At 41.3% G+C, this 288,358-nt stretch overlaps 2 protein-coding genes across 2 annotated transcripts in view; one reads left to right on the plus strand and one right to left on the minus strand.

Moving 5' to 3' along the window:
• RPP40 (ribonuclease P/MRP subunit p40) overlaps window positions 1-1,735 on the plus strand; it is a 42,131-nt gene extending 40,396 nt beyond the window's left edge. Inside the window, exon 8 of the mRNA XM_089682205.1 lies at window positions 1,082-1,735. Coding sequence (XP_089538331.1) covers window positions 1,082-1,280 — 199 coding nt within the window. The 3' untranslated portion in view covers window positions 1,281-1,735. The remainder of the gene's footprint in view (window positions 1-1,081) is intronic.
• Window positions 1,736-87,722: 85,987 nt separating this feature from the next.
• CDYL (chromodomain Y like) lies at window positions 87,723-178,441 on the minus strand. The gene is made up of 7 exons (XM_089682206.1): window positions 178,039-178,441; window positions 134,288-134,951; window positions 104,029-104,282; window positions 100,599-100,771; window positions 96,849-97,059; window positions 89,348-89,491; window positions 87,723-89,256 (listed from the first exon to the last, which is right to left on the minus strand). Exons 1-7 carry the CDS (start codon window positions 178,060-178,062, stop codon window positions 89,098-89,100), a joined length of 1,629 nt encoding a protein of 542 aa, XP_089538332.1. The 5' UTR covers window positions 178,063-178,441; the 3' UTR covers window positions 87,723-89,097.
• Window positions 178,442-288,358: the final 109,917 nt, after the last annotated feature.

Here is a 288,358-nt window from a genome sequence, read left to right on the forward strand (position 1 = left end):
AAGCAAAAGGTGCTTCAACAAAATACTGACACAAGGGGGGATCCTCTTTTCAACTCAGTGATTCTGACATGTTGGTGTGATATATATTTCACTTGGATGTTATAAGTTGCATTGAGTAAATACAGCTGGATTAAATTTGAGTAAATACAGCTTCATATCAGGCTGCAAATCAACAAAATGTGGTTATTTTAAAGGGGGGTGATTCTTTTCTATACCCATTGTATAATGCTATGTTCGCCCAGTATTTTCCATGAAGGCCCAAGTTACAGTCCTTTAGTTAGCTTCAGCACTGTGCTTGTAGCTAACTAGTGATCTAAGGCCTGTGATAAAAGCAGTAAAAAGTCAAGGACCTATTTATTCAATAAAATGGAACTATAGACAAAACTTTAAAAAAATTGGATAGATAGTAATGAGAATTTCTGACATTTTAAGATACTGCAGTTATCCATATATTGGATGGAGTGGTAAGACACTAGAATAGTTATCTTAAATGAAGAATTGCAACAAGTAACCTTTTTTCTTGCTTCGTTTAGGCAGGAAGATAGTTTTTGGTATCAGACTTGCAGTGTACAAAGATGATAGTTCTGGGGACTTCAGCTAATTCTACTTGAGAAGATGACAATTTCTTGGAAAGATTAAAAGCCCATATACTAGATATTGTAATAATGGCTTCTCAGGAGGTCTTGTACTACAGCTGGCTGGGCACTTCTCTTGCCTTCTAAAAGTCTATCATAAATATTAAACACATTGGGGTTGATTTTTTTAAATCTGTAGAGTGCAAAATGTGGTGCAGCTGTGCTTGGTAGCTAATCAGCTTCTGATTTCAGTTTGTTCAATTAAGCTTTGACAAAAAAAACAAACAAACATTGAAGCTGATTGGTTTCTATGCAGAGCTGCACCAGATTTTGCACTCTTCAGTTTTAGTAAATAAACCCCATTGTGTTTTAAAGGTAATGGTCTTCAATTTAAGAAAGGTTTGACTACTTAATGACAGCAGAACAATAACATTGAAAGAAATGTTAATTTCTTTTTACACTTTGATATGTATTCATTTACACTTCTGTATATATTTCTATTTCAGAGAATATTTTGATGAACCAAAATTAAGTCAGTGGGCATCCCTTATGGTGAATGGATTTGCAGACAGTCCTGTATCTTGGAAAGAAAGTGAACATGGATTTTTTAAAGGTGGTGAAAATTTGTACAGTTTTGTGGTCTTTAACAATGAAGACTACTGGCTACACATGGCTGTTGGGACACACGATGGCTGCCCACCATAATTATTTATTTATTGCACTTGCATGTGTAAACCTTTAACATTGGTGTTTCCTCAATTCAATGACAGCTTTCAGATGATTTGGAGCCCCACATGAATTTCCAGGGAGTTCTTCATCAATAACAAAGACTGGGAATTACATTATCAGAATTGCATGCATTTAGATCTGTTGTTGAATCTGCAAAATCAGATCAGATTGCACTCTGTGAGTGCTGTTTGGGTGGAATCCAGTCTATGTATACAATGTGACAAGATGGGGGAGTTGAGGATAGATTGAACCCAAATTTCAGATGGGTCAAAATTATCTCAGAGGAACTCATTAAAAAGTAAAAACGTTATTTACACTTCAGATTTACGAATGAAATATTTTGGTAGTAAATACATAATTTTTGATATAGTAATGAAATTTTGAAAACAGATGTGTATGTGGTCCTGAAAATAAAGGATTTTTTTTTTGCATGTACTGTTCACATTAAAGTCACTTTGTCATACTAGAAATGGCAGATGTAAGATTGCAACATGAAAATGTACAGTAAGGTCTCATGCACATAGGATGTTTTCCTAACTCCGAGAAGCCTGTCATCCCAGCAGCAGCATTTTGGTAGAAGAAAACCACCTGACACTTGTAAAAGTCACGTCAAGCGTTTGGGCATAATAATTTATTCTGGCCTTTGAACTGAATTAATGCTCAAGCACTAAACTTGCCTAGCGTTTAGATGCGTTTACATGCGTTTAGAAGCGCCAGGCGTTTATTTTGCCAAAACTCTGCTGCTTTTAGACGCACTGGCAGTGGGGTTTTTTTCTGCCTCTAAACTCCTATGCCTCCCAACTCCTCTAAAAGTTTGTGTATGTAGACTCATAGGCTTACATGCAGTAGAGTTTAGAAGTGGGGAAAAATGCCTGAGGACCATAGAAGCAGTTGTAAAAACATCCGGTGTGCATGAGGCATAATAGATATAAATCACCAGTTAAAGGGTCAGCTCATTCAAAACGGATATTTCAGTGCTGCAGAGTTAAAGCACCTGATGGCTTCTTATATCCCTGGGTGGCTGTGTTGGTTTGATATCTGCACTGGAGTTCTGGGTATACAGCCCTGCTTTGTCCATTTTGAGGGGTCCCATTCACCCTTTTGAATTATTTACTTAATATTTTGGACAATGCAACAGATGTGCTAGAGCACATAATGGTGAGTAGGAACACCCGGATAGAGGAGAAAATAGCCAGAAAGTAGGGGAGAGAGATCACTGTTGCAGGATACCAGCTTGACAGATATCACAAGGGTAAAGCAATTCAAGCCACATTGGGGAAAAAAAGAAGCTCAAAAAATGTATAAAACTGGTGCAAAAAAAAAAATAATTAACTCTTTGATCATGAGTTGGAGATTAAACACACATATGCATCAGAAGGGAGAATTTTGTCAAGATTTTGGTCCCCAGTAAATACATGGAGAATTGGAAGTTTTTATTTTTCATAGTGATCTGCAAAAGCTCTGCCTGTGTAAACTCAGATGAATAACAATAAAGTGTAGCACTCCAACTCCTCTCCCGGCATTGGCACAGTATACACTCCCCCAGCTGACGCTCTCATATAATTTGCATTATGGAAAACAAAAGTGGAAACATAGTGTTCTCTATTTATAAAACAATTCATTAGCACCCAGATTAAAAACACTTAAATGTAAGAAACAAGCCAGCATATAATGTATAATTTCATTACATGGCTCACCACCCCACTCTCCCAGATGGTCATCAGTTGGTGGAAGGAGCTGAGCCCTAGAAGTTTTAAACTGATGATCATCTGGGAAATGCTGATTATATGAGAGGAGTGTATACTGTGGCAGTGCCAGGAGAGGAGCTGGAGGAAGACCACTGAGTGTGCACACAAGTCTGTCCACATGTTGAGCACATAATGACCTATTGATGAGGTCATAAAGTAAGGTGAGCAGGTTTTTCACCTAATGCTGGCATGATTGGCACTGAAGAAGAGATAAGATATATCTTATACACATTGCACAGTGGTGTTACAAGAGACTTTTTTGTGGGACTTTATTGTTTAATATTTATTTTTATATGAGATATTAGTCTGTTGCGCTACACTTTGTTATTCATTTTGGTACAGGTGTTGTGAAGTCACTAACAGTGTTTTAGCAGGAACTATTTAGAGCTCTAATATATTATTTTAGGGTGTGTTGCGCTGATTGAATAGGGGTTTAGATTGTGTAAATTCAGAGTACATCTAGGAACTTACTGGAGCTACAGGAAAAATAAAATAGGCTGGGGAGAAGGATATGGATGAAACTCCTGGATGTGGGATTGGTTCCCAGCTATGCCTGACACTTCCAGGGTTGACTGAGAACAACATTTAGTGGATCCTGGAGCAGCTGTTCATGGTAACCTGTCAAGCTTCTATCTTCTATCATTTTTTAGGCTTAACTGAACAAGCTGAAAATAGAAGCTGAATTGGTTGCCATGCACAGATTGTGTCTGCTCCAGTTTTAGTACATTCCCCACATTGTTTGAAAGTGTCCACCAAGCCATTAATAATAGACAGAGATGTCTGTATTCTCTGCTACTCTGTTCTAGTTACTATGAGGTTAATTTACCAAACACAAATAGGATGTTCACTTTGCAAGGGAAGTTGCACTTTGAAAAGAATACTCAATTGTGCAATGAAAAATAAAAAAGAAAACAGCATTTTTGCTTGCACATGATTGAATAATGGAGTTCGGTAGAGCTTCACCGTATTCACTAAGATCTGTGTAAAATTCATTTTCAAAGTGAAGTATATTTGCATTTAGCAAATCAACCCCTTTGCTTCATAAAGAGATTTTATAATGGGTTTTGGGTGAGTTCACAAACAGCTTTAAAGTTGCTGTGAAATGCTGAAGTTTTTTTTTTTTTTAACCTGAATGCATTCTCTGATCTAAGGTAAATAACCTTCAGTGCTGTTTGCCCCCAAGTATTCCAACATGATGAATGCACATGCAGTTTCACAGGTGTTGTCGGAAAGGAGGTACAAGTAAATGTTTAGGGTCTCTTTACAAGAGTTGCAGCTCTCAGTCCCATTGCCAGAAGTACAGTGCTAGCTGTACCTTCCGGCATGAATGAATATTTTACACTACACAGCACTAATCCGGATGTGAGATAAACCTCAACAGAGGTAACTTTTCCCCACCACAAGTCATAAAATCTCTGTCTTGAGTTCTATTTAAAGAAATAGGACTCCTAGTAGGTGTAGCATGCGTAGCAGCCACACCCTGGGCAACAGCTTTGACAGGCTGGCCAAACCAATATGAGAGTAGCCGTTGGGTCAGTGACATTCAGTGAGAGAGGGACTTGTTTATCTTGAGCATGTGAAGACAAATTCTGGTGGATTGAGTAGATGAAACCTACTAAAATAGGACAATGCTCATGAAGGCGGTCTCTGCAAGTGATGTGGTACGCTAAAAGCACGGCAAGACACAACAGGCGCAGTATGGAGGTTAAATGAGACACTTCTCCAGGTTTCAGAGGTGGATCAAAGAATAAAAAAAGGAATAGAGCAATTTTTTGAGGAAAATGATTCTGGGGAAGTGTCTGTAGCAACAGTGTGGGAGGCTCATAAGGCCTATATTAGAGGAATCCTGATAGCGATTGGAGCAAAAAAGAGGGAAAGAAGAGAAAAAATAAACACGCTTCTTAGTGAACTCTGTGAGTTAGAGCAGATACGTAAACATAAAGTAACAAAAGAGATTATGCAGAGGGTAATAAATAAATTAGAAGAATTAAATACATTTCTGAAAGAAGATAAGAGAAGAGTGTTCAATAAAATGATAAGTGAGAGATACAGATGGGGAGATAGGCCTGGAAAGTATTTAATGAGGGCTCAGAGAAAAAAAAATCTAGGAACTATATAGAGAAAATAAGAGATCACAAAGGAGAATTAATGTATTCAACTAAAGATATAGCTAAAGTGTTTAAAGAATATTATAGTAAGCTATATAATATTATCCACCACAGCTCCATAAGTAGGAAAAATAGAAAAAAGACAGACATACTTAAAAAAGGCAGGATTACCAAAATTAAGTGAGAAGCAATTAAAATACCTAGAATCAGCAATCACACAGGAGGAAATACACTTAGTATTAAAGAGCACTATACATGGGAAAAGTCCAGGACCTGATGCATACACAGTGAGATATAAAAAATATAATAAATTATTAGTACCTAAACTGAGGATATATATGAATGCATTGGGAGGAGAGATGGAAATGAGGAGGGAATCCCTACAAGCCCATGTAGTTCTCATACATAAGGAAAGTAAAGATGATACTCACTGTTCAAGTTACAGACCGATTTCCTTATTAAACACAGATACCAAACTATGCAAAAGTTCTGGCAAACAGGTTGAAAGACCTAATGTTGGAATGGATACACATAGACCAAGTAGGCTTTGTCCCAGGAAGAGAGGGTAGAGATAACAGACTGAGATCTCTGTTTCTCATACAAAAAAGTAGGAAAGAGAAAATCCCTGCGGTGGTACTCTCTATCAATGAGGAAAAGGCATTTGATAGAGTAGATTGGGGATATATGTTGGATACATGGGAAGTATTGGGGATGGGACCTAGAATGAGAGAGTGGATAAGGAAATTATATAGTCAACCCTCTGCAGCAATCATGGTTAATTGTCAGAGTATTTTGGGATGCAGAAAGGAACTAGACAGGGATGTCTTTTGTCTCCATTGCTATATGTTTTATCATTGGAATCTCTTTTGGCCACAATAAGGAATAATATAGATATAAAAGGTATTTGGATAGGAGATACGGAGCATAAGGTGGCAGCTTATGCAGATGACATGCTGTTCTATGTGGGAAACCCAAGGATAACATTGCCAAATTTAATGAAATCACTGAAAGAATATGGGAAGATGTCAAATTTAAAAATTAACCCAACAAAAACAGAATTTGTAAACATAAATCTTCCAAATAGAGAGAAAAATAGGTTACAGGAGGAATTTCCCTTTGGAGAGAAAAAGAATTGAAATATCTAGGAATAAAATTAACTGTGTCCTCCTAGAACTTGTATAAATTGAATTATATCCCATTGTTAAATGAGATCAGGGATGAACTAAGGAAATTAGGAGGGGGAACCCGTCCTGGATAGGTCGTATAAATTTGATAAAAATGGTGATTGTTCCAAAAATCTTATATAAATTTCAAATGATACCAATTAAACTACCAGAAGTATACTTTAGATCAATTAAAAAAATGTTAAGATTTATTTGGAGGAATAAGAGGAATAAAAAACCGAGAATAAGCCAGGAAATTTTTATGTAGAAATAAAGAGAAAGAAGGATTGGGAGTCCCAGATTTAAAAATATATTATAACTCTGTAATAATGGCGAGATTGTTTGACTGGACATATAATGCAGAGGGGAAAAGCTGGGTTAAAATAGAAAATATACTAAGTAATACTAAATTAAGTGGAATTGTATGGTTACCTCCACAATACAGAGGATTAGCAGACAGTACAAGTTTGTTCACATTTAATGTTTTCAGAGTTTGGGATGTTTTACACAAACAGATGTGATGGGAATTTAACTCATTGTTAATGCCCTTAAAGTCCACAGAGTTTTTCCCTCTGGGTAAAGAAGGTATCACAGGGAAGTGGATTAAGAAGGAAGATGCACAATTAAGGGATACCATTGTGGGGGAGGAAATAGGACCACTTAAGGAATTGGAAAAAAAAGAAGTTTTTACGAGAATGGATGAGTGGTGTTATTTTCAATTGAAACACTTTATAGGAAAGCTTCCAAATCCTTTAAGAATAAGAGAGGATTGGAATCCTTTTGAGCACTTGTTAGGTACACGGGGAGATGGGAAACACGGAACCTCTAAAATATATAAGATTCTCACTCAAATAAACGCAGATATAAGTCCTCCATATATAGAAAAATGGGAAAGAGAAATAGGAGTTACAATTAATGCAGAAAAACAGAGGAAAATGTATAGAATAATCCATGGAAATATAAATATGCAGGAAGTAGAAATGAATTATAAGTGTTTGGTAAGATGGTATATCACACCGAGTGAGGCACATAGATTGAGTGGAGATAATTCACCTTTATGTTGGCGTGGAAGTAGAGGCACAAGGTATCACATATGATTGGAGTGTTCTAAAATACAAGAGTATTGGGGGAAAATAGCAAGCTTGATTCAGAAAATTACAGAGGTTGATTTTCTAGTAGACCCAGAGATTTGCCTTTTTCATAGTACTAAGCTTTCGGTTAAAAAATACAAAGAATCTGGTTTATTGTACTATTTGAATGCAGCAAAGGGACTGATACCCAAGTATTGGAGGAGACAGGAGGTGCCGAAAATAAAAGACTGGGTGGATCAAATATGTAAATTGGAGGAACTTTATCATTTGAATGAAGATAAGATGGAGAGTCACCATACAACATGGAACAAATGGGAGGAATTCAAAAAGTCAAGGCTAGCCTTAGAGGTTATGGGGGATTAACACAGAATAATATGGAAACATATTTTGTTGTTCTTTTATAGGGATTACGATCTCCAGAAATGAACAAGAAAATGCAGAGCAGAAGGGGTCAGGGATTGGATGGGGGGAGGGATGGGTGGTAAATAAATAGGGGGACGGGGGGGGAGAGGGAAAGATAAAAAAAAAAAAAACAGTAAGTTAACCACTACACCCAGCCCATCTTCAACTGTCTTGGCTCTTGTCCTGCCGTTGGAGCAAGATGGAATCTGTGGCGATGGGCAAACGACGAAGCAGCAGGTGTGGATACACTGGGAGCTGTAGCCGCGGACCTGCACACAGATGGCTCAGGTCTAATGGTCGTCTTCCTGCTGATTGAAGCAACAGTTGGATTTGGTGATTACCTGAGCGACTGAGCAGCCCTCTTTATGACTACACTGCTCACCTCTGTAGCAAGAGGAAGGAGCTAGAAAAGGTGCCCTAAAAACTGTTACCTCACAGAACCCTGGCCAGCTTACCGCGGCTGGAGGGGATCCCATGTCATGCGATCGAATAACAAAAGTTCAAAGAAAACATAAAGTGACACTACTCACTATTGGCATATGGAACGTACTCACGCTTCAAGACAACCCCTCAGCACATTGACCAGAAAGAAGAACAGCCCTGGTCACCAGAGAGCTCGTAATATTTAACATCGATGTTGCTGCCCTGTGTGAAACTCGTCTAGCCACCGAGGTCAGCTTACAGAAACAGGAGGCGGTTACATATTCTTCTGGTGTGGACGCAGCAGTAATGAACGCCATGTATCTGGAGTTGGCTTTTTGGTTAAGAATCATCTTGTCCGCAAACTTGCCAGTCTACCCAAGGGCGTGAACAACTGACTCATGAAACTGAATTTCCCACTACCGAGAGGAAAACGAGCAACACTGATCAGCGCCTACGCACCCACAATGATGAATCAGAATGAAGTAAAAGACAAGTTTTATGAAGATCTCGATGCCCTACTCTCATTTGTGAAGCAGACCGATAGGCTGATTCTACTTGGCGATTTCAATGCGAGAGTAGGATCTGATCATTCTGCCTGGGAAAGCGTCATCAGAAAAAAGGGAATCAGCAAATGTAACAGCAATGGCCTATTACTATTGAAGACGTGCAGCTCATAATCTGATCATCACTAATACCATCTTTCGCCTGCCCACGCTCCAAGCACTGGCATCTTATTGATTATGTCATCGTGTGGAGGAAAGACAGACAGGATGTAAGGGTGACCAAGACCATGCCGAGTGCTGACTGTTGGCTTGACCATATACTCATCATCTCCAAATTAAGCTTTCACATAAAGCCAAAGATACGTCCGCAGGGAAACAAAGCTGTGATTAAATGCATTAACGTCAGTAAACTGAGGAGACCCAACACAGCAGCTTCACTAGCAGAAGATCTTGATAACCAACTCTCAGAGCTGCAATTAGATTGAAATGCTGAGAAGGACTGGGAACACTTCTGGGATATTGTGCACTCTTCTGCACTAAAGGTTCTTGGACCCTCACACAGGAAACACAAGACTGGTTTGACAAAAATGATGTGATCGAAGATTTACTTGCTGAAAAGCACCACCTCCACCGTGCTTATCAGAATGACCCGTCATCAACAGCTAAGCAAAATGCCTTCAACAACACTCACAGGACCATACAGAGCAAACTTTGCAAGCTGCAGGACTCCTGGTTGAGTGCCAAAGTAGATGAAATTCAGAAGTTTGTAGATAGAAATGATGCCAAACGAATCTATGAAGCCCTCAGATCCTTGTACGGACCTCAGCCCTCAGGGAGCTGCCCTCTACTAGACTCAGATGGTGCAACTCTCATTACTGAGAAGACTGATCCTATAGTGTTGGGCTGAGCACTTCCAATCTGTACTGAACCGCCCATCTTCCATTAACAACGAGGTGATCGACAGAATGCCCCAGGCGGATATCAACCACAGCCTGGACGCCACACCAACAAAGACTAAAACCCTAGAGGCTATCAGCCAGCTGTCCAGTGGCAAGGCCTCAGGATCTGATGCAATCCCAGCGGACGTTTATAAGGATGGCGGTGCAGTGCTTGCTGACAAACTCACTCTGCTGTTCCAGTCCTTCTGGAATCAAGGATCCATTCCTCAGGAACTGAAAGATGTGTCCATTGCACACCTCTACAATAGGAAAGGGAATTTACAAGTCTGCGATAATTATAGAGGAATATCACTGATTTCCATCGCAGGCAAGATCCTTGCACGAGTGTTGCTGAACTGCCTGATTGACCATATGAAACGGGGTTTATTACCTGAGACACAGTGCGGTTTCCTCCAAAGAGCGTGGCACTGTGGACATGATCTTCGCAGCCAGACAGCTCCAAGAGAAGTGTCAAGAGCAGAACCGTGAATTGTACACCACCTTCGTGGATCTCACCAAGGCTTTTGACAATGTCAGTCACGAAGGTCTGTGGCGCATCATGTCAAAGTTTGGATGCCCTGACATTCATCCTAATGGTACATCAGTTCCACAACGGCATGATGGCTCATGTTTTGGAGGATGGAGAAGCTTCAGAGGCCTTTCCCATTACAAATGGCATCAAGCAAGGTTGCGTGCTGGCACTGACTCTGACAGCATGGCTGAAAACATTATGCTGAACAGACTCCTTCCAGAACAGTTCCTTGGGAGTTAGCCTGCGATACAGGACCGAAGGGAAACTGTTCAACCTGAAAAGACTCCATGCTGTCACCAAGGTAAAGAAGACTGTGCTACGAGACCTCCTTTTTGCTGATGACTGTGCCCTGAATGCTGGATCAGAGCAGGAAATGCAAGCCAGTTTGGACTAATTTGCAGCAGAATGCGACAACTTCTCATCAACACAAAGAAGACTGAAGTGATGCATCTGCCAGCTCCGAAAGCCCAACACCAAGAGCCTACCATCACAGTGACGGGACAAAAGCTGCAAGCAGTGGACCAATTTACATACCTTGGCAGCACCCTGCAGTGACAATTGACTTCGAGGTCACCTGCAAAATAGCCAAGGCAAGCTCTGCATTTGACAGACTACTGGCCAACGTTTGGGACCGCCGTTGAATAAGCCTTGCCACAAAGCTAACTACCCTGATGTATGGCAATGAGACTTGGACTTTATACAGGAGGCATGCTAGGCAATTGAACCACTTCCACGTGACCTGCCTCCCCAGACTTCTTTGGATCTGTTGGCAGGACAAGGTGCCAGACACAGAAGCCCTCTCCAGAGCAGGCCTGCCATCAGTTCACACCCTGCAGACGAAAGCCCAAACATGCTGGGCATGCCATGTTACAAGGATGCCAGACCACCGCATCCCTAAACAGCTCCTCTATGGTGAGCTATCTCAAGGAAAGTGATCGCACGGGTGACAAAGGAAGCAATACAAAGACACATTGAAAGCCTCCTTCAAGTCCCTGCATATATTGACATCACCTCCTGGGAAACCCTGGCACAAGATCGATCGACATTGCGCAAGTTGATTCACCAAGGCTGCTAAACATTTGAGGAGAGATCAACCATCGCACAAGAGAAGCGAGCACTCCGCAAAGCCAAAGCTGCAAATTCTGCAACAGTGGTGCCCATATACAGTTGTGTTCAAAATAATAGCAGTGTGTTGAAAAAAGTGAACAAAGCTCAAAATCCTTCTAATAGCTTTTATTTCCATACACAAATGCATTGGGAACACTACACATTCTATTCCAAATCAAAACATGAAGAAAAATATATCAAATTTGTGTTGTTCCTCTAAAAAAATTGAAGAAAATTGAATATAAGACTGTTCAAAAAAATAGCAGTGTTTGTATTCTTCTTTACAAACTCAAACATTCACTATATAAACTGAAAAATGTTTGAAGATTTTGTATTCCTTTGAATCACTTAATTAATATTTAGTTGTATAAGCACTGTTTCTGAGAACTGCCGTACATCTGTGTTGCATGGAGTCAACCAACTTCTGGCACCTGTGAACAGGTATTCCAGCCCAGGATGATTGGACTACATTCCACAGTTCTTTTCTATTTCTTGGTTTTGCCTCAGAAACTGCATTTTTGATGTCACCCCACAAGTTTTCTATTGGATTAAGATCCAGGGATTGGGCTGGTCACTCCATAACGTCAATCTTGTTGGTCTGGAACCAAGATGTTGCATGTTTACTGGTGTGTTTGGGGTTGTTGTCTTGTTGGAACACCCATTTCAAGGGCATTTCTTCTTCAGCATAAGGCAGCATGACCTCTTTAAGTATTCTGATGTATTCAAACTGATCCATGATCTCTGGTATGTGATAAATAGGCCCAACACCGTAGTATGAGAAACATCCCCATATCATGATGCTTGCGCAACCATGCTTCACTGTCTTCACAGTGTACTGCGGCTTGAATTCAGTGTTTGGGGGTCGTCTGACAAACTGTCTCCGGCCACTAGACCCAAAAAGAACAATCTTACTTTCATCAGTCCACAAAATGTTGCGCCATTTCTCTTTAGGCCAGTCAATGTGCTCTTTGGCAAATTGTAACCTCTTCAGCACATGTCTTTTTTTCAACAGTGGGACTTTGCGGGGGCTTCTTGCAGATAGCTTGGCTTCACATAGGCGTCTTCTAATTGTAACAGTACTCACAGGTAACTTTACACCTTCTTTGATCTTCCTGGAGCTGATTGTTGGCTGAGTCCTTGCCATTTTGGCTATTCTATCCATTCGAAAGGTAGTTTTTCACTTTCTTCCACGTCTTTCAGGTTTTGGTTGCCATTTTAAAGCATTTGCGATCATTTTAGCTGAGCAGCCTATCATTTTCTGCACTTCTTTATATGTTTTCCCCTCTCCAATCAACTTTTTAATCAAGGTACGCTGTTCTTCTGAACAATGTCTGGAACGACCCATTTTCCTCAGAATTTCAGAGAGAAATGCACTGTAACCAGCATGTACAACATTTGCTGCCTTCCTTCCTTAAATAAGGGCAATACTTGCCACCTGTTTTTCAAAGAATGAATGACCTCAATTAGTGATTCAATTACACAGAATCAGCAGCATGCATGTCATGACTGTTGGGTCTGTTGGATTTCTATTACTCTACTACACCTGCTAGTAAATTATTTGCCATGTAGAAATATCATTTCTACCAAAAATAGTGATTGATCAGGTTAGTGATGTCTGACTGCTATTATTTTGAACACAACTGTATGTCTGCCTGAAATGTGGCAGAACATTTTGTGCCCATATAGGCCTTACCAGCCACCTATGTACACACTGTGGACAGCCCACTACCTGTTATATGTCAAGGTCCTCTTCAAACACAATGGATGATCATCATCATCATGCACATCTTAGAATTTTCTAGAGTTTTAAAGAACTGTAGTTTCTATGATGTATCTCCTAAGTCCTGCTCCTCGCCCCCTGCTCATCCTGCTCTTTACTGCCCTTCCCACAACAATTACCAGGAATTGCCATGTATAACATAGCAGCCGTGGCTATCAAAATGCAGCCACTCCTGTGTTAAATTACACTTTCAGAATACTTTGTAGTTACTCTTTCATGTATACACTATATTGCCAAAAGTATTGCGATACTTGCCTTTACACACACATGAACTTTAATGGCATCCCAATCATAGTCCGTTGGGTTCAATATTGAGTTGGCCGACCCTTTGCAGCTATAACAGCTTCAACTCTTCTGGGAAGGCTGTCCACAAGGTTTAGGAGTGTGCCTATGGGATTGCTTGACCATTCTTCCAGAAGAGCATTTGTGAGGTCAGGCACTGATGTCGGTCGAGAAGGCCTGGCTCGCAGTCTCTGCTTTAATTCATCCCAATGCTGTTCTAACAGGTTGAGGTCAGGACACTGCAGGCCAGTCAAGTTCCTCCACCCCAAACTCGCTCATCCATGTTTTTATGGACCTTGTTTTGTGCACTGGTGTGCAGTCATATTGTTCCCACAAAGTTTGGAGCATGAAATTGTCCAAAATGTCTTGGTATGCTGACGCCTTAAGAGTTCCCTTCACTGGAATTAAGGGGAAAAGCCCAACCCCTGAAACACAACCCTACACCATAATACCCCCTCCACCAAACTTTACACTTGGCACAATGCAGTCAGGCAAGTACCATTCTCCTGGCAACTGCCAAAGCCAGACAGGTCAATCGGATTGCCAATCAGAGAGGCATGATTCGTCACTCCAGAGAACACGTCTCCACTGCTATAAAGTCCAGTGGTATCGTGCTTTACACCACTGCATGCGACGCTATGCGTTGTACTTGGTGATGTAAGGTTTGGATGCAGTTCCTTTGCCATAGAAACTTATTCCATGAAGCTCTCTACGCACTGTTATTGTGCTAATCTGAAGGACACAAGAAGTTTGTAGATCTTTAGCTATGGACTCTGCAGACAGTTGGCGACTTCTGCGCACTGTGCGCTTCAGCATGCACTAACCCTGCTCTGTCATTTTTCGTGACTGAGTTGCTGTTGTCTCCAGTTGCTTCCACCTTGTTATAATACCACTAACAGTTGACCGTAGAATACTTAGGAGCAAGGAAATTACACGGATGGATGCAACCTATCACAGTACCACGCTTGAATTCACTGAGCTCCTGAGAGCAACCCATGCTTTCACAAGTGTTTGTAAAAGCAGTCTGCATGCCAAGGTGCTTGATTTTATACACCTGTGGTCATGGAGGTGATTTTCACACTAGAATGCAATGATTTGGAGGCGTATCCAAACACATTTGGCAATATAGTGTATGTAGATCTAAGGTGTGCTCTTTGATCTGCATAAGATATTAGTTAAAGCAGAATAAATTCTCTACCAAAATAGTTTTTTCAGTTTAGCCCCAGGAGCTGTCGTGCTGTGCATACTAGCACATTATGAATATTAGCACATTATTGCAGACATACTTGGTAGGCAATTCCTCTCCAGTACTGTTGTTTGTGGGTGCTGCTATGCATCATCAGTGCAGTGCCATAAATATACACTGAGCCACACATACACAGCTTAGTGTACACAAATGCTGACAGGCAGGGAGAAATTACAAGGTATGTGATATAAAAGAGCAATAGGGTCATAAAAATCATACCCGTCAGCTTTTTTTTTTTTTAAATTTTACTTTAAATGAGAAAAAATAAGTTATAATGAACTGTATTCCTTATTTTCCTTATTAACCCATGTCAGCCTAAATAAACTTTTTTCTCTGCTTAGCTATTATTTTCACAAATAAAAATAAAAAATGTGTGTAAATGCAAGTATCCCAAACAGAGTAAACTGTAAAAAATGACAAATGGTTCTCAGGGATAGATACAAAATATGCCAAATTTATTGAAACATAGGTATAATTCCCACTTGCATGACACCCTCAGCCTAAAAATATCCCTCTATGTAGTACTTACACTTGGGATTTTTTTTAGGCTGAGGGTGTCATGCAAGAGGGGATTAGTATACCGTATTTGCCGGCGTATAAGACGACTGGGCGTATAAGACGACCCCCCTACTTTTCCTGCTAAAATGTAGTGTTTGGGCTATACTCGCCGTATAAGACTACCCCTCTTCCAATGCACACCAGTGGGAGGAATAGTGCCCCATCATTGATGTCAGTGGGAGGAATAGTGCCCCATCATTGATGTCAGTGGGAGGAATAGTGCCCCATCATTGGTATCAGTGGGAGGAATAGTGCCCCATCATTGGTATCAGTGGGAGGAATAGTGCCCCATCATTGGTATCAGTGGGGGGAATAGGTGCCCCATCATTGGTATCAGTGGCAGGAATGGTGCCCCATCATTGGCATCAGTGGGAGGAATAGTGCCCCATCATTGGTATCAGTGGGGGGAATAGGTGCACCATCATTGGTATCAGTGGCAGGAATAGTGCCCCATCATTGGTGTCAGTGGGAGGAATGGTGTCCCATCATTGGTGTCAGTGAGGGGTGGAATAGTGCCCCATCATTGGTGTCAGTGGGGGGAGGAATAGTGCCCCATCGTTGGTGTCAGTGGGGGGGGGAATAGTGCCCCATCGTTGGTGTCAGTGGGGGGGAGGAATAGTGCCCCATCGTTGGTGTCAGTGGGAGGAATAGTGCCCCATCGTTGGTATCAGTGGGAGGAATAGTGCCCCATCATTGGTATCAGTGACACCAATGATGGGGCACTATTCCTCCCACTGACACTTGCTGACCCTGTTCTAGTACGGTGCTGCTGCAGCCAGCATATGTGGTTGCAGCAGCACCTCTACACAGAGCACTTACCTGCTGCTCCGGCACTCAATTTTCGCGGGGCCGCTCGGCTCCGCCCCCTCGCCGGTGATTGGCCGCCTGTGTGCCTTTCCTGAGCTACAGTTCTGGCGGCCAATCACCGGTGAGGAGGCGGAGCCGCACGAACATCCAGTGGCCGAACTGAAGGAGACGCCGCGCTTCCTGGACCGGATCGTCGTGGGACTGGATCCAGGTAAGAGACGTCAGCCCCTGCAAACCCCTGTACTTAATGCCGCAGCCCCCCCTAACATGTGTACCGGCGTATAAGACGACCCCCGACTTTTGAGAAGATTTTCAAGGGTCAAAAAGTCGTCTTATACGCCGGCAAATACGGTATGTATTGTGTGTTTCAATTGGGTATTTTGCCCCTATTCCGGATTGCCAGCTCTTGACATTTTTGTTTTATTTAACTGTTATTTTTCTTCTGATTTTTTTTTTTTTTTATATTTTTAAATAAAAAATGCACTATTCTAATAATATTTGGTACACAACCGGTGTACTGTTTTAAGTGAATATAGGAAACCTACAGAATACTAAAATTAAAGTGGAATTTCACTCTCTCAATCATTATTAAGTATTGTTAATCCTTATGCTGCTAGCATTAGTATACAGATATTTTTGTTCTTTTTTTACATTTCGTCAGTCAATTCTTGGTTTCCAGGCCTAGACAAATGATGTCCTACATCATTCAGGAGGGGTTTTCTCAGTTAAAGTGTTAATAAACCAGTGACCCTGCATTCACTATATCTGGTCTCCCACAGTACACAGGACATCGAAATGCAATTATTGTAGTAATTATAACTTGCTAAATACTTTTTCTCATCAGCAGCTAGAGCAGTCTTGTGACTTCTATCAGTGCCCAGCAGAGCACTGTTTAAAGCTTGTAGGAGGAGTTTTCATTCTCCCCTGATTGTCCTATGAGGTTGCAGGACCCCTGATCCTCTGCATTGCTGATTGGCCCTGTCCTGATCACATGCACTCTCCCAAAATAAAAACAACTCTCTAGCAATAAACGCCAAACTGATCATGTGCAGCTTGCCCCCAAGGCTCTGTTCCATCGGTAGATGCATTGGAGACTGTGGAAGAAGGATCAAACATCCTTTCTACACAATGCATAGGATTAATCCCTTAGGTCCCACTGTGAGTATAACAAGTGTGCCTTAACTAACTGCAAATACAATCTGATTTTACTGTTGTGGGTTTAGTAACACTAAGCATGGACAGCCAACAATGAATGCCTCATAGTAAGCCTATTGATGATGTTCTCTCCCGGGATGAGCGGAACTTTCCTTTTCAGGTGAAGTTCTACTTCAAAATTATTGTAAAGGAATATTTGTTATTTGTTGAAAATAACAAACATATTATACTTACCTGTTCTGTGCAATGGGTTTACAGAGAGCAGCCCTGATCTCCTCCTCTCTGGTCCCTCTCCTAGCTCTTCCTCTTCTTTGTCTGCCATCATAGTTAGTAGCTTCCTATTGTGACACACCTGCAAGCTCACTCCTGAGCCAGCTCTGGATCTCTTTAAGAAACACTGAGCACTGCTCGGCTTTTCCCCCAGCTGTGTCAGAGGAGAAAGAGCAGATAGAGCCTCTGCACATGTACACATCGATGGATTGAGATTGGGCGCGGGTAAGTATAAGGCGGGCTGGGGGGGAGCTGCATGCAGAAGGTTTGTTTTTGCCTTCATGCATGCAATGCATGAAGTTAAAAATACCTCTTGCCTTTACATACACTTTAACGACATACTTATCCGTCAATAAACAGGCCCACAATGGAGATGTTAAAAGTATTCTGGTCCATAAAGGGGTATAAGGGTAAGCGTTGAAAGGGTTAATCGGCTACTGCCGCTATTAAACTATATCTCCAGTCAGAAAAAAAACATTATTTCATACCACAAGTCCTAGTTCATATAATGTAGTATCCTTCTCTTTGTTTATCAACACAGTAAATATATGAAAAATGTTAGTAGTGTCTTTTTGTAGTTGACAGTGAAGAAAAGTGTTCTAATGTTCAGGGGATACTGTCAGTATCTGAATATTTTATAGTGTAGACTTGAAAACACATGGAAGAATCTGGTTACTATGGACAAGAAAAATGCTTTAGATTACTTTCATACATGAGGACCTGTATGCACCTATTTTTCCTTGTATCTATACTGGTGTGTTAAATAAATTCTAAAAATAAGTAATTAAGGAGGTCCCTCAAACAGCTGCCAACATCCCTAATATTGAGAATCTATACAAGTAGGATTCCCCCATGTGCAGCAGGACTCTTCAGGCAAAAACATAAATTTAAAAATATATCATAATCTTTATTATAATGTCATAAAAACTTCTTGTATTGTACTACAATGTAGTCACATTGATTAGTTGTACATATTAAAATTGGAGTTTTACGTGTTTCCAGAGATTTACAGTAAACACCCAACTTATTTCTGAGCCTATAGCTCCTTCTTCAGGGGTAACTCTGTAGACAGCACAGAGTAAATCTGAAATATACACCATTAGAACATACCAGTAAGTGCATAGCATATTTAATACTTAAACTTGAGGTCATATGATACATATAAATAAAACATACACTATTCAAAATGTGTTCAACAGTATTTTTTCAGTTTGCCACATCAAACACCAAAGTGCCACATTAAGAAAAAGAGGGATCTCCACATCACATTGCAGACAAGGTGGACACTGAGATCACCTGGATACCAAAGAGACCAAAAAGATGTATTATGTCTATGTTTCTGTATGTGTCCAGTATGCATATATACAGTTGTGTCCAAAATTATTCAACCCCCAATGCTGTAAAGGGGTTTAGGGACTATAGTGTACATTTGGAATTGTATTCAGAATCAAATCCTACAAGGACGTTGTAACTACCCAAATGCAACTAAAATGACATCAATTGTTTATGTAATACAGTAGTAAATGGTTCTTATGTGGTTTCTTCATTGCCACAATTATTCAACCCCTTAAAGACTACCACTCTGAAGAACAGAGGTTCATACAGGTGCTTTCCATCAGGTATTGAAAACACCTGTGGATGTCACCGAGCAGCAATCAAGCATAATAAGCACCAATTAGGCAGCTTTAAAATGACTGTGATACTCAGCTCCTTCTAGACATTTACTGGTGTGGTTACAAACATGGTGAAGGCAAGAGAATGGTCCAGGAAGACAAGAGAAGAGGTGATTTCTCTTCACAGGAAGGGCAATGGCTATAAGAAGATTGCAAAGATGTTAAACATACCAAGAGACACCTTAGGAAGCATCATTCGCAAATTCAAGGCAAAGGGCACTGTTGAAACGCTACCTGGTCGTGGCAGAAAGAAGATGCTGACTTCGACTGCTGTGCGCTACCTGAAGCGTAGAGTGGAGAGAAGTCCCCGTGTGACTGCTGAGGAACTGAGAAAAGATTTGTCAGATGTGGGTACAGAAGTTTCAGCCCAGACAATAAGACGCACACTGCGTAATGAAGGCCTCCGTGCCAGAACTCCCAGGCGTACCCCCTTGCTGTCTCCAAAGAATAAGAAGAGTCGACTGCAGTATGCCAAAAGCCATGTGGACAAACCACAAAAGTTGTGGGATAGTGTTCTGTGGACTGATGAAACAAAATTAGAACTGTTTGGGCCCATGGATCAACGCTATGTTTGGAGGAGGAAGAACAAGGCCTATGATGAAAAGAACACCTTGCCTACTGTGAAGCATGGTGGAGGGTCAATCATGCTTTGGGGCTGTTTTGCTTCTGCAGGTACAGGGAAGCTTCAGCGTGTGCAAGGTACCATGAATTCTCTTCAGTACCAGGAGATATTGGATGGAAACGTGATGCAGTCCGTCACACACCTGAGGCTTGGGAGACGTTGGACCTTTCAACAGGACAATGATCCCAAGCATACCTCCAAGTCCACTAGAGCATGGTTGCAGAGGAAAGGCTGGAACATTTTGGAGTGGCCATCGCAGTCACCAGACTTAAATCCGATTGAGAACCTCTGGTGGGACTTAAAGAAAGCAGTTGCAGTGCGCAAGCCTAAGAATGTGACTGAACTGGAGGCCTTTGCCCATGAAGAATGGGCGAAGATACCCGTAGATCGCTGCAAGACACTTGTGTCAAGCTATGCTTCACGTTTAAAAGCTGTTATAACTGTAAAAGGATGCTGTACTAAGTACTAAGATTGAATGTCACTTGGGGGTTGAATAAAACTGATAATGCTGTGAGCACAGAAAAGACATTTGTGGTTATTTCATTATAACTGTTATGTTATATTTGTCTGACCTACAAGTGCCTCTTTAATGTAAATGTAAGCAAGATGACTGAATGATCAAAAGCAATGTCAAACTGGCCAAAACACTCAATTTCAGTGGGGGTTGAATAATTTTGGACACAACTGTAAATGTCCATTATCACATCTCCACAGTCATCAGTAGCACATATAAGTATCAAAACGTTAACCAACCTATTAAGAAAAATGGCATGGGGATGGATACAGAGTAGTATACAGTCTGAGATTTTAAGATAGTTCTCATCTAGTGGTTAATTGCCCCAAGCTGTAGTTTGGCCAACAACGGTCTATAATAGATCAATAAATAAATAGAGCAATATCAAGGGTATATACAGTTGTGTTCAAAATAATAGCAGTGTGTTGAAAAAAGTGAATAAAGCTCTAAATCCTTCTAATAGCTTTTATTTCCATACACACAAATGCATTGGGAACACTACACATTCTATTCCAAATCAAAACCTGAAGAAAAATATATCAAATTTGTGTTGTTCCTCTAAAAAAAGTGAAGAAAAGTGAAGATTAGTCTGTGCAAAAAAATAGCAGTGTTTGTATTCTTCTTTACAAACTCAAACATTCACTTATAAACTGAAAAATGTTTGAAGATTTTGCTTTCCTTTGAATGACTTAATGAATATTTAGTTGTATAAGCACTGTTTCTGAGAACTGCTGTACATCTGTGTTGCATGGAGTCAACCAACTTCTGGCACCTTTGAACAGGTATTCCAGCCCAGGATGATTGGACTACATTCCACATTTCTTCCCTATTTCTTGGTTTTGCCTCAGAAACTGCATTTTTGATGTCACCCCACAAGTTTTCTATTGGATTAAGATCCGGGGATTGGGCTGGCCACTCCATAACGTCAATCTTGTTGGTCTGGAACCAAGATGTTGCATGTTTACTGGTGTGTTTGGGGTCGTTGTCTTGTTGGAACACCCATTTCAAGGGCATTTCCTCTTCAGCATAAGGCAGCATGACCTCTTCAAGTATTCTGATGTATTCAAACTGATCCATGATCCCTGGTATGCGATAAATAGGCCCAACACCGTAGTATGAGAAACATCCCCATATCATGATGCTTGCACCACCATGCTTCACTGTCTTCACAGTGTACTGTGGCTTGAATTCAGTGTTTGGGGGTCGTCTGACAAACTGTCTCCGGCCACTAGACCTAAAAAGAACAATCTTACTTTCATCAGTCCACAAAATGTTGCGCCATTTCTCTTTAGGCCAGTCAATGTGCTCTTTGGCAAATTGTAATCTCTTCAGCACATCTTTTTTTCAACAGTGGGACTTTGCGGGGGCTTCTTGCAGATAGCTTGGCTTCACATAGGCGTCTTCTAATTGTAACAGTACTCACAGGTAACTTTAGACCTTCTTTGATCTTCCTGGAGCTGATTGTTGGCTGAGTCCTTGCCATTTTGGCTATTCTATCCATTTCGAATGGTAGTTTTTCTCTTTCTTCCACGTCTTTCATGTTTTGGTTGCCGTTTTAAAGTGTTTGCGATAATTTTAGCTGAGCAGCCTCTCATTTTCTGCACTTCTTTATATGTTTTCCCCTCTCCAATCAACTTTTTAATCAAGGTACGCTGTTCTGAACAATGTCTGGAACGACCCATTTTCCTCAGAATTTCAGAGAGAAATGCACTGTAACCAGCATGTACATTTGCTGCCTTCCTTCCTTAAATAAGGGCAATAATTGCCACCTGTTTTTCAAAGAATGAATGACCTCACTAATAGAACTCCACACTGCTATTATTTTGAACATGCCCCTTTCAATTAGTGATTCAATTACACAGAATGAGCAGCATGCATGTCATGACTGTTGGGTCTGTTGGATTTCTATTACTCTACTACACCTGATAGTAAATTATTTGCCATGTAGAAATATCATTTCTACCAAAAACAGTGATTGACCAGGTTAGTGATGTCTGATTGCTATTATTTTGAACACAACTGTATATAAAGGATAATGTGTCAAAAAAAAAAAAGAACTCATATTCAGATATCTATACAAGAGCTCAAAATGCTCTCTAGATGACACCTCCGTTAACCATAATATGTACAACTAATCAATGTGACTACACTGTAGTACAATATAAGAAGTTTTTATGATGACATTATAAAAAAATTATGTTATGTTTTTAAATTCATGTTTTTTGGCCTAAAAAGTCCTGCTGCACTGCGGGGAATCCTACTTGTATGCATTCTAAAAGTAAGAATGAAAAGCCTAGTAAATGTGTCTTTGTATTTAATCTTAAATATTGGGTGTTGGATCAAGGGCACAGGAGGTTGGCTGCACTCAAGCAACAGCATTTACTCAATTAAAATTGAACATGCAACGTCTGCATGTACACGAGCTTGCAGGGTTTACCCTTCTTGGGTACAAGCAGTAGAATTGCAAATCAAAGAAACAGGTTATTGAATAAATTATATGTCAGGGCAAAATAAAACACAAGCAAAAAATGCAAGAAGACACAAATGTAAAGGTGTGCATCCATAAGCAAAGTCGCAAATAAAACATTCAAATAAGGCATGGGTTCATAATAATTTTAACTTTTTACATGAAACACAGTTATATTCCTGGCTCACTCCTTGTCTGCATATCATTGGGGGTTGCTCTTCCACAACACCTCTGACAACCTCCCAAATCCACCTCCTGTGTCCTTCGACTTTACTCCAAAGAGTTCAACTTTAGATATTCAATGGAAGAGCCTTTTCCTGCCTGGGTTCATTCTTTCGCAGGTGGATGTCTGTTACCACAGTTTCTCTGTTTTTTATAGAATACATGTAACTAAAGATAGGGTTCTAGGAAAGCTTGTGTACCCAAGTGCTAGAGCAGCCAAAACAGGGAAGAGGGGAATTTATTCTTTTATATGTTTATGTGCTTTCATCTCACTATCTACAATACATACAATTTATGTCATTTTAACAATGGCTGCATGAAATCCTCAAGCATAAGCATAAATATTACCAAACTGCATATCAGACAGGTTTGCATGTAAATGACAGTTTTTTATAATGATATGTTTGATGTATTAAGTTCTAACACTCAAAGCAATGTATATGCTAATTAGCATCAGCCTCAGACATGCTTTTTGGTGCCAGCTGCTATGTGCATGGGTTTGTCAGTACTTTAATAGTAGAATGGAAACTATGGAGACAGCAAAGAATATTGGGCTTTCGTCTGTCAATCAAATATACAATAACAAGTTAATATTGTAAAATGCTATGTGAACAAAGCAAGGAAGATGAAACTGACAAAAACGGGTTGGAATAAACTGCAAAACAGAGGAACAGAAAGACTAAAGAAAATACTGAGTAAAGAGAAACCTCAAAAATAAAACAGTGAATGAGGAAAACTAGAAAGATAGAGCAACAGAAAAAATAAAGATAAACCTGACAAATCTGAAAATTGACAAAACTTGAAAACTGCTACCACTGATATTTCAGAGATCTTCCTAATGGTATTTTATTTATGGGCCTGATATATTAGTCTGAAGACTTTCTTTTACAAATATACTTTAACCAGTTATGGACATTGAGCAAAGAAAAAAAAATTATGACAAAGCCCTTTTTTATAATTACTGTTTAATGTCTATTTAAAATAGAAGTATGGTGAAAGCTTTTTTGGCCACACTTCTTTTGTGGTTCACAGGAGTGCATCTGCTTCTGGTGCATCCTGCTGAGTTTAGCCATAAGGTGCTATACACAGCCAACACCATTGTCCACAAGTGATACAGCCCTGTTCCTGAAGACCCCCAGGGGTACATCCATCATGTAGCGCGTGGCTGGGAAAATAATCTGGTCCATTAAATCCTGTGCACAGGTGTAGACATCTGCCACAGTATGTACAGGACTTGCGGGGTCCCAGAATGCTGTCACTCCAATGCTGAAGCTACAGAGGAATGTGGGCTCTGACACTTTAAAAGGTGTATCACAGCCATGGGAGAACATTCAGCCATTTAAATTTGGCACCATTTTTCTGGCGATTTGATGCAAGCTTATTGCAAAAACCACTGTTGCATGTGAGCAGTTATTTGTGCATGCCTTTTTCTTTCTCTTAGCACACTTCTCCCAGTTGCCACCAGACTCCCTAGTTCCCACAGTATAGCACAGGATCTCTGGCCATTTCTTGGCTGCCACAGCCTGTAGTGTCTGGCATAGAAAGCTTTACTCTTCTTGTCCACAGCAGCGAAGGTTGTCAGTATGTCTTTGGGTACACTTTTCACTGCAGGTGGCAGATCAAAAGTGAGACAGATGGGTGATGTTGGTTTCTCTTCACAGGGTCCTATTACCCTCTTTTTGGTTAGTTGTCCCCAGTCTAACTCCCTGCCTTCCTCCGTGCACTCAGCTGGACGTTTGTGTGAAGAGGTGTCCTCCTATATACAGTCATGGCCGAAATTGTTGGCACCCTTGATATTTTTCCTGAAAATCAAGTATTTCACACAAAAAAGGTATTGCATTAACACATGTTTTGCTATACACATGTTTATTCCCTTTGTATGTATTGGAACAAATATAAAACAGAGGCAGAAAAGCAAATATGACATAATGTCACACAAAACCCCAAAAATGGGCTGGACAAAAGTATTGGCACCCTTAACTTAATATTTGGTTGCACACCCTTTGGAAAACATAACTGAAATCAGTCGCTTCCTATAACCATCAATAAGCTTCTGACACCTCTCACCCGGAATTTTGGACCACTCTTCCTTTGCAAACAGCTCCAGGTCTCTCTTATTGGAAGGACACCTTTTCCCAACAGCAATTTTAAGATCTCTCCACAGGTGTTCAATGGGATTTAGATCTGGGCTCATTGCTGGCCACTTCAGAACTCTCCAGCGCTTCTTTGCCATCCATTTCTGAGTGCTTTTTGACGTATGTTTGGGGTCATTGTCCTGCTGGAAGACCCAGGATCTTGGACGCAAACCCAGCTTTCTGACACTGGGCCCTACAGTGCGACCCAAAATCCTTTGGTAATCCTCAGATTTCATGATGCCTTGCACACAGTCAAGGCACCCAGTGCCAGAGGCAGCAAAACAACCCCAAAACATCATTGAACCTCCACCATATTTTACCGTAGGTACTGTGTTTTGTTCTTTGTAGGCCTCATTCCGTTTTCGGTAAACAGTAGAATGATGTGCTTTACCGAAAAGCTCTATCTTGGTCTCATCTGTCCACAAGACGTTTTCCCAGAAGGCTTTTGGCTTACTCAAGTACATTTTGGCAAACTGTAGTCTTGCTTTTTTATGTCTCTGTGTCAGCAGTGGGGTCCTCCTGGGTCTCCTGCCATAGCGTTTCATTTCATTTAAATGTCGACGGATAGTTCGCGCTGACACTGATGCTCCCTGAGCCTGCAGGACAGCTTGAATGTCTTTGGAACATGTTTGGGGCTGCTTATCCACCATCCGGACTATTCTGCGTTGCAATCTTTCATCAATTTTCCTCATCCGTCCACGACCAGGGAGATTAGCTACAGTGCCATGGGTTGCAAACTTCTTGATAATGTTGCGCACTGTGGACAAAGGCAAATCTAGTTCTCTGGAGATGGACTTGTAACCTTGAGATTGTTGATATTTTGCCACAATTTTGGTTCTCAGGTCCTCAGACAGTTCTCGTCTCCTCTTTCTGTTGTCCATGCTTAGTGTGGCACAGACAGACACACAATGCAAAGGTTAAGTGAACGTCTCTCCTTTTTATCTGCTTTCAGGTGTGATTTCTATATTGCCCACACCTGTTACTTGCCCCAGGTGAGTTTACAGGAGCATCACATGCTTGTAACATTCTTATTTATCCGCAGTTGTGAAAGGGTGCCAATACTTTTGTCCAGCCCATTTTTGGAGGTTTGTGTGACATTATGTCGAATTTGCTTTCTTTCCTCCCTTTTTTTGTTTTGTCCCAATACACACAAAGGGAATAAACATGTGTATAGCAAAACATGTGTTAATGCAATACGTTTCGTGAGAAATACATGATTTCCTGGAGAAATATCAAGGGTGCCAACAATTTCGGCCATGACTGTATATATAGTGAGGAATTTTCAACTTCCATGTCTGATTTCATGGGCAGAATTTTGGTCCTTTTAGAGACTTTAGAGACGTGGGTCATAAGGAATCACCTTCAGTCTCTCCTCCTGAGTTGGTCTCTGACTATGCATTTGTTGCAACCACACTGCCTGAGGAGACAAATAAGGTCCCCCTTCTTCTTCTGAAAAACTGCTGAGGATAAGATGCCTTTAGTTTAGATTTCAGCCAAGCTTAAGAATAACATAGCTACCCTTATTGATGCCATATGCTCTTGTTTAGCATTAGAGCAGCCTGAGCCTGTACACCATAAGATCTCACTGGTTCATTAAAATTGCCAAAACCTGCTAAGAAAATTCCCAGTCCTCTCGCTCCTACAGCCTGTCTTGTACAGTAACTGGCCTAATCTTGAAAAGCTCATTGCCCCCCCAAACAATATGCTCAGCAATATCCTTTTGAGGGGGCTTTCTGTTCCTGTGGTGGAACCAGCCATTCAAAGAATTAAAAGGCCTCTAATTGTCCCTGTAGAGGAAAATTCCGAAGACCCAGTGGGAAAATAGGTTTGAGGCCCTCTTTAAGGCTACATTTTCCTTTGGTGGGCCCTGCCATGCAACCTGCAGTTGCTTCCATCTTCATCTTCTGTGTGGATTAAAATTTACGAACAGAGATCATAGCTTCATCCTTATAGATTCCTCTGTTCACCACCACATAGTGGTGCTTTTACTTGTGGCCTTAGACTACTGTGTTAATGGCTTGACTAATACAGTTCACTATATCTATAAGATGAGCCTCCTCTGTGTAGAGTATCCTTTGGCCTAAATGCTGGTCAGTAAAATTGCTGTGCACAAAATGCCTGGAGCGACTGCTCCTTGAGGGAGAATGTCTCTGTCAGTAAATACATCAAGGAGATCACAGGGGGTAAACGTATTATCCTCCCCCAGAAAAAGAAGGCTTGTTCTTCTGCAGGTAGATCTTCTACTCCTGAGGCTAGGAAAAGTTCCTGTCAGGCCAACAGCCCGAAAACACTTTTGTTGGAAGGAGTGGTCCTCCTAACTAGCCAAGTCTGACTTCTAGCCCTCTTCCCAATGAAGGGGCACCCCCACTTGTTAGAGTATGGAGATGTCTGTGGCCTTTTCAAAGGGAAGTGGACTTGATCCTCTTTTGAGTTGAACTGTACAGTCTGGCCTTGTCTGTTGTCCACATCCTAGGTGTCGAAAATTGACAGGTGGACTTTCTCAGTCATCAGTACCTGGATCAAGGGCTCTCCACCTGTAGGTGTTTTTTGAGACCTTTTCCACAGTTTTGGGATGCTAGACTTGGCCTATTGGTGTCCAGATTCAAAAACAAACTGAACGCGTTTGTTGTCAGGTCTGAGAATACTCAGCCCTTTGCAGCGGATGCTCTGGTGACTCTGGCATCAGTTCCACCTAATGTACACTTTTTTGTTTGCAAGCTTCTCCCTCACCTAAACCACAGGTTTGACATGGAGGGCATTCCTAAAGGACAGGGGCCTTTCAGATATAATAATTTCTACCCTCTTGAAAGCTAGGAAGTTGACGTCCTGAAAAGACTATCATGGCACCCGGAAAGCCTATTTTGCATGGCGGAAGACCAGGAAATGTCATCCTAGGAAATACTTTATAGGATGTGTCCTGTCCTTTGTTTATTCTGGTCGAGATCAGCATCTATTATTGAGAACCATGAAAAGGGGCAAATCTTGATCCTGACTACTCTGTTTCAGAGAATTTTCATTGCTTAGTTAAGAACTTGGCGCACAAAATTCTCCTTCTGTACTTTCTTCTGTGACCCTGCTCAGGGGCGTAAATAAGGGGGTCACGGGGGTCTGACATCCCCCCAGAGGAGAGTTACCAACCATCCTTGCAGGCTGCAGCCCTCGAAATTTCCACTCACCTGCGAGTGTAAATAAGGTGGGGGCGGTGAGTAGTGCCGGGACTAGGTGTGTGTGGGAGGGTTGTGGTGGGGCGGTGACAAGCAGCTGGAAGCCGCTTCTCTCCCTCCTGTGGCTTCCAGCTGCTTTATTGAAAGCCATGCAGGAAATCACTGCTTGTCACTGCCCCCACCGCTGCACAGAAAATACCTGATGGCTCAGTTTTCTTTCTGGACCCCCCTCCTCTCCCTCCCACCGCTGCTGTGTTCTTCTCACTGCCCAGCCCCTCCCTTCATTCTCCGCACCAATAGGAGAAGAGGGAAGAGAGGCTGGATCTGCTCTGCCTCTGCTCTCTGCCATCTTCTCTGCCTCCCCCTGTGCCCCCTGGAAATTGAACACAGAGCAGCTGATAGCTCTGATGCATCTGAATGAGTCATAGTGAGTCCAGCCTCAGTTCCTTCCACCCCTCCCTTCCGTCCATCCACCCCTTCCTCCCTCCCTTTCTTCCACCCCTCCCTTCCTTCCTCCCTTTTTTCCTTCCTTCCTTCCACCCACCCCTCCCTTCCTTCCTTCCACCCACCCCTCCCTTTCTACCATACACCCACCCCTCCTTTCCTTCCACCCACCCTTCCTTCTACCCACCTCTCACTTCCTTCCACCCACCCCTCCCTTACTTTATTCCACCCCTCCCTCCCTTCCTTACACCCTCCCTTCCTTCCTTACACCCACCCACCCACCCACCCCTTCCTTTCTCCCACCCCTCCCTTCCACCCACCCCTCCCTTTCTTCCATACACCCACCCCTCCCTTCCTTCCACCCACCCTTCCTTCTACCCACCCCTCCCCTCCTTCCACCCACCCCTCTTTTCCTTCCACTGACTCCTCCCTTCCTTCAACCCTTCCCTTCCTTCCTTCCTTTCTCCCACCCCTCCCTTCCTTCCACCCACCCACCCCTCCCTTCCACCCCTTCCTTCCTTCTACCCACCCCTCCCTCCCTTCCTTCCACCCCACCCTGCCACCTACCCTTCCCTTCCTTCCACCCACACTTCCTTCTACACACCCACCCCTCCATCTACCCACCCCTCCATCTACCCACTCCTTCCTTCCTTCCTTCCTTCCTTCCATCCACCCCTCCCTTCCTTCTACCCCTCCCTCCCCTGAGAGGGACCTGTGTCCTGTACTGTACTCCAAGAAACAGATTTCAATGGCAAATCAAAAATCCTATTTTTTTGTTTAGGATAGAATGAGAAATGTTCTAATCCCTGCTGTTTTTTTATTTGTCTCTGTGTCCCCACTAGGTGGACACCATTTTTCAAGAGTCTCTGACACTTCCTGTTGTGTCTGTGGTACAGGAAGGTAACAGAACACAAACATTAAAATAAAACCAGATACATTAACAGGGGTTTTAATACTTCTTTACACCTCAGAAATAATAAAACATTTGGGGGCTTTACATTTTAATCTGTCCTTGCAAAGAAAGGGAAAATACCCATGTAGGAAAGAAGTAAAAGCAAGGTAACAGGTAAACAGTGATTTTGAATATATTGTTTATGCTATGCGAATGAGAACATTTAACAAATATAAAGTAGGTGTCATGTCAATTTAGCTGTCAAATTGGAAACGTACTTTAAGTTGCTGCACCTTACTTATTACAGTGTTGTGCTGCCTTTTGGGGTGTGTGGGAATGCAGTTGCTCTTTTTTCAACACAGGTTTAAAATGAAAAGTAGAAAATGTTTGGACTTTATCAGGAAAAAAATCTTCATCTTATTTTACTCTCCTTCATAAGGTCCACTGAAGACCTCACGGGCAAGTACAGATTGAATTATTCTATCTACTGGATATAGAACTTCAGCATTTTAGCAGACAGACTTACAAGGCATTTTCTTCAAACCATATCTAAACCCAATCACAGAAATGTAATATATTACTACCTAACAGTTCTTAGATGTAGATGCTGCATTCATTTTTTTAAGACTAAAAACATTTTTAGCATGTACAGAAAATAGTTGATCTTGCTAGAATGCATCCTTCTCTTTCTTGTGTTAACTACTAATTCCATAATATAATAGAGAAGACCAAAGGCAGAAAAGTTTGAAGTCCAGCTTGTGTGACAACCATGGCTGCAGTGAAGAAATGAGTGTAACTGGGAAAGAACAGAAACTCTGTTCTTTGCAGAATTACCAGGTGTTTTAGTGTCCTTAAGTGATGGACCTCTTCTCTTATTGGAGAATGATTTGGTCCCAGCTCTCTGCAGGACATTCACTAGGTCCCCCCGTGTGGTCCTGGGATTTTTGCTCTCCGTTCTTGTGATCATTTTGACCCCACGGGGTGAGATCTTGCGTGGAGCCCCAGATCGAGGGAAATTATCAGTGGTCTTGTATGTCTTCCATTTTCTAATTATTGGTCCCACAGTTGATTTGTTCACACCAAGCTGCTTGCCTATTGCAGATTCAGTCTTCCCAGCCTGGTGCAGGTCTACAATTTTGTTTCTGGTGTCCTTCGACAGCTCTTTGGTCTTCACCATAGTAACGTTTGGAGTGTGACTGTTTGAGGTTGTGGACAGGTGTCTTTTATACTGATAACAAGTTCAAACAGGTGCCATTGATACAGGTAATGAGTGCAGGACAGAGGAGCCTCTTAAAGAAGAAGGCCCAGGTCTGTGAGAGCCAGAAATCTTGCTTGTTTGTAGGTGACCACATACTTATTTTCCACCATAATTTGCAAATAAATTCTTTCCAAATCAGCCAATGTGATTGTCTGGATTTTTTTTCTCATTTTATCTCTCATAGTTGAGGTCTACCTATGATGCCAATTACAGGCCTCTCTCATCTTTTTAAGTGGGAGAACTTGCACAATTGGTGGCTGACTAAATACTTTTTTGCCCCACTGTATAATAAAATAATATGAAAGGTGTGAACTTCCCACGATGATCAATGTGACAGCAATGTTTTGAACTGTCATGAACGGTTATATTCATCACAGCTGTGACTACTAGTGATCTGGGATTGGCTATAGCTACTCACGTGGTATAGGGTGCTGTGATTGTCCCATGTGTAGAAAGAACAGCTGTTATGAATGAGATTCATTCATAACAGCTTTGTTGACATTGTGATCATATGATTGCATTGCGATCACATGATCCTTGGGTCGTTAAAATCTGCACACCCCTTACCCGGAGCAGGCTGGATGGCGTATATGTATGTCATCCAGTCTGCACTTGCCACCCACTTGCAGTAAATGTACTGTGGGTGAGCGAAAAGTAGTTAAAGAGGGGAGGTGTACAGAGGTGATGGTTGTGGGGAAGAGAGGATGGAGTGCAGAGGTCAGAGCTGAGGAAGCGGGCTGCGAAACACAGGTGTTGACAATGTAGGAAGGGTTGCAGAGATAAGCTGGGGAAGAGGGTGCGCAGGAAAGCTTTTTCTAGGGGGTTAGCTGTGGCTGGGGAGTACAGAGATTAGCTGTGGACGGGAGCTAGCTATAGACCAGGTGCAGAGGTGAACTCTGGAAGGGGCAAGTGTGTACAGGTGAGCTGCTAACGGGGATGCCAAGGTGATTTGTGGATGGGGGGTGCAGAGGTGAGTGAACTAATAGTACAGAGGTGAATTGTAGATAGTGGGATGCATAGATGATCTTTGCACAGGAGGTGCAGATGTGAGCTTTAGATGGAGGCTATGAACAGTGGGGTGCAAAACTGAGATGAAGATGGGAGGAGCAAAGGTGAGCTTTGGGTGCAGAGATGAGCTTTGAACAGTGGTGCAGAGGTGAGCTTTAGATAGGAGTGCAAAGTTACAGAGGTGTAGATGTGAGTTGTGGGCAAGGGGATGCAGAGGTGAGCTGTGGACGGTAAGAGCACTAGTGAACTGTGAAGGGAATGTGCAAAGGTTAAACTGTAAACTGAACTCCTGGGGGTGCAGTACTATGGGTTGTACATTACATATTTGTGAACCCTAAACTCTGTATGCAGCGTTGCATATTACATGCTCCTAACCACTCTATATTATATACTACTGGCCCCTGCACTCTTTGTGCTATATTGTAATTTTGTAATTATATAACCAAAGGATGTATTATCTGAACAGTTGCTGGTTGCAGTGTAGTCCCAAACTGTTTTAATGAAGTGCTTATTTAAGGTAACAAACAGAAAATCCCTGCTCACTGTGCTTAGTGTTAAATAAATTAATTCACGGCTGCACTGAAAACACCAATTGTGTACTTATACTTAATTAACAAAATACAGTGCCTTGAAAAAGTATTCATACCCCTTGAAATTTTCCACATTTTGTAATGTTACAACCAAAAACGTAAATGTATTTTATTGTATTTTTAATTTATGTGATAGACCAACACAAAGTGGCACATAATTGTGAAGTGGAAGGAAAATTTCATAAATGGTTTTCAAAAATTTTTTACGAATAAATATCTGAAAAGTGTGGTATGCATTTGTATTCAGACCCCTTTACTCTGATATCCCTAACTAAAATCTGGTGGAACCAATTGCCTTCAGAAGTCACCTAATTAGTAAATAGTCCACCTGTGTGTAATTTAATTTCAGTATAAATGCTGCTGTTCTGTGAAGCCTTCGGAGGTTTGTTAGAGAACATTAGTGAACAAACAGCATCATGAAGACCAAGGAACATACCAGGCAGGTCAGGGATAAAGTTGTGGAGAAGTTTAAAGCAGGGTTGGGTTATAAAAAAATATCCCAAGCTTTGAACATCTCACAGAGCACTGTTCAATCCATCATCCAAAATTGGAAAGAATATGGCGCAACTACAAACCTACTTAGCCGTGGCTGTCCACCTAACTGACAGGCCAGGCAAGGAAAGCATTAATCAGAGAAGCAGCCAAAAGGCCCATGGTAACTCTGGAGGAGCTGCAGAGATCCACAGCTCAGGTGGGAGAATCTGTCCACAGGACAACTCTTAGTCGTGCACTCCACAAATCTGGCCTTTATAGAAGAGTGGCAAGAAGAAAGCCTTTGTTAAAAGAAAGCCATAAGAAGTCACATTTGCAGTTTGTGAAAAGTCATGTGGGGGACACAGCAAACGTGGAAGAAGGTGCTTTAGTCAGATGAGACCAGAATTTAACTTTTTGGCGTAAAAGCAAAACACTATGTGTGGCGGAAAACTAACACTGCACATCACCCTGAACACACCATCCCCACTGTGAAACATGGTGGTGGCAGCATCATATTGTGGGGATGCTCTTCTTCAGCAGGGACAGAGAAGCTGGTCAGAGTTAATGGGAAAATGGATGGAGCCAAATACATGGCAATCTTAGAAGAAAACCTGTCAGAGACTGCAAAAGACCTGAGACTGGGGCGGAGGTTCACCTTCCAGCAGGACAATGACCCTATACATACAGCCAGAGCTACAGTGGAATGGTTTAGATAAAAACATATTCATGTGTTAGAATGGCCCAGTCCTAAATTCAATTGAGAATATGTGGCAAGACTTGAAAATTGCTGTTCATAGACGCTCTACATGCAATCTGACAAAGCTTGAGCCATTTTGCAAAAAAGAATGGGCAAAAATTCACTCTCTAGATGTGGTAGAGACATGCCCAAAACAACTTGTAGCTGTAATTGCAGCGAAAGGTGGTTCTTCAAAGTATTGACTCAGCGGGGTTGAATACAACTGCACACCGCACTTTTCACATATTTGTAAAAAATGTTGAAAAACATTTTATCATTTTCAAAATTATGTGCCACTTTGTGTCGGTCTATCACATAAAATCCAAATAAAATACGTTTCAGTTTTTGGTTGTAACATGACAAAATGTGGAAAATTTCAAGGGGTATGAATACTTTTTCAAGGCACTTTATGTTGCTCTGTGTATCCAATCACCTGTATAAACCAATAACTGAATAAATGAAAGAAAAAATCTAACATTCAAAAAACTATAAATCCAATAAATGTGTCTATGATAATAATAATTATCCTTGAAACAAATATTGTAAATGATTATTTTTGACAAAATAAAAGTCCATGAATCCACTTAAGCTTTCCTTATCTTGTAACAAATCTGTTCTTTCTAAACCCGAGACATACTTAATTTTATCTTCTAATTTTCCTTAATAGTACCCTTTCTTTTTAAATCTGTCTTTAAGTATCTCTGCTTGTTGTTGAAGAGATACTGGTATAATTCCTACGCAACCTCATGAATTGCCCTGTGGGTATACATCTCAACCACCAGAGATGATGACAGCTCATGGTCGGTATGTATCCCTTTTTATCTGTATTTTAAAAATATGTTTTTGTTGAAAGGGATTGGTTATCGTTATAGATGGTAAGATCTAAAAAATTTACTGTGCTCAAGCTTACATCATAAGACTATTTTATATCTAGTAGATTATCATTTAATGATGTCATGAAAGAATGTGCAGAATCTTCAGTACCTTTCTAAACTAATAGGGCATTATCTATGATACTTTTTCAGATGGTTAATTCTGGGGTTTTTTTGGTCAAAGATGGTGTGCTCCTCCCAGTTGGCCATAAACAATTCTGAGGTAACAAATCATTTGAAATTACGCATTTTATACTATGTGCTACTACATATGTAGTTTATATGCACACTTGTCCATGTAAAAAACAATACGTGGGGAGGACTAAGCGAACCTTACAAATCAGTGTTTTGGAACATATCGATAACATTAAATTAGGTTATCCAAATCATAGTTTATGCTTTGAGGCATAATAAAGATCCATCAAGTCTACGGGTTATAGACATTGATAGGTATATACCACACTGGAGAGGTAATAATAAAATAAGAAGTATCTCCCAGCTAGAAACGAGATGGATTTTTAATCTAAAATGTTATGCCCCCATGGTCATAACATGCAGTGGGATATTAATAGCTTTATTAGTAATAATTAGGATCATAAGAAAAAAACACTTTTCTTATACATTGTTTTGTAAATGTCCTCCTTTTTATAATTTATATATACATTGTGTCAATTTTAAATAATTTTATAAATTTGATTCAATTAATTAGTAATTATTTTATTTATAAAAATTTTGAGTTTTATTGAAATGTATATAGGTGGGGAAATAACATTTTTCTTCAGAGATCGATAATATAAATTAATATAAAGTAAGATGGCTCTGATCTTTAATATAAAGAATAATTATATTATCACATACTAGGGGGCATATACCTCCGGAATAGATGTGAATTAAATAGTTTTGTGCATTTTGATAAATCTCCTAATTAATTGGAATTATATGAATATAATGTCCCTTTTTAAAATGATAATGGATGTAATTTGAAAAAGGATTTTTAAGCGATCCTGTAGAAGAAAATCATTGCTCAATCTAGCGCAGAGCCTTTCAATATATAATGCAGAAGTACTTCAGCACGTTAGGCTGATCCCCTTGACAACATCTTAGATGAAACGTACCTCGGGAAGGAGGAGTCCATGCTGATGTCACCCACGCCTGCTGAAGTCCGCAACAGCAGCGTTTGATACTGTATGCCATTTTAACATTGGAATTTTATAAGTTGAATTTTGAATTTTAATAATAAACTTCATCTGCGATACTGCACTCTTGGCATCTGTTTTTCCTCCATACCTGAGCCCTTGAAAAGGATAGGAGGAGGAGGTGGTGACCGTGATACTGGGTATTCCATGGTGGATACTACAGATTGTATTGTACACAGCTTCGTGTCTCATTAGACCACCTATAACTTGGGGGTCTGTACATCTGGTAAGAGGCTGTGTTTTCTGTGGTGGTGGATTTCACAATTTCACTGTATGATTTCAATTGATGTACACTTTATTTCATGGAGGAAAGTTTAAGTGGATTCATGGACTTTTATTCTATCAAAAATAATCATTCAAAGTAATTATTTCAAGGATAATTGTTATACTCATAGACACATTTATTGGGTTTATGGATTTTTTTGAATGTTATATTTATTCATTCATTTATTCAAAGTTATTGGTTTATTTTTCTTATTTAAGGTAGGCTTTAAAAAAGTTTTAGGTCTATAGAACTTAAAGCCTCTTTGGGACCACCCCCACTGTTATTGCAGTGTGGCCACCCCCACACTGCAGAGTGCTATGCATGCTGCATTACTGTTTTCCTTGATGTGCCCCAAGTCTTTCACAGTCCTAGCAATGTCCCACAACATCACTGATTTCTTATGAACCCAACTGGCAGAGCCAGGGCTGTGCAGTGATGCTGAGATAAGCATGGTGGCAGCTGAGAGTGGGATCTTGACTGTAAAATCATGTGTGCAGTGACACTGACTCATGCGTAATAAACTGGGACGGGGACGGTGCAAATTTGGCATCTTTGCCTTGAGCACTGGATGACCTTGTTTTAGCACAGCCTAGACTTCCCCTTAACAGATCTCCCCAGTCTACAACCTTCAGTCTCTGTCCTGAGTTTTTTATATGCCCTTCCTCCCTCCCTGTATCAGGGTCAAGAATTATTAAGTTGCCTGTTTACAACCTGAAAATCATTCAGCTCTCGCCTCCTCAATGACCTAGTCTTGTACTAGTCAACTATGTTCACCTAGTACTAGTAATGGTCGCATTGCTCCTGTTTTCAATACTTCCTTTATGCATAGGCACGGGATGCACAGGCAGGGATAGTATTGGCAACTATCATCTTGGATAAAGTATTAATCTTGGATTAAGTATTGAGTGTTGCACTTCAGCTCTGTATCATCTGAATAACTCTTTTCTATCCCCTCACAGGTAGTTGTCATTGTGCAATATCCATCTGTATTATCTCCATGCCATGTATGATTACTAATTGACACTGCTATGCTGTATGGTAATCTATGCATTCAAAGTTGGGATGCTATGTAAAATCTACATAAAAACATAATGCAATCTTTTGCATATTCCATTTGCATATTTCCATATTTTATTCACAATAGAAAATAGAAAACATATTGAATGTTCAAACTGAGAATATGTACCATGTTAACCACTTACCAACCGCAGATAACCAAATGACGGATTCACTGCCACTGGCCAGGCGCGCACCTGGCAATCTCTGTGATCGCTGTGTTTCAACATTTTTTGTTTATAGCGCAAAAAATAAAACACCCAGCAGCGAGTACACACCACCAAAAGAAAGCTCTATGTGCGTGAAAACGAATGATACATTTCATAAAGGTGCAGTGTTGCATGACTGCGCAATTATCACTCAAAGTGCAACAGTGTTGAAAGCTGAAAATTGGCCTGGGCAGGAAGGGGGTATAAGTGCCTGGTAGACAAGTGGTTAAGAAAAACATTTTAAAATTGATGGCAGCAACACATCTCACAAAAGTTGGGACAGGGCCGTATTTACCAAGGTGTAGCATCCCCTCTTCTTTATTTTTTTTTTTCTTACAGGTAAAAGTTTATTTTTATTGATTGTACACAAACATGACAATATACAACACACAACAGCAGTGGCACACATCCTTGCAGGATAATATGAAGGATGTATAGTATTGTTCTGGTACAGTGCAGTAAAGTTATACCAAAATAAGACCATTAACAAATGGCAGTTAAATGTATGCAAGTGACAAACATGGCCAACACAGTCTTCATTTCATAAAGGGGAAGCAAGGTAGATAGCTAAGCAAGGGACATAAGGTGGGGAGAGCGCCAAAAAAATAGAGCCTGTATCAGGCATCATCCAGACCACCCGGGTATCAGATTAAGAAAGAAGAGGGGGGATAATAAGAGGATGAAAAACAGTTATGAGAGACTACAAAAGATGTGAAGGGAAAAGAAGGGGAATGGGGGAGAAGGAAGAAGAAAAGGAGGGAGGGGAAATGCTGCTAGTCATCCAGCTCTTAGGGAATGAAGGGAACTAAAAACAAACCCATATAACAAGCCCAGCAAACAACAGTGCTATGTTTAGGGCAGTTACAAATTGTTTAGCGTAGTTACGTCCCAAGTAGATACGTTTATAAAGTAGCAGGAATGCATTTACTATGGACCTCTACTGCTGCAACATGGGGGGGAAGGGGTTCGCCTCATTCCATTTAGTGAGAATAGTTTTCCGAACATAATACACAATTTAAATGAGAAATAGCTTCTTATGATGGGTGGCATCAATAGTGTTACATACAGTTGTGTCCAAAATTATTCAACCCCCAATGCTGTAAAGGGGTTTAGGGACTATAGTGTACATTTGGAATTGTATTCAGAATCAAATCCTACAAGGACGTTGTAACTACCCAAATGCAACTAAAATGACATCAATTGTTTATGTAATACAGTAGTAAATGGTTCTTATGTGGTTTCTTCATTGCCACAATTATTCAACCCCTTAAAGACTACCACTCTGAAGAACAGAGGTTCATACAGGTGCTTTCCATCAGGTATTGAAAACACCTGTGGATGTCACCGAGCAGCAATCAAGCATAATAAGCACCAATTAGGCAGCTTTAAAATGACTGTGATACTCAGCTCCTTCTAGACATTTACTGGTGTGGTTACAAACATGGTGAAGGCAAGAGAATGGTCCAGGAAGACAAGAGAAGAGGTGATTTCTCTTCACAGGAAGGGCAATGGCTATAAGAAGATTGCAAAGATGTTAAACATACCAAGAGACACCTTAGGAAGCATCATTCGCAAATTCAAGGCAAAGGGCACTGTTGAAACGCTACCTGGTCGTGGCAGAAAGAAGATGCTGACTTCGACTGCTGTGCGCTACCTGAAGCGTAGAGTGGAGAGAAGTCCCCGTGTGACTGCTGAGGAACTGAGAAAAGATTTGTCAGATGTGGGTACAGAAGTTTCAGCCCAGACAATAAGACGCACACTGCGTAATGAAGGCCTCCGTGCCAGAACTCCCAGGCGTACCCCCTTGCTGTCTCCAAAGAATAAGAAGAGTCGACTGCAGTATGCCAAAAGCCATGTGGACAAACCACAAAAGTTGTGGGATAGTGTTCTGTGGACTGATGAAACAAAATTAGAACTGTTTGGGCCCATGGATCAACGCTATGTTTGGAGGAGGAAGAACAAGGCCTATGATGAAAAGAACACCTTGCCTACTGTGAAGCATGGTGGAGGGTCAATCATGCTTTGGGGCTGTTTTGCTTCTGCAGGTACAGGGAAGCTTCAGCGTGTGCAAGGTACCATGAATTCTCTTCAGTACCAGGAGATATTGGATGGAAACGTGATGCAGTCCGTCACACACCTGAGGCTTGGGAGACGTTGGACCTTTCAACAGGACAATGATCCCAAGCATACCTCCAAGTCCACTAGAGCATGGTTGCAGAGGAAAGGCTGGAACATTTTGGAGTGGCCATCGCAGTCACCAGACTTAAATCCGATTGAGAACCTCTGGTGGGACTTAAAGAAAGCAGTTGCAGTGCGCAAGCCTAAGAATGTGACTGAACTGGAGGCCTTTGCCCATGAAGAATGGGCGAAGATACCCGTAGATCGCTGCAAGACACTTGTGTCAAGCTATGCTTCACGTTTAAAAGCTGTTATAACTGTAAAAGGATGCTGTACTAAGTACTAAGATTGAATGTCACTTGGGGGTTGAATAAAACTGATAATGCTGTGAGCACAGAAAAGACATTTGTGGTTATTTCATTATAACTGTTATGTTATATTTGTCTGACCTACAAGTGCCTCTTTAATGTAAATGTAAGCAAGATGACTGAATGATCAAAAGCAATGTCAAACTGGCCAAAACACTCAATTTCAGTGGGGGTTGAATAATTTTGGACACAACTGTATTCCTAACAATAGCAGCAGCAGATTCATGGGGACTGCACCACTGCTCATCGAAAATCTTGTATAGGAGGGCAAGACCAAACCATATGAATAAACATACCTGTTTCAGCAAGGCATTTTGGACATTGAGCAGCTGCACTAGCATAAATATCAGAATGTTGTTTAGGTGTGTAGCAGGGGCGGACTAACCATTTGAGCACTCGGGCACTGCCCGAGGGCCCGGGGTCAGTAGGGGGCCCCATGAGATGCCCCTGGTACCTTTCATTGGCTTTTTCATATGCTTTTTTGGGTGTGGGTGAGGACACAGGGGCCCCATGAGTTGTCAGTCCACCACTGGTGTGTAGTAAACTCTGTGGAGGAATTTTAATTGAATCCATCTGCCTCTCCCTAATATCATAAGAGAGAGATATTGTTGAATACCTTCCTCCTAGTCCCCATCTGTCAGAGTAGGTATGTCATACTGCCATTTCTGATAGAGTTGAGAGACCTTAGATGTGTTGGTTTGGGTTATGCATAGATACAAGGAGGAATAAGGTTTATCTAGCTTCTCATCTATCAGGACATATTCAACTGCATGTGTTGTTAGCTCAACAGGAAACTGAAATTAAGCTCAAGTTGCAGGTCTAAGCTGTAGATACAGTCAGGTCCATAAATATTGGGACATCGACACAATTCTAACATTTTTGGCTCTATACACCACCACAATGGATTTGAAATAAAACAAACAAGATGTGCTTTAACTGCAGACTGTCAGCTTTAATTTGAGGGTATTTACATCCAAATCAGGTGAACGGTGTAGGAATTACAACAGTTTGTATATGTGCCTCCCACTTGTTAAGGGACCAAAAGTAATGGGACAGAATAATAATCATAAATCAAACTTTCACTTTTTAATATTGGTTGCAAATCCTTTGCAGTCAATTACAGCCTGAAGTCTGGAACGCATAGACATCAGCAGATCCTGGGTTTCATCCCTGGTGATGCTCTGCCAGGCCTCTACTGCAACTGTCTTCAGTTCCTGCTTGTTCTTGGGGCATTTTCCCTTCAGTTTTGTCTTCAGCAAGTGAAATGCATGCTCAATCAGATTCAGGTCAGGTGATTGACTTGGCCATTGCATAACATTCCATTTCTTTCCCTTAAAAAACTCTTTGGTTGCTTTTGCTGTATGCTTTGGGTCATTGTTCATCTGCACTGTGAAGCGGCGTCCAATGAGTTCTGAAGCACTCATTGGACAGCAGTCACATCATCAATAAATACAAGAGAACCAGTTCCTTTGGCAGCCATACATGCCCACGCCATGACACTACCACAACCATGCTTCACTGATGAGGTGGTATGCTTAGGATCATGAGCAGTTCCTTTCCTTCTCCATACTCTTCTCTTCCCATCACTCTGGTACAAGTTGATCTTGGTCTCATCTGTCCATAGGATGTTGTTCCAGAACTGTGACACATATGCAAACTGTTGTAATTCCTACACCATTCACCTGATTTGGATGTAAATACCCTCAAATTAAAGCTGACAGTCTGCAGTTAAAGCACATCTTGTTCGTTTCATTTGAAATCCATTGTGGTGGTGTATAGAGCCAAAAATGTTAGAATTGTGTCGATGTTCCAATATTTATGGACCTGACTGTATCTAAAATACATCTTGTTGGGTAAATTGTACATGGATGGAAGCCTGTCAGATGTTGACAACTGGCCTTGAAAGATTATGTCTTTTAGTGTTTTGATGCTGTAGTTAACCCACACTGATAGGTCCAGCATGGACTGGAACTGGAGGAGCCTAGGATTTCCCCAGAACAGAGTATATGGGGGCCACTCTACCTCAGTGCTCAAATTAGCACTAACCTATCTCCATACCTGGAGAGTGGTAATGCTAGGGTTAGAACAGTAAATTGCTGAATTCAGAAGAGCCTAGCAGAGTTGCCTTTAAGACCACCGCTGGGTTATCCTTAGGATGTGAAAACCACCACCTAACTGTCACTAACACTGCGATCTAGTAGGGCCAAACCTCCCAGGGATAGAGGCAGCTGTAGATTAGACCAAGCTATCATTTGTATACTACCCACCTATATGAAGGTAGTCACAATTTGGTTCAGGTTATTAAAAAATTATTTAGGCATAGGAACATGAGTGTGTCAAAACACACATAATAATTTAGGAAGGAAAACATTTTTATAAGGTTAACCCTGCCCATGAGGGTCAGAGGTAAGGATTTCCATTCAGTGTATCTGACTCAGCTGGAGGAGCACTGGGTGTAGGCTGAGGGCAAACAAGTCTTTCTGGATAGTGATACCAAGATATTTAAAGGTGGTGGCCCATTGGAAAGGGCACATATGGCTGGTGGAGCAGTCATTGACACAAGGGGAACAAGATTGATTTGTCCCAGTTCATTATAATCCCTAAGAACTGACCAAACCCTTCAATCAATTCTAAAGCTGCCGACAATGAGATGGAGGCATCTCCTAAATAGAGTGTCCTCCACATAAAGTGAAATTTTCTTTTCCAGGGGACCTGCAATGATTTCATCAACCCTATTGGAGAATCTGAGAAGTATGATGAGTAGTTTTGTAGCGAGAACAAAAAGGCCTGTTGGAGTGTTAATAGCAACAGGATCTGTCAAGAGAACACCCTCTCAATCCCAGATATTAGCTATGGAAACCATAGTAGATTGCTCCTTGGAAAGCCAGGCCAATCAGTGGTTAGTCTTTTCCCCCTGCACAAAGATGCACTACTTTTGATGAAGTTGTTGTTTCCTAGCAACCTCCACCCAAAGTAGCATAACCTCTCTGTATGCTGCCTGCATATCCAAATAGGCAATAGGGTTGTTAGTGGTAGCATATTTTGTTTCAAGGGTATGAGCCCTAGCCTCAGCAGAGTCCAAGGCACTTCTAGAGTCTTTTCGAACCTTATAAATCGTGTTTTGGTATTGTACTCTGATGAAAACCTTAAAAGGCATCCCAAACAATCGCAGATCCTTGGTTCAAAGGTCAGTGATCTTGAACAGCCTGAGCATCCAAGGGCTCCTGTCTATCGTCGGAGATACAAAAATGGGTCTCTGTACCGGATCCGAGGGTGCACGATGAGTGTGCAATGTTAGTAGAGGAGGGACATGATTCAAAATTCCTCTCGGGTGGATGGAGACCCCCTTCACCCTGGCTAAGACCTCAGAACTCACATAAACAAGATGAATAAAAGACATAGTATTATAGGTAGAGGAAAAGCAGGTAAAACCCTTGTCACAGGGGTGCTTCCACTGCTGGAAATCCTTCAAGCCATAGAGAGCAGCCCTTTTAGACAAGGCAGACTCCACAGCCATATCCGTTGTCCATCTTCAGACAGAGTGTTATATTAAAGTCCACTACAATACCTATGTTAGTGGAGGAATAGTCAGCAAAAAGGGAGGACAGCTTATAAAACTGGGAGGCCTGTACTGAGGGTGGGAGATATACCCTTATTATCACCATACCAACAGTATCAGAGCACGTAAAAGAACATATATTCCCTCCCGATCCAGCTTTAGATCCAAGAGAGAAAAGGCCAGCGTTTTCTGAATACAGACTACATTAGCATAGGAAGAGTGGGTGGCATGATAATAGTGGCCCACTCATGTTTTTGATCGTCTCCAGAAGTTAACTCCTTCCTCCCCAGTGCCATTATTACAGTGTGTTTTTTTTTTTGCACTGATCACTGTATTGGTGTCATTGGGGATGTCAGTGACCCCAAGTCTGTTCCCCCCAGTATCAGAGTGTCTGCCGCAGTCCCGCCATAAGTCGCTGATCGCCACCATAAGTCGCTGATTGTTGCTATTATTAGTATAAAAAATTAAATATCCAGTATGTATACCGCCATTTGTAAACGCTATAATATTCACGTAAACCAATTATTTTACACGTATTGGGATTTTGGCCGAAATTTATGACAAAATTAGATTTTTACATTTTTTATAGCAAAAAGTCCAAAATATTGTTATTTTTTCTCAAAATTTCGGTCTTTTTTTTTTATAGCGCAAAAAAATAAAAACTGCACAGGCAATCAAATACCACCAAAAGAAAGCCCAATTCGTGGGGAAAAAAGGATGTAAATTTAATTTTGGTGCAGCGTTGCATGACCGCGTAATTGTCAGTTAAAGTGACGCAGCACCATAACACAAACCGCTTCTGTAACCGCTTCCTGACCACCCTATAGCAGAAATACTGCTACAGGGCGGCACAGATGCACAAAATCACAAATATATGGGTGATTTGCGCTCCCGTGGTTTTCACGCCCCTCCCAGATAGCGTCAGATTGCCCATCAGTACACCAGTCATCACATTTAACCCCTCAATTGCCAGGAAGACACTCATACACAATAAACCTCCATTGCTAGTATAGTGTCTGAACGGATCAATATCTATTTCTATACCAGCGTTCACATTACAATAGCGTCCCCAAAAACGCAGCGTTAGCGGGATCAGCACCTGCGTTTAGCCCCTACTCTTACCCCCACCCTTCTCCTCCAGCAAGTGTAGTGCCAGTAGGTCACTGTCACCTGATCTATTGCACTAAAAACGCAGTGTTCGCAGAATCAGGCCTGATTCTGTTAGCACTTGCCGGTAAATTTTGATGACTCTCATATGAAGCAGAGTGCCAGTACTAGTGTCACGCTACCTTTTCGTGAACTGGTGAGCACCAGCGGTCTAGTACATCCTGGTCTTCCACATACCTCTTAGATTGTAAGTTCCAAGGGGCAGGGCCCTTCTAACCCTCTTGTATTGAACTGTAGTGTTGCTGTATTGTAAAGTGATGAGCAAACTGTTGGCTCTGTATAAATCCTGTATAATAATAATAATAATACCAGCACTGCAGTATGACTTGGTGACGTGGCGAGTCCCATAAGTGCAGTACAATCTGGTGCGGTGGCGAGCACAAGTATTGTCCCGCAGCCACCAAGAATTCGCACACAGGCTCGTAGAGTCCCTAGTATCCTTCCGGTTGTGCTTGCAAATCCCGATAGGCAGCCCACAAATTCTGCAGCACTTGTACTTCCCCCATTCACTGCCCAACCCGGAATTCAGGTGGAAATAGCAAATTTAACTACTCCCCTTGACTTTTTGGAGCAGTGTTTCACGGAAGATTCAAACCTTGCCAGACCAGTTGCATGGAAACTCATTACGGTTTTCGAATTTATATTTTTTTGGGGCCTAACCCTCAACATGGGCATTACTAAAAAAAAAATGAATTGCGGTTGTATTGGTCCACAGACCCGATTCATCATATGCCGGGTTTTCTGCTGCCACGGCCAGGCATAGATATGAGAGTATAATGTGTTTTATGCATTTCAGCAACAATACACTCTGTCGTCCTCGGGGTGACCCTGAATTTGACCAGCTCCACAAAATTCAGCCCCTCGTAAATCACCTTAACCAAAAATTTGCAGATGTCTATACTCCCTAGCAAAACATCTGCGTTGATGAGTCTCTGATTCATTTTTCTGGCCGCCTTGCATTCAAAGAATTTCTCCCCAGCAAGCGTGCCAGATATGGGGTCAAAATGTAGAAGACCTGTGAGAGGACAACAGGCTATACTTATAAGTTTCGGATTTACAAGGGAAAAGATAGTCACGTGGAGCCCCCGGATGCCCAGACTACATGGGGAGTAGTAACAAGATAGTTTGGAACTTGGTGTCATCCTTTTTCCATATAGGGTACCACTTATACGTGGACAATTTTTATTCAAGCGTGCCACTAATTAGACATTTGTACAATCTTGGAACTGGCACATGTGGCAAAGTGTGACCTAATGTGTGCCCACCATTAGAAGTGGATAGATGCAGGGCGGTATATTTTAATGGTGGGCATACCACACATTTTTTTTTTTGCCAGAGATTTCTTCTCTTTTTTTCATTCAGTCCACAGGCTGCATACAAAAAAAAAAAATAGAACATAGCATATATACCCAACAAGGACCAGCGACGTACCGGTACATCACTGGACTTTGAATGGCTATACCAGGATGATGCCTACAGCTGCAGGCATCATCCTGGTGCCATTTTTTTCAGCTGGCGATCGGCTTTCATGTAAAAGCAATCCCAGTGGCTATTTAGCTGCAGGATTTCTTTTACAAGCAATGGGAGACAATGCCCCCCCTTCCCCGCTGCCTTCCACGGCCTTCTCGGGCAGTCCCGTGCCGTCCGGGGAACCTGAGAATGCAGCCGGTGTTTCTGCCAGCTGACCATAGAGCTGATTGGAGACCAGAATGGTGCCAAGCATCTCTATAGCCTAAGAAATCAGAAGCTACGAGCATTTCATCACTTCAGTTTCGCAGGATATAAACAGCGCCATTTGTAAATTGGGAAAGCATCTGATCACATTGATCCTGGTTTGATTAGATAATGTAAGGGCAGAGGAGATATCTAGAGTCCAGATCTCTGAAAAAAAGAATATATGACAATGCCCATTGAAGTTATAGGGGATATTTGCATTCCCTGTGATAGCATTAAAAGTGATAAAAAAAAATAAAATAAAGGAACAGTGTAAAAATAATTAAAAAAATCAAAACTACAAAAAAAAAAAGTACCCTCACCCCCCACAATGACCCCTTTTTGGAAAGTAGACTCCCCAAACTATTTGCTGAGAGGCATATTGAATCAATAGAAGAATTTATTTTTTTACCACAAGCTTTTGGAAAATGACAAACAAAATTATTTTTTTTTTTACACAAAATTGTCACTTAAATGATTTATTGCTCACACATGCCATGGGTATATGTGGAATTACTCCCCAAAATACATTCTGCTACTTCTCCCAAGTAAGGGAGTACCACAGACATTTTGGCAGTCTAGCCAAGTACAGGACCCCAAAATCCAATAAGCACCTTCAGACTTTTAAAGAGCTTTATTTCCTCTTTACACTTCCTGGCTACCTATCACAGTTTCGGAGGCCCTGAAATGCCAGGATAGCACCAACCCCCCCCCCCCAAATTACCACTTTTTGGAAAGTAGGCATCCCAAGGAATTTGATAAGAAGCATGGTGAGTATTTTGCAGGTCTCGTTTGTTGCCACAGGTTTTTGGAAAATGAAGAAAAAAACCAAAAACATATTTTTTCTTTTTTTATATTTCAAAACCTTGTGAGAAAAAATGAGATCTGCAAAATACTCACCATGCCTCTCTTTTTAAATTCCTTGTGGTGTCTATTTTCCAAAAAGGGATCATTTGGGGGGGGGGGGGTTTGTGCTATCCTGGCATTTCAGGGCCTTCAAAACTGTGATAGGTAATGAGGAAGTGAAAAGGGGAAGTTACGCACCTTCAGGCTTTCAAAGTGGTCATTGGATTTCAGGCTCCTGTATGTGGCTAGGCTCCCAAAAAGTCTCACGTGTGGTATCCCCATACTCGGTAGAAGTAGCAGAATGTATTTTAGGGTGTATAAAACAGAATGAATGAGCGCAACTAGATTAGTTAGGTAAACGGATATAAAAGTAAAATAACTAGCCGCTAGCATAAAAGGTATACCTCAGCACCTCACAACAGATTTAAAACATAAAATATGCAGCGCTAGATATATATCATTTAAATGACAACTTTGTGAAAAAAAAAAGAAAAAGTTTTTGTCATTTTTCAGAAACTTGTAGAAAAAAAATAAATCTTCCATGGACTCAATATGCCTCTCAGCAGATAGCTTAGGGTGTCTACTTTCTGAAAAAGGGTCATTTGGGGGTGTTTGTACTGTCCTGGTATTTTAGCACCTCAAGAAATGTGATTATCTATACCATAGTTTGTAGATGCTATAACTATCACACAAAGCAATAAATATACACTTATTGGGATTTTTGTTAACCAAAAACATGTAGCAGAAAACATTTTGGCCTAAATTTATTATGAAATTTTAGTTTTTTTGGATATTTTTTATGACAGAAATGAGAAAATATTCTTTTAAAAAAAAAAAAAAAAATTCTCAAAATGTTTTTGTTTATAGCGCCAAAAATAAAAAGTACACAGGTGATCAAATACCACCAAAATAAAGCTCTATTTATGTAAAAAAAGGGACATCAATTTAATTTTTCATACCATATTGCATGACTGCGCAATTGTCCGCTAAACTAGTGCAGCGCTGTATAGCAAAAAAATGGAGTAAATTGCAGTATCTATACCAGCAATGGGCAAACTACGACCCGCGGGCCGTATACGGCCCGGCGGACCTTTTAATCCGGCCCGCGGAGCTAGGCTCCTCTCACAGTCCACCCTGAAGACCGGTGTAGCATGAAAATCTGTCTCCTATGAGGATCTGTCCCCCTCGACTTATCTGCGCTTGTGCCGGAGATCGCCGATCGGCTGCTAATGCCTGAAACTGGCACATGCGCAGATACGTCGAGGGGGACAGATCCTCATAGGAGACAGATTTTCATGCTACACCGGAACGGCGCGGGACACGGCGAGAGGAATGCGCGGAGCAAAGGTACGTGAATTGACACAGGGGGGACTTGGGGACTTAATATGGGGGATGAATTAATATGGGGAATGAATTACTATATGGGGGATGAATTACTATATGGGGGATGAATTACTATGGGGGATGAATTACTATAGGGGGATGAATTACTATGGGGGATGAATTACTATATGGGGGATGAATTACTATGGGGGATGAATTACTATATGGGGGATGTATTACTATATGGGGGATGAATTACTATATGGGGGATGAATTACTATGGGGGATGAATTACTATATGGGGGATGAATTACTATGGGGGATGAATTACTATGGGGGATGAATTACTATAGGGGGGATGAATTACTATATGGGGGATGAATTACTATGGGGGATGAATTACTATATGGGGGATGAATTACTATGGGGGATGAATTACTATAGGGGGGATGAATTAATATGGGGGATGAATTACTATATGGGGGATGTATTACTATATGGGGGATGAATTACTATGGGGGATGAATTACTATATGGGGGATGAATTACTATGGGGGATGAATTACTATATGGGGGATGAATTACTATGGGGGATGAATTACTATAGGGGGGATGAATTAATATGGGGGATGAATTACTATATGGGGGATGAATTACTATGGGGGATGAATTACTATAGGGGGGATGAATTACTATATGGGGGATGAATTACTATGGGGGATGAATTACTATATGGGGGATGAATTACTATATGGGGGATGAATTACTATGGGGGATGAATTACTATATGGGGGATGAATTACTATATGAGGGATGAATTACTATATGAGGGATGAATTACTATATGGAGGATGAATTACTATGGGGGATGAATTACTATAGGGGGGATGAATTACTATATGGGGGATGAATTACTATATGGGGGATGAATTACTATGGGGGATGAATTACTATATGGGGGATGAATTACTATATGGGGGATGAATTACTATGGGGGATGAATTACTATAGGGGGGATGAATTACTATGGGGGATGAATTACTATAGGGGGGATGAATTACTATGGGGGATGAATTACTATATGGGGGATGAATTACTATGGGGGATGAATTACTATAGGGGGAATGAATTACTATGGGGGATGAATTACTATATGGGGGATGAATTACTATGGGGGATGAATTACTATGGGGGATGAATTACTATATGGGGGATGAATTACTATGGGGGATGAATTACTATAGGGGGGATGAATTACTATGGGGGATGAATTACTATAGGGGGGATGAATTACTATAGGGGGGATGAATTACTATGGGGGATGAATTACTCTATGGGGGATGAATTACTATGGGGGATGAATTACTATATGGGGGATTAATTACTATGCTTACTATGGGGGAATATTACTATACTTACTATGGATGACACATGCACATAATTCATCTACTCTTGGTCCGGCCCCCGGGTCCAATATATGAACCCATTGCGGCCCTCAAGTCAAAAAGTTTGCCCACCCCTGATCTATACCATAGTTTGTAGACGCTATAACGTTCACAAAAAGCAATCAATATACACTTATTGGGATTTTTATTACCAAAAACATGTAGCAGAATACATTTTGGCCTAAATTTATAACTAACTTTGAGTTTACTATATATTTTTTATAGCCGAAAGTAAAAAAAATAGTTTTTCTTCAAAATTTTCAGTCTTTTTTTCTTTATAGCACGAAAAATAAAAAGCGCACAGGTGATTAAATACCACCAAAAGAAATCTCGATTTGTGTGAAAAAAAGGACGTAAATTTTGTTTGGGTGCAGCATTGCAGCGCCGAGTAGCAAAAAGAGGCCTGGTTATAAAGGGGGGTAAATCCTCTAGAGGGCAAGTGGTAAAGGAAGCTGTCGGCTTCACAGCCAATAGCCTCCTAACAACCAGCAACACTCAATGGGTGAAAACTGATGAGGAAGCTAAGACAGTAGTTCCTCATTAGGTCTGCTTTTTTCATGATTGACAGCAGGCAGTCAGTAGATTCTATAGCTAATAGCAAGTTGCCTATTGGCTAAGGATCCACTCACTGCCTGCTGTTAATCACAAGGTAGGAGTGGACCTGATGGGGAAGTAGTGTCTGTGAATCCCCATCAGGCTCTGCCCACCCAGCTTCAAAACTCCCTACCACTGCAATGTCTGTGTGAATGCTGCAGCAGCAGAAGGAAGTCCAGCAGCATTGAGGCTGTCCATATAGACACTCTGGCCTCAGAGCACCTCCATACCTGGTGCATGCCCCTGATTATTTTACCTGTGTACAACAGGTACATAAATCTGTTGCCCACACCAACATTTTTCATGTGAAAGCATGTTGGGATTTTATCTTTATGTATTCCCCTTTATAACTTTCAAATGGTCTAAACAAGATGCACTGATTTTGTTTCTTTAAAAAAAAAAAGTGAAAAATACCACCAAAAAAGTTCTGTTTCCAAACCAGAAGAACGGTACTTGCCTGACTGCCTTGTGCCAAGTGTAAAGTTTGGTGGAGGGGGGATTAAGGTGTGGGGTTGTTTTTAAGCAGTTGGGCTTGGCCCCTTAGTTCCAGTGAAGGAAACTCCTAAGGCGTCAGCATACCAAGACATTTTGGACAATTTCATGCTCCCAACTTTGTGGGAACAGTTTGGGGATGGCCCATTCCTGTTCCAACAAGACTGAGCACCAGTGCACAAAGCCAGGTCCATAAAGACATAGATGAGTGAGTTTGGGATGGAGGAACTTGACTGGCTTGCACAGAGTCCTGACCTCAACCCGATAGAACAGCTTTGAGATGAATTAGAGCAGAGACTGAGAGCCAGGCCCTCTCGTCTGACATAGTTGCATCTACTGACAAATGCGCTTCTGGAAGAATGGTCAAACATTCCCATAGAAAAACTCCTATACCTTGTGGACAGCCTTCCCAGAAGAGTTGAAGCTGTTATAGGTGCAAAGGGTAAGCCAACTTAATATTGAACCCTACGGACTAAGACTGGGATGCTATTAACCACTTGCCGCCCAGCCACTGTAGAAATACGGCGGCAGGGCGGCACTGGCAGGCAAAACCACATTTTTAAAACGTGTGTTTTGTAAACAAATAGGGGGCGCGCGCGAGGCGCGCCGCCGCCCTATCTGTCCCGCCGATCACCGCCGTGGATGTCAGTCGCCGGGTCACAGCCATTTCTTAGCAGCAGAAAAATGGCATAACTTGCAGTATTTATACCATAGTTTGTAGACGCTATAACTTCCACATAAAGCAATCAATATACACTCATTGGGATTTTTTTTTACCAAAAACATGTAGCAAATTTTGGCCTAAATTTATAACCAACTTTGAGTTTACTATATATTATTTATAGCTGAAAGTAAAAAAATATTGTTTTTCTTCAAAATGTTTGGCCTTTTTTTGTTTATAGCGTGAAAAATAAAAAGCGCACAGATGATCAAATACCACCGAAAGAAAGCTCTATTTGTGTGAAAATGACCGTGCAATTATCAGTTGAATTAGTGCAGCGCCGAGTAGCAAAAAGAGGCCTGGTCATTAAGGGGGATAAATCCTCTGGAGCTCAAGTGGTTAAAGTTCATGTGCATGTAAAGGAAGGCGTCCCAATACTTTTGGCAATGTAGTGTATGTTAGACTGGTAAAATAAAATTTACCTTGTCATATCAGTACTACTTAAATGGGTATCCTTTGAAGGCAATTCATCTGGCAGCACTTTCAGGAACCTATAATTACTCAGCATCTACAGGTATGCTTTACACTTAACTGAACTTATAAAAGATGAACTGAAATAATTTGATTTGCCCTGAAAATCATTTAACAATTTCTATACAAATTAAATAATGTCCTTAGCATATAGACCACTGTCTATTATGTTACTTCCAAACCTATAATGATCTTTTATCCAGATACAGCACAATACTCAATGAGACTTAGACATAGAGGCACAAATATAGTACCTGCTTTCCAGTAAGAAAATATGTCATGTTCAGAAATGAGTATTTTCATTTAGTGATTTAGCGTGATGTGATCTCTGTCAGTTACCTTGCTGATCTGTAAATAATGGTAAGACATTACAGTGATATCTTCCACATGAAGTAAATTGCACAGGAGAGTCATGTTTCATTTGCAGGGAAAACAAAGAAATTCAGATATTGCTAGAAAGTCCTCATTGTTCCACAGTGAACTATACATGAACTATTGGAAGTAGGGGAGGGAATTAATTGAAAATATACAAAAAGTGATATGTGAAAGGAATTTAGTTTGTAACATGGGGCATTAAAGAAAAGCCACTGATTTTACTGTATATTGTCTAGGAAAATGACAAAATGTCATTATTATTCATTAAAGAATTCTTAAATCCTTAGGGCTAATTAAGTGCAGTAACAGAAAGCATCCAATCAGAATGTATACTGTTCTCATTTAACTTCAGTTAAAGGAACTGTAAGTAGCACTGTACATAAAAATTATGAACCCTTTATTAAATGATGCTGACACAGTGTCATTTTCCAAGACAAAGTATACAGTACAATTTTAAAATTATTTTCATCTGTATAATTTAGATTAGCTAAAAAAGCTGATTTAGAATTGACTTCCAGGAGTAGAACATTATACAATTTATCTGTAGCAAAGGTGAACATAGATAGAAAACAGGCATTAGCAATAGTGTTTAGAATGCCAAGTTTTAAGATAATCCATCAAACATTTCTCTGAGCAGTAGACTATTGCGTTAGGAGTAATGACCGTATCTATTTCTAGAGCAATAAAAAATAAAAATTTAAACTACAAATGAGGAACTCAGTGGGTACAAAAACATGCAGTTAAAAACCATCCCCAGGAATGTAAAAATAAAAATCCACCTTTGCAGTAGGTGCTTGTTATGTCTAGTGGTTATTGTGTTACCTAACTCTGCTCTGGCTGGCTCTGACACCTTCCCTCTTTTGCTAGAAGCTCCTGTCTGTGGATGGAGCCTCACATACAATAGTGGAACATTGAATATAACGAACTCACCCAAGCTCAAGCATTCAATAATGATTCACAGCTGAAGGCCGGTGCTCAGGCTTGGAACATCCACTGATACCAGATATCTTCCAAAATATTAGCCTGCAACTCGGTTGCTTCTAAATCCAGTTTCTTTATTGGTTACTGAATATTAGTACAGGATCTGTAAATTCTAACACATTTCGGCAAGAGCCATATTCATAGCATACAAATATTAAAATCACATTCAAACATATACAGTATAATATCTCAGCCCCTCCAATAAAGGTAGGGGCGGTATTAACCTAATTAGCTAAAACAATTATTAATTACTTCACATTGGAGATTCAAGACAACATAGTAGGATGGTCAAACAAAAAATCATTATTCATTAAAACACTATATTAATTGTAATTAAAAGTCAGTGGTGTATATAGTAGAATATATGGCTGAGATAATTTACAGAATTTACAGATCCTGTACTAATATTCTGTAACCAATAAAGAAACTGGATTTAGAAGCAACCGAGTTGTTGGGTAATATTTTGGAAGAATAGTAGAACATTGACCCTGTGCTGTACGCCACAGAGACTGGAGTTATGCTTTCATTTATTTATATTTAATTTAATATTAAGTATTTAATATAGTTAGCTTTTTCAAAGTAGTCAGGCTAGGTTGGGATTGAGCAGGATCCTTAACATCTCCAACTAACTAAACCCACTTCATCCACGTTACCGTAGATTAGTGAGCCATACAGTTCAGGAGCCTGCACCATATCAAGGGGTGCACAGTCAGAGAAGCCTAGAAGCATGTTTATATAGGTAGACAGATTTTGCATTTGGACCTATGCACCCTGACATCTCCCTGTCACCCAGTACCCCTACATCTGAACCCACGGTCTCTAAACCTCCCAGAACCCCTGCCACTGAACCTCAGTACCCCAGACACTGCGCCCTTCTCCCAACTAATAATTCCAGCACTGCATTTTACACCACTGTCCAACTGTCCTTTTCTCCCCCTTGACAACTTTACAGGGACATGCAGAGAAAAGGTGAGACTGAACCTGGAGATTTTGGTCTCTCTGCTCACTTCCTTCTCTCTTTGGTAACATCACTTCCCAGTGTAGCCTTTCCATCAATTATGGCAAGTCGTCCAGGTCCTGACGCTGCAAAGCAGCCCCAGACCATCACACTACCACCACCATGTTTGACTGTTGGTTTGATGTTCTTTTTATAAAATGCCACGTTAGTTTTACGCCAGATGTAACAGGGCACACACCTTACAAAAAGTTAAACTTTTGTCACATCAGTCCACAGAATGTTTGTCCAAGAGTCTCGGGGATAATCAAGATGTTTTTGGCAAATGTGATATGTCTTTTGTGTTTTTTTTAGTAAGCAATGGCTTTTGCTTTGAACTCTCCCATGGATGACATTTTTGCCCAATCTCTTTCTTATTGTTGAGCCATGAACACTGACCTTAACTGAGGCAAGTGAGGCCTGCAGTTCTTTAGGTGTTGTTCTGGGTTCTTTTATGACCTTCTGGATGAGTCATCGTTGTGTTCTTGGAGTTATTTTGGTAGGCTGGCCACTAGTGGGAAGGTTCACTACTGTTACAAGTTTTCTCCATTTGTAGATAATGTCTCTCACCATGGTTCAATGGAGTGCCAAAGCCTTAGAGATGGCTTTGTAACCCTTTCCACACTGATACATGTCAATTACTTTGCTTCTCATGTGTTTTGAATTTCTTTAGATCGCGGCATGATGTGTTTCTTTTTGCTTCACTTTGTCCGACAGCTTTTATTTAAGTGACTTCTTGATTCAACTGGTCTGACAGTAATCAGGCCTGGGTCCGGCATGTGAAATTTAACTCAGCTTTCCAAAAAATTTGGTTAATCACAGTTCATTCATGATTTAGCATGGACCGGGGGATGGGACGATGGGGCAAATAATTTTTTACATAGGGCCAGGCAGGTTTGGACAGATTTGTTCCCTTAATAAATAAAATCATCATTTAAAAACTGCATTTTGTATTTACTTGGGTTATCTATGTGTAATGTTACAATTTGTTTGATGATCTGAATCATTTAAGTGTGGCAAACATGCAAAAAAAAAAAAATCAGGAACGGGGCAACTACTTTTTCACAGCACTGTATATAGTTATTAATAGAGATACCTCCGGATGCATGTTGCAGCAAATTCCAGTTGCAGGGGCCCTTGAGTATGATACATCTGTCTTTGCAATCTGTCTTTGCATTGGAGACCTGAAGACAAGATAAGTGGTCACAGGGAAATCCTCCAACTGTTGTCCAACCAACCTGGAATGGAGTTTCACTGGCAGGAACTGTGGTGTGGTACTAGAACTCAGAGTTAGCCTATCTACTCTTTGCTTTAGTCCTTCCCTCGTGGTTTCTAATGCAACTGGAACTACCAGAGGTGGCCGTTGGATGCCTAACCTGGCTCTAGCCTATGCTGGTTTTTGAGCCTTAAGCTAAAACTAGCTATAGCATACCAGACCAGACTGGACAGGGTTAACTAGAATAATAAGAGCTGCATATAAACTCTATTGCAATAAACTTGTTCACCTACCTACATACTGGAAGGTGACCACTACAAACATACAGTAGCACTGGCAAAGCTATCTGGCAGTGTGCGTGTGAAATAATAACAATAGGACAGAGACTTGTCTGTTACTAGGATTCAGAAATACACTCACAAATCTATGGGCAGTTGAAGTTAAACTACTTTAACATATGAATGCTTGCATAACAGTCTCTGCTTCTGATCTTGGTGAAAATACAGCAGCAGTAGCAGCCCCACATGGCTCAGTTCTGTGTCTCTCTCTTCACTCTTTCTCCTTCTGGGGCTTTCAAAGCCCCTCCATGAGACAGGAAGTTGTAATACATAATTATACATAACACTGTGATATTAATAGCTAGCAGTAGAGGGCAACATATCCCTACACAGGAGTCAAAATGTTATGTCAAAATACCATGTGTTTGGCAAACTTTAGAGCTTGCAGAATTAATCCTCTTTTGTAATATACACTATATTGTCAAAAGTATTCGGACACCCCTTGAAATCATTGGATTCAGGTGTTCCAATCACCTCCACGGCCACAGGTGTATAAACTTAAGCACCTAGGCATGCAAACTGCTTCTACAAACATTTGTGAAAGAATGGGTCGCTCTCAGGAGCTCAGAAAATTCAAGCGTGGTACTGTGATAGATTGCCACCTGTGCAATAAGTCCATCCATGAAATTTCCTTGCTACTAATTATTTCACGGTCAACTCTTAGTGGTACAAAGTGGAAGCAACTGGGAACAACAGCAACTCAGCCACAAGTGGTAGGCCACGTGAAATTACAGAGTGGGGTCAGCCCATGCTAAAGCACACAGTGTGCAGAGGTTGCCAACTGTCTTCAGAATCAATAACTAAAGACCTCCAAACTTCATGTGGCCTTCAGATAAGCACAGCCACAGTGCATATGGAGCTTCATGGAATGGGTTTCTATGGCCAAGCAGCTGCATCCAAGCCTTACATTACCAAGTGCAATGCACTGGTGTAAAGCACACCACCAATGTACTCTAGAGCAGCAGAGATGTGTTCTCTGGAGTGATTAATCATGATTATCTTTCTGGCAATTCCATGGATGTGTCTGGGTTTGGCGGTTGCCAGGAGAATGGTAACTGCCTGACTGCATTCTGCCTAGTGTAAAGTTTGGTGGAGGTGGGATTATGGTGTGGAGCTGTTTTGCAGGCGTTGGGCTTGTCCCACAGTTCCAGTGAAGGCGTCAGCATATCAAGACATTTTGGACAATTTCATGCTCCCAACTTTGTGGGAACAATTTGGAGATGGCCCCTTCCTGTTCCAACAAGACTGTGCACCAGTGCACAAAGCAAGGTCCATAAAGACATGGATGAGTCTTCCATGAAGACTACTTCTGGTTAGAATTCTCCAGACAATAGGGTGTACCTGGGTGCCACTGGTTACCACTAGTTCTGTGCTGATTGCACTGCTGGACATCTTCCAATGTCAAAGGGAAGATAGCGTGATATGTCTTTCATCTGCTGCATTAAGTTTCCTGAGCACTGCATCTACAATCCTCAAGGTGTCTGTTTCTTTGTGCTTCTTCAAAAGAGCTTAAACAGCACAACTTAAAACCCAAGTCTACCTTAAAATATTTGTGTGGGAGAGACCGTGCTGAGGCAGTACAACTACCTTGTGTCTTGTTGCTGTGTTCAGTCTTGCCATAGTTATGACCTTTGACGTGAAACTGTCTTCCACAAACTCACTTTAGTAACAGAGTTTGGCTGTTCCTTACCCAGTTTTTAAGCCTCCTACATAGCTATTTCTGCTTAAGTTAATAACTGTGTTTCATCCTATATATGAAATTGTGGATCATTGGCACCTGCTTGGTATAATTGGTTGATCATACACCTGAATCCAGTCCTACAAAATCTGTTAGGAATGTAACCCATTCATGACAGTTCAAACCATTGTTGTTACAGTAAGGCTAAATTCACACTAGCTTTGTTAGCAGGCCTTAGACAGGCATTTGGGAAATGTTTTTAATGCTCCTCAAATGCCTATGAAAATTCTACACATGGTAGCACACAGTGCTGTTCACACTGAAGCATTAGCATCACGGCAAAATTGAAGCCTCATGTGGAGTCAGGAGGAGTTGAAGCTTCCCATTCAAGTCTATGCTGACGCTCCTCAAATAGCTGGCAGGCATTTGAATTATTTTATTTATGATTATATTCAATTGTCCAATTACTTTTGGACCCTTGAAAAAGGGGAGATGGCTACTCTTAAGAGCTGTAATTCCTAAACTCTTCCTCCAATTTGGATGTACATACCCTCAGATTAAACCTGAGAGTGTGCACTTTCAGCCCATATCCATTATAGAACTATGGCTTGAAAATGTTTTGGTCAATACCTGAAAAAAACTAAAATTGTGCCAGTGTCCAAATATATATGGCCCTAACTTTATATACCATAGTTTGTAGACACTACATCTTTCACACAAACCAATTAATGTACAGTTGACATGTAGCAGTTTACATTTTGGCCTAAATTTATATAGTAATTTTATTTTCTTATTTTTTTATTGGATATTTATAACAGAAAATATTGTTATTTTTCTTCAAAATGTTCAGTCTTTTTTCATTTATATAAGAAAAACCCTAGTGGTGATCAAATACCACCAAAAGAAAGCTTTGTGTGAAAAATTATATACATTTCATTTGTGTACAGTGTTGCATGCCTGTGCAATTGCCAGTCACAGGAGAGCAGTGCTTAATAGCAAAAAACTGGCCTGGACATGAAGGGGGTAAAACCTTCTGGAGCTCAAGTAGTTAGGAATTTTATGTCCAAGATAGGATGGTTACCCCTGTTGGATTTTGACACCATAAACTGACTTGTATAGGGTAGAAATAATTGATAGTGAATGTAGAAATAAATATATGATTTTACATTTTGACCATTGATACTCTTTAAACAGCAAGTGCAGTCACAAATCAGTATCTGAGAAAAAGGGTATTAAGAACTACCAACTTTATGGAGTTATAGCCAGTGGGATCCATAAGATGCTAGTATGTACAGAATACTTGCTAATTGTGGCAAAATTACCTCTCAGTTTCATGTTCAAGTCATGAGAGGTCTGCACTCTCAAGTATCCACCATCTTCTCCAATGCTTCTGCTGTTTGTGTCTTCTTTGTTTAGCCACTGAGTGACCAGTGATGATGCAACTCCAGCATATGTGTGATGGTGCTGCATTATCCCAGAATGAGTGTGCACTGCAAGGTAGGCAATGTAAATGAAAAACCCCCCAAAAAAAGCTAAAAAAAAGGAAAAACATAACAATAACATTCAGTATATTGGTTTGTTATCCACGCTTATGGACTAATAGCAATGTAGTTGCCTACCACTCCTCTTATACCCTCAGAGGGATAAAGATGGCAAAATACAAAATTTTAGTGTGGCGCTACTAAATGATGCTATAAAACACCTTCCTCCCACATGTGGGCAGCACTTACAGACTATATGTGTTTCCTCCTCAAATGAATCCAATAATGTGATATAAAGACAAATCCAATGGTGTGATGTTAAAATACCAACAAGATTACAAACAAAAGTTATGATGTACTACAATACACCTCCCTCCTCAAAAACATACGTTTGTGTGTGTTTATGTAACAATAATAATTTGTTACATTCTCCCAATGCAATAAATATACAATAGAAAAATACAAAAAAAGTGCTCTGATGTTGCAAACTGTGTGCTGCATACTACAGAACACGTCCCCCTACTAAAAACTAAATTTGCTCCTGTGCAAAATCAATACAATAACATTTGTGACATCCATAATATGCAATTCCCAAAAAGTGATTCAGTGCAGTCCACTTAAAAGTGCTCTTGATTTCACTACAGTGCTACGTTCCTTCGTGTGACACTCGTGCTTCCCATCCGCATTGGGTCATTAAGATTCCCTCTTTACAGGCGAGTCATATGCGCTTGGTTTAGCTTCCACCTTCAATATCTCCACACCTCCTCTTATTTTCACCTCTTGTATCCCCGAAGCTCCTTCTCCTCCACTCCAACAATAGTTAATCGAGAGAATCAAAAAGCAGAAATCCAATAGTGTAATACTGTTTATTAAAAATTCCACATATATACAAATTGCTCTTACATAAAAGATGCACAAAGAATGCTTCATTTCATGGTTCCGGGGCGCTCTTGCGTTCCATGGACCTGAAGCAGGTGACCGGCAGTGACGCAAAAGGCTGCGCCCAACTAGTTTAGTCGGTGTGATGTCATTCAGTATATACAGTTGTGCTCAAACGTTTGTGTACTCTGGTATAAATTGTAAAATTTTGATATTTATAATGAAAATATGACTGATCATGCCGAAAAACTGTCTTTTATTTAAGGATAGTGGTCATATGAAGCCATTTATTATCACATAGTTGTTTGGCTCCTTTTTAAGACATAATGAAAACAGAAATCATCCAAATGGCCATGATCAAAAGTTTACATACCCTGGAATGTTTGGCCTTGGTACAGACAGACAAGATTTGATAGACAGGTTAATATGGCAATATGGCAATTAATAGGTTAATTTCCCATATCTGTGACTTTTTAAATTGCAATTAGAGTCTGTGTGTAAATAGTCACAGAATTTGTTAGCTCTCACGTGGATGCCCTGAGCAGGCTAGATACTGAGCCATGGGGAGTAGAAAAGAGCTGTCAAAAGACCTGTGCAACAAGGTAACAAAACTGTATACAAATGGAAAAGGATATAAAAAGATATCCAAAGTCTTGAATATTCCAGTCAGTAGTGTTCTATAATTTATTAACAAGTGGAAAGTTCAGGGATCTCTTGATACCAAGCCAAGGTCAGGTAGACCAAGAAAGATTGCAGCCACAACTGCCAGAAGAATTGTATGAGATACAAAGCAAAACCCACAGATAACCTCAGGAGATGTGAAATGCCTTATTTACATTTTTTCTCAGCACTTGCACACAGACAAACCATCTACCAAAAGAGTTAAAGCGACATAAGTTGGAGCAAGTACAACACTTCCAAAAGTGCTTTCAACAGTTACCTTTTATTCAGTATTAGGTTCATTTTTAAACTAGCAAAAGAGTGCCAGTTGGTGCATGTGACTAATTGGGATGAAGTTTATTTAGAAAAGAGCTATTTGTGAGGGACAGGCAGTGGTGTATTTAGGTTTTGTGTTGCCTTGGGCAACGCAAAAATCATCTGCCCTCATGGACATCGACCAACACCCCTGCCCCCCACCTGGGAGAACCTTCCATTACCCCCCCTTCCCCGGCATAGGGAGAAAGACACTCATTTTCTGAGCTCCAGACATCCCCAAGAATGAGAGTCAGGCTCTACATACACCATCAAGCAGCCCACAGCCTCTCTTGGATCCCACTTGGTTCCCATGGCGTGCATGTCCCTTCTTTCATCCCTTCTTCTGGGGGGAGGTGCTGCCCCCCCTGAAAAATGCCACCCTAGGCAAGTGCCTTGTGGTAAATATACCCCTGGGGACAGGCAGAAAAAGGACACTCCTCTCACTTTTGAATAGTACAAATATGTGTACAATGTATTTGAAAAAAAAAAGAATGAGAGAAAATATTAAAGGTTTAGTCAATCTTATGAAAAAAAAAAAACAGTGACAGTAACAGCCCCCCCTTACATCACAGCACCATCACTCACCCCCGATGTGGGGTCCAAGCACTAACCAGTATTCACCAGAGCTCTAGTTGATGGAGATGGATTTTGCTGCATGTTAGTACCAGGTCATGGTCCCCAGGATTGCCTCACCAGGAGCTGTGTAAGCCAGGGTCCAGTAGCAGATATAGAAGGTACAGATCAAGCAGAAACATAATCAAGGAGCAAGCCAAAGGTTGGTAACAAGTGGTTGCAGGTTGGGGTCAAACGGAAGCCTAGTCGAAGAACAAGATAAAGGTCGATAACGAGTGGTAATAAGGATACGGATGGCAGCAGGAATGTCAAGAGCAAAATACTGGCTGGAGAGAGCCCAATAATCTGGAAAACAGTGCAAAGGCATGATTTAAATAGGAAGATGAGGGAGAAATTAGTTCATTGTTCAACTCAAACAAAATGCAAGGCAAGATTGTCCAAAGCGTTAAAGTAATCATCCTGTACAATAGACAAGCATATTCAGCGCTCGCACATTAATAGAATAAATAATAGTGTACCAGTCCACAACAAGAGGTGAAATAGTGATAACAAAATGCGGTGTGACAGTGGTATGTCAAACAGTCAATTCATCCGAGTGGTATGCAGAGTATGGAAGGTATGGGCAATGGAAACTGAAGCACACACGATGAAACCGGAAGCTCCACGCCAAGGATTATTATTATACAGTATTCATATAGCTCCAACGGTTTGCTCAGCGCTGTACATTATAATGGGAGACAATACACGAGACAGTACAGTAACAATACAATACACGAGGGGTTTGAGGGCCCTGCTCCTTGGAGCTTACAATCTAGGAGGGAGAAGAGAGTGGTACAGGAGGAAATAGGTGTGGGGGATGGAGTGGTGGGAAGAGCGGAGGAGATCAGCAAATTAGGTGAGGGCGTGGTAGGCTTCTCTGAAGAGAAGGGTTTTCAGGGTGCGCCTGAAGGTGAGGAGGGAAGGTGACAGTCTGATGGATTGGGGTAGTGAATTCCAGAGGATGGGGGAAGCCCTGGAGAAGTCCTGGAGACGGGCATGGGAGGAGGAGACCAGGGAACTGGAGAGAAGGAGGTCTTGTGAGGAGCGGAGAGTGCGTTTTGGGTGGTAGATTGATATCAGGTCGGTGATGTAGTTTGGGGCAGTGTAATGAACAGCTTTGTACGTTAACCACTTGCGCACTTATACCCCCTTATTTACCAGGCCAATTTTCAGCTCTCAGCGCTGCCGCACTTTGATTGACAATTGCGCGGTCATGCAACATTGTACCCATATGAAATTTTGATCATTTTTTTCTCACAAATAGAGCTTTCTTTTGGTGGTATTTAATCGCCACTGGGCGCTTTACTTTTTGCGCTATAAATACAAAAATTGCAAAAAATTTGAAAAAAAAAGAAGTTTCTTTGTTTCTATTATAAAATTTTTCAAACAGGTAATTTTTCTCCTTCACTGATGTGCGTTGATGAGGCAGCACTGATGGGCACTGATAGGCGGCACTGATGGGCACTGATAGGCAGCACTAAAGGGCACTGATAGGCAGTACTAATGAGGTGGCACGGATAGGCGGCACTGATAGACAGCACTAATGAGGTGGCACGGATAGGCGGCACTAATATGCAGCACTGATAGGCGGCACTGATAGGTGACACTGATCATGGGTACTGATAGATGGCACTGACTGGCATCACTGCTGGGCACTGACTGGTGGCACTGACTGGCACAACCCCTGGGCACTGACTCGTGGCACTGACTGGCAGCACTGGTGGGTGGCACTGGTGGGTGGCACTGGTGGGTGGGCACAGGTGGGTGGGCACAGGTGGGTGGCACTGCTGGGCACAGGTGGGTGGCACTTCTGGGCACAGGTGTGTGACACTGCAGAGTGGCACAGGTGGGTGCACTGCTGGGCACAGGTGGGTGCACTGCTGGGCACAGGTGGGCGGAGCTAGTGGGCGCACTTCTGGGCACAGGTGGGCAGAGCTTGCGGGTGGCACTGCTGGGCACCGATCATCAGGGCACTGATCATCAGTGCCCTGATGATCGGTGCCGATCCCTGCTCTGACAACTGCCGGTTCTCGGCAGTACTTTCCTCACGATCTGACAGCGTGAGGAAAGTGCAGCCGAGAACCGGCACTTGCATTTTCCTCTGATCAGCGTGTCATTGGACACCGCTGATCACGTGGTAAAAGACGGCTGTGATTGGCCTTTTACCACATCACGTGATCAGCTGTGTCCGTAGGACACAGCGATCACGGAGATCACCAGGTGCACGCCCCCTGGGGCGCGCAGGAGAGCGCGTTCTGGGAGGACGTCATATGACGTCCACCCAGAACTGGCCGGCCGCAGTGCAGCCGTCATTCGGCTATCTGCGGTCGGCAGGTAGTTAATGTTAATATTTTGAATTTTATGTGTTTGGGCAATTGGAAGCCAGTGGAGGGATTGGCAGAGGGGGGTGGCGGATACGGAGCGGTTGGTAAGGTGGATGACTCTGGCCGCAGAATTCAGGATAGACTGAAGCGGGGATAGCCTGTGTTGGGGTAGGCTGGCGAGGAGGGAGTTGCAATAGTCAAGTCGGAGATAAGGGAGTGAATGAGTTGCTTTGTAGTTTCTGGAGTTAGGAACGTGCGTATTTTGGAGATGTTGCAGAGGTGGAGTCTGCATGAATTTGTCAGCGATTGGATCTGGGGCTGGAAAGACAGATTGGAGTCTAGAATGACACCTAGTACTTTGGCTTGCAGGGTGGGGCTGATGGTGGCATTGTTGGTCGTGATGAAGAGGTTGGGGGGGGCGCGGGCTGGTGGGAAAACTAGGAGCTCAGTTTTGGCAAGGTTTAATTTGAGGAAGTGGCGTGACATCCAGTCTGATATGTCGTTCAGAAGGCTAGTGATTTGGGCGGAGACTGAAGGAGTGAGGCGAGGGGGTAGAGAGATAGATTTGAGTGTCATCGGCATAGAGATGGTAGTTGAAGCTGGGAGTGTATCAGTTAGCCAAGGGAGGAGGTATAGATGGAGAAGAGAAGGGGCCCGAGGAAAGAGCCTTGGGGGACCCCAACAGAGAGAGGGAGTGAGGGGGAGGTGGCAGCATTATAGGTAACACTGAAAGAGCGTTGGGATAGATAGGAAGAGAGCCAAGAGAGAGCGGAGTCTCTGAGGCCAAAAGAGTATAGTTTTTTGAGGAGGAGGGGGTGGTCGACCGTGTCGAAAGCCACGGAGAGGTGGAGGAGTAGTAGCACTAAGTAGTGGCCATTGGCTATGGCGGTTAGCAGGTTGTTGGTGAGTTTGAGTAGGGCGGATTTGGTGGAATGTAGGGGGCGGAAGCCAGATTGTAGAGGATCAAGGAGGTTGTTGTCGGTGAGGTGGGAGCTTAGGCGATTATAGGCTAAGCGCTCAAGGAGTTTGAATGAAAATGGCAGCAGGGAGATGGGTCTAAGGTTGTTTAGGTCGGTGGGATCCAGGGAGGGTTTTTTAAGTATGGGATTGATGTGCGCATGCTTCAGAGGGGAGGGGAATGTGCCAGTAGAGAGGGAGAGATTAAAGATGTGAGTGAGGGAGCATAGGATGGAGGAGGAGGGTGATCGTAGGAGTTGTGTGGGGACAGGGTCAAGGGGGCAGGTGGTAAGGTGAGCTTCAGAGAAGACCTTACTGACCTCTTCGGTGGTGGCGGGGTCGAAGGAGTGGAGTGTTGAGGGGGTTTTAGTGTGAGGAATATTGGGCGGGGTGGAGGTCAGGACAGTGGCGAGGTCGAAGGAGAGGAGTGTTGAGGGGGTTTTTGTGTGAGGGATGCTAGGTGGGGTGGAAGTCTGAGCAGTGGTGATGTCCCTGCCAATTGCATCAATCTTGCTTTGGAAATGGTTAGCAATCTCGTGGGCGGTGAGTGAGGTACTGGGTGGAGGTGGGGGCGGAGAGAGCAGGGAATTGAAGGTGGAGAAGAGCTGGCGAGGGCTGGAGGAGAGGGTATTGATGAGGGTTACAAAGTAGGCTTGCTTGGCAGCATGGAGGGAGGAAGTGTAGGTGAGGAAGGCGGATTTGTATAGGGAGAACGCTTGCTGGGATCTGGTTTTGCGCCATAGTCGCTCTAGCGCGCGACTGCGTTGCTTGAGGTTTTTGGTGTGGTCATTCTGCCAGAGTTGAAGTGGTCGGGGTCTAATGTTTCATGTGGTTAGGGGTGCTAAGGAGTCAAGAGCGGCTGACAGCGAGTTGTTATAGACAGTAGTGGCCAGGTCAGGACAGGACAGGGGAAGGATACTGTCGTAAAGTTGGTCAGCCGCAGAGTGGAAGGGGACAGGGTCCAGGTTGTGGAGGTTTCGGCTGGTGATGGTTTGATCTTTGGAGGGGTAGGTGTAAGAGGACAAGGAGACGGAGAAGGTGATGAGGTTGTGGTAAGAGAGGGGAAAAGGGGTGTTTTTGAGGTTGTGGGGGGTGAAGAGATGAGAGAACACAAGGTCCAGGGTGTTCCCGTCGGAGTGGGTGGAGGACTGTATGCACTGTGCGAGTGCAAAAAAAAAGGTTAGGTGGAGGAGTTGGGATGTGGCCGGGCTATTGATGTTGGTAGGGATGTTGAAGTCCCCAAGGATGATGGTGGGCAGCTCGGAGGAGAGAAAGAAGGGTAACCAGGCGGAGAAGTCGTCTAGGAAGCGGGATATGGGTCCGGGGGGCCAATAGATTACTGCGATCCTCAGGGGGATTGGAGAGAACAGTCGGATGCAGTGGGCCTCAAAGGAGGAGAAGGATAGAGAGGGAGGGTTTGGGAGGGCTTGGAAGGATGTGGGGAAACACTCGGAAGCAAACAAAAGGACAAGCAGGGCGCCAGATCAGAGTGGGTTAAACCATAGAGACTTTATTACAAGAGCATTTACATGTAAATCTCCCTCGTTCAGCATCCGGGATACATGCAATAGGCAGGAGCAGTGAAGAAAAAGGTCACTGGAATAGTGGAGCCAATTATCACTTTTTTATTTGCACTAGCATCCAAATATCCAGGACAAGCTTTTGGGGTGTACCACTTCTTCTGCAGAACATGGACACAGACCACCAAACAGCTATTACTTCAGAATAACAAAAGTACTGCTTGGACCTTGAAGAAGGGGTACACCCCAGAAGCTTGTCCTGAATATTTGGATGCTAGTGCAAATAAAAAAGTGATCATCGGCTCCACTCACCCAGTGACCCTTGGCTTTACTGTTCCTGCCTATTGCATGTATCCCGGATGCTGATAGAGGGAGATTTACATGTAAGTGCTCTTGTAAGAAAGTCTCTATGTTTTAACCCACTCTGATCTGGTGCCCTTCTTGTCCTTTTGTTTGTCCAAGGAGTTGTCCAGGGAGTTGCCCAGCATCTCACCTGACTGAATACTGCCAGTCACAGCAGAGGTTGTTGGTTCAGATCGGGATCCTGACACCTCTTTCCATCAGAGTGCCCTTTACATCACAGCTACCCTGATATGACAAGCCTGGACAGAGGGCAGAAGCTGCCCAACTTTTGATATTAAAAAGTGGGAGATTGGTTGCTAGAACATTATAACATCCATTTACCTGCTTGCTAACTTTAAAAATTGGGCAGCTCCCACCCTCCATCCAGACCTGTTGCATCTCCCACCCTCTGCCCTACTGTGAAGATGACACCATGCAACAAGGAGAGAGATCCCAGGAGACAAACAGGCAGCCGAATGCAGTGGCCATGGTGGTTGAGACAGGACTTATACCTGATTTGTGTCTGCACCACTATTTTGTGATGCCTGATGTATACTAAACTTTGACAGGCAGCCTCATTTTAGCAGAATGAGGTATTCTGTGGAGTGAGTACTGTTATAAGTTGTTTTTTTTTGTCATTTGCTATCCAGATATACCCATTGAGAGTCACACACAGCTGCACTAAATTTAAATATCTGAAATAGCAATGTGTATCTGTTGGGGATGGGGGGGTTGGATGGCAGCAACTGTGGTGGTGGTGAGAGATCTCAAGAGAGAAAGGCAAACTCAAGTGTTGAGGGTGGAGGGAGGGAAGTGTGGTGAGGGTAAAGGGGTGGTTGGGAGGCGGGGGGGAGTGAGGAGAGACGGTTGATTGGGGGAGAGTAGTGAGGGCAGGGGTTGGAATGAGTGGTGGAGGTAGGGGTGGGTTGGGTTGGAAAGAGTGATGAAAGTAGGGGTGGGTTGGGTTGGAAAGAGTGATGAAAGTAGGGGTGGGTTGAGTTGGAAAGTGTGGTGAGGGCAGGGGTTGGTTGGTTTGGAAAGAGTGGTGAGGGTCAGGGTTCATTGGGTTGGTAAGAGTATCCAAAGAGAGTTTTCTTAAAGGTTCAAAGGGTGATTTATGCAGAACAGAGGGAATAAAACTAAGAATCCAAGGACGCACAGAGTGCTGTAAAGTAGGTCTAATCTGGGAAACACCTTGAATAAAGGTTTTCACTACGGAAAATGAACCCAGAGGTTTTGGGAACAAAATGGACTGTGTGAAACCTGTCCCTTAGGAGTTCTTAAAGGCAAATTCTGGTCAAGTCCCAATTGCATAATGGCTAGAATGTGAGGCAAAGAGGACCGACTGGGATTGAAATGCCTGTGTTCATACCAGGCAAAGAAAGATTTCCAGGTAAATAGTACAATTTTCTGGAAGTGGCTCTTCTGGCTTTGATCAATGTGGGAAGGACAGAATCAGAGACACTACTGTCACCTCAAGCCATGTTGCTAAAGCCAGTGATTGAGAAGCACTTTAGTGAGACAAAAGGTCTGGCATGTTTGAAAGAGGCCAGCGGTCGTCTCCTAGAAGTTTGAGTATAAATACGGATGAGTATGTAAGCTTACGTTACTCGGTTAATGTGTAAGGTAAAGTCTACAGGATTGGAAAAATCAGTATGTAAATGGGTAGAAAACTGGCTAAAAGATCGTATTCAGAGAGTAGTGGTTAATGATTCATACTCTGAATGGTCTAGGGTGGTCAGTGGTGTACCCCAAGGTTCAGTGTTGGAGCCCTTACTTTTTAATATATTTATAAACGATATAGGGTCTGGTATTAGAAGTACTGTTTCAGTCTTTGCAGATGGCACCAAGCTGTGCAATGGAATAACGTCCTTACAGGATGTCTACAACTTACAAGCTGACCTCAATGCACTGTGTAATTGGGCAACTATGTGGAAGACCAGGTTTAATGTTGATAAATGTAAGGTTATGAATTTGGGGGCTAAGAATATGCATGCATCATACATACTAGGGGGAGTACAACTGGGGAAATCAATGGAGGAGAAGGATGTGGGAATTCTGGTAGATCATAAGCTTAATAATGGCATGCAATGCCAAGCTGCGTTTTCTAAAGCGAGCAAAATCCTCTCTTGTATTAAAAAAGGTATAGACTCCAGAGAGAGAGAGATATCATATTACCCCTGTACAAATCCTTAGTAACACCTCATCTGGAATATGCAGTTCAATTTTGGGCACCAATTCACAAAAGCAACATTAGGGAACTGGAGAAAGTGCAGAGAAGAGCAACAAAACTGATAAAAGGCATGGAGGAGATCAGCTTTGAGGAAAGATTAGAGGAACTGAATTTATTCTCTCTTGAGAAGAGGAGATTAAGGGGGGATATGATCAACATATATAAATACATCAGTGGTTCGTGTAGTGAACTTGGTGTTGAGTTATCCAAACTTAGGTCATCACAGAGGACAAGGGGGCACTCTTTACATCTGGAGGAAAAGAGATGTAATCTCCAAATACAGAAAGGTTTCTTCACAGTAAGGGCTGTGATAATGTGGAATAGACTCCCTCAAGAGTTGGTTCTGGCCAGCTCAGTGGATTGCTTTAGAAATGGCCTGGGTTCTTTCCTAGATACACGCAATATAACTGGATACTAACATTTATAGGTGTAGTTGATCCAGGTAATATACGATTGCCTTTCAGGGGATCAGGAAGGAATTTTTTCCCCTGCAGGAGCAAAATGGATCATGCTTTGCTGGGGGTTTTTTTGCCTTTCTCTGGATCAATTGTGGCTATAGGATTATAACTTTTTTTTCATTTGGTTTAACTGGATGGACTTTTTTCAGCCAGACTAACTATGTAACTATATATGTTGTGTACCAGTTTGGTGCAATAAGAACCACCAGTTTCTTCTATTGTTCTCTTTTGTGGAGCAGTCACGGCAGAATTTGGACTGGAGGAAAGGCATATAGGAGCTGGAATGGGGTCCAGGAATTTATTAGAACATTTAATGCCAGTGATAAAACATCCTTGGTCCTGAGTACAAACAGCAGTAACTTGTTATACCTGGAGGCCAGGATATCCACATTTAGAGTTTTCAATTTCTGACATAGGAGATAGAGGATGGTGGTGACAGCTGAGGTAATCCGATTTCCAGTTGTCCACTCCTGGGATATGAACAGCAGAGAGGATTGCTCATGAAATTAACAAACTTCAATTAAGTTACCTGACTCCTTGTGCAAACAGACCACAGCTATGGCACTGTATGATTGTACCTTGTTCAGGTGACCCTGAAGAATGGAGGTCCAGCAATTTGGAATTAGTTTTATTGCTCTGATCTCTAGGATGTTAGTGGGGAGCTTGGCTTCCTTGGGTGACCAAATTCCCTGAACTGTGAGAGATTGGAACACCCCTCCCTTGCTTGTGAAGCTGGCATCTGCTGTTATCACTTTCCATAGGTATGGTAGAAATGACTTCCCTATTGTCAAGGCTGGATTGGAAATCCACCAAGCTAGAGAGTCCCTTGCTGACCATTTGGGAACTCGGGCACTGCCCGAGGGCCCGGGATCAGTAGGGGGCCCCATGAGATGCCCCTGGTACCTTTTATAGGCTTTTTTGGGTGTGGTTTGAGTGCAAGCGAGGACACAGGGGCTCCGTGATCCCCTATTGCCCGGGAGCCCCATGAGTTGTCAGTCCGCCCCTGCACGCTTCACACCATCTAAACCAAATACGTTTATCTTGGTCTCATTAGACCACAGGACATGGTTCCATTAATAGAGAGAAAACAGGTGGCGCACACACCTAGTGCATTATCCAAGGTTTATTGTATGAGTGAAAGAATAATAAAAACATACTCACAGACGAAGCATGTATCTAAAAAGCATAGAAAAATTACAATGGCCACAACGGCAGGCAAGGTGTTCTCACTGTCAGTGCAATCAAATGGCTGAGGCGTTTCGGGGACGAATCCCTTTCCTCAGAGCTGATGACCAACCTCTGATGCTGATGTATGATGAATGGAAAGTAAGAGCCTTGCTGTTGATGCCTGAGTGGGATGGTGTGGGAGTGTGCTTTATGCACAGGCATAAAGCACAAATGTTGCGATACACTATGGTTTTTGAACCCTTTAGCAATATTTATTAGTGATATATAAATCATAGTGTATCAAGACATTTGCATGAGTGCAAACAGCGCTCGGCCCACATGTTAGGTATTACTACAATTATCGGATCATGGGCAGTAATTCTAGCACTGCCAGAAAAGTACCAGCTAACATCATGTCAGTGATTCCCTCATTAACACAGGGGTCAGTATTTACAAGGACAAGGCTGGAGAACATTCTGTCATGCTGATTGAGTTAGAATACCAGACTGGAAGCTTTAAAAAGGAGGGAGGTGCTTGAAATCATTGTTCTTCCTTTGTTAACCCTGGTTACCTGCAAGGAAACACGTGCAGTCATCATTGCTTTGCGCAAAAAGGGATTCACAGACAAGGATATTGCTGCTACTAAAATTGCACATAAATCAACCATTTATCAGATCATCAAGAACATCAAATAGAGACGTTCAATTGTTGTGAAGAACGCTTCAGGATGCCCAAGCAAGTCCAGCAAGCACCAGGACTGTCTTCTAAAGTTGGTTTAGTTGATCAGGGGACCACCAGTAAAGAGCTTGTTCAGGAATGGCATCAGGCAGGTGTTAGTGCATCTGCACGCACAGTGAGGCGAAGACTTTTGGAGGATAGCCTGGTGTCAAGAAGAGCAGCAAAGAAGCCACTTCTCTCTAGGAAAAACATCAGGGACAGACTGATATTCTTAAAAAAAGGTACAGGGATTGGACTGCTGAGGACTGGGGTAAAGTCATTTTCTCTGATGAATCCCCTTTTCAATTATTTGGGGCATCCGGAAAAAACCTTGTCCGGGGAAGAAAAGGTGAGCTCTACCATCAGTCCTGTGTCATGCCAACAGTAAAGCATCCTGAGACCACTCATGTGTGACGTTACATTTCAGCCAGGGGAGTGGGCTCACTCAGAATGTTGCCTAAGAACACAGCCATGAATGAAGAATGGTACAAAAACATCCTCCAAAAGCAACTTCTGCCAATCATCCAAGAACAGTTTGGTGATGAACAATGCCTTTTCCAGCATGATGGAGCACCTTGCCATAAGGGAAAAATGATAACTAAGTGGCTTGGGGAACAAAACATTGAAATTTTGGGTCCATGGTCAAGAAAATCCCCAGGATCCTTAATCCTATTGAGAACTTGTGGGTCAATCCTCAAGAGACAGGTGAACAAAAAACCCCCCATAAATTCTGACAAACTCTAAGTATTGAATATGCAAGAATACACTGCTATCAGTAAGGATGTGGCCCAGAAGTTGATTGACAGCATGCCAGGGCAAATTGCAGAGGTCTTGAAAAAGAACACTGCAAATATTGACTGCATAAACGTAATGTAATTGTCAGTAAAAGCCTTTGACACTTAAGAAATGCTTGTAAATATACTTCAGTATAACATAGCAACATCTGACAAAAAGATCTAAAAACACAGAAGCAGCAGACTTTGTGAAAATTAGTATTTGTGTAATTCTCAAAACTTTTGGCCACGGATGTAAATTGGTAACCTGTAAAGGCTTTTAAAGCCTATTGCTAGTAAAATTTAAGCTGTTTCTCACCACTGCACAGGGCTGCACATTTTTAAAGCTTGACATGTTTGGTATCTATTTACTCGGCCTAACATCATCTTTTATATTTAAAAAGAAATATTAGGTTCTGTATGGTGTTTTTTGCATTAAAATTCAAAAAAGTGTATTTTTTTGCAAAAAAATGGCATTTGAAAAACTGCTGCGCAAATACTGTATGACATATAAAATTGCAATGACCGCCATTTTATTCTCCAAGGTCTGTGCTAAAAAATATATATAATGTTTGGGGGTTCTAAGTGGTTTTCTCATACAATGGTTTTTATTTAGTGATGGTAACAGAATACAAACTGAGCAATTAGGTCCCGCACAGGGCACAGAATCTCAAAAGGAAACATATGGTTGCAAACAAATCACGTTTTCAGGAAAACCCAAAACAATAAAAGGACAGAAGCATCCAATAGCCAGTGCCAGAAATGGCAACATACATCTGGGCGCCAGGACCCAGGATTTGGCATTATGGAGAGGGTGGGTATTCCCTACCCTTGGTTGAGGAGGAGGACAATGTGATGGGGAGAGGAAAGAAAACAAAAGGGGGGGGAGAGAAAAAGTGGGAAGGGAGGCAGTAAGAACAAGAGAAGACAAACAGGGAAAGGAGCTGAGCTAGGAAGGAGCAGAAGAAGGAGCCTGTGAGTCAAGTGGCAGCCCACAGCGGCCCAGAATACCCAGGCTGGTTGAGGGCAGAGTGGGAAGAGCATAGGACCACCATGGGCTCCACACTTTGAGGATTTTGGAATAAGAGTTGTGGAGTATACTTGTCTCATGAATCATGATCAGGATGCTCTTCACCTTTGCGAAACCATCCAAGGGCGTCTTCCAGGTCTTGGCAATGGTGCATTTGCAGCTATGAAGGGATATGTGGCCAGTTTCTGTTGGCAAGGAAAGAAGCCTGGGAGTGAGCAGTGAAGAAGTGCATGTCGGGGTTCCTTGCAGAAGGGTACATGGAAAAGGGTCGAAAGGAGGCCGTAGACCCATGACCAAAAGCCCACCAGATGGGAGCAGAACCACCGTATATGGATCTCATCTCCACATTGGCCACAGCACCTGAAACATCTGTCACTATATGACGTGCTCATATGAGCTATGTGGCCAGGACCCAATACCAGCGATGAAGGATTTTATAGGCTCCATGGTAACAGTATTGATAGAACATTTGGCTACAGCAGACCAGGCCTTGCTCCAGTCCTCCAGATCTATACGTCTCATTCCCATTTGGAGATGTACAGGTGAGAGCGGGAAGAGCCTCCTGTGGATAAGGAGGAGTAGACACAGGAAATGGTGCCCCGGGCTCCCGGTGAGTGGAGGTAGATGTGTTCAAAGAAGGTTTTCTGAAATGGAAAAGAAGAGTTGTGGTGGAGTGTGGAAATCCAGTGGAGGAGTTGTAGGTTGCGGTACAATTCTGCAGGAGGCACGTTGTAGGTCGCTGAGATGGATGCCCAAGAAGTGGCGAACCTAAGAGTATCCATGGGTAGGCCACCAGGCAAAAGCCTGAGGTTGGTTCATCCCAGGCAGAAAGAGAGGGTTGTTCAGAAGGGGGAGAAGCGCGAGAAAAGGGGACATGAAGTTGGCTAAGTAGTGGACCAAGTCCCAGAGATGCAAACTGAGCAATAAGAGGGCTGAGGGAGGGGGACGATAGGTGGAGGGGAGTCAAGGAAGGGCCAAAATAGGAACAGGTGCACAGCTAGGAATTTCCAGGAGCACTCACAGGGAAATGTCCGAGGTCGCATGCAGCATCACAAGCTGTGAGATTTGTGCTGCCAGATAGTATTTGGTCACATTCGGGAGTCCAAGCGCACCTCTCAGCCTATGAGCAAAAAGGGTGGCAAGTGCCACTCTGGACACCTATGGGCCCAAATAAAGGCCATAATCCTGTTCTGGAGTAGTGTTCGGGCTTGATTTTTGAGTCAAAGGAAGAGCAGACAGAAGCCGCTGGGGACCCCAAAAGAGGAGGTTTAGGGCTACTCTGGGCAATACCACTGCACGAAGAAGGTAAATATAGCATATTTATTATTTTAGGAAACAAACCACTTATGCCTTTAAAACTGCTTTAAGATTTGTTTTAATTTCTGTCATAAAGGGGTTTATATAGTTTCATCATTTTATTGATTTTTTCTGTTGGAATATCCATTGTTTTCATAAAATCGTCTCCACGTTCAGCAGCAGATTTAATTACTTGAAGCTTCTTTATTTTTTTTTTTCATTGCCTATGTTCCAGTTTGAGCTGTTTCTATAACGGCTGCTCCAGGTTTCCTGCATTATGGGTGGCTCCTTTATCTTGCAGCATCCTATGGAGTCACCTTTGCATGCAGGGACCAGAGTTGTGCCTCCCTATACTGTGTGCATCAATAGAAACACCCATCCCCATAGTCTAGGATAGCAAGGCACGCCCCTGCTCTTTCATCCCCCCCCCCCCCATCCCCAACCTAACTGTCTCAAGACTGCACTGTTCCTCATTAACTCTTGCCTATAAAGACCATAAGCTCACAGAGGCAGCATTGAGAGCAGAGGCCAGCAGCATTAAAAATTGTAAACAAGTACTTGGGTAAGATTTTTAACAAATACTTTACTATGGAATGTTTATCTAATTGTGCATAACACATTAAGCTAAAAAGTGCCAAAAGTTTCATACTACTTTAAGGTCACATGGAGAAAAGAGGGGGGGTCTTGCACATGTGGAACAATCTGTGCAACACCCTAAACTAAAGCTTTTACCGAGGTATGAAATGCAATAGAAACAGAATGGCAAAGGTTGAGAGCTGCCTCTCAATGGTACTTAAAGACAGCTAAATCTCAGCAGATTGAAGGAAATCCAAGATGCACCCCACCCTGTATACTTTTAAGATTAATTTATGAGCCTCACACCAAAAGACATAAGCCTTCCATGTACAATGGTATACCTAACTAGAGGTCAACTTTCTAGCATTGAGGAGGGAAAGGAGAACAGGGTCAGAAACATCCTATCCCTCAGGGCTTCAATAGCCATGCCATCAAAGCAAGCAACCATCAAGCAAGATGGAAGAATGGAACCTGGGACTGGCTGATCTAATGGGCCCATGGCTTATCTTCCAAGATATTTAGGATGCCAGCATACCATGTTCGTCTTGGCCAAGCAGGTGCAATTAGAAGCACTGGAATGCCATCCACCAGTATCTTGTGCAACAGGCAAAGAAGAAGCTGCAGTGGAGGAAAGGCATAGATCAGGGAAAACTGATCCTAAGGAGTCACCAGGGCATTCATCTCAAAAGCTTAAAGCAGGACACAAACCTGTCTAGCTTGATGTTGAATCTGGATGTCAAGAGATTCACGTCTAGCATCTCCCATGCAGACAAACCTCTCAGATTCAGCTGAGAAAGTCCAGTTGTCAATTTTCAACTCCAGGAATGTTCATAGCAGCGACAGTCAGAACATAAAGTTCCTCCGATGATCAGGTTGACTTGTCCCTTATTGATGGTTAATGTATGCCACAGCCATAGCATTGTCCAACTGCACCGTGAGAGGAGATCCTGAAGGTAGGCAGACAAGTTAGGAGAACCAGCTAAATTACCTGAAGTTCCAGAATGTTGATTGGCAACTTCTGCTCTTTTGACAAATACATTGACACCTGTTCAGGCCGACAGACTAGCATCTGTTGAAAAGAAGACCTTTGGTCCTCCAGCATCTGGATAGGTATTTACCATTCCAGAGCTGACCTTGAGAGTCAGATGCATTGGCAAGTTCAAGTCTGACCTATACTGATAGGATATTGAGCTGAAGAGCTCTGGAGTGAAACCATGCAAAAGGGGACTGCAGGAAAGGTGGCTACCAACTTCCCCTGCTCCCTAATGCAGGCCCGTGTCCAGTGACTCTAGCTGGGATCGAAGAGACTGATGTTTCTCCTGGGGAAGTAGTATTTTCATCTGTAACTAAATACTCCAGAAGTTGTGCCAGACCTAAGGCTAACTTCTGAATGTTCAGCACCCAACCAAACCTTTCAGGACCGGCAACATCTGTTGAACATTTGATGTCAGCATCTGAGCTGACTGCTGAGATTGTAGGTATCCAAGCATCGTAGATAACCCATGATGGGGATACCCCGGGTCCTCGACAACTACAGAACTGGAGTCAAAACTTTGGTAGACACTCTGGAGAGTCCATAAACTTGGGATATGTTTATAGTCATCCACGATATTCACTCCCTCTGATGAAGCAAAACAATGAAGCGACCAAGTGGATTCTATCCTAATTTTTGTACTTGCAAGAACTTGTTCAGATCCTTGAGGTGCAGAATTTGCAGCTGTCTTCATTTGGCTTGGGAATCATTAACCCGTGGAATAAAACTGCAAGATCTCTCCCCCTCCAGTATGGATGCAACAACCCCTTGGGACAGCAGTCTTTCCAGAGTTGCAAAGAAAATCACTCTTTTGTGTGGCTCTGAAGACACTCTTGAGCACCTAAAGTGTGGAGGTAGCTGTTGCTCCGTTGTTGCATACATGCGGCACACTATGCACTGCACAAAACCTTCCACCCTGCTGGCACACATTATCCCAGTTACAATATTAAAAGGAAATATCAGTTGTCACTTACAGGTTAGTAGACTCCTGTTATAATCTCTTAGCAAGACCCAAAGAAAATAAAACAACTACAAGCACCAGCAATCACCATCAGTCAAAAGTAAAACTTTCGCTCTCCACTCAAATTTCCCACTCTTTTTAGCTATCAGCCAGCAAACAAATGTCTAATCCATGTAAACTGATACATTCAGCAGGAGAGTTTGTGCTGTGAAAAACAACAGACTTGCTGGCTGGATTACCAAATGAAAGTAGAAGAAAGCAAGCTTGAAAAAGGAAACTAATACAGTCATCACATCTAAGAATTGGTAAGCTGCAATATAATAAATGTTTGCTTTTGGGTTTAATACTGCATGAATGGCTGCAGTTGCTCTGCTTTAATTTCCCAGGAGCCTGTGATCACGTGAAGTTATGCGAAGGGAACTGGCACAATGGTGTCTGTGCACATCTGCGCATGCACAATGACACTGCACAGTACACCTTGCCAGTCTGCCCATTTTAAACACTGCTATTGTGCTGTAGCGCTTAACATGGCAAAACTTTGCCTATGTGGCCCTCCAGGGACCACTGTTAGGGGACGGTCACATGCTCCACTCCTTTGTGTGGCTCTGAAGACACTCTTAAGCACCTAAAGTATGGAGGTAGAAAGCAGCTTAACTCAAGCTTGTAACCTCTGGACACAACACTTCAGACCCAGTTGTCCGTGACTTCTTATGTCCAGATGGTCTCAAAGGCCAATAAAATATCCCCCATCCACAAAAGTGGTGGCACCCCTGCACTGTGAACTGAAGCCAGATCAGAACTAGAGAACTTGGGGGGGGGGGGGGGTCCAGTTCTTCTTATGGAACTGGAACTAGGTTTCCACTTTGAGTCCATGGCTTGTTACTTATGAAAAGAACTCCTCTTGGATTGTGAAGGTGTCACTACTTTCAGATGTGTTTCTTTAGGATTAAGAGTGTGCTTTTTCTTTTGGGTCCTTCCCTTCACCTCTCTGCGTGCGCAAGGGCATGACTTGCTGAGGGTTAATAGATCTGTAATACCCTATAAAAAAGCAGCAAGCAAGCTGAGTAGAGTTTTGGCCCAAGCTGGATTATCTAAGCGGCAAATCAACTCAAAAATATATGAGTCCAAATACTTGCTGTGCCCTGGTGCCAATTGAGCTGTAGGCTGTTGAAGCTGTGCAAGGGTTGAGGCTGGGAGCAGCTGAAACCAGTATTAATACAAAAACCAAAACTTTATTATATTGCAGCTTAACAATCATTAGATGTGGTGGCTGCATCAGTTTTCTTTTCTTTGGCTTTTTCCCCAGTGTTTTCACCTAGTGACCTGGCCAGTAACACACCTCAGGTATTAGTGAGACACAACTCTGGAGGAATGAGCACAGGGGCACAGCAAACATCAGCATTGTAAGTCTGGGGGAGGGTAGTGTTAAATGTATGAGCAGATTTAGAACCACTTACAAATTGAAGCCAAACTCCAGCTCAAACTTTATAATCAGTTACAGCTGTTTTTTTTCTTTTTGGGATACCGGTTTTGCATGAATAAATAAAAGCTGATCATTTTAATTGCCCCTGCCAGTGGTAAGTGGTTTGTTACATAGTTAGTCTGGCTGAAAAAAAGACAAATGTCCATCCAGTTCAACCATAAAAAAAAAAGTTATAATCCTACATCCACAGTTGATCCAGAGGAAGGCAAAAAACCCAGCAAAGCATGATCCAATTTGCTCCTGCAGGGGAAAAAAATTCCTTCCTGATCCCCCAAGAGGCAATCGGATATTCCCTGGATCAAATTTACCTATAAATGTTAGTATCCAGTTATATTCTGTGTATCAAAGAAAGAATCCAGGCCTTTTTTAAAGAAATCCACAGAGCTGGCCAGAACCAACTCTTGAGGGAGTCTATTCCACATTTTCACTGCTCTGTGAAGAAACCTTTTTCTTTGGAGATTAAATCTCTTTTCCTCCAGACGTAAAGAGTGCCCCCTTGTTCTCTGCGATGACCTCAGGGTGAATATCTCTACACCAAGTTCACTATATGAACCACTGATGTATTTATACATGTTGATCATATCCCACCTTAATCTCCTCTCTCTGGAGTCTATACCTCTTTTAATACAAGAGAGGATTTTGCTCGCTTTAGAAACCGCAGCTTGGCATTGCATGTCATTATTAAGCTTGTGATCTACCAGAACTCCCAGATCCTTCTCCACCATTGATTCTGCCAGTTGTACCCCCCCCAGTATGTATGATGCATGCATATTCTTAGCCCTCAAGTACATAACCTTACATTTATCTACATTAAACCTCATTTGCCACATAGTTGTAGATTGTAAGCTCGAAAGAGCAGGGCCCTTAATCCCCTCATATTTTGCATTGTATTGGTATTGTTCTGTCACATGTTCTGTCCCCCTTTGTAATGTACAGCGTTGAGCGAACTATTGGCGCTTTATAAATACTGTATAATAATAATATAATATTAGTTGCCCAATTAAACAGTGCATTGAGGTCAGCTTGTAAATTGGAGACATCCTGTAAGGACATTATTCCACTGCAAATAAACTGCAAAGACTGAAATGGTATTTATAATCACAGACCCTATATTGTTTATAAATACAGGTGAAACTCGAAAAATTTGAATATCGTGCAAAAGTTCATTTATTTCAGTAATGCAACTTAAAAGGTGAAACTAATATATGAGATAGACTCATTACATGCAAAGCAAGATAGTTCAAGCCGTGATTTGTCATAATTATGATGATTATGGCTTACAGCTCATGAAAACCCCAAATCCACAATCTCAGAAAATTAGAATATTACATGCAATCAATAAAACAAGGATTGTACATAGAACAATATTGAACCTCTGAAAAGTGTAAGCATGCATATGTACTCAGTACTTGGTTTGGGCCCCTTTTGCAGCAATTACTGCCTCAATGCAGCGTGGCATAGAGGCTATCAGCCTGTGGCACTGCTGAGGTGTTATGGACGACCAGGATGCTTCAATAGCGGCCTTCAGCTCTTCTGCATTGTTCGGTCTCATGTCTCTCATCTTTCTCTTGGCAATGCCCCATAGATTCTCTATGGGTTTCAGGTCAGGCGAGTTTGCTGGCCAATCAAGCACAGTAATCCCACAGTCATTGAACCAGGGTTTGGTGCTTTTGGCAGTGTGGGCAGGTGCCAAGTCCTGCTGGAAAATGAAGTCAGCATCCCCATAAAGATCGTCTGCGGAAGGAAGCATGAAGTGATCCAAAATCTCCTGGTAGACAGCTGCGTTGACCCTGGACTTAATGAAGCACAGTGGACCAACACCAGCAGATGACATGGATCCCCAAATCAACACAGGCTGTGGAAACTTCACACTGGACTTCAAGCATCTTGCAGTGTGTGCCTCTCCATTCTTCCTCCATACTCTGGGTCCTTGGTTTCCAAATGAGATGCAAAAGTTGCTCTCATCAGAAATGAGGACTTCGGACCACTGAGCAATAGACCAGGTCTGTTTTTCTTTAGCCCAGGTAAGACGCCTCTGACGTTGTTTGTTGTTCAGGAGCAGCTTTTCAAGAGGAATACGACATTTGAAGCCCATGTCCAGCCTCAGTCCACTCCTTGTGAAAGTCTCCAACACTTCTGAATGACCTTTCCCTGACAATCCTCTCTAGGCTGCGGTCATCCCTGCTGCTTGTGCACCTTTTTCTTCCACACTTTTCCCTTCCACATAACTTTCTATTAATGTGCTTTGATACAGCACTTTGGGAACATCCAACTTCTTTTGCAATGACCTTTTGAGGCTTTCCCTCCTTATGGAGGGTGTCAATGATGGTTTTCTGCACAACTCTCAGGTCAGAAGTCTTTCCCATGATTGTGATTCCTACTGAACCAGACTGAGAGACCATTTAAAGGCTCAGGAACCCTTTGCAGGTGTTATAGCTTAATTAGCTGATTAGAGTGGGACACTTTGAACCTAGAATATTGCACCTTTTCACAATATTCTAATTTTCTGAGATTGTGGATTTGGGGTTTTCATGAGCTGAAAGCCATAATCATCACATTTATGACAAATCATGGCTTGAAATATCTTGCTTTGCATGTAATGAGTCTATCTCATATATTAGTTTCACCTTTTATGTTGCATTACTGAAATAAATGAACTTTTGCACGATATTCTAATTTTTTCAAGTTTCACCTGTATATTAAAAAGTATAGGTCCCAACATTGAACCTTGTGGTACACCACTAACAACCCTAGACCATTCAGAGTATGAATCATTAACCACTACTCTCTGAATACAATCTTTTAGCCAGTTTTCTATCCGTTTACATAAGGATTTTTTCAAGCTTGTAGACTTTACCTTGCACATAAGCCGTGTGAGGGGAACTGTGTCAAATGCTTTTGTAAAATCCAAGTATACCACGTCCACCGCCACCCCTCTGTCAAAGGTTTTGCTCACCTCCTCATAAAAAGAAATCAGATTTGTTTGACAACTTCTGTCTTTCATGAATCCATTCTGTCTGTTGCTTAAAATATTTATTTCCAGCAAGAACTCATCTATGTGGTCTTTTATTAAACTTTCCAGTATCTTCCCAACTACAGAAGTGAAACAGGTCTATAAATTACTTGGTAAAGATTTTGACCCCTTTTTAAATATTGGAATCACATTGGCCTTACACCAATCCAGTGGTACTATACTATTAAGGACCCATGGGTATATGCCATCCAGACCAGGTGCTTTATTCACCTTTATTCTGTCTAAATATTTTTGGATCATATCAATTGTGAGCCAATGTGGATCATCTGGAGCTAAGTCAATACCGTGCCCATTATGGACAAGAACTCCCCCATGCTCCTTTGTATACACAGAGCTGAAGAAGGTATTTAATACATTTTCCTTCTCTTTGTCCCCAGTCACCCACTCTAGATTATTTTGTAAAGGGCATACATGCTCGGACCGGACCTTTTTACTATTAATATATTTGAAGAATTTTTTGGGGTTGGTTCTGCTATCTTTTTCAATGTTTGCAGCCTTTACTTCCTTTTTGTATATTCTGTTATATTCTTTGTAATGTTTAAATGAGGATAGTGTTCCTTCATTTTTATATTTAATAAAAGCTCTTTTCTTATCTATAGCTTTTTTTTAAACTTTGGCCGTAAGCAACATAGGTTTGATTTTTAGCCATAAAATTGTCCTGTAGCAGGTTTAAACATTTTTGTCCTTTAACTGTTCCTGCAGTACCATTACTCCAGTCAATTTCCAGGTAGTTAAAATCCCCCTTTATTATCACTGTCCCAGCCCTTTCGATCTGTGCAAGCAGCAAGGTCTCCACCTCTTCATTAACACTGGGTGGCCTATAACAAACTCCAATGATTACCTTTGTAGTACACACCCCCATGTGCAGTTCCACCCATAATACTTCAGCCTCATCACACTCTCCATCAACTAGGTCTTCTTTCACACTCACTCTGGATCACTTCTCACATAGAGACAGACACCAACACCTTTCCTATTTACTCTGTCTCTCCGAAAGAGAACATAGCCAGGAATATTAAAGGCCTAGTCATGTGAAGAATGAAGCCAAGATTCAGCAATACCAATTAAATCATAGTACTGTTCATGCACCAAAGCTTCCAACTCACCTATTTTGCTTGGCAGACTTCTGGCATTGGTGAACAAACACTTTGACAACTTGCGCACACGTATTTTGGATATTTGTTTATTTTCGTACAATTGGTACCAATTCCACTGGTTGTTTGGAACATGGGAACCTGATCATCTGCCATAGCCCTCCCATCTTTCCCCATTCCACCCACCAGTAAGGACTGATCCGTCTGATCTCTCTGCCCCATTATAAATCGAATTCACCCTCCCCCCTTGATCCTAGTTTAAATACTCCTCCAGCCTCCCCATAAACCTTTCCCCCAGTACAGTAGACCTCCTTCCAGTCAGATGCAAACCATCTCTAGCATATATAGTTGTGTTCAAAATAATAGCAGTGTGTTGAAAAAAGTGAATAAAACTCAAACTCCTTCTAATAGCTTTTATTTCAATACACACAAATACATTGGGACCACTACACATTCTATTCCAAATCAAAACATGAAGAAAAATATATCAAATTTGTGTTGTTCCTCTAAAAAAAAAGTGAATATTAGACTGTTCAAAAAAATAGCAGTGTTTGTATTCTTTTTTACAAACTCAAATATTTACTATATAAACTGAAAAATGTTTGTTGATTTTGCTTTCCTTTGAATCAATTAATATTTAGTTGTATAAGCACTGTTTCTGAGAACTGCTGTACATCTGTGTTGCATGGAGTCAACCAACTTCTGGCACCTGTGAACAGGTATTAGAGCCCAGGATGATTGGACTACATTCCACAGTTCTTCTCTATTTCTTGGTTTTGCCTCAGAAACTGCATTTTTGATGTCACCCCACAGGTTTTCTATTGGATTAAGATCCGAGGATTGGGCTGGCCACTCCATAATGTCAATCTTGTTGGTCTGGAACCAAGATACTGCACGTTTACTGGTGTGTTTGGGGTCGTTGTCTTGTTGGAACAGCCATTTCAAGGGCATTTCCTCTTCACCATAAGGCAGCATGACCTCTTCAAGTATTCTGATGTATTCAAACTGATCCATGGTCCCTGGTATGCGATAAATAGGCCCAACACCAAAGTATGAGAAACATCCCCATATCATGATGCTTGCGCAACCATGCTTCACTGTCTTCACAGTGTACTGTGGCTTGATTTCAGTGTTTGGGGGTCATCTGACAAACGGTCTCCGGCCACTAGACCCAAAAAGAACAATCTTACTTTCATCAGTCCACAAAATGTTGTGCCATTTCTCTTTAGGCCAGTCAATGTTCTCTTTGGCAAATTGTAACCTCTTCAGCACGTCTTTTTTTTCAACAGTGGGATTTTGTGGGGGTTTCTTGCAGATAGCTTGGCTTCACATAGGCGTCTTCTAATTGTAACAGTACTCACAGGTAACTTTAGACCTTCTTTGATCTTCCTGGAGCTGATTGTTGGCTGAGTCCTTGCTATTTTGGCTATTCTATCCATTCGAATGGTAGTTTTTTCGCTTTCTTCCACGTCTTTCAGGTTTTGGTTGCCATTTTAAAGCATTTGCGATCATTTTAGCTGAGCAGCCTATCATTTTCTGCACTTCTTTATATGTTTTCCCCTCTCCAAATCAATTTTTTAATCAAGGTACGCTGTTCTTCTGAACAATGTCTGGAACGACCCATTTTCCTCAGAATTTCAGAGAGAAATGCACTGTAACCAGCATGTACATTTGCTGCCTTCCTTCCTTAAATAAGAGCAATAATTGCCACCTGTTTTTCAAAGAATGAATAACCTCACTAATAGAACTCCACACTGCTATTATTTTGAACATGCCCCTTTCAATTAGTGATTCAATTACACTGAATCAGCACCATGCATGTCACGACTGTTGGATTTCTATTACTCTACTACACCTGCTAGTAAATTATTTGCCATGTAGAAATATCATTTCTACCAAAAACAGTGATTGATCAGGTTAGTGATGTCTGACTGCTATTATTTTGAACACAACTGTAGGTTGCACCCCAATGAAAAGTAAGCCCAGTGCTCTAGAAACCCAAATCCTTCCCTCTTACACCAGGTCTTTAGCCATGCATTGAGTTCTCTAATCTCCCTGTCCTTCCTGAGTTGTGCATGGCACAGGTAATATTTCAGAGAATATCACCTTGGAGGTCCTTCCCTTTAACTTACAGCCTAGTTCTATAAATTTATTCTTAAGGAGTCTCCACCTTCCATGTATTCTGTCATTGGTTCCAACATGGACCAAGACAGCTGGGTCATGCCCAGCCCCTCTCAGTAATTTATAAACCCGGTCCACCACATGGTGAACCCTGGCACCAGGGAGACAGCAAAGCATTTGGTTGAGGCGATCCTGGCAACAAATTATTCTACAAGTCCTTCTGATTATAGAATCCCCTACTACCACCAGCTGTCTAGGCCTTCCTGCACTACCCTCACCACCCCTCCCAGATGGTCTGCCCTCCCGGCTGTTAGGGATAGCAATGACATCCAGGGCTGCCACCTCCACATCTTCACCCAACTTGGCAAATTTGTTTGGGTGCACAAACCCAGGGCTGACCTTCCTTTTCTGTGAGCCCTTACCAATGCCTCTCGTTACAGTAACCCATCTTCTTACCTGATAATCCTGATTAGCCTCTCCGCCCTCCACATCAATCCCATTAGTTACCTGCTCAGAGAGCAAAAAACCTCTTTCAAGGTTGTCGGTTCTGCCCATTGTTGCAACTTGCTCCTCCAGATCTCTAACAAAAGTTTCCAGCAGGACAACCCGCTCACATCTGTCGCAGAGGTATGCATCCTAGAGCTGTTGCTCCATTGTTGCATACATGCGGCACACTGTGCACTGCACAAAACCTTCCACCCTGCTAGCACACATTATCCCAGTTACAATATTAAAAAGAAATATATAAGTTGTCACTTACAGGTTAGTAGACCCGTTATAATCTCCTGTTTTCCACCGTTTAACTCCACTTATTAAATGTCTACTCAGTCAAAAGGTCCAGCATGCAAAATACAGGTAAGCTCAGAGTGAGCTCTACAGCAAGTTATACCAAGTTACCTGTATCACCTGTGACCAATTAACCCCTCCCCTTAATTAGCAGACTGAAGGAAGGCCAGGAAAGGAATAAAAAAAATGTGATTTAAAAAGTGACAAAGTGATTTCAAAAAGTATAAGCTTTTAGCAAGACCCAAAGAAGAAAATAAAACTACAAGCACCAGCAATTAAAAGTAAAACTTTTTCACTCTCCACTCAAATTTCCCACTCTTTTTAGCTATCAGCCAGCAAAAAATGTCTAATCCATGTAAACTGATACATTCAGCAGGAGAGTTTGTGCTGTGAAAAACAATAGATTTGCTGGCTGGATTACCAGATTAAAACTAGAAGAAAGCAAAGCCTGAACAAGGAAACTAATACAGTCATCACATCTAAGAATTGGCAAACTGCAATATAATAAATGTTTGCCTTTGGGTTTAATTCTGCTTGAATGGCTGTCGTTGCTCTGCTCTAGTGTTCCAGGAGCCTGCGATCATATGTGAAGTTATACGAAGGGAACTGGTACAATGGTGTCTGTGCATGCGCAGGTGTGCACAATGACTTTGCACAGTACACCTTGCCAGTCTGCCCATTTTAAACACTGCTATTGTGTTGTAGCGCCTAACATGGCAAAACTTTGCCTATGTGGCCCTCCAGGGAACACTGTTAGGGGACGGTCACATGCTCTGCCTTGCAGAAGCACTCATCAGTCCAGCTGCAGGACGAGAAAACCCAATCTTCAGCCATCACAGAAGGCATGCCCAACAAGACCGTCAAGGACTTAACTCTTCCCAGGTGGATCACTGCCCTGGACCTGTAAAGCACCATGCAAGCGAGGTCATTTGATACACAGTATCTGTTGCTGCAAGATACAGTGCCGACCAGCAACATTTACAGGCTGTCTCCCACACTTGCATGCGGGGTCTGAGCACAGTCCCTCTTAGCCTTCTGGTCATGGGCGACTGATCTGTATTGAGTCCATTTCTATCCCAGCAGTAATGTTTAGAATAGGACCAAAAATAGGGGACTAAGTTTACAAGACAAGATTTTCAGAGAGATGTATGCAGGCACATCAATGGCTTAAGGAAGCTAGCTTAAAATGGATGCTTATCTGTGCTAGAAGGGGATATGCCTGGGCAGAGAATTCCCAACTTTTCTTGGCCAGTGTCCATTCACCTGAAGGTGCTAGCATTGCCAGAGTAGTCATAACAACGAAGAGCTGTGCGCCCTGTGATGCAAAATTAGGAAAAAAGTGTTTTCTTCCAGTTAATGAAGGTTTTAATGCAATTTGGAAGTATAAATTTAAGCCCTTCAGAGTAGTTTGTACTTCTATTTAGGTATATTATGAATTATTCTATTATGTAATGTGCAATACCACAGTAAAGATGTGGCTGTGTGCGATCTTACAGTCTCAGGGATTATCAAATCAAGAAAATAGTTAATTCAGGACTAGAACTGGACCACAAAATTTAGGAACCCCGGAAAGACTGATTTAGAAATGGTATTTCTCTCTGCAGACTGCACAAATCTTCATGCAGAACAACAGAATAAAATAAAACAAAAGCTGAAATTTGCCAAGGCTTTTTACAAATAGCATATGCAAAACTGATAAGAGCTGGATAGCACCCCTCATAATTGAAAAGAAGCTAGTGCCTACCTGTCTTCTGTGCAGTGTTTTTTTTTTCCAACACCATCACAAGTACCAGGGTATGCCAGTAAACGCTTAATTTTTCTGTTCAATGTTCCCCCAATATATATGGCGGCTTTAGTCTGAATCTTTATGTTACGTTTTTTAAGAGTCTGCAATTTCTGTGTTGCAACTCCACATTCTGAAACATCCTTGAAATCTTCATACCTACCAAAGCAATGCCATCCCCCACTATGCACAGCCAAAGTGGGAATAACTCGGAATAGGTCCTATGTAAAGCACACCCTTATTGTAAACCAAAATTTACATTTATAATTGGTATGCATCAGAAAATGGGAATTTATTATATAGAAGGTTTACAAAAAAATGACATGTTACAGCTTTGTAGTGTATTTTCAATCTCATCTATAAATCACTTAAAACTCAAAGAACATCCCTTATATTTGCTTTTAAAAAGGCACACATTTTAAATACATATTTGTCTTTAAAAGGCACATTTTATAAACAACAAAGTCTGCTGTATTAAATATGTTAAGAAAAATTAGTTTTATTTTAGCCAATTTCACAGCTGTGTTTTTAGAAAACTTTACAGACTGTACAGTTTATGTATTTATGCTGTAGAACAAAGGCGTAGGTCCAATGAATGCAAAAATACTGTACCAACCCAAGCTACAGGCAGATTTACAGGGGGCGCAACTCTCCAACAATAATGGGAGATGGTCAGCTGGAAGTAAAAATGTAAAAACTGTACAAAAATAAGATTGATTACTTTTCTTCATACATTCAACAAATTGCAAGCACAGATATTTTAGTATTAATAATATATCTGCAGTCACAAATCATTTAACACACTCCAAAAGGAATGGCACATTATATATTTACAAAACACTGGTCTACACTATACATAAAAAGTAAAATATATTTATATATGTTTTATATAGTGTATTGATTAAAAAGGCAATAGAATAGTACACTCCTAACAAAAAAAGGTAGTTTTTGGGTGGGGTGTTTTATATTTTAATATAGTGTACCAAAATTAACTTATTAAATAAAATATATTCTAGTGAAACCTAAAATTTATACAAGTGTGAACATAAAATTATTTTTGGTTTATACATAACCTGGAAACATCTATGAAGATTCACCCAAGAACTAAAGTATATAAACAAATATATAAAATAGCCTTCAGCAAATTAATGGACCTCAAACGTTACACAAGATAACTCAATGACCTGTTAATACTGCATCACACTAAGAAAAACATCTTGACAGTGGTTTCTTCATGCTATCTTGATATTAACTAGACATTTTTCTGACAGTATGTCAAGATTTTTGTTCTTGAACAATTTATTAGCATATGTCCTGAGAACACACACACGCACACACACACACACACACATACATGCACACGCTTTTTTGGGTTTATTAAAATGCATCAGTATACGGCAATTGTTCTGTGGGTATTGTTTAAGTCCATTTAAAATTAGAAAAAAAAAAAAAAAATTCTGAGGTATGTAACCTTCTTTTGAAATAAAGCATTGCCTCGGTCCTACCTCCTCAAAGGGCAATGAAAATTAGGGCTTTCTGCTACCCGTTTTATATTTAAATATATAATTATTTATATATATATATTTTTAATTTTTTATTTTTAATGAACAAAAATATGCATTTCCAGACTTCCCTGTTGCTCAGTTTTCATTGTCTTCCTTTCTCAGTACTGACAATTGTTCAAGACATGGAATGTCAAGGTTTTGAACAGCAACCCCATGTCTCTAGTTCCAGCCTGTGAAGTTGTTGGCAGGCTTTAGATATTTGTTCAAAAATAAGAGAAACAAAGTTTTAAATAATTTCAGGGCAGCATAATAAAATGTTCCCGAATGTGTTTCAAGGATTCTTTTTAGAATTCATCAATTTTCTTTTGCAAATATTTTAACATGGAATCCATTCCTTGAGCAGATCCCCAAATCTTCTTTAGCACTTCACATTCTCTTTCATTCGTCTGTTCTAATTCTCCACGCATGACATTACGGACTAAAGCTTTGGATTCTTCAAGTACCTACATGGGAGAGGAGGGGAGGAAATTACACTTGTTAAAAAATGTACTAAATAAGTAGACAATAATATTGGATAGTTTAAGTGCTGCATACCACTGGATTGCAGGAAACAAGTTCTCTAATGCGAACCATAACTTCTTGTGTGAAAGTCCCAGGCCAGAATACCTGTGAAACCAGTCCTTTTGCACATGCTTCTTGTGCAGTTAATTTTCTTCCACTAAGTAACATCTCATTTGCCTAGGATACAAAAAAGTGGGATTTTGAATCACGTGATTGATTTAGGTTTGCATCATCCATTCAGAAATGTACTTTGATAAAAAAAAAACAAAAAACAAAAACAAAAAAAAGGAAACATCAAAATAATACTGCGTGTGTTAAAAAAAAACAATCTCTTTCTCCTCTGGGTAATCAATGGACATTGCAAGGGTTTTAACAAACTTTGTACCATGTTCCTATGTTTTTCTGTTCTGAACAAAATAAGCCGTTTGTTTCACTTTGTTCTTATAAGACCAATTCCTGAATGGGAGGGTCTAGTTCAATATAACCACTACACACTTTCAGTGTTCTCATAAAGCAAGTTTCAGAGACTGCATCTCTTTCGAAGTAGTTAACCCTCAGAGTATATGACCAAAAATGAAATTCAGGTTGCAGAGGATGCCTAAAATTTTACTTGTATCCTAATGCAGAATTTGACAAAATCAGTGAGCTAATCACACAAGCAGGAAAAAATTTCTGCGGGCCTCTAGGTTACCATACTGAACTGATTTTTTTTTTCATTTTTACAGTTTCAGAAAATTACAGCAGCTTTAGAATAAGATGGAAAGGTAAATATAATAACATTATAACTACAAAATAGGTTAGGTGGCAAATTTATATTCTATACGAAAGTGGAATTCCGATTTAAATGAGGTTTCAGGAGAAGCTTTCTTATTTTCAGGCTACGAACAATTTTTAGCAAGAACAGACAATATTAAAAAAAATAAAATCGTACAAGGAATCCTTTATTGAATAAGAAATACTGTTCTACCAAAATAGATTCATTATATATATATATATAGCCATACACAGTATAACAACAAAGTCAAAATAAAAAAAATCCAAGATTGCTGCGTTTCAGATATACAATAATTGAAAAAATAAATCACACGTGGGGGCATTCAATATAAACTGCTGCACCACTTTTCTGGTTTTAATCCCCCATGTTAATGTATTGCACCGAATTCATGAAGCATTCTCAACACCTCTGGTTCCGACAGCAACTCGTGCACCAAATTCAGGTAGTTCTAAAATGCACCACTTTTACACTGAGGCTTATTGAATGCTCCAAATTCAAAATAAAACAGAGTTCGTATCTTATGAAATCAAAGCCAATTAAGACCAACTCTCTTAGATTTTGTTAAAGTTCTTGCGTACATTCTAAAACATATGCCAAATTCAAGTACAAGTTCTAGGCATACATAAATTTGGTGCCTGCTGCAACACTTTTAGAACACAACAGACACTTTAGCAAAATCTCTCTGCGCCAGACTTTATGAATTCCAGGGAATGTGTCCCAAATTCAGTAACAGTTTTGGGTATAATTACAGCATACCCTATCTCAGGCATACACAGTTTCCATGAGGGTGGTGTTTTGGGAGTGATGGACATCTACACAACTACACACTTCTATGTGGAGAAATTACACAGAAGTGTAAAGCTGATTTTTTTGTCACACAGGTTTACACACATGGATATTGTATGGACTGATGGAATTTGATATTTGCTGAATACTTCCGTTTTATGATAATTTATTTTGCTATTTTGAACAAAAGGGCACATTAATTCATTTTGCTGTTGAACGTTTTAATAACGCTGTGTTTTATTGTTTATATGGAATATGTACAGTCTTGAGAAAAGAAGGAAAAGGAAGTAAATGGATAAAACCTTTGAATACAATAAAGGAAAAAAATTCAGGAGGGCAGTATTTTTCAACATGAAGCCAAGATCAAGAGACACGGGGACATAATCTCAAACTAGCAGGAGGAAAGTCCAAAATATCCTTAGAACATATTTTATAGCTGATGCTTGGATGTCTTCCTGCGGAGGTATTGATTCAGTCAACGGTAACTGAATTTATACAAAGATCTTTACTCAAACTGGCAACCCTATTCCTCCTCCAAAAATTAACCCGATGGACCTCTTGGTCTTTTTCTGCAGTCACTCTAGGTTTCTATAGTAAGCAGCAGTATATTAAATACATTATTATTATATTATTATACAGTGTTTATATAGCGCCAAAGGGTTTGCTCAGCGCTGTACATTAGCGTGGGGGACAGAACATGAGACAAAACAGTACAATACAATACACGAGGGGACCAAGTTGTTTCAACAACACATACAAAAAAATTAGATTTGGAGGTACAAAGAGGAAAATAGAAACCTTATGGCAAAGTCTAGGATCAAACGCTCCAAAAAGAATGACAATCTAAATACATATAAGAAAAGCACAGCAAAGTAACATTCATATTTGGAGTAGCTTAACAGAAGAGAGATCAAATGCTACAATTCCCAATAAACAGTAAAGCAATCATGAAGAGAAAGGAGGTCAGAGAAAGAGATAAATAAGACAAGAGAGGATGTCCGACTTAAGTCAGCATGCTTAATCATACAGTACAGAACGAGTACTCATACACCATGGGACATCCCCAAGCAATGAATAAGAAGGGTGGGCAACAATGAGGAAAACTGTGTGCCAACAGGCACAACAAGGGTAAGAAGCCCTAACCTCAGAGAGCTGCTGCAATCAGCAGAGGACTGTATGTCCACCTGGTTAAACTTTGAAAACAGAAGACCAGGTAGTGGCCTTACACAACAAGGCTACAAAGGCTTGGTGGCAAAATGCCCAGTAAACTCCCACCAATCTGGTGGAATAGGTATGTAAAAGTGTAGGAGGAACTTTTCTTTTTGGGAATGTGAGTTCTTGTAATCAGATTTTTGTATCCATGGTGCAATGATTCGAGGCAAGGTGTCCCTTGTGAGGTCCCGAGAACAAGACAAACAGTGAATCAGTCTGTCTGACTAAAGCAGTAGCCTTAAGATATACTCTATTGGATCAGTCAATGTACAACGATTTCCTTTGGATGCTTAGTGCAGGAGAAAAAAGGATGGAAGGAAAATGAGGTGGAATGCGGATACCACCTTTGGGAGAAAGGATGTCCATAGGTATAAGACAACCATGTCATTGTGAGGTACGAGGAAAGGCTCTTTACAGGAAAGTTGACAAGATGTTTGTTGGGAGAGTTCTTGAATGGAATTGGATAAATGGTACTACCTCGAAGGAGGTTACCAATAAGCCTATAACTCCCATGGAGAATCTCAATGTGAGATGTCTCTTGAATATCAATTCTTGAGCATGTGCTCTTAAAGAAAGACATTTGCTTGGGATGTGTCCAGGGCCAGACAAGTATTCCAGGTGAATGAAAGGCTGGAGAGATTTGTTGAAATTGATCACCCAGTTGAAGGCTTGAAGCATCTGAATTGTCCTGTGGACATTTATGATAACCGGAAAAGAGGAGTACTTCAGAAGAAGGTCATTTAGATATCCTGTGACGTGGATTCCCTGACTTCTGAGGAGAACAAGCAGTGATACTAAGACTATTATCTGGGAACAGATGATAGACCAAAGGCTAGTGCAGCAATCTGAAAGTGGACATCTGCCAAAGTGAAGTGCAGAAAGAGTTGATTGGTGGGTAAATACAGTGAAGGAAATAAGTATTTGATCCTCTGCTGATTTTGAATGTTTGCCCATTCACAAAGAAATGATCAGTCTAAAAATCGAATGGTAGGTGTATTGTAACACTGAGACAGAATAGCAACAAAAAATTCAAAAGAAATGCATGTCTAACAAATTATGCACTGATTTGCATGTTCATGAGGGAAATAAGTATTTGATCCCCTTCACAAAATATGACGTAGTACTTAGTGGCAAATCCCTTGTTGGCAATCACAGAGGTCAGACGTTTCCTGTAGTTAGCCAAAAGGTTTGCACACATCTCAGGAGGGATTTTGGCCCACTCCTCTTGGAAGATCCTCTCCAAGTTATTAAGGTTTGGTGGCAGATGTTTGGCAACTCGAACTTTCACAACTCGCTCCCTCCACATATTTTCAATCGGATTAAGGTCTGGAGACTTGCTAGGCCACTCCAGGACCTTAATGTGCTTCTTCTTGAGCCACTCCTGCCTCGGATTGCCTTGGATGTGTGTTTTGGGTCATTGTCATGCTGGGACATCCATCTGCGACCCATTTTCAATGCCCTGGCTGAGGGAAGAAGGTTCTCACTCAAGATTTGACGGTGCATTGCCCGTCCATAGTCCCTTTGCTGCAGTGCAGTTGTCCTGTCCCCTTAGCAGAAAAACACCCTCAAAGCAGAATGTGTCCACCACCATGTTTGACAGTTGGGATGGTGTTCTTGTGATAATAGGCAGCATTCCTCCTCCTCCTCCAAACACAGCGAGTTGAGTTGATGCCAAAGAGCTAGATTTTGGTCTCATCTGACCATAACACTTTCAGCAAGTCCTCCACTGCACCATTCAGATATTCAGTAGCAAACTTCAGATGGACCTGGACATGTGCTTTTTTGAGCAGAGGGACCTTACGGGCACTGCAGGATTTAAATCCTTGTCGGCGTAGTGTGTTTTCTTGGTGACTGTGGTCCCAGCTGCCTGGAGATCATTGACAAGATCCTCATGTGTAGTTCTGGGATGATTCCTCACTGTTCTCATGATCACTGACACTCCACGAGGTGAGACTGACAGTTGTTTTGTGTTTCTTCTATTTGCAAATGATTGCACCAACTGTTGTCACCTTCTCACCAAGCTGCTTGGCGATAGATTTGTAGCTCAGTCCAGCCTTGTGTAGGTCTACAATCCTGACACCCTTGGACAGCTCTTTGGTCTTTGCCATGGTGGAGAGTTTGGAATCTGATTGTTTGATTGCTCCTGTGGACAGGTGTCTTTTATACAGGTAACAAAATGAGATTAGCAGCACTACTTTCAAGAGACTGCTTCTAATCTCAGCTTGTTACCTGTATGAAAGACACCTGGTAGCCAGAAATCCTGCTGAACGATAGGGGATCAAATACTTATTTCCCTGAAGTACATGCAAGTCAGTGCATAATTTGTTAGACATGCGTTTCTTTTGAATTTTTTGTTGCTATTCTGTCTCTCAGTGTTACAATACACCTACCATTCGATTTTTAGACTGATCATTTCTTTCAAAATCAGCAAGGGATCAAATACTTATTTCCTTCACTGTAGGAACATGCAGAAAGGCATCTTTGATTTCTACAGATGCCATGTACCTTCGTCTCAGAAAGGCAATTACCGACCTTGCGGATTCCATGCAAAATTTTTTAATTTGAACAATTTTGTTAAGGAATTTTATATCCAGAATATGGCAAATACCCCATTAGGCTTTGGAACCGTTTACAAGTTGAGTTGGTTTGATTGTATCTTGTACCCCCTTGAACCCACAAGGTCCAGGACCCAGAGAGAAGCAAACTATAACAGACATCCCCCCAATTGTAAGGGCCTTGGTAGGCCAAGTCTTGAGCTGAAGGAAGGGCTGAACTTGGGTTTTGAATTTCAAGCCTGGTTAAAACAGACAGGTGCTTTGCACATAGAGGAGTTAGGGCCTCCTGAGTAGGGTGGTTCCCAACTGTGACCTCTGTGATGAATCAGTCAAGTGCCTCATCAAATAGACATTTTCCTTGAAAACTTGTACGTGTGAGGTGCCTTTTGCAGGCAGCTTCAGCTGTCCAAACTTTTTAGTCATAAGATTTTTGACTAGAGATTAGAGCCATTCTGGAAATTTGTCTCATAACCTGTTCTATGACATCCAAACAGAAAAGCATAGAAGAAAGCAGCTGCTGTAATTAATCTGTAACAGTGCGATCCTGAAATACATGGTCATGTTGGTTGTTCATTGTCCTAGTCCAGTTAGCTTTGAAAACTCTTTTTTAGATTTAGAATTTTTTCAGAAGTGACCCAATCATCATAAAATATACATTCTATTTGTTCATACACATGGAATGCTTTGTAATATTTTTCAGGTTTCTTTGTACCCAAAGGGGCATGGCAAGAGAGAGGAGAGTCAGGCTGCACAATGCCAAGGCTTTTGCAGACAGGAATTTAGCTTTTCAATCTTAGCAAGCATGCTACAGGAATCCCACTTTTCAATATATTGAAAATCTGCAAAAGAAAAAAAAAGTTTTTGCAGCTTCCTTCAATAGCGCTTCTTCATTCTCTTTCTTTGTCTGCATCCTCTAGGATCAATATATCTGGATGAGAAACAGGAATAGGAGAAAAAGCATGGCATTTTTGAGGCCTGGACAGAGATGGCTATATTAAGGCAACAAAGATGCAAAGGATACTGCTTTAGTCAAATAGGCTGCTTCTTGTGGGTCTGAAAGAGTTAGAATCGGTTGCGGAGACCAGTGTTAGTGCCGATTCTTGCACAGTGTAAAGGACACATCATCACTCTGAAGTTGAATGTTGTGCAGGCCTTCGGCAGAGCGAGTTTTCACCTGTAATTTTAATCTGACTCCCTTTTGCATGGTCTCTGCCATACAGTGCATGCAGAATGTATTCACAGCACTTAACTTTTGCCACATTTGGTTATACTACAGCCTTATTCCAAAATGGATTAAATTCATTTTTTTCCTCAACATTCTACAAACAATACCCCATAATGACAACGTGAAAGAAGCTTGTTTTGAAATCTTTGCAATTTATTACAAATAAAAAAAAAACGAAAGAATTTACTGGAGAACATCCTTAACAGCTTGGGCGATCAGGATGGAGCAGGATTATCGGACGATAGCCCAGAGCTACTGTGGAGAATGTCCGCTCACATGGCATGTCAGGCCACGCCCCCTACGTTTGCAGTTTATAGTGTTTTTTTACACACACAAAAAAAATTTTGCTAAAAAACCCCCGCACAAAACGCCAGTTTGCTGTGTTTTTCAGCGGTCAAGCATTTTTACAGCTAAAAGATACTCTAGAGACCCACTAGTTCTGTTTTTTTTCCCAGCCAAAAGACACCCCTGCCAAAAAATGCTGATTAAAGCCTATGTGTGCATGGACACATAGGATATCATGCTGGGGAGTTTACTGGCTGTAGAAAAAAATGCCAAAAACCAAAAACAGCCGCTGTAAAACGCCCAGTGTGCATGAGGACTAACATGTTACATCAGTATTTACACATTCACACCTGATCCCGAAATATAACAGCAGACAGGGGATCCTTTCCCTGTACCCACTATCACAATTTAAAAACAGAGTGGCTGTGCAGGGCTTCACCCACACAGCCACATCATTCAGGTGCAAAGCTCTATGAATGAATGAACTACAAGTCCCATCTTCCACCGTGGTGAGCATCCTTGTAATTTAAAAAAAAAAAATGCACAATTTTTACCTGCAGAATTATGTGCATTATCATTTTTTTTTTAAAAAGGTGAACTTAGCATTTAATTATGAAGTGCTGTGTGCAGTTTTAATTAGTTTGTATGTTACTATATTTTAAAAAATATAAAAAAAAAATGAACTGATATACTTACAGATGCAATACCCATTATTTTAGGGAACAAAAGTGACGAACAGCCATCTGGGCTCTGTCCAAAAGTAGTATAAGGTGTCTGAAACCAAGCTTTCTCATTTGCCCAGATAACATCACAAAGAGGTAATATAGATGCACCAAGTCCAATGGCAGGTCCATTTACAGCAACAATTATGGGTTTCTTAAACTGAATAAAAGTACTCACGAACATCCTATAAAGATAAAATGCATGTGGTTACTGTTAGATTTACTAAATAGTAAGCTAAAAAAAAAAAAGGCAACGGTTACATTCAGAGATGCAAATTTTTATTCCATGTCACGTTTCTAATTCCAAAACCTTTTTTTTTCTGGAGTTAGAGTTATAACTAGACATGAGCAATTTGTTTTGTTACAAATTGAAATTCGGATGAAATTAACAATATTCGGAGATTCCGTTTTGTGTCCAAATCTCAGAATCACAACAGTAATGAATGTGAAATAATTTCAAGACAACGAATTAATTTGTATTCATTGGGATGATATAATGCGATAGTTTGGGTCTTTTGGTAATGTTTAAAGCATTCGAAATAACATAACCACATAACGAATGATCCCAACTGATTCAGATCTGTATTGGGGTTTTTTTGCATTAACATTTTTAACATATTATAAAAAATGCACTACATATGAAAAGCAAACATGTTACAGTAAGGTATAAAAGTGAAATAACATAATGAATGCATATGAAATTAAATTTGTTCTTTGTTATGTTATGATTTGGAGATTCTGATGGATCCACCTCCATCCAACCCAGAATAGATAACTAATCTCCCGAAATAACGAACAAGTTGAAACGAATATATCCAAACTTCCAGAATACAAATCGAATTGGAATAACAAATATGTGAAATTAATCCGAATATACGAAACAAATCAGAATGTTCAATGAATGAATTTAAAAAATGAAATATTCTAACATAATAAATATGACAAAAAGATTAACTTAACAAATTAATCCAAAATAAAAAAAGATTCCATTGTGCACATCTCTAATTATAACCTATGGCAGCTTTTTATTCCTGTCTGTGTCCCCACTGAGCAGATTTACACTACAATTTATCCTGATTAACATTTTCATTAACAGAGAAAGTGACGGGAATGCCAAAAATATACAGTTGTCTTTAGCACAGGAAACAGGGAAATCTTTCAGTGGGAACACCTGTTCTTGTTAAGTTTAGGCTCAGTTCACACTATTGCATATGAATGGGCTGCTGTGCCTGAGTTTCCCGCAGATAAAAAGTGCATGCCCCTTTTTAAAAACGAGGCTGCAAGGAAACTGCATGGTCTCTTTGACTCGCACTCGCAAACGTGCTGTGGGTTGAAATGCGTGGGAGTGCCATCCAGAATGAATGGCAGCCCCGCGCATTTCGTAAAAGCAGCATGATTTGGCTGCAGAGTGCAGGCAAGTGTGACCCTAGGCTTAAAGTGGTAGTACAACATAAAAAAGTAAAGGAATAATAGTGTCAAATTACCACAAAGAATATATAAATAAAAAATAATGTCCACAAATCTTGTCAGCTGGGTTACCGCGGTGAGTGAGGCTCGTCCCTGCTGTTTCAGAGGCTGTCATTGCTGGTGTCGGCTTAGACACCTTTTTTGTGAGTTTACATCTGATGTGCAATAAAGTTTATGGTTTTTAAAACGTAATGCACCATCATATCTTTTCTTGATTCCCCGAGTATTGCTACTATTCATGGAGAGATGATGACCATCTGAGTTAAAAGATTTTTCCATCCTTGCTGATTGGCTGATTGCAGTGTATTGCTCCCAAACCTTGGATATCTCTACAGATCATCGCTCCCAGAGCAATAGCGAATATGCCGATTTATAATTTGATCAGCATATAGATCTGGTGAGTTTATTTATTTTATTCGGTGGTGGATTTTTCTCTGTGTCATTTGGTTTATACAAGACTTCAGGATTGATTGTCACTTTTATGGTGGTTGGACTTTTCACAAGATTTGTGGACATTATTTTGAATTTATTATTTATATATTCTTTGTGGTAATTTGATACTATTAGCGCATTCCTTTACTTATTTATGTTATACACCTGATTTGGGATAGGTTTGCAGCTTAGCTTTGTTTAATATTTTTTGGCGATTTTCTTATTACTACACGTAAAGTGGTAGTAAACTTCTTTTTTGGACTTGTACCAACAGTTAAGCCTACAATAAGGCTTACCTGTAGACGGAGTATTACCTACAACTTTAGGAAATACTCACACAGCATGCAGCCTGTGACACCTCCGGAGCAGGAGGTCTAAAGGAACAGCATGCCCGTACCGTTCTTTCAGAGCTGTAAGCTGTGCCTGTGACTACAGCACGCATGCGCAGGAGTGATGTCATCGTGGCTTGGCCAGTCAGGTGGCCTGGAGTGCGTGAAACCAGAAGGAAGACAGGGTAAAGATGGAGGCCCTGTCAGCAGTGACAGTGCGCCGCTGGAGGGCTTCGGTCTAAGGTAATTCATAATGTGCAAGTATGCGATGCATACTAACACGTTATTGCCTTTACCTTACAGGGGTTTTTTTTTTTTAACATGCTCAAGTTTACTACCATTTTAAGAAGGGAATTCAAGCATTGGCATTCACATAAGCAATTGTTTACATTTTATACTGACTATAGACTACTTTTTTAGTCACAACAGGCATGCAAGTTCTGAATTCAATGAAGCAACACCATCATCCTTCCACCCCCCACTACCACTTTGCTGAATGATGAACTGCAATGATTTCAGGAGAGACATTACTATAGGAGTGATATTTCACAAGAGGTGGACACCATCCCACTCCCAATACATGAAATAAGGAAAAAAATTAAAAGGTCAGTAAAATCCCAAAAGGGATATTTTATTAATAGGTAGAGTTTGGCTGCATAAAGTGGGCGCTGTCCTGTCTTGGACACACAAACCACAAGACATATTTTCTTTAAGATGTCCAGCCGCTGCTTTTTTTTAAAACTTTTTTTGACAGAATGAAGAATGATTAGAACCAGTCAGGTTTCCCTGCTATCCACAGGTCTCAGAGAGATTTTATGTTGCCTTTTGTTCATGGTAATAATGGTTTAATGCAGGAGTCTCCAAACCTTCTAAACAAAGGGACAGTTCACTAAATCTCAGCCATTAATGGGACAGACTGGTCCAAGGGAGTACAAAATGCCTCAGCAATTATTGAGACTAAATACTGCCTCAGGCCTAGAACAATGCCTACGGTCAGTAAGAGGTGGAATAATGACCTATCATTTGTATCAGTGGGAGGAACACTAACCCTTGCTGGTGCCAGTTGTAGGACTAGAATCTCATTGTTGGTGTCAGTGGGAGGAATAGTGTCCAATTATTGGTGTCAGTGGAGCAATACCTCCCCATTGTTGGGTGTCATTGGGGGGGGGCATTAACTCATATCAGCAGGATGAATAGTTCCCCTGGCTACTTATAACAAGAGACTGAGAACTCAGACAGCCCAAGCATTATATTATTAGTACAGAAACCTCAGCTTCCTTGGACACATATGTGTGGTGTGAGCCTAAAAGCCCACCCTCTTTGCCGCTGCATATATGAGTTACATGGTTGGTCAAAGAATGACAATGTTATTGTTAAATCAACAGGCCCATAACAAAAATGTAAAAATTGCTCTGGTTTGTAGGTGATTTACAGGTGCGAGAGTGGAAGTGGTTATCACATTTTTTGTACAAATCGGTATGAAAAAATAAACATACCTAATTGCATCAGCCATTTTAGTGCTCTCTCTTTTTCGATCATCTGTCAAGCGTCTAATAAAATAAACAAAGTCAATACCGTAACAAAACACACTCCCAACTGCACTGAAAAGAACTAGCTTGCTGTCATCTGCAGCTGCTGTTGCTAGGGCACCCTGGACTTCCTTCATTACCTAAAGAAAAGAAATGTAACGTAATGTTAAGGATAAACAAAAACATTTACTCACAAATTATTTATGGACATATATACAGCAACCACAAAACAAATGTGTACACCACATGGAAATATCTTTTTCCATATATTTGAAAAGGCAAGACATCAGATCTTCATGCCGTGGTGTCTACTGAAATACAGTATTTGTATTTTTCGCTCCATATGACCCCCCCCCCCAAAAAAAATGGGGGGAAATGTATGTACGTCTTATGGAGCAAATACTGACCAGGAATCCCCCCCCGCCCCGCCGTGTTAGAATACTGGGCTGGCCACTCGGCTCTTCTGTGGCATTAGAGAGGAGGAGTCCGAGTCAGCAGTGCAGCAGCGCTAGGCAGGGACCAAAGCAGCTACCCCTTAAAGTGGAGTTCCAGCTGAAAAAAAAAAAAAAGTCAGCAGCTACAAAAACTGTAGCTGCTGACTTTTAAAATACAACCACTTACCTGTTCCTCGGTCCAGTGGTGTCCTCACCACGGCTGGTTTCACCGGCCGTCTTCTCTCCCAGGTGCCGGCATCTTGTGGCTTCACAGCCGGGTGCCCACTGCACATGTGCGAGAAGTGCTGCGCTTTGTGAATGGCCCCATAGTCTTCTGGGACCTGTCACGTGTCCCAGAAGACTACGGGGAGGGAGAACAACTTCCGCTTCTGATCGCCTAGGTGATCGCAGCGGAAGTGGGAGTTGGTACCTGTCAAATTCGGGTACCCGCTCCTCAAAGGTCCGCAGTCTCTGGTCATCTCCTGTACTATGTCCACAGTCTCTGGTCATTTCCTGTACTAAGTCTGCAGTCTCTGGTCATCTCTTGTAGTACATCTGCATTCTCTGGTCATTTCCTGTACTATGTCTGCAGTTTCTGGTCATCTCCTGTAGTATGTCCGCAGTCTCTGGTCATTTCCTGTAGTATGTCCTCAGTCTCTGGTCATTTCCTGTAGTATGTCCGCAGTCTCTGGTCATCTCCTGTACTATGTCCGCAGTCTCTGGTCATCTCCTGTAGTAAGTCTGCAGTCTCTGGTCATCTACTGTACCATGTCCGCAGTCTCTGGTCACCTGTAGTATGTCCGCAGTCTCTTGGTCATTCCCTGTACTGTCCGCAGTCTCTGGTCATCTCCTGTACTGTGTCTGCAGTCTCTGGTCATCTCCTGTACTATGTCCGCAGTCTCTGGTCATCTCCTGTAGTACATCTGCAATCTCTGGTCATTTCCTGTACTATGTCTGCAGTCCATTGGTTCAGAATATTTTTTTTCTTGTTTTCCTCCTCTAAAACCTAGGTGCATCTTATGGTAAGGTGAGTCTTATGGAGCGAAAAATAAGGTAACTGATACAATTGCACATACAGTAATCACATGAAAAAAAAGTGAGAACCCTCTTACATTTATCACTTCAGTTCCATGAAATTTAAACCAGGTGTTCCAGATTAGGTGCCAATGATTACAATCTTCTTAAGCAATATGCAGGTGGAACCTGTCTTACTTAACCACCCAAGTATTATCCTTTACATATATTCATCATCAGGCCATTTTTCCATTTTAAAATGAAACTTCACTCTCTCAATCAACATTTACTATTTTGAATCCTTATACTGCTAGAATTAGTAATTACATAGGAAATATATCATATTTACTTGTCTCAAATGTTTTTTTTTTACGTTTCTTTAGTTATTTCCTGGTTTCCATGCCTAGGTAAATTATGTAATATTTCCCAGGAGTCTTTAGGAGGAGAGGACGAGTTTTTGAATCATCTGCCCTTACTCAAGATGGCCACAAACAGAAATGCTAGGTGGTGTTTTTCGAAGTGATTTCTCACTAACATAAAGCATGGAGACATGGATGGGTGAGTTTGCTTTGTATAGTAAAAATTAATTAAATAGCGTTTTTGGTTTGCTGTGCTCAGATACAGTGCAGGTCCTCTTTAAGTGCTGAGACAGTCTGCCTGCCAATTAGTTAGTCATGCAACACTGTACCCAAATACATTTCTCATTCTTTCGGCGCCATTTAATAACTATATATTTTTTACTATATAAAAGAGGAAAAAGACCACAAATTTGGGTTTACCTACATCTACCTTTAATTTTTTTTTACAGTAAAAAAAAAATCCAACAGACTGGCAATCAGTGGTGTTTTAAACCCTTCCTACACCCCAAAAACAATCCCACAATTGTTGGTAATTAGTGGCACCCCTTCCCCCACCAGCTTTAAGAAAAACAAAAATCCCATCATCATTAGCGGTCAGTGGAACGTTAAGACCCTGCACCTTCAACATCGATCTGTTGCTCCTCTAACTTGCAGTTTTTACACACATTCATCCTATTCACCATGAAGGAAGTGGAGAAGTTCAAATATGGCCCATTTCCCTACCCTTTTTGTCTGGATTACAAACTTGGCAGCCAAGTAATGCAAAGTATATGCATTTCAACTGTGTATTTAAATGTTTGACTGGGGTCAGCTTTAAATGTCAAACTGCGGATTCTGCAGATATAAAAAAATCTATTTAATCTGTGTTATCCCTATTCTAGGCAAAATAGATCATAATGTTGCTGCCCTCACATGTCACTTGAGCATGCTGAAAATAGTGCCAAATATCTTTATGAATAGCATTTGCTCTCTGCTCAGTAGAGATGATCCCAAAGAGGCTTTCGATATCGTTACTGCATAGTGAACAACTCATAGTTCCAATGTGTCAGTTCACCTTAGCTATTCAGCACCTGGGATTCCATAAAATGAAATATTCTCTGATCTGTAAATAACAACCAGGCTTCCTGTCATTTGTGCCACCCCTATTCAGCATTGCTGGCATGTGAGGCCACTAACTAGTGCTAAGCCAATCCTGTGATGCAGATGGGGAAATTATATTCACACCTGGGAGGTCCAGTAGGTACCTGTACTGCCATAATACAAAGTGAGAGTTGGGCCGATCTCCAGGCATCAGCTCAGTCCAGTGGGAGAAAGACAGTAAGTCCCAAGCTCATCCATACCAAGAATTTCTGGTATTTCACTTCACTCCCAATGGCTACATGGGGGAGTGAAAATAAGGACAGTATATAGTGGTGGGGAGGAAGAAGTTATGAACCCTATTGCTTTGTCATACTTGGGCAGCAAACCAAAGGGCCACTTTTTATAATTGAGGTTTTAAATGTTACTTTAACACAAAATAAAAACCCCCACCACATGAGCAAATCACTTTCAGCTATTCCACTTTATTTTACATATTGCATAGAAACTAACCTCTGGATTCAGGGAATTATGTTCAGATGACTTTGTAGAAAGTAATATATGTGTGAATCCATCCTGTTTTCGCACAACAATGTCTCTGTATCGATAAGCACTTTCAGTTTGTCTTACACTGAAACGTAGCCTTTTATCAAAGGACTGTTCTCTTCGTTCATCAATAAACCTCCTCTTTCCTGTTACTCCTGCCACTGATGTCTGTATATTGCTGGTACCATTTGCAGTCAATGCCTGCATGAAAGTAGATGTGCCTGCAAACAGTTAAAAACATCATTTGGTCAGATTTCAGAATAGTGATTGCAAAGCCTCCCACATATTTAGGAGGTCATGTCACTTCTGACTTTATATTAGGAATAACATGAACTTGCAATTAAGAACTGTAGCCATGTTACATTTTCCTGCAAAAGCAAAACACATTTCTACCGTTACTTCAGATGAATCAAAAGGTACTGCAAGTCAAAACATTGTTGCACTACAAAAATTTTGAGAAAGCTATGATTTTTTGGCATTCAAGTAAAAGTTACTTTTTTAAGACCTTTAAAAATGCTAAATCAGCATAGATGAACATGTCAAAGTAATTTGGACTAAAAATTTAGGATAAGTTTTTTGTATAAAAACATTCATAAAAGGGGCTATTTTAATATAAACATATAAAAGAAGACATCATTTGTCAATAGGTGTTTACACATTCAAAAATATAAGTATTACTAAAACAATAGATAGAGGACAACTTAGAATGTACTCTTGCTACAAATTAGTTAACGGCTTGCCTCCTGCCCTATAGCTGAAATACTGCTACAGGGCGGCACGGGTGCGCAAAATCACGTATATATACACGTGATTTTGCAGTTCCGGGTAGGGGGCGTGTGCGAGTCACGTGTGTCCTACCCACGCTGCCATTCGCGGCCTTGGCTGTCAATCACCAAGTCCCGCCCGTTGATTACTCGCCGTCACCCGGTGATCACCAAGTATTACCGACGGGGGGAGAGAACTGTATGTAAACAATACAGTTCTCTCCCGTCAGCTCCTGCACACTGCTTTGTATGGTTCTGCATAGCAGAGCCATACAAAGCAGTGTGCTTCCAGTGAAGCACACACACAGCACATAATGTGAAATAGCACACAGTTAACCCTTTGATCGCCCCAGATGTTAACACCTTCCAGCCCAATGCCATTAGTACAGTGCCAGTGTTTTTATTAGCACTGATCACTGTATTCGTGTCACTAGGGATGTCCGTGACACCAAGTCAGTTCCCCGCTGCAGTCCCACTATCAGTCGCTGATCACTGCCATTACTAGTTAAAAAAAAAATAAAAAAAATCCTAGTATATGTACCGCCATTTATAAACGTTATAACTTTCACGGAAACCAATTACGTTACACGTATTGGGATTTTTTTTTTTTGTTGCAAAGACATGTAACAGAATACATTTTGTCCTAAATGTATGACGAAATTTGATTTTTAAATTTTTTTTTCTGGACATGTTTAATAGCAAAAAGTAAAAAATGTTTTTTTCTCAAAATTGTCGGTCTTTTATTTTTTTTTTAAATAGTGCCAAAAATAAAAAAAAACGCATATGCGATCAAATACCACCAAAAGAAAGCTCTATTCGTGGGGAAAAAGGGCGTTAAATGTCATTTGGGTGCAGCGTTATATGACCGCGTAATTGTAAGTGAAAGTAATGCAGCACAGTAGTGCGAAAAATGGCCTGGTCAGGAAAGGGGGTAAATCCTCTGGACAGCGAGTAGTAAATGTAGTTAAAAGCCTTATATTGGAAGAAAAATAAAACAATCAAAGCTTCACATAAATTAAGCCTAATCAGACTGGACTCCTGGGAGGTATGTAATCATGCATTCCTTTTAATACCCCAAAGCAACAACAAATGTACACTATTACTGTTTTGCAAGCATCTCAAAAAGTTTTAGACCAACTTTCAAAATCTTTGTAGCTATTTAGAAAAGAAAAAGGATTAGCATTAAGGTGTGATTTAGGCTACTTTCACAATGAGGAGTTTTTGAAGCGTTTTTGCGTTAAAAAAAGCCCCTGAAAAACTAAAAAAAATGCTTCCCTAAGTATATGAATGTATATCTATGTATGTTTTTACACTGAGGTGTTGCGCTTGCGGTGCGGTGTAAAAACTCTTGCTTGAAGCATCTTCGGGGCATGTTTGGTGAGTTAAAAAAAATAAAAACGCCCCAAAAACGCCTCTTCCCATTGAAATCAATGGAAAATGCTTAAAAAAAGCCTGAAATAAGCCTCCGAGAAGCATTTTTTGGTGCAGTTTTTAAGTCACGTCCTTTAAAAATGCTCAGAAAGCATGGAAAAAGTGTGGTAAAAACGCCTATGCGTTTTTGCTGTGTTTTTACGATGGATCAGTGTGAAAGTAGCGTTACCAGCTGACAATCCATGTAGGCATCATGCCACTTTATTTGTTTCTAACAAAAATTATACTCGATGATACAATCAAATTAACAACAACAAGGATAGGTGGAGCTGGCCTCGCTTTGGCAAGGACATCTTTCTGCAGGAATCCCAGCACCTCTTTGTTGAAGATAAATGCTAACTCAATGACATGTACTTTGCTAAAGTACTGTGCATCGAACAATCAGCGTTTTTTTTAAATACGGTTTTTACCTTTTTTATTGTCAATAGGTTTTCTTTTTTAAGTTCTGAAGACATTTTATAAAGCAACAACAGCTCACAGTTGGCAAAAAAGGAATACAGAAGCAAGAACATTTTGTTAAAAATTCAAGTTATTTGGATGTAGTCTTCAAAACTCCAGGGTGGAAAAATAAGGTTATTAAAAACAAATATTGGGGGACCTCAACATATATAGCATTGGACTCGCTCACTAAAATGTGTAGCTATAGTTTAACCTGTTGGCAAAGAGTGAGGGGTGATCATATTGAGTCCAGGGGCTTCATATTTAAAGAAAGCATTTATGTGAATTGGTAAATATACTTGTTTGTCTTTTTTCGTTGATTACAAAAAAAAAAAAAAAAAAAAAAAAAAAAAAAAAAAAAAGGATCAGCCCTGTGCCTTACTTCAGCAAATAAATTAAACCTAACTCCATCTTCCTTGCATGTGCCACTAACAGAGTGTAAGTGGATAATTTATGTTGAGATGTGGTGCGAGAAGGAGCTTGATGGTGAAGGAACATGAACCGATGGTCTTTTGGGACATGGGTTAAAGCTGTACAGTAACCTAAGCAGGTTAGCCAAAATCCGCCAAGCATTGGGCAGGTCCATCATATATGCATAACATCCACGTTGGCGTTACAGCCACAGAAGCACTTATCTGATTGCACAGGGTGGAGATGTTCTAATCTAGACAGTACCATGTACAAACCGTTAAGAACATTAGATGCAGATTCAAAAGGAGGTAATATTAATGGTACTGGTGTCTAATGTGGACCAAATTTGTGACCAGATCTCCTTGAAAAAGGCCGTATATAGTCTCCATCAGAAGACTGTGTGGCAGGCAGAGCACTGTCATCCTATTAAAGTGTCTGAACAAAGACCTTCATTTCAAAATCACCAGGTATTTTAATGAAACAGCAGATTTCAGAAGTATTTATCATTTTGTAACTACATTAACATGTTATAGTTTATATAAGATTCAGTTATTGAGTTCACATATATTTTACAAGATCAGCTGCATAAGAATTGAATGTTCAGTTTAGTAGTTACATTTGCAAAGTAACTCCAGCAATTCATTTTTCAATATAAACTAATAGAAAAATACACCTAATTATCAGGTGATTACTACAGAAAAGGTTTATGGTCAGAGATGCTGAATTTGTATCACCCGATGGCTGGGACATGTAGTTCCGGGCGTAGGGCAGGTAGCTTTTTTCAACCTTTAGCCCTGCTGCTGGCAAGCATAAGGGCTCACCTGTCAGGTGGAAGCATTCGGATGGCAGATTGCTTCTGCAGAGCCCACAGTGTCAGCCCCCGCCCCCACCCCCACCCCCACCCCTGCGTGTGAATCTCCCCCTGGCTCGCCAAGTTTCCCGGGCTCCGCTTGCCCATCTGCGGGCCCGGGACTGATTAAGTGCACACCGGCATCTAGAGGGGAGGGAGGAAAGCAAACACGTCCGCTCCCCTATGCCTCTTATCAGTTTGGTTGCCCTTCTCTGTACTTTCTCCAGTTCCCCAATGTTCTATTTGTGAATTGGTGCCCAAAACTGGACTGCATATTCCAGATAAGTTATTACTAATACTAAATATATATCTTTATCTAGTGGTAATAAATAATATCACAACAAAAATGTAAAAAAAATTATGAAATATATATATATATATATATATATATATATAATTACATTGAAATAAAAACCCAAAATAAATAAAATAAATAGTAATAAATCCCAAAAATAAATTAAAATATAAAAATAAAAAAATAGGTGACGTAATAAATATTACATATTACTAATAAAACAATTAAGATCAAATTCTACATTATGACCTATTGGATATAAAGTCTGCAGCTCTTATATCCAAAAAAGATTCTTGCTGACTCAAGGACCGAACCTTATTACTACCCCTCCAAGGAGGATGGTACTTCTCAATACTCTAAAATTTAAGACCCGATGGATCCTTATTGTGCACAGTGGCAAAATGTCTCGATACACTATGATTTTTAAAACCTTTAAAAGAGATATTTTCAACATGTTCTCCAATTCTCTTCCATAGAGGCCTTTTGGTACGTCCAACATATTGTATACTACAACTACATTCTAATACATATACTACCCCTTCAGTTTCACACATGATAAAATCCCCGATCTGACATTGCTTGTCAGTACTTGTTGCCATAAAACTAGTTCTTTTGAGATTAAGCCCTTTTTGTTCTTATGCATCCATAACACTTCTTACATGAAAAAAATCCTTTTTATGTAAAAAAAAGAAAATTTTTCTTTGGGGGATTTTTTTTTTTTGCTATACAATCACGTAACCTTGGACCTCTGGTATAAACAAACTTAGGTTGTGCTGGTAAACATCAGCTATGAGCTCTTTGCTGCCATCTGGAGCCTCTTTGATGGAACTACTGTGCTCGGTTGACCTATATTAGTTGATAGGTTCACTTTGAGGTGAGTGGCCATCCTTATCCGTAGGCAGAGGTGCACTGAGTCACGGTGGAGCAGTGTCGTTTTTGGAAAGTTTCTTTTGGAGCACATTTTGCATATATCAAGCACTTTTTCAAGCACAATATTTGATTGAACTGTCATAATATAAGGACTTCTTTGGTTATTATAATTATATTTATTTACATGTCACAATTACATATATGAGTTAGCGCAACACTGTTGTTTTATGTATATGGTTCTGAGTGTGGGATCACAAGTGTTATTGCAGCAGCTCAGGTAGTGCTTTTTCATTATATAATAGGGCACATTGTTTTTTCTTTATTTTTAAGGTAATTTGTTGCTTTTTTTGTGCCCTAAAATTAATTTTGTGTATTTTTTGCTGAAATTTTTGCATTTCCTAGACCTTTGCGGTAATAAATATCATGCAACATGAAAAAATGGAACTACCACTATTTTATTTTCTAGGGTCTCTGATTTGAGAAAATATATGTTTGGGGGTTTTGTGTAATCTTCAAGCCTAAAATGATTTTTTAAACGTGCAAAAAACGCAAAAAAACGACTCTGGCAGCAAAAAGGTCTAAAGTCCACTGTTGGCTGATGTCACTCACCCGGTCCACATTTACCCACCTTCCTGACCAGGCCATTTGTTGCTATTTGGCACTGAGCTACTTCAACTAGTATTTGCGTGGTCATACAACGCTGTACCCAAACAAAATGTATGACCTTTTTCCCCCACACAAATAGAGCTCTTTTGGTGGTATTTGATCAACACTGTGTTTATTTTTTTTGTGATATGAACGAAAAAAATGCAGAAAATTTTGAAAAAACAAAAAGATGTTTTTTAATTTCAGTTACAAAAAATATCCAAAAAACTCAAAGTTAGCTATAAATTTAGGCTAAAATGTATTCTGCTACATGTCTTGGTTAAAAAAAAAAAAATAATCCCAATACATGTATATTATTGGTTTGTGTGAAAGTTATATCGTCTACAAACTATGGTATATATACTGGAATTTACGCAGCTTTTATCTTCTGACTGCCTATCACATTTCTTGAGGTGCTAAAATGCCAGGGCAGTAAATAGACCCCCTAAATTACCCCTTTTTTAAAAGTAGACACCCCCCGAGGAATTTGCCTTTGGAAGATATGTTGAGTCCATGGAAGATTTTATTTTTTTGCCACCAATTTTTGAAACATTTTTTTTTTCAAAACAAAGTTGTGACTTAAATGATATATTGCTCACATATGCCATGGCTATATGTGTAATAACACCCCAAAACACATTCTGCTACTTCACCCGAGCATGAGGATACCACATGTAAGAGACTTTTTGGCAGCTTATCCACATACAGGCCCCCAAAATCCAATGACCACTTTCAATCTTTCAAAAGGGCATATTTCCTCATATCACTTCCTCACCACTTATCACAGTTTCGGAGGCCCTAAAATGCCAGGATAGTACAAACACCCCCCCAAATGACCCCATTTTGGAAAGTAGACAATCCAAGGAATTTGATAAGAGGCATGGTGAGTATTTTGCAGATATTTTTGTCACAGGGTTTTGAAAAAGAAAAAAAAGAAAAGAAAAAAATAAATTTTTGGTTCCTTTCTTCATTTTCTAAAAACTTGTGGCAACAAATGAGATCTGCAAAATACTCACCAGGCCCCTTAGCAAATATCATGAAATGTCTACTTTCCAAAAAGGGATCAGTTGGGGGTGCAGGGGGTTCTACTATCCTGGAATTTCTGGGCCAACATTAGCAGCTTCTGTCACACATCAAGAAGCTTGAACACACATCATAGAAGCTTCTGACACACATCACCAACTGTTCTAACCACGCTGCGATTTTTCGAACATTGTGTTTTAGAAAAAATACACATTTTTTAATCATAATGCACAAAAACACAATATATTGCCCAATTGTTTGATATCATATCACAGATGATGTTACACCGAATAAAGAGATACCAAACATGACAGGCTTTAAAACTGCATATGCCTGTGCAACAGCGACAAACTACGTACATTTTTTATATCGATAAGTGACGTTTTAAAAGCCTTTACACATCACCACTCTATATTTATGCATGAGGTCTAGTGCTAGAATTATTGCACTCGATCTGACGTTCACAATGATACCTCACACGCATGGTGCAATCTCTGTTTACATACCGACACAGGACCGACGCTTGCGGTCGCCTTTGCGCATGAGCACGGGAAGACGGGTGGGGCAGGGGTGATTTTTTTTTTTTTTACTTTTTATTATCACTTTTATTTTTATCACAGGGAATGTAAATATCCCCTGCAATAGCAATAGGCAATGACAGGTATGACAGGTGATTTCTCAGATTTCTCTGAGAAATCTGGGGTCTATTTAACTCTGGCCTCGCATCTGATCACACCAAGGGGGGGGAGGGGGCGTCCCTTCCCGCTGCTTGTAAAAATGTTCCAGCAGTTATTTAGCCACTAGGATTGCTTTTACATTACAGCCGACCACCAGCTGAATAAAAAATTATACCAGGATGATGCCTGTAGCTGCAGGCATCATCCCGGTATAACCACTCAAAGTCCAGCGATGTACCAGTATGTTGCTGGTCCTTGTTAGGCATATATGTAACAGCAGAGAACATGGGCATATGATGAATCGGATCTGTGGACCAATATGACCGCAATTCATTCTTTTTTGTAATGTCCATGTTGAGGGTTAGGCCTAAAAACAGTTTTACATTAAGAAACCGTGAAAGGTTTCCATGCGAATTGTTTGACAAGAGCTGAATTTGGGTGGGTGGCCATGTATTTTTGTTTGTATAAATTGCTTGGCTCACAATCAACTCATATAAATCTTCCATGAAAAACAGCGGAGGGGCTCAACTCTAGTGCTGGCAGAGAACGGGGCTGATCCTGCTAACACTGTACTAATGACACTGCCTGGGTGACGAGGTGATCAAAGGGTTAATAGGAGGGATCCAAGTGTTAAATTTGCCAATCTAATATGTGCGTGTAAAATTAAGTGCTTTTACTCACAGTGCAATGTTCTCTCTTCTCTCCCTGGACCAAAGGGGGGGGGGGGGGGGGCAGCTGGGGGCGCAGGCACATACACAATCCGAAATAGAAAGCAATGTAAGAAAGCTCGCCCCCACAAAAAAAATTTTTTTTTTAATTCTCAATACAGTATTTTAAAAAATTTTATTTATTTTTTAAAACACTTTTATCAAAGTAGTGCAATATTACCAGGGAATCAGGGATTTATTTTTACACTTTGCATTGCATGAGCAAGGTTCCTTGGCCTGCGCCAGCAACAGTCCCAAGGTGCAATCAAAGTAAAAATGTGGATTATGGCTCCAAAAGAGGCGTCAAACTCCAGGAGGTTGCCAAATTTTGGCGCACTTTCAAATTCTTTCATGAAGTGTTGCCTTTTGGAGAGGATCACCACCGGGGTGACTTGGTACTTTGCGGCAGTCACACAGAGTACCAGTGTCTTCCAGGCTCTGGCTATTGTCTGTTTCGCTGAGGTTGTGATGGAAAAGAGGAGGCGACGTTTCCATGATTTACCAGCAACAGTCTTACTCAGTGTAACAGGTGTTTCTATCTTCATTTGAGTAGGATGCCTCTCCTGTGCTGCACTATTACTGGCCAACTTCCCCATGTGGCCATTGGGCAAAATTACAGCATCTCCGATTGTTTAGCACCCCCTGCAGACACAATAGGAACCTCCGCACTGTTGTCCAGGGTGACTGCAAACACTTTTAAACAAGAAACTGTGCTTGTGGATAATGTCTCTAGCACAACAACATTATATCCAGCTTTTTTTCCAAAACCTGGGGCAAGTCATGATACCGTGCCCAAATTTACCACATTCCAGGCATGGTACTGGATGACTTTTTACCAGAGAACTTCACTCCTGGTTATTCAGAAACTCAAATATCTTGATGGCAATGCTGATGATACATCACTTCTGCAGCTCCTCTTTCATGATGACGCATCTTCACCTGTTACTAAGGGAGACCGCATTCTCCCACCTGCACTTTGCTGGCTCTCTCCACAAAGCAGTGTTGCTTTAACATCACCACAATCCCCTGTAGGCATTATCTTTGTCTTACGGTTTGCAGCCCTGACATTAGTGGCGCTGCTAAGGGCAACAACACTCCTTTCAAACTTTGGGTATCCCTATTGCTCACAAATGGCACGCAGTTCGGGATTCTCAAACATTGACACAGATCTTTGCCTAGCCATGACTCTCTGTACTGGATTCTGGGACAAAGGACACTTGGAGACAGCATGCCGCTACTCAATGCACCCAACTGTCTCAGAGTCTTGACCGGACTTTCCATATTACATCCTCTTGCAAGCTGAGGACTCAGCACATTCATTGCATATCTACTTGCACCAGCATTGCAGGACAACAGAATGAACATCCTCTTTAACTGGGGTCACAGGGGCTACCAGCATGCCTTGGCACCACTCCACAGATGACATGCATTTGAAGGTTCTCATGCCTTACATTAATGTCCGTAATTTTTGAATGCTTCATCCTCACAGTCACTCGACAACATTTTTGCTTAGTCCAGCCATAAAATGTAACACGGTCTCTTTAACCACTTGCCAACCGCGCTATAGCCGAATGACGGCTACAGCACGGTTGTCTAGTTCTGGGAGGGCGCACACAGCTGATCACGTGATTTAGCAAAAGGCCATTTACAGCAGCCTTTTACCACGTAATCAGCTGTGTCCAGTGACGCAAATCACCGGTAAATGCAGTTGCTGGTTATCGGCTACACTTTCCTCACGTTGTCACAGTGTGAGGAAAGTACTGCCAATAGCCAGCAATTGTCAGAGGACGGATCGGCACTGAACATCAGGGCACTGATTATCAGTGCCCTGATTATCAGTGCCCAGCAGTGCCACCCACCAGTGTCGCCCACCTGTGCCCAGCAGTGCTGCCCACCTGTGCCCAGCAGTGCCACTCACCTGTGCCCAGCAGTACCACCCACCAGTGCCCCCATCAGTGCCACCCCTCAGTGCCAAGCATTGTTGCATATCAGTGCAGCATCATCAATGCCGGCTCATCAGTTCTGCCTATCAGTGCAGCCTTATCAACGCACACCAATGAAGGAGAAAAATTACCTGTTTGCAAAATGTTATAATAGAAACAAAGAAAAATTGTTTTTTCACATTATTTGTTTATAGCGCAAAAAATAAAAACACCCAGCGGCGAGTAAATACCACCAAAAGAAAGCTCTATTTGTGTGAAAAAAAATTATAAAAATTTCATATAGGTACAATGTTGCACGACTGCGCAATTGTCAAAGTGAGACAGTGCTGAAAGCTAAAAAAAATTGGCCTGGGCAGGAAGGGGGTATAAGTGCCCGGTAGACAAGTGGTTAAGGCTAGTTTCTCTCCTCTTGCAGGTTATCCAGGTTATGGGTCATAAACACTTTTTTCCCCAGTGACAAGGCACAGCATTGCGCGCGCGCACACACACACTGCTGTGAATAAGTATTTGCCACTTCCTAATTTTTTTGAATTTGCATATATTTTACACCTAAATGATTCTGATCAACAAGCAAATGTTAATATTACACAAAGATAACCAGAGTAAACAAAAATGCAGTATTTAAGTGATTATTTCATTTAATAAGGGAAAAAAAGCTGACCAAACCTGCCTGGCCCTTTGAGAAAAGTAACTTCCCCCCATTCCCCTTGCTAAATCATGAATAAATTGTGATTAACCACATTTTTTGGAAAGCTGAGTTGAATTTAATTTGCCACACCCAGGCCTGATTACTGCCAGACCAGTTGAATCAAGAAATCACTTAAATAGAAGCGGTCTGAAAGTGAAGCATGTAAAAGATCTCAAAAAGCAACACATCATGCAGTGATCTAAAGAAATTCAAGAACAGATGAGAAACAGAGTAATTGACATATATAAGTGTGAAATACGGTACCAAATAAGTCTACCAAACTATCCCAATAATTACAAAGAAACTTTCACCCTTGAAAGTGTAAATAATTAAATAACAGTATGAATGGGTCCCCACCTTATAAAATCCCCACCCTATATTTAGTGGCAATCAAATCTTTAGAAAATAAATCTCCAAAATATACAAATATGCAAGCAAAATGTGCAAATTAAAATAAATAAATAAATGAAGTAACTAAAGTCATTTCCGCAAATATAGTAAAATTAAATACCCAGTGTCATTTAAAGTCCAAAATTTAAATAAATAAAGCAATGTCCAAACTCCAACTTGGTATTTCTTTAGAGATGTTTGAGCCTTTCCTCTGGCTCCCAAAGGTTGGAAAATGCCTCAAAGAAAAACAAACTCACAATAGTGCATTATCTTAATGACAATATTCCATATCACTCTATATTTAGTGCAAAAACTGTGCAAAACCAAAAACAAAATAAACCAACACTGTGCAAGATCAGTGATGTGCTTCACTCTGTGCCAAACACAAATCCAGTGATGTGTCACCTCTACTGAAATCAGCAAGTATACCCTTACCAGAAATCATAGGAAAAACTGCCTTGTGTATCAATAGAAGGTATCATCAGAAACGCTTCCTTTCCTCTCCTCTACTCCTGAAGCTTTCCACTTTGATTACCTTCCCCTCATGGTCCCACATCAGCCTTGCCCAGATCTCATACAGATTCCTCCAAAACGTATATAGGCGAAAAGCAATGATATAATAGTGTGACACCGTATGGTAAATGGAACAATACCTTTTAATCAATCTGCTTACATCAAAAACATAAAAAACGAGCGTGGTAGATGTGTTCCCTGTTCAAGGGATTACCAGGCAGCTTCCAGGTGGATTACTCTGCAGTTTCCAAGACCTAAGATGGCCGCCGTACCACTTCCGGTTCCTGCTCTGCGTCCGACATCACTTCCTTTGATGCGTTTCGTCACATCCGGGACTTAGTCATAAAGGATAGATACGTCGGAACCACCAGCCGCAATTTATCTCACTCTTCATCCTATTAGCGATGCATCGGCCGCCATATTGCATCAGGGAAAAACTGCCCAAACTCCAACCACAGCGGTATCGAGATATGTCCATATCACTGACTACAATTCATTTCCCCATATACCTCACATTGCCCATCCACCCCTAAGATCATCCCTAACATGTAATTACCAATATGCAAATGGTATATAAAGGACGAATTACACATAGTAGTTCAGTATATGGACTAATCAATACTTCAGCAATCTACCTATGATACAAACATAATTTGAACCTACTACACATAGAATAAATAGATATATATAAAAATAGACACCTCCCTATAAAGAGATATATAAATATACATGCCTCCCAGATACATAACCTAATTTCCCCACTCAATAAAAATTAGATATATCCATATAAAAATCATACAAATATACATACCTCCCAGATATATATCCTAACTTTCCCACTATTAGATAAGTCTCAAATTACCACACTCTATTCATCCTACATGGATAATATAGCTTATTAGAGGACATTAAAATAATTAAACCAATTAGAATATAATGCTATAATAGCTTACTTCGATGTTAGATTGATAAATTATTAATCTAAAAATATATAGTTAAATTCTCCCTTAAAACATATAATTATTAAAAATATTACAAAGTGTACAAATAAAATCAAATAAAACTACAATTAGTAATTAGAAATAAAACAATTAAGATCTAAGTCCACATTTAATCCTTTAGGTCTAAGTGTTTGTAGTGAAAAAATCCAAAACGTTTCATTCTGCGATATTGCTTTGATTTTATCCCCACCTCTCCAGTGGGCTTCTATATTATCAATACCACAGAATTTTAGAGATCCCGAATCACAGTTGTGTACGTCCCTAAAATGCCTAGAAAGACAATGATCCTTCTTCCCTTTTTTTTAATATTCGTTATATGCTCCCTGAGCCTTTTATAAAGGGGTCTGAAGGTCCTTCCCACATACTGTAATCTGCACGAACATTCGAGCAAATCTGTTACAAACGGCGTATTGCATGTAATAAACTTCTTAATATCAAAATATTTGATTTTAAAGGATTTTATCCATGCCGGAAATGTTGTATTTGCAAAATGACAGGCATTAACACTAGGGTTATTTTACAATTCACTTCTCAAAGCACTGGAAAAAATTTTGATAATAAGAAGTTTATTACATGCAATACGCCGTTTGTAACATATTTGCTCGAATGTTCGTGCAGATTACAGTATGTGGGAAGGACCTCCAGACCCCTTTATAAAAGGCTCAGGGAGCATATAACAAATATAAAAAAAAAGGGAAGAAGGATCATTGTCTTTCTAGGCATTTTAGGGACGTACACAACTGCGATCCGGGATCTCTAAAATTCTGTGGTATTGATAAAATAGAAGCCCACTGGAGAGGTGGGGATAAAATCAAAGCAATATCACAGAATGAAACGTTTTGGATTTTTTCACTACAAACACTTAGACCTAAAGGATTAAATGTGGACTTAGATCTTACTTGTTTTATTTCTAATTACTAATTGTAGTTTTATTTGATTTTATTTGTACACTTTGTAATATTTTTAATAATTACATGTTTTAGGGGAGAATTTAACTATATATTTTTAGATTAATAATTTATCAATCTAACATCAAAGTAAGCTATTATAGCATTATATTCTAATTGGTTTAATAATCATTTTAATGTCGTCTAATAAGCTATATTATCCATGTAGGATGAATAGAGTGTGGTAATTTGAGACTTATCTAATAGTGGGAAAGTTAGGATATATATCTGGGAGGTATGTATATTTGTATGATTTTTATATGGATATATCTAACTTTTATTGAGTGGGGAAATTAGGTTATGTATCTGGGAGGCATGTATATTTATAGATCTCTTTATAGGGCGGTGTCTATTTTTATATATATATCTATTTATTCTATGTGTAGTAGGTTCAAATTATGTTTGTATCATAGGTAGATTGCTGAAGTATTGATTAGTTCATATACTGTGCAATTCGTCCTTTATATACCATTTGCATATTGGTAATTACATGTTAGGGATGATCTTAGGGGTGGATGGGCAATGTGAGGTATATGGGGAAATGAATTGTAGTCAATGATATGGACATATCTCGATACCGCTGTGGTTGGAGTTTGCGCAGTTTTTCCCTGATCCAATATGGCGGCCAATGCATCGCTAATAGGATGAAGAGTGAGATAAATTGCGGCTGGTGGTTCCGACGTATCTATCCTTTATGACTAAGTCCCGGATGTGACGAAACGCGTCAAAGGAAGTGATGTCGGACGCAGAGCAGGAACCGGAAGTGGTACGGCGGCCATCTTAGGTCTTGGAAACCGCAGAGTAATCCACCTGGAAGCTGCCTGGTAATCCCTTGAACAGGGAACACATCTACCACGCTCGTGTTTTATGTTTTTGATGTAAGCAGATTGATTAAAAGGTATTGTTCCATTTACCATACGGTGTCACACTATTATATCATTGCTTTTCACCTATATACGTTTTGGAGGAATCTGTATGAGATCTGGGCAAGGCTCATGTGGGACCATGAGGGGAGGGTAATCAAAGTGGAAAGCTTCAGGAGTAGAGGAGAGGAAAGGAAGTGTTTCTGATACCTTCTATTGATACACAAGGCGGTTTTTCCTATGATTTCTGGTAAGGGTATACTTGCTTATTTCAGTAGAGGTGTCACATCACTGGAGTTGTGTTTGGCACAGAGTGAAGCACATCACTGATCTTGCACAGTGTTGGTTTATTTTGTTTGTGGTTTTGCACAGTTTTTGCACTAAATATAGAGTGATATGGAATATTGTCATTAAGATAATGCACTATTGTGAGTTTGTTTTTCTTTGAGGCATTTTCCAACCTTTGGGAGCCAGAGGAAAGGATCAAACATCTCTAAAGAAATACCAAGTTGGAGTTTGGACATTGCTTTATTTATTTATATTTTGGACTTTAAATGACACTGGGTATTTAATTTTACTATATTTGCGGAAATGACTTTATTTACTTCATTTATTTATTTATTTTAATTTAACACATTTTGCTTGCATATTTTGGAGATTTATTTTCTAAAGATTTGATTGCCACTAAATATAGGGTGGGGATTTTATAAGGTGGGGACCCAAGAGTAATTGACATGTATCAGTCTGGAAAAGGTTACAAAGCCATTTCTAAGGTTTTGAGACTCCAGGGAACCACAGCAAAAGCCATTATCCACAAATGGAAATATTTGGAACAGTGGTGAACCTTCCCAGGAGTGGCCAGCCTACCAAAATTACTCAAAAAGCATGAAGACTCATCCAAGAGGTAATAAAAGAATCCAGAACAACATCTAAAGAACTGCAGGCCTCACTTGCCTCAGTTAAAGCTAGTGTTCATGATTCAACAATAAGAAAAGAGACTGGGCAAAAATGGCATCCATGGGAGAGTTACAAGGCAAAAGCCACTGTTGACCAAAAAGAACAAAAGCTCGTCTCACATTTGCCAAAAAACATCTTGATTATCCCCAAGACTTTTGGAAAAATATTCTGTAGATTGATGAAACAAAAGTTGAACTTTTTGGAAGTTCTGGCATCTGGCACAAAATGACCACAGCATTTCATAAAAAGAACATCATACCAACAGTCAGACATGGTGGTGGTAGTGTGATGGTCTGGGGCTGTTTTGCAGCTTCAGGACCTGCATGAATTGCCATAATTGATGGAACCATGAATTTTGCACTCTACCAGAAAATCCTGGAGGAGTTAGTGCATTTTGGTTATGCAGCAGGACAATGATCCGAAACTCACCAGCAAGTCTACCTCTGAATGGCTCAAAAAAAAATTAAGGTATTGGAGCGGCCTAGTCAAAGTCCAGACTTAAATCCGATTAAGGTTCTGTGGCATGGCCTTAAACAGGCCATTCATGCTCAAAAACCCTCCAATGTTGCATTAAAACAATATTGCAAAGAAGAGTGGGCCAAAATTCCTCCACAGCGATGTGGGAGACTCATTGCAAGTTATTGCGAATGCTTGATTGCAGTTGTTGCTGCCAAGGGTGGCACAACCAGTTATTAGTTTTAAAGTGGCAATTACTTTTTCACATAGGGCCAGGCAGGTTTGGACAGCTTTTATCCCTTAATACATTAAATGATTTTAATAATTTAACTGTAATAAGTATGCAAAAAAATAAAACAGGAATGGGGGCAATTACTTTTTCACAGCACTGTATCCAAATCAATATTTGGTGTGACCACCCTTTGCCTTTAAACTATCATCAATTCTTTTCTTGCACACAGTTTTTGAAGGAACTCAGCAGGTAGATTGTTCCAAACATCTTGGAGAATTGACCACAGAACTTCTGTGGATGTAGGCTGCCTCAAATCCTTCTGTCTCTTCGTGTAATCCCAGACAGACTCGATGATGCTGAGATCAGGGTTCTGTGGGAGATCAACCATCACTTCCAGCTCTCCTTGTTGTTCTTTACGCTGAAGATGGTCCTTAATGACATTGGCTGTAAGTTTGGGGTCGTTATCCTGCTGCAGAATAAAATTGGGGCCAAACACACGCCTCCCTAATAACATGGTATAATAGTAAAATATCTGCCTGTATCAACAAGGACACCATTGATACTGACTAAATCTCCAACTCCATTTGCAGAAATACAGCCCAAAACATGCAAAAGAACCTCCACCATGCTTCGCTGTTGCCTGCAGACATTTCATTATTGTACCGCTCTCTAGCCCTTCACAAACTTACTTCTGCTACAGCCACATTTTTCAAATTGTAAAGTCTTATATCACACAAGACTGGGATGCCATTAAAGTTCATGTGCGTGTAAAGGCAGGCGTCCCAATAATTTTGGCAATATAGTGTAAATATATATATACAAACACAAAGTTTGCCTGGAGCACAAAACATAAAATTCATATTAACCACTTCCCGTCCGCCCTATAGCAGAAATACTGCTACAGAGGGCATGGCTGCGCAAAATCACGTATATATACACACGTGATTTTGCATTTCCGGGTAGGGGGCGCGCAAGTGCCCTACCCGCTCCGCCATTCGCGGCCGTCAATCACCGGGTCCCTGCTGGTGATTACTCGCCTGCGCCTGGTGATTTCTGATGATCTCTGACAGGAGATCGGAGATGTTATCCCCTTCCTACCCAGTGTCATTAGTACAGTGTCAGGGCTTTTATTTTTTTTTTTTTTAGCACTGATCACTGTATTGGTGTCACTGGGGATGTCAGTGACACCAAGTCAGTTCCCCCAGTGTCAGAATGTCCACCTCAGTCATTACTAGTAAAAAAAAAAAAAAAAAAATCCAGTATCTATACCGCCATTTGTAAATGCTAAAACGTTCATGTAAACCAATTAATTTACATGTATTGGGATTTTTTTTTTTAGCAAAGACGTAGCAGAATACATTTTGGCCTAAATTTATGATGACATTTGATTTTTAAAATTTTTTTACTGGACATGTCCAATAGCAAAAAATCAAAAATAGTTTTTTTTCTCAAAATTGTCGCTTTTTTTTTTTATATAGCGCAAAAAAATAAAGACCACACAGGCGATAAAATACCACCGAAAGAAAGCTCAATTCGCGGGGAAAAAAGGGCGCAAGTTTCATTTGGGTGCAGTGTTGCAATACCGCGCAATTGTCAGTTAAAATAACGAGCACCGTAACGCAAAAAATGGCCTGGTCAGGAAGGGGGGTAAATCCTCAGGACGACAAGTAGTTAAAAGAGTAACTTAGTGCGCATGCACAGGCGGCCAGAGCAGATGTCCCAGTAAACCGCTCCGCACCCTCCCGGCACATCCAGCGCTCTACAGCAGGCACCAGACCTCTTCCATACAAGCTCTGGTCAACTCCAGGCACTATAGAGCCCTTTCCCATGCTGGATTGTGGGGCTGGGAAGGGCCGGAGCGACTCAACACCCGATCGGGAGGGGGGGGGGGTCTGGGCGGGCAAGATGGTGGCTGGCTCCGGTCCCACAGCCTGCAGGTCTTCCCTACAAATTAAATATCTTCCACAAACGACCAAGGCTGGCAACTCCTGCAGTGGAGACCGCGATGTGGGCACAACGGCTTCTATTAAGGGTGATCTTCTGCAATCCCCCAATCCTTCCTCTAGTCCTGCTGCATCTCCATCACAGGCTTCTGCCTGCTCCTTAGGCCATGATTCCCACACTTCCTCTGCCTTGGATAAGGAGATGGCTGATATTTTCCTCAGCCAAAATAGTGGTGTGGACCCTGATCTGGATAGCCCTGGGGGATCTGCAACACCTCTGCCTATCCCACCGCAGTATTCGGGAGATAGTCCTTATTGCCCGTTTTGCTGATCTGTTACAGCGGGAACTGGATAAGGCTATTACTAAGCTAGCGGCGGATTTAAAGCAGGACTTCCAGGAATTGGGCCAATGTCTGGATAGTATTGAATCTAAAGTAGGCGCAACTGTCCATAATGTATATGAAAATTCTAACATGATTACTGAGTTACAGGACCGACTGGAAAAAGCTTACACTAAAATAGATGACCTGGAAAACCATGCCCGGCGCTACAATTTCCATATCCGGGGACTCCCGGAATCGGTGAAGGATTTTACTACCTTTAGTCACTTATGCGATCTGCAGTGCCAGAGATTGATGACCTCCATATGGAAATTGACCGCATTCACAGGGCTCCGATTCCCCCCAGACCGGAGGGGCCTCCTAGAGACGTTATTGTCAAACAACACTTCTTCCGGATTAAGGAAGCGGTCATGAAATACGCTAGAGAAACTCCAGGCATGGAACTTGCTGGCCATAAAATTCAAATGTTTGCGGATATCTTTCAAACTACCGCCGAGAAAAGACGATCCTTCAAACCAATACTTCTTGGTACAGCGGGACATTCGCCATTGCTGAGCTTATCCATTTCGGCTTCAGTTTACCTACAATGGTAAACCCTACGCTTTTTCCACATTTCATGAAGGGGAAAAGATCTTACTCCAGCTGGGCTTCATTTTCCATAGTCCTTCATCCCACACCCAATCAAGATCCAACGTTCCGCCATTGACATGCCTTGGACTTTTTGTGGTAGCTTCTCCGTGGTTCCCTACTAGAACATTAGTTACCACTCTTTGTCCATTTGTTTTTTTTTTTTTTTTTTTTAGGTTGTGCATTTTTCCTTTTCCCCCTTCCTTCGTCTTTGTTGCTTATGTTACACCCTAAAGATGGGGTGCTAGACAATACTGGCAATAGAACCCCTTGCTATTGCTATTCGTTCCCACCATGACATCACGGGTATCCAATGTGGCCGGCAGGAACACAAATGTGCCCTTTGCTGATTATGTTCTTATGTATGTTTTCAACCCCTGAACGTCTTTGCCCAATTTGTTGACTTTACTTTATCGATTTTCTCTGGTTTCGGGACTCACTTTAAATTCTTAAACTACGGCTCTCAATATTACTTTATCCTCTTTGGAGGTACAGAACCTTTGGGACAATTTTGATTTTCAGTGGGCTACCTGCTCTCTTCCTTATCTAGGGATCCATCTTACACACTCTATTGCGACATTATATTGTACCAATTATCCCCCACTTTTTAAACGACTCGAGGAAGATCTGCGTAGCTAGGCAGACTTCCATTTATCTTGTTTCGGTAGAATCAACTCTATCAAAATGACCTTTTTACCAAGATTACTCTACTTTTTTCGGACACTACCAATTGCGGTCCCTAGAGGAGAAATACTGTGCTTACAATCAGAAATCTCTCGATTCGTGTGGGGTAATAAATGCCCCCAGATTAATAATTCAACTCTGTATTCCCAGAAAAAAGCATGGCGGTTTGGGACTTCTCAACCTCTTGGCCAATTTTCATGCGGCTCAGATAATGCAGCTCTCTTAAACTACAGCTAAAGGTTCTACACCCCAATGGGTTAGTGTTGAAGCCCTATCTTGTCATCCTTATGCGGCATCGATTGCATCCTCCCATTTTATGCCCTACATTATCTTACTCTTTAGCAGTATGGGATAGGCTGCGCATCCGTAAATCCTTATCATACCCCCTTAGCTCCAGTTTTTTGTAATCCTGAATTTGTACCGGGGCTTGTGCCATCTTTATTTCAGTGGTGGATCAATAAGGGCTTTCTACGTATTGGGGATTATTTTAATGGGGATCGTCCATACTCTTCACAATATTTTTGTGATAAGCACCAAATTACCTCCTAGTGAATTCTTTTGATAGAATCAAAATTGTGTCCTTTATCCAATCCAAACTTAAATTGTTGACAAAACCCTTAACATTTACCTCTCTCTAACATTCTTGTCAAGCTTCTGGTATGTTGAAAGGTTGCATATCTACTATATATACAGTGGGGATCGAAAGTTTGGGCACCTCAGCTAAAAATGTGTATTAATGTGCATAAAGAAGCCAAGGAAAGATGGAAAAATCTCCAAAAAAGGCATCAAATTACAGATTAGACATTCTTATAATATGTCAACAAAAGTTAGATTTTATTTCCATCATTTACACTTTCAAAATAACAGAAAACAAAAAAATGGCGTCTGCAAAAGTTTGGGCACCCTGCAGAATTTATAGCATGCACTGCCCCCTTTGCCAAGCTGAGACCTGCCAGTGTCATGGATTGTTCTCAATCATCGTCTGGGAAGAGCAGGTGATGTCGATCTCAAAGGTTTTAAATGCCCAGACTCATCTGACCTTGCCCCAACAATCAGCACCATGGGTTCTTCTAAGCAGTTGTCTAGAAAACTGAAACTGAAAATAGTTGACGTCACAAAGCTGGAGAAGGCTATAAGAAGATAGCAAAGCGTTTTCAGTTGTCAATATCCTCTGTTCGGAATGTTATTAAGAAATGGCAGTCATCAGGAACAGTGGAAGTTAAAGCAAAATCTGGAAGACCAAGAAAAATATCAGACAGAACAGCTCGCAGGATTGTGAGCAAAACAATTCAAAACCCACGTTTGACTGCACGATCCCTCCAGAAAGATCTGGCAGACACTGGAGTTGTGGTACACTATTCCACTATAAAGAGATACTTGTACAAATATGGTCTTCATGGAAGAGTCATCAGAAGAAAACCTCTTCTACGTCCTCACCACAAAAATCATCGTTTGAACTTTGCAAATGAACATATAGACAAGCCTGATGCATTTTGGAAACAAGTTCTGTGGACCCATGAGGTTAAAATTGAACTTTTCGGCCGGAACGAGCAAAGGTACGTTTGGAGAAGAAGGGGCACAGAATTTAATGAAAAGAACCTCTGTCCAACTGTTAAGCATGGGGTTGGATCAATCATGCTTTGGGGTTGTGCTGCAGCCAGTGGCACAGGGAACATCTCACGAGTAGAAGGAAAAATGGATTCAATAGAATTTCAGCAAATTTTGGATGGTAACTTGAGGCCATCTGTGAAAAAGCTGAAGTTAAAGAGAGGATGGCTTCTACAAATGGATACTGATCCTAAACACACCTCGAAATCCACGGGGGATTACATCAAGAGGCGTAAACTGAAGGTTTTGCCATGGCCTTCACAATCTCCTGACCTCAACATAATTGAAAATCTATGGATAGACCATAAAAGAGCAGTGCGTGACAGACAGCCCAGAAATCTCAAAGAACTGGAAGACTTTTGTAAGGAAGAATGGGCAAAGATACCTCAAACAAGAATTGAAAGACTCTTGGCTGGCTACAAAAAGTGTTTACAAGCTGTGATACTTGCCAAAGGGGGCAGTACAAGATATTAACTCTGCAGGGTGCCCAAACTTTTGCAGACATTTTTTTGTTTTCGGTTATTTTGAAAGTGTAAATGATGGAAATAAAATCTAACTTTTGTTGACATATTATAAGAATGTCTAATCTGTAATTTGATGCCTTTTGGAGATTTTTCCATCTTTCCTCGGCTTCTTTATGCACATTAATACAAATTTTTAGCTGGGGTGCCCAAACTTTCGATCCCCACTGTACACCTCCCTTATTGATCCAAAAACTAAGCTTCTTTACATGATTCCGTGAGAAAGGGACTTAAATATCTCCTTAGAACAGATTGGCAGGATACAGCATAAGCTTGGCCAAAAAGTTCTATTAAGAATACACTTATTGAATCTAATTATAAAAACGCTCCTACGTTGGTACCTGGTCCCTACACGCCTTGCTAAAATATACCCTACCACGTCACCTTCCTATTTTCTGCGCTGTGGGCAGGAGGGCACTATGTGTCATACTTGGTGGCAATGTCCTGTGGTAACTAGATTTTGGATCCGCATATTCAATTTTCTTTATTGTGTGACAGGAGTGAATGTTCATAGGTCTCCAGAGGTGACCTTTTTTTAGAAATTGCCCTTGGGTATCCCCAAGAAATTGGTCAAACTGATTCTTTACATTCTACTGGCTACAAGAATTACAATAGCTAGTATTCTTAATGACTCCCACGCCAAATTCCTGAAAATATGGGAACCGTGGTTTACGTATGCCTTCCCTGACCTTCATTTGGCAAGTGTGGGTTGGCTATGACTGGTGTTTCCGACAATCCCAGATCCCTTATCCTTTCCCCTTCCCCCTCTCTTTTCTGTCTTATTTTTCTGTTTCTCCCCTTATCGCTCTTCTTATGGAGGGGCCACTGCACCCTCCTCAGACCTATTCATGCCCAAGATTTATTACAATATGATTTGCTAGCTTTAATATCCTGGCTGCTTGTCAGAGGAAAGGACGGGGAAGCCCAGGCAAATGCGCCAATGTGCAATATGGCCACGTCAATTCGCGGAAAGAAGTGTGCATGCGTATAGGCGGGCGACACGTAATCATGCATTCCTGTACACGAAAAATCACTAGCACATGCAGGGTGCACTAATTGCTGACACTCCGTGGCCTTTATAAGGACTGCAGCTCTGCTCAGTGATTGCTGGATTATCGTCATCCCCTCCCGTTCCTGTGTGTACTGCTGATTACCCATTACCGACCCGGCTTGATCCTGACCTTGTTCCTGTCTGAAGCTCTGTGCATGACCCCGGCTTGCTCCTGTATGCTGCTACTCTGTGTATGACCCTGGCTTGATCTTGACCTTGCTCCTGTCTGCTGCTCTATATTGATTCTGGCTCTGGCTAAAGACTACTCTACCCATCCTCCGGGATCCACGTGTTCTCTGGAGAAACTCATCCTGCAACTGGAGCACCCACGGGTTCCATCTCATCAGGCATTTCCAAGCAGCAACACCACTGGCAACCTGTGCTTCTTTGGGCACTGCACCTCCTGTTTCCACCTCCAGGGGCGCACTGCACTTAGCCGTAAGGGGAGCCCTCTCTCTATTTCAGCCTCCGGTCAGGTACGTGACTTTGCTTTTGACAACCGTGGGGTATTCCCCGACACCTTTGCATGTTATATTTTTTTATTTAAATGGTCTGTTTGCCGAGGATGGTCCTCCTCTATTTAATTTATGCATATTTGTTCCACTTTACAGCGCCAGTCACAGCCCCGGCGCGGGCGGGCTAGATGCGCTTTTGTATTGCTGTGCTCTAATGTCACAATTTAATAAAATTATTGAACAAGAATATTGCTTTTCCTCAATGCTGATAGATACAGAGGTGAATCAGGGGTCCATGCACATTAGGCTTAAAGAAAAAAAAAAACTCTAGCTCCCTTGGCAGGAAAAACACTCATATAAAGCAATTTTTACAGGAATAGATTTTAGGAGCGGTTAGGAGCATTCAGCGTTTTTTTCTGTCAGAAAACTGTTCTCAAACATGCAAACCAGAAGGGTTTTTTCTGCCTCTAAACATCAAGCTTAAAATATGCCTCTAAACCTCCTAATATGCATGGGCACATAGGATAACATTAAGCTGCTTCTACAGGCAAAAAGGTTTTTTTAAGACCCTGTGCATGGATCCATAAGTGATTTTACTGATTGCTCAAAATATGTAAAATACTACATGTGAGGGGGGTATGGTAGGGTTTGGAGTTAGAAACACAGTTCAAATTTTTGAAAAGTAGATACCCCAAGGTGATCTAATATTTTGTGTGCTGGTTTTGAGGTGGTTAACTTAACCTGGCAGGATCACTTTGACAGCTGAAGCATTATTTAATGAGAAGCCAGAGGAACCACAGATAAAAAGGAAGATATAAATAGGGAATCAGACAGACGTGAATTGGGGGGCAAGCACTTATCGGCTTGGCCTGGGTCATTTATCATAAGTGGTTAAACAACAGGTATTCTCTGAACACAAGAAGAGTCATTTCAATGTGGGCTGCAGTGTGTAATTATGTATTTATTACAGGTACTTATATAGCGCCGTAAATTTACACAGCGCTTTACATATATATTATACATTCACATCAGTCCCTACCCCTCAAGGGGCGTACATTCTAAGGTCCCTAACTTACATTCATACATACATATACTAGGGCCAATTTAGGCAGGATCCAATTAAACTACCAGCATGTCTTTTGGAGTGTGGGAGGAAACTGGAGTACCCAGAGGGAACCCACGCAGGCACAGGGAGAACATGCAAACTCCAGGCAGGTGGTGCTGTGGTTGGGCTTCGAACCAACGACCCTAGTACTGCCAGGCGTACCATTTAGCCACTGTGCTGCCCCATGTATTAAAGAAGTTCACCTCCTGGAACATATCATGTTCCACCTGTTTTTAGGGTGGAACATGTAACAAATTCCTGCCTCTTCAGCTCTCAGCCCCGATGCACCCCTCCCTTTGACAGCGGTCCACGGATCGTCTCCCTACACCAGCAGTCACAATTTATAAAAAAATGCAGCTGTGTGACCTTGTCTTGAGAACGCCCGATGGGAGGGGCGAAACACGTTGACGCATTTCCGGTCTTTACCCCGTACGTCTGACGTCACTTCCGGTGAGTGGAGCGCACGCTGAGCGGTGCGTTCCAGCGGCCATCTTTTGGGATCTGTGCATGTTTGGTCTCTGTGGAGCCTCTGCTGTATCCTGGAGCTGTGATGTGAGATTCCTGAGGAGGTTGTCTGACATTCATTGTCCATCTGGAAGAAGCTTGTCCTAATAAATATGCCTTTTTAAAGTGATTTAAATGTGAGTGGCCTTAATCCTTGATTTTATTTAAAAACGGTAGTTTGCAATATCACACTATCTGAGATTTTCTCTCCCCGGTTGTATGGTGGAGCCTATACTGAAGGTGAGGATTCCTATAGAGTGGACACGAAAGAGGGTTTAGGATCCCATAAAAATTCCTAAAAGGCGTTTCATTCACCTATATCTGGTGAGTGCATTTGATGTTGGTTTGCACGGGTGGAAGGTGGAAGTTTTTCTTTTCATTAGAAGAATTTTTGATCTTTTTGCACGAATTTTCTGAACTTTTGTTGTCTATTATCATGATGGACTTTCACTACTAATATAATTTTCTATATATGTTTGCACTTTATATATTGATTTGATATAGAGGTCTATGTTTGCGCTGTTTATTTATATTTATCACATTTTGTGTTCATCACATTGCACAGCAGCAGGATAGATCCTGTAGTAGTGTTTTTCACTTGGCGCAGGAAGAATTTTTAGAGTGACAGGGACACTATGCCTCTCCTTCTCCTCAGAGATGATGAACAGCAGCTTTTGAGTCAAAATGGCCTTGTCTCTTTGTCCCTTTTGCTCTACCTGTGTATACAGTGCTGGGAATGACTACACTTAAGGTTGTAGCTCTAAAACGGGCGTGGGCAGAAACTGGATATTCCAGCGAGACACCACAGGTCCTGGTAGGAGCCCACATATTCGAAGTTGGTTAATGCGGCAGGGGAACACATACCGGAGCGAGAACAGAGGAGAAATTTTTAAAAAGAATAGAAAAAGCATGCAAATCCTCCTATAAGCATCTAAAAATGGCTTCAATGTTACTTAACACACACGTGAAACAGTAACAGTTAAGGTAGACAACTCTATAAAACTAAAATACAAAGCTAGTGCAAGGAAAAATTGTAGAAAAGCATATTTTATTAACTACCATAGATGGGGACAATCTCTAATCATTCAGTTCCTAAAATATCACCTTTTTCACATAGTTCAGGTGACTTTTTGACTTCAGCTCATACACAGAAAAAAATTACTATCATTTCAACAAACAAAAAAAAACAAAAAAAAAACCTGTCATGAGATAACTATGTGGGTCAACATCCTCCCAACAATCCTAGTTTTCTTTTTTAATATAATGATTTTTGCAGTGATCCACTGGTGTCTATTTTCACTGCCAACACAAAGTCCATGCGACAGCTTTCAGGAAACTGTCATTTCCAGGAGGTGGTTAGCCTACTTTTTTAACGTTGTAATGTTTCCTTGACATAGACAAAAGTCAAGGATTGTTAATGGAACTGATGTTAAGACCCATCCTTTATGGATGTTTATTTCCTGTTTATACTGCAGTTCCCAATTCTACCCAGCCCTAGAGTGGAATGCTCCATTATTTCGCAGAGCCCCATAACAGAATACTACGGCCTTCTTCATAGTCTGGTGCTTGGGCAAACCTTGAAAACCATAAGTGACTTCATACATCCCCAAACTGCGAAAATATCAGTGCTTAGCCAGAAAAGTTATACTCCATTGTTCTGAGCTCTGACTCCTCATCAACAGTAGTGGACACAGGTAACCATGAGTCATGAAGGAGAAAGAATACAGGACAGTGATTCAGCTTCTCATAGAAGTCCTAAAACCAGCATCACCAAGAGAGAAACAAATTCTAAATGGCAGCTTGAATATTTTTTTATTTTTACAGCTTTTGTCATTTTATTATTTTGATCAAAAGCTCACAGATTTGGAAGCATCTTAGTATTGATTTTAATTTACTGTAAGTGTGGAAGCTTTAAAGAATAATACCGGCCTATAACTTGGCTTTACTTTGTATAAAATTTTAATTTTAAGCCATGACAATCAAATCTGGCATGACACAAATTGTGATAGGTACATCAACAAAAGTGTAAAATAACAGAGCCCCATAGTTGAAGTGTATTTCCACCTTCACAGTGAAAAATTAAAAAAAAAAATTATGTTTGTCATGTTCCCATTCACACAGCATACCTAAAAATAATTCCCTTAAAAATATTTCTCACCTTTATAGTTGTTTCTTTGATATGGATTTATATCTAGGACTTCTATTATTTAAAGCAGGTGGCAATGTGAAGATAAGGGACAAAGTTTTATTTAACTACTCAAAATTGACTGCAGAGTTCAATCTCAGTTCCATGAAGACGGAGATTGAGCTCTGCAGTCACTTTTGAAGCAGTTGTTTTCTTATTCCAGGACACAGTAAAGCGCAATGGCCTTTTGTCGCTTTCGGTTAGCCGACATGTTTATTAGGCGTTTTCCCGGAAACTGCATATGCCATCACAACCTTTGATACTGTAGCTCGAGACACAGCAAATAAATTGGCAACTTCAGTCACAGAGGTACCAGCTAAGTAGACACCAACAATTTGCCCTCTTTGAAACTCAGTAAGCTCTGATATGACTCCATATTACTAGCAAAAGAATGTTAAAAAAGTAGTCATAAAATGTTCTCGCTCACACACCATTCAATTATATAAACACGAGGTCCAGTAATCAAAAGCAACAAACCAAAGAATGTAATCACCCAAATATGTTTTGCCCTATTGTTCATAAAATGTGACACTTGACTGCAATCTACAATTTGCACAAAATACACTTAAAAAGGAAAGTACACGGTTTTAAATACATTAAATTTTATATGGAGAACCTTAGGGAACACAATGTCTTTTAGTGGGGTGAATATAAATGACTGCATTTTAAAATTTCACATGAAGATGCAGCCAGCAGGTTAGCTCTACTTTCCATTTTTACATGTTTACCAGGCCAATCTTTAAATTATATTTACCCATTCACGCCAAGCATACACATATATACAGCCCACTGGACTAGGCTTTTTTCCGTGGGGCCACATATATGCGTATTTGTCTTTGTGCTGAGAACACGCCGTGCGGTGCGCTCCCAGTGCAGACCGGAGGTCTCACCAGGAGCCTCGAGTCCTGTACGAATAATCAAGACCTGGAACTCCAAGTTCTGGGTCACCTGATCGCTGTGATAGCTTCTGATTGGCTATCACAGTGATCAGTCACTGTGAAGTCCACCCCAGTGTTCTCTCTCTCTGAATGGAAGACAGAGATGCATTGTATCTCTCTCACCTTGCAGAGGGAAAAAAACTGTGTGTGAAAAAAAGAAAACAAAGAAAAATTAATAATAATAAAAAAATTCCTAGAATCAAGGTTTGATCTAGGTTAGTGCCAGGGTTATTGTTTAGGTCAAGGTCAGAGTCAAAGGTCAGGGTAGGTATTTATTTGGGCATGATTTACATTTTTTTTAATGGAAATTAGTATCAGTGTGTTTTAGGTAGGATAAAAAAAGCAAAATGTGCATTGTTGTTTCTGGGCTGTACTACGGGCACATACAACAACATGCGCACATATGTGGTATTGCTGTGATCGTCAGGAGCAGAATAATTTATGATGGGTTGTTGTTGGTAGGTTATGGTAGTAGCAAGAAATATACAGCTAAATACATTTTTTTGTTTTTTACTATTTTGGGACAGTTTTCCTTTGATAATAAAAAGGAAATATCCATTACCATTTACCACCAAATGAAAGCCAAATTTTTCCTGGAAAAAAAAAAAAAAAAAAAAGTATAATCCACCTGGATGCAAAATGTAGCTGTGATGATATGTACAATTTGACAAACACATGTCAAAGTTGCAAAATTGTGCTTAGGCATTAACATTTGTTTTACCTTTAGGCCGGACGGGGTTAAAACTTCAATTTTTTTAAATTAATACAATATGTTATTCTTACCTGGTCTGTGCAATAGTTTTGCACAGAGTAGCCCCGATCCTCCTCTTCTGGGGTCCCACGATGGCGCTCTTGGCTCCTCCTCTGCTCAGTATGCCACCATAAAAAGCAGCTTGGCCCCACCTCTTGTCATAGGACTTGACTGACAGGAACGAGAGCCAATGGCTTCCATTGCTATCAATCTGTACAGTGAGGAGGGACAGAGCCGGGAGAGCCGCTGCTCTTGTGCACATGACTGGATCGAGACCAGGCTCAGGTAAGTATAAGGGGGTTGGGGGATTCTCTGCAGCAGAAGATTCTTTTACCTTAATGCACAGAATGCATTAAAGTGGTTGTGAAGGCTGAAGGTTTTTTTTTTTTGAAAACCTCTTCCCTCAGCCTCCCAATACTTACCTGAACCCGATCTCGATCCAGTGATGTGCACGAGAGCAGCGGCTCTCCCCTTTCACTGGCTGAGACACAGCAGCGGTAGTCATTGAGGAGGGATTGGGGCGGGGCTATGCTGTGTGTGTCTTATGGACTCACAGACGCAGCTTGGGAGCGAGCATGTACGTGTGCCCCAAGCAGAAGAGGGAAGACAGGAGCACTGCCAGGGGTCCCGAGAAGAGAAGGAACGCAGTTGCTCCGTGCAGAACCACTGTACACACCAGGTGCGTATAACATTTTTGTTATTTAAAAAAAAAAAATAAACTCAACCTGTTATATCACTTTAAGGATAAAAAAAAAACAAAACAAACGAAAAAAAACCTTAAGAGCCACTTAAGGTTTTATAGAGTTAAATTACAATTTACACACTCACAGTTAAACGAGCCACTCATTCTTTCCTTTCTATATACATTCTCTGTAAAGCAAGCTATAGATGATGTAATTTTCTTTCCTGTAACCACAGGTTGCAGGAAAGAAATTCACTTTATAGGGGAATCCCTCCTGCAGTGCTATTGTGTTCTTCTGGCGAGAAGTCTTCCCTGCCAGCAGAACACAATGATTACTGCTAGCAGCTATAGCCCCTAGCGGTAATCACATGCAAAAAAATCCAACAGGCTGGTTGTACTGAAGTTGATCATTGGATCGACTTCAGTACAACCAGTCTGCCCACAGATGGATCGAATCTTAGTTGGTCCCTGCTGAACCAGCTGAGATTCCATCCATCAATGGCCGGCTTCTGTACAGACTTTGCTTTCAGTCTATTAAAGCCGTGCACAATGCATGCTAGTGCTAGGCTACTGATGAGGACACCCAGTATTCAATATTTTGTAAAATAGAGATGTTTATATAAATAGCATTTAAAAAAATAAATATTAAATATAAAAATATAAAACACCGGGTCAAAAACAAAATAAAAGCATAAAGGATAAAAGAAACATGAGTAAAAATACATCTTGCCTTTTCCATTTACTGCTAAAGCAGATGGTGCTGTAAGCATCAATGGCAGTTGAATTTGTGGCACTAGTGATGGTGGCCTTGGTCGGCTTCCCATTCGGGCTCTTTCTGCACCAGGTCCCAGTAAAGCACCAACTGGTTTTTCAGCAGTGACTTCAGGTGCAACAGAATCCTGTTCTTGCTCAATGTGATTTAGCTTTTCTCCCGACTCACTGTCAAATCCATCTACTGAGATCCTATTCTTCATTGGACTTTTAGGTACAAGTATTTTAATAGATGACCGCGACAGATCCATATTTTTCCTGACAGGAATTACCTGAGAAGGACTTTTCCTTAATTTTGGACTAGTAGAAAGTGTGGTGTTTCTTGATTCACTGTCCTTGCTAATAGTTAATGATTTTGGAGAAGTTCTTGCAACAGAGCTATTAGTTGATCTGGAGATTTGTTTTCTGGCATTGTTTGGAGATGTCCTGTTTGCTTTTGTAATTGTGCTACTGTCTTTCATTTTTTCATTGTGCCTCCTGTTAAATTCATGGATATATTGTTCGCAGTTCACTAAATGTTGTTCTGGTTCCCAGGTGTCATCGCCACTATCATATCCTTTCCAGTGCACTAGATATTCAGTTTTACCCTTCTTATTTTTCCTTTTGTCGACAATTCTTTCAACCTGGTTTAAAAGAAAAAAAAAAAAAAAAAAGAATCAGGACCACAGTTTAAAAATGCATATTTATATTAAAAAGTGCATTTAATATGGTTTTGAGGTTGCTGTAAAAACTACGGGCTTCGTATAAATTTTTTTTTCAGTTCCATACGGTTATAGAATTAGTAAAATCTTATCCCTTTGAGAGCCAATGATTTAAAAAATATGTCTTCTTGTTGGTAGTCAAAAACATATTATCCACCTCAAGTTTGGACACTATTACCCTCTGCCCAAGCCAATTTTCAGATTCCAGTGCTCTCACAATTTGAATGACAATTAGTCATGCATGCATGTAATAAGCTCACCTCTGTCCATGACCTTTTTGTCTCCTGCTCCCTTAACCTACTAGCAATTACAGAAACCTGGCTCCAAGCAGCAGATTCTTCTTCCCCCGCAGCACTTTCCCATGGAGGCCTCATCTGGACCCACTCACCCAGACCCAGTGGTCGCAAAGGTGGTGGGGTTGGTTTGCTTCTATCCCCACTCAGCACCTTTCAAGTCCTCCCTATCCCACCCTCTCTATCCTTCTCTTCTTTCGAGACTCACTGCATCCGGCTGTTTTCTCCCATTTCTCTGAGGATTGCAGTGATCTATTGGCCTCCTGGACCGGTGTCTCGCTTTCTTGATGATTTCTCCGCCTGGCTACCCTACTTTTTAACATCCCTGTTAATGTCAACAACCTGGCTGCATTCCAACTCTTCAACATAACCTCATCTTTTACATTAGCACAATATATACAGTCCTGATGGGAATACATTAGACCTTGTTTTCTCCCATCTTTGCACTCCCTACAACCTCACAAACACCCCCTTTCCTCTCTCTGATCACAATCTCATCACCTTTACAGTCTCCTCGTCTTCAAACACCTATCCCTCCAAGCAGCAAACAATTACCCACAGAAACCTTCACAATTTGAACCCTGCTCCTTTCCACTCTGCAACTGACCACCTCTATGACAGAATCTCTCCCCTGTCCTGCCATGACCTAGCCACTGCTGTCTATAACAGTTCGCTTTCATCCGCATTAGACTCCCTTGCTCCTCTAACAACACGAAGCATCAGGCCCCGACCGTTACAACCTTGGCAGACTGACCACACCAGAAATCTTAAACGACATAGTTGTGCGCTGGAGCGATTGTGGCGTAAAACCAAATCCCACCAAGCATTCACCCGATATAAATCTGCTTTCTTAACATACAATTCCTCCCTTCATGCTGCCAAACAAGCCTACTTTGTCACTCTTAATAATACCTTCTCATCCAGTCCTCGTCGTCTGTTCTCTACTTTTAACTCTCTACTTTCTTCACCTCCACCCAGTACCTCACTCACTGGTCATGAGATTGCAAATCAGTTCAAAAACAAGATTGACGCAATTCGTAGGGGCATCGCCACTGCACAGACATCCATCCCACTTAGCATACCTTATACTAAAGCTCCCTCAACACTTTCCTCTTTTGACCTTGCCACTACCGAAGAAGTCACTAAGGTTTTCTCAGAAGCCCGTCTCACTACCTGCCCCCTGGATCCTGTCCCCTCACAACTACTACGGTCACCATCTTCTTCCATCCTATGCTCCCTCACTCACATCTTCAATCATTCCCTCTCTACTGGTGCCTTCCCCTCCCCTCTAAAGCATGCGCACATCACTCCCATACTTAAAAAGCCCTCCCTGGACCCCACCAACCTGAACAACTTAAGACCCATCTCCCTGCTGCCATTTACCTCTAAACTCCTAGAACGCTTAGTCTACAATCGCCTGAGCTCCCACCTCACCAACAACAACCTTCTTGATCCTTTACAGTCTGCTTTCGCTCTCTACACTCCACTGAAACTGCTCTACTAAAACTCACGAATGATCTACTAACGGCTAAAACCAATGGCCACTACTCCGTACTTTTACTACTTGACCTCTCTGCGGCTTTTGATACGGTTGACCATCCCCTCCTCCTCAAAAAACTCCACTCTCTTGGCCTCAGAAACTCTGCTCTCTCTCCTGGTTCTCATCCTACCTATCGCAGTGCTCCTTCAGTGTTACCTATAACGCTGCCTCCTCCTCTTCACTCACTCTTTCTGTAGGGGTCCCTCAAGGTTCTGTCATTGGACCCCTTCTCCTCCCTTGGTCACTTGATAAACTCCCACAGCTTTAAGTACCATCTCTATGCTGATGACACACAAATCTATTTTTCTACCCCTCACCTCACCCCTTCAGTCTCCATTCGCATTACTAACCTACTAAGTGACATATCGGCATGGATGTCACTCCACTTCCTCAAATTCAATCTTTCCAAAACTGAGCTCTTGGTATTCCCTCCAGCCCGTGCCCCCTCCCCTGACTTCTCCATCAAGACCAATAACACAATCATCAGTCCCTCCCCTCATGCCAGGGTACTAGGTGTAACCCTAGACTCCCATCTGTCCTTTCAGCCCCAAATCCAATCACTGTCCAAATCTTGTAGACTTCACCTCCGCAACATCTCCAAGATTCGACCATTCCTAACCTCAGAAACCACTAAGCAACTTAATCACTCCCTTGTTATATCTCACCTTGACTATTGTAACTCCCTCCTCATTGGCCTACCTCATCGCAGGTTATCCCCTCTTCAGTCTATCATGAATGCTGCTGCCAGACTCATCCACCTTACTAACCATTCTGTATCTGCCACCCCTCTCTGCCAATCCCTCCACTGGCTTCCTGTTGCCCAACGGATAAAATTCAAAACATTAACAACGTATAAAGCCATTTATAACTCTGCCCCATATTACATCACCGATCTTGTATCTAAATATCACCCAATATCACCCAAACCGTACTCTCCGCTCCTCACAAGACCTCCTACTCTCTAGCTCCCTTGTCTCCTCCTCCCATGCTCGTCTCCAGGACTGCTCCAGAGCTTCCCCCATCCTCTGGAACTCTCTACCCCAATTTATCATACTATCACCTACAATGTGAATTTCAGACGCCTCCATGATTTTTAAGCGGCAGAACTTGAAAAATTGCAGGGTGTTCAAATACTTCTGTTCCTCACTGTATGTTCACCTTTGCACACGAGCGCTTTGGGACACTGGTACACTGACAGATGTTGTTTGTTCACTGGCAGACACCAACAGATATTGACGGTGTACTAGGGACTCCCAACGATATTGATGTTGCACTGGGACACTATTGCAGACATTGATGGGACACTGGTACACTGTGACAAACATTGATGGGACACTAGTACACTGACAGATGTTTTTGTGCACTGTATACAGTGAAAGATGTTGATAGGACACTGGTACAAATGTTGATGTGTACTGTGGACAGGAACAGAGGGTACTTGGTGCACTGGTGAGGGATGGCTGCAGTTTGTGTGATCTTTGTGTAGTTGAACAATTAAATCATCAGCTACACACAGATTATCCAGGGGTGTGTCCAAGGACTAAATCAGGGTCCCAATCTACTTGTTCCTCATGACAACCTACTTCTCCTAATGATAAAAAAAATTTTGCCAGGATGGAAAATATGAAGAGTTGATTTTTTTTTATTAGGCAGAGGTGCTTTTAGAAAAGTCTGGGGCTTTATAGCGACTTAAACTGCTAGAAAATTTCTTAAAACACCCATACATTTTTTTGTAAAGCAGAGACCCTAGAGAATAAATTGGTGGGTTTTGTAATTTTTTAAGTAACACGGTATTTGAGCAGCAGTTTTCCCAACGCAACTGTTTTGTGGAAAAAAACACTTTTTTGGAAAAAAAAACAAAACACTTTTTTTGAATTTTAATGCAAAAAACACAATACTAAACCCAATTTTTGGTACAATATAAAAGATGATGTTACACTGAGTAAATAGACACCAAACATGTCACACTTTAAAATTGCGTTTGCCCGTGCAGCGGCAACAAACACCGCAAATTTTACTATCCAAAAGCCACACTTTAAAAGCCTTTACAGGTTACCAGCTTAGATTTACAGATGTGGTCTGGTGCTGGAATTGCTGCCCATGATCTGACATTCTCAGTGATGCAGCACATGTGTGGGATGATTGCTATTTGCTTGTGTGCAGGACTGATACATGCGTTCGCCTTTGTGTGTGTGGACAGGGATGCTTTTTTAAAAAAATGTTTTTAATTATTTATTTTAACACTGTTGCTTTAATTTCTTTTATTGCTTTCACAAGGAATGTAAACATCCCTTGTGACAGCAATAGGCAAAGACAGGTGCTCTTTATTGAGAGATCTGAGGTCAATAAGATCTCAGATCCCTCCTCTGCCCTTAAAAGCATTTGATCACACAAGATCGGTGGGATCAAATGCTTTCCATTTTTAAAAATGGTGCCGCTTACATCCGGGGAAACTGAAAGTGATATATGCTCATCGCTTCCCGTTTCCTATATCACAGAACCGGACAGAGTAGTTCCGGTCTTTGTCCGCCTTTCTGATCAGCCGGTGGAAGTGCTAGATGGTTGATTGGGTGTCCTGATGCAACGGGACAGCCCGGAGAAGGAGGGATGACCCCACCACCACTTGTAAAAGCAATCCAGTGGCTAGTTTGCTGCTCAGATTTCTTTTACAAGAGAGCTGACCGTTTCCTGCTCTAATTCCTTCTGCTTGCCTGCAGCAGGGCTAAATATAAAGAAAACCCTCTTGCCAGGCACCCTCAACTGCATCGGGCTATAGGAATTGTACATCCCTGAGATCGCAGACAGGCTGCAGCGACCCCCCCCCCCCCCCCCCCGACTGAGCTAAGGAGGAGAGCTGACACAGAGGCATGTGCCTCTGTTTACATTGTGTGATGGCTGTGATTGGACACAGCCATCACATAATCAGGGGGGCCAAATCAGAGAGCCGTCACAGAATCGTGCCATGGGGAGGCCCTGGGTTCTGACAGGACGAACGGGTACGTGCAGTCAGAACGATGCTGATCCCACTCGGCTGTTTTTGCACAGTGGCAGGGTGGGAAGCAGTTAAACCACACAGAAGCAGCTGAGAACTTCTTTTATCCATATACTCACTTCAACAAAAATTTACATTTGGAAACGTCCTCTACCCTTAGGGTTGCTGATACCAAATTTTTTTTTAGAAATGCAGACTTCAAGACTTATATTTCAAGGCAGGTTCCCTCTAACTTTTTTATGGCACACCCATAATATTTGCCAGACATGCCAGAGGATTCTAGGCCAAGAACCTATAATTTTCACCCCGTTTGAAGCTGTATAACATACTCTTGTACTGATCTTTGTATGCTCACTCCTGGGGAGAACAGCAGTAGTGTTAGAGTAGCAAAGTTTCCATCTAAAATATATTTGCTTATAGAATAATGAAGGCCTAATGGAGATTTTGAAAGACTATTCCAAGCATTTAAAGTGTAGTTCCACTTTTGCTGTCAAATTTGAGCAAACTCCAGATGTTTCAAAGTTAGTCTGACCTAAGGCCAGATGAGTCTCCTCTCATTAACATGCAATGCAAGAAGTCTAGCTTCTAAACCTTTAACCCCTTGTTTGGACAAACAATGCTCAAATCTAGTTTACAACTGATTAGGGTCTGCTTACAGTACAGAGAGTGCTAATTATAGCAAACACAGCTGCCCACCCCCCTCATTAACAAAAACGATGGATTTTACAGTGTTTGATATTCCACAAACATCAAAAAAGGTAAGCTGCAATGAGAATGTGGAACAAATATAAAAGTAGGTGTGATCTGCTGCAAAAGAGAAATTAAATTTTAGCTTGCAAAATTTTGGTTTGCTCTACTGTGTTCTGCAAGTAATAACAGGTAATCAGAATTACATGGATTATTTTAATGTTTTACATATGGTATAGCAAGTCAAACCGACATTTAAACTGACTGGAATGCTTTCTATCACAGAGCTCCACATACTTATGCCACAGATGACCCTTATTGTTAAAGGGCAATGTAGCAATCGTGCACACAGAGACGGACGCGGCCCTCCATTTTGTTAGGAATTTTCTATGTTATACCATTTCTCACTCCCAAAGCAGGCTGCCCCCTCCATCTTGTAGATCTCTCATCCCCCTCCCTCGCTGTAGGGTGACATGTGGCCTGTGTGTTGGCAAAGGTCACAGGCAGCCAAAGCACAGCAGGGAGCTCAGAGCTATAAAACCCCCAAGGGAGCTGGGGCCTAGCTGTCTAAGAAACTGTGCAATCTGGCATATCGTAAAAGTGTAAACCGAGTCCCTCACGGAGTTCAAAGACATTCCAGAGCAGTAATCAACTAGACACCACATTCAAAAATCCATTTTCCCCCTATGATTTCATATCTTGGAATATGAGGGACTTGCACAAAAAACAGGCATATCTTCAGATTGGTCACGGTAAGACAAACCGTTTGGTATATTACATTCCCTAGCTGAGATCAACAGGAGAGCAAATAAAATAAAATCTCCTTAATCATCCCAGCAGGTATGTTATATTTCATATGTAGATCTTCCGCAGACAATTCTGCATATTAATCTACCCATTGGTGGGATGTTACATGTACCTAGGAAAAGTTATGGGCCAAAATATAAGCTTTGAGAGTTTCTGATTATAACTTAAGTCTCCACCTACACTTCCGTCCCCAAAAGGAGACCATTGGTTACTACTCCAAAGAGACACCCTGCTGGGATTTGCTAGGAAAAGGCTGTTATGCTTGGAGTGTGTGTGAGGAGAAGAAGATCTCCCTGCGTTTAACATCGAAACTAGCAGTGGGAGATCAAAGCATCCTTTTGGTCATGAAACTTAAAGATGCTAAAAACCAAGGCTAACTGGCAAGTACTTTACCAGTTTAAACTCCTGTTATCTCTTTGCTGTGCTATCGTTCTCTGTATATTTTTATATATATATTGGCTACATCTTTTTTCTGTAAATATTTTATTGCACCCTTTTGACCTTTTAGAAATAAATCTTACTTTCTGAAAGTGTTGAACTGTTTCTAAAGCTCTTTAATGCAACTTACGAATTCCTGCCACTGAAGAGCGCTACTATATGTGTTTAACCCTCTGTATAACCTGCCTGCGGTGACAGTGGTATACAGATAATTATCCAACCATCTTGGTGTTATTGCTGATATCGCCGAGTTTCCTCTTTCTCTGTACAAAAAGGAGGTGATGGGAGTGTGAAGGGTTAATTGCGTAATTAAACTGACCCAGTAACAATCGCTCCCAGGCTGCCGGTACATCGATTGTGGTCCAGTGAGCTGGAAAATCTTTGTGCAGGGTGCAGCTGGGTGTGGCATTGTTACGCACGTGACATCGCGGTTTTAGATTGGCTAGTCCTTCGGTCATGAGTTTGGTGAGAAGGGCATGGGTCTGACGCCGCGATTGTCACAGGCAGATCTTGATTATTTAAAGTGTTACTAAACCCGGGACCCTGCATTCACTATATCTGGTCTCCCACAGCACACAGAACATGGAAGTGTAATTATTTTAGCAAATATAAACTGCTAAATACCTTTTCCCATCAGCAGTATATAGCAGTCTTGTGAATTCTATCAGTATCCAGCTAAGTGCTGGTTAAGGCTTGTAGGAGATTTCATTCTGCTCTTGACAGTCCTATGAGGCTGCATAACCCCTGACCTTCAATCTGGACAGGGCTGATTGGCCCTGTGCTGATCACATGCACCCTTCCAAAGTTTTTTTCTAGCAATATACACCAAAATAAGCATGCGCAAAGTGACTCCTAAAGCTCTGTACTGTCAGCAGATGGATTGGGGACAGTAGAAGAAGGGGAGGATCAGAGGGGACAGGTTCAAACAGCCTTTTTACACAATACGGAGGAATAACCTCTTAGGTTCCACAGTGAGTATAAAAAGCATGCTTTACTGCATATACATACTGATACTGTTGTGGGCTTAGTAACTTTAAGGGTCTATGTACAGTTGTGCTCAAAAGTTTGCATAACCTGGCAGAGATCGTGAACTTTTGGCATGGATATTGAAAATATGCCTGACCATGCCAAAAAAACGTATTTAAAGCGAAGCTCCACCCAAAAGGGGAAGTTCCGCTTTGAGGACTGCTTTCTGCTCCCCATTAATTATTGGCACCTTTAAGGGGGGGGGGGGGGTAGCGGGTACCCGAATTTGACATGTACCCGCTCCCACTTCTGGTCCAATCGCCTAGGCGACCGGAAACGAGGGTGTCCTCCCTCCCTGTAGTCTTTTGGGACACGTGACAGGTCCCAGAAGACTACAGGACCATTCATGAAGCGCAGCGCTACTTGCGCATGCGCAGTGGGTACCCGGCTGTGAAGCCACAAGCTTTCACAGACGGGTGCCCGCCCACATTGAAGATGCCGGCCTCCTGGAATACAGGACTGCCAGGTGAAACGGGCTGCGGGGGACACCGAGGGACAGGTAAGTGGTTGTTTTTTTTTTTAAATTCAGCAGCTACAGTTTTTGTACAAAGTGAGTGGATCTCCGCTTTAATGATAGCGATTAAAGGAAGCCATTTATTATCACATACAGTTGGCTCCTTTTTAAATCATAACAGAAACAGAAGTTAACATACCCCGGAATGTTTGGTCTTGGTATAGACCGGGTGTCGGCAACCCGCGGCTCTTTTTCATCTTTGCTGCGGCTCCGGAGCACACTGCCCACCAGGTGACAGGCAATAGGGTTTCAGTGGTCGGCAAGCCGCGGATCGCAAGCCACATGCGACTCTTCTGTGTGCAGGGCGCCCGCTCCCCTCCCTCCTCTCGGGCGGCCGCCTCAAAAGTCAGGACTCTTTTAATCCGGCCCGCGGAGCGTGGAACATTAGCTGTCAGGATGTAGGCGGGGCAGCCAGGATGTAGGCGGGGCAGCGTGACGAACTCCTCTCACAGTCCGCCCTGAAGACCGGAACACAGCGCGGGAACACAGCGAGAGGAACGCGCGGAGCAAAGGTAAGTGAATTGAGACAATATGGGGAATTAATTACTATAGGTGGGATGAATTACTATGGGGGATGAATTATTATATGGAGGATTAATTACTATGGGGGATGAATTATTATATGGAGGATTAATTACTATGGGGGATGAATTACTATGGAGGATGAATTACTATATGGGGGATGAATTACTATGGAGGATGAATTACTATATGGGGGATGAATTACTATATGGAGGATGAATTACTATATGGAGGATGAATTACTATATGGGGGATGAATTACTATGGGGGATGAATTACTATAGGGGGGATGAATTACTATAGGGGGGATGAATTACTATAGGGGGGATGAATTACTATGGGGGATGAATTACTATATGGGGGATGAATTACTATGGGGGATGAATTACTATATGGGGGATGAAGCTAACTGCACGATCCTGTATATAGCATTAAGGTAAGAAACAATATATGCAGTGTCGGATTTGTTTTAAATGTTGCAATGGTTTTGCGGCTCCCAGTCTTTTTTTTCCCTTCGGAAACGGGTCCAAGTGGCTCTTTATGTCTTAAAAGTTGCAGACCCCTGGTATAGACACACAAGGTTTTTGCATTTCAGTTAGTGTCTGTGTATAAATAGTCAGAGTTTTTTAGCTCTCACATGGATGCACTGAGAAGGCTAGTTACTGAGCTATGGGGAGCAGCAGAAAAAAACTGTCAAAAGACCTGTATAACAAGGTAACAGAACTTTATAAAAAGATATCCAATGCTTTGAATATGCCAGTCAGTACTGTTTAATCCCTTATTAAGAAGCAGAATATTCAGGGATCTCCTGACACCAAGCCAATGTCAGATAGGTCAAGAAAGATTGCAGCCACAACTGCCAAAAAAAAAAACAAAAAACACACAGGTAACCTCAAGAGAAATACAGACTGCTCTGGAAAAAGACAATGTGGTAGTTTCAAAGAGCACAATGTGACGTTATTGAACAAAAATGAACTGCATGGTCGAGTTGCCAGAAAGGAGCCTTTACTGCGCCAACGCCACAAAAAAGGCCGATTACAATATGTCCGACAACACCTCGACACGCATCACAGCTTTTGGCACTGTTATCTGGAGTGACAAGACCAAAATAGAGCTTTTGACAGAGCTATTAACACACACACACGTATGTATGTCTGTCTACATACGCACCCTTATCAATAAGATGCACTGTGCTCAAAAATTAATAGTTACTCTTTTCTCATATGCAAAGCTCTCCCACTAACCATAAACAGTTAAATATTGCCAACAAAGTGTCCAGTGCCTATATATCAATCTATCTACAGTGAAGGAAATAAGTATTTGATCCCCTGCTGATTTTTAATGTCTGCCCACTCACAAAGAAATGATCAGTCTAAAAATCGAATGGTAGGTGTATTGTAACACTGAGAGACAGAATAGCAACAAAAAAAAATTCAAAATAAATGCATGTCTAACAAATTATGCACTGAGTTGCATGTTTATGAGGGAAATAAGTATTTGATCCCCTATCATTCATCAGCAGGATTTCTGGCTACCAGGTGTCTTTCATACAGGTAACAAGCTGAGATTAGAAGCAGTCTCTTAAAGGGAGTGGTGCTAATCTAATTTTGTTACCTGTATACAACACACCTGTCCACAGGAGCAATCAAACAATCAGATTCAAAGCTCTCAACCATGGAAAAGACCATAGAGCTGTCCAAGGATGTCAGGGACAAGATTGTAGACCTACACAAGGCTGGACTGGGCTGCCAAACTATTGCCAAGCAGCTTGGTGAGAAGGTGACAACAGTTGGTGCAATCATTCGCAAATGGAAGAAACACAAAACAACGGTCAGTCTCCCTAGGTCTGGTGCACCATGCAAGATCTTACCTTGTGGAGTGTCAATGATCATGAGAACAGTGAGGAATCATCCCAGAACTATACATGAGAATCTTGTCAATGATTGTCAGGCAGCTGGGACCACAGTCACCAAGAAAACAATTGGTAACACACTACTTGCCATTAAGGGACTTGCCACCAATTACGAAGTCATGTTTTGTGAAGGGGATCAAATACTTATATCCCTCATGAACATGCAAATCAGTGCACAACTTGTTAGACATGCATTTATTTTGAATTTGTTGCTCTTCTGTCTCTCAGTGTTACAATACACCTACCATTCGTTTTTAGACTGATCATTTCTTTGAGAGTGGGCAAACATTCAAAATCAGCAGGGGATCAAATACTTATTGCCTTCACTGTATCTATCTATCTATCTATCTATCTATACATACACACACACTGCTCAGCATAAATGAGTACACCCCAAAAGATTTGTCAGAAAACTTTTACTCTTCTTTCAGAATCAACTTTTTCTATGTGACACTATACTACAAAATACTCCCACAAATGCGAGCCATTGACTGCAAACAAGATTTGTTCATTTGCACATACAAAAAAGGATTTTTCCTAACAAATTCATTCAAGACCATACTGGAAAAATGAATAAACCCCAATGAAAATTTTAGACAACAAAATCCTAAATAACAAGAATTCGACTACAGGTGTGTCTAATTATTCATTAAACAGGTGTCCAGCAGACAGTGGATTATAGAAGGGCCTTACTTAAAGAAAACCCCTTCCGATTTCATGTTGTCAGCAATGGCACCACATGTAAGAGAAAGGTCACTAGGCCTGAGAAAGAAAATAATTTCTTTACACTCAAAAGGTGAAGGCTACAAGATCAGCAAAGCTTTACTTAGTCAGAATACTGTAGCAAAAGTGATACAAAAATTTAACAAAGATGGAACTGCAACTGTCACAGAGACGCCCAGGCTGTCTGCGGAAGTTAACACCTCGACATGAGCATCTTCTGATGAGAAGGGTTGAAGAAAATCGCCATGCAAGTTCACTGCAGTTAGCTAAAGAAGTAGAAAGCCAAACTGGGGTGATTGCTTCCTGTGACACAATACGGAGTACACTGCAGAGGTATGGCATGCATGGGTGTCGTCCACAAAGAAAGCCTCTCCTAAAGCCCATGCACAAAAAAGGCCACCTAGAATTTGCCAGGGGCCATGCTGAAAAAGAAGAAGACTACTGGGACTCTGTACTCTGGAGTGATGAGACAGAGATAAACGTTTTTGGAACTGATGGCTTCAAAACTGTATGGCGTCGCAAAGGTGAGGAGTGCAAAAAAAAATGCATGGTGCCTACAGTGAAACATGGTGGTGGCAGTGTCATTCTGTGGGGCTTCATGAGTGCTGCTGGTGTCGGGCAGCTGAATTTCATTGATGGTATCATGAATTCACAGATGTACTACTCTATATTGAAAGAAGATTCTACCATCACTCCGTGCCCTTGGTTGTCATACACTTTTCCAACATGACAATGATCCAAAACACACATCTTAGGCCACTGTTAAATTTCTGAAGAACAGGGTGAAAGTGATTCAGTGGCCAAGTATGTCTCCTGATCTGAACCCAATCGAACACCTATTCTGAAGAGCCAAGTTGAGCATTAATCTCCGTCCAGCATCCAGGCTCTAAAAGAGGATGTTCTTGAAGAATGGAAAAAGATACATGTTGCAGCATTTCGCCAACTTGTTCATTCCATACATAGAAGACTTGATGTCCTTACAAATCATGGGGTCATACAAAATATTCATTTTTGCATCAACTAATTTGAGTAAAACTGAAGATTTTGTAATCGAAGTTATATTATTAGCCTTATTTTCATGTAAACAAATGTTCTATAAAACACAGTATTGTCAAAATATTTAAAATTGTTCTTGTGTTCATTGAGATCTTGATTAAAATCTTACTTTTCAAAAGGGGTGTTGTATTCATTTATGCTGAGTGTGAAACATGAAAAGGTTAATTTAAAGAAAAGTGCTCTGTGCTAAAATGTCCTTAACCACTTGCCTACCGGGCACTTATACCCCCTTCCTGCCCAGACCAATTTTCAGTTCCCAGCGCTGTTGCACTTTGAATGACAATTGCGCAGTCATGCAACACTGTACCCACATGACATTTGTATCATTTTTTTTTCACACAAATAGAGCTTTCTTTCGGTGGTATTTAATCGCCGTTGGACATTTTATTTTTTTATGCTATAAATAAAAAAAGAGCAACAAATTTGAAAAAAAACGTTTTTCTTTGTTTCTATTATACAATTTTGCAAACAGGTAATTTTTCTTCTACACCGATGTGCATTGATGAGACTGCACTGATAGGCAGCACTGATGAGGTGGCACGGATAGGTGGCACTGATGAGCTGGCACTGATGATGCTGCACTCATATGCAGCAATGATGGAAACTGATAGGCGGCACTGACTGACGGCACTGATGGGCAGCACTGATGGGTGGCATTGCTGGGCACAGGTGGGTGGCACTGATCATCAGTTCCGATCTGTTTTCTGACAATTGCCGGTTATCGCCCGTACTTTCACAGCGTGAGGAAAGTGCAGCTGACAACCGGCAACTGCATTTACCCGGTGATCTGCTGTGCTATTGGACACAGCTGATCACGTGGTAAAAGGTTGCTGTGACTGGCCTTTTACCACATAACGTGATCAGCTGTGTCTGTAGGACACAGCAATCATGGAGATCGCTGGGTGGGCACCACTGGGGGCGCGTTCCGGGAGGACATCATATGACGCCCTCCCAGAACTGGACAACAGCGCTGTAGCCGTCATTCGGCAACAGCCCAGTTGTCAAGTGGTTAAAGTGCTTTTTATTGCGGTTTATTTACCACACACCCTTTATTCCATCTTGCACCAACATTAATCTCTCTATAATGCTCCCACCTCCTCACTAGCGAAAACTCACCAGATGATGTTGACACTCTCTTTACATAAAAAGTGGGCCAATGAGCGCTTTACCACAGAGTGATTTCCCAGTGTTACCCGTTATGCCTCGCTCTTATAATGTTACATGCCACTTTCACCACTTAGCACTTCTCATCACATTGCCATTTTGAGAACAAGCCACAGGGAAGATAAACAGCTCATAGTATAAAATCCGGCTCTTTCATTTCGTTCGAGACTGGTACTTCTGATAGAAATGGTGTTAGTGCTTGTCAGCTCTGCCGATCCTGGGAAAGGCATGAGGGAGCCATGGGTGGTATACTAGTCCTTGGAACAGATGATCCAGACAATCTGGATAAGTCAATAGTGCATCTCTCAAGAGTCTGGTCAGGTTGGAGTACACATCCACCTGGGCCATTAAAGTGATATAAAAGGCATTTTTAAAAAAAATATTAAAAATGTCATACTTACCTGCTCTATATAGTGATTTTGCACAGAGCAGCCCCAAACTTTCTCTCCTTGACTCCCCCGTTGGTGTGCCTGGTCCCAGCCGCCTGCCCCCCATAGCAAGCAACTTTCTATGGGAGCACCCATGCAGGGTTGCTCCCGAGACGTTGCTCTGTGTGTCCATTCACACACAGAGTGTGGCCCGGCCCTGCCTCCTGCTCTCTCATTGGCTGTGACAGTAAGGGGAGCCAATGGCTTCCACTACTGTGGAAGCCAACGAGGAAAGAGTCCCGGGAGAGCCACTGCTCTTGTGAAGATCGCTGGATCGAGAGGGGGCTCAGGTGGGTAAATGGGGGTCTGAGGAGGCTGCTGCATACAGATGTTTTACCTTCTTGCATGAAATGCACGAAGGTAAAAAAAGTTGAACCTTTAAAACCACGTTAAGTTAAAAGGATCACCAGAATACCCTCTATTTTGATCCTATGGCGCAGATGAAGGTGGTTCAGGGGAGGAACTGAATAGATCAGATTATGCTGATCTCATGGAGCCATTAGAGCATCTATTGCTTCAGCCACAAGATCCCTGGACTTGAAGACAAAACTATCCAGCTTGCTGTTGAACCTGGTGGTCACGAGGTCAACATCTGGCATCCTCCACCTGTGACACAGATCCTAGAATACCTCTGGGTATACCCCAGACACTGCTGACTGAAAAGTCTGCCTGCCATTTGTCAAGGCTGAAGAGTGATGAAAAATATTTTCTACCTCTCTTGCTACAAGACTTCTGGTCCCTCCCTCATGGTTGATGTACACCACTGTCATGGCGTTATTCGATAGGACTGGACGTATAAAATCTACATAAAAACAGAATGCATTGATTTGCAAATCTCATAAACCTATATTTATTCAGAATAAAAAACATATCAAATGTTTAAACTGAGAAAATGTACCATTAAAAAAAAGAAAAGTAATTTTGACATTGATGGCAGCAACACGTCTCACAAAAGTTGGGACAGGGCCATGTTTACCACAGTGTAGCATCCCCTCCACTCTGAAGAACACTCTGTATATGTCTGGGAACTGAGGAGACCAGTTGATGGAATTTCAGAGAGGAATGTTGTCTCTTTCTTGCCCGACAAGAACTCTAACAGTCCTGGGTTGTCTTTGTTGTATTTTTTGCTTCAAGATGCACCAAATATTTTCAAATGATGAAAGGTCTAGACTGCAGAAAGGCCATTTAAGCACTCAGACTCTTCTACTACAAAGCCATTTTGTTGTCATGGATGCAGTATGTAGTTTAGCATTGTCCTGCTGAAATATGCCCTGAAAAAAAAGATGTCATTTGGATGGGAGTATATGCTACTCTAAAACCTGGACATATCTTTCAGCATTGATGGTGCTTTTCCAGATGTGTAAGCTGTCCATTCCATATGCACGAATGCACCCCATACTGACAAAGATGAAGGCTTTTGAACCAAGCACTGATAACAAGCCGGATGGTCCCTCTCTTTGGTCCAGAGGATGCCTTGCCCATGGTTGCCAGAAAATGTCAAATTTAGATTTGTTTGACCATATAACAATTTTCCATTTGACAACAGATCATTTTAAATGAGCTTTGGCCCAAAGACCACAGTGGTATTTCTGGATCATGTTTAGATACGGCTTCTTCTTTGCATGATAGAGCTTTAACTTGCATTTTTGGATGACATGGTGAACAGTCTTCACAGACATTGATTTTCGGAAGTATTCCTGCGCACATGCAGAGATGCCCATCACAGAATCATGCCCGTTTTAATGCAGTATGGTCTGAGGGCCCATTCATGGGCATCCAGTATTCTGTATTGGCTTTGTCCCTTGCGCACAGAAATTTCTCCAGATTCTTGGAATCTTTTGATGATATTTTGTAGTGTAGATGATGATATATTCAAAGTCTTTGCAATTATACATTGAGGAATATTATTCTGAAATGGTTCCGACAATTTTCACATGCAGCTTTTCTCAGATTGGTAAACTTCTGCCTGTCTTTACTTCTGAGACATTCTGGCTCTCCAAGATGCTCTCTTTTTACACCCAATCATATTACTGACCTTTTGCCAATTAACCTAAGTAATTGCAAAATCTTCTTCCAGCTTTTTGTTGCCGTCACAACTTTTTGAGACATGTTGCTGCCATCAATTTCAACATTTGATGTTTTTTTATTTTCTGTTGTGAATAAAAGATGGGTTTATGAGAATTGTAAATCATTACATTCTGTTTTTATGTGAAAGGTTACACAACACCCCTACTTTTTTGGAATTGGGGTAGAATGTTTTGTTCCAGGGGTCTGGAGTGGAACTGGGCACAGGAGGCTATCCATTCCAGGACTCACATGAAGAAATGAATACTGAAGTGTTGTTCGACTCCTGGACTGAACAGTCCAAGTCTGGAAGCCAAGAGGTTGAAGTTTTTCTGGTGGAAGAAAAACTCTGGCTTGAGCTGTGTCTAGGATCAGATATAGATACTCCAAAGCAATGAGTTTGCTCCAACACAGAGTTCTGAAGGTTCAAGATTCAACAGACCCTTTTGAAGGTCTAAACTGTTCATGCCACATTGTCAGCCAGAACCTGTGCTGACTATTCCCCCAACAGAAGGTCATCCATATACCATAATTGGGATGACCTGGGAGTGTAACAAGGCCAGCACAAAAGCCAGGCCTTGCTGAACACAGTGTGGAAGAAAGGCTAAATGGCAGGGCTACAAACTGGAAAAACCCGGCACCCATAGCAAAGCTAATAAATTGTTGATGTGCTGGAAAAATAGGGACATCCGTGTAAGTATCCTTGACGTCTACAGAGGCCAGAAATGTTTCCCTGATAGAGGGGGGCTATGACAGATCTGGTGGCATTTTTGGGACTGAATAAAGACATCCAGGGCATTCAAGATGAGGCAAATTACCCTTTTGAAATGGAAAATTTTGAAGTAAAAACCCCTGAAACATCTCTGCCACACTAACTCTCGTTTCCAGAAGACTGGCAAATGCTGCATGTGGAGGGAAGCTATGAAATCTGACTGAATGTTTAGAACTGAACTAAGACATTCAGGGCATTGAGATGAAGACAGGGCAAATGTTCCTTTCAGAACTATGGAAGAGTTTGAATAAAACCCCTGAAACCTTTCTTCCACAGGATCTGTGGCAATAACAGCGTGCTCCAGAAGACCTGCAAGTGCCACATAGAGGTCTGCAAGTCTGTGCAGTGACAAAAGAATTTTGGAAAACACCAACAAGGGAGGGGGTTGGGAATAGATCTCTAGTTTGTAGTCCCTGGGAACCACCTCTTTTACCGAAGCATCTGGGATGCTGTCCACCCTGGTGTTTGCAAATGCTAAAAGATCTCCCTCCACTATGAAAAGTGGGGTCATTCCTTCATACCAAAGAGGACTTGTCTGTAAGTTTAGAGACTTAGGGTTTGCGGTGTAACTGGGCTCCTGGTTTGGCTCTGCCCTTAAAGGTTAAAGCCTGATAGTAACCAAAGTAACTCTTCGTGGCTTTGTGGAAGGGATATGAATCTCCCCAGATTGATGCTTAGGCTACATTCACACTTGAGTGTTTTGTAGCTCGAAGGTCCAAAAACGCTCAAACTTAAAAAAATCAATTGTTCTCTATGGTGCCTGTTCGTGTGATCAGGCACCATAGAGAACAATTGATTTTTAAGTTTGAGCTTTTTTGGAGTTTTGAGCTACAAAATGCTCAAGTGTTAATACAGCCTTAGCTTTCTTCTCTTGTGATAAATGAGCACTTTTATTGCCAGTGGGATCCTCAATGAGGGTTTCATCCAAAGAGTTCTCTGCATGTTCACTGATAGACACACATGGGAAAAAAGATGAGAGACATCCACTAAACCGTATATGCAGAATTATATAACTACCAACACCAGCTCCAGTATCTCTAAACATCTATCTATGGGATCCTTAAACAACTACGCATACTCTACAGGAATAGTCACTGCTTTATTATGACAGGACACTGACGAATCAACGGCAGTAACAGTTTAATTCTTAATTAAGGACTTATATTACACAAGCATTGTATGTGTGTCTACCGTTAAATAATTTTGTCCCTACCTCACTCTGTAGCTACAGTATGTTCTATGTATTTACTCCCTCCCCTCTTCCTACACATTCTACACATGTACAGTATCCAGTGGGAGCCACACACACACGATTTTTTGACCTGAAGTTCATCTGTATGAGCTTCACACCTTAACCACGTATATAAATGGCCAGACAGTGGCAGTGCAGGGTCAGGTGGCCATTTATAAACGGCCTACCCGCTCCCTGCTTGTGCGCACTCCCTGGGAGCGCGCAGCACCGCGATCCTGTGCTCGCTGTGTCCTCTGGACACAGTGGAACACCGATCGTCATACGGGACCTCTCTGTGAGGTCCCGAACATGTGATCACTGATTGGCCAATCAGTGATCACATGCAGAGTAGTAAGCAAGATGTCACTTCTGACATCATTGCTTACTATGTGTGAAATCTGTGAATGATCACAGAGGTCACATGGTACAAGGCTATTCACAACAGCCCTGTACCATGTGACAAGCTGTGACCAATTACAGCTCACACAGTAGTTCTCAATGGCTGCAAGAATGCAGCCAGAGAGGAGAAATGATTGCTTTTACAGACTTTATGGGTGTAAAAGCAATCAGTGTAAAAAAAAAAAAATCTTCACCAACCCCCACAAGTAGTACAGTGTCACCATCGTGACACTGTACTGCTAAGGTGACAGTATGTAAAAAAAACAAATAATATAAAAAATAAAAAAAAATGTAAAAAAAAAAATATAACCAAAAATTATAATTTTTAAACAAACTAATTTGGGTTATTTTTTTTTTACTAAAAAGATAACAGAATAAATTCTGCCCAAGATTTATGATGAAATATTATTTGCAAAATGTTTTAAGAAAAACACTTTTTTGCAAAATGTTTGGACTTTTTCATTTACATAGCAAAAAAATAAAAATCCCAGTGGTGAATACCACCAAAATAAAGCTTTATCTTTCTCAAAAAAATGCTAAAAAATTCATATGGGTACAGTGTTGCATGACCATGCAACTGTCATTCAAAGTGTGATAGCACTAAAAGCTGAAAAATGGTCTGGACAGGAAGGGGGTAAAATTGTCCGGACTGGAAGTGGTTAAAGAGTAAAAATTTGATTGGAGAGGCAGAACAGTTACCACATCCTTAATGTTTAGCAAGAAATCATTTGCTTCAGACAAGAATCTGACTATACCTCTGGAATGTTAACCTCTTCCCTACCTCGCTATAGCCAACAGATGGCTACAGAGCAGTTGTCTAGTAATGGGAGGACGTCCATGGATATCTTCCCTGAACACGGCCCTGGTGCCGCCAGTGATCGCTATGTCCTACGGCCAATCACAGTGGCCTTTTACCACGTGATCAGCGGTGTCCAATGACACAGAAGATCAACCGGTAAATACAGTTGCCGGCTATTGGCTGCACTTTCATCACGCTGTCACAGCGTGAGGAAAGTACTGCTGATAACCGGCAATTGTCAGAGAAGTGATCAGCACTGATCATCAGTGCCCAGATCATATGGCCATTGACATAAAACCCTGTAAATGCCTGAGAGAAATAATTCAGCATTTTTCTAATGGGACTGTTATACAAGTCAGTTGTGCATTATACATGTGTTTAATCGAAACTGCCTGCATTACTACGTGCCATTCAGATTTCTGCTTATAATACCTTCTCAAACAAGTGCTGCCTATGTTTATAAAGAACACACACACCGGGTCCCGGCCAGTGATTCCCCGCCGGCACCCGGAGATTACCGAAGATCTCCGAAGGAGAGGAGGGCTGCTTTGTTTACTAACAGTGCTCCTCCCTGTCGGTTCAGACACACTGCAGTGTGCTTACAGTGAAGAACCAACAAACCGCCCCCCAGTAAAACACTCCCACCACACAGTTAACCCTTTGATCGCCCCACCTGTTAACCCCTTCCTGGCCAATGCCATTAGTACAGTGTCAGTGCTTTTTTTTTTTCTAACACTGACCACTGTATTCGTGTCACTGGGGATGTCAGTGACACCAAGTCAGTTCCCCCCAGTGTCAGAATGCCAGCCGCAGTCCCGCAATAAGCCGCTGATCACCACCATTACTAGTAGAAAAAAATAAAAACATTTAATAAAATTCCAGTATATATACTGCCATTTGTAAACGCTATAACTTTCACGTAAACCAATTTACACATATTGGGAATTTTTTTTTAGCAAAGACATGTAGCAAAATTTATTTTGGCCTAAATTTATGACAAAATTTGATTTCTTAAATTTTTTTACTGGACATGTTTAATAGTAAAAAGTCAAAAATGTTTTTTTTTTCCTCAAAATTGTCTGTCTTTTTTTTTTTAATAGCGCTAAAAATAAAAACTGCACATGCGATCAAATACCACTGAAAGAAAGCTCAATTTGTGGGAAAAAAGGACGTAAATTTCATTTGGATGCAGCGTTGCATGACCATACAATTGTCAGTTAAAGTACCGGAGCACTGTAATGCTAAATCCTCAGGAGGGCAAGTGGTTAAAGGCATTTTTTTTTCTTTTTTATAACAAATATGTCATCCGTACTGTCATATCCTCCTCGTCTCTGGTCCCCTGCCGGTGTCCCTAGCCCCTCCCTCCTGCCAAGTGACCCCACAGCAAGCAGCTTACTATGGGGTCACCCGAGTAGGCTTGCTCCCGAGCCACTGTCCTGCTTGGCCCCACCCCCCCTCCTCATTGGATCACTGGCTGTGATTGGCTCCCACTGCTGTCTCAGCCAATGAGGGAGGGAGAGTCCCTGGAGAGCTGAAACTCTCGTGCACCTTGCTGGATCCAAAAACCTGGAACATTTAGAACCACTTTAAAGTCAATTACTTATGACTAAAACAGTTGGATTGCATATAATGATTTTTTCAGCCTTCTCATGAGGTACTACAACTAGGGGACACTCTCAAGCAATTCACTGCTACCTATGAGAATTATCAAAGACTGTGCCTTAAATATACTAGCCTCTTCAACCAGTTCAACACTGAAGAGTCACAGGAAGAATTGGAGGGATTTCATGAGCTCAATCTAGAGAGAGACAGTTTACAACTACAAGTAAAGACAAAGGCAGAGGTGAGAATCGAACAACTTCATGAATCCAAAATGTCATCACTCAATCTACAAGACAGTCCTCCAAAAACGCTAAGTCTCTACAATCAAGATCTTCCACTCTCAGCCAACAACATACTAAAGCTTGTGCCAATGCTGAGGTTTCTAAAGTTCAGGCAGCCTCTGCCCAAAAGAAAGCGAAGGTGAAAGCAGAAGCTGCACACAAGAAAGCAGAGGCGAAGACGGAAGCAGAAACTGAGCGTAGGAAAGGAGAAGCGAAAGCAGAAGCTGCACGAAACAAAGCAGAGGGGGACGTAGGAGCTGTGCACAACAAAGCAGAGGGGGATGCAGAAGCTGTGAGCAAGACAGCAGAGGCAAAAGCAGAAGCTGCACACAAGGAAGCAGAAGCTGCACGCAGGAAAGCAGAGGTAGAAGCAGAAGCTGCACGCAGGAAAGCAGAGACAGAGGCTGCATGCAAGAAAAGATTAAAGCTTTAGAGAAACAATGATAGCACGCCACAGCCATGGCAAGGTTTAAGGTTTTAGAGCAAGTTTCTAGTGAAAGTTAGGGAGGTAGCAGCAGCAGACAATCTGTTGCATTGTGTGTATCCTCAAACTCTCCCAAAACTTCAGCTCCAAGCCACAGTAGCTGTAACCCTCAATCAAGGCTAATACACCACACCCACCAACCTCTCAAGACAATCTGCAGTCATCCCTCAGTACACCAGGTTCCCTCAGTACACCAGGTTTGTGCAGCAAACTGTAGACACTGGTATGCAGATAACAGACAATACATTATACCAGTATACTGCTTCACAGCCGCAACTCAACAAGGCAATCAACTCTAAGCCAGTGTCAGGTATGAATGCATTTGAACCACCCTACCTCCCAAAATGGCTCAATCTCAGCACACCAGGCAATGTAAGGGCTCATGTACAGTGCAGCTGATAAACTCACATTCAGGAGCTTTTTTGCGTTTTTTTAAGCAGCCCCTGAACTCTCCCTAATGTTTTCCTATGTGTCCATGTACACATAGTCGTTTACAGGCAGTTGACTTCACAGTAATTTCTTTTAACACACCAAACTTGTGTTCAGGAATAGATTTTACCAGCGTTTCAAACGGCAAACGCTTGTAAATGCGGTTAACTGCATTTATAAGCGTTTGCATTTATAAGCGTTTTTTAACTGTTCCGTGTCCAGATGCTGTCCAGAGCCTTTTTCCATAATCAGAAATACATGCGAAGCGTTTTCCACAAATGGACCTAGGACACAATTGCAGTCAGTTTCAAGTTTCGCACAAAGGAAAAAATGGTAGAACGTGCTGCATTATGCATTATGGATGGGATCCATAGTGAATACAACCAGAAAAGACAGGTAAATCTCAACACATACTGCTCTCTCTCTGCTTCTGCTCTCTCAAAATGTCTGAAATAGTTAATTTTTTTACTGTTTTTCAGTGCATTCTGGGCATTTGGGAAGGTCTGAGGCTATCTTTTAAAAACGCTTCTAAACCCAAATAAACGCGGTATGCAAACGTGGCTAAACTAACGTTTTTTAACCTTCCTTTTTCTAGCAGTCAGTTTCCATCGTTCAGAAGAGTTTTGCAAACACCCGTGTACATGAGCCCTAAATCTTGTTCTACATGAAGATGCGTATCCAAAGTCTGAAAACTCTGACATGTCACAATTAAATACATGCTTTGCAAAAAGCTCACCAAGACAGGTCTCAGCAAGTTTGATGATAAACCTGAAAACTACAGAGGATGGATATCCATCTTCAAAGCCACAGTCAGTAAACAAGATATCACAAATACAGGGGAACTAGATCTGCTTATCAGGTGGCTAGGTTCTCAATCTGTTGAACATATCAAGAGACTTAAAACTGTTTACAATGACAACCTTACCATAAGTCTTAATGCTGCTTGGGACAGACTTTGGCAGCCCAGAAGCCAATGAGAAAATTTTATTTATAAGGTTGTGAACCTTCCCAAAAATATCTGGCTCATTCTCAACTCAGTGACCTTCTCTTGGAGCTTCAACTCGCCAAGGCTGATACCCACCTACCTAGATACAGCTCATAGGGTTCACCCAATAGTCCCTAAGTTACTTTATGGTATACAGGAAAAATGGGCATCAGGTGAATGAAGGTACAAGGAAGAATATAAAGTTCTTTCCTCGCTTTTCCTACTTTTGTGAGTTTATTATTAGAATTGCAGATACTAAGAATTATTCAAATTTCTCCTTTGGAGAGACCAACCCTCTCCGTCCACCTTCTCCAAGGCCTACAAACTCATGCATTCCACATAGAGATGGCAGAGGCCCAGTGTCTATGAAAAGCACTGATATTCTACTAAAACCTACTCCAGTCTCTAACTTTTTGTATTCTTGATTTTGTTGCTCTGATCACTTTTCAATGTTCCATACATAACAAACCACATCTGCTTAGGAGGTGTATCGCTTCAAAAAGAAACCCTTGCAATAACACAAAGAGGTTTTAAAGAAATTTAGGGTTTGCTTCACATACTGTGCTTCCATAGAACACCATGCTAAAGACTGTAAGGCCACTATTAAAAACAGAAGTACACTGCGCCTGAGCACCACAAACAGAAAACTTTAATTCATTTTTATTCATTCAAAGCAAAACACCCCATTCATCCATGTCTCCATGCTTTATTTTGCCGAGTTTGAAAAACACCGCCTAGCATTTCTGGCTATGGCCACCTGGAGTAAGGGCAGATAATTCATGTATTTACTTCCTGGAATCCATCTGCTCTTAGCTCAGGCATGCAGACAGGAGGGTATGGTTAACTGAAAAAAAACCTGGGATGTATGACATCATTTGCCCAGGCCTGGAAAGCAACTGAAGAGATATTTAACCCTTTAAGGGTTTCAGAAGCCGGAAGGCGGGGTGGGGTTTAGGGTCATATGACCGCCATGACATGCTGTCACATGATCGGGAAAGGTCCCGATCGAAAGAGGAGATCGGGACCTTTCCGTAAGTACCGGACATGTGTGCTGGGAGCATTCAGGGTGCGCGCTCTCAGCACATATGTTTTTTTTAATAGAACGCAAATATGCGGCCGCTCGGCATCTAGGCCCAGACGCCAGGAGGCTGCACATTTGCGTTCGGCCGGCGCCAAAAGGTTGAGATAGCGAAGTTCTCTGTCTACAGATAATCCTCTTGAGGCAAAGCATGGAGGGGAGAGCACAGCAAACACGGTCCTGTACTCCAGTTTTCTCCACATGTACATCTATAGAGAAGGAAAAATCCTGTGCCAAAATATGCTTAGTTGGTGTATAGCCAAGGGTTAACCTAAAAAAGGCTGTAAGACTGTATACTATTCTGGATCACCAGAGTAATAGGTCTCTTGCAAGATCAAAGCTTTTTGAACTGTTAAAACAGGAGATGCCTTACCATACACCATGGGTACCTGGCATCACAGAAGTTTCAGACAGGAGAGCCACTAGTCTTGCAGTAGTAACCCTGAATGGCAGCGTAGAAATACCAGTACCCACTCTCACCGAGTCCAACCAGATTCCAACCAACAGAGAGGAGATACCTACTCCTGCAGCTGTCTCTCACTACTCTCATCTGGAGGAGCATAGCTGACCACATACCAGCTCTTGACAAAAATGCTTATATTCTCCTGCTTCTTAGCAAAGATATCCTAAGGGTACACAAGGCTTGCCAACAAATAAACAGGTTACCTGACGCACTATATGCCCAATGCCTGAATCTAGGCTGGGTCATCATAGGCAACATCTGTTTGGGTAATATCAGGAAGTCTTCCACAGTTTCTTCTTTCAAGATATTCTGCCAAATGGTCACATACGTGTTTTGAACAGTGCCCACATTACTACCATGACAAAGACTTTGCAGTAAAGGCACAAAGCAGTTCTTCATAGTCCTTCATTTCTGGGATGATATTGTTGGCACTACAGTGTTTGATGTAATGACTAAAGAAAGAGAGCCGGCAGCCACCATAGACGAGGAGTTCCTAAAAACTATGAGTAAGGAGCATTTTCAGGACAACTCCAACAGCTTGGTGGCACCACTGCAATGTTGTACCTCAAGAAACTATCGAATAACATTTGGCATGCAGAAGCACAATTTACTGCATTACAACGAACCCTGAACAGAAAACCTGAAATTAACTTTGTTGACTTTATGCAGAAGGTGTTGGTGAGAAATCGCGCTGAGCCTGCCCCACCTCTCATGGAAGGAAAGGAATGTTGGTACCTCCCATGTTTTTGCGTGTACCATCTTCACAAACCAGATCAGATCAAAGTGGTCTTTGACTCAATTGCTCAATACAAAGTGTTTCCCTCAATGGTGTTCTTCTCACTGGGTCTAATCTGAACAATAACCTTATAGAAGTTTTGCTCTGCTTCAGACAAGAATCAGTTGCTATTGTGGACTTCATTCAGCAAATGTTCCATTGTCTCAGAAGATTACACAAACTAAGTTTCTGATTGGATTGCATTAGCGTCAGTGCTGAAGTCAGACTACCAAATGAAAGTGCATATTTCTGTAACAGCCCTTCTCCTGCTATAGCAATTTATGGGCTGAGAACAGCTCAAAGTGAAAAAGAATTCAGATCTGATGCTCATTACTTGGGAAAAGGAATTTCTATGTAGATGACAGGCTCAAGCCATTGATCTACTCAAGAGAACTCGGGAGATGCTTTCCACTGCCAACTTCAGGCTTCAACAAAATTGTCTAAAACAGTGACAATGTAATGAAAGCCTTCCTTCTGAGGACTGTGAAGTCAAAGATGAGGCTACGTTCTCACCGTTTCGAAGACTTTGCAAAGTGATCTTTCATTGTGACAGCGATCTAAAATCTTGTGTGTGTGGTTTATCCTTTTGCAACCAATGCTGAGGACCACAACGTGTGGCAGATGGCACACATGCAAAAGGACCTTCCTCAATTGAGGCCGTCATTCAATGTGTTACTTCCTTTGTTAAAAGAAGAGGATTCATCTTCTAAACCAACAACTTGTTTAAAGGTTCAAAAGGGAAGTAAGAAGGACTCGTGCATGTTGCTGCTATCCCTTCTGAAACTGTATTCTGCACCATCATACAGCCACGAGTAGTGGCTTTCATGTTTTACAGCATGTTAATGTTTGCATTATTATTTTTTTTGTTCTCCCTTTATCTTCTTTTTCAAGTGTTCCTGGAATAGTCTTCTTTTATTGTTTGGACTTGAATCTTAATTGTTTAATATTTGAAATAATAGATTCCGACAGGGGGCATCATGTTACACATGCCTTGTCTGTGTGTATGCTTTTAAATAATTTTGTCCCTACCTCAATCTGTAGCTAGGGCATGTTCTATGTAGTTAGTCCCTCCCTTCTTCATGTTCAGTCTCCAATTTCATTCTCCACATGTACTGTATCCTGCTGGAACTATACACACCATGATGTTTTAACCTGATGCTCATCTGTATGATCTTCATAAGTTTTGGAGTAAAAGCTTTTTACAATCTGCTGGATGTCAATTGGATTGAGTCACTGTCTGCCAAACTAACTGAGGCTGTGAGTAAGACATCTTTCACTGGACTAAGTAGGGATCCTACCTACGGGTTAGGGCTTAGATTGTAGAGGCAGAACAGGTCTCATTAAACGAGTTTCGGACTGCAAAATGTTTGAGAGAGTTTATCAGGAGTTTCCCAGTTTGCCTATAGATGTAAGAGGGGATCCTAAACAGGTAGCAGGAGTAGTGGAAGCTAGAGGTTCTGCTTCTCTATCTTTAAATTGACATGCAAAGCACCAATAAAAGCCAGAATGCTTTCTCTAAGCCTGGGATTTACGGAAGCTGCCTGCAACTTCGGCAAGAATCTTTGAGACCCCTCCTCAGATACAGGCCGCAGGCAGGTCAGATGATTCTACATGGGAAGGTGTTCTATGGTCTCTGCGGTCAGTCAGTAATGGAAATTGCAATTTGGCCCATAAAGCCATGCAAAAGCTTCCAGTGAAATCCTCCCAAGTTAAAAAAAAAAGTATGGGCTACACCCACCAGTGCTAAGAAAAGCTCAGAGGTAGGTAGGAACTCAAGCAAGGGACAAAGTTCCAGGCTGTCAGTGTCAAACCCTTTAAAGAACACTGCAGTTCACCCCAGAATTGTTAGTGGATCGTGAGCTGGAGGGACCGGATACACTGGGAGTGTTGCTGATTTGCTTTGGATCTGAAATATTGAACCTCAACCAGGGGCAACTTAGCTCAAATACAATGTAAAACCTTTGTTACTCACTAATGCCTGCTGTGAGTAGTTGTGGGAAGGCGCAACCGCATTCTGAATGGCTGAACCAGGGCGCAGAGTGTGTGGTGGCGACACCCCACCTCGTGATGTAGTACCTCAGTATTACAGCCATTTCCATGGAAACTAAAGGGAAAAAGGGAATACAAAATGGGACCCAAGGATCATTAAACACAGTAACTACCGATGCTTGGACCACACAGCCTACTTCACAACACTGTATACAAATATGTAGAAAGTATCACAATGCAGAGCCCAGTGGTAAAAGTCACATTTCAAGCAGGCCCTGTAATTGTACAGTCCAGCAGTGTGCATGTATGGCCTCCAAGGCAATTGCTGAGGATACGTTAATCCAGAGAGCTGCATAAATACATCAGCTCAAGCAGAGTGTGGATAAAGTCCTAAATGAAGTCTTAAATTAATAAAAAAAAATCATATCTGAGCTGCATTCAGGTTTTTACCTTAATGCGGAGAAAGCATTGAAAGTAAAAAAAAACCTTCAGCCTTTATAACTTTAATGAACAAAGAATGTATGATTTACTGACAATACCCTAATCTTCCCTTGCTAATAAGTTCATGCAAGAAGTCTCAAGATTAGTTACAGTGAGTCAAATGATGGCAGATGTTTTTAATTTATATAGAGACTCCAACATCCCAGTTAAGCGTGATTACGTTCATTCAGGGTTCAGTTTTTTTTAATGAAGAGATTCCAATGGAAACGGGGTACCAAACTAAGTTTCTCATGAAGAAAAAGTCAGCTGAGTTAATAAAGGATCCTTCCCACTTCCACCATACCAAGAGTAAAGACCCAAATGTACACCCTTAAAAAAAAAACAAAACAAAAAAAAAAACACACAAACGAATGAGAAGGGAAACGCTCATTCATTAGTGTGTGCTCCCTGACTGGAAATTTGAAGCACCACAGGACTGTAATGGGCCCAAAATATACCAAAAAAAGGGGGCTTTGCCAAAACGCTGGCACAACAATACTACTGTTGTGCCATGGTCATCAGCAGGTACACTGGATAACATGAGTAGCTACTGGAGCTAGTGATTCTATAACTAGCTCCAAACGTTAAAAAAAAAGTCACTCTGTGACTGAGCTATACAGTGCAGACATTTCCATGACGGCAACATATTTTTTTCCTAGAAAAAAAAAAAAAAAGCTAGAGAGACCAATTTTGTAGTACAAAAATTGTGAACAAGACATGGATAATATTGCATGAATACGCCGCATTAACAGTGATTTATGTTATATTATTGATTTTTGTATGCTAAAACAGAACAGTTGTTTAAAGTTAATTCACAAAGATTATCACACAGGATTTAGTTTTTAAAATTACTTCTAGTCACTGTCTAGCCTTAGAGTAACTCCAGTTTTGCGAAGAAAAAAAACAAACAAACATTCTCCTTTGGGTGATCAATGCATATTTCAGGGATTTTAAGAAACTTTGTTACAGATTCCTACCTATCAGGGTTTTAATCAGGACAGTGCAGGGTCTGCATCCCTATAGACCTGTTTTTCCTTTGGGAGTATCTTACCAAAAATTTAATTTTTGTTGCAGGGGATGGCCAAAATCGGATTTGTATCTGCAGACTTCTGGGAAAATCAGTAAGACAATCACACAATGGCCACTGTATGGAAAGAGGAGCGTTCACCGCATGGAGCCAAACACCAAAGGGAATGGATAAAGTGTAGCAGTTTATTAAAGCAACTTCAGAAGTACATAGAATCCATGGGGGTGGAGCTACGCGCAAGGTACATAGGATCCGACCTTAGAATTACCCTATCTTCCAAAATACACAAGTAAGGATCCTTACTTGAAAAAGACTGCAAATCTCCCACCCTCCTGGCTGAGGTGATGGCCAGCATAAAAGTCATTTTTAATGTAAGAAATTTCAAAAAGCAATCTGACAATGGCTCAAATAGAACCTTCGTGAAAGCCTCCAGAACAAGGGACAAACCCACGGAGCAACAGTTTTAAGCATCTTTAGGGGTATGTCTCTCCTAGCAATTAGGAATCTCTTAAGCAGAGAATCCTCCACTAACCTTTGGTCCAAGAAGACGGACAAGGAAACCACTTGCGGACTGCTAACCTCTTGTCCACCCCGGCATGCAAAAAATCCAGAGCCACAGGAATGGATATCTCTGACCTTGCAGATCTAGTTCTCCAGGAGTGAAAAGTTCTCCAAACCTTTGCGTAAATCTTCCTAGGGAAGAGTTTCCTACTGCCCAGGAGAGTCTTGATTACTTTCTCCGAACATCCTTTAGATTTGAGAAACCTTCTTTCAGCATCCAAGCCATCAGGCGGAATAGATGAGGATTGGGATGGAGAAACAGCCCCTGAAACAGTAGATCCAGACAATCTGGGAGTGTCCAAGGAGGGGACACTGATAGGGACATTGGAATCGAAAACCAACTACTTGTTGGGCAATACAGGGCTTTGAGGATGACTTAACAGTCTTCCCAATCTTCCACATCACCTGCGGAAGGATTGCCAGTCGTAGGAAAGCGTAAGCCAGGTTGTAGTTCCAAACGTGAGTCAATGCATCTGCCCCTGGAGCTAGTGACTCCCTCTCTGGAGCAAAAAGTTTTGAACCTGCTTCTGTCGGAGGCGAACAAGTCCAACACAAGTAGGCAGCAAAGGTCCACAATATGCACATAAACTTCTGCATTCAACTCCCAATCTCTCTGTTGCACTGGGTTTCGGTTGAGATAATCAGCTAGAACAGGGGTGGGCAACTGTGGCCCTCCAGCTGTTGTAGAACTACAAGTCCCATGAGGCATTGCAACACTGACAGTTACAAGCATGACTCTGAAAGGCAGAGGCAGTTCACCAACAGCTGGAGGGCCACAGTTGCCCACCCCTAAGCTAGAACAGTTTCTGATCCCCTGAGATAGAGCGCTCTCAGGGAATTCAGACAACCTTCTGCCCAAACTAGAATTTCCTGAGCCAGGGAAAGCAGCTTCTGAGACCTTGTACCTCCCTGTCTGTTCAAATAGGCCACTGTAGTGGCTTTGTCTGAGAAGACCAAAACGTCCTGGTTCTAGATGGTGTTTGAAAAATACTTTAAGGCATACCCAACAGCTAACAACTCTCTGAATCTGGAGGATACCTCTACTAAGTCTGGACCCCAAGCTCCCTGTGTGTGGTAAGGACCTTAATGAGCCCCCCAACTGCAGAAGCTGGCATCTGTGGTAATCTTTATTGGGTATTTCTGGGACGAAGAACACCCCACTATCAGATTCTGACAATATTGACCCACCAATCCAGCCCCAGTGAATTGTCCTGAGGAAGATTAACCACCTTGTCCAGGGAAGTGTGTCTGCAATCCCATGACTCCTACAAAAATAAATTAATCCAAACAAAATTATTTTTCTATACTCAAAACCAATCACTGTGCAAAGTCCCAAATAATGTGTGCTTCCATCTCTTCCATCTGCTGAACTTTGGTCTCGGGTAAAACGCACACTGAAGGATCGGCGGTGTCTGCTTGATCGGATCAGGATTGCTTGTACATTTTTACCTTTTTATGGGCATATTCTTTTATGTGATACAATATTTAAAAAAAATACAGTTTACACTATGAGCGGATTCCTCTTCTCTCCTTTTTGAAATTTATGCTGTTACCACCATTGGAAATTAATTTGGATTGCTGAGAGGCAACAACGATGAGAAGTGCCAAGCAGATCGCAACTGTTTCCTGGGAAACCATTAAGCGCAGGTGACTTTTCTTGTTGTATGACAAGAAGGTCAATGAAATCTGGTGAGTGAGATTAAATACTTATTATTGGTGGTGGCACACTGGATGTTGGGAGCCGTGCACAGAGCACTTTAATTTGAACTTTCATATGGACATTCCATAATTTCATGGTGTTGAAATAGATGGAAGCACACATTATTAGGGTAATAGACACACAGACACACACATACACAGTGAAGGAAATAAGTATTTGATCCCCTGCTAATTTTGAATGTTTGCGCACTCACAAAGAAATGATCAGTCTAAAAATCAAATGGTAGGTGTACTGTAACACAAAGATAGAATAGCAACAAAAATTTTAAAAGAAATGCATGTCTTAAATTATGCGCCGATTTGCATGTTCATGAGGGAAATAAGTATTTGATCCCCTTCACAAAACATGACTTAGTACTTGGGGCAAATCCCTTGTTGGCAATCACAGAGGTCAGACTTTTCTGTAGTTGGCCAAAAGGTTTGCACACATCTCAGGAGGGATTTTGGCCCACTCCTCTTGACAGATCCTCTCCAAGTAATTAAGGTTTGGTGGCTTACATTTGGCAACTCGAACTTTCAGCTCCCTCCACAGATTTTCAATCAGATTAATGTCTAGAGACTGGCTAGGCCACTCCAGGACCTTAATGTGCTTCTTCTGAAGCCACTGCTTTGTTGCTTTGGCCGTGTGTTTTGGGTCATTGTCATGCTGGAACACCCATCCACGACTCATTTTCAATGGCCTTTGTGGTAATTTTGTGCGACCTGAAAAATTGGAACTACCACAATTTATTCTCTAAGAACTCTGCTTTCAGAAAATATATGTTTGGGGTTTTTGTGTAATCTTCAAGTTTAAAATGATTTTTTAAACGTGCAAAAAAAACCGCAAAAACGGCTCTAGCAGCGAAAGAGATAAAGGATAAGCCCGACACTCCCCTTTCCTGAGGAGTACCCAATCGGTGCTTATTAAACTGCAAATTCTCTCTCCTCCCTGCTAGTCACCAGGTGCGGTGCTGGAGATGGGCAGGGAGGGGAGGAGGAGATATACAGCGGAATGGTAAAAAAATTGAAATGTTTACTTCACCATAAAGCCCCAGACATTCCTAAAAGAAACTCAGATTTAAATAAAGTTTTGGTTAAATATTTTTTTTTTTATCTGGACATGTAGATTGTTATGCGGGACAAGTAGATTGGGACCCAGATTTTGTCCCTGGACAAGAAGTTTTTTCAAAAATGTCCACACTTTTGTGTTTATTTGTATTTGATAATCATAGGCGCGGGTGGTTATTGGTATAATAGTAAAAAGGACTGTAGCTTTCTCAAGTGCAGCTGAGCCCAGGTTACTCCGCAAATGGCCGCTGTCATCAGCCCGAGAACCTGCATGATTTGTCTCAAGGAAACCTGTTGCTGATCCTGCAGGTTTCAGACTGAGGACATCAATCTCTGAACCTTTGCTTCTGTCAGAAGCAAATTCTGAGAAACTGAATCTACTTCATAAACCAAGAATTTAGCTGTCTGGCATGGCTCTAGGCTAGACCTTCCTAGGTCGACTAACCAACCCAAAGATCTTAGTTCTGACATAACTAGACTTAAGTCTGACTTCAGCTTTTCTTTTGATTGGGAAAAAAATCAAAAAAGATCGTCTAAGTAAGGGACAACAGCTATGCTTTGCATACGCAAAATCATCATGACTTCTGTCAAAACTTTTGTGAACACTCTCAGAGCTGTTGCAAGGCAGATCAGGAATGCCTGGAATTGCCAATGCTGCAATCCCTGCTTTGAATAGATCTCAAAGCTCATATACTTCTGGTAACTTTGGTGACTGGGCACATGGAGTTATGCATCCCGCAAGTTCAGAAAAGCCATAAAAACTTTCTGGTAAAACAGGTTCCTGGCGGTATAGATACTCTCCATCCGAAACCGTTCGTACAAAAGGTGATGGTTTAATCTTTTTAGATTGATGATCATTCTGAATCCGCACCAGAATTTTTTTTTACCAGAAATACATGAGAATAGAAACCTTGGAAATGGTATTCCACTGTAACTGGGATGATGGCACCCTGTGAGGCCAAGTGAGCCACCACTTCCAAAGAAGCCTGAGCCTGCCCTTTGTCAAATTTGTTGCGAAAAAATGTTGGGGAGGGGGGGGGGGGGGGGGAGACAAACTCCAGTCTGTGCCCCTCCTTCACAAAAGGACTTACGCCTTTTTTGTTCCCAAAAGTTGGAGAAGAGGGATAACCTTCCCTATCTCAGGCCTGGCATAATGTAAAAGTTTTTAGAGCGAAGTCTCGTGAAGTGAACAAGGCACCCCCTTTTCCCTCGGTCTTATCAAAAGACCAGTGCTTTCTACCAGACTGTGGCCTTTTGGGATCAGACTGAGGGCTTTTGGGATCAGATTGACTCTTTGTCCGCTTGCCTCGCAAGGGTTCCTTGCCACGAAAATGCTTTTTCTTGCCTGAGAATTTACTGCCCTTCTCTGAGGAATGAGATAGAATGGTCTGAAGCCCAGAACCAAACAGATTGCCTTCATAAGGCAGGCCACAGAGCTTGGATTTGGGAGACAAATCCCCCTCCCACTTTTGAGTCAAATGGCCCTGTGGGCAAAGTTCAAAAGCCCTACCAGCAGCCCAAACACTCTCTGCTGCAGAATCTACTAGAAGCTACCGATTTTGAGATAAGTGCAAGGGCTTCACGGACCTGAGCAATAGGGGTATCTGTGGAGAGAAGCTCTTCCAACTTGTCAACCCAGACATCCAAGTTTCTGGCTAGAGCCAGAAAGTGGCAGCCAGAGCCAGCCCTAGAGAAAAAGCTGATGCCTCCCAGGCCCAACAAGGACTTCCTATCCATTTGATCCTTTATAATTCCAGCATCTTCAAAGGATATGTCACAAACCATGGAGACTTGGGAAAGAGAGGTATACAATTACAAACATTTAAAGAAGATCTCCTCCTTCGATCCAAATGGAAATCTCCACTTATGGCCCCTGGAAAGAAATATCTTCTTTTTTGAATCTTTCCACTCTTTAATAATCATGTCCCTGAGCAACCTAAGAACAGGAAATGTTCTGCTTTTTTTTTTTTTTTTTTTTTCTTTCAAACCTCTGTTTATTACATCCTGAATGGATTGAGGAGGTAATTCCTCCACAATCTGTACAGACGTATAGATAGCCTTTAACAATGTATCTGTCTCCTCCACTGGAAAGAGAAATCTGCAAGAATAACCTTCTTGTACATCTTTTCCCCCTTCCACTGAACTCACTTCTGATGAACGAGGAGACCCTTCCTCTTCATCAGAATCTGCCTGTGTTACCTGCGCATCTAAGGATGAAAACTTTATAGGAGTGTGTTCATTAGAAAGGGAAATCGCTTGTGACGTAGAAGGTTCATCAGAAACCACAGATCTAACTGAATGCAATGTGGAAACAATGTCTTCCCGCATAGAGAGCATGACGTTCCTAATGAAGGAGAAGGAATCAGAACCCGCAACGGATAATATACACTTTTCTCAAATCTTTTTAGTGTATGAATCTGAGAGCTTGGAGCCACAGCTCCCACATCTCCTCCTGATTTTGCAAGATTCCTAGAGAAAACCAGAGAAAGAAATATGCTAGGCTTACTAATCTCTGTCTCCCACCCCTCCTCCCTTACTTAAGGTACAAGTGTTCTATTACTTCAGCAGCCGGGGCTTGGACTTTTCAGAGGAAGTGTTTGGATGACCAGATGGCTTAGAGGCTTGAGTCCACAACTTCCCCCTCCTGCATGATGGGATGAGAAGAGCCCAGCACTGCTGCCTGGGATTAGCAGATTAGTGACCACAAGCACCCATATGACTCTTCCAGGACCCCTTCCCCAGCAGTCTGCGCTTCCTCTATTTAAAAAGTGGCACCTCGGCGTGTCCTCCTGGCGATCGGAAGTGCATCATCACGCGTTGCTGCCATCTTGATACACTCCTCTGGTGTCAAAAAGGAACCAGAAATGATGTTATTGCTGCCATCTTGGAACACCTGATAAGAGAGACCATGCGGTCTCCAAACAGACTTCGGTGGACAAGTGCAGAGCAACCCTCAGAACACCCAAACCCCCCCAGCATTTGGCTGACCAACACCCAGGGCCTAAGGAGAAGCTTCTGGAGTCAGTCTACCACAAGGATCGAGACAAGGTACGGGGACTAAAAAATCCCAGCATAGCAACTGCTTGAGGCCATACCCACAAGTAGGCTCACAATACATAGAAGAAAAAGAGCAGGTAACCACAATCACCCGCACAGTAGAAAACAAAAAAAAGATTAACGATGTGTTCACCTGGAGGGTTTGAAACCTAACAACTGAGGACAAGGAGGAGGGAAAGGATTTTAATCTGTTTCTATATTGTGTTTCCTGTAGAGGACGGAGCCACTATATCTCATGCAGCCATCCTGGAAGACGCTTTGGGAAATTTAGTTATCAGTTGAAGAGGCCACTTTCATGCCTGTCAATGTATTCATAATATTACACGTACTTGAATAAAGTTTTTTCTAAGTCCATTCAGGTAACAGACTAAGAACCTTAAGAAGTCTCGAAGACCCAATATACAGAGGAAGCTGAAATGCCAAGTACAAAACAAAATCGACAGCTCACCACATGCTTTAACCTACCTTTATGCCCATCTGCCACATAAATATGTCACTGTGTTTTTCTAGGGCTCAGACAATCAGTGCCCCAGAATTTAACTGAGTTGTCACCAAAAACTCGTAGTAAACTGCAGACAATCAAGAGCCAGTAATATGGGCTCCTGATTACTTCATCATCATGCAGCCAATCACAGTGAATAATAGGAGCTCTTCCTGCCAGCATAATGATCCTGCCAGTGGCAATGGGTTCAGTACAGTGAAAGATGCCTTTGCACCTCAAAAGATACACAAGATCCAATACACCGATCATCATATCCCACAGGTAAATGTATTGCAGTCTTTCAAAACTACCTAGAATACTTCCAAACACTATGCGTTTTGAGCACATGTTGTAAATAAAACATATTACCAGATTTGAACTTGCAGAAATATACTCCTCTCTTTTAGCCATTTATTTTCCAAAATGCTTTCAGTATTGCTCTGTTAAAAACACATTGTGTTACAACAGAAAAACCACCCAAAAAACTATGAATTTCAAACATTTGTAAACAACGGAATGTCCCATAATTTAAACCAGCGGTCTCCATAGTAACCAAGTCAATTATTTATCTAATGCCTTAAAAAGTTTGGAAGTTTGAATTTTATATCTCTACCCTGATATAGGTATGTGCCCTCTCAAAAGCATGAAGACAAAGGAAGGAAGATCACCATCATAAAAAAATAAACGTTTTGATACATTTGAACTGCAAAACGGGAAAGGGTGTACTAACAGCTTAGTAAATGCTTACTTTTCAGGCATCACACTGCATGAAACCAAAAGCTACATACAGCAGTAAGGTAGAATCATAAGTTCAAATGGCAAAAAAAAATTAAATGGGTAAAGGATATCGAGATTACTGAAGGAATTCCGAAGTTCTGGAGTGGAGCCTTTTTACAGATAAGTAAAACAGTGAACTATGATGCAAAACAGCTCTAAATTTAATAAAATGACTAAATAATGTAATTACTAGTGGTGTACCAAAATGAAAATTCTGGTACCAAAACCGAAAATTCAAAATGCACTTGGCCGAAAACCGAAACACGCAGTTTTTAAAAATGAATAATTTTTTGGGAAAAAAATACACTGATTAAAAAAAAATATATATATACCCCAATTTTTTTGTAAAACATGAAAGAGGATGTTATGCGAGTAAATAGATACCCAACATGTCACGCTTTAAAATAGCGCACACTCGTGGAATAACGTGAAACTGCGGTACTTAAAAGCCTCCATGGGTGATGCTTTAAAAATTTCTACAGGTTAGTAGTGTAACATTACAGAGGAGGTCTAGTGCAAGAATTATTGCTCTTGCTCTGACAATCATGGCGATACCTCACGTGTGTGGTTTGAACACCGTTTACATATGTGGGCATGGCCTATGTATGCGTTCACCACTACGTGCGAGCACAGGGGGACAGGGGCACTTTAAACTTTTTTTTTTTTTTTTTAATGTTTGTTTTATTTTTTGCACTGTCCCTTTAAAAAAATTTTAATCACTTTTATTCTGCATACATTCCTTGTGATAGAAATAATTAGTGACAGGCCCTCTTTATGGAGAGATATGGGGTCAATAACACACCAAATCTCTCCTCTGCAATGTAAAGCATTAGATCAAAAAAGCATTGATCTAGTGCTTTAAAAACATTTTTAAGAAATCGCCGGAACCAGAAGGGACATCGCTCCAGTCCTCCAAGAGCATAGAGATGAGTGGAAGCCATCTTTCCTTCACTAATCTGTATGCCCAGCGCCGGGATCGTTCAATGTTTTCTCAGGTAAGGCTGAGAACTACCGAATGGCGGTCGGTGGCCGCAGTGGCGGGAGGGCGGCGGCGAGGGCTGGGGTTTTTTTGGCACCTGTATCGGTGCTTTTTTTCATATCAGCCAACGGCCGAAAGGGGTGATTTTGGCCAATACGTTTTGGTGCATCCCCAGTAATTACTTGTAAAAGAAAGTTACCTAATTATTTGAAGAACGATTACAAGGTACAAACAATGAATTACCTGATTATCATTCTTAGGTCCTTATGTATGATTATCATTCTTTACTTCTGATGTGATGGTGGCTAATGTTAACACAGTGAAAATTTCTATCAGTAGGAAATATGAATATTCCTATATGTTCCTCTTGGTAAAGGGTTGAAAGCCACATTCAAATGGGAGTAGTTTGTTCCATCATTTTTATACTTGTAATGCAATTTAATACAGGTTTGTGAAACTAGTTTTGAGGCTACTAGCTAATGAGGAAGGGCAAACAGATTACATTTACATTTCAGAAACTGTGGGGTTATAAGTCTATATGATGAAATAATATTCTACAGTCTCATGAAGGTCAAGAAATTGCCTACCAATTTAACAGACCAAGTAAAAAAGCTATAATCCCACCAAGTAAAAAAAGCTTTAATCCCTAAAAAGGTCTACCTTTGAATATAGCCTGGTCAGGACCTTCAACCACAGGTGGAAATTGAAGATAAAAACATTTTTCAAGCAGTGATACAACATTACAGTTTTTCGTAGTCACACGTCAAGAATAACTATTGGAATAATGTACGAATACAACTCTGCAAAACTGGGATATTATGAAAGCATGCATATTTTCACAGTCCCTACAAAGCTCAAGCACGCAGAACACCCAACTGTGCAGTAAAATATGCAGAGTATTCTATTGACTAGACTTGTTAGGCCAAATGTATAGGCTTGAGGATACCTTGTTCTGCACATCGACAGAACATATAACTGCTGCTCCCAAACCATCAGATTGCCAGTAATGCATAGAACACTACAGCTATCACTATAGCTATAGATGAAAAACAAACTTGAGAGATGGGGGGTTATCATTGTTGCCGTATAAACATCAAGGTTTCATTTCTGTTTCAAATGCATAATTTGTTAACGTCGAACAAAAACCCCATTAGTTGGAGTTACCAAAATCATCCAATGGAATATAATGATGCCTTTATACCACAGAGAAGTACAACCAATCATGCAGATAAATTACTAAAAACACCAACAATAATCATTTTAATCCTCATTGAATTACTTGAATTCTTGCCTGTTCATGATCCTATACATTTAATAATATTAAGTGGGTCCTGCAAATGACAATCAACAGGTTGCTCCCAGAATAGAGGTAACAATTACGAGATACAGAGACGTATATTGAATAGATCTTTTGGGTGCCTGATCAAAAGCAAATTAAAAAGCAAAATATATGATGGAAACAGCATAGATATTTAATAGAGCTATACTTTCAACAATTCACTTATTACTGTTAATGTGGTTCATCATCCCAAAGGCAGGTTACCATAAGCTTTTTCTTCTAATTAAGACCTCCTTGCTTGAATTTAGGAGCCTAGTTAGCTGATGTAATCAAATGGATAGGGTATTCCAACAAGTCTAGGTTACTCTCTTTAAAGATGAACTCCAGGACCCCAAAAAACATTTCTTGTAGATATGTTTCTTAGGAAACAAAAAGTTAAAAACAAGTATTCCAAATACCTGAAGAGGGTTAGTTCACTTTTACCATACAACTGTTTATGCAAGTAAGAAGGGGAACCTATAGAATAAAACACACGGTGCAACTGTGACCAACCTTGCTATAGGTGTAGGCCATTTATGTATCTTTTGAAGCCTGGTCAATAAACTCCCAAAGATGGCAGCATCCCGTTCTGCTTTGTTGCTAGGACATTGCTAAGAAACAACCATCCATTACTGCTCACCCCCATCATCACAGGAGCAAATCCCTGAACATGTGTGGTCCACTACCTCCTCTGTTGCAATAGCGGAGAGAATGCAAGTAAGAGGGTTTGAACACTGGTAGTGTTTTAGCAATAAGGCAGGATGGAATGGTGCCATCTCTGGAACTTTCATCCAGACTTCAGGAGGTACGCAAATGACCTATACCTATAGCAAGGTTTCAGCCAGGCTTCAGGAGATACATAAACTGCCTAACCCTTTAACAAGGGCATTATTCAACTTTAGCCAAAGCTGCACAGTTTGTTTTATCTACAGGCAACACTTACCTGCATAGACAATTGTTTGGAAAAGGTGAAATCAGACACCTCTTGCAGCCAACTTTACTGTAAAGTTTAGACCAGTAATGGTCAACTTTCTAGGCGTCGGGGGACTCGACTGTGGCCTCTAACATCCCTGGGGGGCGGCACAAAATAGTCAGTATATATAGTGCTATAGTGGGAATTTTAAGAACTGCAGACACACTGGATGGTCAGAGAATGACGACATGCTACAGGTGTAGTTGAAGGCTGAAGATATGATGCAGGGAAATGTTACAGAGTAGGGATTTGTTACAGAAGACTGCTAGAGATCACTGGTTTCACATCCCTCTACAAATCAATGCTACTACCACTGACTGCTGGGAACCCTGGGACCCACAATAAGTAACAAACGGATAGATAAGATATGCTGTTGGCACAATGAAGGTTGTGCCTGATGAGGAGTCCCTGCGTGGTCCTGAAACTCTGTCCATGTGATCATACAATAAAGAGGGACCTTGCACTCTGAAACAAACTTGTCAGTGCGCTGGCAACATATCTTAAGTGTGGCATACACAGCTCTCAGCTCTGAGCAGACTGAGACCTGAGTGATCAGTGGTCATGTGATCGCTCAGTTCTCATCCGGATACGGATGCTGCAGTATGGAGGCCTGTATGTGTGTTTACTTTGTTCTTTGTAAGTCCACGCTTCTACTTTAGGCTTGGTTCAGACTGTTCAGATACAATTTTGATATGACTTTGTTCGAATAAGGAGTGCTACTTGGGTGCAACATTTTTGTATTCCATGGGGTCAAAATAGAACTAAAGTAGTACAGGAACCTTCTCCAAAAATCGCTCTGTGCTAAGTTGATGTGAATGGGTACCATTGAAAACAATGTGATTTCCCTTGTCATGCAATTCTGTGTGACAAAAGTCGCATCTGAAATTGCACTAGTGTGAACCAGGCCTTAACACTATGGTTGATTCCAGTATGGTGCGCTAAAGGAATATACTTTATAAGCACAAAGGGGCACAAGCAGGGCACCAGAAGTTAAAGGATAAGCTTGGCCAAAGCTATTTTGGCTATACTTCTATGGTACACAGCGAGCTAAGCCCTGGTGCACAGCATGCGGCCCACATTTGTGCGGGCACGGCAGCCCATTCATCTGAATGGGCTGCGTACCTGCGTTTTCCTAAAAAAAAAAAAAGTGCATGCCCTTCTTTAAAAACATGGCTGCAGGGAAATATTAGACTGGGTGATTTCCCTGCGGTTCTCGCACCCATGCTGCGGACTGAGAACAGCTTCCGGAACAAATACTGTTGCAGCACCCACAACCAGCCAGCAGTGTGAACCAGAGCTGAAGTCAGCTGACGTCACTGGGCCGGTTTAGGCCCTGGAGAGACCCTGGGATCCACCCAGATGCCTGGACCGGCAGATGGCTTGGCCACTGACTGGCTGAGACAAGCGCTCCCACCCCTTCCACAGCCCAGCACTTCAGTGAGCGCTGGAGGGGCAGAGCAGAGAGCCAGAGGCTGACAGTCACCATCTCTCTGCACGCCGAAGACTGAAAACTGATCAATAGGTGGTCTTTATGTTGGAGACGTCACCTCTGTGAGAGGTGGACAGGCATAATTCTTCTTCATTTCAAACAAGGATCCCCTTCAGAATATAATACTGGGATAAACGAGCTCATTATGCCTATAGACAACCATACTCTGTACTGAGCTTTACAGCCCAGGATTCCAGGTGATCTGTCCAGGCCAAAGGAGGGAGTCATAGACCGGACCGGCATACCCTTAACCAAACAGAGGGACCTACAGAGGGACATCGCAGTACCAGGCAGTACCTGCACGGAACCTCAGGCCATTTGAGATCTCTACATGCGCATTAAGATTGCGCTTCTGGTGAGTGGGCAATCTTTACATTCTTTTCACCTGGATACCGGATCAGTTTTCATACTGGGTTTATAGAGTCATCACATCATACCCAGCTGCGGACTTATTAATACTCATTTAGAGAGTGTTTTATATATGATTTTGTGTTTTATATGATATTCATTTTAGCGCTGCACTTCATTCTATTATAATAGGTGGTCTCTGATTGCTCAATTCTCAGTCTTAGAGACAGCAGAGGACTGCTGCCGCCATCTAGATGAGTACGATTGTTTGATTTTTTTGTATTCCTAAACTTCTCTCTTAAGAAGGTGAGGGAGAAGCAGCACGAGGGGCCAATCAGTTGCACTGCAGTGCTCAAGCGCTAAACAAGGAGGCGGGAGCAGAGTGACGGGAAGATGAGCTCATCAGTTTGCTGCTTCTCCCTTCACTGTCCAATCAGCAGCTTGGAGGCAGGGACAAGACCCACTTACATTTCTTAACTACCATTAAACAAAAGTAGGGTCTTCAATCTCAGAAGCAGATATCCTTGGACACATCTAGGCTTCACTAGTGTATGTTGCTGATTTTAAGATGATACATTCCCAAACATATTTTTCGATACTTTTTGGTGGGACATGGGAGAGCCATCTGGGACAATGGAAAGGAGAAGTTCCCCAGTAAAGAGGAGTAGTAGGGAAGGAGTTTGCCAATAGTTGTGCCCCCCTCTATCGATCTATCTCTCCCAATCACACGTGTCTGCCCTCCTCCCTCCACACGCTACGTGCTTTGCTGCCTCAGCACATTCACAAAGATGACTTTTCCTCCCAATCTCGGCTCCAGCACCCATATGTCGGCGGAGGAGTTGGTGGAAAGTGTCTCCTCAGCCTGCCTTCCCCTCCACAGCACTTTTCTCCGAAGCCCACCCCAGCAAAGTGAGTGTCAGGGCTGGCTGGAGCTCGCTCTCTCTCTCCCCTCATCTTCCTCATCACGGCTGCAGAGGAGGAGGAGGAGGAGGAAGGCCGGCCCAACACTTGGCTCTGCTCATGATTTCTGTCCAGCAAACTGCTTGCTGATGAGTGCTGAGCAGCATACGGGCTATTACAGAGTGCTGGAGACGAGGAAGAGGAGGAGGAAGACGAAGGTGCAGCCGGTGGGAGGAAGGAGGGACAGGAGTACACAACTCCACACATACACACAACTACCGGGAGGAGGAGGGGGGAGAGAAAAGGGGAAGAAGAGCTGCCTGGAAGGGTCACTTGTTTCCCCACCCTCCTCCCCCAACGCCCCTGGCGGGGTGTCCGTTGCCCGGCCGGGTTACTGTACCTCGTAGAGTTCTTCGGAAGCCATGCTGGAGGGGGCCGGGGGTCTGGGAGCCGTTGCCGGGCTGAGCAGACTACTTTTCTCTCAGTTGTGTGTGCCTGGCCTCCTCTGAAATGCCAGTGTGCTGCTGCTGGTGTGTGTGTGCGCACAGGAGCTGCGCAGCCGCCTCACACACACACACTCAGTCAGTCGGGCACACTCACTGGGCACACCGAGCCGTGTATGTGTGTGAGGAGGGATGGCTGTGTATACACTCAGCGGCAGCGGCGGCTCCCCGGCAATCCACAGGATCCACAATCGAGCGCAGATCGGGAGGGGGGTGAGGGCGGGTGGAAAAGCGCGTTCCGAGCTCAGGGATCTTCTTCTTCAGTGTATCCTTCAGCACCAAGCACCGAACCGCCCACCGCCATTATTACACCCCTCCCTCCTTCCTCTCTCTTCTTCGGAGTCGCTAGGTCGCTCGTGTACTCCCCTCCTCCTGCCCCCTCCCATTGTCCTTCCAATTCGCACCCCCCCTCCAGCAAGTGACACCGTCCCCCCCTCATACCTCTGCTTGTCCGTGTCGTCCATCCTCGCCGGTTACTGAGCCTACCGCACTGGGCACGTGGAAAGTTCCCGGACATTACTCACACAGGGCGACCTTCCCCCATCACCAAACTTACCCCAAACACTTCGTCCCCTCAGCCAGCACTAGGACAGCTCCGGGCTCGGTGATCAGCCCACAAAGCCTGCCATGGTGCACACTGCCTGTAGAGTCAGCAACTAGCCCTCAACTTCTGGAGACCTGTTATTCCATGAACAATGGCCTCCAATCACACACCCCAAATGGCAGATGGACCGCAATTCAATCCAACTTTCCATTCAACTACGAGTAGGCTGGTTGAACTGAAGTCAATCCATCCATCGACTTCAGTACAACCAACCTGTTGGGTCTTTTCCCCCCGATCACTACCACGGGCTGTAGCCGCCAACAGTGATCGCTGTATCCTATGGAGGGAGGGGGGGGACTTCCCACCAACAGAACACAATAGCGCTGTGGGAGGGTCATTTTCTTTCCTTCAACCATGGGTTGAAAATTGCACAATGTATGGCCTGCCTTAGTGTAAAGCACATGTGGGAGAGAAAGCTAGGGATCAATGCTTGTTTAGGTCTAAGGCAGTGGTCCCCAAACTGCAGCCCACAGGCCAGATCCTTGCCTTTATCCAGCCTTTGGGGAACCATTCCTTCCACTGATATGAGGCACTGTTCCTTCCAGTAATACCAACAATGGGGAACCATTCCTTCCACTGATATGAGGCACTATTCCTTCCAGTAATACCAACAATGGGGAACCATTCCTTCCACTGATCTGAAGCACTATTCCTTCCACTAACACCAACAATGGGGAACCATTCCTCCCACTGATATGAAGCACTATTCCTTCCAGTAATACCAACAATGGGGAACCATTCCTCCCACTGATATGAAGCACTATTCCTTCCAGTAATACCAACAATGGGGAACCATTCCTCCCACTGGCACCAAGGATGAGACACCATTCCTCCCACTGATATGAAGCACTATTCCTTCCACTAACACCAACAATGGGGAACCATTCCTCCCACTGATACCAACAATGGAGCATTCTTTCTTCCAAAAACATCAACAATGGGGACTATTCTATTTTTTTCTATGGTTGAACTGGATGGATGTTTGTCTTTTTTTCAGCCAGACTAACTATGTAACAATATTCCTCCCACTAACACCAACAACAAGGCTCCATTTATTCCACTGATGCCAATGCTAAGGTACTATTCCTTCCACTGACACCAGCAATGGAGCATTATTCCTTCTACTGACATTAACAATGGAGCACGATTCTTTCCACTGACACCAACAATGGAGCATTATTCCTTCTACTGACATTAACAATGGAGCGCTATTCCTTCCACTGACATCAACAATGAGTATTATTCCTTCTACTGACATCAACAATGAGTATTATTCCTTCTACTGACACCAACAACAAGGCTCCATTTATTCCACTGATGCCAATGCTAAGGTACTATTCCTTCCACTGACACCAGCAATGGAGCATTATTCCTTCTACTGACATTAACAATGGAGCACGATTCCTTCCACTGACACAACAATGGAGCATTATTCCTTCTACTGACATTAACAATGGAGCGCTATTCCTTCCACTGACATCAACAATGAGTATTATTCCTTCTACTGACACCAACAATGGTGCACTATTCCTTCTACTGACACCAACAACAAGGCTCCATTTATTCCACTGATACCAATGCTAGGGCACTATTCCTTCCACTGACACCAGCAATGGAGCACTATTCCTTCCACTGACACCAACAATGGAGTATTATTCCTTCTACTGATGCCAATAATGGGGCACTATTCCTTCTACTAACACTAACAATGGGGCACTATTCCTTCCACTGACACCAACAATGAGGCACCATTTCTTCCACTGATACCAATAGTAAGGAACTATTCCTTCCACTGATACCAATAGTAAGGAACTATTTCTTCCACTGATACCAACAATGCAGCACTATTCCTTCCACTGACATCAACAATGGAGCACTATTCCCCCTAATGACTACATGCGCTATGTATTTTTTTTTTCCACTGACCACCAAAGCTGAGATCTTATCTATTCCCACTAATGCTGGGACACAGTCCAGCCCCCTAAGGTCTCAAGGACAGTAAATTGGCCCTTTCTTAAGAAGGTTTGGAGACCTCTGGTCTAGGGGAAGGAAAAACACTTTTACTTACCTGATCCTCCCTTGTTGGTCAATGCTATGGGCTCTGCATTGTTTTTGGCAACTTCAGAGGGCATCCGACCACTCAAGAGCAAGGGAGACATGGCTGCAGGGACTGGTCTAATGATGGCCATACACTGTGCGTTAAAACTTGATTGTACAGGGTAAATTTTTTGCACCAAATGGGACATGTTTGTTTACATGCAGGTTGATCATAGCTAATCACAAGGGCTCAAAGAACTCTCATTGATCAACCCTTTACAATCAATTTCTTTTCTGCCACATCTAATGGGATGATTGAAACTCATGATCTGTCGCTCATCACTCAACCATGCAATTTTATATGTAGTTGGTAAGGTTGAATAAAGACACTAGTCAATCCAAGTCAACACGTGTGTGCCTATATCACCACCATTTCCCTTATACCTGTGTACTGCATTCACTAAGATGTCCATCTCAATGGTTTTTTGAAATTATCGACACTTCCCTATTGACACCACCAACTGTGGAAGGGAGTTTCACATCCTTACTGTTCTGACAGTATAGAAGCCCCTAAGCAGTTTAACCTCTTGGCGCTGGCCGAACGCAAATGTGCAGCCTCCTGGCGTCTGGGCCTAGACGCCGAGCGGCTGCACATTTGCGTTCTATTAAAAAATGACATGTGCTGAGTGCGTGCACCCTGTGAGCTCCCAGCACACATGTCCGGTACTCACAAAAAGGTCCCAATCTCCTCTTTCGATCAGGACCTTTCCCGATCATGTGACCGCCGTGACGTCGTGTCACGGCGGACACATGACTCTAAACCCGCCCCTCCTCCCGGCTTTTGAAACCCTTAAAGGGCCAGGAGGCACCAGCGCCAAGGGGTTAAGGTAAAACTGCTTCTCATCCAACTTCATTGAGTGTCCCCTGTGTCTTCTTAAGAGATCTGTGAACAGGGGCAGACTGACAACTCATGGGCCCCCGGGCAATAGGGGATCATGGGGCCCCTGTGTCCTTACCCAAACTCAAAAAAGCCTATGAAAAAGGTACCAGGGGCATCTCATGGGGCCCCCTACTGACCCCGGGCCCTCGGGCAGTGCCCGAGTTTCCAAATAGTCAGTCCACCCCTGCCTGTGACTTAATAGTTTTCTCCCTATGCTAGAATCAGCGTTTAGATATTTGTACATTGTAATCATATCCCGTAAAGTGTCTCTTCTCCAGGGAGAATATGTTTAATGTTTGTCGTCTTTCCTCATAACTGAGGCTCTCCAGCTTTGTTGTCCTTCTCTGGACTCTCTCCAAGTCCAGCTCATCCTTCCTGAGGACTGGTGATCAGATTTTTGTGTCCTTCAATTGATGCCCAATTTGATTATTTTGTTGAATCAGACATTAATCGTTCAGCTTTATTGAACCATGTGTGGCCACCATCAGGGTAGGTTGGACGATAAGATAAGTATAAGTGATTTTCCCGATCCCCCTAGACAATAAACAAGCATTTAACCCTTGCAGGACTGGTGCAGCTTCACTGCAAGGGGGGATTTTTTCTTTTTCCAAGAGTTCAGCTGTAAATGTGTTCATTTGAACCCAATAAAGCGTTTGTAAACCATTGCACTTTAAAGATCTATTTACTAATTTAGTCATTTTAGCCCCCCCCCCCCCCCCATTCACACCTAACTGATTTGAAGCACATTACCAGGGACACTTCAAGTATCAACACTATATTGCCATGCTATTATATTGTGCCCATTCCCATCTGAGCCTGTACTCTTGCTCATCATAAATAAAGAAGCCTCTTATGGGGTATGATCGTGCATTGTTTGGCCCCAATGGGAGTGCCTGAAAAGTGTGTGATATTGCACCGAACAACCATCTTCTCCTTCCTCTAGTGACTAAAACAAAAAGGTTTAAGCCTGAAAAAGTGTGAAAAAATGCACATAAAAGTTCCAAAATCACATAAACATGCTTACCTTCCAGAGGGAATGCAGGCTTGGGGGTTTTACAACGATAGTAAAAAAAAATGCCTTATTTTCAGCCCTCCTGTACATAATACAAGATCTTTCAGTTGTGGTTGTTTGTAAACACATAACTATGCAGAAATCAAAATCTAAACAACTGCAGTAAAGAGTTCACCTATTTCGTTTTCTAGTATGCTCTTCTATTGCTGTAAATAATAAGACTGTAGTAGGAGTCCTCAAGCTTCTTGTGCAGGAGACCGGTCACCCCTATCTTCTCTCTCTGCCCAGAGCAGCTGGTCACCTAAACCCCCACTTGTCAACAGACCTGGAGCAAGGTATAGTAAAAATATTTACTGTAAATAGAGTTGCTGTAGAGGGTGGCACAGTGGCTTAGTGGTTAGCACTTCTGCCTTGCAGTAATTGGGTCATGGGTTCAATTCCCAACCATGGCGTCTCCTGCATGGAGTGTGCATGTTCTCCCTGTGTTCGCATGGGTTTCCTCCGGGTACTCTGGTTTCCCTGCACACTCCAAAGACATGCTGGTAGGTTAATTATTATTATACAGTATTTATAAAGCGCCAATAGTTCGCTCAGCGCTGTACATTACAAAGGGGGACAGAACATGTGACAGAACAACAACAATACAATGCAACACATGAGGGGATCGAGGGCCCTGCTCTTTCGAGCTTACAATCTAGGTTATTTGGCTCTTGTCTAAATTGTCTTAGTTTCATCCCTGACCACGCAGGGTTTCCTGCATGGTAGGGGTTGGGGAAAGACATGGCAACCTACCCTGTAAAATAATTGCTAAGAGAATTCATGGAAAAAGTCGCTTACAAGTGACGGTGCATGCAATCACCAAGGGTCAGATACAACTGGATAGATAGATAGATAGATAGATAGATAGATAGATAGATAGATAGATAGATAGTGGAAGGGTGGATTGTGACCAGTGATAATTGAGTCTCGACATAAGATTTAAAGTGTAAGTTCATCTTGTTCAGAAAAAGTGAAAAAGGTGAACTAACTTTGTTCACCTTTCTCACTGCCTGGTCCCTGCAGCACTTATCTCCATAGGTGATCAGCCGTCGCTGCTCATGCAACCAGTCCTGTGGTTGGTTTTAAAGCAAAAAAAGTTTGGGGAAATTTGAAGGCAGTAGAGATTTTTGATAAAAGAGACTTTGTATACCTTTTCTGCCATAAAAACTGCTTTCCCATTTTATAAGATATTTTTTTTGTTTGCCTGTGACACATGTACAGTGCAGTGTACACTGTTTGCAAGAGAGAGTGTACCGGTTGTTGGAATAGTGACACTCCAGTACACATGCTTGGGAGGTAAGTCATCACTGGCCTTCCAAAGGCCAACAAAAATTAAAAGCTTAATCAGAAGAAGAACAGGTGAAGATGGGGGCAAGCACATACCTGCCATCTCTGGAGGAGAACAAATTAATTGGCAAGTTGGCCATAATGTGCAAGTATCTTGCATATCATTTTAAGAGGTTCAAAGTCCACCCACCCAGCATAGTTCCAATTTAACAGACTACTGATATACAGTTGCAAGAAAAAGTATGTGAACCCCTTGGGATTACGTGGAGTTTTGCATGAATTGGGCATAAAATGTGCTCTGAACGTCATCTAAGTCACAACAATAGAAGAACACAGTCTGCTGAACATAATACTACACAAACATTAGATGTTGCCATGGTTTAATTGCACATAACATGTAAACATTCACAGAGCAGGGAGGAAAAAGTATGTGAGGCCCTGGCTTAATGACTTCTCCCAGAGCTAATTGGAGCCAGGAGTGAGCCAACCTTGACTCCAATCAGTGTGATGATATTGGATGTGTTGCTGACAGCTGTCCTGCCCTTAAAAAACGCACACCTGTTTTGGGTTTACTGGTTTCAAGAAGCACTGTCTGATGTGAACCATGCCTCGCAGAAAAGAGCTCTCAGAAGACCTACGATCAAGAATTGTTGACTTGCATGAAGCTGGAAAGGGTTACAAAAGTATCTCCAAAAGCCTTGATGTTCATGTGTCCACGGTAAGACAGACTGTCTACAAATGGAGAAAGTTTAGCACTGTTGCTACTCTACCTAGGCGTGGTCGTCCTGTAAAAATGACTGCAAGACCACAGTGCAGAATGCTGCATGAGGTAAAGAAGAATCCCAGAGTGTCAGCTAAAGACCTACAGAAATCTCTGGCACATGCTAACATTTTTGTTGACACATCTACAATAAGGAAAACATTAAACAAGAATGGAGTACATGGGAGGACACCACGGAGGAAGCCATTGCTGTCCAAAAGGAATATTGCAGCACGTTTGAAGTTTGCAAAAGAGCACCTGGATGTTCCACAGCACTACTGGCAAAATATACTGTGGACAGATGAAACCAAGATTGAGTTGTTTGGGAAGAACACACAACACTATGTGTGGAGAAAAAAAGGCACAGCACACCAACATCAAAACCTCATCCCCACTGAAAAACATGGCGGAGGGAGCATCATGGTTTGGGGCTGCTTTGCTGCCTCAGGGCCTGGGCGGATTGCTGTCATTGATGGGAAAATAAATTCCAGAGTTTATCAAGACATTTTGCAGGAAAACGTAGGACCATCTGTCCGCCAACTGAAGCTCCGCAGAGGATGGGTGATGCAACAGGACAATGACCCAAAGCATACAAGTAATTCAACAAAACAATGGCTGCAACAGCACAGAATATGCCTTCTGGAGTGGCCCAGCCAGAGTCCTGACCTCAACCAGATTGAAATGCTGTGGCATGACCTTGAGAGAGCGATTCACACCAGACATCCCAAGAATATTGCTACACTGAAACAGTTTTGTGAAGAGGAGTGGTCCAAAATTTCTCCAGATCGTTGTGCAGGTCTGATCTGCAACTACAAGAAACGTTTGGTTGAGGTTATTGCTACCAAAGGAGGGTCAACCAGTTATTAAGTCCAAAGGTTCACATACTTTTTCCTCCCTGCACTGTGAATGTTTACATGTTATGTGCAATTAAACCATGGCAACATCTAATGTTTGTGTAGTATTATGTTCAGCAGACTGTGTTCTTCTATTGTTGTGACTTAGATGACGTTCAGAGCACATTTTATGCCCAATTCATGCAAAACTCCACGTAATCCCAAGGGGTTCACATACTTTTTCTTGCAACTGTACATGCTAATCAGTAGCTTCATATTTCTAAGCCTGTCGGCTATCTTTACCCAAACAGAATCTCAAGTCTCAAATTTTGATTAAGCATCCTTACCTGAGAAAGAGTTATAAATGCTTCCTCCGGTTTGCTTACTTCATGTAAGCCTGATGTTTCAGCTTGAATGTCAGAGGTCACCTGATCTGAGACAATTGCTGCTCTGTTAAGTCTGATCTTATTCACTGTCTCCCAACTCTTGAGTGCCTAACAGCACTCAATACAAGAGCACTGTGGTAAAGGGGAATGTAGGTAATTGCAAGCACTTGCTATTAAATGTTGTTAGGAACTCCTATTACCAGACACTGTGCAAGCTCAGATAGTGGACAGGGCAGCAACTATTATGTTGACCATACACACGGTCTATTTTCTAGTAATTTCAACTAGCTTTTGATTGCAAAAATTACTGAACAGTTCAAGGCAATCTACAAATATCATCAACATTTAAACATATCAGCTGTTAGTAATACTGTATGTTACCTTGAGTAGCTGTCAGTTTTTTACATTGGCAGAAAACTGTCCTGTGTATGGATAGCATCAAACTTTAGGTGATGGCTGAGTCCTGTCTCTCAAACTGAAGTGTCAGGCTCAGACTAAAGTCGGCCATACTATACACCTCAGTCAGTCCTCTATGTACCCATTGTCAGCAGGCTGAAGGAAACTTCTATCATATGGTTTGGACCTGCCCTAAGCTTGGGTACTTTTGGTTTTCTGTCCTGAATACGATCAATGTTACTTATAACCTGACCTTGCCCCTACACCCTAAGGTGTTGCTTTTAGGAATGCTGGAAGGAGCTGAATTCGATCACTATGTTAAGCTATTTGTATTTTTTGCCTCCTTCTATAACAGGAGGGAAATCCTCCTTAAGTGGAAACGCACATTGCCTCCGGTTCTTGACTCTTGGCGTGCAACTATTAATACGGTGTTATGTCTGTATACACTTACCTATGCCAGTAATAATTGCCGTAGGAAATTTGATAAGATCTGGATGGCCTGGATAGATTCCTGGGGAGGTAATTTAGACTCTGACTGAGTTCCAGATACCTACATAGCTATTCTCCCCTCTATAGCACCTTAAGCCCCCCCTCCCTCCTTTTTCTTAATCCCCTTCTCCTCCTTCCTCCCCTCTCTGCGGTTCCCATCTTTTAGCTGTCCTATACCCCTCCTCACCTGTCCTATTTTAACTGTGGCTCCTGGGTTGGTGAACTGGAGGATGGTTAATATTTTTTGCTACTGCCCCCAGCTTATGCTGTGGTTTTTGGGAAATGCATATGTAACCTTTGCACATTTCTGTTTTGAATGATTTTCCTCATGTGCTTTTCTTTTGCAATACCCGTCAAGTTCACTGTATGGATAATTTATTCATTGGTTGTTGTCTACTGTTAACCGCATAATTGTAATGCTTCTTTTGTGTTCAATAGACCTTTTTTGTTAAAAAAAAAAAAAAGTTTGCCATACATTGACTGAATGAACTGGCTGAATTTTGATCTATGTATGGGGAGGTGGTTGTACAGAAGTCGATATACCGATCCCTGCTAGATTTTTGCCACTTGATCAGCGCTGTCAGCTATAGCTGGCAGCACTGATCATTGTTTTTTGATGGTGGGGAAGTCTCCCCACTGTCAGAATAAAAAGACACAGTGTGGAGGACTCCCCCATTTACTTGGCTGAGTGAAAAAAAAAAAAACCTGACCTGGGTGTATTCTTAATGACTGCCAAGGAAGCTACTTCAAATCCTGAATCAGAAGATCTTTTCCTAATATTTTTCTACATAATATCTGTAAAATGAATTATCTTTGGCCTGCTTAAGTAAGTTAAATGAAGTAAGGCAGCAAAATATAAGACTTTCACGAGTAAAACTGTACAATTATAAAGTTTAAAAAACTTAATGCTTAGACTTTTACATATGCCCAGTCATGACTAATTCTCTCTAAAAGCAATATATTACTTTTTTAAGTTATTTGTATAATTTAAAGTTGAAAGGTATACGATTATACTAGACTTCAGTCTGGGAGATTATTGTGAAACTACTCTACTTGCATTATATTTTGACTACTATGTTTAGAATAAAGGCGGATGAAAGTGGAATCAGAAAAAGGGTTCTGCTGACAAAGCAGTGGCCATTATATGGCATTGCCTTTCACATGCTTTTCTATGATTTCTCTGCAGTTTTTTACTAGTTTAAAATGGCAAGCTGTGAAATTTTCCAAAACTAGCAGGAAAAAAAATGAAAGTAAATTGATGTCACTTTAAACAAAGTTCCTTCTCCAGGTTTCCTTCCTTAAGAAAAAAAGATGTGCCTAGTCAATAATTGCAAAATGCTTAAAAATGTGGTTTGAAAAACCAGAGAAATGCTGGGGAAAATAAAGAAAAAAAAAATGGGATTTTTGTAATTTGGTGAAAGGGGTGACAAAGAACTAAGTGGCAACATTTCCATTTTAAGCTTAGTAAGTAAACTTACACTTTTATTTCTATTTAACTGGAAAACAGTAAAACAGATGGAATTGAAAAGAAAAGCACTAAAAGTGTCGAGTTTTCAGCCCATTACAACCACTGGCATGACTAATATAGCTATTTTATAAAAGTGGTTTAGCATTTTCATCAAGTTGGTTTTCCTCCATATTTTATATTAATTTTGGTAGCATAAATTGATGACTAAATGCTTCCTTTTTCTGGCTGGAATAAAACAGTGGCATTTTATAAAACTGGCGGTATATTGGCAGCTTTTGCCAGTTACATGAAGCAAGCAGATGAGTTATTGCTGTGACCAATGCCTAACACATGGAAGCAAGTAAATATTAAAAAAACGGCCTTAACCAGACTATATATTTATACAATATACTGTACCTTGCACACTAACAGAGTTGACTCTATTTCAGTACAGTTGGTTCATTTAATTAAATAATTGGATACAACTATTTTATCCATTGTACTATTCCTGGACAACATTGTATCATTTAAGGCTCTTTCAGAAAGGCTTTAAAGGAGAAGTGAGGGATTTCAAAATAACAAACATATATACGCACCTATGGGGCTGCAGCATCACTCCGATGCTGCATCTGTCCCCCACCAGCTCCTAGACCAAAAACTGAGTGATCGCATGACCGCTGATCACTCAGTTTTCAGTCTTCACTGAGCAGAGAGAGGTGACTGTTAGTCAGCGGCTCTCCACTTCAGTGTTTAGTAGAGCGCCAAGCTGGGGAAGGAATAGCGACAGCTGGCTCAGGCTTTCTTTTCATAAATCTTTATGCAAGTATATAAGTATAACACCATAGTATTACAAGTGGTAGATTACACAGGGTATCCATTGACATGACAGGACACTTCAAACTCATGAAAAACCTCCCATCAAGGTACATCGGGGGAACACAGTAAATACATCCTTAATACAAAAGATATAGAAGGCAATAAAGACAATATTCTATGTGGGCCCAAAACAGGCCAATAACCGGATACCATGTCTAGCCGCATAACAAATATGAAAAAGGAAAGGTAGGATATAGGGAGAGAGGGAATAAGGGAGAGAAAGTAAGGGAATAAAAGGAAGGAACAGAAACCAAAAAGAAAAAAATGGAAGGGGGGAGAAGACCTCCAGTCTCACCAAAGGGAGAGAAGGGTCCAACAGCTATGACATGTTTGAATGACCTAAATTTCCATCCCTTGTTGAACATAATGAAGGAATGTCTTGGAAAGTGAAAGTCTACTGAACAATACTCAAAAGGATTATGACATCAATTGAAAGTAGGTGTCAGAGGTGGTAGAGTCTATCCACAATGCTCAAATCATATAAAAATTTGAATACCCATCGGTACATTTATACCTCCATTCCTCCATTAACTGTATATCTCACATCTTGAGTATCTATTCCCTCACCATGGGAACCACTGAGGATTTCCTGTGTGTAGAGGTATAAGGCTTTGCAGTCTGTAGAGTTATATGGCTTTTACCAGTATTGAGCAAGTGAGGTATCACAGACCACTTGTACTTACCCACAGATAGGTAGTGTAAAACAATATCTAAAGAGGTTCATCGTCTAGTCAATGTTGTGTAACCTTGGTAATACGATTTCAAATATATGTCCAGGATGGTTTAATACATGGACAGTCCTGTCAGGAGGAATGTACCTCATTGTTTACAACCTCTACAAAACTGTGCAGCCATTGAGAAGTAGATGCGGGACAGCTTATCAAGAACCCTTCGCCATCTTGCTATAAAATTGCAACAGGAGTCCTGTGTCCTAGAACAATCAGAAGAAATGTGTGCCAATTTAGTAATCTTACCTACTATATCATCCAGGATGTTGCGGCCCAGTTCATTCTCCCACTCCCTAATATAGTATGGTGTTTTACGGGATGAGAGATCTAGGAACAATTTTTCAGTGTAGACAGGAGTCTGACTCAGGCTGCCAGCGATACGCTGGGATGCTTAGCCAGCTGCCAACAAGGCATCTAAGTGGATCCCAACATTATTGTCAGGAAACATCCAGGGTATGAAATAGCTCTGTGACATCAGCCAACAGTGGTCTACGTCTGATTCTGGGTCACAGTGCAGAAATAAGTGCACTCCTCTGCACCAGAAGAGAAGAATGATCAAACAAGCCATGGCCATACTTCTCTTTTAAACCGCCTAGTACTCATTTTTGCATGTGTAATGATGCTAAATGTTATCTTTTAGATATAAACTTTACCTTTAAACAAACTGGTCATCTTCAAGTTGAAAAGCAACAGTTTAAAATGATAAATATAGGCAAAATTAAATTGAATTGAATGGAGAGCAGATACAACTATTTTCTGCTATCTATGATCTTTGGGGAGATTTTCTTGGGGTAACTGGGGTGTAGTATATTTTATAAAAGAGTGTCAACTTTATAACCCTATCTCTGGACACAGTCAGAGATACAAGCTTAGCTGTCAACAGAACAGGTCCCGACTTGATATCTTCCCACCTTATGTTTTGGAGACAGCCGCAACATTTTGAATTTTTTTTTTTCACTTTCAGACCCTTTGACTGTTCAAAGATGCATTTACTCCACCAACCATGCTTCAGAATTCACTACATGTTGGGATATTTAGACCAACTCAGAATGGTATTTGTAAGGGAATTGTGTGTGATTCTTCTTGCTAGTTGACTGTAGCATGGGCTGACGTCACCTCTGCATTATGGCTGCATTTTCCAATTGTTGCTATAAAGGCCACTGCCATGTTAACACACATACAACATATACATAAAGGGTGTTGTACATACTATGCCAACCGTGCATGTGTGAAAGTCAGGGAGCGTGTAAGTATGGAAATTAATGTTTTCCCTGAGTTGCAGCATGCAAATATGGTGGTGCCTGCTTTACAAGTACAGAGGGGTCTGCAGTGCTGTCATACAGGAAAAATTATAAAAATTATGTAAATTATAAGGAAAAGTTCAAATATAGACTATAGTTACTCTTACATTTAGGATGGTAAGTGCTTTACTTTAAGTGTAGTTAAAATTCCAGGTACTATTCAGGTTTAGCTATTTTTAAAAGGACTTACACAGAAAGTGGCCATAAAATTGTAAAGAGTCTTGAAGAAGATCTGTCTCTTTTGCTCATGACAGTCATCTCTTTGTTTTATATTAAAGAGCAATTGCAGGCAAGCAAAAGCATGCAGTCAGCTACTAATTCTATGAGCTAAACACATCAACATTGCTTAAAATGTGTTTTCATTTTTAAAGCCAACTTTGGAAAACACCTACTTCATATTTTTTGCGTGTTTTGCTAAATTTACTGGTCACCTTTTTAGATGGTGTTTTCTGAAAAAATCCTACTTAGTCCGCTTTGTTTATGAGGGGGTGTGCTTGCAGATCTCATTATCAATTGTAAATTAGATATGAACACTGTGGGGTTGATTTACTAAAATCAGAGAGTGCAAAATCTGGTTAAGCTCTGCATAAAAACCAATCAGCTTTCAGTTTTTTTTTGTCAAAGCTTGATTAAACAAGCTGAAGTTAGAAGCGAGTTGGCTACCATGCACAGCTGCACCATATTTAGCACTCTCCAGTTTTAGTAAATTAACTCCTATCTGTCCTAATAAAGGATTAAAGATTTAGAAGCTTCCCCATGGTATGTTTTTTTTTTAGAATTCCTTTGTTAGGCAGACAGAAACATACAAAACATGAGGCGGTAGGTATAAGATGAGCCAAGGTACAATATGCATCATATTGTATACAGTAGCAGATCAAACAAGACATACAAATATTGTGTGTCATCCTACAGTAATGCCAGTATACTAGTACAGAGTGGCCATATAGGTTATACAAAGAAAAGAGGTAACACCAACATGGACAAGTGGTATAGCTCAGAGAGGCAAACTTATGAGACGTACCCAAAAAGAGGGTGTATAGGCTTTTGTGACAGCTGCCACCGCACCTAGAAGTTCAGCTAGAAGTAAATACGTTTAAAAAAAAAAAATAAAATAAGACAGGGATAGTTTATGTTAACTTTCCTAACTCTGTGGAGCCCTTTAAGTTGCATTACACCCTAAAACAGCACTTCAAATTTGCCTTCTCTATCTCCCAAATGGCAAAAACTCACTGAAATGTTCCAAAAGAAGCAAATTATCCCATATTTACTCATCCCTCATGAAAATATTTGCAAATGTACTTTCATTACAGCTTGTTGTCAAAGGTTTATACTATATTCAAAACCAGGCCCAATCGGGACATGAGGAACAGAAATTGTAAAGTTGGAAGCATCGTTCGAGGCAATAACTGGGCCTCATGCATGCAAAGATTTTTATATCTCCACTTACATTCTTCAATTCAATGTATCTTTATTCTAGAAATATAGTCACCAAGAAAGCTTCCTGCATGTTTCTCAGGAGATCTTGCCTTTTAATATAACCCTCAGTTCTTCCCCCTCCTAAAGCAGTCTTTGCATTGGATAGATTTACTGTATTTCATGTTGTAGGCATGCATGCTAAGTAATATGTAACATATGCAGGTATTTATTACCTCTCAGAGAACACAATACGCCTCCTTATGTTGTCTTCAACTTATTTTCTACCAATAAAGCAGGTGCTATCTTTGCTCAGGTATAATCAGCAACATTTACTTTGTGGACTAAAATTCTTCAAATATATGAAACAACCATGTAAATCCTGGTGCCTGTGCTGTAGTCTTTTTATTTTCTCAGCTACATGAACTCAGGTCTTACAATGCCCTCCGCTGCAGCTTGTAACCTTGTGCATTGCTACAAAGTTACATCTTATTGTCAGAGTGATCACTGTGGGGATGATACTGAAGAGATGTTTTCTCCTTCCTCAAGCAGACTGATTTTATCATTTTTTCTAGATAGTACCTCTCAACCTAACAAGAGTCACTTGGTTGGAGCTCTGCATCTGTTTTGTAATGATAAAAAGGTACTTTTTTAAATATATACCGTTGTTCATACTGAGTGATAGGTAAAGTGTAAGTGCTTAGCACAGTCTGCATGGAAACCAATCTTAGCTGCTGGTTAACCCTTTTTTTGTCCAGTGGTGATTAATGCCTAGATGCCCATGACTAATTTAGCAGTGTTGGCGTGTGTCAGTGGTTAACTTCCACTGAAACAAAAACTTCTATTTTTTTTTTACAAATTCTTTATTTATGTATGCTGAACAGCAAGTGACAACCATCGCAAAAAGACAAATATAACAGATACAATGATGTCCAATGTGCACAAACACAATATATCTGCGGGATAAGGACTGGAAACAGCAGATCAAGCATGTATTGATGCGTATAACCAGAACCTCGAAAAAATAGGGACATTTGAGGGGGATACTCTCATAGCCATCAAGAAAAAAAAGAGACACTGCTGTACAGCTTGCATTTTCCTTATTAATAAAATAAGGCAGAAGAGGCCAGGGGAACAGAAAGACTGAGATAGGAGATAAAGGTAGATCCAGAAGAGGGGGGAGGGAAGGGAGAAAAGGAAAAGAGAAAAAAAAGGGAGTGGGGTCAAGGAAGGAGAGGTGCGAGGCGAAGGATAGCTACTCTGTTACTGTCTCAAGGAGAGACTTCCCTTCCTCAGAATATATGAATATATTCCAAAGCATCTACGTTTTAGAGTATGCATCATGTTTATGTTGGTGTAATAACATTTGGTTAAATTCTTCGGCTTTATGTAGCCAAAGCCCAACCGATAGGGGTCGCGTGTCACTCCAATGCAAGGAAATGCAAGATTTGGCTGCATTTAATACATGGCGTAAGACTGACCGTTTGTAAATCTTGGATGGTATATTGGTGATATGCAGAAGAAAAAAGGCAGGATCTGCAGGGACTGGATAATCCGTACATTTGTATACAATATGGAGGACCTTCCTTTCAGTAGTGTGTAAGCCAAGAGCATGACCAAAACACATGTAAAAGTGTTCTCTCATCTTCCTGGCATCTCCAGCATTTGATGGAAGAAAACTTTTTTATTTTTGAAATGTTTTATTTTCATTATGGGCTGAAAATGCACAAAAGTAAAGAAAAATAATAACATTTGTTTTTTACTTTTATTTATTTTTATATTACCTTATCATTTTGGTTTGTGTAACTACATATGACAGCTGAACTCTTAAATACATGGCACTGAAGATAAACACTGCAACCTTTAGGAGGCAGGTGGGGTTGATTTCCTAAAATTGGAGAGTGCAAAATCTGGTGCAGCTGTGCATAGAAACCAATCAGCTTCCAGGTTTTTTTTGTCAAAGCTTAATTAAACAAACTGAAGTTAGAAGCTGGTTGGCTACTATGCACAGCTGCACCAGATTTTGCACTCTCCAGTTTTAGTAAATCAACTCGTGTGCTTATCTGAAGACTAATGGCTTTCCTTTGTTCAGTGGAGCCTTCAGCATACTTGTGATCACTATACCAAAGCTTACATTGTGGTCACATTATTAGGAGCCATTTTTTGGTCAGTGATCATCAGTGAGGACTCCAACTGCTGTCGGCAGAATTGGGAACCAGCATCTGTGCAAAGTATCAGCTGCCGATTCTCAATGGTGGAGAATGCATATTAATGCATCCTCGGCACAAAGGATGTTGCAGGAGGAATGTTACCATACAGATTGCAAGCAGAAAGGGTTAATGAGGCGTTTAGCTCACAAATGTACCAGCATTGTGGGTGTGTCTATGCACCAACTTTTAAAATGTAATTTGCATAGGAAAAACTTGTGTAGGGATCTGCTGTCCTCTACTGTTTGTATTTGTAAATAGCTGTGCTGCTTATCACAGAATTAATTATGTATAGCACTTCCTGTCTCTGGGTTGTTGGGTTGGAGACCCCAGAATGAGGTAGTAAAGGGAAAGTCTGAGTCACGTGTTCAGTCTGTGGAAAAGCTGCTGCTCAATGTAGGCTAGAAGCAAGTATTATTAGGCAAGTGCTCCTATATTTAATAGTTTACTATTGTTGCTTATAGCTTTTGGGTATACATAATATCTAAAGGCTGGTGGCGGAAGTATATTCGTCCCTTTGTTGTTATCTCACATGGAATATACTAGATAAGTAAGTCTGTGATACAGTGTGTGTGTACTGGTCACCTTGTTGTCTGCTAATAAGTGGACCTGTCCATTGCAATAGAGTTTAAATACAGCTCCTGGTATTTTAGTTAATCCTGTCACTTCTGGTCTTGAATTCTTCAGCTAGATTTAGCACAGGGCTCAATAACCAGCGTAGGCTAGAGCCAGGTTGGGCATCTGATAGCCCATGGGTAGTTAGAGGTCTGATTAAATGGCAGATTAGAAGTTACTACAGACTAAGATGCAGAGTAGATAGGCTGACTCTGAGTTTCATTATCACACCATGGTTTCTGCTGGTGAGAAGCTACGTTTTTTGGGTGCTTGGACAATGGTTGTAGGATCTGCCTGTTATTATTGATTCTGTTTTCACTTTTTCGATACAAAGATACACTGCATTATGATCATCCTCAGGGTCCTGCAATTGAACTTTCCTGCAACATTCATCGGGAGGTATCTTTATTATGCAGGTTATTTGCACAATTCCACCAGGACTCTTGTTGTGCCCTTTGATAACACCTGTTTATACATTGGATAACTGTACTATTTTTAATCTTTTTATTATACAAAGCTTGTATTATTTCCATACTGGTGTGCATCTATATACTTATGGTTAATGTTACATGCTGGTTGCATTAGTTCCTCTGCTCCAACTTAGTTTGAGTAGATTACTGGTTAATTTCCCAGGATAGGAATCCCCTCTGTTCACATGGGCCCTGTCCTGGTTGGAGCCACTGTGAACTTTATTATCAAAGCCACTTAGCAGAGGTTCTGCTTCTCTTGTTTTCCTACAGATTTAGCACAATATTCTGTTTGGGGAGGGCCATTTGTCATAATTCCTCAAAAAAGGGCTACATCTCGTACCTGGAGGGTGCAGGGCTTAATCTCCATTTGGACAGAAATTGAGGTCTCATCTACAAATCGACACATGTACTTGTAGACATCACAACGTGCCTGCATTTTAGTACTGTTGTTATATTGTAAATAACCCCTAGTAGACAGGACAATTCAATATTTGCATAATAGCACACCATGGATTTTAGGTCTCTAAGGGCAACCTTAAGATAGCTTAAAGATAAATTAATTTAATTTATTAAAATTATTAGTTAAATATAGCCTACCACCTAGTTCCAAACACACACACAACTCCTGAATCTGTCTCCACACCAAAATTACCGTACTATAAATTCTTTATAAAATTTATGGGTACACATCAGAGACAATTTAGTGAAAAAGCAAACACTTTCCCAAATTGTTATAATGTCCCCTGCCTACCTGTAAAATACTGAATTTATTTTGCATAGAAATTTGTTGTTTCTTTCAACATTTTTATGGTATATGCGTAATTGAAAGAAAATGTAAAAGACTCTCATTTTCTAAGTTTTCAATTATGCCTTTGCCTTTTGATGCATTTCTGAACTCTACCTAACCTATGTGCACCATCTAAACACAAGCACATATAGCATGACACTTTACAGATTGCAACATAAGAGAATGAAGATTGTGTCAGTCATTTCACCTGTGCCCCTTTCTCTTTGATTTTAAAAGCCAGTGCAGGAACTCCTACTGTGATTGTGATCTGAACTCACTGCTGTGCATGATGGGGCTGTTATATAAAGAAGGAATACACATATCTTATTATGAAACCCATCTAAATAACAATCTATTATTAATTAATGATTACTAATTAATTAGTATTAATGTTTCCTTGAATATGCATGTGTGTAATATGGTAATATTTTTACATTTTCTTGTCTTTTTTTTTTTAATTTGAATATTGTTCTGAATGCAATAACCAAGGAAGAGGTAGTCCAAAAATTGTTGTACAGAATCAATAATGAAACCAAAAAAATGTTATCAAAAGTATTCTGTACTCAAATATAAAAATGAAACCCTGCACCGAACACAGGAAGTACAGCCTATCTGTTCACTATTTCTGTGTTTCATTGTGGCATTAGTTTAGTGCTCCCGTCAAGCCCAATTATCTTTAATCTGATGATCTAAGAGAACTTGATTGGGAAGCACAAATAGCAATTTCACACACACCCATTGCAGTTCCTTACTGTGTCTCATTAAGGCAAGGTTCACTCTTATGCAGTTTGCGTTTTATCAGTTTCTGCAGTGCTTTTTGAGGAGCATTTTTGCACACGTGTTTTTGCTGCGTTTTTGCTGCATTTTGCGTGGGGGTTCAACTTGTTTCTTGGCAGAATAAAATGCGCCAAAAATGCATCAAAAATGCACTACATGCTTTTCTGCAGCATCTCCATTGAAGTCAATAGAACCAAAAACGCAACGTTTTGTGTTTAAAAAAGTCCCTGACCCCTTCCAAAAAACTCTCCGGGGGAAAATGCAGAGATTTGAACCTGTCCCATAGGAAATCGTGTTAAATGGACTGCTGTGTGTTTCTGAAAAACTCGAAACACAGCAGAAAACGCATAGGTGTGAACCTATACTTACAGAAAGCCTTTCAAAAGGTATGTAATACGTTTCTCACAGCCACCAACCAGATATAAACCTGAGAAGGAAGTTTGAATGTGCCTGGTGATTCTTAAAGTAGAGAAGAGAAGATGCAGAGAATGTGATTTAGGAAGTACATACACTGCTAGGTACTGCATGAGTGTTGGTGAAGGGGATTACATACAGTAAGGCAGGGGTGGGCAACTGTGGCCCTCCAGCTGTTGGTGAACTACAAGTCTCATCATGCCTCTGCCTTTGAGAGTCATGCTTGTAGCTGTCAGTTTTGCAATGCCTCATGGGACCTGTAGTTCTAAAACAGCTGGAGGGCCACAGTTACTCACCCCTGCAATAAGGTGTTTGACTTCTGCACAGTTTCAGTGTTGGCTGGATAACATTAGTAGCACAGTGATTTCATGTGTTTTCATGAGTTGCTGTTTAATATGTCTACAAAATACTTAAAAAGAAAGGAAACATTAAATATAACCTCTAATATTATATCAAATATCACCTTGCACATGTATATTCAATAAAACATATCAGTAAGTGATATTTTGTATGGGAACTGTATTAGGATGCTTACAATGTTATACGATTTTAAGTTAGAGCTACTTCATCAGACTGCATGACAAGTTAGGGCAAAGCCCTCTTTACTGGGTTATCCATGAAATATAAAAAGGTTCTTTCTGTGTCACTTCTGCTAATAATCTCTATGAAATCATCTCCCAAACTGAGCATAGGACAGCTCATGAAAATATGAAGACCCCGTTCTCATGCAGCCTTTTTCTCATATAGTGTTTTTTTTAGATACACCAGACATTGTGCTATATCTCTACCATTCTAATTGTAAAACATGTCTTGTTACAGAACATATTACTCTTAACAGGTCATTTGGGTAGGTAATGTCAGCATGGCAATAATCCATCAGATCTGTGCTAGAAGGAAGATTCTGGCAAGGAGCTGTCACTGCCAACCTTTGATTGCAGTTTTATGCCCACTAGCTGTTTGGCTCCTGGATGCCAATCTTATCGCTTAGTGCCATAGTCATTAAACAATATCTCCCATTCTGGGTGACACTGGTGTCTACTGCCTATTGTTTGAATATCATTTGCTCATAAAAGATTGTATAAATATCACCCAGAGTGTGTGCCATCACAACCCTGAAAAATGAGAAAACATGGCATTGCCACAAGTTCATTCAGCAGTTCATTAATAGTTTGACATCTATGCTAATAATTTGTGACAGATGATTTTCATCAGCACTCAGTTTCAGTACAAATTTAAATCTTAATTCCAAAGTAAATTTATTTCAGATCCATACCATCAACGGCCTATAACTTTTTTTGGGTGCATTTATATGATAACATTCATTATATAATATAGTGTTAAAAGAAAAATAACAGGTCAAGCATGTTTTAATTTTTTTAGATATTTAAAATCCATAAGCCCATAAACTAATGTGATTGAAATGTGCTAATATACAAAATGGCTAAATGCCTGAGTTCAATATATCATTTGTTAGAATAACTGCATCCAAATTATTATTCTAAGTAAATCGGTCACATCTAGGAAATCCAATATACCCACAGTCCTAAACCTTGACATAACCTGCACGCCTAACCATTATCCTAACCCCCAAACCAAAGCTTAAAACGGTGTTAAACCCAAAACCAAAACTGAATTGTGTTGCAACTTACAATTATTAGATGTGTTGGCTGCATCGGTTTCCTTTTTTTTGCCTTTTTTTCCCTGTTTTCACCTGGTGATCTGGCCAGTAACACCGCTTGCCCGCCGCCCTATAGCAGAAATACTGCTACTGGGTGGCAGGGCTGCGCAAAATCACGTATATATACATGATTTCGCATTTCCGGGTAGGGGGTGTGCACGCCCTACCAGCACCGCCATTGGCGACTTCAGCTGTCGATCTCCGAGTCCCAGCGATCGCTGAGTATCAATGACGGGAGAAGTCTGTATGTAAACAATAAAGATCTCTCTCCTGTCATCTCCAGCACGCTGCTTTGTATTGCTCTGCATAGCAGAGCAATACAAAGCAGCGTGCCTATATTGTAAAACACACACAGCACACAGTAAAACAGCACACAGTTAACCCTTTGATTGCCCCACATGTTAACCCCTTCCTGCCCAGTGTCATTGGTACAGTGTCAGTGCTTTCTTACTATTAGCACTGATCACTGTATTAGTGTCACTGGGGATGTCAGTGACAGTCAGTTTCCCCCCCCCCCCCGCCCGCCCACTGTCAGAATGCCCACTGCCAGAATGCCCACTGCAGTCCCACTAGAAGTCGCTGATCGCCGCCATTACTAGTATTGAGAAAAAAAATATTCCAGTATATATCCTGCCATTTGTAGTTGCTATAACTTTCACGTAAACCAATTAATTTACACATATTGGGTTTAAAGACATGAAGTATAATACATTTTGGCCTAAATTTATGACGAAATTTGATTTTTTAAAATTTTTTTACTGGACATGTTTAATAGCAAAAAGTAAAAAATATTGTTTTTTTCTCAAAATTGTCAGTCTCTTTTTATTTATAGTGCAAAAAAATAAAAAGAGGCGATCAAATACCACCAAAAGAAAGCTCCATTTGTGAGGAAAAAAAGGACAGAAATTTCATTTGGGTGCAGAGTTGCATGACTGCACAATTGTCAGTTATAGAAACACAGCGCCGTATTGCACAAAGTGGCCTGGTCAGGAAGGATGGGGCAGGTAAATCCTCTGGAGGGCAAGTGGTAATGAGACAGATCTCTGGATGAATGAGCACAGGAGGCACAGCAGACAGCAGCTTTGTCAGTCTGGGGGAGGGGAGTGTTAAATGTACTAGCAGATTTAAATACACTAACAAATTGAATCTCAAACTTTATAATCCGTTACAGCAAACAGTTTTGGACCACCAGATGAAAATAGAAGAAAGCCTAAAAAAGAATTGGTAAACTGCAATATAATAAATGTTTTCTTTTGTGTTTAATACTGCTTTAACCCCTTGACACTGATGTAACACAAATATGCGGCCTCACAGAACTGGGCTTTTTTCCGTGGGGCTGCATATTTGCGTACTTATCTTTGTGCTGGGAGTACAGCGCTCTCCAAGCACAAAGACCGGGGTGTCACTGAGAGCCCCGGGTCCCTTTCTAACATTTGGACTCCCGATTCTCGGTCACATGATTGCTGTGCTAGCCTCTGATTGGCTATCACAGTGATCAGTCACTGCGAAGCCTGCCCCCCTTGGAGGAAAAAAAAAACAACTATTTGTAAAAAAAAAGAATAAATGCATACATAAATATTAAAAAGTAAAGAAAAAATACCTAGATCAAGCTTTGATCTGGTTCAGTGCCAGGGTTAGTGTTTGGGTCAAAGTCAGGGTCAAAGGTCAGGCTTTTTTTTTTCACTTTGGTATTGGTGTCAGTTACTGTCAGTGTCTGTGTTTTAGGTAATATAAAAAAAATTTGCACTATTGTTTCTGGGCTGTACTACAGGTACAAAAAAACAACTAATAACATACACATATATGGTACCACTGCGATCGTCAGGAGATGGAAAATTTATTTTGCTGATAGGTTATGGTAGTAACAAGAAAAACACAGCTAAATTAAAAAAAAAAGATTTTTTTTTTACTATTTTGGGCCAGTTTTCCTTTGATAATAATAAAAAAATCAAGAGATGTCCATTACCATTTACCACTAAATAAAAGCCCAATTTGTCCTGAAAAAAAAAACTAAGTATAATTCACCTGGATGCACAAAGTAGTTATGATATGTACAGGTTTATCAACACATGTCAAAGTTGTAAAATTTTACTTAGGCTTTAAGATTTCTTAAATTGTATCTATAACCAGAACCTTTTTAAAGTTTTGGATAGAGCAGGAAAGGGATAGAATCCTTATCTGGGGCTCTGTTTTTCTTCTCACTTAGAAATGTTTACCAAACAGGAAGTGAGGGAAATCAGCAACAGGGAAAAAGACGACAATAAAAGGCAGTTCCAGCCTCCTCCTACTGAAAGTGTAAATCCCATTTTTTAGTCAACTTTAAGAAATTTCCACTATATGTTTTATGTTTTCCTATTCACACAGCATACATGAAAGAATGAGAAAAAAAAATTCTTAGCTTTTATTTAGGTGTTTCTGAGGTGAAGGTTTCATGACTGACTGCAAGTATTTCTCAGCTAGCTCAGCGTTATCTGTGCCAATAGTTGGGTTGGGGATTGTCAAGTTTTCATTAACACACAATACAAGAGCCCAGCTACTAAACCTTTAACCATTTGTTAAGACAGGGGGTTTTTTACTAAAACTGGAGAGTGCAAAATCTGGTGCATCACTGCATAGAAACCAATCAGCTTTCAGGTTTTATTGTCAAAGCTTAATTGAACAAGCTGAAGTCAGAACCTGATTGGCTACCAAGCACAGCTTCACCAGTTTCTGATTGCTCCAGCTTTAGTAAATCTCCCCCACAGTGTTCAAATCTAGTACAATTGAGGAGATAGCTGCCTCCAGACAGGGTTATTTATATTTATAAACACAGCTTTCTAGCCCACTCATAATAAATAGAACAAAGTTGAATTTTCCCAGCTGGAAGTTCCAGAAAAGAGCATCTAAAAAGGTAAGCTGTAATTTTTTTTTATGTTTTGCTATGTGAATTAGGACCTGTAACAAATATAAAGTAGGCATTTTCCCAATCTGTCTGAAACATGCACTGGTCACCCCCATACTTAAAAAGCCCTTGCTAAACCCCACTAGAATTAACAACCTAAGACTCATCTCCTTGCTCCCATTTACCTCCAAACTTCTAGAATATCTAATCTACAACTGCCTGAACTACCACCTCACTAATAACATTCTTGACCCCTTTCGGACTGCTAATATCAAATGCTCACTACTCTGTTTTCTTCCTCCTAGACCTCTCTGCTGCCTTGATACAATTAACCATCCCCTACACCTAAAAGACTCCATTCCCTTGGCCTCTGTGACTCCACTCTTTGCTGGTACAGCTCTTACCTATCTCACCACAGCTTCAGTGTCACTTACAACTCTACCTCCTCCTCATCTCTTCCTCTTTCTATCGGGGTACCCCCAAGGTGTCATCCTCCAAACTCTTTTATTTTATATCTATAACTCCCTCCTGGGTTTTCATGGCTCCTAGTTCCTTTGGTACTGCTAATGACACTGAAGTCTAACTTTCTACCCCTCAGTTCACCCCATCAATCTCTGTGCATCACTAATTTACTAACATACATATCAATATGGCTGTCACACCACTTCCTCAAAGTCAGTATTTCCAATGTTTTCCCCCATGCCCTCTCCCCTGATGTATCCATCAAGATCAATGGCACAACCATTAGTCCTTCCCTGCATTCCGGGGTACTGGGTGTAATTATGGACTCTAAATTTTTATTTGCTCCCACATCCATTCACTGTCCAAATTTTGCTGCCTCCATAACTCCATATCTCTAAAATATGTCCTTCTTAACTAATGACACCACAAAGGTACTAATTCACTCCCTGATTATCTCTCACCTTTACTATTGTAACTCCCTATTTGTTGGCCTACCTTTACATAAGCTATCCCGTCTACAGTCCATCATAAATGCTGCAGCCAGATTTATCCACCTTACCATTTGATATCACCCAACAAATAAAATTCAAATACTAAAAACAACCTACACAACTCTTCCCCCAACTACATCACCAACCTTATCTGAAAATACCAGCCAAACCATTCTCTTTGCTCTTCCTAAGGCCTCCTACTCCTTGGCTCCCTTGTCACATCCCCCCATGCCCATCTCTAGGACTTCTCATTACATGCCCGATGAAGGAGTCCTCTGTGGCACTGAAACGTTGCACTTTTTTGTAACATGATCTTTATTCAATAAAAAACAGTTTGAACTTTATTCGGAGATCTGTGATGTGCTGACAAATATTTGTGTTGTGCATGATTCAGTATCCAGTTGGTGGTCACTGCAGCACCCGGTGCCATTGAGAGCCTATTCCAGGAGCTTGTAGAATGGGAATATTGACAGTTCTTCAGAGCATCCTCTGGAACTGCATACCCCATGTTGTTTGACTATCTCACACTCTAGCTGCTATTAGGCGATCACTGAAACCCCATCTCTTCAGAGAGGCCTATCCTGTGTCTAACTAATAAACTGTACTTTTACTTTCTCTGTCAGCTCATCCCTAACAGTTGTTATCTTTTGAATAAACTGACCCTTGCTGTTAGATTGTGGGCTCTAATGAGCAGGACCCTTCAATTCCTCTTGTACTGAATTGTATTGTAACTGTACTGTCTCCCTTCATTTTGTAAAGCAAACTGTTGGTGCTATATAAATCCTGTATATTAACCACTTGCCGCCCGGCCTATAGTCAAATGACGGCCGGGCGAACACTTCGTCCCTCCGGGAGGGCTGCGCTGTGGCGCGATCTGTCACTGGCGTGTACCTCGGTCACGGCTAATGACAGATCTGTGTACCGACCCTGTTGCCAGTATCATGTGACCTGCTGTGGCCAATCACATCAGGTCACATGACAGTTGTATGCAATGGATGGCTTCCTTTCATGCCATGCATTGTATACATTTGTGTCTAGCTGTGAATGGTCACAGCTATCACGTGAACAGGCTGGGCCAATCACAGCCCATCTGTGTCATGTGATTAGCCGTGGCCAATCACACCTAATCACAACAAAAAAAATCTGAATGAATCGATTTCATTCAGTTAAATTCTTGGCTATAGCAAAGAAATTCTTTGCTGTAAGCAATCAAACTGTGTAAAAAAAAAAAAATAAATACTGATCACTTCCCCAAAGTAGTACAATGTTACTATGGCAACATTATACTACTTTGGTCATAGTGTAATTTTAAAAAAAGAGAAAAAATTTCATAAAAAATAAAAAAAAAAGTGAAAACAAATTATCAATTTTTTTTTTCATACTGTCACCAGTTAGTGTCCCTGATCACCGCCACACCAGTTATATGATGATGCTGTACTGCACTGGTGACAGTATGTAAAAAAAAAAAAAAAAAATGTGAAAATAACTTTTAATATCTTAATTTTCCAAAAAATTATGACAAAAAAATTACGACTTCAAAAAACTCGCCATGCTTCTTATGAAATACGCCGGACTGCAAAAAGGGGTCATTTGGGGGATATCTGTACTGTTCTGACATGGGCCTCAAGAAATTAGGTTGGCTGTCAGTACTTCAAGATTGATCAATTTTCAGATATATCCCATAGTTTGTGAACTCTATAACTTTCCTACAGACTAAATAATAAACACTGATTTGGGTTATTTTCACCAAAGAAATGTAGCAGAATACATCTTTGCCTAAATTTATGAAAAAAAATTATTTATTTGCGAACTTTTATAACAGAAACAAAAACGTGGGTTTTTTTCCAAGTTTTCATTTTTTTTTTGTTAATTTAGCATAAAATAAAAACCACAGTGTTGATTAAATACCACCAAAAGAAATCTCTAGCTTTGTGAAAAAAATGATAAAATGTTTGTTTGGATACAGTGTTGCATGACAGCGCAATTGTCATTCAAAATGTGAGAGCGCTGAAACCTGAAAATTGGCCTAGGCAGTGTCAGGGTCCTATCCACGGCAGCACTCCTGGAAGACTGGGCATTTCTGCCAGTACCCTACATGGCCGCAGAAATACACGCATCAGGCCCAGTTTTGGCACCAAACTGCCTTTATAAGGAGGCTCTTCACTCCCTCAAGTTGCTGGATGATCTCTAGCTCCCTGTACCTTGTTCCTGTTTCCTGTGACCTGTGACTTCCTGATACCGACTCGGCTTGCTCCTGGACCTGTCTACTCTGCTTAACCCCTGATCTGACCTCGGCTTGGCTAAAGGATACTCTCTCTCTTGCTCCTCTGTGTATGACCTCGGCTATCCCATCTGACTATGTCTGCTCTGATTCCCACCTGTTACCTGACCTTGGCTTGAACCGGCTATCCAGTAATCCTCTATTCCCGGAAGGGCTTGCATACCTCGCACAGGCGCCATCTGTCTGCAGACCTCATCTCCGTACATCAGCTGTGCTCCTGGGTGGACCACCAACAAGCACTCCTACAGGCGACCTGTGCCACTTTGGGCCTGACTCTTGCTGTCCCACTCTCAGGGGAGTCTGGAACTTAGCCGCAAGGAAAGCCCTCTCTCCTTTGGCCTCCGTCACCAGGTACCCTATAGTCAGGAAGGGGGTAAAAGTGCCCAGTATTGAAGTGGTTAATAATTCTTCGGCTGCAAAAGTGGAATACACTTTAAAGAGGAACTGCAATCCTCTTTTAAATAATTAAAAGGCACCGTATTAACACTGTAGCTGCTGACTTTTTACAGTGGTTGTAACACACAGACGTGAAATATGAACGTGCATACTTCTATCCAAAGCAAGTGTGATCACTCTGCTGCCTTGTTCCTCTGGTAACCACAGTACATGAGTCACTTCTATCAGCTATTCATAGCTCCAAAGGATAATTGATGATGGGGGAGGAGAGCTCCAGCACACAGTCTGTGATTTTCAGCCACAGCTGTGCAGGAGGGGGGGGGGGTGTCCCTTCCCTCTAATCTGGGCTCATGCTGACGTAGTTCTTACATAGGTGAGAACTGAAGAAGTAAGAGCTGGTACCTGTCACAAAAAGGCACCTGCTCCCAGAGAAAAAAACGTTAAAGGAGAGTCTGCTTTAATGTAACAAAACATTTCAGTTCTCTCCTTGTTGCTGTTGGAGAGTTTCCTTCACCTCTTGGCTAGTCAAAAAGGTTGTCCGTGGGACTGTGAGTAAAGCCTGGCACACACGCTGATAATATTGGTCGAATGATTGTTCTTTTTTTTGCATGCCAGTTTCATATAAAAAACGAATAGGTTACCAGAGGTACAAAAATTCTTGTAAGACAGAATACAACTCCCATGATGATGTATTGTATTGTAATGTATATCGTTTGCGCATACACGGTCTTGGTCCCTTGATTTTATACAGATGAATACTGTACTGATTAAACAAAATCGTTCATTCTGTTATCTTATGAGAAAAATTTTCGTGCTTGTCCCTTCAGATAATTTTGCATGAACTTTCATGGCCAGCTCTCGAAAGCTGTGTACTAACGATCAGATTATTGCACAATCGCTCCAGAAGCAAGCATTTTTCATGTTATTTTCTCATTGTGTGTGCTAGGCATAAGGAGAAATCTTTCTAATGAAGCCATAGACAGCAGTAAAACATGGAGTTTTAACCATTCGACACAGTGAAACAAAACAAAAAAAATGTGGCTATAAATACATCTTAAAGACTAAGTTCACCTTTTTTTTTCTAAATTCCCTATGTACCAATATACCATTCAAGTACTTTTTTTGCAGAAAAAAAAAATCTTTCTATTTATCCTACATTAACCCATACCTCAGTTTCCAGATTGTTATATGGAAAACTTCTGCATTATTTCCTGGATGGCCCTTAGGACGTGAAAACCAGTAAGACACAGGAAGGAGTTCACCAGCTGACATCTAAGACACAGGAAGGAGTTCACCAGCTGACATCTAAGACACAGGAAAGAGGTCACCAGTTGACATCTAAGACACAGGAAAGAGGTCACCAGTTGACATCTAAGACACAGGAAAGAGGTCACCAGCTGACATCTAAGACACAAGAAAGAGGTCACTAGCTGACATCTAAGACACAGGAAGGAGTTCACTAGCTGACCTCAATAACTGCTTGTCTGCTGTCCTATAGCAGGGTGGCAGGGCTGCACAAAATCATGTGTGTAGCGGGGCGGACTGAGCATTGAGGGACTCGGGCACAGCCCGAGGGCCCGGGGTCAGTAGGGGGCCCCATGAAATACCCCTGGTACCTTTTTTTTTTTTATAGGCTTTTTTGGGTGTGCTTTGAGTGTGGGCAAGGAAACGGGCCCCATGATTCCCTATTGCCCGAGGACCCCATATGTTGTCAGTCCATCCCCGTCGTGTGTATATATACGTGATTTGCATTTCCGGGTAGGGAGCGCGCACTCCGGCTGTGGTCCAGAGTAGTGAACACGCCGCATCACACCCTCTTCTGTGATTCAGCAAGTCAGGGCATGATGGGGTTCAAAGATTCCTGGGATGTCACATGATCTACAGGAAGTGATGGGAGCAAAAAACTTTTTTTCAAAAACTGAAATAATCAAATGAAATTTCAATGCTGCTATAGATGAGGTAAGTGAGAGATAAGCGCATTGGAATAGCTGGGGCAGAAATTTTACAAAAGGCTTCTATTTATAATGAAAAGTGAAATTCTGCCCGAAAAGGTGAATTTAGCCTTTAGGCCTAAATCCTTTATACAATTCTCATGTCTCTCAATCTGCCATTCTCATGTCAGTGGAAGCTGACAATTTTAGCTCTGTTTGCCAGACCACAAGATTACAATTTCCATATTCTTAATATGAAAAAAATTGGATTTTTGCCATAATACAGAGATAAAATTATACTTCACAATAAATCAATGAAAGGCGTACTTTTTGTGCCATTTTACCAAGTTGGGTTCAGTTTAAATGAAAAGAAAATTCAATAGACAAGTCTCTGTAAAGGGTTTGATATATTGAAAAGATTACAGGTTTGATGTTCTGACAAAGATATACACCTTTCAATTATTTGCATTCCTGTTTGCAAAGCATTTTATAATCCTCTGTTAAATCAATGGTCTTTTAGCTAAAAAAAAAAAAAGTATACAGTATACTCAAATAATGATTTAAATAGGTTAGGATTATTGATAGATTATTGCTTACTACCCATCATTAACTAGTTTAAAAATATTCAAAATTGAAAAAAAAAGTTTAGATGTCTGTGAGTATTTTTACCCAAGATCCACATCTTTTTCACTTATTCTATAACTGAATATTTTGTAAAAATAAATAAATGTGAATTTTGAGTGAAAGTTGTGTGACCTTGGATAAAAACATTGATAAATAGATCCCTTAATTTGGTAATCTTGAAAACTTTTGGCCTGCTAGTGAGCCTCTATCTAGCAACAGAATTTTGATTGCGGACACTGCTTTTCCTCATAAAACAAGACATTTGTTTTTGTAACTGGTAAGGCCTGTGCTTGGGACTTTCCACTGTAGGCAAGAATTATCTTCAAGTAAAGAAAATACAAATCATTACTCAGCAACGTTTTGCACTGCATTCAAATGGACTTTACCGGCAGTACAAAATAACAAAAAAAACATTTTTATGTTTCAGAGATTCTACCATACATTAGAAATTCTTGATTCCTGATGTGGTTCCTCATATTTAAGTCAAGAACACTTCTTGGTTCAATTTATTAACTATTTTTAGGGGATAATTAAAAAAAGGATTTTTTTTTAGTCATGAAACAGGACTATGCTCGAACATAATTACAGGTCTGTAGACACACACAGCTCAGGAGCAAGCATGCACGTGTGCCCCCATAGCAAGCAGCTTGCTATAGGGGCACACAGCAAAGAGGAGGAGCCAGGAGCGCCGGCAGGGGACCCTAGAAGAGAAGGTTCAGGGCTGCTCTGTGCAAAACCACTACACAGAGCAGGTTAGTATAACATGTTTTTTGTTTTAGTTTAAAAGAATCTAGACTTTACAATCACTTTAAGCTTTGGAGATGAAAGGTAGAAGCTGACTGATTGCGATGCACAGCTTCTCCAGATTTTGGCTGCTCGAGTCATAATTTAAAGTGGTTGTAAACCTTTACATATACCCAGTGAAGTGACTGGCCTCAGGTGATACACAGAGAAGAAACAATTCCTCCTACATAAGTTGGACCTGTTTATCTGCAGTCTTCTCTTCCCTACATTTGTTCTAAGTCCAGAATTTATAAAGCTTGTCTGAGCTTTAAGAAAATAGGGGACAGAGAGCTGAAGTTACACTCTGCAGAGCTCAGTGAGGAGATATCTGAGAGCTGATTGGAGGAAAGGGATGCACCCCACCTTCACATAGCATACAGAAGCAGACCTGAGACTCTCAGTCACAGGCTGTGTGCTGGAGGTCACTCCCCTGTCACCTTTTTTTTCTTGGTGTTAGAAAAACTTGTCAGAAGTGATTCATCCTGAGACAAGAATGAAGCAGCAGACAGAAATGACATTTAGTGCTCTTAATTGAGACAAGTACACACTATAGAGGGATATGCTTTGTTCATATTTCATGCCTGATTTTTACAACCACTGTAACCACTTTCCCGCCGCCCTATAGCAAAGATACTGCTACAGGGCGGCAGGGGTGCGCAAAAGCACGCGTGTGTGTGTATATATATATATATATATATGTGATTTTGCATTTCCGGGTATGGGCGCGCACGCTCCCTACCTGCGCAGCTATTGGCGGCCTCACCTATCAATCACGGGGTCCCAGCTGGTGATTCCCCGCTGGCACCCGGCGATCACCATGTATCACTGTATGTAAACAAAACAGATCTCTCACCTGTTAGCTCCCGCACACTGCTTTGTATGGCTCTGCATAGCATAGCCATACAAAGCAGTGTGCTAACAGTTGAAAGCACACGCACAGCACACAGTAAAACAGCACATGGTTAACCCTTTGATTGCTTCAGATGTTAACCCCTTCCTGCCCAGTGTTATTAGTATAGTGTCAGTTCTTTTTATTAGCACTGATCACTGTAATGGTGTCACTGGGGATGTCAGTGACAGTTAATCAGTTCCCCTCCAGTGTCAGAATGTCTGCCGCAGTCCTGCTATAAGTCGCTGATCTCCGCCATTACTAGTATATATGTATAAAAAAAAAATTCCAGTATCTACACTGCCATTTGTAGACACTATAACTTTCACGTAAACCAATTAATTTACACGTATTGGGATTTTTTTTCAGCAAAGACATGGAGCAGAATACATTTTGGTGTAAATTTATGATGAAATTAGATTTTTACATTTTTTTTACTGGACATGTGTAATAGCAGAATGTCAAAAATATAGTTTTTTCTCAAAATTGGTGGACTTTTTTTTTTTTTATAACGCAAAATATAAAAAATGCAGAGGCAATCAAATACCACCAACAGAAAGCTCTATTTGTGGGAAAAAAATTCATACATTTAATTTGGGTGCACAATTGAAATTTAAAGTAATGCAATTGTCAGTTAAAGTAACGCAGCGCCGTATTGCAAAAAGTGGCCTGGTCGGGGGGGGGGGGGGTAAATCCTCTGGAGGGCAAGTGGTTAACAAGGATAACTGAAAAAAATACATTTTAGTCCCTGTCAGTTGCAAGTTTTTAAATAAAAACCGTGCGTAACCCAGTGCATACGGTATGTCTGGGCTTTAGGGCTACATTATGTGATTCCTATTCTAAATGGTTAATGGTTGTTAAATGGTATGCCCAAAGTTATATGGTCGGGTCAGTTAAAACTGCTTTAATTTCAGTGTGGTTGGAATTTTGCGTCTGTTTGTAGAAGAGCCAGAATTATGTAGTGTGACATCATCCATAGAAGAACAAAAAAAAACATAAGAGAGGGATTTACTAATACTGGAGCCTGCAAAATCTGGTGCAGCTGTGCATAGAAACCAATCATCTTCCAGGTTTTATTTTCAAAGCCTAAGCCCTAGTTCACATATATGCGGCCGTGTGGGCTGCGTATTGCGTGGGCACGAGAGCCCATTCATTTGAATAAACTCCCGTGCCCCGTGACACGCAGGGAAGAAGTTCCTGCACTTCTTTTGAAAACGCAGCCTGCACGGGAACCTCGGTTCCCAGTACGGTTGCGGTTTCCAGTGCGGGCGGTGTGCCATTAGAACTAATGGCACCCACCCGTGGGTCTGCATTCCTCTGTGCGGGTGGTGCAGTTGCATGGATTTTCGTGCAGATCCGCAGCAGCACCACCCGCATATATGTGAACCAAGCCTAATTGAACAAGCTGAAGTTAGATTCTGATTGGCTACCATGCACAGCTGCACCAGATTCTGAGTGCTCCAGTCTTAGTAAATCTCCCCCATTGTGTATCTAAAGATAAACTGTTTTATGATTTTAGATATAGTGATGAGGGGTTAGATTTTTATTGTGGTCTATGTCCCCACTAAAGAGACTTATTCTCTCTATTTGTCAGGAGTTGTCAGGAACAGGAATAGTGGGGAATCTTCCAATGGGACACTTGTTCTGGAGATAAGTCTCAAACAGCCCGGACACCACCCCCCATTGACTTCTCCGTCACATCCAACAACGCCACCATCAAACCCGCCCTGCAGGCCAGAGTACTTGGTGTCATTCTGGACTCCAAACTATCCTTCCAGCCCCAAGTCCAATCTTTAACAAACTCGTGCAGACTCCACCTCCGCAACATCGCCAAAATACACACGTTCCTAACCCCAGAAACCACTAAACAGCTCATCCACTCCCTCATCATATCACGACTTGACTACTGCAACTCCCTCCTTACTGGCCTGCCTCGCCGCTGGCTATCCCCGCTTCAGTCGATCCTGAATACGGCTGCCAGACTCATTCACCTTTCCAACCGCTCTGTCTCCGCCACCCCCCTCTGCCAATCCCTCCACTGGCTTCCGATTGTGCAACGGATTAAATTCAAAATCCTAACACTGACGTACAAAGCTGTCCACCATACTGCCCCGTACTACATCACTGACCTAATATCCAAGTACCGCCCAGCTCGCACACTCCGCTCCTCACAAGACCTCCTTCTCTCTAGTTCCCTGGTCTCCTCCTCCCATGCCCGCCTCCAGGACTTCTCCAGGTTGTCACTCATCCTCTGGAACTCTCTGCCCCAACCCATCAGATTATCACCTACTCTCCTCTCCTTTAGGCGCACCCTGAAAACCCATCTCTTCAGGGAAGCCTACCCCACCCCCTGCTAACCTGCCGACCTCCTCCACTCTTCCTACCACTCCATCCCCCACAGCTATCTCCTCCTGTACCACTATCCCCTCCCTCCTAGATTGTAAGCTTGAAAGAGCAGGGCCCTCGATCCCCTCATGTTTTGCATTGTATTGGTATTGTTCTGTCACATGTTCTGTCCCCCTTTGTAATGTACAGCGCTGAGCGAACTATTGGCGCTTTATAAATACTGTATAATAATAATAATAATAATAGGGAATTACCTCACTATGGATAGATTTTCTTTTATCTTCTGTTATGTCCACAGGACAGGAAATGAAGGGAAATCTCTCGAATGGGGCACAGATGGCAAAAACCTGACAGGAGCTGTAAGCGTTCTGTACTTTATCCAAAACAAAAATTGGCGTTAGATATACAATTTAAGGTATTATTATTATTATTATTATAATATGGGATTTATATAGCGCCAACAATTTCCGTAGCGCTTTACAACATAAAGGCAGACAGTACAATTACAACAGAATTTAATACAGGAGGAATCAGAGGGCCCTACTCGTTACAGTTTACAATCTAGGAGGGACATGAAGCCATCATGAAATTACAGTATGCATGGTCCATTAGAAACATTTATTGCAAAGAGGATGCTGGGTTCAGTTCACAATCTGTATAAAGTGCTAGTAATGCTTTCAATTATCACTCAACAGAAGCAAAGCAGTGAATTCCTTTCTTTAATCAGAGACCTTTGCAACTGTGCTAAAGTCAGATGGTCTGCTGCATTTACGTTATATTGTGTTCTGTGCTAGCCACTGCCCCCTGGATCCCATGAAATTTCTACATTTGCTGCTGGGTGTGACTGTGTTTCCTATCACATCATTTTGTGTTATGCAACTTCATTCACTCTCTCTCCCTCTTAATCTGACAAAATAAAGAAAATGCAGTGGGTGTGGTTTAGAATACTCGACCTGCCTTTCCAAATTGTTAACCATTTGTTTTTGGGTTTTTTTAACAGAAAATTACTATGAACAATACTACTTTAAGCAGGTAAGTAACTTGAAATATAAAATATGTATGCAGCGCTAATAAAATATAAAATCAAGTGAAGAATCAAATAAATCAGAAATTGCACAATATCACAATTCAGCAACTCAGTCCATACATAGTGGTAAAGCAAAGTGATTATGTGCAAGTGTTCATAAATCCGTAATAGAAGGATAACTGTGACTCTTGTGCTCTTGAGAGTGTACAAACATTGCACTAACCAGATAGCGCATTAGCTGCACGTGGAGCAATTAGGACCTGCTCCTGGTGCTCTGGACTTGAAATGCCAGGAAGATGTCATCGGCGTGTAGGCCACTAGACGTCATCAGTAGAGATGAGCGAATCGAACCAGGCGAACCGGAATTCGATACGAATTTCAGGAAAAATTCGATTCGCGTCGAATCCGAATATTTGCCTACTTCGGGTGCGCGAATTGGATTTTTCCCGATCAGCCGGCAAAAGTGTCCCTGCAGAGAGCTCCGCTATTTCTGACAGTTCTCTGACAGAAGGAACACATGTACAGCGGTTGAAATATTGTATCTATTTGTTTCCATTTAGGATACAGATGTTTTTATTCGGAAACAGATGTTTCAACCGCTGTACATGTGAAGGAGCTGTCAGAGAACTGTCAGAAATAGAGGAACTCTGCAGATACACTTTTTGCCGGTTTGAAATTCTTATTTTCATCCTACTTCTTCTTCTTCTTCTTCTTCTTCCTCTTCATCCTCATCCTCATCCTCTTCTTCTTCTTCTGAGGATGAGGATGAAGAAGAAGAAGTAGGATGAAAATAAGAATAATTCCAAGCCGGCAAAAAGTGTATCTGCAGAGCTCCTCTAAGTGTATCTGCAGAATAGAGGAGCTCTGCAGATACACTTTTTGCCGGCTTGGAATTATTCTTATTTTCATCCTACTTCTTCTTCTTCTTCTTCCTCTTCATCCTCATCCTCATCCTCTTCTTCTTCTTCTGAGGATGAGGATGAAGAAGAAGAAGAAGAAGAAGAAGAAGTAGGATGAAAATAAGAATAATTCCAAGCCGGCAAAAAGTGTATCTGCAGAGCTCCTCTATTCTGCAGATACACTTAGAGGAGCTCTGCAGATACACTTTTTGCCGGCTTGGAATTAATCTTATTTTCATCCTACTTCTTCTTCTTCTTCATCCTCATCCTCATCCTCAGAAGAAGAAGAAGAGGATGAGGATGAAGAAGAAGAAGAAGAAGAAGTAGGATGAAAATAAGAATAATTCCAAGCCGGCAAAAAGTGTATCTGCAGAGCTCCGCTAAGTGTATCTGCAGAGCTCCGCTATTTCTGACAGTTCTGTGACATTCACGCCATACAGCGGTTGAAACATTGTATCTATTTGTTTCCATAAATGGATCCATTTATGGAAACAAATAGATACAATGTTTCAACCACTGTATGGAGTGAATGTCACAGAACTGTCAGAAATAGGCTATTTCTGACAGTTCTGTGACATTCCCTCCATACAGCGGTTGAAACCGCTGTATGGAGTGAATGTCCCAGAACTGTCAGAAATAGGCTATTTCTGACAGTTCTGGGACATTCACTCCATACAGCGGTTGAAACATTGTATCTATTTGTTTCCATAAATGGATCCATTTATGGAAACAAATAGATACAATGTTTCAACCGCTGTATGGAGTGAATGTCCCAGAACTGTCAGAAATAGCCTATTTCTGACAGTTCTGGGACATTCCCTCCATACAGCGGTTGAAACATTGTATCTATTTGTTTCCATAAATGGATCCATTTATGGAAACAAATAGATACAATGTTTCAACCGCTGTATGGAGTGAATGTCACAGAACTGTCAGAAATAGGCTATTTCTGACAGTTCTGGGACATTCCCTCCATACAGCGGTTGAAACCGCTGTATGGAGTGAATGTCACAGAACTGTCAGAAATAGGCTATTTCTGACAGTTCTGTGACATTCCCTCCATACAGCGGTTGAAACCGCTGTATGGAGTGAATGTCACAGAACTGTCAGAAATAGCCTAAGAAATAGCGGAGCTCTGCAGATACACTTTTTGCCGGCTTGGAATTCTCCTTCTTCTCATCCTTCTTCTTCTTCTCATCCTTCTTCTTCTTCCCATCCTTCTTCTTCTTCTCATCCTTCTCCTTCTTCTCATCCTTCTCCTTCTTCTCATCCTTCTTCTTCTTCTCATCCTTCTCCTTCTTCTCATCCTTCTTCTTCTCATCCTTCTCCTTCTTCTCATCCTTCTTCTCATCCTTCTCCTTCTTCTCATCCTTTTTCTCATCCTTCTTCTCATCCTTCTCCTTCTTCTCATCCTTCTCCTTCTTCTCACCCTTCTCCTTCTCCATCTTCTCATCCTTCTCCTTCTTCTCATCCTTCTCCTTCTCCTTCTCCTTCTTCTCATCCTTCTCCTTCTTCTCATCCTTCTCCTTCTCCTTCTTCTCATCCTTCTCCTTCTCCTTCTTCTCATCCTTCTCCTTCTCCTTCTTCTCATCCTTCTCCTTCTTCTCATCCTTCTCCTTCTCCTTCTTCTCATCCTTCTCCTTCTTCTCATCCTTCTCCTTCTTCTCATCCTTCTCCTTCTCCTTCTTCTCATCCTTCTCCTTCTTCTCATCCTTCTTCTCATCCTTCTCCTTCTTCTCATCCTTCTTCTCATCCTTCTCCTTCTTCTCATCCTTCTTCTCATCCTTCTCCTTCTTCTCATCCTTCTTCTCATCCTTCTTCTCATCCTTCTTCTCATCCTTTTCCTTCTTCTCATCCTTTTCCTTCTTCTCATCCTTCTCCTTCTCCTTCTTCTCATCCTTCTCCTTCTTCTCATCCTTCTCCTTCTTCTCATCCTTCTCCTTCTCATCCTTCTCCTTCTCCTTCTTCTCATCCTTCTCCTTCTCCTTCTTCTCATCCTTCTCCTTCTCCATCTTCTCATCCTTCTCCTTCTCCTTCTTCTCATCCTTCTCCTTCTCCTTCTTCTCATCCTTCTCCTTCTTCTCATCCTTCTCCTTCTTCTCATCCTTCTCCTTCTTCTCATCCTTCTCCTTCTCCTTCTTCTCATCCTTCTCCTTCTTCTCATCCTTCTCCTTCTCCTTCTTCTCATCCTTCTCCTTCTCCTTCTTCTCATCCTTCTCCTTCTCCATCTTCTCATCCTTCTCCTTCTCCTTCTTCTCATCCTTCTCCTTCTCCTTCTTCTCATCCTTCTCCTTCTCCTTCTCCTTCTTCTCATCCTTCTCCTTCTTCTCCTTCTCCTTCTTCTCATCCTTCTCCTTCTCCTTCTTCTCATCCTTCTCCTTCTCCTTCTCCTTCTCCTTCCTCATCTCCAAGGGCATTTAAATTAAAGGTACAGTGTTCTGCACTAATTTAAAGGCTCTCTGAAGCCTAGAAACCCTTTTTATAAGTTAACTTCGTAGCGAATAAATTCGCATCGAATCGAATTTCTTCCTGAAATTCGGCGAATCAGCCGAATCGAATTTTTGAATAATTCGCTCATCTCTAGTCATCAGTCTAGGTGTACTCTTAAACCTTCCACCATGCTGATCATCAGCGGGGGAGGGAGAGGTCACACACCAATCCAGGTCATCAGGAACCTTCAAAAGTGGGCTCCCATGATGAGCCCAGAGAGAACTTCCAATAGTGTAGTAGGTCTTAACAAAATTCCAGCATATACAGAGTGAAAACAAAACTTACATCCGTATCTGATATGGCCACCAAGGAGTCAATCAGGATGGCCTTGCGGTATATGTACAAAGGTCAGGGGCACCTCACTAACGCGTTTCGTGTGAAAATACTTCCTCAGAGGGAGTAACTTGGATTACAGGTATTTTTTGATGAAAAGTAGAAGCTCTATGACTGAGGCACCAAGCATATTGACATTTGACCTTGTTGTAAAAGGATTGTGGGAATGCAGGCCTTTTTCATATGATGATGGCAAAATGTGACTTTCACTTCTCTAAAACCAGACGTCCAGTGCTTAATGAAGGCATGGAAACAGGAGCAGGAGCAGAAATATAAAGTATCTCTAAAAGAAGCACTTGGTAAACCAGTTTTGTGAGGAAAGGATGCTTTAGGTACTTGAGAAACTGGCATAATAAAGGACAATCATGGTATGTGGTTGCTTTTGATAGAGTAGACATTCACATTTATAAGAGTCTTTAAAAGTCTCAAACTTGGGGAAGCTCAGGAATGCTACTTTGCAACCGACCAACCAACTTTGAATTGGCGTACAGAGACGGGCCAGACCTATCTGGGTAGTGTTGTGTGTTAAACTTTTTATATTAATCATTCAGTATAGAACACAGGCAAGGTATTCATACACCAATTTGTTATTGCTCGCACATTCGGGTGACTGGACACTGGCGAGCTTTTGAGAACACGCACCCTTGGAGCACCTCCCCTATATGCCTACCCCACCAGTGTTTTGCTAGTGTCTGTAGGTGGTGAACCTCTTCTCCTTGTTGGAGAAACCAGCTTTGCTACATTATTATTTTCTTTTATTTTCCTAGAATTCGTCAATCAGCCCTTTCTGTTTTCTCAAGCCTGCAGAAGCAGTATATCCAGATCCTTGATAAAACCTTGTGAGTCATACCCAGACTCCCTGTTCTATGGACAGCCTGTAATGATGTTTCAGGAACTGGATCTTGCATAGGGAGCTTATCGTGGCACTTGGTGCAATGAATTGAGCTAGCTACAGGGTACTATACAGGTAGATCCATGGTCCATCGCTATGGATCCCAGTCCCTGAAGAACATTTCAGGGGTATGCTCACCGTAACGGGCAAAGCTTGAACTTTATATACAGTTGAATGTTGTGAACAGGTAAGGCGGGGTTAACTGTTTCTGTGTAAAAAAGGGGCTATGCTTTGAATGTATTCACTTTACAATGCATACTTTTCAAACTTGGTGCTAAAATTTAACCACTCAGAGCTCAGTCTCAGGTGGATGATTAAGTGTTACATTACACTGCTGGTGGCACATTTTAATGCCACTTCTGCTTAGAACCCTTTTAAGGTACTTAGGTGCTTCCTCCCACCCTTTCATAATGAAGGTACATTGAAGGACAATCTACACCTGGATTACTACATACTTCTAGAACACACTTTCCTTATTCACTTCCCCAAAATGTTTGTTGAACTCCTATCCAGTGGAAAAAGTGTTTTCAAATAGTGGGCTATTCCTATGGTTGACCCTGCCTTCTCTGTCCTTCTCTGTACCTAGAAAATTTGAGATGCTTTTAAAAGCTATCTTAACCTAGCAGGCTAGTTATTGCTGCTATTTCTGTATGTCAAACCACAGGTAACTGGACCAGGACAAAGAACAACCACCATGATCCTGTCTTTCAGGATCGTGCAGTTGCACAGAAATTACAATAACTTCCATCTGCTCTTCTGTTCTGTGCAGATGCCCAGGAATATGTTATCAGACAAAATATCTAGATATTCTCTGGCTAAAAGCTTGGACAGCAAAAGCTGCCTGTAAGAGATGCCTCACAGGCATGCCTTTTCAAAGAATACATCTATTTGGTGAGGCACTTGTTCAATTCATTAAGGATGTCATAGGTGGAAAAGATTTTCTTCCTCATAGAATGGTCAAAAAAACCCACAATTTTCAGGAGATCATAGCTCCTCATACCTCCACACTCTTCCCAGGCTTCAACTGCTAAAGGTAGTCCCTTCCTTTTGACACAAGGCTTGGCCCACAAAGATCACCAAGCCCTCTCCAAAGCACTCTTCACATTGAAAGTGGCGCTCTCACTCTTAAGAGTGGGGGTTGTGTTGCAGTTTTCATCTCTCTGGATCATAGACGTCCCAGACCTGTGGCTTCAATTGGTGGTTTCCATTGGTTACAAGATAGAGTTCAAAACTTTACCACCTCACCACTTTCTTCTTTCAAATCAGTAAAGCAACTGTCCAAGGACAGTCAGATTTGTAAAAAACCCTGATCCACCTCGCAGGGAGTTGTTGTACCAGTACCACCACAAGACAGGCTCAAGGGATTCTACTCAAACCCGTTCAGCCTAACAAAAATATCTGGCCTATCCTGGTCTTAAAATCCCTCAACAAATTCTTTTGCATTCCAAAATTTTTTATGGAATCAGCAAGGACAGCAATTTTCTCCCTGAGATGAGGCATCCATGGACATCCAAGATGGTTATCTACATGTTCCCATTTACCCTTCACATAAGTGACTTCTATGCTTTGCATTGGCAGATGACCACTTTAATTTTGTCGTATTGCCTTAGAGCATGTCTTTTTCTCCCAGGGTATTCAAAAAGATTTTAGCACCCTTGCTTCCCTTTCTCAGGACTCAGGGCATCCAGGTGACAGGTTATCTAGACAACCTTCTCCTAAAGGAACATCCCCCTTGCGACTCTCAGAGGATGTCCAAAAGACAATTCAACTGCTTCAGGACTTTGGCTGGGTCATCAAAAATATCACCTAGCCTTCCATGTGCCTAGAGTATCTGGGCTGCATCCTAGATACATCTCAGGCAGAGATGTATTATTGAAAAAGAACGAAAAGCAGGGCGCCAGTGTCAAGGTCCTACCTTAACCCAGAGGTTATGCTGCTCCATGTGCTGGCATCCATCTTAGGTTTCTGCAAAGCATGGTGGGAGCCTTTTATGCTTTCAGGCCTCTGCGGTCCATCCCCCAGAGGGGCGTGGTTGATCACATTTAAGCCTGTTGTCTGCACTTGCTCTTTGCATTCGTGTCCTGTATGTTCCCTTGCAGCAAGCTCTTGTTCTGTTCTCATTGCTCTCCTGGTAACCGACTCGGCTTGGACAAGACTATTCTCTGCTTTAACCCTTTACCTGACCTCCCGTTGCTAAACCCGGCCCGTGACCTGAGTATTCTTTGCCTACCGTTTTGTACTGTCTGCTCCGTTGTTATAGACCCGGCCTGTCTGACCACGCTACACGTTTTCCCATCTAGCTCCCACCAGCTGTACGCCATTGGCGGCAGTCATTACCGCAGCTGGGGTCCATCCCCACCATCAGGGGCCCTGGTGAAGGGCAGCCTGGGGCTTAGACTCCATGCCCTGAGGGACTCTGGTCTGTGGGTAGTGGCTGTCGTCAGTCGCTGCGTGACCTTACCATAGGCCTGCCTGCCCATTCCATCGCTCCTGCCCTGACAGCCAGGTCAGCATAGATAAAAGCAGCAGTACTTTATTATAAAGAAACTTACATCTTAAAATCCCTGAGGAAGTGTGGAAGATGAAAACACCAGAGCCAGGGGCATCAGAAGAGTGGATCCGATAGACTATGCATGGCCTGGAAAGAGACCCACAGCGGCAAATGGTCGGCGTCTCTGTGTGCCTTCCCACCGATAGTAGGGAGAAGTGACAGGTGCTGTGAATGGAACGGAGGACAGGCTACAACGTGTTTCAGAAGCTCTGTCTCCTTTGTCAAGCTATCCCACTGCTAGGTATATATGAGCTGTCAGATCAGGGAGCCAACCAAGGGGAAGCGAAGGGGAGGAGTGTGGAGAGAAGGGACCACTTGTGCTCTCCGGAGATCACGGGATTCAGCAATGAAGCAAAGAATACAAACACTGATTAGAATATCTAGGAGCAATCCAGATGACCAAACAAATGATAGTGGTATGGATGAATGGGAAGGGGAAATAGACTGAGCAAAGAAATGAAAAAGAAGGAAGAGAGAGCGGGTTGGGCTGTGAGTAAAGAAAGGCAGAAGCAGGAGAGAAACAGAAATAGGAAAGAAACAGAAATCTAAATCGAGAGGAATTAGCCTCCCTAGCGGTCTGATTATGTCAGTATTTCTGTGCTCAAAGCGGTACATTTTTTTGCATGGAAATATGTCTTTTTTTATTATAGGCCTGTAATTTTTAGGAATAACTCACTGAAATTTGTCCGAACAAGAGTCTAGTAAACATCCCGGGTCTGATAAAATTTGAAACACGAAATCATAAATTATAATTTAATAAATAATCATAAAAAATAATAATATAATAAATTTAATTCAATAATGTAATCAAACCAAAAACACTGAAATTTGAAATAGAGCACCAAGTTCGCATATCACTGAGCAAAGTCGCAAAATCATTTTCAGTGTCTGATGATGAATCAATTCTGCAAGTGGTTTTGATTTACTATCGCTGTTCTCTAGTTGGTCTAAAACCGCTTTTGACCTAAAGGGACGCTTTTTGGACGCCATGGACTTTTCTCAGTTTCCAGGCAGAAAGAACAGTAAAAATGCAGGCAGGTCACAGGACAAAGCACTAGGGACAAAATGTACGTGAAATGCTTTGATACAGTAATGTTTTACTATGTGATTTTAGTGTATTTAGTGAATGTCACTTTTTGACATTTTCAAATTTCCCGCCAGTTCCGTCCCCCGTACGTCCCGACGTCGCCGGGAACGGAACCCGGAAGACAGATGCAGGCATCGGCCGGAGGAGATGGCAGGGGGTGCTGCAGGGGGGACATCTCGGGAGTGAAGGACAAGATAAGTGCAGAAGGGATCCTGGAACAACGCTGCAAGGTATTCCCTAGTGTAGCTCGGGGTTACCGCTTGTGGTGCTGAAACTTTATTGCGAGCTACACTCGGGAATACCTCCAGGGAGGTTAATGAGTACCAAATAATGAACGAAAGAGAGAGGAGGGGAAAAAGAAAAATGAAATAAGAAATAATGAATGAATGGAACAGATAAATTGTTCTATTTGTGGAGGGACAGACAAGGGAACTTGGCGTCACGCAACAGTGATCGAATCCACCTAACATGCATTAATGCCCCTTTCAGTGGTGGCTTGGATGGTACCCCTGCAACACACACAGGGTAAGATGCAGATTTAGGCAGGAATAAACAAATATTAGCAGCAGCCCTTTCTGTAAGGATTAACTTCTCTTGGGATCCCAGTGGCAAACTGGCAGGAACTCTGCGCTGAAAGTGGGGCCGACTGTGGTGAAAGCAATAATGTGGCTTAGTTTGCGAAGGGCAAGACACGCCAATGGGCTCCTGTGATTAGATTATGCATAAGGTGTAGTAACCAGTAGGCTGGGTGAACTAGGCCTCAACATGTGTAACTTGAAAGCAGTATTAGTTAAACTAGGCAGAGAGCATCAGACTTGAGTAATGTCATTGGCAACGTGAATGGCTTGAGAATGGAACTCTATCACCCGATCCATGGCACCGGTCAAGTAGTTGATAGTCTCTCTGCAGATGAGGGCCCCCAGTGTTCCTGCAGTTCCTCCTTCAGAGATCACTGCAGAATGCAGAAATCTGGACCACCGGCCTGCAGGACAGCTCACCAGACTCGTCAGCGGTCCGCAACTCCTCCTTTTCTCTTCATCTCTCTGCGACCTAGACTGGCTCAATCCTTCGGCGTCATGCATGGCCTTTTCTTCCACATCTGTTCTCCAGCTCTCACCCCTCACTTCCTGTCCCAGGCTTCTGTATTTATCTGCCTCTGCCCACACGCCAGCTCCTCTGGGAAATGTGGTTTGTTAGCTGGCTGGCAAACAGCAAAGTTCTGCAGTCAGCCTATGAATCCCACAAAGCTTTGTAACATGGTCTGTACAATTGGGCTGCAGGACAGTGCTATCCTGTGTCCATTTAACATCCTGAAAGCAGTATCAAGCATGGTGTTACAGTGTTTATTGTATCTAAATCTGTTAATGCCTCTAACACTCCCCCCACCTTCCCAGACTGACAATGCTCCTGTCCAAATGTGCCCCACGCTCATTCATCCAGAGTGGGGGCATTTTAATACAGGAGGTGTGTTACTGGCCAGATTACCAGAGGTAAAAAGAGCCAAAAAAGGAAACTAATGCAGCTGCCACAGCTAATGATTGCCAAGCTGTAATATATCACATTTTTGTTTTTAGGTTTACTACCACTTTTATTCTTCTTTCACTTTAACTATGCACCATTTGCCATTCGTGTTAATGAATCAGTTCATTTTAATGATCATTTTGTAAATTAATTTAAAATGTATATATAGTATTTTGCGTATGTACATATTTTGTTATAACATTGTAAATGGATATGTTTTTAATTAAAAAAAATGCATTTTTGTCCACTTATTTATCAGCTTTTAATAAAAAACACAATCAAGGTATTTGTATGAAAAGTGTGGCAAATGAAATTTACACATCATCCCCCACAGTTATTACCTTTCGTACCACCAGCCTCTTAGATTGTAAGCTCCAAGGAGCAGGGCCCTCCTAACCCTCTTGTATTGAACTGTATCGTTGTTGTATTGTTTCCCTTTATATTGTAAAGTGCTGAGCAAACTGTTGGCGCTATATACATCCAGTATAATAATAATAATAACATGCCCTCTGTCACCTGGTCTACTTTAGTTATATAAAGCAGCACTACATACTACTGCCACTTCTATGTTAGCCCTGTTCACTACCTGTGTCTCCATGTACCTTTTTAGAATGACCAAGGGGGCTATTTATAAATGTTTTCACGCAAGATTCAAGCAACCTTCACCCAGAATTCATGTTTTTTTTCACTAGAATCTGATTAGAAAAAAAATTTGTGTAGAAACATTTATAAACAGACCCTTCTAATGCTAAAACTCCTATAACTGTTTAGCTTTCTTAAGCATAACATTGACTCCTCTGAGATTTTGTCTTTTCATTTTATATCTGTTTCTTGGCTGAACTGAAATGATTCCAGAATCTCCCATATTTCTCATTTTTTAGTTTATATCGAGCCTTATTTCATCATTCTTATTATTACACAAATTAAATGAGTGCTATTATGGCTATCTGCATGCTGGATGTTGTTCAAAGTTATTGACTTTCTGTACAATATAGTTAAAGTTCCTCTATTTTTATTGCCAATTTATATAGCCAGAAATTATTATTACTGTTTTTGCCAGGAAAACAGTCAGTTGTAATGTTTTGTCCATTAAAGTGAAACTATAGGAAAAATATAAAAATGCATATACTGTATGAGCCAGTTTGTCACAAGCTAGTATAGCAGTTTTTGTTTGTCTGAATACCTCTTTTAACATATTTTCAATACCTCTTTATCCTGCCAATATATTTGTCATTTTTCTACTTCCTTAATCCAGATGACAATCATGGCCGGATCTAGTAGGGGGTGCTAGGATGGGCTGCGCCCCCCCCCCCCAAATCATGGAATATCCTGTGTTTCAGCTCTGGATCCCAGGTTGCACTCACTGCCTAGCCCTGCCCCCGCCTGCTGCTGTCAACTAGCTTTCTCCGTTAGTAATTATAATAAACTATGGATGATTGTTAGATCTGCCAAGTGTCCTAGCAACCAACCGGCATGCTTTCTCCACCTCCCAGCATACAAAGGAGGAAAATGGAACTTCCTCCTCCAAACTTTCTTTCAGTGCTCCACTTTCCCCTGTAGCTGCCAGCTTTCCCCTGTAGCTGCCGGCTGCACTGTGACAGAACAGAATGGACTAAGATGCAAAATGTCAGGCTGCTTGTACACTCACAAACTGCAGTGCCAGACACCGTAGTGCCCCAATTTAGTGACCCTGTGTCCCCGATCACTGCCCCACAATATCTATAATAAATAATGCAGCCAGCCCCTGTCACCTGTCAGTGTGCACAAAAACACCCACATACACCATATCAATGTCCTGATCACCGCCATACCAGTGTCCTGATCACCGCCATACCCCAAACCAATACCAGCATTTCAATCCCTGCCATACCCCATACCAGCGTCCTGATCACTACCATACCCCATACCATCGTCCTGATCACTACCATACATAATACCAGCGTTCTGATCACCGCTATACCCCATACCAGCATCCTGATCATCACCATACCCCATACCGGCATCCTGATTACCCCCATACCAGCATCCGGACTACCACCATAACAGTGTCTTGATCACCATCATACCTCATACTAATGTCCTGATCACCGCCATACCACATACCAGCATCCTGATTACTTCCATACCCTATACCATCATCCTGATCACCCCATTGTCATACCAGCAATCCTGATCACCGCTATACCTCATACCAGCATTGTGATCCCTGCCATACCAGTGTCCTAATCACTACCATACCCCATACCAGCTTCCTGATCACTACCATACCCCATACCAGCGTCCTTATCACTAGCATACCCCATACCATCGTTCTGATCACCACCATACATCATACCAGCATTTTGTTTACCGCCATACCCCATACCAGCATTCTGTTCACCACCATACCTCATACCAGCATCCTGATTACCCCCATACCAGCATCCTGACTACTACCATAACAGTGTTCTGATCACCAGCATATCTCATACTAACGTCCTGATCACCGCCATACAACAGACCAACATCCTGATCACTGCTATACTTAATACAAGTGTCCGGCATTTTAGGGTCTCAGTTGATCAATTTTCAAATATATATCCCATAGTTTGTAGACTCTATAGCTTTCACACATACTAAATAATATACACTGTTTTGGGTTATTATTACCCCAAAAATGTAGCAGAAAACATTTTGGCCTAAATTTATGATGAAAAATTATTTATTTGCTGTTTCTTCTGAAGTGAAAATCATGATAAATCACTGTAACTCTGTGGAGAAAATTATAAATAAAAGCATGTGAAATAAAAAAAATGATGTAATTTACATCTTAATCGGAATTAAAGAGAAAAATGTTACACTTTTTGATGGTGCTTACTGCACTCCAAAATGAAGGGTTTTACAATAATTTGTGGTTTTACTGACATGCAAAAAATATTGGTGTGGTTTGAGTATTTGTAGATCCAAATGATAAAAGCCCTACAAAGAGTCAAAGCCAAAAGCAAATAGACAGTTCACTTTGCAAGGGAATTTGCCCTTAGCTTATGGTGAAAATTCACATTGCAAAAAATAACCAATAATGTGCAAGGAAAAATAAAAAAAAAAGCAATATTGCTGGCATATCACTGGATGATCTAAGTTAGCAAAGCTTCAGCTCATTCACTAAGCTAAATGAAACTCCCTTGCAAAGTGAATAGTTTAATTGCAATTGTTAAATGAAACCCAAAGTATCCAGGCATGCACAGTTGATTCATTCTTATTGGAAGGCAGTCGATTATATTGGCCTCAGTGGTTAACAGCCTTCTCATGGGCATGAATAGGGAATTTACTATGCATTTGCAGCCGTGGCTGGAAGCTCCAGGTGGCCCTCTCCCCATCAGAGATCTTCATGGATTGTAGACGACAATTAAGTGGCAGCCTTGGGAGGGTTACTGGGAACAGAAGGGACAACATTTTAAGGATAATTGTACAAAACGTACAGTTATTCTTTAGAGGGCTAGTTTTGTTTTATGACATCTGTGATGTTGGGTATGAGTTATATATCTGTGATCCAAAATCTGGACTGATGCCAGTCCTGGTTCCATTAATAACACAATTCTTAGTAAGACATGGTCTGAGTTACCTCTAGGTAGGATATCAGCAGATGGAACCATAAGTAATACTTCTAGAGAAGAGTAGCATAAATCTGTATAGGACAGATAATTGTATGTAAATGAATGAGAAATGCAGGATTATTACATAGAGTTTTTCCATCACCAGAAATCTGTTAGGACCAGGGGCGGACTGACCATTTGGTAACTTGGGCACTGCCCGAGGGCCCGGGGTCAGTAGGGGGCCCCATGAGATGCCCCTGGTACCTTTTTGATAGGCTTTTTTGAGTTTGGGCAAGGACACAGGGGCCCCATGATCCCCTATTGCCCAGGGGCCCCATGAGTTGTCAGTCCGCCCCTGATTAGGACATGGGGCTTGTGCCTAGTATGTGCATGGTTAGTTATATGTGAGAGAGTAACACAGCCTATCCCTTTTTTGGGTGTTAAAGATAGTCAATGTCCAGGTGAAATTATTGAAGTTAAGAAAAGGCCAATTATAAACTGTTAAAATAGGTAAAACTATCATTTTGAACAGAGCAAGGGCGGGTTATAACCCCTGTCAGATTTTTTTCTTCACCATATGTGCCCCATTGAGGACATTTCCCTTCACTTCTTGTCCCATAGCCAAACAGGATTTGAGAAGAAATCCCTGCAAATTAAGGGAGTTCCTTTGGGCCCCCCAGGTCACCAGAACTAGTGTTCCCATTGGAAGATTTTCCCTCTTTTACTTTTCTGGGGACAACCCAAAATGTGGGATTTTCTTTTACTTTCACTTTCAATGACAATGGTAAACGGGACAGATAGAGAAGGTGAATCTCCCTAATAGGGACAGCAATAAAAACCTGAGAGGCGTGGTAATCCCTCTGCACTCTATCCAAAAGTAAAAAAAAAAACATTTTGCCTTTAGTTATACCTGTGTATGCCATATAACATAACAGCTCTCTGAGCTCAATCAGAGACCCAAAGTTATCCTGTGGACCCCTGCAGAAGAATACCCCTCGAGAGGTTAATGTATGTAGTGTGGTAGTAGTGGCCCATAGTGATGCCAGAGTGGATCTCCTTTACAGTAAGGACTGACTGCATGACAAGCAATTTTAGACCTAACAACTTTACCAATATTACAAGAAGAACAACTCTCCCACCCTACATCTTCTGTACTACTAGTAAAACCCTTTCCCACTGGATGGAAAGAATCATTCTTCTCCAAGAACTATTAGGGTTGAACTCCTGCTAAATAGGTAAAGTTAGAAAAAGTCCAAACCTGAAAATAATCTATGGAATAAGGCCCAGAAGGTCTCTATTGGCTATTGTCCGTTATTGTTGAATGCCGAGAATACCTAAGGTGTAAATATCTTATAAAAGGAAGCTTTTAGGCTTACCTCTGAGGAGAAGAGTCATAGTCTGACGAGGGTAAGGTAAATCTCATGTTCTTTGATGACACAATACTGTTAAAGTCATAAGTTGCAATATATATCCCACCACATCCAACAAATCAATTCTAAACATAGGCCAGACTTTTAGGCACAGCCAGAAATAGGCTAGTATCCATACAGCAAGAATATGTCAATTCATCAAATAGTATTATACAGCATATCAAAACATAAATTAACCAATTGCCATCCAGAGGATTTGCTTCCCTTAATGACCAGGCCTGTTTTTGCTATTCGGCTCTGCACTATTTCAACTGATAATTGCGTGGTCATGCAATGCTGTACCCAAACGAAATTTAAGTCTTTTGTTTCACACAAATAGAGATTTCTTTTGGGGGTATTTGATCACCTGTGCACTTTTTATTTTTCATGCTATAAAACAAAAAAAGACCGAAAATTTGGAAGAAAAACAATATTTTTTACTGTCGGCTATAAAAATATATAGTAAACTTAGGCCAAAATGTATTCTACTACGTTTTTGGTAAAAAATCCAAATAAGTATATATTGATTGCTTTGTATGAAAGTTACAGGGTCTACAAACTATGGTATAGATACTGCAATTTACTCCATTTTTTTTGCTATACAGCGCTGCGCTTAATTGACAATTTTGTGTAAAAAAAAAAAAAACAACAAAAAAAATTTTTTTTTTGTAATTTTTTAAATTGACTCAACATGCCTCTCAGAAAAATAGTGTGGGGTGTTTGCTTTCCAAAAAGGGGTCATTTTGGGGGGTGGGGGCATTTTATGCCCAGCATTAAAAGTTTATCCCACACATCACTTACTCTTCTAACCACCTGAAGACCAAGCCTTTTATGACACTTTGTTCACATGAAAAAAATCAAACATTATATATTTTTTTAAAGCAGACACCCTAGTGAATAAAATGGTGGGTGCTGCAATGTTTTATGTCATATAGTACTCACGCAGCGATTTTTCAAATGCAAATGTGTTGAAAAAAAATACACTTTTTTTACTTTTAATGCAAAAACACAATATATTGGCCAATTATTTGGTAAACTCTAAAAGATGATGGTATACCGAGTAAATAGATACCAAGCATGACATGCTTTAAAAGCCTTTACAAGCTACCATTTTAGATTTACAGAGGAGGTCTAGTGCTAGAATTACTGCCCTTGATCTGACGTTCATGGCGATACCTCACATGCATGGTGCAACTGCTGATTACATACCGGCATAAGGCGAGGGTACTTTTTTTTAAAGTTATTTTGATTTTTTTTTATTATTTTTACACTGTCCATTTTTATTATTTTTTTTATCATTTTTAATGCTATCACAGGGAATGCAAATATTCCCTATAACTTCAATGGGCATTTTCATATGTTCTTTTTTGAGAAATCAGCTCCAGAAATCAAGGGGAGTAGTTAAATTTGCTGTTTCCACCTGAATTCTGGGTTGGGCAGTGAATGGGGGAAGTACAGGTGCTGCAGAATTTGTGGGCTGCCAATCGGGATTTGCAAGCACATCCGGAAGGATACTAGGGGCTCTACGGGCCTATGTGCGAATTTTTGGTGGTTGCAGGACAATACTTGTGCGTGCCACTGCACCAGCTTGTACTGCACTTATGGGACTCACCACATCACCAAGTAGGTGCCGGTGCAGGTGCTGGTAGGTGCCGGGGCTGATCCCGCTGTATAGATATTGATCCGTTCAGACACTATACTAGCAATGGAGGTTTATTGTGTATAAGCGTGTTCCTGGTAATCAAGGGGTTAAATGTGATACTGGTGTACTGACGGGCAATCTGACGCTATCTGGGAGGGGTGTGAGAACCACAGGAGCGCGAATAATATATTTACTGTAGCAGTGTTTTAGCTATAAGGCAGTCAGGAAGCAGTTAAAGAAGCGGTTTGCGTTACTGCACTGGGTTACTTTAAGGAACAATTGCGCAATCATGCAACTCTGCACCCAGATGAAATTTACGTCCTTTTTTCCCCACGAATTGAGCTTTTTTTTTGGTGGTATTTGATCACCTGTGAGTTTATTTTTTGCACTATAAAAAAAAAAGACTTTGAGAAAAAAAACAATATTTTGGACTTTTTGCTATTAAACATGTCCAGTAAAAAAAATATAAAAATCAAATTTCATTATAAATTTAGGCCAAAATGTAAGCTGCTACATGTCTTTGCTAAAAAAAAAGTAGGAATACGTGTAAATTAATTGGTTTACGTGAAAGTTATAGCATTTACAAATGGGGGTATAGATATTGGATTTTTTTATTAATATACTAATAATGGTGGCAATCAGCGACTTCTAGCAGGACTGCGGCGGGCATTCTGACACTGGGGGGAACTGACTTGGTGTCACTGACATCCCCAGTGACACCAATACAGAGATCAGTGCTAAAAAAAAAAAGCACTGACACTGTACTAATGGCACTGGGCAGGAATGGGTGGTTAACAATGAGGGGCGATCAAAGGGTTAACTGTGTGAATGGAGTGTTTTACTTGGGGGCGGGGGTGTGTCCTTTACTGTAAGCACACTGATCTGGATGTCATCCAGAGCAGTATGCCCAAACTGACAGGGAGGAGGGCTGTTGGTAAACAAAGCAGCCCTCCTCCCTGTTGGTGATCGCCGATAATCACCGGGTGTCAGTGGGTAATCCCCGTCCGGGACTCGGTGACTGACACGCACGGCCGCGAATGGAGGTGGGAGTAGGGAGCGCACAAGGCTCTCATGCGCCCCCTACCCAGAAATGCAAAATTACGTTTATATACGTGTTTTTTTGCACAGCGACCGTCCTGTAGCAGTATATCTGCTACAGCGCGGTCCTTAAGTGGTTAAAATACTTGAAGGCTGACAAAATGGTGCTTGATCCTCAAAAGGGCTGTATATATGTCAACACTCTATGTTCCACATAACATCATAAATACCAACAGATCTTGAATGGTATATGGCATTAGTCTTGTGAACGGCCCAATGCCTTTCAATAAACTCTTCCTCAGGGAGAGCGGATATATAGGATTTCAAGTTTAGTCAGCATCTATATTTAAAACCATACATGCTTTGCTGGTCTCTCCTGTGGTAGTCACCACCACCCAATAAAATGGGGGTACATGCACAGGGATGTCTAGAGGGTCCCCATAAGTAATCACATCCAGGTTGGCAATTAGGAGTATTTTCTAGGAGATCCAGAAAGACAATGGGCCAACCCAATCAGTTCAGTTCAAAGGATTTGGTCCAAGAGAATGCGTCTTCTGTGAAGACAAAGATTTTGGTAGTTTCCATGTCAACAGCTGTCAAATGTGCAGGAATCAATATGGCGTATTTGATGCTTTTGGTTCTCAGTTTGGCTCTGACTGTGTTAAAAGATTTGCATTGTTTGTGAAATCCAGAATACCCTTAATTTAAAGTTTTGTGGTAATTTTGTTTTTTCTTTTTTAATGCAGGCAAGCATTGACTGTATTAAATGTATGTGTGAGGAAGCTACAGTATATCTTCCAGTTTGCTAATCATTTATTTAGTTGGAGATTTAGTCCAAGTTATTTCTGATCATGTTGAGGTGACTTTGAAGGCATTCCATCTTGGTGGTAAGGGTGATTTGGTATATTGTAATTGCCTATATGGTAGCAGTGGCCTCCAAAGTGAAACCATGCTTTAACCACTTCAATACCGGGCACTTTTACCCCCTTCCTGCCCAGGCCAATGAACTGGACCCAAACTAAATTTTTATCATCTTGTTCACACAACTAGAGCTTTCTTTTGGTGGTATTTAATCACCACTGGGGTTTTTATTTTTTGTTTCTGTTATAAAAGTTCACAAATAAATAATTTTTCTTCATAAATTTAGGCGAAGATGTATTCTGCTACATGTCTTTGGTGAAAATAACCCAAATTAGTGTTTATTTTTTAGTCTGTAGGAAATTTATACAGTTCACAAACTATGGGCTATATCTTAAAAAAGGTTCAAAATTGATCAATCCTGAAGTAGTGACAGCCAATCTGATTTATTGAGGCCCAAACATGTCAGAACAGTACAGATATCCCCCACATGACCCCTTTTTGCAAAGTAGACAGACTGACATATTTCATAAGAGGCATGGTGAGTTTTTTTAAGTTGCAATTTGTTTGTTGTAATTTTTCAGAAAATGAAGAAACTGAAAAAATTATTTTCACTATTTTTTTTTACATACTGTCATCAGTGCAGTAAGTGCAGTACAGCAGGCACACTGACTGGTGACAGTCAAAAAAAAATTGATCATTTTTTTCAATATTTTTTTTTAATTTTTTTTATTACATTTGTTTCTCTTAAGATTTTTTTTAATTTTTTTATTATTATTATTATTAATATTATTATTATAATACAGGATTTATATAGTGCCAACAGTTTGCTCAGCGCTTTACAATATAACGGGAGACAATACAGAAACAATACAGTTCAATACAAGAGGGATAGGAGGGCCCTGCTCCTTGTAGCTTACAATCTAGGAGGGAGGGGCAAGTGGTACAAAAGGTAGTAACTATGGGGGATGGACTGGTTGGAAGAGTAGAAGATTCCATTATTAACTGAGGACAGGATAGGCTTCCCTGAAGAGATATTTTTTTTTAGAGATCGCCTAAAAGTGAGCAGAGTAGGCGATAGTCTGATAAATTGGGGTAGAGAGTTCCAGAGGATGGGGGAAGCTCTGGAGAAGTCCTGGAGACAAGCACGGGAGGAGGAGACAAGGGAGCTAGAGAGTAGGAGGTCTTGCGAGGAGCGGAGAGTATGGTTTGGGTGATATTTAGAGTCAAGATCCGTGATGTAATTTGGGGCAGAGTTATAAATGGCTTTATATGTTATTGTTAATGTTTTGAATTTTAACCATTGAGCAATGGGAAGCCAGTGGAGGGATTGTCAGAGAGGGGTGGCAGATACAGAACGGTTAGTAAGGTAGATGAGTCTGGCAGCAGCATTCATGATAGACTGAAGAGGGGATAGCCTGCGATGAGGTAGACCAATGAGGAGGGAGTTACAATAGTCAAGGCGAGATATAACAAGGGAGTGAATATGTTGCATAGTGGTTTCTGAGGTTAGGAACTGGCGTATCTTGGAGATGTTGCGGAGGTGAAGTCTACAAGATTTGGACAGTGAATGGATTTGGGACTGAAAGGACAGTTGGGAGTCTAGCATTACACTTAGTACCCTGGCATGAGGGGAGGGACTGATGATTGTGTTATTGATCTTGATGGAGAAGTCAGGGGAGGGGGCACGGGCTGGGGGGAATACTAAGAGCTCAATTTTGGAAAGATTGAGTTTGAGGAAGTGGAGTGACATCCAAGCCGATATGTCACTTAGTAGGTTAGTAATGCAAGAGGAGACTGAAGGGGTGAGGTGAGGGGTAGAAAGATAGATTTGTGTGTCATCAGCATAGAAATGGTAATTAAAGCCATGGGAGTTTATCAAGTGACCAAGGGAGGAGGTGTAGATGGAGAAGAGAAGGGGTCCAAGGACAGAACCTTGAGGGACCCCTACAGAAAGAGGGAGTGAAGAGGAGGAGGCAGCATTATAGGTAACACTGAAGGAGCGCTGCGGTAGGTAGCAGGAGAACCAGGAGAGAGCAGAGTCTCTGAGGCCAAGAGAGTGGAGTTTTTTTGAGGACGAGGGGATGGTCAACCGTATCAAAAGCCACAGAGAGGTCAAGTAGTAAGAGTACGGAGTATGGAGTAGTGGCCATTGGTTTTAGCAGTTAGTAGATCATTAGTGAGTTTTAGTAGGGCAATTTCAGTGGAGTGTAGTGAGCAAAAGCCAGACTGTAAAGGGTCAAGAAGGTTGTTGTCAGTGAGGTAGGAGCTCAGGCGATTGAAGACTAAGCATTCTAGGAGTTTAGAGGTAAATAGCAGCAGGGAGATGGGTGTTAAGTTGTTCAGGTTGGTGGGGTCCAGGGAGGGCTTTTTAAGTATGGGAGTGATGTGTGCATGCTTTAGAGGGGAAAGGAAGGCACCAGTATAGAGGGAAAGATTGAAGATGTGAGTGAGGGAGCATAGGATGGAAGAAGAGGGTGACAGTAGTAGTTGTGAGGGGACAGGATCCAGGGGGCAGGTGGCTTCTGAGAAAACCTTAGTGACCTCTTTGGTAGTAGCAAGGTCAAAAGAGGAAAGTGTTGAGGGAGGTTTAGTAGAAGGTATGCTAAGTGGGATGGATGTCTGTGCAGTTGCGATGCCCCTACGAATTGCGTCAATCTTGTTTTTGAAATGATTTGCAATCTCGTGAGCAGTGAGTGAGGTACTGGGTGGAGGTGGAGAAAGTAGAGAGTTAAAAGTAGAGAAGAGACAACAAGGACTGGATGACAAGGTATTAATAAGAGAGATAAAGTAGGCTTGTTTGGCAGCATGAATGGAGGAAGTGTATGTTAAGAAAGCAGATTTATATAGGGTGAATGCTTGTTGAGATTTGGTTTTATGCCACAATTGCTCCAGCGCACAACTATGTCGTTTAAGATTTCTGGTGTCGTCAGTCTGCCAAGGTTGTAACGGTCGTGGCCTGATGTTTCGTGTTATTAGAGGAGCAAGTGAGTCTAATGTGGATGAAAGCGAACTGTTGTAGACAGCAGTGGCTAGGTCAGGGCAGGACAGGGGAGAGATTCTGTCGTAGAGTTGGTCAGTTGCAGAGAGGAAAGGAGCAGGGTTCAAGTTGTGAAGGTTTCTGCGGGTAATTGTTTGCTGCTTGGAGGGATAGGTGTTTGAAGACGAGGACTGTCAGGCTCCACCCAACGGGATCTCTAGTGGTCCACGGCACGGGGTTTCCCAGGGCGCGGAGTCTAAGTCCCAGTCTGCCTTTTCACCAGGGCCCCTGATGGTGGGGATGGACTTGGTGCAAGACTGAAACCAGGTCGCGTTCCTGGGCACCCCCGGCGGCGGCAGAGGGGTCCCGCTGGGGGTATGTGCCCGGGTTGAGCCTGCTGTGAAGGGGATGACAGATCCTGATCCGAGCGGGATGGATGGGATGACAGATCCCGATCCGAGCGGGATGGATGGGCAACTGTCAGGAGTGGACGAGGTCAGACTAGCCGGGTCGGAATTGTGCGGGCAGCGTGGTACAGGGGGAGTAAGCGGAGAATAGTCGGGGTCACAAGCCAGGTTCAACAGGTAGCGGGCAACGAGGTACCGAGGGTCAGGCAGAAGGATGGTCAGGGACGAGCCGGGGTCAGAGCAGGAGAAGGTAAGCATAAGTCAGAACAGGCAGAGTTTGGCAACTAGGAAGCGTACTTACAGGACTGGAACAAGACCTTGCGGCAACCTGGAGATGCACAGGGCAGCTTTAAATAGAGCGCCCTGTTCTCCCATTGGTGCGGCCGCGATCGCTACTGCGCATGCGCGGCCGCCGCGATCGCCGAGGATTCGGCGCTCGCCGGCTGGGACGGATCGGCAGTCTGCGCATGCGCGCACCGCCGAGGACCCGGGATCCCTGACAAGGACACTTTGAAGGTGATGAGATTGTGATCAGAGAGAGGAAAGGGGGTGTTTGTTAGGTTGTAGGGAGTGCAAAGATGGGAGAAAACAAGGTCTAATGTATTCCCATCAAAGTGAGTGGAGGACTGTATACATTGTGCTAATGCAAAAGATGAGGTTAAGTTGAAGAGCTGTGATGTAGCCGGGTTGTTGACATTAATAGGGATGTTAAAATCTCCGAGAATGATATTGGGTAGTTCAGAGGAGAGAAAGTAGGGTAGCCAGGTGGATTAATCATCAAGAAAGCGGGACACCGGTCCAGGAGGCCGATAGATTACTGCAATCCTCAGAGAAATGGGAGAAAACAGCCGGATGCAGTGAGTCTTGAAAGAAGAGAAGGATAGAGAGGGAGGGTTAGGGAGGACTTGAAAGGTGCTCAGTGGGGATAGAAGCAAACCAACTCCACCACCTTTCCGACCACTGGGTCTGGGTGAGTGGGTCCAGAGAAGGCCTCCATAGGAAAGTGCTGCGGGGAAGAAGAATCTGCTGCTTGAAGCCAGGTTTCTGTAATTGCTAGTAGATTAAGGGAGCGGGAGACAAAAAGGTCATGGGCAGAGGTGAGCTTATTACAGACAGAGCGGGCATTCTAGAGCTCACATGAAAAAGGGAGTGTGGTTTTTGGGAGCACGGGACTGATATTAAATTGAGGGGATTGCGGCTATTCCCGGAAGAAAGAGGATGCCTGGTGTGGGAGTGAGATACTGGAGGAACAGGGTTTGGGGAGATATCCCCAGAGGTTAGGAGAAGAAGAAGGATGAGGAAAGTAAGATGGGAGCGGGATGTACACGAGCGCACATGCCTTCCAGTCCTGGTGTTTGGGTCAGCAGGAGAGTGAAGTATCAACAGGAGGTGATTAGAGCAGTAGTAGGGAGATGGTAGCAGTGAGGGTGAGATGTACAAGTTTTGGGGTGGAGCAGAGAGGTAAAGAAGTGAGATTTTGGGAACGAAGGATAGTAGTATGAAAGTGGTATACACTATGCCCAAAGTAGTATAATGTTACCATAGTACCATTGTACTACTTTAGTGAAGTGATCAGTATTTTTTTACACAATTTGATTGCATATAGCAAAGAATTTATTTGCTATAAGCAAGCATTTAACTGAATGAAATCGATTTATTCAGGTTTTTTTGTGATTAGGTGTGATTGGCCACAGCTTATCACGACACAGATGGGCTGTGATTGGCCCAGCCTGTGCATCTGATCACTGTGACCATTCACATTTGTATACAATGGATGGCATGAAAGGAAGCCATCCATTGTATGCAACTGTCATGTGGCCTGCTGTGATTGGTCACAGCAGGTCACATGGTACTGGCAACAAGGCTGGTACACAGATCTGTCATTGGCTGTGTCCGAGGTACACAGCCGGCGACAGATCTCGCCACAGCGTGACCCTGTGGGCACACGCAAGGCGTGATCTGGAAAGGACGTCATATGACGCCCTCCTGGAGGGACAAGAGGCTCGCCCGGCCGAGCGGGAAGTAGTTAAGCCATAGTTTGTCTCTTGGTTAAAGTGATACTAAACACACACTGTTTAACCACTTCCTGCTCCCACTTCCCCCCGGAGCAGTGCAGGTGCACATTGCCATTCAAAAACGGCGCCCACATTTACAGCCTGCGCACACTCCCTAGGAGCGCGCGGCACTGCGATCTGGAGTCCGCTTTGTCCGGAGGACACAGTGGAACACGGATCGCTGTGCTGGACCTCTGTGTAAGGTCCCGATCATGTGATGACTGAATGACCAATCAGTGATCACATGAACAGTAGTAAACAAGATGTCACTTCCTGACATCATTGCTTACTACTAGTGAAATCTGTGAATGATCAGAGAGATCACGTGGTACAAGGCTAGTCACAACAGCCTTGTACCATGTGACAAGCTGTGACTAATCACAGCTCTCACAGTATTTCTCAATGGCTGTAAGAATGCAGTCAGAGAGAAGGAGAAATGATTGCTTTTACAGCCTTTATCTGTAAAAAACCCCAAAATATTCATCACCCCCCCACAAGTAGTACAGTATCACTATGGTGATACTGTACTGCTAGTATGTTAACCATTTCCATACCACGCACTTTTACCCCCTTCCTGCCCAGGCCATTTTTCAGGTTTCAGCGCTGTCACACTTTGAATGACAATTGCGCGGTCATACAACATTGTACCCAAACTATAATTTTATCATTTTCTTCACACAACTAGAGCTTTCTTTTGGTGGTATTTAATCACCGCCGGGGTTTTTATTTTTTGCTAAATTAACAAAAAAAGACCGAACATTTTGAAAAAAAACATTTTTCTTTGTTTCTGTTATAAAAGTTTGCAAATAAATAATTGTTCTTCATAAATTTAGGCCAAGATGTATTCTACTACATGTCTTTGGTGAAAATAACCCAAATTAGGATGTATTTTTTTGTTTGTAGGAAAGTTATAGAGTTCACAAACTATGGTATAGATCTGAATATTGATCAATCCTGAAGTACTGATGGCCAATCTAATTTCTTGAGGTCCAAGAATGTCAGAATAGTACAGATATCCCCCAAATGACCCCTTTTTGCAAAGTAGACAGTCCAACGTACTTCATAAGAGGCATGGCGAGTTTTTTGAAGTTTGTATTTTTTTGTCATTTTTTGGAAAATTAATTTTCACTATTTTTTTTTTTACATACTGTCACCAGTGCAGTACAGCGTCATCATATAACTGGCATGGCGGTGATCAGGGACACTGACTGGTATAAAAAAAAAAAAAAATATATATATATATATATATATATATATATATATATTTTTTTTTTTTTTTTTTTCTATTATTTTTAATTTTTTATTACATTTGTTTTCTTTTTTTTAAGATTTTTTTTCCATATTTCACTATGTCCAAAGTAGTACAATGTTACCATAGTAACATTGTACTGCTTTGGGGAAGTGATCAGTATTTTTTTTTTTTTTACACAATTTGCTTATAGCAAAAAATTACTTTGTTATAAGCAAGCATTTACCTGAATGACATCGGTTCATTCAGGGTTTTTTTTTTTTTTTTTTTTGTGCTTAGCTGTGATTTGGCCACAGCTGACATGTGCATGTGATCGCTGTGACCATTCACAGCTAGACACTAGTATACAATGGATGGCATGAATGAAGCCATCCATTGTATACAACTGTCATGTGACCTGCTGTGATTGGTCACAGCAGGTCACATGGTACCGGCAATGGGGGCAGGTACTCAGATCTGTCATCGGCTGTATCTGAGGTACATGGCCGGTGACAGATCGCGCCGCTGCGCGGCTGTGCAAGCCCAAAAACTGCGCATGCCCGGAAGGACGCCATATGGCGTCCACCCGGAAATCTACAGCATTTTGCCGGCCGCCAAACGGCTAATGGCCGGGCGGCTATTGGTTAAAAAAAAAATTAAAGTGTAAAAAAAATTTTTGAAAAATTAGAATTTTTGGTTATAAACTATTTGGGTTATTTTTTTATTAAAAAGATAACTGAATACATTTTGGCCAAGATTTATGAGAAAGATTATTTATTTGCAAAATTTTATAAGAAAAACACTTTTTTCCAAAAAAAAATCCCAGTGGTGAATAAATACCACCAAAATAAAGTTTTATCTGTCTCAAACAAATGCTAAAAAATTATTATGGGTACAGTGTTGCAATTGTCATTCAAAGTGTGATAGCACTGAAAGCTGAAAATTGGCCTGGACAGGAAGGGGGTAAAAGTATTCGGACCGGAAGTGGTTAATTTACATTATCCCTCTCTTTCTGTATATGGATGATGGCACTCTAATTATTTTATTTAAAAAAAAAATCTAAGTACCCTTTTCCTAATTGATATACAGCTGTCACATGACCCAAATCTTTCCCAACCGGTCTGCAAGGAAACATAAGGAGGAGGAGCGTCTAGTCCTCTGCTGCTGGTCACATGTTCAAAATAAAAACTAACAGCCTTTGGAATACTTTGTAAAAAAAAAAAAAATTACTGATCACTTCCCCAGAGGGAGGGGGACGCGGACAGGTCTAGAAGCTCCACTGACCCCGCCCCATGCAGCCTGTATGCTCAAGAGTGAGCAGCTGTAGTAGAAGTTGTGATGTGAGTGGGAGATCCCCGCCCTGGACCTCGGAGAGGATGCTGAGCACAGCTGGCCAGGTATGTGCTTCGTCCCATAGACTGCCTGTGGACTACCAAACCCTGAGCTGTTTTTCACAAACTGTACGTCTGTGCAGTGCTGAAAGAACTCTGCTCATCCCCAGTAATATGTCTGAAGTCTCTGGTCATCTCCAGTAGTGTATCTGCAGTCATCTCCTGTACTATGATTGTAGTCTCTGGTCATCTCCTGTACCATGATTGTAGTCTCTGGTCATCTGTACTATGTCCGCAGTCTCTGGTCATCTCCTGTACTATGTCCGCAGTCTCTGGTCATCTGTACTATGTCCGCAGTCTCTGGTCATCTCCTGTACTATGTCCGCAGTCTCTGGTCATCTCCTGTAGTATGTCTTCAGTCTCTGGTCATCTCCTGTACTATGTCTGCAGTCTCTGGTCATCTCCTGTACTATGTCTGCAGTCTCTGGTCATCTCCTGTACTATGTCTGCAGTCTCTGGTCATCTCCTGTACTATGTCCGCAGTCTCTGGTCATCTCCTGTTCTATGTCTGTAGTCTCTGGTCATCTCCTGTACTATGTCTGCAGTCTCTGGTCATCTCCTGTACTATGTCCTCAGTCTCTAGTGACCTCCTGTAGTATGTCCTCAGTCTCTAGTGACCTCCTGTAGTATGTCTGCAGTCTCTGGTCATCTCTTGTACTATGTCCGCAGTCTCTGGTCATCTCCTGTTCTATGTCTGCAGTTTCTGGTCATCTCCTGTACTATGTCTGTAGTCTCTGGTCATCTCCTGTACTATGCAGTCTCTGGTTATCTCTTGTACTATGTCTTTAGTCTTGGTTCAGAATATTTTTTTCTTGTCTTCCCCCTATAAAACTTAGGTGTGTCTTATGGTCAGGTGTGTCTTATGGAGCGCAAAATACGGTAGATTGGCCATCAGTACTTGAGGATTGATCAACTTTCAGATATATACCATAGTTTGTGGAGTCTATACCTTTCCTACAGACTAAATAATGAATACTGATTTGGGTTATTTTCACCAAAGAAATGTAGCAGAATACATATTCACCTAAATTTATGAAAAACTATTATTTATTTGCAAAAGTTTACAACAGAAACAAAGAAAAACTTGTTTTTTTCAGAATTTGTGGTCTTTTTTTGTTAATTTAGCAAGAAATAAAAAAACCCAGCGGTGATTAAATACCACCAAAAGAAAGCTCTAGTTGTGTGAACAAAATGATAAAAATTTAGTTTGGGTACAGTATTGCATGACCGCGCAATTGTCATTCAAAGTGCGAGAGTGCTGAAATGTGAAAATTGTCCTGGGCAGTGAGGGGGTAAAAGTGCTCGGTATTGAAGTGGTTAAGGGATGGCTTTGAGGGTTTAGGTCTGGCAAAATTTTTAATCCTCTTTAGGTTGTTTGTAGTTTCTATGAGACATCCTCTATGCCCTTTAAATATAAATAGTGGAATCTGCCTGTATTAAAGAGAAATAGGTGTGGAAAATGACACACTGTAGGGTTTCTTATTTTTGTTAGTTAATTGAGTAAGTTTAGGATGCTGGTGTTTTGTGTGGCGATCATGTATCTGGACAGATGGAGACTGGTTTAGGTTGCAAATAGTTTTTGTTTGTTACTATAAGTTGTTGAGAAATTGTCTCTATAGAACAGCTCCTAGGACAGTAAGCAGAGTTCAGAGCTTAGCCAATATTATTCATTAGTACCAGCTGTTGACCACTGTTTGTGTGGGTGTTTCTTCTTCTAAGTCCAGCTGAAGCAACAGTTAGATTAAGGTGCTTATAGTGCTAGGATCTTGCTACAATTAGTGCAGACTGAGTGGCTGACAGGGAATGGCAGAAGTGCAGCATATGTAGTGCTTAAAATAGGTGAGAGGGGCCCTCTGTGACCTTATCAAAGCACCAGGATTCAGGCTTGTGCCTGTCAAGTGTCTGTGGTAGTAAGCCTTGTAGATCACCAACTTGGGGTTCCCCAGGGCGTGGGGTCTAAGCCCCAGCCTGTTTCTTCACCAGGTCCCTGACGGTGGGGATGGACTTGCAACAATCTGGAACCAGGTTGTGGTCCCCAGGTACGCCTGAGGATGCGGAGACCACTAGCATGTGCAGAGTAAAGCAGCAGGAGACAAACGGAAATCCAGGAGACAAGCCAAGGTCAGGACAGGCCTCAGGCAAGCACAGACGGTAGACAAAGCCAGAGTCAATACATGGGTGGTCAGACACAGGATAAATATAAAGTAACAAATGGGAGCTCAGAGAACTACGAAGTTGTTCAGGCAAGGAGATCTGCACTGAGCACATGTGTATATATAAAGAACCAAACATGGAGGTGACACAGGAAGTGATAAAAAGGTAAAGGATATACATCCATAGTGGAACAGGCAACACCCAGAGGTGAACAAAGAAGCCAGCAGCACATGTGAAGGAGAACAGATCTAGCAGAACCACTGCAGCAAGGAGGTAAAAATGCACAAACAGAAATCTGCAGGCTAGACCATGACATTGTCTCTTGTCCAGATTGTAGATATTGTGAGCTGGGGATAGGTAGCAGGGATAACTCTTCCTGTGGTGAGCAGCTCTTTCAGGTGCAGATACCAGTAACAGTGATGTAGTGACAATCAGTAGTGTAGTTGTGCTATTTACAAGGCTATATACAGGTGCTGTACAGTACTCCAAAAATAAACAGTTCAAAACTTAAAAAAAAACCCTAGCTGTGTCCCAGCACTAACTATACAATCTAAGTCCTAACTATCAGGCTGTTCAATCATAATGCTTGTCAGCCTCCACATACAGCATTTTATAGCTTTCACTAACTTTTTAGTTTTTGCAGACACAGCCTGTCTGTTCCCCAGAGAGTAGAGACTCTGAGCTTCAGGTGATCCTAAATGGTATACCAGAGGGAGGTACAAAACCCAGAGTGGACAAATTATCAGAGGTCCAAAATGGTGTAAAACTGGATCCTGGGAGATGTATAAATGTCGAACAAGACCGTTCCACACTCCCTGATATACCCTACTACAATATTTATAGTCATTGCAGTGATCAGGATCACTGCCAGTTCCTTGTCTCAATGGCTATTTACAAGGTAAGTGTGCCGGACCAAATTATTAAGGGTAGTCCAATAACATGCTCATATCCCTAGGCAAGGTGCCTGGTTTGGTACATTAGTGTGCTGAATCATAGCTTTACTTCCCCATGGCCGCACCGGCGGCAATGTCTGGGGGCTAGCCTTGGTTTGGTGACTTATGCTAAGTCCATGGTGCAGTTTTTAAGGGGATCAGGCTGCCAGGAGTGGTAAGATGGAGGTTGCTCATTGCTCCTGACACCATCAGTCCTATCCAAAGTGGTCTCAAACTTCTGATGAACAAAACCCATCTAAACTGTTTGCCGTTGCTCCAGGAGTGAGTTGGGAGGGAAGACAAGCTTAATTGTCCCAGTGGACAGTTGTCAGGATAAGATTTGGAAGGATAAAACCATAAAGCTCCATTTCTTGCATTGACTCAAGGACACACAAGCATAAATGGGGCTATCACAAATGATTGGGAGTTGCGTACCCTCAGTAGACGCTGAATGCAGTGTGCTTTGACAGAACTCTCATGCAGGCACGAGCTAACCTGGTACAGGATAGCACAAGAGATAAGTATTTGGGAAAGCACAGAATACTGGAATCACAGACATGGCAAGAGTATAGTGCAAGACAGGGTGCTGGCCTTTCAGGCAGACAGGGCATGGGAAAACTGGTAAAATACACTTTGAGCACTGGGGTGCAGGGCTCACAGGGAGACAGGAGTACAGGAATATCTTGCAAAAGTAGGAAACTGAGCTTACAGGAACACAAGGGTAATGATATGTATGTTCATGGAGGTGCAGGTAATGCAGGTACACAGGTAACAGTCGGGACACATGAGGAGTCTAGGATAGGAAGGACACCTATTGGTACTGATGGGGAGAACCCAGCCTGTCCACACATACAGTCAGGTCCATAAATATTGGGACATCGACACAATTCTAACATTTTTGGCTCTATACACTACCACAATGGATTTGAAATGGAACGAACAAGATGTGCTTTAACTGCAGACTGTCAGCTTTAATTTGAGGGTATTTACATCCAAATCAGGTGAACGGTGTAGGAATTACAACAGTTTGCATATGTGCCTCCCACTTGTTAAGGGACCAAAAGTAATGGGACAGAATAATAATCATAAATTAAACTTTCACGTTTTAATACTTGGTTGCAAATCCTTTGCAGTCAATTACAGCCTGAAGTCTGGAACGCATTGACATCACCAGACGCTGGGTTTCATCCTGGATATTTCCTCTTTGCTCCTCTGTGTATGACCTCGGCTATCCCATCTGACTACGTCTGCTCTGATTCCCACCTGGTACCTCACCTTGGCTTGATCCGGCTATTCAGTAATCCTTTATTTCCGGAAGGGCTTGCATACCTCGCACAGGCGCCACCTGTCTGCAGACCTCATTTCAGTGCATCAGCTGCGCTCCTGGGTGGACCACCAACAAGCACTCCTACAGGCGACCTGTGCCACTTTGGGCCTGACTCCCGCTGTCCCACTCTCAGGGGATTCTGGAACTTAGCCGCAAGGAAAGCCCTGTCTCCATTGGCCTCTCACACCAGGTACGTGACAGCGAGTCTGTAACCGGAACTGATGTCACTAAGCTCCGCCCCACATGTTACGCCACCAACCACGTGGCTTCCTCAGGTGACAGCAGAACCTTGCAACTTAAAGGGTATGTAAGTGTGAATTCGGCAGGAAAGGACTTAAGGCTGGCCATATACTATACAATTTTCTTACAATTTTCTGTCCAGTTTTTGCCCAATTTCCTTTAGATTCACCTTCAATACAATTGAAAGTGTTGTTTAGGTTTGACCTTGTATTATATGGTTTTTGCTCAATCTAAAGCAAAATTCTCAAGAAAATTGTATAATGTATGGCCAGCTTTAGATTGTATAAGGTATTTTCCAGATCCTTAACCCTTTGAGGACCGTAAGGTTTTGGAACGCCAAAAGAATAAATTTTTTTTGTTTTTAAAGTTCGTACACTTCAGTTGCTGTAACTAAGCCATTTCATGAAATAATTGGAAAAAAGCTAGATCCATTTGTTGTTTGTTGATAAGAACTAATATTTTGACTCAAACCAAAAAAAAAAAAAGAGTTTTAAGTTCTTAATCAGATGATACACGCAATTACAAACATGGGACAAATACGTCCCTTGGTCCTCAAAGGGTTAACAGTTTAATAACTTGCAGCTGATTGGAAGTTTAATTACTTCCCAACCGTGTTATAGCCGAAGGATGGCTACAGCGCGGTTGTCTAGTTCTGGGAGGACGTCCATGATTGTAATACCAGAACACGCCCCCTGCTCTCCATCATCGCCGCGCACCTGGTGCCGCTGGTGATCGCTGTGTCCTATGGACACAGCTGATCACGTGATACGGTAAAAGGCCAATCACAGCAGTCTTTTTCCACTTGATCAGCTGTGTCCAATGACACAGCAGATCAGCGGGTAAATGCAGTTGCCGGTTATCGGCTGCACTTTCCTCATGCTGTCATAGTGTGAGGAAAGTACTGCCGAGAACCGGCAATTGTCAGCCCATCAGTGCCACCCACCTATGTTCAGCAGTGCCACCCACCTGTGCCCAGCAGTGCCTAGCAGTGCCACCCACCTGTACCCAGCAGTGCCACCCATCAGTGCTGCCCAGCAGTGCCACGCATCAGTGCCCAGCAGTGCTGCCAGTCAGTGCCCAGCAGTACCGTTAGTCAGTGCCACCAATCAGTGCTGCCTATCAGTGCAGCATCATCAGTGCCAGCTCATCAGTGCTGCTTATCAATGTCGCCTATCAGTGCCCATCAGTGATGCCTATCCGTTCCACCTCACCAGTGTACATCAATGCTGCCTATCCATGCCACCTCATCAGTGCCCATCAGTGCTGCCTATCAGTGCCCATCAGTGCAGCCTCATCAACGCACATCAATGAAGGAGAAAAATTACCTGTTTGCAAAATTTTATAATAGAAACAAAGAAAAACTTTTTTCCAAATGTTTTGTTCTTTTTTTGTTTATAGCGCAAAAAAAAAAACCACCCAGCCACAATTAAATACCAACAAAAGAAAGCTCTATTTGTGTGAAAAAAATGATAAAAATTTCATACGGGTGCAGTGTTGCATGACCGCGCAATTGTCATTTAAAGTGCGACAGCGCTGAAAGCTGAAAATTAGCCTGGGCACGAAGGGGGTATAAGTGTCCAGTAGGCAAGTGGTTAACCTTTTCACTTCTGCCAATATTTTGTTTACATTTTTTTTCTCTCAACTGCCAGCTTACTTGTAGAAGTGTTTAGGGAATATGTGTATAAACAGCCAAACATTGATGCTGCAAGTCTTCCAAATGTGTTCTATTAGATTCTTATCCAGTGACTGACCTATTAGCTGTGTGAAATCAAGATTCATCAGACCAGTCTTCAACTGTCTTTTTGTTGTGGACCCATACCCACTGTAGCCTTGTATTCTTGGCTGACAGGAGTGAAACCCAATGTCATCTTCAATACTGTAGCCTATCCGCCTCTAGGATTGTTGTTTTGTGAATTCTAAGGTGTTTTAATGTTCACAGGAGTTGTGAGGAGTGGTCACCTAAGCTACAGCATTTTTTCTGTCAGCAGTTACAGAAATACTCAAGCCAACCTGACTGGCATCAGTAATCATTCCACAATCAAAACCAATGAGATCACATTTCTTCCCTACATACCCCCATTTTTTCTCTATTATGTGACCTGTATCTGCATGATCCTATGCAGTGTCCTGCTGCAATGCAACTGGCCGATTAGATAACTACATAAAGTGTATGGGTGTTCCTAATAAATTGCTAGGTGAGTATATCTAAGGTCAATATTAATTTGCATAGTATTTAGTTTTAATTTTAGGGGTAACTCTATAGCATGGAATTGGTTTTAATATCTGCCTATCAAAATCATTTACAGGGTTAATTGTATAGACATGTAAATCAGGATATGGGAAAACCAAGGTGGAGGTCAAAAATATCCATGCACTCTAATATGTCCTACCCCCAAAGAAGTATGAATTCACCCACCTAACATTTAAAAGAGGTTCTCTTATAGTGTATTTTTATTACATCAACCTTATAGGAAAAAAGTATGAATCTGAAAAGTACTGAAAAATGTTTGAAGATTTTGCTTTCCTTTGAATCACTTAATTAATATTTAGTTGTATAAGCACTGTTTCTGAGAACTGCTGTACATCAGTTGTACTGCTGTAGCATGACCTCTTCAAGTATTCTGATGTATCCAAACTGATCCATGTTCCCTGGAATGCGATAAATAGGCCCAACACCGTAGTATGAGAAACATCCCCATATCATGAGGCTTGCGCAACCATGCTTCACTGTCTTCACAGTGTACTGTGGCTTGAATTCAGTGTTTGGGGGTCATCTGACAAACTGTCTCCGGCCACTAGACCCAAAAAGAACAATCTTACTTTCATCAGTCCACAAAATGTTGCGCCATTTCTCTTTAGGCCAGTCAATGTGCTCTTTGGCAAATTGTAACCTCTTCAGCACATGTCTTTTTTTCAACAGTGGGACTTTGCGGGGACTTCTTGCAGATAGCTTGGCTTCACATAGGCGTCTTCTAATTGTAACAGTACTCACAGGTAACTTTAGACCTTCTTTGATCTTTCTGGAGCTGATTGTTGGCCGAGTCCTTGCCATTTTGGCTATTCTTCTATCCATTAGAATGGTAGTTTTTCGCTTTCTTCCACGTCTTTCAGGTTTTGGTTGCCATTTTAAAGCAGTTGCGATCATTTTAGCTGAGCAGCCTATCATTTTCTGCACTTCTTTATATGTTTTCCCCTCTCCAATCAACTTTTTATTCAAGGTACGCTGTTCTTCTGAACAATGTCTGGAATGACAGGTGACATAAAGGTAGCAAAAACAGGGTTCCAAGTACACTTTCTACTCAGGGGGAAATAACCCTTTAGGAATGTTTCAGCAATAAGTCCACTGGAGTGTTATTCCATGCAAGCAGTGGATTCTGGGGGACATGAGAATATATCACCAACTCTGTGCCCTCAGCTGAACCTACTTTGAGCACAGGGAAGGAACCATCGAGGGGGCCCAGAGGTCCTGGTCCCTGGAATCCTTGTTTCTCTTCTGTGCAGAACATGGCTTTCATTGAAGCTTTTGGTCAGCACAAGGCAAGAATCTGTGGGGCCTTATACTCTCAGACCTCTTCAGCTGTAAGGAAGAGATTCTGGGAGGAAGCTGCCAAAAGAGTCCATGTAGCAAGCCGATACTTATGCACCATCACCCACTGTAAGAAGTGTGCATCTGATATTGTGTAAAATATAAACAGTGACTTGGCCCAGAGGCTGTAAAGAGTAGCCAGTACCCACCTTTGACCCTGTGGCAACTCAAGGCCTACAAATGAATGCATCTTTGGCCCTGAATCTCTGTTAGGTGTAGAATATCAGAATGGCATGAATGATTCCCAACCCAGGAAGAACCACACACTAATCAACTTAATCTTTGTTTTCAAAAATTTTTTAATTACAAATTTACTTTTACCTAGACCGCCCTGAATTACTGCAGTCCTTTGTGAATGAGAAACTACAAGTCCCGAGAGCCTTAGCAGCTGTCGGCTTATAGTTCTCAATGAACTAAAACAGTGCTGTGAAGCGCCGTGCTAGTTCATTGATTCTTCCTGTCAGTATCTCTGCTTTCTCGTACATCCCGTACGGGCAAGATATACTGACAGATCTGCAGGAGACCTGCAGGGCACCAGCGATCTGCTGATTGCTGATGCAATGCTTTACAGGGTCCTGCAACCAAAAATATAAAATGCTAATTTTTCTTTTTGTATTAACAATTTTTATTGATTTTCACATAAACATATACATATATATATATATATATATATATATATATATATATACACACACACAAAGAATAATGCAGGAGAAAGAGCACATCGATGGTGAGGTCTGCATGGTTACAAACGTCATATAGCTACAGTGGGAAGGCCATCAGAACTGTACATTTGTAGAAAGGTGGGAGGAGGAGAAATTGTCCCATGGGTGCCAAACTGCCTCGAACACAGTGGTCGAGCAGGCATGTATAACAGTTAGGTACTCCATCTGTCTCACATCAGCAATAATTTTAAACAGAGTTGACATCGAAGGAGGTGTAGCGGATAGCCAACACATAGGAATGCTTCTTCTGGCCGCAGTCAGAACATGTGTGGTGAGTTTCCTGGCCATTCTGGGAAGACCTGGGAATGGCAGGCTCAGTAAAAAATATATAGGCTCAAAAGGGAGAAAGGTATGCAATAACAATTGTAAAAAAGACAAAACCTCTTCCCAAAAAGGGACCATGGATTCACAGGTCCAAAAGATATGGAAGAGGGAGCCAAAGTCTTTCCCACAACGCCAGCAAGCGAAAGAAGCATTTGGGTTAAAGACATGAATAACCTCGGGAGTTTTGTACCACAGCATCAAAATTTTGTATGTATTTTCTTTATAAACCACACAGACAGAAGATTTAGATGTGTTGTCCCAAATTTTCTTCCATTGTGTAAGATCAATGTCGCTAATTTTTTACCTGCGAAAAAATGTGCATCTATTGTTTTTGTTAAAATAAAAAAGGTGAACTTATCCTTTAAATTAAAAGATACTTTTTGTTCATGACATACTGTACGTGCGACTTTAGGGTCATTGTATTTTTTTTTCCAGGGGCCTTCTGGCAGTCCCCACTTGCCTGTACAATACATGAAGTAGACTTGCATGAAAAGCTCTGTAATACTTAAACATATTCTGCCTTTAGCATTCTGATTTCCATCACCCATTTCAAGGCAAAAGCATATCCTGTCTCAGTGCTATTTTGACCATAAAAACTACAGCTACATCTTGTAGTAGTTAGTCACATTCAGCTGGACTTGTTCTGTAATGTAGATGTATTGCAGCTTGTTCAAGCCACTTCCTTTGCTCTGAGTGTCAGGAAAGCACCCCAGCAGTTGTAGCCAAACTGGTAGCACTAAATTATGAATCCAATTACCATGGCAAGATGAAAGTTATTGTCAAAGGACAAGATGGCAGGAGTGAAAATTGTCACAGCAGCTTGTTCTAGTTACATAATCCTATTGCTGATGTCAGGAAGGCTTCAGAAATGTTATTACTTAATTTACATGGCTGGAAGTGTAAATTGTCAGAACTCCAGAGTAGAGATGTTAAAATGGCATTATATGTAGAAGACAGATGGTGTTGAATGCCCTCACCCCTGTTTTAGTTACGGTTGTTTCAGGTTGACTTAGATGGCCTCTTTCACATCTTTTGCAAATCAGCTGTCCTCTCAGTCCAAAAAGTGCACTTCACTGTTCTCAAAAAGAATGTCTGTTTTGCTTAAAGTGTTACTAAACCCACAACAGTAAAATCAGTCTGTCTATGCAGTAAAGCATGCTTGTTATACTCACTGCAGAACCTAAGCGGTTAATCCTCTTCAGTGTGTAAAAACGCTGTTTGATCCTGACTTCTCTGATCCTCCCTTTCTTCCAGTGTCCCCTCTTTTCTCCTAATGAGACATATTGTGTGGAGTCACTCTGCACATGCGCAGTTTGGTGTGTATTGATAGAGTGGATTTTTTTTTCTTGGGAGAGTACATGGGATCAGCACAGGGCCAATCAGCACTGTCCAGACAGAGGGTCAGGGGTCTTGCATCCTCCTACAGCAGAATTAAAACTCCTCCTACTAGCTTTAACATGTGCTCTGCTGGACACTGAAGTTACAAGACTGTTCTAACTGTTGAAGGTATTTATTATTATTATTATTACATCTAGTTTATATAGCGCCAAAGGGTTTGCTCAGCGCTGTACAATAGAGGGGGGGACAATACATGAAACATTACAGCACCACAAACAGCACACGAGGGGTTATAGGGCCCTACTCTTTCGAGCTTACAATCTAGGAGGGAGGGGGTAGTGGTACAGGAGGAAGTGGCTGTGGGGGATGGAGTGGTAGGAGGAATGAAGGAGAGCAGCAGTTAGGTGAGGGTGGGGTAGGCTTCCCTGAAGAGGTGGGTTTTCAGGGAGCGCCTGAAGGTGAGGAGGGAAGGTGACAGTCTGATGGATTGGGGTAGTGAGTTCCAGAGGATGGGGGAGGACCTGGAGAAGTCTTGCAGACGTGCGTGTGAGGAGGAGACCAGGGAGCAAGATAGAAGGAGGTCCTGTGAAGAGCGAAGGGTACGGGTAGGGTGGTACTTGGGAATCAGGTTGGTGAGGTAGTTAGGGGCAGTGTTGTGAATGGCTTTGTAGGTCAGAGTGAGTAGTTTGAATTTGATGCGTTGGGCGATAGGGAGCCAGTGGAGGGATAGGCAGAGGGGGGTGGCAGAGATGGAGCGGGTGGTGAGGTGGATGAGTCTGGCCGCTGAGTTCAGGATGGTCTGAAGCGGGGAGAGCCTGCACTGGGGTAGGCCGGTGAGGAGGGAGTTGCAGTAGTCGGTTTATATTTACTAAAATGATTGCACTTCCACATTCTGTGTACTGTGGAAGACCAGATATATTGAATGTGGGGTCCTGGGTGTACTAACACTTTAAGTAGAAAAAAAAACACTTACCCTTCTAAGTTGGGTTGTTCATTTGTTGAGAGGTTACGTCTGTCTTCCAAAGGTACAGGTCTTTGAATTACTCACTACACTGCATTACATGTCCCAAATTAATTTGGTTGTATGTGGGTGTGACGATCCTGATGTCAGACCCCTGCCCTTATCACCAAACTCGTGACAGAAGGACTAGCCAATCTAAAACTGCAATGTCACGTGCGTAACAATGCCAAGCACAGATGCACCCTGCACAACGATTTTCCAGCTGACTGGACCACAAATCGATGTACCGGCAGCCTGAGCACAATTGTTACTGGGTCAGGTTAATTACGCAATTAACCCTTCACACTGCCACCACCTCCTTTTTGTACAGAGAAAGAGGAAACTCGGCAATATCAGCAATAACACTAGGATGGTTGAAAAATTTGTCTGTATACCACTGTCACCGCAGACAGGTTATACAGAGGGTTAAACACACATAGTAGCGCTCTTCAGTGGCAGGAATTTGTAAGTTGCATTAAGGAGCTTTAGAAACAGTTCAACAATTTCAGAAAGATTTATTACTAAAAGGTCAAAAGGGTGCAATAAAAATATTTACAGAAAAAAAGATGTAACCAATATATATATAAATATATAGAGAATAATAGCACAGCAAAGAGATAACAGAAAGGAGGTTAAAGGGTTAAAGTACTTGCCAATCAGCCTTGGGTTAAGCAGTTTCAAGTCTTATGAGCTCAAAAAGGATTTCTGGTCTCTCACTCAGTTTCGATATTACAGGGAGACTCTGCTTTCTCTCTCACACACACACACTAAGCATAACAGCCCTTTTCCTACAATCTCAGTGGCGTGGCTCCTTACAACAAAGAACCAATTGCCTTATTTGGGGAGGGGGTGTTGAGAGGAGACCTAAGTACAACCACAATCTCTCGTAGCTTATATTTTGGCTCATAACATTTCCTAGGTACATTTGACATTCCACCCGCGGTTAGATTAATATGCAGATGCATCCGCAGAACGGGTAGATATGAAACATGAAATATGCACTTGAATGGTTCAAGAGATATACTTTTCTGCTTTCCTATGTATGCCAGCTAAGGGATGTCACATACCAGGAGAATGGCCTCAAACTGAGCCTTCCGAATATAGGCTCCATGTTTAGGTAGTTATGTCCTACGTGAAGATATCAACTTATATGAAAAGTGAGTTTTTAAAAGTATGTCTGTTTTTATGACCCCTTGGAAGGTCTTTTGAAGTTCAGTGAGGGACTTTTACGATGTGCCAAATTGCACAGTTTCTTAGACACCGGGGCACCCAGCTCCTGAGGTTTTATAGCTCGGAGCCAGGGGTGGACTGACCATTTGGGAACTCGGGCACTGCCCGAGGGTCCAGGGTCAGTAGGGGGCCCCATGAGATGCCCCTGGTACCTTTTTCATAGGCTTTTTTGAGTTTGGGCAAGGACACAGGGGCCCCATGATCCCCTATTGCCCGGGGGCCCCATGAGTTGTCAGTCCGCCCCTGCTCGGAGCTCCCTGCTGTGCTTTGGTCACCTGTGATACCTCTCATCACTCAGGCCACATGTCACTGTGGATGAGCAAAGAAGGAGGGGGATGAGGAAAGATATATTTGTACAAGATGGACGATCCTTTTCCAAGATGGAGGTTGGAGCAAATTGGTTGAACCGCGTCCATCTCTGTGGGTACCTTTTGGATTGTATAGTGCTATGCAAACTGTTGGCATTGTATAAATCGTGTATTATAATATTAGTAGTAATAATAATAATGCTATGCAGCAAAACAAAATATCATAACGGCAAAAGAAAACTCATATGCCTATTGTCAGGTTAGCACACTCAGCAGGGGTCAGATGGAAGATTTATTACTGAAGCTGCTGCTGTGTGGCCTGGGAGGGGACCCTGGCAGGGGGGTGGTGGGGGTCGTACTGCCTTCTGGCTGGAGGCTGCAGGGAAGGAATGAAAGCTGACAGAGGGAGCTCCAATATCTTGAAATTCACCAGGGAAACCGGTCTGAAAACAGGGACAGAAACTGGCTCAATGAGAGGCCTGAACACAGTTTACCCAGAGCTACAGGGTAAAATGACAGTGTGAGTACTTCTACACCCCTGGGGCCTACCTGGGAGAGGGCTGCTGGGTGCAGTGCTTAAAACAGTTCTCCCTGGGACAGTGCTGCATTCCTGTCTTAGAATCTCTTGCTCCAGGGTACTCTTCAAAAGGACAGTCAGGTGGATGGGCATTTCCTAGCTGGGGTCTGAAGAGAGTTCACTTAGAGTGGACCTGGTGCTCCTCGCAGAGACTGTGCGATTGATTCATTAAGAGACTGTACCTTTCTGGCTGGAGTAGAAAGTTTAGGATCTATATTTTTGTAGAGAATTAGGAAGTTTGTCCTCATTATTACTGCAAATCAAGTTGGGCATCCCATATACCCCTAAACCCTATCCAAGTTGTTTATTCCCTAAAAAAAAGAAATAAAAACAAGCTCATGGACTAGTCGTCTGACAATGAGTGGAAGTCTGAGAAAGCGTGTTGTCCAGCTGTGGAGGATATAAGGGTGAACCAATCCTCAGCGGCTCCTTTGGGGGTGAGCAGTGAGTGCTACATGTACATGTTGGTAGTATATTGATAAATAGTGGAGTCACAAAAATATTTTTCCTTCTTAGGAATTTTACTATACATATTTGTGGTTCACACTTTATTCTGTTTAAGTTTTTTTTTTTTACAATTTTGGTGTGTAGCGCAACAGATAAATGCCAATATTCATACTTTATTGCCACTGATGTCCTCAATTGTAAAAGTGATCACTTTTACAAGCAGTAGAAGGGTGTTATATTGTGTTTGTGTGCACTAAAATGCAGGCTTTCCTTTGCATTAGTCTGCTTCTGAGCAGCATTAGCCACAAGCAATTCTCCACAAGCTGTAAGGTTTGAGGGTCAGCGGGATCTCAGGATACAAGCATCTTGAAACAAGGTAATTTTTTATTAAACAAAAGACCTGTGTGCAGCAAAACAAAAGTTCATTTCAGGAAAGATGTCTCAAATGCTCCTTGTCAGGTTAACACGGTCCCAATAACATAAATAAAATGTGCTTACATTACCCAGGAAAACTCCAAGAGTTCTAAACACCACATGACCCACTCTGCAGTGTAGCTTTCAGACTTCGGAATCCATACTGGCCCAGGTGCAACTTTCAGTACCAGTCAAAACAACCCCCACCTATTACTTTCTCCTTCTTCATTGCCTTTACCCTTGATTTTTCTCCTAAAGGGCCCAATACCTGTTGCTAGAGATGAGCGAATCGAACCAGGCGAAGTGGAATTCGTTTCGAATTTCAGGAAAAATTCGATTCGCGGCGAATCCGAATATTAGCATACTTCGGGTGCGCGAATCGGATTTTTCCCGATCAGCCGGCAAAAGTGTCCCTGCAGAGAGCTCCGCTATTTCTGACAGTTCTCTGACAGTTCCTTCACATGTACAGCGTTTGAAACATTGAATCTATTTGTTTCCATTTAGGATACAGATGTTTTTAGTCGAAAATAGATACAATGTTTCAACCGCTGTAAATGTGAAGGAACTGTCAGAGAACTGTCAGAAATAGCGGAGCTCTCTGCAGATACACTTTTTGCTGTACTGGAATACTTCTTCTTTTCATTCTTCTTTTCATTCTTCTCATTCTTCTTTTCATTCTTCTTCTCATTCTTCTTTTCATTCTTCTTCTTCTTTTCATTCTTCTTTTCATTCTTCTCATTCTTCTTTTCTTCTTCATGAGAAGAAGAATGAAAAGAAGAATGAGAAGAAGAATGAAAAGAAGAATGAGAAGAAGAATGAGAAGAATGAAAAGAAGAATGAGAAGAATGAAAAGAAGAAGAAGAAGAATGAAAAGAAGAAGAATGAAAAGAAGAAGAATGAGAAGAAAAATGAAAAGAAGAATGAGAAGAAGAATGAGAAGAATGAAAAGAAGAAGAAGAAGAATGAAAAGAAGAATGAAAAGAAGAAGAAGAATCTTTTCATTCTTCTCATTCTTCTTTTCATTCTTCTTTTCATTCTTCTTCTTCTTCTTTTCATTCTTCTTCTTCTTTTCATTCTTCTTTTCATTCTTCTTCTTTTCATTCTTCTTTTCATTCTTCTTCTTCTTCTTTTCATTCTTCTCATTCTTCTTTTCATTCTTCTCATTCTTCTTTTCATTCTTCTTCTTCTTCTTTTCATTCTTCTTCTTCTTCTTTTCATTCTTCTTTTCATTCTTCTTCTTCTTCTTTTCATTCTTCTTCTTCTTCTTTTCATTCTTTTCATTCTTCTTCTTCTTTTCATTCTTCTTCTTCTTCTTTTCATTCTTCTTTTCATTCTTCTCATTCTTCTTTTCATTCTTCTCATTCTTCTTTTCATTCTTCTTTTCATTCTTCTTTTCATTCTTCTTCTCATTCTTCTTTTCATTCTTCTTCTTTTCATTCTTCTTTTCATTCTTCTCATTCTTCTTTTCTTCTTCATGAAAACAAGAGAAGAAGAATGAAAAGAAGAATGAAAAGAAGAATGAGAAGAATGAAAAGAAGAATGAAAAGAAGAACAATGAAAAGAAGAATGAGAAGAAGAATGAAAAGAAGAATGAGAAGAAGAATGAGAAGAATGAAAAGAAGAATGAGAAGAATGAAAAGAAGAATGAAAAGAAGAAGAAGAAGAATAAAAAGAAGAATAAGAATGAAAAGAAGAATGAAAAGAAGAAGAAGAAGAATCTTTTCATTCTTCTCATTCTTCTTTTCATTCTTCTTTTCATTCTTCTTCTTCTTCTTTTCATTCTTCTTCTTCTTTTCATTCTTCTTTTCATTCTCCTTCTTCTTCTTTTCATTCTTCTTCTTCTTTTCATTCTTCTTTTCATTCTTCTTCTTCTTTTCATTCTTCTCATTCTTTTCATTCTTCTTCTTCTTCTTTTCATTCTTCTTCTTCTTTTCATTCTTCTTTTCATTCTTCTTCTTTTTCTTTTCATTCTTCTTCTTTTCATTCTTCTTTTCATTCTTCTTCTTCTTCTTTTCATTCTTCTTCTTCTTTTCATTCTTCTTCTTCTTCTTTTCATTCTTCTCATTCTTCTTTTCATTCTTCTTCTCATTCTTCTTTTCATTCTTCTTTTTTTCATTCTTCTTTTCATTCTTCTCATTCTTCTTTTCTTCTTCATGAAAAGAGGAATGAAAAGAAGAATGAAAAGAAGAATGAGAAGAATGAAAAGAAGAATGAAAAGAAGAATGAGAAGAATGAAAAGAAAAATGAAAAGAAGAAGAAGAATGAAAAGAAGAATGAGAAGAATGAAAAGAAGAATGAGAAGAATGAAAAGAAGAAGAAGAAGAATGAAAAGAAGAATGAAAAGAAGAATGAGAAGAAGAATGAAAAGAAGAATGAAAAGAAGAAGAAGAATGAAAAGAAGAATGAGAAGAAGAATGAAAAGAAGAATGAGAAGAAGAATGAAAAGAAGAATGAAAAGAAGAAGAATGAAAAGAAGAAGAAGAATGAAAAGAAGAAGAAGAAGAATCTTTTCATTCTTCTCATTCTTCTTTTCATTCTTCTTCTTCTTCTTTTCATTCTTCTTCTTCTTTTCATTCTTCTTTTCATTCTTCTTTTCATTCTTCTTCTTCTTCTTTTCATTCTTCTTCTTCTTCTGAGGATGAGGATGAAGAAGAAGAAGTAGGATGAAAATAAGAAGAATTCCAAGCCGGCAAAAAGTGTATCTGCAGAGCTCCTCTATTTCTGACAGTTCTCTGACATTCACATTTACAGCGGTTGAAACATTGTATCTATTTGTTTCCATAAATGGAAACAAATAGATACAATGTTTCAACCGCTGTAAATGTGAATGTCAGAGAACTGTCAGAAATAGCGGAGCTCTGCAGATACACTTAGCGGAGCTCTGTAGATACACTTTTTGCCGGCTTGGAATTCTTCTTATTTTCATCCTACTTCTTCTTCTTCTTCTTCTTCATCCTCATCCTCATCCTCAGAAGAAGAAGAAGAGGATGAGGATGAAGAAGAAGAAGAAGAAGAAGTAGGATGAAAATAAGAAGAATTCCAAGCCGGCAAAAAGTGTATCTGCAGAGCTCCGCTATTTCTGACAGTTCTCTGACATTCACTCCATACAGCGGTTGAAACATTGTATCTATTTGTTTCCATAAATGGAAACAAATAGATACAATGTTTCAACCGCTGTATGGAGTGAATGTCAGAGAACTGTCAGAAATAGGCTATTTCTGACAGTTCTCTGACATTCACTCCATACAGCGGTTGAAACATTGTATCTATTTGTTTCCATAAATGGAAACAAATAGATACAATGTTTCAACCGCTGTATGGAGTGAATGTCAGAGAACTGTCAGAAATAGCGGAGCTCTGCAGATACACTTAGCGGAGCTCTGCAGATACACTTTTTGCCGGCTTGGAATTCTTCTTATTTTCATCCTACTTCTTCTTCTTCTTCTTCTTCTTCTTCATCCTCATCCTCTTCTTCTTCTTCTGAGGATGAGGATGAGGATGAAGAAGAAGAAGAAGAAGAAGTAGGATGAAAATAAGAAGAATTCCAAGCCGGCAAAAAGTGTATCTGCAGAGCTCCGCTAAGTGTATCTGCAGAGCTCCGCTATTTCTGACAGTTCTCTGACATTCACTCCATACAGCGGTTGAAACATTGTATCTATTTGTTTCCATTTATGGAAACAAATAGATACAATGTTTCAACCGCTGTATGGAGTGAATGTCAGAGAACTGTCAGAAATAGCAGAGCTCTGCAGATACACTTAGCGGAGCTCTGCAGATACACTTTTTGCCGGCTTGGAATTCTTCTTATTTTCATCCTACTTTTTCTTCTTCTTCTTCTTCTTCATCCTCATCCTCAGAAGAAGAAGAAGAGGATGAGGATGAGGATGAAGAAGAAGAAGTAGGATGAAAATAAGAAGAATTCCAAGCCGGCAAAAAGTGTATCTGCAGAGCTCCGCTAAGTGTATCTGCAGAGCTCCGCTAAGAAATAGCGGAGCTCTGCAGATACACTTTTTGCCGGCTTGGAATTCTCCTTCTTCTCATCCTTCTTCTTCTTCTCATCCTTCTTCTTCTTCTCATCCTTCTCCTTCTTCTCATCCTTCTTCTTCTTCTTCTCATCCTTCTTCTTCTTCTCATCCTTCTCCTTCTTCTCATCCTTCTTCTTCTTCTCATCCTTCTCCTTCTTCTCATCCTTCTTCTTCTTCTCATCCTTCTCCTTCTTCTCATCCTTCTTCTTCTTCTCATCCTTCTTCTTCTTCTTATCCTTCTTCTTCTTCTCATCCTTCTCCTTCTTCTCATCCTTCTCCTTCTTCTCATCCTTCTTCTCATCCTTCTCCTTCTTCTCATCCTTCTTCTCATCCTTCTCCTTCTTCTCATCCTTCTTCTCATCCTTCTCCTTCTTCTCATCCTTCTCCTTCTTCTCATCCTTCTCCTTCTCCTTCTTCTCATCCTTCTCCTTCTTCTCATCCTTCTCCTTCTCCTTCTTCTCATCCTTCTCCTTCTCCTTCTCCTTCTTCTCATCCTTCTCCTTCTCCTTCTTCTCATCCTTCTCCTTCTTCTCATCCTTCTCCTTCTCCTTCTTCTCATCCTTCTCCTTCTTCTCATCCTTCTCCTTCTTCTCATCCTTCTCCTTCTTCTCATCCTTCTCCTTCTCCTTCTTCTTATCCTTCTCCTTCTCCTTCTTCTCATCCTTCTCCTTCTCCTTCTCCTTCTTCTTCTTCTCATCCTTCTTCTTCTTCTCATCCTTCTTCTTCTTCTCATCCTTCTCCTTCTTCTCATCCTTCTTCTTCTTCTCATCCTTCTCCTTCTTCTCATCCTTCTTCTCATCCTTCTCCTTCTTCTCATCCTTCTTCTCATCCTTCTCCTTCTTCTCATCCTTCTCCTTCTTCTCATCCTTCTCCTTCTCCTTCTTCTCATCCTTCTCCTTCTTCTCATCCTTCTCCTTCTCCTTCTTCTCATCCTTCTCCTTCTTCTCATCCTTCTTCTTCTTCTCATCCTTCTCCTTCTTCTCATCCTTCTCCTTCTTCTCATCCTTCTCCTTCTTCTCATCCTTCTCCTTCTCCTTCTTCTCATCCTTCTCCTTCTTCTCATCCTTCTCCTTCTCCTTCTTCTCATCCTTCTCCTTCTCCTTCTTCTCATCCTTCTCCTTCTCCTTCTCCTTCTCCTTCCTCATCTCCAAGGGCATTTAAATTAAAGGTACAGTGTTCTGCACTAATATAAAGGCTCTCTGAAGCCTAGAAACCCTTTTTATAAGTTGAATTCGTAGCGAATAAATTCGCATCGAATCGAATTTCTTCCTCAAAGTTGGCGAATCAGCCGAATCGAATTTTTGAATAATTCGCTCATCTCTACCTGTTGCACCAAAAGAGGAGAGTCTACCTGCCATCCAAGATACATTCCTTTTGGCCAGTATAAAATATATTTATGTATTTTTCTATTATTTTTTTTTTACAGACCCTCAATGTGGTTGTGCAACAGCAGATTACTTCTACTGGTAAACCATTGCTGCCTCCAATCATCCAGCGATAGATCACTATAGCAGTGATCTACTGATGTAGGGAGAGGCAGGACATAGCTAGAACAGCTCTACTTAAGACCCAAAAGCATATTTTTCACAATCACTTTTATAGCATGGTCCTATGGAGCAAAATGTAGAAGCACCAGAGGCCGTTGAGATGGTTGGTTGAGCTGCCGGGCTTGGTGCTACGTAGATGCTGGCTATCACAGATAACTGATGGTTTCAGCCTACATCCCCAGGAGGCAGTGATGCTTGGTTCCTGAAATATATACTATGTTCAGTCCACATAAAGTTAAGTTAGCATATAGTTTCTTCACTTTTATCAAGCTGCAGCAGGGTAGTTTCTTTTTTTAAGTTGTAGTGTAGCTTTGACACTGTTAATGTTGTCTTTGTATCTCTGAATGCACTTTACATAGGTAATTAGCCACTTGCCCTCCAGAAGATGTACCCCCCTTCCTGACCAGGCCATTTTTTGTGTTACGACGTAACTGATAATTGCGCGGTCATGCAACGCTACACCCAAATGAAATTTATGTACTTTTTCCCCCACAAATAGGGCTTTCTTTTGGTGGTATTCGATCACCTGTGCGGTTTTTATTTTTTGCTCTACTAAAAAAAAGACCGACAATTTTGAGAAAAAAACAATATTTTTGACTTTTTGCTATTAAACATGTCAGTAAAAAGATTTTAAAAATCAAATTTCATCATAAATTTAGGCCAAAATTTATTCTGCTACATGACTTTGGTAAAAAAAATCCCAATACGTGTAAATTAATTGGTTTACGTGAAAGTTATAGCGTTTACAAATGGTGGTATATATACACTGGATTTTTTTTTTTTTTACTAGTAATGGTGGTGATCAGCAACTTATAGTGGGACTGCAAAGGGCATTCTGACACTGGGGGGAACTGACTTGGTGTTATTGACATCCCTAGTGACACTAATACAGTGATCAGTGCTAATAAAAAGCACTGACACTGTACCAATGCACTGGGCAGGTAGGGGTTAACATGCAGGGCGATCAAAGGGTTAACTGTGTGCTGTTTTACTGTGTGCTGTGTGTGTGCTTTCAACTGTAAACACACTGCTTTGTATGGTTCTGCTATGCAGAGCCATGCAAAGCAGCGTGCAGGAGCTCACAGGTGAGAGAACTATATTGTTTACATACAGTTCTCTCCCCCATCGGTAATACACGGCGATCACTGGGTGCTGGCAAGTGATCACTGGCCGGGACTCTGTGATTGACAGTCAAGGCTGCGAAATGTGAAATCATGTATATATACAGTACGTGATTTTGGGCACCTCTGCCGCCCTGTAGCAGTATATCTACCATAGGGTGGCAGGAAAGCAGTTAATATATAGTTTCTTCACCTCTATCATGCTGCATTAACTCATTTTTTTTTTAAATAGCAATGTGACTCTTTCAAGTGTTGTCTTGTTTTTTAATACATTTCCACCCTGTGCTAATGGATAATTTCACTTTCTCTATGCAACAAGTGCAATAATAACTTGAATAGGTCCCCCTCAGTGTTTTTAAATGCCCCGTTCTTATGAAAGGCCTCTTGAAACCACTGTGGCATGGGCTCTCCTTCATTTCATTTACATTCACAAACTAGGATGCATTTGCAGAGATGGTGTAGAAAAACTACCGTAAAGAATTTTGGCAGTGCCAATTACTGGCTACCAACCTGGCTTATATACTAGGCTTCATAAGCAGAATTTGACTGGAAGGGAGCACAAGCCTTATAAAGGTCTCACTATCATTAAGAACTAGGGTTGGGATTTATGTTCGAGTCAAACCGAAGTTCGTGTGTTTGGCAAACACAAACAGTAAGGGCATTCGGCGGGCTGTTCGCCCGTCGCGCCCCACAATGCATTGCACCCTGACAGTGCATTGTGTTTGGCTAGATCAATGCACCCGATCACAGGTCAGGTGCAATGCTTTGGCCAATCACAGCACATGATGCCATCACAAGGGGGAGGGGGTGACCCTTCCCCCTTGTGACACCATCAAAGTATTTAAGAGCTGTTATCCTGGCACAGCTGTCAGATGGCAGGAGCCAGCGTCGAGAGTGGATCGTTTTTTTTTCTTTTTTTGGGTTAGCAGTGGTGGCGGGCATTGTGATTGATGTTGAATCTACTTCAGGTGACATTTTCTTTATTTTTGTTTTTAATAAAAGACTTTTCAAAGACTGTTTCCTGTCATTTTTACACTAAACTTTTTTTTTTTCTTTTTTGTGAATGGTGTAGTGGTACCATATACCCCATACTCATTCAGATGGGGGGCCTGGTCAGGGGCGGACTGACAACTCATGGGGCTCCCGGGCAATAAGGGATCATGGGGCCCCTATGTCCTTGCCCAAAGTCAAAAAATCCTATGAAAAAGGTACCAGGGGCATCTCATGGGGCCCCCTACTGACCCCGGGCCCTTGGGCAGTGCCCGAGTTTCCAAAGGGTCAGTCCGCCCCTGGGCCTGGTTCTGCCCCATTGTTGAGGGCATGTGGCTCCCCCTTTCCTGACCTGCCAGGCTGCATGCTCGGATAAGGGCCTGGTAAGGATTATGGGGGGACCCCATGCCATTTAAACAAAAACATTTTGGCGTGTGGTTTCCCCTCAAAATCCATACCAGACCCAAAGGGGTTGGTATAAATGGGGAGATGACCCCACGCCACTTTGAAAAATGTTTTTTTAACTTCTGGGGAACCACGTTGACAGCTGAAACATTCAAGAATGTATTCACTACTAAAATACCGCATTACTTAATAATATAACTTGTGTGGTATTTTAGTAGCTGTGCGGTATCTTATCGCATACCCAGATGTGGTAAGATATTGCTTAGTGAACTGTCCCTGTTTGAAGTTTGCGGTCAAACTTTTGGTAGGTTTGAATGTTTGACCCCAAACCGAACTGGGGGTGTTCGGCCCATCACTATTATGAACTGATGAATTTCTTAGTTCTGTAAGTAGTAATTTCCAAAGTTACATAACTGGATATATTTTCTGTTTTCAAAACAACTAGATAGAGGCATTGGAAAGTTTTTGCTCCTTTTTAAGTTGTGTTTTCTAAATTACATAGGTAATTTAAAGTAGATGTAAACTCTAAGTAAATGATATTTAGTTTACAAAAGCAACATGTATGATAAACAATTGCCTTTTTACAGAATGCTTGTTTTTACTTTTTGTAGTTTCTGTTGTCTCACAGTGTTGCCAATCACATGAAGCCTTTTTGCAGCCACTTTCTGTCAATACTACAATTTCCCAAAGTGATCTTGACATCAGTGGACCATATGGCGTGTGGGTTGAAACATTAATTGTCTCTGTGTAACAATGAGTACAGTTGAGAGACAAGGGCTGAGTGTTGTCACCCTAGGACATGATTTGATTGAAAAAGGGCCTTAATGGCAGGATCATCAGGTACGATTTTAGCCAGCAGCAGACCATAAGTGAGCTATGTATGCCCAAATCAAGTAACTGAACTATGCAGGGCACACCTAGTATCTGGGTCCCTCTCTCATGCTGCCTTATCTCTTGACACTCATTCTGGCAATTGTCAAATGCATGTTTGTAAATACTGTTCAGAGATGTGATTCAGAAATACAATGTAACATTATTGTTATTTTATATTTACTCTGTTCCAGTTCTCTGAAGCTTAAATGGGTGACCTTTGATCTGTACCTGTTAAAGCAACCTTACAAGTGGAAATTTATCCTCTAGGACAGGGATCTCCAACCCTAATAATCCCTTTTTAACTCCCCTCCTTCAGCTATTTTTTTCTGCTGATTGTTAAATTTTGTATTTTCTTAAACCAGTAATGTTAATTTGTTTTGTTTTGTTGGTATTTGGTGTTTTCTATGTTGCATAAAAAATGCACAAATGAAAAAAATAGCTTTTTCCAGTGCCTTGTACCAGTATTATACTTTTTGTGTCATCATAAACAGGACCAAGAATAAAAAAGTATATGGTTCCTATCTGCGGTAACACTATTTTTAATGCGCAATCAAAGTATAAAAAAGTGCAATTTCTGTCTGTAGATTGCATAGAAAAAACATTTTTGCTAAATAATATCACTAAACAGCCTTGTTTATACAAAAAACCCCAAAAGCACGTATTACTGTTTTATCTTAACCACTTGCCCTCCAGAGGATTGACCCCCCTTCCTGACCAGGCCATTTTTTGCTGTTCGGCACTGCACTATTTCAACTGGTAATTGCGCGGTCATGCAATGCTGTACCCAAACAAAATGTATGTCCTTTTTTCACACAAATAGAGCTTTCTTTTGGTGGTATTTAATCACCTCTGTGGTTTTTAAATTTTGCGCTATAAACCAAAAAAACTATTTTGAAAAAAAACAATATTTTTCACGTTTGGTTATAAAAAATATCCAATAAACTCAAAGTTAGTCATAAATTAATGCTAAAATGCATTCTGCTACATGTCTTTGGTAAGAAAAATCTCAATGCATGTATATTAAAGGGTTTGTGTGAAAGTTATAACGTCTACAAACTATGGTATATATATTGGAATTTACGTAGCTTTTACTTTCTGATTGCCTATCACATTTCTTCAGGTGCTAAAATGCCAGGGCAGTACAACCCCCCCCCCCCCCAATGACACCATTTTGGAAAGTAGACACACCAAGGATTTTGCAGAGAGGAATGTTGAGTCCATGGAACATTTTTATTTTTTGCCACAAATTTTTTGAATATGACAATTTTTTTTTTATTTTTTACAATTGTACAGTCATGCCATGCTGCACCCAAATGAAATTTATGTCATTTTTTTCCCCACAAATTTATTTATTTATTTATTTATTTCAGGTACTTATATAGTGCTGTCAATTTACGCAGCACTTTACACATATATATTGAACATTCACATCAGTCCCTAACCCTCAAGGGGCGTACAATCTGAGGTCCCTAACTTACATTCATACATACACATATTAGGGCCAATTTAGACAGGATCCAATTAACCTACCAGCATGTCTTTGGAGTGTGGGAGGAAACCAGAGCACCCGGGGGAAACCCACGCAGGCACAGGGAGAACATGCAAACTCCATGCAGGAGGCTCCATGGTCAGGAATCGAATCCATGACCCATTTACTGCAAGGCAGACTAAGCCACTGTGCCGCCCATAGAGCTTTATTTGGTGGTATTTGATCGCCTCTGCTTTTTTTATCTTCTGCGCTATAATAAAAAAAATGACTGCCGATTTTGAGAAAAAAAACCAATATTTTTGACTCTGCTATTAAACATGTCCAGTAAAAAAATTAAAAAAAATCAAATTTCATCACAAATTTAGACCAAAATGTATTCTGTTATATGTCTTTGCTAAAAAAAATCCCAATACTTGTAAATTAATTGGTTTATGTGAAAGGTTTAGCGTCTACAAATGGTGGTATAGATACTGGAATTTTATTTATTTATTTATTTATATATACTGTATATATATATATATATATATTAGTAATGGCAGTGATCAGTGACTTATAGAGGGACTGGGGGACTGAGGCAGGCATTCTGACACTGGGGGGGAACTGACTAACTGTCACAGACATCCCCAGTGACACCAATACAGTGATCAGTGCTAATAAAAAGCACTGACCCTGCACTAATGAAACTGGGCAGGAAGGGGTTAACATCTGGGTCGATCAAAGGGTTAACTGTGTGCTGTTTTACTGTGTGTGTGCATTACACTGTAAGCACACTGCTTTGTATGGCTTGTTGCCCCTACCCGGAAATGCAATGCAATGGAAATATACAGTATATGTGATTTTGCGCACCCCTGCTACCCTGTAGCAGTATTTCTGCTATAGGGCAGCAGGAAATCAGTTAAGTTTTACGTAATGTGCTAGTATGCGATGCATACTAGCACATTATGTCATTACCTTGCATAGTAGTTTCCTGCGGTTTACTACCGCTTTAAGAGCCATTTATCTAAGATGACCAGGGGAAATACTCTATGTTAACATATCTACGGAATTATGCCATGGCCATAAACAGACATGCACAGTTGCACAGTGAGCACCATTTAAGTATTCTGTAGACCCCCTATCAATCTATAGCAGTACAATGTAATTGTATTATTTCATCTGGTCTTTCAGTAGAAATTAACTGACTGTGCAGGTTAATAGGGAAAAAGATAACTTTCGTTGGGGCATATGAGAAGACATTTTATGTTCCCTTAGAAAAAGTGATTTTTCTCTTTTTGCTTTGTACCAAATGCATACTGTACATTCCCTGGTTTTGGTTCTCAGCTAAAGGATGTTTTACTGTACAAAATGGCAGACAGCTCAAGTTTAAAATTTTGCAAAGTGACAGTTACAGTGAAACAGGAAAAAGCATATGAAAAGCAAAATTAAGAGATATAAATTGATCCTTAAGATGGATATCTATTAGATACCTGAACTAATCAATCAGGTCAAGCAAAAGGCATTAATTGCCCTTGGACACACTACTATACTTATAATTAGGAATGCATATGGAGGGATAAAAAGTGAGCTTGGTGCCCAATCAAACAAAAATATTACAAATCAAAAACTGTTGCACTGTCATATTGATATAACCAAATATAAATATATAGACATGTGCTTTTTGTATGAACACATTTAAATAAACAAACACTGCTTATTATGTGTGCGCAACTAAATAAACAAACACTACTGTGACACAAGTGCATGGGATATTAATACTTAGATATATACTGTAAGCAAACAGTGTCCATAAATCCTTCCAAAAATAACTTGCAAGTATCGACAGGGAATCCCTCCTCCTATACACACAGCCTCCTAACAATGAAGATGACCCCAAGTTATCTGTGGTCAAATGAGCATGGATCATCCATCCCAGGGATACCATGAAGCACCACAGCTGTAGACTCCAAAACACCGCTGTCTTACCTGCTCCAGATGATACTTGGCAAAAGAGCAAGTGAAGCCTCCAATGGTTTAAAACTGCTCAGTTTAACCAGTACCCGGGGCATTGTATCCCTGGGGCGTTGACAACCTATAACTTGGGGTCATCTTCTTTGGTAAGAGGCTGTGTGTGTAGGTGGAGGGATTCACTGTTGGCACTTACAAGTTATTTTTGGAAGGATTTATGGACACTGTTTGCTTATATACCTAAGGATTATTATCTCATGCACTTGCATCACTTGTGTTTGTTTATTTAACTGTATAACTAGGAATAGGCTGCCAGATCTATTTTAATGCCCTGTACACACGATAAGAATGTTGGATGAATGATCATCCATTTTTTTTTATGCCAGTCTCCATATTGAAAATTGAAAAGGTATTAAACTTGCAAAAAATCTCGTACGAGAGAAACAAGTTTTGAAAGTGAAGTAATGTATTGTTTTGTATTTGTATTTTCAGACGACTACAGTACTGATTAAATGAAAATCGTACAATCTGGTATCGTATGTGAAAAAGTTTTGCGCCTGTGCCTTCGGGTATTGTCACATGAATTGTCGTGATCGGCTCTCAAAAGCTGTGTACTAACGGTCAGATTATCGGATGATCGTTCCTTGTACAAAATTTTTTGTATGATTTACTTATCGGTTGTATGGTCCATAAGCGTGGTTTGGGTCAAATTTTGCTTGGTCAGAGGTTCAGTAAATGGCTAAACAAAATTGGCTTTTGGCCAAGTCAAACCTCCACCGGCAATGGGGAGTCATACATTTAGCAGTGATATTGGCACTGCCAACTGTGACATCTACCGTCAAGCTTGTTGTTAGGAAGCTGGCAGATTAATATATTGAAATTAACACACTATACCAGTCAAGTGTTCATCTGTTTTCCAATGCTTTCCATTGTAAACCCTTACTGATACATTGCACTTGCACTCCAAAATTCTCTGATGCAGATCTTGACTTACCAGGGTAGAGATTTCTCACAGGTTTGGTTCGTTGGTCATTTGTTGAACTCACTGTAAAATTCAGAAACTGCAAACTTTAACTATGTAAACCCTGAAGTCAATCTTGAAAATCAATTCTGGCTTTTTTAAGGCAATTAGGTAAGGCATCGTTAAGCAAAGGACATAGGGAGTTGCACACTGCCATAGGGGATATGTACAAAAAATTAATGAAGGATGAATCAGGATGAATGAAGTCACATGACATGACATAACGCGTAGGGTACTCCAATGGCGTCAAACCGCAAGTGCATGTGCCTCCATTTTTGATAAGGGAATCCTGCACTTTATCCTACAGTTATTCAGTATAGTGAGTTTTTACCCTGCGGTGACCCAGGTGGACACTTTTAAATGTGAGTGTATTGGATTATTTTAATAAAGTCAGTTTTATTTGGCAATACTTCACTATATGGAGCGTTTTTTTCATATGTTTGTGGAGCGTTCTGGAGATTTTAAGTTCTGATGGTGGTGAAGATCTTGGTACCATTATACCTTCCCGGGTTAAAGGGAAAAGCATAGTTTGACCTGCTATATCGGGTCAAACCTGAAGGTGAGCGCAATAGTGTGTCAGAGGCGGATGAGCACTAAAGGGTGACACAGGAGCACCGTACATGTGTACACAGTAGTGTGATCACAGAGACTCACCTGGAGTACAGTGGATTCAAAGGGACAGTTCACCTTTATTTTGAAATTATAATTATGGGGCACTTATCGATGGTCTATTTGGTATACGATGCACAAGACATATACCGCGCAGGCACATGTGAATATATTGGAGTGTTACAGGGACAGGTCACTATTTAGAACAGTTAATTTGATATTTGTGTACACTATTTATTTTGCACTGTTATATGCAGTTTTATGGGTATTCATATGTATGTGTTGAGATATATTTGATGCAGCACACATTATTGTCACTTAGTACAATTTTGGTTTCACTATTACTTTATACACATTGGATATTAGTAGCACCGTATTTGAGTTTATAGTACTGCGCTGCATTTTTTTGATTTATGATTTACATGTGGGAACACATTACATGCTATCTGCAATATTTGTCCTGTAGGAGGTCCATTGCGCTGATGGTTTTTTCATACACAGTTCCACAGTATAGTTTGTGATATTCATTTTTGTGGTACTACACTGTATTGTATTAAAGGTTTAATACTATAACCAGAAAAATACTTAAAAACACAAAACCCCCACATTCCGGGGATAAGGCAGTTTTTATCCTGAAATAAAAATTAGGTTGCAATAGCAAAGTATATCACAATGTCTAGAGAGCATGTAATCATCGTGATTGGGCTGCAATGTAAGTGGGAGTTTTGAGGCAGTTTTTATCATGAAATAAAAATGATAGTGTAATTATTTGAAACAAAGGGCAGATACATTGTACAGACTCGATTGAGAGTATTTAAACACTTGAGGTATTCCATATATTCAAAGGGACACACATCTTGCAGCTTTTCATACAAACTAGAGTGTATTTACAGAAAAAGGAAGAAATATTGTACAAAATTTATAGCATTTTTGGAAGGCAGAATGTTTTGAACCAGAGACACACCAGTCAACTTTTCATCTGATGATCAACATTAGAGTATGTTTATTTAACATAGAAATGCCAACAAAATATTGTACTGACTCAATACACAGTATGTAAGAACTTTTAGTAGGCTGCATTTTGAACAAGATGGACAACAGTTAGCTTTTAATCATAAATCAACATTAGAGTATATTTATTAAAAAAAAAAAACAGCAAAATACTGTGCTGACTCCATACACTTATTCATTCAAATGCTTTACCTGGCTGCATTTTGAACAAAGAAACACCAGGCAGCTTTCAATCAAAAACTCAAAATTAGAGTATAATATGTCACAAAAAAAGGCCACAAAAAGTTTGTGCTGAGCCCATGCACATTGTGTAAGAATGTTTACTAGACCAAGAAATAACAATTAGAAAGCACTATTTTAGAGAGACAATGGCCACAAAGACTTTTGAATGTCAGAACAGTGGAATAGTTTGTAAAATAGGAGACACAAAGCATGATTTACCCTGCAGGAAGCAGTGTAAATTATGAAGCTGAGGCTCAGCTGTGGAAACATTGTGTGTGGCACCTTTACAGTGCCTGATCTAAGAAGGCTGGAAACTTTGGGGTGCAATGCAGAATTGACGCTGCAAAAAAGATTTAAAATTTTTCAGCTGAGGGCAAACTGTGAAGAATTCTGAGGCCATTTTATCATGCCGGAGCATGAGGTTATGGCTGTAGATGCAACAAAAGTAATGGTTGTGAGCCAGTAGCGGTAATGGTTGTGGCAAACCAGCAGCAGTGGCAGTAGCTGGTAGTGGTGGAAGGCCAGCAGCAGTGGAAAGAGCTGGTAATTGTGGCAAGCCAGCAGGAGTGACAGGAGCAGGTATTGTTGACATTCTAGAAGTGATGGAAGGAGCTGGTAAAAGTGGCAGGTCAACAGCAGTGTCAGAAGATGGTAATAGTGTTAGGGATAATATTTTTTTGGTGCCCTTTCCAAACAAAAATATAGTCATTAGCATCAGCAGCATTAGTTTTGTAATCATTGCTGAATTTTCTTTTTAAAAGGGGGATTCTGAGAAGCCACTGGACAGAGACCATTGAGAAGGAGGGAGTAAAGGTGACTGAGTTGTCATCATCACCAAGACGCAGGACATGGGGTGGTAACACCTGTTCCAGTGGTATGCCCTATCTTGCATTTCTCATTATCCACTGTGCCTTAGAGATGATGTGTCTGTCCATAGTGTCTGTGGTCGTGGGATTTGCCACTTACTGTGTAGTTAAGTTAACATTACTGTCCACATGATGGTGGAGGGTAGAGATGACCTTCTAGATTAAAAATGGCAGCCGATTAACTGCCACTGTAATGTAGGACAGTCTGCAAAGCTGGGTAAGGGGGCACACTCCACTAGTGAAAATAGAAACAGCTGCAAAGCCAGCAAATTATTATGATGCTGGGCATTGGAGTGATTAAGTTACAATCTTTTTTCTGTTTTAGCAGATTGGGAACTGCCTGGTGAAGATTAATGCTGGAGACAGTGGGGTGAGGTCAGGAAACTTACTGCAAGGTTAAAGCCTACACTTGGTTTCTACTCTGTGTGGTCTCATGCTGACCCTCTTATTAAAAAATAAAATAAAATACCCTAGTAAGATGACCAAGGACCAACCCAAAAACTTTAAACCCCAAACACTATGATTTTCTCTTGTCTTATTTTTTAAACCTAACTAAAAGCAAAAAAAGAAATATGAAAATGTGAAATTAAAAACAAACCAAAAACTGCAAGGAGGGGCAGCAGCTAAACATCATCTAAAACTGTTGTTGACACACACAAAAATATAGTCCTAAAAAAAGGGCTGTTGGGTCTTTGCACAACACAGAAAAGAAGTGGGTACACAATAGTATGGGATTTTAGTAAGTAGCAAAATACAGCACGTTATAGTACTGTAAATAGCATAGGTTAACAACATAGGTCTAACAGCAACTAACTCTCCTTCCAAACAACACTCAACTGTCAACTGTCCCTATCTACTCCAACTTTGCACACACACTTTTTGCTGCCAGGAAACCTGAAATGACTTTTATAGGAAGGGAACAGGCACAAAAAAACATATTGTTGGCCCTTCTAATCCACCTAACAACAGTTCAAAGATAGGAAGAGCATTATTGGTAATTGGCTGCTAACGTGACTGACTGAACTCAAATCTCATCCCTAATTTTAAGTTAAAAAACTGACCTCCCAATAAAGCAATGTGAGCTGAAGCACTATGAAAAGCATGCCTAACAATACCTGTGACCATAGGAATGGTCAAAACAATAACTTCCGGAAAAAGTAACCTATTAACATAATGTCAAAAAGGTCAAAAAGGAGACAAAAAAGAGAAATTTATGGATTCCAATCTGTAATCAGTGATGTGTGCAATGTTGCTTGATTACTGAAAATCTTCCTTTGAAGTCAAAAAGGGCAAAAGTTTCACAATAATTGCTCTAGAACCTTGACATGATGGTAAATACAGTCTGCTAACTACACAAAAAAATAATGGTTTATGGCAAGGCTTAAAATTTCGAGTCTAGACTTACTAGCAAGGCACAAACCTTACTCTCCACCAGTTGCCCCACCCAGCCTTGCCCAGGTCCGCCTCAAACCCCACCCGTCCCCCATCCCCGCCCCAAGCCCTGCCCCCAACCATGCCCCCTTAAAGCTTATGAAATTACATTTTTCTTTAGAATAAAGAGTCCAAAATAAAAAAAACTGCAGTTATATAGCTTTATTATGTCAATCTAAAAACAAAAAAAGACCGACAATTTTGAAAAAAAAACTATTTTTGACTTTGTGCTATTAATCATGTCCAGTAAAAAAATTTTAAAAATCAAATAAATTTACACCAAATTGTATTCTGCTACATGTCCCAATACATGAAAAAAGGATTGGTTTACATGTAAGTTATAGCATTTGCAAATGGTGGCATACATACTGGAATTTTTTTCTTTTAATTTTATTTTTACTAGTAATGGCGACCTATAGTGGGCATTCTGACACTGGGGGGGGGACTGACTTGGTGCCACTGACATGCACAGTGACACCAATACAGTGATCACTGCTAATAAAAAGCACTGACACTCTACTAATGACACTGGGCAGGAAGGGGTTAACATCTGGGGCGATCAAAGGGTTAAATATGTGCTGTGTGTGTTTTATTATGGGGCTGTGTGTGTGCTTTTTGAAGACGGTGCTCCCCATCTCCAACACAAGGATGGCCACCTCCAACCTACCGGATCGCGTGCACACCCTGCGACGACAACTTATGCCCTCCTGCCTGGCGTGGCCTTCCTGTGCTCAATTCGTCACCTCCCACTCCAAGCTGCGGCTCAGTGACCGGCCTCAGGATTTATGAATGAAGCTCGGAGAGGAGGCTCTGCCCACCCTGCACACGTAACTTTCGCCAGGCTGTGGGCAGGGGAGGTGGTGGTGGTGGTGGGAGATAGCGGGAGAAGGGGAGCTGTGCACCTGAAGGCACGCACCGAGCTCTCCTCAGGGTGGAACGTTCTAGAATCTGCTTGTCTCCTGTCTTGTGCAGCACACACTCGCCCCCACATTATTTCGACTCGCCAAATGCGAACAGGTGAGTGGAAATTTCAAGGCCTGGTTTATGGGATATAAAGACAGCAAAATGATTCCCTAAAGATCATTAAGTGAAGAAGTCCTATGCAATATAGTGTGTATATATACTGTATCGCACAGCAAATACATATGCATAAAAACAGCCCCACAGCCCAGAGGCTAGCAAGTAGGATACTGTCATACATAAAGATGTGTTAGTACCAGTTCATGAACATATTTGCATATGCGAAGGCAACATTAGAGTCCATCACGGTTCTGTGTAACTTTGGAAAAATGATTTCAGAATGTAAAGTAAATCAATATCAATTCTATATAGTAAAACTGTGCTGAAAAATATGTTCTTCTACCAAGCAATCATTTGATTGTTGTTTACCTTTTAATGATCAGTATAAGTATATACACTTTGTACATCCACTGTAATTAACAAACAGGATCTACTGGCAGTATTCCTTTCAAGTTCAGAAAGCATGATGTATTTTTGAAAACGACTGACACTGCAAACCAGGTGGGACAACAATCTTTCCAAGAAGACTGAATCAATGTCTGCTGCTTTATGGCAGATAGAAAAAAAAGTATCTTTGTGAAATTAAGGTACAAAATAAAAACTTGTGTTATTGGGGGTAACAGCTGTTAATTCCTTCAAATAATTTTTATTTGTTAATGTTTTATCTGCATTTGCTATGCTGTTGCACATGTCGTTGGATAACTTCATGGGTTTAGTTCCACTTTAGGGCAGTATTAATTACTTCTGCAATTACTGTGGCTACTACTGTTATAGGAATACATAAAGTAGAAGTCTGGGGTTTATAAAGAAACAAATTAAAAGGTTTATTCATGAAAGGCCACGACCAGCTTTTTAAAAGATTTTTTCATATTTTTTTTTTAATGAACATTGCTATGACTCCTTGTAATCCATAAAAGCTTCTGTAGTATTTCTTTTTTATTGTTTTCAGTTGTTTTCCACATGTCAGCAATGTACTAAACTGCTATTATTTCCATGGATACTATGTGTTTCTGCTTAATACATTTACAATCAAATTACTACACTATGGACACCTCCTTTCTGGCTCTGCACCGAGCTATTAATATTCGAGGAACTTGGGTGACATCTGGCCTTAACCATCCCAGAATCCAGAGGAGGAATATCCACACCAGGCTGCATTTTCATCCCACTTTTAAAGGGGACCTCTGGCTGATTCGAACATATTGTTATACTGCGCATTTAAAATGCGCATCTGGTGAGTGTGCATTTTTGCCATATCCCGCACGTCACCGGAATATCTGTATATATACCACTGGAATATCGGAATAGATTACTCCACACCTCAGAATTGAATAATTATCATGCAAAGGACTATTCACACATTTTTATTGGGACTATTATTCATCACTATATATTTATTGGCTAAGAATTGGATTAACCTGTACGTTTGAAATCACACACTTGTTCACTTTAATATATTTACTGTATTTATTTGTTCATCACATTCTGTACCCATTCTACAGTACATTGGTATACAGTATCTAGCACTTTATAATTTATGCTGATATCATAGCGCTGCACTTTTACAATTTTATACATGCAACTGGTAAATCTTTGCATAAGGCCATTTAGACCTATAGTGACAGGATTACAGCAGATATACCTCTCTGCTCAACAATTCCATACCCCAGGAAGGAGTTTTCCTACAACAAATACCAATTCACTCTTTAATTATGGATTACTGAATCTATAAATGTATCAAAGTGTATGTAACCACATGACTGAACTTGTCCACCTGGGCAGGAAATGCTGTTACTTTTTACATCATTAATGCTGATGATAGTGTGACACATGTTGTGATAATGTAACACATACAGTGTTAACATGACAGCTAGGTTTTTCTGTGTAGATGAGCAGAGCATGTCATTGGTCCATGAAAATCTATAAACAATGGAAGTGTTTATTGGGAAGATTTGGAAACATGATGTGCTACTCTCTGAATCAGCTATTGCTTTAATACTATCTGTGGTTTTGGGTTAGCTAGCCAGAGTGGACATTATAAAGAACTGTAGTACACCTCAAAAAATAAACCAAAAAAAAACAATAGCTGATTTGGGTCCATGTTTTCCAATTATTTAATCATGTAATATGTCATTATTTACATTCACTGCACTTATTGAAATGTAAAATTGTGACAATTGCCTTAATGTATAATGGATCTGTTATCATCTCACCTATATTTTGTAACTTGCTCTTCACAATCTTACAGATCTACAAATTTCTATTTTCAGTATGGGTTTGCTGTTGTAAGGAAGGCCCAGCATATTCAAATACAAGAAGAGCATGTGCATGTTTCTGAGCATAATGTTACTGCCAGAAGTGTGATAGCATATAGACATGGACATACACTATATTGCCAAAAGTGTTGGGACGCCTGCCTTTACACACATATGAACTTTAATGGCATCCCAGTCTTAGTCCGTAGGGTTCAATATTGAGTTGGCCCACCCTTTGCAGCTATAACAGCTTCAACTCTTCTGAGAAGGCTGTCCACAAGGTTTAGGAGTGTGTCTATGGGAATGTTTGACCATTCTTCCAGAAGCACATTTGTGAGGTCAGGCACTGATGTCGGACGAGAAGGCCTGGCTCACAGTTCATCCCAAAGGTGTTCTGTCGGGTTGAGGTTAGGACTCTGTGCAGGCCAGTCAAGTTCCTCCACCCCACATTCACTCCTCTACATCTTTATGAACCTTGCTTTGTGTACTGGTGCATAGTCATGTTGGACCAGGAATGGGCCAAACCCAAAGAGTTCCCACAAATTTGGGAGCATGAAATTGTCCAAAATGTCTTGGTATGCTGACGCCTTAAGAGTTCCCTTCACTGGAACTAAGGGGCCAAGCCCAACCCCTGAAAAACAACCCCACGCCATAATTCCCACTTCATCAAACTTTAAAATTGGCACTGTCAGGAATGGACTGGCCAGCAATGGTGGTACTCACCTGCCTTATGGGCTACAGTACCAGGGCTGGCCAGCGGGTGCTCCCAGCAATCAGAGACTCAACCTTGCAGCCAGCCAAACACCTGAAACTCCTTATGCTGGTGTATTTAAGGAATGGCCAGACCTGCAGACTCTGCCTTGGTGTGTGTTTCTCCTGGGCCCTGTATCCTGTTCCTGCATCCCTGTTCCTGTTCCTGTTCGATTCGTTGCTGACCCTGCTTTGATCCATGGATTTGTCTGACCATTCTCCTGCTCTGATCCCTGGCTTTGTCTGACCATTCTCCTGCTCTGATCCCTGGCTTTGTCTGACCATTCTCCTGCTCTGATCCCTGGCTTTGTCTGACCATTCTCCTGCTTAACCCTATACGTTCTGACCTCCTGTTGTTGATTCCGGCCTGCCTGACGATGCTTGCATTGTATGTTTTGTTATCTGTGGGTGGTTTGGTTTGGTTCGTTTGCACTGTGTTATGTTTTAGTATTGCACTGCGTTTATGTATTGTTAGTGTTAATAAATTATATTGTTTATATCATATCTGGAGTCTGCGTTTCCCTGTGTCGGTTCACATACCTCTGGTCATACCCGGGAGCCCTGACAGGCACAATGCAGTCAGGCAAGTACCGTTCTCCTGGCAGTCGCCAAACCCAGATACGTCCATCGGACATGCTGCACACCACTGCATTCAACGCTTTGCATTGCACTTGGTGAAGAGGGCGAAAATGCCCAGTAGGCAAATGGTTAAAATGGGAGTAAACTCCCTTGGTTGTCATTTACCAATAGGTAAGCCTACAATAAGATTTACCTATAGGTACGGTAAATATGGTGCACATTTAGGAGATATTTACTCTGGCAGCAGCCGGTGATGTCACCGGCGCATGCACTCTGAGGTGCTCTTTCAGAACCCTGTGCTGCAAGCAGTGACTCCCATGCTCATGCGCGGGAGTAACATCATCATGGCTTGGCGTGGCTGAAGCCTACAAACCCATAAGGAAGACCGGGTAAAGATGGAAGTGCCTAAAGCAGTGACAACGCGCCTCCTGAAGACTTCATTTTCAGGTAAGTCTGTCATAATGTGCTAGTATGTGGTGCATACTAGCACATTGTGACTTAAACTGCACAGGGCCCTTTTTTTATTTGCTGCAGTTTACTACCGCTTTACATTTTTGTAAAATAAAGGTGTTATGTAAAAGCAAGATATGATATGAAGTGTACTGCATGCTATATTGCAGAGACCTTGTCTTGTCTTAGATATTCCTTTGACTGAATATGTGCATGTCTTTATTAGCATTGATGTTATTACTTTGTGCCCATTTTAATACTAATAAAACTCTTTTGGATTGGAAGAAACAAGATATGGAGCAACTGAATACTTTTAGAAATTTTAAAAGAAATGCCCTTGAAGTCTCTTTTCATCTGGAAATAAAAATGTTTAACAAATGAGTGAAAAGTAACTTGACTCAGTACGTTCCCTATATAAATGCAGTTGCTACAATCATGGTATTTTTTCCTGTACATATATTTTGGTTAATGTACATAGTATGTTAAACATTTTTTATAAAAGCAGTGTGATAATGTCAAGTTTTCCTGTGCCAATAGAAAATATATGATATTTACTAGCCGTTGGCATTTCTTGACTGGCTTTCTCCTGAACCTAATGGAATACCATAATGGTTTTATTTTTAAAAACTTTAAAATCTACAACCTTATTGTACATGTGTGATTTATATCTAATCATATACATACATTGGAATGTAAAAGGGAAAACAGTGATACATTTACAGTGTATATACATAATCCTATTTTGGGGGGGTTTTGTGAGCTGACCCTCTCCTACCAGTTTACATCTACACAAAAAATGGCAAACGTCCCAACCTATACCCAGCCTTAGCAGTAAGGTGCACATGGAAGGGCAATGCACATTGCAAACAAACAAAGGATTTCCCAGCAACACCTACCAGCCAGCCTGCAAAATAACCATTTTGGCCCTGTCTAACAGTTTGCTTAAAAAACAGAGGGTTTTGTTTGCACACATTTACGAACACATGCGTAAGCCACAGTCCCACGTCAAGGGTCCTCTGTATACTGTAGACCTACCTCTAAAATTTCCATAGCCTCCATAGTAGGAGTACATACAGTGCATCCAGAAAGTATTCACAGCGCTTAACTTTTGTTATGTTACAGCCTTATTCCAAAATGGATTAAATTAATTTTTTTCCTCAACATTCTACAAACAATACCCCATAATGACAACATGAAGCAAGTTCATTTTAATATCTTTGCAGTTTATTAAAAATAAAAAATTTAAATAAAAACACGTACACAAGTAGTCACAGCCTTTGACATGACACTCAAAATTGAGCTCTGATGCATCCTGTTCCCATTGATCATCCTTGAGATGTTTCCACAACTTGATTGGAGTCCACCTGTGGGAGATTCAGTTGATTGGACATGATTAGAAAAGGCATAAACCTGTCTATACAACTGAGGAGTGGCTCACAGTTAACAGTGCATGTCAGAGCACAAACCAAACCATAAAGTCCAAGGAATTGTCTGTAGACCTCTGAGACAGGATTGTATCAAGGCACAGATCTGGGGAAAGGTACAGAAACATTTCTGCAGCATTGAAGGTCCCAATGAGCACAGTGGCCTCCATCATCCATAAATGGAAGAAGTTTGGAACCTTCCTAGAGTGGGCTGCCTGGCCAAAATGAGCAATCAAGGGAGAAGGGCATTAGCCAGGGAGGTAACCAAGTACCCGATGGTCAAAGAGCTCCAGTGCTTCTCTGTGGAGAGAGGAGAACCTTTCCAGAAGAACAATCATCTCTGCAGCACTCCACCAATCAGGCCTGTATGGTAGAGTGGCCAGATGGAAGCCACTCCTCTGTAAAAGGCAAATGGCAGCCTGCCTGGTATTTGCTAAAAGGCACCTGAGGGACTCTCAGAACATGAGAAACAAAACTCTCTGGTCTGATGAAACAAAGATTGAACTCTTTGGCCTGAATGCCAAGCTTCATGTCTGTAGGAAACCAGACACCACTCACCACCTGCCCAATACCATCCCTACATTGAAGCATGGTGCTGGCAGCATCATGCTGTGGGGATGTTTTTCAGCGGCAGGAACTGGGAGACTAGTCAGGATCGAAGGAAAGATGAATGCAGCAATGTACAGAGACATCCTTGATGAAAACCTGTTCCAGAGCGCTCTGGACCTTAGACTGAGGCGATGGTTCATCTTTCAACAGGACAACGACCCTAAGCACACAGCCTACATAACAAAGGAGTGGCTATGGGCCAACCCTGTGAATGTCCTGGAGTGGCCCAGCCAGAGCCCAGACTTGAACCCGGTTGAACATCTCTGGAGAGATCTGAAAATGGCTGTACACCGATGCTCCCCATCCAACCTGATGGAGCTTGAGAGGTACTGTAAAGAAAAATGGGAGAATGTGTCCAAAAATAGGTGTGCCAAGCAGGTAGCATCATACTCAAAACCACTTGAGGTTGTAATTGGGGCTAAAGGTGCTTCAACAAAGTATTGAGCAAAGGCTGTGAATACTTATATAAATGTGTTTTTTTTATTTTTAATAAATTGCAAAGATTTCAAAACTAACTTCTTTCACATTGTTATTATGGGGTATTGTTTACAGAATGTTGAGGAAAAAATTAATTTAATCCATTTTGGAATAAGGCTGTAACTTAACAAAATGTGACAAAAGTTAAACGGTGTGAATACTTTCTGGATGCACTGTATATCAATGGATGGGTTAAGGGCAGGTGTGTCTGGAAAAGCCTATCCTTCCTTAAACGTTCTCAGGTACAAACAAGAAACCCATGCTATCCCAATTTTGGATGCATTGTCCTGTTCAAAATGTCCATCTTACCTAAAGTTCTATACCTTTTTGAGAATCTTCCGGTGCCTGTCCCAACCAGAGACCTTAAAAAACTCTAAGCAGATATATTACATTTCAGATGGGGCTACAAACACCACAGGCTCTCCAAATATTTAATGTACTCCTTGAAGATGCAAGGTTGTGCAGGAACACTTCCAGTCTCTAAATACTACCTCACAGCCCACCTGTAACATCTAGCATTGTGGGCCATTCTATCATCCTATAATAGATGAATGGAATTAGAGAAACTATGGATTTCCAATTAACATTCTCAGATCTCATTCATTCCGAGCAGGGCCTGTGTAGATGACCCATCTTAGAAGTGTCTAATTTCTGACATATATAGGACTCTGATTCTTCATTCAGATAATAGATTTCCAAAATGCCCCTACATGAAAGGATTGAAAACAATAGTAAAAAAGAACTTCTGCTAGAGACCTGAAAGAAGTGTGGGTCTACAGAAGCTTCTTTTACACCATGTACAAGGAAAACACCTTTAAAACTTTGATGCATTGGTATTACACACCAGAAAAAAATATTTTGAGACATACCACAGCAAACGCTGCTGGAGATGCAAATCTCAGGTAATTTCTATTTATCATATCTTGTGAACCTGCCCGGTGTCATCTCATTTCAGCAAGAAGTTGATAAAATTCTTTTAGATCTCAGACTACCCAATAAAATGAACCAACTAAAAGAAAACAATTAAAAAAGCTTACACACACATCCTTACAGCAGCTTGCTGATTACCTTCTAATGGGAACTCACTCGGCCTCTGACCCCTGGTGACTTAGTCAACCAAATTAAGTAAATAAAGTTAATGAAGCTGCTTACAGCTAGAATACACAATAATATAATAATAATAACAACAATAATAATAATCATTAAAATTTCTGGAAGCCTGAAATTACTGGGACCTATACACTTCCCAATTAGATCATTGATGCTTACACAATAAGGCATACTTGAGCACATTCTTCAATGGCACCTCCACTTCATCAAATCCCCAAAGACTAATTGCAATGCCACCCTCCCCCCTTTCTTCCCCAATCCCTCCAACATAGGTGACGCACCCCAAAGCTTAAAAATACATGCATGTGTGTGTATGTATGTATGTATATATATCCGGAACACTGATCTCCCCACTGGCACAGTCAAAGAGAAGTGCAGAAGCAATTCTCTTATGGTAGAGCTGATCAGTAAGAACTTTTTCCCATCTCCCCACCAGCACACAGAGCAATAATGCTAAGGCCGTTCATAGATGGATTGAATTTAGATTAGGAGGGGACGGGCAAAATTTAAATCCAGCTATGGCCAGGCGGGTTGTACTAAAGTTGCTTAATTGGTCGACTTCGGTACAACAAGCCTGTCAGACATTTTACATGGGATTAATGCCAGAAGTTATAGCTGCTGGGTCGCAGCCACAGTAATCATTGTGTTCTTCTGGAATGGAAGACTCCCCGCCAGCAGAACATAATAGCACTGATGGAGGGATTCCCCCATCAACACTAACTGTGTTGATGGGAAAATCAAGCAATTTTCTTTCCTGCATCCCCTGGTTGCAGAAAAGAAAATTGCATCATCTATAGCTTGCTTAATGCACATGGGTGATTAGGTTGTGCCCACGGCACACACCATGCATGCGTTTATGCCCTCCGATCATAATGTAGCCAGAGAGACATTTCTCCTGGAGACCAGGGAGACGTGGTTTGGATCCAAATGTTACTGGATGTTGCATATACTTCTTGTCTTGTTAAAGTATGAGAAAAATTTAAATGAATACCTGCTTGATTTATTGCAGTATTTTAACTGATTCAAGCTAATTTTAACTAACTACCAAGAATTCTACGTATATTCAAATGTTGTGTCTTTTTAAGGCACCCATATCTAACGTTCAATTTTTGTGCTATCCTTCTACATGAATGATATTTATGGTCTGGGCTAGCTGTATTTTGGAACTACAGTTTCAAGACGTTATTAATTTTTTCCTATTGTTTTTTTTTTCTTTATTTCGACAAAGTAAAGCCAGCCATACACAGGTTGAACAAAAAAATAAATGAGCTGATCCCCCCATCAACACGCTCAAGGTGGAATCCTTCCTGTTGAGCATAACTGTTGCTGGCTATAGCCGCTGACACTGATTGTTGGGCAAAAACTCGACAGGTTGGTTGTACACAAATCAATCAATAGATTGACTTGTGCACAACAAGCCTGCCTATATATGGATCAAAATTAGGCCGATCCAGCAGGGATGTTTGATCCTTGTATGGCCGGCTCAAAGTCATAAAATTATAACTATATAAAGAATATAGTATACGGCCATTAAATATTCACTCTTGCTTGAAAAATAAGTTAATAGCAGGCTAAAAAGGCAGTGATTAAATAATCATACACTGGTCTCTCAAATTATAGTTTAAGGCAAGGTCTGTTTCATGTTCATTTAAGAGTAATCAAATCTTGGTGAGGGAACTTTTTCTACTAAGAACATATCAGACATAATGAGGCTAAATCTGACAAATAAAGGGAGAGTTTTACAAGGTATTATTTTAAAATTCTATTCTATCATATAAATGCAATATGATCCTTGAAATTAAAAACATTAAGTTATTTACAGCTGCGCATTTTACAGATTTAAACAAAATCAGCAGTTGTTTCTTCTAATTTACTATATAATATACCTAATTGCAGTGCAATCTAAATATTTGAAGGGCAATGGTATTAAATATGAAGTATGATGAACAAGCTGTAATAATTTTCAAAGGGAACTTTTACTAAATACAAAACTATGGCACATTTAGAATGCATTTGCTTGCATTCTGATTTCTTTATCTGCAATGTCTCTCACTACACAATTGTTTCCAATATACCCTATATTTAACAAAAATGCACAAATTCCAGTTGATTCTGCTGGGGTATTCAATCATAGAAACATACTGTACGTATGAAGAAATATACTAGAGCAATTTGTATAGAAGATTTGGTTGGAAGCTTTCAGACATCTCTTCCAACCTTTCGCAAATGAAAAACATTACGGTCTGTTAAAGTATAACCAAAGCCAAAGCTTTTTCAAAGCTTTTTACTAGTTTTGAAAAGACTGGAGAGAGATTAGAATGCCTCTCAGGTTTTTATTGCTGTCTGTGGCTTCATAAGGGAGATTCACCCTTTCTATTTGTCCTATTTACTGTTAGAACTAAGAGTGAAAGTGAAAGAAGATCCTACATTTTGGGTTGTTACCAGAACAGGAGTAGAGGGGAATTTTTTTTTACACTAGTCCAGGTGCCAACCAGGGATTCCTTCACTTTGTATTTCAATGTTTTTATTAGTTTTATAAAACAGCATACAAGAGAATACAACTCACAGTCATGAGTTGTAACTCACAGTCGTGAGCTGTAGAGTGCCAAACAATAAATCTATTCATTTAAGAATGATGCAGACAGAAACTCAACAAAGTTAAAGAACAGAGTGAAGTAGGCGAGGGTACAAATTCTCACTGCCAGTAGGATATAAAGAATCATTTTAACTGATTGCTTGGGAATATCAGTAGGCAGTTGTTGAAATAGGGCCACCTCAGGGGATTTACAGATATTAATTCCCGTCACTGAATAGAGAAAATTAAATAAACGGATCCAAAATCTAGTCACCACGGGCACTTCCACCAAATATGGAACATAGTGCCCTCTTGTCCACATTGTCGAAAACAGGAGGGTGACGCGGTTGGTACATTTTAGCAATGTAGGGACTAGGTACCAGTGAAGAAGTGTTTTATAGTTAGATTCAATAAGTGTGAGATTTTAGATAAAGCTTTAGCCATATCCCGCCCAGTATCTAACTCCAGGGAAATATTTAAATCTTTTTCCCATTATATCATATAAGACAGTTTAACGTTTGGATCAATAAGGGAAGCATAGATAATAGATAGACGACCCTTCACCACCCCAGAAGCCCTACAAGAGACTTCAAGAGAGGTGAGTGTACAGGGTTCTGTTAGTAATTTAAGCTTGCAAGCGATAAAAGACATACTTTGGCTATAACTAAATAAATCGAGAAATGTCAGATTGTAAGCGCAAGATTTCCCCTCTAGGAACTGCAATTGGTAAAGTCTGAAAATAATAAAGCAATTTTGGTAGAAATATCATCTTGATAGAATTGATTCTACCGAACCAGGATAAAGGGAGGTCCGCCTAATTACGCAAATCAGTCTTGAGTCATTTGAAAAGAGGGGGATAGTTAGCAAGATATAATGTTGACACAGAGCTCGTGAGATGAATCCCCAGATAGGGAAGAGAGCGAGGAGCCCATTGAAAGTCAAACTTGCCTCGAAGATACTGAACCTCTGAAGGGGGTAACGAGATATTTAACGCAGTCATTTTAGAGGAATTCAGGGTAAGACCCGAAGCTATAGAGAATTGATGAAGTAAAGTCAGTAGATTGGGCAAGGACACTCGAAGATTGGGCACATACATGAGGACATCGTCAGTAAATAGAGCACATTTATGATCCCATTGGCCGCAGTGGATACCTGAGATAGCAGGGTCAGAACGGATAGCAATAAGTTCCATTGCTAATGCAAAAAGTAAAGGAGAGAGGGGACAACCCTGTCTAGTACCTCTCCCAATTGGCAGAGAAACCGATTTGTACCTGCGAATAGAGACCTGAGCTGAAGGATTACAATATAAGGCCCACAGAACAGTCAAAAGGGAGGAACCAAAGCCATATGCACCCAGTTTTTGAAAGAAATAGTCCCAAGCAGGGGCAGACTGAAAACTCATGGGGCCCCCAGGCAATAGGGGATCATGGGGCCCCTGTGTCCTTGCCCAAACTCACAAAAGCCTATGAAAAATGTACCAGGGGAATCTCATGGGGCCCTCTACTGACCCCGGGCCCTTGGGCAGTGCCCGAGTTTCCAAATGGTCAGTCCACCCCTGGTCCCAAGTTAGACTATCGAACGCTTTATGGAGATCTAAAGACAGCAACAGTATTTCCCTCGGTAAGGAATTGTCCCAGTTGGATTGCACAGCAGACAGTAGTGCCAAGGTTCAACAAATTTGATCAAGCGCTTGATGGCCTCTAATGAACCCAGACTGATCATCATGAATGTAATGAGCCAAAAACGTATTAAGGCTTAAAGCCAAAATTTTAGTGAGACTCTTAAGATCACAATTGATCCAGGAAATAGGACGATAATTAGGAACGGCAGTAGTATCTTTATTAGGCTTAGGAATTACACTAATAAACGCTTTGTTCTAGTCAGATGGCAGATTCCTTCACTTTGAAGGGATTTCCTCTCATTTGTTGTTTTGCCTATGGGACAGGAAGTGAATGGAAATATCCCTAATGCATTGCTCCCAACTGGCCCGCATTTAGAGGAACTGTCCCTCTTTTGGAACAAAATTCATCTGTCTCTCCTACTTCCTCAATTGTTCTTCACTTTGACCTGATGTATAGCTCTCTATAAGAGTGAACTATTTAACTATCCAAACGTATTATATTATATTGACACTTATGTCTCTTAGGACATATTGTAGATAAGTAATACATGTATTTTTGTCCTCACCATAAAATCTTTTTTTCTAGTAGTTCACTGGGGGACATAGTTTTGAACATCAGGGTACAGTTCCTGCCTTTAGGTGGTTGGACACCTGTCAACACCACTGTGTATACAGTACAAGATTAGGAGTATCAAGCAGTGAAACACACTGCTGTGAAGAAATTGTAACTTTGCCAAAGAAAATACATTGATTGTAGAAAAAATGTGAAAGATCCATGTCCTTCAATGAACTACTGCAGAAAAGTATTTTAAGGTGAGTACAAGATCCCATTTTCCCACAGTGTTTATTGAGGGACACAGTCTTTAACATCTAGCATGTCAAAAAGCAGTCCTAAAGAGAGGGGTGGGGAAAAAGCAGTCTGAAAGAGAGGGGTGGGAAAATAGTGTGAAGGTCTTACACAGCAACCTTTAAGACCTTACAAAACAAAACTTATTTCCCAGGATACTTACCAGTTAGCCTTAAAAATGACACTGTCAAACGGTTAGACAATGTAATTTTTTGTTTTTTTGCTGGCCAGCTGGTAAGTGTGCTGGGGATTACATTTTGGTTTGTTTGCTCTGTGCAAAGCCACTCTAGGTGCACCTTACTCTAAAAGCTAGTTATACTCTAAATTGGTATGGTTGCTATATTGTTTATCTTTAGGACCTTGCATTCAAAACTGGCACGAATAGAGGCTGTAATGTCCAAACACCAAAATGTTATGAACTTTTGAATAGAGGACCAGGTGGCTGCCTTGCATACCTGAAAAATATATGCCTCCAAAGGCCAAGATACACTACAAGGTAGAATGAAAAGCGACAGGAATTAGAAACTCCAATTGAGAGACTAGGCCAAAGAAATGATCTATCAGTGTTGTTTTGTTTTGTAGGCCTTCCAAGAGGACAAGCAGAAATTTTGTTCTTCAAGTCAAATAACTTTGGACAGCCTACATCACGTTAAGTGAGTAAGGAGCATTTTATTTAGGGTGTGTGGACATAGACAGTAACATACTGTCCTCATTAAGATGAAAGAAGGAGATGACCTTAGGCAAAAAGGATTAATTGGACACAACACAAACTTAACACAAATTTTTTCCTGTACAGAATAATAATAGAACTGAAGTCTTCCAAGACAGAGATTCCAACCTTGAAACCCCCCTAACAACTCTGAACATTAAACTAATTCTCTGTGGAGAATAGACACTTAAGAGAGGATATGATTGCAATATAAAACTCTTCAAATTGTGATTCGAGCACTGGAAGGAAATTGTTCATCCTAAGGTCTCCAAAGAAGACATGCATATGCATAAGGTTGGGCAAGAGGCATAGGGGGTTCTTTACTGGTAAAGCAGTAAGGATATGGAACTCCCTTCAACAGTCGGTGGTTTTGGCAGGGAGTGTGGATACATTCATAAAATTATTTAATGTGCTCCCCCCTATTCTGTTAGAATTAAAGCCAGTAGCTATGGAGCAGAATGCAAGAAGTATACCTGGGACAGATGATTTGGTCAAACAAAAAGGTTACACAGTGTCTGCAACCAGAGGAACTAAGTTGAAAAACCAGACTCTTCTTGCCCAGCCTGCAATTAAAAGAATGGTTGTAATCCTGATTTTATTTTCCACAGAAAGCATTGATGATGCTTCAACAAGGGGAACACATAGACCAGAAAGTATGGAATATGTGTGGTGAGAAAAGCATCTACTGGGTCTACCGGAAGGTCTCTTGTTCTGAATACAGAGCTGAAAACCCTTTAATTGTGACAGGATACCATGAGGTGCTACCAATATAATACTGTTGACTGTTTACTTACAGTGACTTGTCTTTTGCAAAGTACAATAAAAGAAAGACAGTTGTATGGCACAAATTTCTAAGATGTTATTTAATAGTTTGGACCTCTTTAGCACCTACTGCCTCTCTAGAGACAGGGTGTCAAGAAATCCTTCCCAATCAGAGAGGCATTTATTTATAGTGAGGACCCTTCAGAGAAGGGGCATAAGAGATGCCTTGGGCTGAGGTAGTAGACCTGTCCCACAGTGACAGTATGTCCTTCTGTAGAGCTATGGTGTGAAGCTGGATGCAGTAAACTGCATCAGATGAAGATACTGTCAATCCCTGGACCCACATTACAATGGCCAAGACCTACATTCTTAGCAGTTTTAGATTCTCTGAGGCCAGGGAGACCTTTGTGGATCTGGTGTCCAGGATAAGGCTCAAGTATCCCAGAGGTTGCATCGAAACCAAGGAGAATTTCTGATGGTTTAGCAGCCACCCACATCCCTATAGGGAATTAAGTAAAATCTGCAGACTGGGCTATAAGTCCCCAGTTGATGCTGCCTTGATAATCAGTTTAGCAAGATAGGCAATCACCAAGACAATATGCCCCTGGTTTTTAGTTCTGCCAAAATTGGAGCTAGATCTTGGAAATCCACCAAGGCCATGAATTCTTCCTACTGCAGGAACATGAGAACCAATCAAATAGGTTCCATTGGGAACTTCTTTGGGTTACAAAAGATACTGCATGTCTTGAGGTTCAGAATAGAACAGTTTGACCTGCCTTTCATAGTTACAGTCTGCCTTTCTTAGTTAGTCTTAGTAAAAGAGTAACTCCACTTTTGTTGAGAAAAAAACATTCCCCTGTGAGTGATCTAAAGTATATACATTGCAAGGATTTTAACAGACTTTGTTGCAGATT

Source organism: Staurois parvus, unplaced genomic scaffold, assembly GCF_062004578.1.
Source record: "Staurois parvus isolate SC_StPar_1 unplaced genomic scaffold, SC_StPar_1.0 ptg000287l, whole genome shotgun sequence".
In the NCBI taxonomy this organism is placed as follows: domain Eukaryota; kingdom Metazoa; phylum Chordata; class Amphibia; order Anura; family Ranidae; genus Staurois; species Staurois parvus.

What these genes read in the sequence shown, in the direction of transcription:
- CDYL (XM_089682206.1), bottom strand. Translation starts at nt 178,062, where the DNA reads ATGGCTTCCGAAGAACTCTACGAG. An exon ending in TTTAGCAGTAAATGGAAAAG is followed by an intron (nt 104,283 to 134,287) that starts GCAAGATGTATT and finishes AACTGTTTGCAG; the next exon opens with GCACATCTACTTTCATGCAG. An exon ending in TTGTTTCCTGCAATCCAGTG is followed by an intron (nt 89,257 to 89,347) that starts GTATGCAGCACT and finishes TCTCCCATGTAG; the next exon opens with GTACTTGAAGAATCCAAAGC.